The 288,358-nt window shown below is 35.3% G+C and overlaps 1 protein-coding gene across 3 annotated transcripts; it reads left to right on the top strand.

Moving 5' to 3' along the window:
• The first annotated feature begins 145,207 nt into the window (after window positions 1–145,207).
• CDH7 (cadherin 7) lies at window positions 145,208–277,248 on the top strand. 3 transcript variants are annotated; one of them, XM_074383282.1, is made up of 12 exons: window positions 145,208–145,374; window positions 157,883–158,288; window positions 205,523–205,817; window positions 209,658–209,777; window positions 217,470–217,637; window positions 218,342–218,529; window positions 238,301–238,554; window positions 252,660–252,796; window positions 253,731–253,852; window positions 254,516–254,633; window positions 257,760–258,011; window positions 275,006–277,248. In XM_074383282.1, exons 2-12 carry the CDS (start codon window positions 158,079–158,081, stop codon window positions 275,497–275,499), a joined length of 2,358 nt encoding a protein of 785 aa, XP_074239383.1. In that variant the 5' UTR covers window positions 145,208–145,374; window positions 157,883–158,078; the 3' UTR covers window positions 275,500–277,248. The 3 variants fall into 3 exon arrangements, with proteins under 3 accessions (XP_074239383.1, XP_039319706.1, XP_074239382.1); XM_039463772.2 differs by lacking the exon at window positions 145,208–145,374 and adding an exon at window positions 145,847–146,146; XM_074383281.1 differs by lacking the exon at window positions 145,208–145,374 and adding an exon at window positions 146,211–146,950.
• The last annotated feature ends 11,110 nt before the right edge of the window (window positions 277,249–288,358 follow it).

Raw genomic sequence — 288,358 nt, 5'->3', positions numbered from 1 at the left:
CTCCTGAGTAGCTGGGGTCACAGGCACGTGCCATCATGCCCAGCTAATTTTTTGCACCTTTAGTAGAGACGGGGTTTCACCATGTTGACCAGGATGGTCTCGATCTCTTGACCTCGTGATCCACCCGTCTCGGCCTCCCAAAGTGCTGGGATTACAGGCTTGAGCCACCGTGCCTGGCCGTATTGTTACATTATTAAGAAGTGATAATGACTGGGCAAGGTGGCTCACGCATCTAATCCCAGGACTTTGGGAGGCCGACGCAGGCTGATCACATGAAATCAGGAGTTGGAAATCAGCCTGACCAACATGGAGAAACTCTGCTTTTACTAAAAATACAAAATTATCTGGGCATGGTGGCACATGCCTGTAATCCCAGTTACTCAGGAGGCTGAGGCAGGAGAATCACTTGAACCTAGGAGGTGGAGGTTGCAGTGAGCCGAGATTGTGCCATTGTACTCCAGCCTGGGCAACAAGAGCCAAACTCCATCTCAAAAAAATAAAACGATAGTGTATTTAAATCAACCTTGTTCAAATACAGATACCGATAGTAATATCCACAGGGCTTAACATATTTAAGGTTTTAGTTAACACTTTAAAAATAAAATCTAAATAAATCATAAATCCTGGAGTAATTATAGATAAGTTATGTTGAGCTTTTTTTTTTATAACATTCTGGAAATAGTAAGTTTAGAGGAGCATAGCTAAGGGGTGGGTGAGGGACATAAGAATGGTGAATGCTGCCTGAATCCCTACGAGTAGGGCCAGAAAGCTACGATAAATAAGAAAATGGGTTTGTAATAATAGAAGTGAACAATTAAGTACCAAGTAAGTGTAAAAACAAAGTAAAATGGTCTGGAAAAATGCATGTCAAATGTCTAGCAACTATATTTCTGGACTGCGGCAAGACAATTAATGAGGGAGGCAGGAAAGTTGGCAAGTAATGCATTATAATTATCAATCAATAAGTGTAATGAATACATTGATCAAAGCCTAAATATCTCCTGAGTTAAGTAAGAGGCGTAATGGAGCTATAATTACTAATATTGGTGGGATCTCAGAACAATTTCTTCAAGGACAATTATAAAATTAAAATGTGAAAATGTTGGGCAAATAGCCCAATTAGAGACATTTGTAAGTTTGAGGTGAGGTTGCTGAAAGCAGCTGAGTCGGTAAAAGATAAGAAGAATTTTTCATGCTTGGTAATTACTGAAGATCTGATTAGCCAATGTTTTTAGGTGGGATTAAAATATAACTATGCAGCAGAAAGAAAAACAGAATTTAAAGTAAAAAAAGCAAAACATAATGTGAAATAAAAAGAAAAAGCCATGATGGAATATTCTCATTTATCAGAGTAAAACTGTATGCTATATTATAATTACACTATGTATTAATCATATATATTATTGCATATATAGTATGTATTATGTACATAATAATGTGTGTTATACTATATTACATGTACACATACAAAGACACACACATGTATATTTGTTGAGAAATATATGTATACACACACATATATTCGCGAATGCATATATGTATAATTAAATGTTAAGCTATTTATCTCTCAAATGGAAACAACAGTAAAATAATGGTTTTACTGTAACTGGAGAAAACATTAAACTACATAAATATTACTTTAAATTTTAGTTCTCAGGAGCTTAAAAGGGAAAATAATCTGACATTTTAAAATTTATATTAGTCCTCTTTTTTAAAATTGCTCCTACGTACCTCTCTTTTGTGTGTCAGTATTATTGATTATATTAGATTTGGTTTCCTGCAGGATGCCTCAAACCAATTTAGTTGGCTAGCCTTAAGTGTTCTTGCTGACAGATTACTCTTATTCATGTCAGTTAAAGGGAATTGCAATGATTTTTTTTTGAACTCCGTAAAAAGTGTCATTAAGGATTTCCTCCATGCTAGGCATGACTACTGCCTTCAACCCTGCTTTGACATTTCATTTATTCAGCGGTGTCCTTGCTTCTTTTCCCTCATCTAAACTCAATAATTATGGTGCCACACTATTTAGCCTTAGAGATAAATTTCCAAAACAATTCCAGATAGTTCAAACCTCAGCAATTTGTCAATTCATTTGCTCCAACAATTATGAAAGCATTTGTATTTTATCAAGAATGGTATGGTCTTATGAGGTAGTACGTGTTCAAAAGCGATATTTTACCAAAAATTTAAAGTAACCTTTTCTCCCTGTTGGCAAATTTCTAAGCTACTGTTAGAGATATTGTTCTTAATTTTTTTCTGTCAATATTTACTTAAAATATCCATTTAAAATGGGTCACATGAATGAGAATTTTAATGCTGCATTGATACTAACAAATTAAGCAATACTCATAAGTATTAAATATGAAATAACAGATATGTCTTAAACGTTTCCAATCCTCCATTTGCCAAACACTATAGATATAGTTGAATCTCATGACCTAGTTTGCACAATCTGCTACTTTCAGCTACCAATCAACCGATTACTTCTTTTATTGTATAACAAGATTCCATTCCACCACTTTTGCCATCATTACTAATAACTTCAGAAAACATGTATGATCCATGCAACATGTTGTGTAGTTCCATTTCATCTTCATCTCTAAATTGTTTTTTTCTCTATTTTCTTCAGTTACCTACTCCCATGAATTTGACCTAAAACTTTATAAGCAATTCCTTCATCCCGAATTCAAACATATGATTTTATAGCTCACCAACTGAATTACTCACCCCTTACCACTCCAGAGCTCCAGAGAAACTTTCTAATCCATTGATCTTACCAGTTTTCTAGAAAAGTTTAAACCAAATAGCACATCCAAGGTAATATATAGGTTATATATATATATACACACACACACACACACATGCACACACACACACACATATACACACATGTATTTAATATATCTTAGAAAATTACATATTTAATTCATAAAATTAAGTATATATAGAGGAGACTAAAAGTGAAGGAGGAAGGAGGATAGACTGTAAAACAAAATTATAAAACATTCCTTAACATACAATTTAAAAGATTTAAAAGCTAGGGAATGGTAGCTCTTTTACTAGGTTTACTCACATGAAGGTAGGTAAAAGAACAGAAAGAAATGTATTTGGAGAGGAAAATGGAATAGTCATCTTTTGGCATGCTAGATTTAAGCAGCTAATCATATATCCAAATGAAAATATCAAGTAATGACTGTATATTGTTACATTTATGTTATGTATATATACACATTTATATATAAATATTTATCATATATGTATAAATATATAAATGTATATATACATAAATGTATGTATAATATATAAATGTACATATTTATATATAAATGTATATATACACTATATGTATAGTATATACACATATTTATATAGTTGTACTGTTATAAAAATTTCTCTTAGTTTTAGATTTCACTCTAGATTTCATTCATTTTCTTTGTTTCCCTTTATAGTAAAACTCCTCATAGGCTGTGAGCGTTTGCTGATAATACTTCCTTTCTTTAGTCTCTTCAATCCATGCTGGGCTGGAGTAGTCTCTATACGTTCATAATAGTCTTAAAAAAAAAATCCATAACCTGGCCAGGCGTGGTGGCTCACATCTGTAATCCCAGCACTTTGGGAGGAAGAGTCAGGTGGATCAAGAGGTCAGGACTGCGAGACCAGCCTGACCAACATGGTGAAACCCCGTCTCTACTAAAAATACAAAAATTAGCCGGGCATAGTGGTGGGCACCTGTAATCTCAGCTACTGAGGAGGCTGAGGCAGGAGAGTCGCTTGAACCCAACAGGTGACAGCCGCAGTGAGCTGAGATCGCGCCACTGCACTCCAGCCTGGGCGACAGAGTGAGAGACTCCGTCTCAAAAAGAAAATCCATAACCTGCCTCCTCTCATTATCTATTTCCACTCTCCTGTCCTGGGGAAGTCAGACCCACAGAAGCATTCCTTCCTGTTAACGCTTCTACCTGGGCACACTTTTTTGTACCTTGGTTTCCACGTGATATGCTCTCATGGTTCTCCTCCTACCTCAGTAACGGCTTCTTCTAGGTCTCCCTTGCAGTTGCTTTACCCTTTGACTCCCAGTTGCTTTCTAGCTGCTCCTGCTAATTGTTTACTCTTTGACTCTTAAATGCCAGAATGATCCAGAGCTCAGATTTTGGTCTCACATTCTCTCTGTCTGTATCCTCTCTCAGAGCAATATCTCTCTGATATTTTATGTAATTGCATTACTTTGTAGACCATTCACTACCAAATAAACAGTTTGATACCTGAAAATTCCCTGAAATTTAGATGCTGTAGTGCAATAGTGACTTGGTAACTTTACTGGATGTTTCGTAAGCAGCTACAATCTAACATATCAAAATATGACTCTTTCCAAAACCATTAGTCTTTGTAAGTGTACTATAATTCACAAGTTATTAAAATTTATTAAAATGCCCCAACAATGGCATGTAAGCAAAATTTTCATGTGTAATCTTTTTCCTTTGCATTTCATAGCAAAGTCCATGAACTTTCTGTTTTTCTCCATTTCCACTGTCACGACCCTAGTTTTATCATTCAACTTCCACTCTTCTTATACTGGGCCAAAATTGCCTTCTAAAACATATCTTAGGTCATATTACTCCTCTGCATAAAACCTGCTGGCTATCTCTTCAGGCTTCAGAATTAAATTAAATCTCCTTTCCATGGCTTTCAAGCCTTCCACGATGTAGTATTTCTTACTACAACTACCTTATTCCCATCCCTCAGACAATCCAGGCACTTGAGACTTCTTTCCGTTCCTTGTTCTAGCCACAATTTGAAAGACTCTGCCACTACAGGATCCCACAACTAGATCTTTTCCAGCACTTTAGTCTTAATCCAGATGGCAGTGAAATCAGGTAAATATTTAGAAAGTCAGTGGGGAAGTATATAAGCTAAAGGAATCAAGGACTGCCCCAACACTACTCCCCAATTTCATTGTTTCCATAGAACTTGCCAGGTTCTAAAGTTACCTTGCCTGTTAATTTCCTTTTTTTCTATCTCTTTCTTCCCAATTGAAATATATGATTGAGGAGGAGAAGGCCATTGTCAAGAGTGTTGATTGTTGAAACCCAATAGCTAGAACGTCTAATGCATAGGATGCACTTAATATGTAAAGAACAAATTAATTCACTGAACATTCTTTTGAATGTTTTCTCATTCTAGAATAAAGTTACAGTTTTGTTCTGAAATTTCAAGGTCTTTTATGCCAATTTATCTGACATGGTTTGGATTATTTGTGTCCCCGCCGGAATGCAAAGTCAAACTGTGATCCTCAATGTTGGAGGAGGGGCCTGCTTGGAGGTGATTGCATCATGGGGGGATTATTTCCCCCTTGCTGTTCTCATGATAGTGCGTTCTCACAAGATCTAGTTGTTGAAAAGTGTGCAGCACCTCCCTCTTCATCCTCTTCCTCCTGCTCCAGCCACATACCGTGTGCTTGCTTCTCCTTCTGCCACGACTCACTGCTTCCTGCAGCCTCCCCAGCCATGCTTCCTGTACAGCCTGTGAAATCATGAACCAATTAAACCTCTTCTCTCTATCAATTACTCACACGTTTCTTTACAGCAGTGCAAGAATGACTAATAACAATCCTTTTTTTTTTTTTTTTAATTTGATAACCTCAAGTAGGAGTAAGTGAATAGATCTAAGGATTTCTAACATTTTGCAAAATGTCAACGAACCGAACGGTGGGATGACATTCCTGGGTTCTAAGTCCGACAGCACGCTCATCTCCACCAACTCCAAAAGAAAGTGTTTCCCGAATGTCTTAACCACAGCGTATCTTTGTCCTTCTTAGGATGCACACAGGCCTTATATCTCCACTCCGATTGGCAACAGTAGTTCCGGATAACTACTGCCAACTGTGGCAGCTCTTACTCTATGAATAATATCTGGCTCATCTTCTCTTACCAAAACTCTTATAAACTGCTTCTTTTATATGCAGCTCTTGGTATCAGGAGTGCTCCGACAATGTGACTAGGCTGGAGGAGGTGGCTCACACCGGTAATACCAGACCTGCGGGAGGCTGAAGTGGGTGGATCAACTGAGGTCAGGAGTTTGAGATCAGCCTGGCCAAAATGACAAAACCCTGGCTCTACTAAAAATAACAAAAATTAGCTGGGCCTGGTGGTGAGTGCCTGTAATCCCAGCAACTGGGGAGGCTGAGGCAGGAGAATCACTTGAACCCAGAAGACGGAGGTTACAGTGAGCTGAGATCGCTCCATTGCACTCCAGCCTAGGCAACACTCCAGTTAAAAAAAAAAAAAAAATCGCTGTGACTTTCTCTCACCTCATTCAGTCTGCAGATACTCTACCATCTTTGCACTCACACTAGTGCTTGGTTTCAAGCTTAGCATCACTAACATTTGGGATGGGTGTTTGTTGTGGGAGGCTTTTCTGCTTCAAGATATGACCATATTTCTTCTCGAGAGGGTAAAATCACCACTCCCTTTGTGTGCTGAGAACAATGCTAGTGGAAAATTCACAGGAGCAGACTTTTTAAAAAATATTATCTTTCCTGACTTGTATGAAAAGATTCTCTCCTATGCTCTATCTACCTGTCTGTCTGCTGCTTATTTTCTAACAAAAATGATGGCATTCTTCAGGATTAAATTCCGTTTTGTTTTGTTTTCTTGTCACTCTCTACACACACTAAGTAATATGTTCACCCATGGCTTCAGTATTAACTGAACTTCCGTTTTCTGAGGAAAACCTCTCCATATGCCAAGTATACATCATGGAGTTTTCTTGACATTCCCATAAGCCTGTTGCTTTGCTTCAGAGCACTTATCTTAGACTGAAAGCCTTATGTAATACATTCATAATTATGATGCTGTTTTTATTAATGTCTATCTCTCACACAAGGCAGTAAGTTCCCGGAGCGCTGGGACACATATATTTTGTACAATTGCGTATTTCAATAGAGCTCAGAGACACTAAATTAAGGCCTAGGAACAACTTGGATTTCCCCAGGCTACACATAAAACACGCTCCCTGAATAGCTGTCCTAACTAAGATTATTTCTGACAATACTCACTTAGTTATTTTCAAAAAACACAAGAAGTCCCCATTCTGTAGACTCAGTCTTCTCCCAGTTGCAAGATTTATCTTGACTTGAAGCATTGAGTACTTTATCAATACCTTCGCTCAAGAAAATGTAACTACTGTCTCTAAGGCTTCACCGGGACATATGAACTGTTGATCATTTACTTCCATTTTGTTCCCCAGGATGTAGCTATTTTTCTATACTTGCTTTTAGATTTATTATTTTTATAATAGATTCTTCTTTAGTCTCTATTCTTAGAATCTGACTTAATTTTGACCAATTGCCCTCTTTTGAATCCGAAGCTCTTGTCCATACTCCGTTGCCTGTAGGGAGATATTCTAGTATGCTAATGGTCTTGCATTATGAGTATGACTCATAACCTGACAAAATGCTTACCTACTATAATATTCACTTACTTTATCGTGGTTCAAGCTGTATGACTGGGACTTTTGATCTGTCTTAATATACCCTGAAGGTCAGCACACCACAGCTTCCAAAAGACCTTATGAGATAGGCAAGTCTAAAGAATGGTTTCAAATCTTTCCTAATGCCTTCTTATTGTGAGAAAAGAAATTTGCTTCAAATATAATTTCAAAATATGGCATTTATATACACATATAACATATAATTAGATATTCACCTTTACAAGTAAACACAGGGAACAACAGAAATTAAAACTAAATTGAGCATAAAAACTATTTATCCACATAACAAATGTTAATTAATTACTCATTGTTTCCTTGCCAGATACTATTCTAGGATTTTGGATACAGCAGTGAAAAAAATACAAAATAATTATTATTATCATTATAAATATCTGATCTAAAGGATTGCTTCCACCAGTAACTCACAATCAGGATGTAGATATATTTAGCTTCAGTTTCCTCACTTGTAAAATGGAGATTAAGAATATTTAATTTGCATTGTTATTGGAAGGCTTAAATGAAACAATATATATGAAGCAACTAGTATAGTGCTCAGAATAAGAAAAAATCAGTAAATAGCCTTTTTTTCACTTTTAAAAAAAGTTTAAAAAGATTCCAAAGTTATTTCATCCAGCTGTAACACATGACAGTCTGAGCTATGCATTAAACATGAGAAAATAACATACTCCTAATTCTCTTAGTAACATAAATAAATAAAGATGGAAAATATGGGGCCTTCTCAGAAAACTTGATGTGATTGTAATTTTATACAAACGATGCAAACTGACTAAAGTAATAATCATCTTACAGCTAAAATTTTGTAAAGTTATTTTTTTCTTTTAAACAACTGAAAGAGTTAATATTCAATTGTAGAGATTACTTCTAGTATAGAGGAATAAGCTCCTAAAAAATGATCCTCTCATGACTAGATAATAAGCTCCTCTCTCTTAAGGGGGTCAGAGCCTTGTAAGTACAGGATCTGCATCTGAGAACATCGAGTGCTTCCATAAATGTTGTGAGCCCACGTACATTGCCTACCTCATCCACTTTAAATAGTGCTAGTCAATTTGATGCTGGAAACCTTGGCTCTCTCAAGGAAGCAAGAACAAAAGAAAGAAAGATCAAAAAGGAAGAATAAACTGTCTTTATTTGTGTTTGTAGAGAATCCTGAAAAATTTTTAGCAATAAAAAATAAATTAATAATATTGCCAATTGCATAGTCAACAAAATAAGTGATTATGCTTCTGTCTAATGGTAATAAGCAAATGAAAAAATACAATAAATATATTGTCTACACTGGCCTCAAAATATACAAATGTGTAACCTAGTACATGGTAGATACCTGGAAAACTAAGAAACATTATTGAAAGAATTAAAGATGACAAATAAATGAAAATATATTATAGTTATGTTTGGATGGCTTAATGTTGTTACAGTAACTATAATTTCCAACTTAATTAGTTCCAGTGCAAACCCAATCAAAATCCCAGTGGGCATTTTTTTGAAAAAATTGATAAGCATATTACAAAATGGAGTAAAGAACAGGCCTAGAAAAGCGCAAACAACCTTTATAAAGATGAGCAAATTCAGAGTGGAGCGCATGTCTATCATCCCAGCTACTTGGGAGGCTGTAGTGGGAGAATCACTTGACACCAGGAGTTCCAGGACAGCCTGAGCAACACAGGAAGACCTTATCTCTAAAAGAAAAAATAAAAATAAAAATAGAAAACAAAGAAATAAAAAATATAGAGGAGTGAATGTGAAGAAATATGCTACCTGATTTTAAGAATTTCTCAAAAAGTAGAGAAATCTGGAGACTCTGATAATAATACAGAAATAGACAATGAGATTTATGGCTCAACAAAAAAAAAGAAATGTTAAAAATAGAAAAAAAATTAAAAAAGCAGCCGTTAAAGACAAAAGCAAATTTTTAAAGGCACTTAATTCTATCTGTTGAACATAAAGGAAAGGATTTCTTATCACTCCTTTCTTTAGAGCAGTTACTTTAGAAAACTTATAATTCTGTTATTTCCCTGTCTCTTTGAAATGCATGCAAATCGTTTTAAATGCTAAATAAGTCTCTTGTCATTTAAGCAACCCAGGGACATTTTTTTTAAAAAAATTATACTTTCAATTCTGGAGTACATGTGCAGAACATGCAAGTTTGTTATATAGGTATACATGTGCCATGGTGGTTGGCTGCATCCATCAACCTGTCATCTACATTAGGTATTTCTCCTAATGCTATCTCTTCTGTAGTGCCCCACCCCCAACAGGCTCCAGGGTGTGATGTTCCCCTTCCTGTGTCCATGTGTTCTCACTGTTCAACCCCCACTTATGAGTAAGAACATGTGGCATTTGGTTTTATGTTCTTGTGTTAGTTTGCTGAGAATGATGGTTTCCAGCTTCATCCATGTCCCTCCAAAGAACATGAACTCATCCTCTTTTATGGCTACATAGTATTCCATGGCATATATTCCATGTAGCATATGTGCTATATTTTCTTTATCCACTTTATTATTGATGGGCATTTGGTTTGGTTCCAAGTTTTTGCTATTGTAAACAATGCTGCAATAAACATACCTGTGCATGTGTCTTTATAGTAGAATGATTTAGAATCCTATGGGTATATACCCAGAAATGGGATTGCTGGGTCAAATGGTATTTCTAGTTCTAGATCCTTGAGGAATCGCCACACTGTCTTCCACAATGGTTGAACTAATTTACACTCCCACCAACAGAGTAAAAGTGTTCCTTTTTCTCCACATCCTCTCCAGCATCTCATGTTTCCAGATTTTTTGATGATTGCCATTCTAACTGACATGAGATGGTATCTCAACATGGTTTTTATTTGCATTTCTCTAATGACCAGTGATGATGAGCTTTTTTTCATGTTTGTTGGCTGAATAAAAGTCTTTTTTTTTTTTTTTTTTTTTTTTTTTTTTTTTTTTTTTTTGAGACAGAGTCTTGCTCTGTCCCCCAGGCTGAAGTGAAGTGGCACAATCTTGGCTCACTGCAACCTCTGCCTGCCAAGTTCAACTGCTTCTCCTGCCTCAGCCTCCTGAGTAGCTGGGACTACAGGAGTGTGACACCACACCTGGCTAATTTTTTTTTTTATTTTTAGTAGAGAGGGGGTTTCACCATGTTATACAGGAATGTCTCTATCTCCTGACCTCATGATCCACCTTCCTTGGCCTCCTAAAGTGCTGCGGTTAGAGGATAAAGATCTTCTTTTGAGAAATGTCTGTTCAAATCCTTCACCCACTTTTTTTTTTTTTCAATTTGTTTAAGCTATCTGTAGATTCTGGTTCTGGGTATTAGCCCTTTGTCAGATGCATAGATTGCAAAAATTTTATTCCATTCTGTAGGTTTCCTGTTCACTCTGATGTTAATTTATTTTGCTGTGCAGAAGCTCTTTAGTTTACTTAGATCCCATTTGTCAATTTTGGCTTTTGTTGCAATTGCTTGTGGTGTTTTAGCCATGAAGTCTTTGCCCATGCCTGTGTCCTAAATGATATTGCCTGGATTTTCTTCTAGGATTTTTATGGTTTTATGTTTTACATCTAAGTCTTTAATCCAACTTAAGTTAATTTTTGTATAAGGTGTAAGGAAGGGGTCCAGTTTCAGTTTTCTGCATATAACTAGCCAGTTTTCCCAGCACCATTTATTAAATAGGGAATGCTTTCTCCATTGCTTCTTTTTGTCAGGTTTGTGGAAGATCAGATGGTTGTAGATTTCTGGTGTTATTTCTGAGGCCTCTGTTCTCTTTAATTGGTCTATGTCTCTGTTTTGGTAAGAGTACCATGTTGTTTTTCCTACTGTAGCCTTGTATTAGAGTTTGAAGTCGGGTAGCATGATGTCTCCAGCTTTGTTCTTTTTGCTTAGGATTGTCTTGGTGGTACAAGATTGTCTCTCTTTGGGTTTCACATGAAATTTAAAGTAGTTTTTTCTAATTTTGTGAAGAAAGTGAATGATAACTTTATGGAGATAGCATTGAATCTGTAAATTACTTTGGGCACTATGACCATTTTCACTCTTTTGATTCTTCCTAACCATGAGCATGGAATGTTTTTTATTTTTTGTTCTCTCATATTTTCTTAAGCAATGTTTTATAGCTCTCCTGGAAGAGGTCATTCACATCCCTGGTAAGTTGTATTCCTAGATATTTTATTCTCTTTCCAGCAATTGTGAATGGGAGTTCACTATTGATTTGGCTCTCTGTTTGTCTACTATTGGTGTATAGGAATGTTTATGATTTTTGTACATTGATTTTGTATCCTGAGACATTGCTGAAGTTGCTTATCTGCTTAAGAAGATTTTGGGCTCAGACAATGGCATTTTCTAAATATACAATCACGTCATCTGCAAACAGAGACAATTTGACTTCCTCACTTCCTATTTGAATACCCTTTTTTTCTTTCTCTTGCCTGATTGCCCTGGCCAGAATTTCCAATACTATGTTGAATAGGAACAGTGAGAGAGGGCACGCTTGTCTTGTGCTGGTTTTCAAAGGGAATGCTTCCAGTTTTTGCCCACTTAATATGATATTAGCTGTGGATTTGTCATAATTAGCTCTTATAATTTAGAGATACATTCCATCAATACCTAGTTCATTGAGAGTTTTTAGCATGTAGGGGTGTTGAATTTTATCGAAGACCATTTTTGCATCTATTGAGACAAACATTTGGTTTTTGTCATTGATTCTGTTTAGGTGATGGATTATGTTTACTAATTTGTGTATGTTGAACCAGCCTTGCATCCAACGGATGAAGCCAACTTGATCATGGTGAATAAGCTTTTTGATGTGCTGCTGAATTCTTTTTACCAGTATTTAATTGAGGAATTTTTGCATCAATGTTCATTAAGGATATTTGCCTAAATTTTGTTGTTGTTTCTCTTCCAGGTTTGGTATCAGTCTCTCAGAACACAATGCAATGAAATTAGAACTCAGCATTAAAAAACTCACTCCAAACCACACAACTACATGTGAACTGAATGACCTGCTCCTGAATGACTGCTGGGTAAATAACGAAATTAAGGCAGAAATAAATAAGTTCTTTGAAAACAATGAGAACAAAGACCCAATGTGCCAGAATCTCCGGGACACATTTAAAGCAGTGTATAGAAGGAAATTTATAGCACTAAATGCACACAAAAGAAAGCAGAAAAGATCTCAACTTGACACTGAAACACCACAATTAAATGAACTAGAGAAGCAAGAGCAAACAAATTCAAAACCTAGAAGACAAGAAATAACTAAGATCAGAACAGAACTGAAGGAGTTGAAGACACGAAAAATCCTTCAAAAAAATCAATGAAACTATGAGCTGCTTTTTTGAAAAGCTTGACAAAATAGATAGACTGCTATCCAGACTAATAAAGAAGAAAAGAGAGAAGAATCAAATAGAAAATGCTAAAGGGAATATCACCATGGATCCCACAGAAATGCAAACAACTATCTGTGAATACTATAAACACCTCTATGCAAATAAACTAGAAAATCTAGAATCAATGGATAAATTCCTGGACACATACACTCTCCCAAGTTTAAACCAGGAAGAAATCGAATCTCTGAGTAACAAAGATGAATGACAAATTCTGAAATTGAGGCAGTAATCAATAGCCTATCAATCCAAAAAAAGTCCAGGACCGGACGGATTCACAGCCGAATTCTACCAGAGGTACAAAGAGGAGCAGGTGCCACTCCTTCAGAAACTATTCCAAATAACAGAAAAAGAGGAAGGCCTCCATAACTCATTTTATGAGACCAGCATCATTCTGATACCAAAACCTGGCAGAGACACAACAACAACAAAAAGAAATGACTTTCTTCAAGTCCTACAGATCTCTGTCTGTCTGAAAGGAAGAGCCCTCTCAGTGAAGAGAACACCCCTCTCTCTCTTGTTTATGTGGTTGGTTCAGAGCCTAATGGTCTGAGGCCTTGCTCCAAGACTACCGCATGTCATAAAAACATGAGAAGTCTATTTTTCCTTTGGATATACAAATTAGATACCACCGATGGTCACCTTAATTACCTATCAAATTCAGAAAGAGCTATGAGTGACAAGTGGTGCTGTCAAGTCCCTTTATTTGACGACTAGTTATTATTAATCATGAGAAAATATACGTAATGGTTTGTGTCTGCTTGGCTATATAACACGGTGATATTTCTCTCTCCCTGTAGTCATTTAACAGATTGCCTATGTGGGAGCAGGGGAAGGTTTACTACTTTGTGGAGTTTTCTGGCTTTGGAAAATATTTGCTTTCTATTGCAATTTCCTAAAAGTATACACCGGATTATATGACTCCAATGACTGAAACTTGACTATGGCTTCCAAGGTCTCTTTGGTAAAGTCTTTTTTATTTTTATTTTTTTAGTTTCATGTTTTATTTTCTATCTTTTTTTTAATTTTACTTTAGGTTCTGGGGTACATGTGCAGATCATGCAGGATTGTTGCATAAGAACACATAAGGCAATGTGGTTTGCTGTCTCCCTTTCCCAGTCACCTATATCTGGCATTTCTCCCCATGCTATCCCTCTCCAACCTCCCCTTCCTCTCGCTGTCCCTTCCCTGATCCCCCCCAACAGACCCTGGTGTGTGATCCTCCCCTCCCTGTGTTCATGTGTTCTCATTGTTCAACACCCGCCTATGAGTGAGAACATGTGTTTGATTTTCGGTTCTTGTGTCACTTTGCTGGGAATGATGGTTTCCAGATTCACCCATGTCCCTACAAAGGACAGGAACTCATTGTTTTTTACAGCTGCATAGTATTCCACGGTGTATATGTATATGTGCCACATTTTCCTTGTTCAGTCTACAATGAATGGGCTTTTGGATTGGTTCCAAGTCTTTGATATTGTAAACAGTGCCGCAATGAACATTCGTGTGCATGTGTCTTTATAGCAGAACGACTTATAATCCTTTGAGTACATATACAGTAATGGGATTGTTGGGTCAAATGGAATTTCTATTTCTAGATCCTTGAGGAATTGCCACACTGTCTTCCACCATGGTTAAACTAATTTTCACTCCCACCAAGAGTGTAAAAGTGTTCCTATTTCTCCACATCCTCTCCAGCATCTGTTGTCTCCAGATTTTTTAATGATTACCATTCTAACTGGCATGAAGTGGTATCTCAGTGTGGTTTTGATTTGCATTTCTCTAATGACCAGTGATGATGAACATTTTTTCATGTTTGTTGGCCTCATATATGTCTTCTTTTGAAAAGTGTCTGTTCATATCCTTTGCCCACTTTTGGATGGATTTGATTGTTTTTTTCTTGTAAATCTGTGTTAGTTCTTTGTAGATTCTTGATATTAGCCCTTTGTCAGATGGGTAGATTGCAAAAATTTTTCCCATTCTGTTGGTTGCTGGTTCACTCTAATGATGGTTTCTTTTGTTGTACAAAAGCTCTGGGGTTTAATTAGATCCCATTTGTCTATTTTGGCTTTTGTTGCCCATGCTTTTGGTTTTCTTAAAGCTTTTCTTTGATGTATAAGGCCATGCATATTATTACTTTTCTTCCTTGAAAAGTCACAGGTTAAACGGGTTTTTCCTTCACCCTCTATGCTCCACTCACATCCTCTATCTTGCACATTTTTCTAGAGACTCATGCTTACTCTCACCTCAGCGCTACTGCATGTGCACCTACCTCTGCCTGAACACTTGCCCTGTAAGCACCAACCAATATCTACCTATCCTTCAAAATGCATACATCTCAAATCCTATGGACATAATTTCTCCGAGAAGCATTCCTTCTTCAGAAGAATTAAGTCTCCTTGTTTATGACCTTGTTACATAACTTCTCCCATGTAACATGTCTCAGTACATATTAATGTCTGCTGTGCCTGCTAGACTATGAGAAGGTAAGGACCAATTCATCTGCCTCCTCAGCATCTACCTGAATGATATGCATTTGGCAGCCGGTCATGAAAGTTTGTTGAATGTAGACATGAATAAACATGACTAACCCCATGGAGTAAATGAGACTGCTTGAAGTAAACTGCTAGTTAGAAGTGCTGTTTTCATGCTCATAAAAATCACTACAAAAATGTCCAGAGAACAAACATCTAAATTTCACATTACTTAATTTTCTAAATTCCTTCAATATTATCACTCATACCAGGTAATATGGCTAAGAATAGGTCATGCAATGTTATTTGTAATAAATATATAAAACAATCTAATTGTCATGTTTGTGTTTTCTGGCAATACTTAATTCAAACATCAATATTCATAGACTCAACTATGCAGAAACTATTTGATATTAGAGATGTGGTGAACATCTCAGTATCTATCATCATGAACATTACTATTCAGAAAATTGCCACAGTTTCTTAATTTACTGGAAATGTTAATGTTGTATAAGCACAGTCTCAGTGATGTAGCCTGTAATTTCAATGGAAAAAGTAGAATTTGTATGTTCAAAGGAAATACTCATTATGATTCACAGCGTCCTCTGCAGTGAGAATTTCTCCATGTTTTATTTTGATTGTGGATCTGTGAAAAGACAGTTTTATAATTTGTATTTTATTTACTTCGTCACCATGACAAGATGGTGTTTCTAAATAACGATGGTATTGCTACTTCACTGTTCAGCTTGTTTGGTGAATTTGGTTTGCAAAAGTTGAAGGTAAAGGAAGGTACTGTAAATATTACTTAAATATAAGTATTTAAGAAGCTTAACATATGTGGAAAAAAAAAAACCTCTTAAGCACTTTCTCCTAAAACACATTATACAGATATATATATAAAAGAATGTTCTGCCAAAGTAAGCCAAATAACTCAGGATGAAGCAAATAACTCAGGATGAAGCATAGAGAACAAGTATCATATCTGTATTTGTGATATGTGTCAAGTCACTAGAACAGATTACAGGAGTAGCAAAATTCAGAAGTAGTCTTGAGACACTTTCTCACAGCTTTAACGTTAGTGTCTTTCCCCTGAAAAATGAATATGTTAGTTTAGTTAATTAGCTAATAAGTGCTTTGCTTTTCTATGTCAATCTCTATGTCTAGGAGGTAAGTTCAGAATATACCAAGGGTCAGTTTGCTCTCCCAACTTGAACCATAGAGTAAACTTTGATTGCAGAAAATATTAACTTGTTATATTCATTGAGGTCTAATTGAAAGGAAAGGAAGAAAGGGAAGACAGGGAGGAGAGAAGGAGGAAAGGAGGAAGGGAGGGAAGAAGAAAGGAAGGGAGGAGGGAAGGGGGAGAAAGGGGAAGGAAGGAAGGCGGGAGGGAAGGAAGAAAGAGAGAAAAAGGAGAAAGAGTAAAAGCAAAGGGAGAAAACAGAAGGAAGAGATAAGTAAGGGAGGGAAAGCGATGAAAACAATCCAAGTAAAGAGGTGAATTACATTTATAATTATTTTTATTAGGTTAATAAATAAGGCTTTCAAATGAGTGTGAAGTATAACATACTTAGTTCCTCTATGTGTACAACTGAGGAATTTAAAACTTGCTTTAAAATCCCAGCTGGATCAACCTTCATCCTTTCTGAGGTAAATTAATTATAGAGTAGAGTATGTGAGGGTCTTTCAGGTGAGACCGTAAAACCAAGGTCTTGTCTGGTATGTGCGAGTATTAAACCTCCCCTGGCACTCTCTCACAGAGATAGAGTTAGTCCTGGATGTGACCTTGATAAAACTTTTTTCTCTTCCATCTATGGATTGCAGAAGCCTCTGATGGCAGATTAGTAAACTCCTTATTGCCTTATTGTGCATCACACGTCTGTGTACATATATATATACATACATATATATATATATATATATATATATATATATATATATATAAACATTGCAGGTTAACTAGAGAGCTAAGTAGCACATCTAATACCATCTTATCTGTAAGTCAGATTTAGATCTTCTCAAAAATGGACATTATTTGTCCTATAGCTTTATATTAAGAAAATTAAGTTACACAGATTTAGTTTTTTTCAAAACATGAGATTCATTCATGTTATCTATCAAGAACAATATCCCCATATTTAACAAAGATTACATCCTCATTTTTAGAATAATCAGATACTTTATTTTAGAAGAATATTGAGCAGTTTGAATATTAAATGATCTAGGATCATTGAATCTAAGCTTTTAGGCACTAGCTAAATTTAGTTTTGCCAAATTGAGAAAAATAGCAAGGCTAACTGCTTAAAATTTTTTAAAAATCTCAATAACTAGGCCTGTGACTCATGAAAGACTAAATTCTTTCAAGCTGTATGTGGTTTTCTGCCCAGTAAATCAATAAAGTTTAAGAAGTTCATTCATGCATTTGTCAAATCATATTAATTTTTTACTTAATTTAGTAGACATAGTACTGTGAATGATTACAAATATTATCCATGAAAGAGAAAAAAATACAATCCCGAAAAAAGTCACTGAAAAATGTTTCTTAGCCAATTTTTATTTGAGGCTTTTGTTATAAATTGGCACTTTGCAAATACTTCATTAAAATAATATGATTTTCCCAAAAGTTACTTCATTAGTAATCACACTACAAAGTTTATTTCCTTTAAAAAAATAATTAATTTCATAAAGAAATAGAAGTATCCCAATGTTGATTGAATGTTCTTCCAGTATAGATGATAAATCATGGATTCAGTAGTGTTTACCTTTTCTTATTTGAATTATGATTATTCATCATTCTTAATTGCCTTGTATTATCTTTACTCTCACTACTCTTTTAAAAAGGTGTGAAGAAGAACTTTATAGATGAGTTATGGATGTCTACTGGCAACTATACAAGGACATTTTCAAATGGTAGTGTAGTGTAGACTCAAAGTATTTTTGTAGTCTTTATAATTTATATTAAAGTTTAAATTAAAACTATTTTGTGTTGAATAAGTAGTATAATAAATGACATATGGTCACAGGCAAATAAACCTCTCGTCCAATCATTTATGATATGCTGAAGTGCCATATAATTGTATTCTCAAATTTGGGATTAGGTAGAAAAAAAAGAAAGGTGAGTCATAGCTATTTGCTTCCCATTGCTTAATGCACTTGCATTTTAGCAAGTTTGCAGGACCTAAATCTGTTTTAGGCCTATTTCATAAAAATGTTATTTGTGCTTTATTAATTAATCTTCCATAAAAGGGGCCCTCACCAGGAATTAAATATATTGGCACCTTGATCTTGGAGGTCCCAGCTTTCAGGGCTGTGAGAAAATAAACGTTGTATAAGCCAATCTATCTACAGTACTTTTATAGCATCTAAAGCAAACTAATGAAGTACAATTTCTATTTATGCTTTCTGTAACATGCTTGAATCTTTATATTTAAATTGAATATCTTGTAGAAAACACATAGGTGGGTCTTCTTTTATTTTGATCCACACAAATAATCTTTTTTGATTGTTATATTTAGACCCTTAACACCTAGAGTGATTGTTTATATAGTTGGATTAATATCTACCATTGTTTGCAAATGTATTTTAGTAATTGCAATTGTTTTATTCATTTTTCTTCTATTCTGATTATCTCTTGTTTTCTTTGTGCATTTCATAAGATCCTGTTTTAACTCTTGTTTTTTGTCACATCAGTTATACTTCTAAAAAATTTATCAGAGGTGCTAGAGCTTACAGTGTACATTTTAAACTTATCTAACTCCACATTCAAATAACACTCTATTGCTTTACATGCAGTGCAGGTAGCTTATAACCAAGTATTGCCAATTCCTGTCATCCATTCCTTATGGCTTCACTGTTATTCATTTCACTTCTTTATGTGCTACAATATTGTTAATATCATGACTTTCAACAAACTGAAATTTAAATCAATATAGAATAGAAAATAAAATCTAAAAGAAAAAATCTATTTTCTATTCTATAGAATTTTATATAATTCTATATAATTTTAGCTTGATCAATTACTTCTCTAATGCAATTATATTATTTGATTCAAGTTTCTTACCTATGTCATTTTCCTTTTCAATGAAAAACTTTAAACTTTTCACTTTTTGTCTATGTGTCTGTTTTTGTATGAGTACCATGCTGTTTTTTTCAGTGTTGCTTTGTAGTATAGTTTAAAATTGAGTAATATGATGTGTCTGCTTTGTTGTTTTTACTCAGAATTTCCTTGGCTATTCAATCTCTTTTTTGGTTCTGTATAAATTTTAGAATAGTTTTTTTTTCCCCTAAATCTATGAAGAATTTCATTGGTATTTTGGTAGGAATAGCACTGAATCTATAAATTGCTTTGGACAGTATGGCTATTTAAACAACATTGATTCTTCCTATGCATAAGCATTTAATGTTTTCCCATTTGTTTGTGTCATCTCTGATTTCTTCAAGGACTATTTAGTAACATTCATTGTAGTAATCTTTCACCACCCTGGTTAGCTGTATTTCTAGGCATTTTATTCTTTTCACGGCTATTGTGAATGAAATTGTGTTCTTGATTTGGCTTTCAGCTGGGATGTTGTTGGCATGTGAAATGCTACTGATTTTTGTACATTACTTTTGTATCCTGAAACTTTGCTGAAAATGTTTATCATATCTAGGAGCCTTTGGGCAGAGACTTTGGGGTTTTCTATGTATGTAATCACAATGTCTACAAACAGGGATAGTTTGACTTCTCTTCCTATTTGGAGGCATTTTATTTCTTTCAGGATACAAATTTAATGTACAAAAATCAGTAGCTTTTCACATGAAAAGAATAAAATGCCTAGAAATACTAGGGCGGTGAAAGATTACTACACAAGTGACTCAAAGAAGTGCAGCAAACACATCCCTTGTGCTAAAAGTGTTTGTAAGTCAGCAAGTATATAAATAAGAAAATAAATATATCATTTAAAAACAAAAACAAAAGATTCCTCTGCAGTCCTCTGCCTCCACGTAGGCCACATTTGATAAATATTTGCCATAGAGATATTTGATAATGCTGATACCACTGATTCAAATCATCTAAATATTAAACAAGCTTTTCCCCCTTTATGTTATTTAGAAAGGTCATTTTACTGTCTAGATGTAGCCTAATAGCCTTTTAAATTTGCCAAGAAAGTTTCAAGCTACATGCAACCATGTGGTGGACTGTCATGAACCACTGTCTGCCATGCAGTGCTGCCAATGCACCCAGGCATTGAGAGTGTACTATGCTTTGTTCAAGCCCTAGACTTACTTCAAACTCATAGTTTGAGATGCAATTTAATAAACATTTACTGGAAACCAATAGTTTTATTCTGAAATATTTGTCTTTTTAATAATTTAGGCATTTACTATGAAATATTAGAAACATTTTTAGATGGGCAAATAGGATCTGCTATTACTGCTGTAACTAAATTATTCCTTGCCTGCCTTCTTAAGGGACACACTCATATAGGCATAAATGGACACATATTTTTACTCTATGTGTGTTTGCATATTCTGTTCTTTTTCATAACTGTAATGTAGATCTTTACTTGGATATTTATCTTGTAAAAGGGTGCATTACAAAAATTGGAAAGTAAAAATAGGATAAGAAATCACATCAGTGTTCATTCCAAAATTGTATTGACAAAATCTTTACAAAATATTGAGAGTAAAGTTTTTGTGAATGGTGGTTTTATCTAGTTAAGATAAACAGATTTTACTTAATTAAAAAACATCTCAGTGTTAATTTGGTGGTTCTGTTCCTTTACTGAATGAAATGAAGTTTTAATTTTCAGCTTGTTCACCAACACGTTCAGTGCTAGAAGAAATTTCAAACCGAAGAATTTTTCAAGTGTTAAAACTGTTTTGCCATTTGTAACCCTAATCTGATTTGGAAGTGTGCAGTTTAAAACGTTAGCACTGTGAAGCACATACTGTGTTTGCTATTTAGAGCAAGACTGCAAACTGAAAATGACCCAAACCAACAATGTGTGTTGTTGTTTTGCATGCTCAAGGAGTTTATGCTTTTTATTCCTGCAAATGACGGTTTTTTATTTCATAACCGTTTAAGAGGTGAAGTAAATCTTGCCAGGTTTCTCTCTACCGCATATCTGCTGTATGAAAAAAACAATATGGCGCTGTAGTTTACTTATTTTCTTCTCTGGAATATGAGGAATGTCTTTCTTCAGTCCCAAAACTAATAACCCGACCTCCTTTACTCACATTAAAAAGGAGGTGTTCTTAATGCTTAAGAGAAAGAAAGCAGTATTGAAATACATTTCACTTCTTTTGTAATTTTCTAGTCATGTTTCCAGATATTTTATCAGAATTTTCTTCTTCAGGAGAACCAGGAAAAACTTAAAGGGACAGAAATCTGTGAGTGCTGGTGTTGGCATGTGTGGGTCACCACCTTCCCAACAGAGAACTTGATTTCTCTTGTGCTACAGTGTTTATCATTTTGATGAGTTATGGAATTTTGTAGCTTATTATTAGCTATGTCAAAGTGGAAAAGAGTCTGCCATTGACAAGAACAACACCTCAGACAGTTTGTGAAAGACGAAAAGATGTCCTCAGCAATGTAAAACGCAAACTTAAGAGCTAATAGCTCTCTGATGGCTGAGCTTTACTGAGAAGATTAGAGAAAATAAAGGTGATCCTACGTACATTTTTGGTGCACAGAGATAGTCTGTTCTAACATTGGCATTAGAAAGATTATATAGTGTCTCAATTTTACATGTGTGATTTCTTACTAGAGCAGAGATCTTATGAGGTATATGGGTAATTGTGTTATAGATTAATATTCTGACATCCAATGGCAATATATTTTTGATTGTTTAATTATATGGGGCCCAAAGTATTTACTGATATAAAAGCAACAGATCTTTCTTCTGAATTATTTTATTTTCTGCCTTACCAGAACTGAAGGAGTTAATAATAAGTACAAACTTACAGTAAAGCATAACGTGAAATATTGATTTACTTTTATCGGAATGGTCCTATATAGACTAGTAGGATGTGAGGTTTAAGGCTGGAGATTTTCTATCTAAGGAATGTGTTTAGACAAGGGAGGCTACCCTCAATCAAGCTTCCTGTGGAACACAACAACTTGGTGGATGCCTGGGCTTGGCAAGCATGCCTGGAAGTAGGAGTGCCCCACCGCATGCTGCCACTCGTGTTATTCCAGAGGAACACTGCACGTGATGTTCTTGGTACTGTAAAGCCTAACAGAAATTTATCACAGAGGTTGGCAGCTTGGCCACTGTTTTTGTCAAATGTTAGCTCTGCAAGTAAGCACTGAAGTGTTAACGTGGCATTGAATTGCTTGACACAGAGTCAAACACATCCAAGTGAAACTCAAGAAATGAGAAAAGAATACATTTTTTTTTTCTGTTCTTTTGCTTAAGTTCCCAAAACAGCTGTGTGGGAAGCATATGTTTTTTATATTCTTTCTGGTCTAACGTCTTCTAATATCTGAGGACACAGTAACTTCCATATGCACAAATTAGACAATGTGGGGGAATATAAAGATACTGTCAGATGCAGAGTGACAGGGACTAAATAATTCAGAAGCTAGCTCCTTTTCTTTAATCTGCTTATAAAGTGCTTTTGGCATGTGATTGATAGATATTGTCTTAAATCTAGGGGGAAAAGTTCCAGTAAAAAGTTCCATGTAAATTCTCATCTTTTTCTTCATACTCAAAACATACACATAAGGAGAAGCAAATTAAGCCTCAAGGTTGTATTTGTTCAGTATGCTAGAAGGCAGAACTCATATCCTATGAGGTGCATATACTTTAAACCCAATTCAAACATATTTATTATTTGGAGGGCTAGAAAGATTCAAAATTTTTTTTATCTATAAAGTGCTCTAAGACCTCTGTAGAAATCCATAGGCATTCGAGTTGAAATTAGAGATTTGTATCTAAAGTTTTAAGTCATTTGTATTTTATCCATGAATATTTTGTTTAGTTTACTTGGGATCTGATTGCAGTTGCTAAGATTAGAAATACTGTATCATTTGTACTCAATGGCATATTGTATTAAAGTTTAAAATTTCTATACATGTGTTACTTACAAACCTTCATCTTAATCATTTAAAGACCTTCTCTGTCCCACAAAATCACAGATTGGATGTACTTAGTAAATAATAGTAATTATTTAATTTCTATTCTAGAATAAAAATATGATTCTTAGTTATATATTCTGCTTTAGTAGATACCATTGTTATAATGAGTAGGAAAATGTTGACAGATAGGGGCACTAAATGCTTTTTTTCTATTATTCAAAGTCTCTAAGACTGAAAACCAAAATGATATCCTGCAGATCATTGACTTTAATTATTTTTACACATTTCATATTATTTTGCATCTTGTCTTACATGAAATAACAATTAGGCAGATTAAGTTACTAACCATTCTTTACCTTGGTTCCTCACCTACTTGTGTTATAGTCTTTCCACTCATTTGTCTTTCTGCTATAATTTTTTTTTTACCCCAAACAACCCTTATTTATGTGCTTGTCGTTGTCCCTTTGCTCACCTCTCTCTCTTATATAAAAGTTACCTCCTAGTATTTGATGGCCACTAGGTACTAAATTAATGAATAATAATTAATTTTATAATGCATGTAACATTTCCTATAAGACTTAATTTAAATAAAAACTCAAGTAAATTCATAAATGTGTATGTAAAGGTTTTTGCTTGTACACATTATAGCTCAGGGCATTGCTGGTTTGTGGCTGAAGCCTGTGTTACCAGGGTCTTTGGTACCAGACTCTGGTACCTCCCGCTCCACATCCATACCTCACCTTCCACCCTGTGCCCCGTTTCCGCTGACGCTCTGTGCTGCGGCTGTCCTTACTCAGTGAGTTCACACCAGGAGCAAGAGATGTTGGATGAATGCACCTGCTCTCTCGTCCTGCTCACAAGCCATGGTTCAGAGATGCAGTCGTTATTATCAGGCTCTCCGAAGACATTCATTTAGGGTGAAAATTTTAAGTTTTTGTGAAACTTTGTGATACCTTTTCACGTATTTCTTTCCTCCTTGTTTCCCTCTGATCACTTCCCCTACGATCCCACTCCCTAATAACGTGTTGGTTCATACATTTTCACATGTAGTCTTCTTTTCCGAGGTACTCAGATTAAGAAGTTGAGTAGCTAGAGCTACTCTGGAAAGCTTGTGATCCGATGGGCTTTTGGAGTTGGTCAAGAAATCTGAAGCCAGGATGAACATCGTTTCTAGCATCGTCATTATTAAAGCTTCACCTATGATTCACTGTGATAAGGTACAAGTGGGTAATATTCTAGAAAGGAGCAAGGATATTGCTTCTGGACCAATAACCAGAGTCTAGGTATGGCTTAGCACTTATGGAGAAGCTCAATTCCTGCTCTGGAAATAGTGTATATGTGTGTGTGTGTGTGTGTGTGTGTGTGTGTGTGTGTGTGTTTATAATTATATTATAATTATATATATGTTTATAATTATTATATATAATATATTTATAATTATAATTATACAATGTATCTATGATTATAAATTAGTATAATATATGTTTAGTATACATATAATTAGTCTATGTATATATACATACACACATATACTGTGTGTCAGTAAGAGTCAGAAAGCATATAAGGATGAATTAATAAATTTACTATAAGACCTGAGCGCTCACCTTTGCTTCTCAGAAAGTCCTAGAATCTATCATTTCATTAAGGCAGCGTGAAATTTCCTAACGAGGATGTCATTCAAAATGTTTGAGAAGCTCAATGGTTGGTGTCCTTGGAAAAGAGCATTCAGAGTTACAGACCCTGTTAGAGAACTGTCCTGTATCAATGTGGTTAATAAGAATCTGGAATGTTAGAGGCAGTGGCAATACATATTGTCAGAAGCAAAGAATGCAAATAATGAAACAGGTATAGAAAAGTGACAGTAAAGATGTCTGAACCTCCCTACCACAATTAGAGTGGGTGTTCTAAAGGCAAGGGGTATGACAGTCTCAAGCAGAGGTTTCCGCAATTTGTACAAATAAATAAAAATGCATGAGAATTTGCAAAATTTCATTCACTACAATGCAAAATATGTATCCTTATCTCAGTTTCCAGATGTAAAATTAGTTCATGTAACCATAATATATTGACTGACAGGAAGACAAGATCATCTTGAGAAAAGGTCCCTCAATACCATAAAAATAAATACGGTCAAAAATATTTTGATCATGCCTTGAAGGACCTGTAGCCACTTCTTCAGGGAGCTGTATATCGAGGAAATGGGGAAAACAGACATTTTCAAGAAATTTTTATACAATGTATGAGCTGAAACCAGAGGCCAATACTATCAGGTTTCTCAGGTCAAAGAGGGAGAATGGAGATCAATAAATGAATGAAGAGGTGGCCCAAGTCTCTCTCACTGTAGATACACTGTGTCCAGGGACTCAAGCTATATTACTGAGTACTAAAATGCTTCCTGATGAGTTTAATTGGGTTGAATACATTTACCAGCTGGCAGAACTTTCATGTTGATTATCTAGCCTGTAAAGTAAGAGCCATTATTGTAGAAATGGAAAAGTGATAGCCAAGGAAACGGCCCACCCCACATTCCCATCCAGAAGTTTAGATTGGGAGCAAAATCTCATCTAAAGGGGAAGTTCATGCATTAATGCCACCATTAAATATTTGAAAGATTTAAGGATGATAGTCTCCAGTATGTCTTCCTCCAGTCTTTCAGGTTGCCAGTCTAAACTCAGTTAACAAGAACAAAAAGCTGGATCATTGTAATTGATGGTGGACCACTCTTAATTGCCTCATTTGCAGCTCCTGTCTGCTATTAGGACAACCTCTGAAATTGGTATAAGGCTTTGGATTTGTTAAGGGCCCTTCTTTCAATCCTCTTAGCAAGAAGGGCTGAAATCAGGTCATTTGAACCTGTTAAGGTCAGCATTGGTTTTTTTGTTTTGTTTTGGTTTGGTTTTTGGCCACAGTTATAAATTACCAATCTTGCTCTTTATTGTCAGACAGTCTATAGGGATCATAATAATTTTGCTCTTCCTGATGGCATCACTGCATTTTAATATATCAATGAAAAATTGGCTTAATTACATAAGGTGAACAGGAAGTAGCCAGAACCTTAAGTGCTCTAATAAAACACATACATGGCAAACGTGATAGATAAACGACAAAAGGATTCAGGAGCCTCCAACACTAGTACATTTTAAGGAATCCAGTGATTTGGAATACTCTCGAGCATCTCCTCTAAGATAGAGGACAAATGTTGCTCTGTGTAAGAAGTACAGCACTGGATGGGCCGTTTTATTTCAGAAGTAAAACGAATACTGCTTCGACATATCTTAATCTAGACTAAGAAAGGACTTTATAGCAGGGCTGGGCTGCAGTGTGAGCTTCCTTTGGCCATATAAACAAAAAGATAAAAAAAATGCTAGAAATATACAAATTGAGAAAAATGCTGTTTAGATTCTTTAACAAACTCATATAAGAAAGCTGCAATACAGACATTTGTGGTTGAGCAAAAAGCCCATACCATTCTGTGTCAAAGAACTAATTCCCTTCCCTCTCTCTCTCTCACACACACACACACACACATGCACACACACACACACACACACACACACACACACACACAACTGTTAGTGTGATTCTTGGCTCAAATAGAGGCAGAGTGATAGTTACTCCAAGTAATTGTTTATTATGAGTTGTACATTACAGATCCAACAAGGACAATGTCAAGCAAGCACACCAGAATTCTACTGTCAAATGTTAATGATTATTTGAAATGGGCCTTGGAGAAAGGAGAAAGAAAAGGTAAATTTCATGGGCAGGTAGCTCAGGTACCTGTCCCTTCTGTCATCACTTCTGTTGCCCTGATGCTTCTCCTTGAACTCACACCTCTGGCCAACTGACAGAATAGGAGATAACTCAGGCCTGCCTCACATAGTGGTTGATGTGATATGTTCATTGTGGTTAAAATTGAACCCGCATCAATTATAACCCCCACAGTAGTCGCTGACCATTGTTAGCCAATGGAAATTCTGGTGAGAAGAACTGCAAATAGTACATGAGATTGTTCATTTCATACCAAGAAGAAATTCGTCAACTTACGGATGCACATTAATTACTGACCAACATCGAATAGATTGGCTGCTTGGTCAAGGGGCTGGGAGAAACATCTGGAAGATTGAAATACTCTGGGAAAATGCCCTCTGGATGTCCTTGTGGGAATGGGCATCAAGTGTATAGAACTTACATTAATGCCAGCCAGGGGGAATCTACCAAAGAGGAGGCCCTCAGCTAGCAGGTGGATGGGATGACCCGACCTTGGATGTCAGCTGGCACCAGTCCTAGGCCGATTCAGCTTAGCTAAGCTGCCACCTCATGGAAAATGTATTCTGGATTGAGGATGCTATTTGCTATGAACAGAATTTTGTGCCCCCAAAACTCATTTTGAAACCCCAAACCCTTAATGTGACTATATTTGGGAAAGGGCCTTTAAAAAAAGTAATTAAGGTTAAACGAGGTCATAATGATAGGGTTTTAATTGATAGGATTAGAATCTTTCTAACAAAAAAAAAAAAAATACACCAGAGAGTTCATTTTTGCTCTTACTACCATGTGAAGACACAGCAGGAAGCTGGCCATCTGCAAGCCAGGAAGGAAACAGACAACTTGACAGCCAATTCTGTTCCAAGTGAGGATTGTGATGAAATGTGATGCCAGACTAGGTTGTGGCCTCTCCTATTTCATACGCTTGAATAATATATTGGCCTCACTAGGAACAGAATTGACAGCCAGTTCTGTTCCTCACTAGGAACAGAATTGGCTGTCAGGTTGATATGACTTTAGACTTCCCAGCTTCTAGAACTATAAGAAATAAATTTCTGTTACATGAGCACCCAGCCTATGATATTTAGCTATGGTAACCTGCGAAGATGGACATACTATTCTCCATTTGGTTTGTAAGGGTCAAGGCTTTTGGATCCCCTTGAAGGTTCACCGAAGTTCACTGATATGAGATAGATTGATTAATAGGAGAAAGAACATAAGAATTTATTTAAAGTACGTACACGAGAGCCTTCAGAAATGAGACCCAAAGATGTGGGGGAAATTGTCCATTTCTATGCTTACGTTCAACAAAGTATGGACAGCTATGTAGAAATATGATTGGATAAGAAGCATAGGATCTAATGTTAATAGACTGAGTTGGGAAACCCAGTAAGGCCTGTCTCTTTAGATTCTTCTTGGCATCTCTGGGCATGCATTCTTTCCTTCTGGGCATGAGGCAGGGACCTTCCTGGAATGGGGTCTTATGTCCACCTGGAGTCAAATAAGGTAGGTTAGAGAGTTTATGGATAGTCAGTTTATCCTCAGAATGTTTTTAGGTTCTATGTCTGTCTTTCAGGAAAATCAGTTCAGGATTCTATGATCCACCTTGGGGCAGAGGGATTCTGGTTTCTATAGGTAGCTTCAGCGGAGAATGGGACTGAGAGACAGGAGGACAGGAGAAGGTCAGATAAAAACTACTCCTTAGGATGCTGCTGAGGCCTTTAAATTGGGGTATTGCTTTCTGAACCCCAACACATTGTATCCAATGACCCAATGGGTGATATAAAGCATGGTATTCCCGATACCTAGAATGTGTAGGTCAGGAACAAAATGGTGACAGCCAATCTGGGTCCTATCCCCACCCATCTGGAAACTCAGTTATGAACTCTCGTTTCTCAGTCCACAACCTTTAAATGCTGTCAGTTAAAGGTTCTGGTTTATAGGTCGAGAAAGCTTCTGTTAGCTTCCGTTAACTTAAAAGTTATGAGTGACATCTGATCATTTCAGTATTCTCTTGTCGGTGTATTGGGAGACAACTGAAGAAGTAATAAATCTGGCAGGGATCATCAACTTTGACCACCATGAGCCTCTGGGGTTGCTGCCACTCAAGAGCAGAGCAGTGTGCCTGGGATCAAATGAATTCACTGAGATCTATCTTTGTGTTTTCGTGCCCAGTGATAGCAATTAATAGTTTGCAGCAACCACAACCCAACATGGACAAGACAACTAAGGACTCCAAACCCATGAAGATTGAGATCTTGATTATACAACCAGACCTGCAAACTAGACTAGCTGAAGCCATGTCCAAGGTGAAGAAAACTGAGTTTTACAGGTAGAGGAAGAGCAAACTGGTTCTCAGCAGTAGCTTCCAGACCAGAGGAGCAGCACTTCCTATTTCTTTTTTAGGAGATGTGAATTTGCTACCAGATTTTTGGGAATCAACTCTCTTCCTCCATTTGTTGATTAAAAAACAATCACATTTTGTTTTTAATTTCAGGAGAGAACTGGATAAGAGGTTGCAAACTGATCGGAGGGGCCCTTTAAACGGTAGACTATATCCAATTCACGTTATCTGTGCAATTCCTTTGATTTCAGGTTGGAGATTTGCTGCAAACAGGAAATCTGTTTGCACTTTTCCCACACTTTTGTTGCCACTGCTGCTGTTATAGAAATCCAAGTGCTACCATGAAAGCTGCTCCGGGTCCTGCAGAGGCTCACAGGCACATCCTGCCATGTCCTCAAGTGGACCATGCCATGTAAGCTTGGAAGATGAACTCTTCTCCCTGTCTCTCCCTGAAGACGTGCTTCATAGATACAATAGTCTCCTAGAGGCTTAATGAGGACAGCTTATGAGACTAAGCAATTAGCTCATCACAAATCAGTGTTCTTAATCCCTAGGAGCGCATATTACCATAAAAGAGTTAACTAATACAGGAGCTTTTGCCTTAGGTGCACTTGAAGAACCCTGGGCCATGACAGTAACAGTGATTTTTCTCATTCTCACCTTTCCCTACAGGTCTGGTGAAAGACTGGAATTATTATCACCTTTTTAGAAACCCTATTTGAGATTTAGAGATATTGCAGCAAAGGATCAGTCTATTTTGAAATATTGGTGTTAACTCGTATGTTTCACTGTAAATAAAGATGGTGAAAATACAGTAGTTCAACACCTTTGTTAATTTTCTTATCCTCAAAATTGTCAATTAAATTTAAGTGCATTTTGATGTACATTTTATATAACCTTAATGTTTCACAATATTCCACTCACTATACTTTTATAACAAGATGATTGTTCAGTATCATGATCAAGTAATTTAAATGTTATTAAATATTTACATACTGTGTGCTAGGAACAGACCTAATTTCTGGGAATATGATTCTGAACCTCACAGACAAAATTGTCACCATTGTAGAGCTTATGGTCTATGGAGAAAAAATGCTAATAATCAAGTTAAAAGAAAAATAAATAAATAAAATAAAGCTGAGTGAGAGAATAAAATGACAGAAGAAGGAGGAAATAAGACAGCCTTAATGTTCCCTCAGCATGACTAAGCCTTGGACTGGAGTGTTTCTGACTCAAGGCCTCTGATCTTTCTTTTGTTAGAACATTTGCTTTAGAAACCTTGTAGTTGCAAACTCTGTCTCTCCTCCTTTTAGGTGTAAAGCTTTTTAAACACCCTCTTGCCAGTGTTCCACCCCCAAACAGTCTTTCTCAATGACCTTGGAGCCATCTTTTTGAAATGTATTTAGCAAGAATGATAGAACCCTGCCTCCCAGGCTCTACAGAAGGGTCGGAGCCTAACTTAGGTGAGCATCTTGCTCCAAGTTGCACAATTATCTCCTGTCACAAAGATGAGAGAAAGTTTACTTTTCCTTTGGATAAAGTCAGTTAGTAAACTTAGGTGGCCTGTGATCTCTCCCTTAACCCAGGGCTTAAAACCCTGTTTCTTTAATTTCAGCGGAGTTGATGTCAAACTGGGTTGTGACCTCTCCTATTTAAATAAGCTCAAATAACATCTTTGCCTGCTTAACTGTTGAGTGCAATTTTTTTTTCTCCTTTGACAAAGATCATACTGTTTTGGATAAAGCAGTCTGGCAAACCTTTCTTGAAAAGGTGACATTTGCGTAGAGACATAATAATGGGAAGGGCTGAGCCATTATAAAATATCAGGAAGAATATTCAAGGCAGAGGAGAAAGCAAGTATTCCCTGAGGTAGGAATGGACTTGGCTTGTTTTAGGGATGACATAAATTCAGTACAGTAATAATTAGCTGAGGGAAGAAAGTAAATGAGAGATAAGACCTCAACATTATGAAGGACAGATCTTGGAGCACCTTACTGGCCATGTAAACATTTGCCTTCCACACTGTATGATATGGGGAACCATTTCCACTGGGAGTGGCATACTCTGATCTGTATATAAAAGATCATCCTAGATGCTCCATGGAGAATCAACTGAAGGAAAGGCAAAACTGTAGACATACGAACTATTTGGAGGTAGTTCAGGCAAGTATCAGAGGATGGATACTTATGTCATAATATAAGCATCTGATATGGAGAGATGTGGCCAGATTAGATAGTAGGTTATAGGTAAATGTGCCAACACTTGCTAGAAACAGGATGTGAAATAACTAAGTAATGCTCAGTCTTGTAACTCAGGAAATGAATACATAGTGAAACTGAAGTTTGGCAGCACAGCAACTTATTTGTGGAGGGGAGTAGGGGAGCATAAATATTATTTTGGACATAGTAGAGATGTGAGAAGCCTGTTTGATATTCAAGTGGGAGGAGAAGTAGAAAGTCCAATATATGTTAGCAATCATGAGAGATTATGGCCGTTGTCACTGTCTCCAGGGATTCCCAACCTCCAGAAGAGAGTTAGAGCAGAGGAGGCTGTGACATGTTGTTCAAACTGTTGATCAGTGGGGAAGTAAATCTTACAAAGAGACTGTCAAGACCAAATTTTTAACAGTAAAATGTTAACATAGTCACTTTTTGACCTATGGGTAAGGAGCAGCCAGACCTAACCTCTTTTCTAGAGTGCAAATATTTTTTAAAGGAAAAAGATGCAAAATATGCATTTTTTAAAAAGTGAAACTTTGAATAGAAAAATAAATTAACTGCTTTTGAATGTCCAACATGTTATAGCATTAGTTTCACAAATGAAATGTTATGTATTATTTTTTAAAGCCCTGGTAAAAATTATATAATATGATTCAATGTCCTTTAAACTTAAACATCTATTTTCTTATCATATTTAGGCTTTTATTCCCTCTATAGCCTCATAAACAGAATACAGACATATTTAGCCATTAGTAGCTTCTCGAATCCATACATGTAATTTATTCTGAGTATGGGAAGAGAAAGGTTGAAGTTTTTTTTTCTGTCAAACATCAAAAGAAAAATTTTTTAAATAGATGTCATGTCTCCAATTATTTAAACAGCCTGAAATTTGTACAATCATGATGATCTCTTCCTATGAAACAAGGCACGTCATTTTAGATAGATCATATTGTAGACGTGTTCCACACAAACAAAAAATAATTTTCCCTTTATCATAACAACAAGCATTGGCTAATGTGCTTTATTACAGTTATTCAGAATAGTTATAAAAATCATATGTAACTCATTTTAAAAATTATTCATCTAAACCTCATCTTCAAAGATGGTATATCATGGCTCTCTTGACTGGCAGTCTTCCTGAGCTGTATTATTCCCCACCAAAATTTCATTAAAAACCATAAAGTATGAGAAATTACAGATTTTTATGAGGTTTTAAACATTATTTATACTAGCTAAACTGGCTAAACTGCTCCTGTAAACCTACCTTTGCCTGTGTACTGTATAATGGATTCCCCCATATAAGCTTCCTGCCCTGGCACTCTTCCTTGATAGAAATCCCGAGCTCTACAATGTCAGTGAGTTGTTAATATCTTCTCAGAAAGCCTTAAGTGAATGTGACAGTTGCTAGTAATTATTAACCTTGCGTTGAACCAGTAATTAAACGATGAGGCTTGAATGGGGAGGGAGTTGGCGGCAAACTTGCCTACCCTTGCTCAGCGATCCTTCTGATTCTTCCTGCCCTAAGCTGACATCATTAAAGCTCATTATTATGTCTTGACAAAGCTAAAGATTTAAATCATTACATGGAACATATTTTAGATTCTATACACCCATTTTTAAGTCAAGCAACATTTTATGTATACTTCAGTTCTATTTTTTTAAAGAAGAGTAAAACAAGACAAACAACATTAATTCTAAGTTTAAGCTACCTTTCTGAAGAGTAGTTTGGCTAATTCCCTAAATAGATTGGAAATATACAGTAATACATGATATTTGTCTCTGAAGTAGTCCCTAAGTTTTAGAAGCTTTCTATTTTCACCATCAATAAACTTTGTCTTGGCTAATTTAAAAGTGCATACATGATAAGGAGATAAAAAGAGCTTAAGGAAAGATTCATTAACGGCCTTTTAAGTGCCAAGTATGCTTCTTACTGTTTGCTCATTGAACCATTTAATCCTCACATCAACCCTATTCTCTCTGTCACTTTGATGAAAAAATAGCTGAGGCTCAAAGTGTTTATGTTACTTGTTCACAATTATTAAGCTTTCTTGGTAATTGTGAGCAAAAGAACAATTTTGCCTCTCAACTTTGAAAGAAATTGCTTTCTCTAGCAGATAGTGAGTGATAATGCTGGGATTTGCTGAATGAAGAGAATTGGACACAAATTAAAATTTCACTATGAATAGTTTCTGTCAGCACGTGGAAGAGCAAAACCTACCTAACAGTATGAGAAGTGAATCTTTCTAAATGGTCATGCGTTATTAAGCAACTAAGATATATTGCATTATTGATTATATAATTCATTTCTTCTGAGAACCTGCAAGAATGAAAATTACTATCACTCCTGGATCCAATGGATATTTTTGGACAAATTCAGGACTAGATTGTGTTCGTGTCTTTTGTTTATTTCTCCACCCTACTTCTCATTTTTAGATGGTATATTCAAGCTAATTTTATCAATACTTGAAACAATCCTCTAGCTGGGAAGTCAGATCTACAGAATATAAGTTGTAAGACTGCAATTTATCTTGCAGCTAGTTAGGACAGACACTGACTTAGGGACAGGGAAATTTATTATATGCTTCTCATAATTAAGGTTGACAAATTTAGCAAAGAAAAATACAGAATGCACAATTAAATTCCAGATTTAAAAAAATTTTAATACAAGTATGTCTCTTACAATATTTGGGACATTCTTACACTAAAAAAATGTTCGTGCATTATCTGAAGTGCAAATTTAACTGAGCATCCTGCATTTTATCTAGCAACCCTACTCTTGGGATCTGAAGTGGGATATTTTTTCTCTACAAATAGGAAACAATGAAATAAATGTAAAATCGAAAACAGAAAACAACAGATGCTGGCAAGGCTTGGAGAAATAGGAATGGTTTTACACTCTCGGTGGGAGCGTAAATTAGTTCAACCATTGTGGAAGACAGTGTGGTGATTCCTCAAGGACCTAGAACCAGAAATGTTATTTAACCCATTACAATGGAATTACTGGGTATATACCTAAAGGATTATAAATACAATGCCATTACTGGGTATATACCCAAAAGATTATAAATCATTCTACTATAAAGACACATGCACATGTGTGTTTACTGCAGCACTATTTGTAATAGCAGAGGCTTGAAACCAACCCAAATGCCCATCAATGATAGACTGGATAAAGACAATGTGGCACATACACACCACGGAATACTATGCAGCCATAAAACAGAAGGAGTTCATGTCCTTTGCAGGGAATGGATGAAGCTGGAAGCCATCCTTCTCAGCAAACTAACCCAGGAACAGAAAATCAAGTACTGCATGTTTTCACTCATAAGGGGGAGTTGAACAATGAGAACACATGGACACAGGGAAGGAAACATCACACACTTGGGCCTGTCGGGGAGTGTGGAGAAAGGGGAGGGAGAGCCTTAGGACAGATACGCAATGCATGCTGGGCTTAGCCTAGATAACTGCTTAACAGGTGCAGCAAACCAACATGGCACATATATATCTATGTAACAAACATGTGCATGTTCTGCACATGTATCCCAGAACTTAAGTAAACCAACATAAAATAAAATGACAATAGTTAAGTAAACAAAGAGGAAAAAGAAGGGCTTTTCAGGAAGAGGTGAAGTATGAATGACACAGTGGCAGAAAGCCTGGAGAAGAGAAGGGACTGAAAGAGGGCCAAAGGCAGGTGTGGCGAGAGTACGGGGAGATATATTTTAAGACAAGCGCACAGAGGCGAGTTGGGGCCTGACGTGGAGGTTCATGATGGGCAGTGTGATAGGCAGCCTCTAAGAGGTCACCAGTGGTTCCTTCCTCCCGGTATTCATGCCATTGAGTCTGGGGCTCGTGATTCAATTATAAGATTGATAGCAATTCTTTTAGCAGAATAGGTTACATAAGCTGTGATATTCATTTTACTCTGTCCTTGTAACTTTTTCTTCATCTCAAGCCAGCTACTGTGTATCAAGGAACTGATATCGCTATTCAAAAGCCAGTTAGATCTTGAAGACTGACAACAGCCACATGCTTGAAGTTGGAGGAAACTTATTCTCTGTCAAGCCTTAAGAAGGCTGATGTGCAGGCCAAAACACTGATAGCAGTTATAGACCCTAAGCCACATTCCCGAGCACACAGAAACTGTAGGAGATAAATGCATGAGTGTTGTTTTAAGCTTCTGGGTATGGGGGAAATTCATTACACTAAAATAACTAATATATGGGAGTTAAACTTTATACTAATAAGAGTGAGAAGCTATTTAAGGGTTTTAAAGAAGAACAGTAACCAATGCATCATTTATGTTTAAACTTTAGCTGCGGTGCAAAAACCGATGGGGAAAGGGGAATTGCAAAAATAGATACAGATGCACGTTAGGAGGCAATCATAGTAGCCCAGATGAAAAATGAACCTGACTGAGGGAAGTGGTGATGTTAAAGAGATAAAAAGTAGAAAAATATCAAGAGACGTTTAGGAGCTAAAATAATCAGGAGCTGACGTCGAAAGAGTGAGGAAGAAATCAAGGATGGTGTCCTTCTGTCCGGCTCACAACAGTGTCCCTGGCTGAGATAAAGAACCCCAGGAAAGGACCAGATTTATCCTTTCTGCTTACTTCTTGTTCTGACGCTTCTGGCAGTGACTTAAGTCACTTAAATGGGGCTGTGACATAGATATTCTTTCCTCTTATCTCCTGCAGAGTCAGCCCAGCCAACACCTGGGTTCAGCTAGCACTGCATTCTCTAAACCAGCTCTCTTTTCAGGGAGCATTGCCTCTGGCTGCCGCATCCACCACAGAATTCAGAATTGCCCCAGGGGTACACGTAACCAGCTGTAAGATAAACTGCAGTCTTACAACATATATTCTGTAGATCTGACTTCCTAGTTACAGGATTGTCTGAACTATTGATAAAATTAGCTTGCATAGACCATCTAAAAATGAGAAGTAGGGTAGGGGAATAAAGAAAACACACAAACACAATCCAGTAGTGAATTTGTATTTTGCCACTTATGAGATGTAAATGTGTTTCTTACCTTTTTTTCCCCACTATCATGCTTCTAAGTATCTTTTAAAGATTTTTACTCTAATTATCCTTTCCCCTAAAATGTGTTACCCACAGATATATTCTATATAAAATATCATTTGGAGAGCCATGTATTATTTTAATGTCTATGTTTTTTCCTTATTCCCACAAGAACCCATTTTTACTCCACTGAGGACAAGATCACCCCATTGAGAATGCATAATACCACATACAGAATGGTAATCCACATTCAATAAAAATAAAGGCTGGTGAGTTTCAGCAACTTACTATAGAAAAATTTTCATTTTACTATACATGCATTTAACAAATCATACTGATGGTTGCAGGAATAAAGTAAAAAAAAAAAAAACCTGACAGTTGTGCTTTAAATTCTCAGATTTTTTTTTTCTCTAGTACTGCTCTATGAAAGAGTCATATATGCAAAGTGACCCCCAAATGCTGAAGGAGCCAAAACAAAGAAGGAGGCAGACACATCTATTTTGTCAGTATTGGGTGATTTATTAAGAGAACTCACCAATGGAAGTGTGGTCTCCAGCTGCCACAAGACAGGTAGATCTCTGCCCGGTGACTCCCTAGACTCAAAGATTCTCTACCTAAAAGAAGGGGCATACCTGCTCCAGCAAGACAACTAAAGGCCCCCTCAGGAACAGACAAGAATGCTATGTGTGTCAAAGCCTATAATCTGTGTGATAACATCAAGGTTGATATGTTCTTACACAAAGGACAATAACTAAGTAGAAACCAGGAGGCATTCCTGAGACGGGGGCTGATCAGAAGTCAGCAGGGCAGATTAGCATCCAAGATGGAATCATCTGTGTTTCCACAGATACAAACCCATAACTGTGACCCAGGAGATTGTCATTATCTGACGAATGGCTTAGGTTTCTCTTCCATGGAACTGTTTCCTATGTTGCTAAGGAGAATGAGATTGTATTTTATACATTATGCCAAGCAGACCTATCCGTGCAGTAAGGGAAGGTCAAGCTCACCTAAATTATAAGACTGGTATAAAGACTAAGATATAAAATAGACTTTAGAAACCAGGCAACAATGCCTGATGCAATAATGTATTTGGTATGAATATATTACAATGTATTCATTATTAATATTATTTTGTACTGCAATGGCATATTTACTATATTGCTGAGAAATAGAAGGGTCTCCTTTGGGACATGTTGTCCCAAGGAGTCTCTGAGTTTGTTGATAAATGGATTCACCAGGAAAATCATGTTCCCACCTGGGTCATATCTTAATAAAGAAACCCCTTGCTGCCTGAGGCCTGAGTCCACACAGTGGATCAGCTGGTACCATAGGCAAGTTGGACAGTGAGCTGGAATCACAATTGGAAATTAACAACAAAAAATTAAAACCTACCTAGAAAATGATTTCACACTAAAAACCAGACTCTTGAGTCAAAAACCTTAACTTTAAAACAAGCCCATGTGTATTTAAACAGTGTATCTAAGGAAACCATGCATTGCTACCAGATAAAGTCACCTGGTCGAGTCAATATAAACCATATATTGTCATCAGGCAATGCCTATTTTGAATACATTCATTCTTTCAACAAATATTTATTGATTGACCGCTGATTGCTAAGAACACTGTTGGGCACAAACAGTGCACAACGGCCCACTGTTGGGCTACAGAAAAAAATTGAAATAAAATAATTGGCCTCAATGAGCTCATAGACCAAGAGAAACACGGACGAGCAGTCACCGGCAAAACTGGTCCACAATGGATTATTCCTAGTGTCAAGGATAATGTGTGTTGTTGCCTCTCAGACAAGATGCAACAAAGGAAATATCAGAAAAGCTAAATCTTAAAGGAAAGTCATACCGGAAAGAAGCCTGCATATGCCAAAGTATCTTCCATGGAGCGTAAGATCCTCAAGTTATCCTTTTTTTTTTTTTTTTTTTTGAGTAATGATTTTTGAAAAAGCATCTCATAAATTTAAAATGTTAAGTTATTACTGTGATTTAAATACATTGATCAGATTAGTTATTCAACCATATTAAATTATAGATCCCAGGAAGGATAAGGAACAAGGTAAACTAGCTTTTAAATCTGGAAGGTAACTGGTCTTGGGAGATTAGCCAGCATAGAAGACCAAGATAGTCTTCAACACTGGCAAACTTGTGCATTTTAATTATGGAGAACTTAATGAGAATTTAGCGTATCAGAGAAACACTGCTTCTTTCATTATTTTTATTTTAAACTTGCTCTGATTTTCTGTTCTTTGGGTGAAAAAGATTTCGGTACTTTTGTAACAAAACAGGATGATGAATACCTACCAGATGACTACCTACCAATTTAAGCTTTTTTTTTTTTTTTTTTGAGATGGAGTCTTGCTCTTGTCACACAGGCTGCAGTGCAATGGCATGATCTGGAGTGCATGGCTAACTGCAACCTCTGTCTCCCCGGTTCAACCAATTCTCCTGTCCCAGCCTCCAGAGTAGCTAGGATTACAGGTACCTGCCACCACACCTGGATAATTTTTGTATTTTTAGCAGAGGTGGGTTTTCATCATGTTGGCCAGGCTGGTCTTGAACTCCTGATCTCGTAATCTGCTCATCTCAGCCTCCCAAAGTGCTGGGATTACAGGCGTGAGCCACAACCCTTGGCCCCAGTTTAAGCTTTAAGCCAAATTTTTCCTCCTGTGTAGAGAATCTTTTAACCCTCTTAGATATAGGTGCTTACAATTACCTTCATTCTCCCATAATACCATGTGAGGTCTTCTGCCACAGCACTTTTTATTCATGCATCTGTTCATTCATTCCACAAATATTTATTGACTGTTGTTTAGTGCCGTAAACGTTTTCATAAGAGGCCATTAGACTAAAAGAATGAACAAGACAGGCTTGATTTCTGTTGTCATGGAGCTTATATTTTCAAATGAGACTTAGAGATTTTCTTGTGTTTCCCCTAAAAAGTTGCAAATTCTTTACAAGAAAGATTCATGAATTATTCAATTTAGTATTTCAGAATTTAACATAGTCACTGGCACTGGCCATAAACAATAAATAAGAAATGTTTTTAAAATGTGCAATGAAAAACAGGGTTTTTTGTTTGCTTGTTTTAAAAGATAGGCACGTTGTTATATTTAACACAACATACGCTATGGAAAAAGGAGCAAATGGATTAAAATTTATGCAACAGACAAGTATTATGATTTGTATTTCAAATAACATGATTGATTGACTGTTCAGAGATGTTAAGTGATTTTTTCAAGGTCATAGAAGTTATACTGCTAAGATTCAAGTGCAAGCTGACTCTAAAGCGACTGCCTTTAACCAAATCTACAGTCCAGGTGGTTTACTCTCCAGCATCAGCTTTGTAGATTCTTGGCCATTGTGGCTGCTGGCCGACATTACTTCTATATTATTTTTAAATAAACTTTTTATGGAGATAAACACACACACACACATGCATACATGCAGAAAAGTGCACAAACAGAAAAATCTTAATAAAATGAAAGCAAACATGTAATGGATACACAGAACAAGAAATACAATATTATCCTTGCCTCAGAATTCCAACTAACTCTTGCCCTCCTCATAATTAAGTGCCCCTGACACACACACAAATAACCATTATTTTGACTTCTAACACAAGAGATTTGTTGTTTCTCTTTGAGTTTTGTTATTTTTTTTCTCTAAAGACAGTTACTCAGTATATATGTGTGTCTATCTTCATTCAACATTGTATTTGTGAAAACTTGTGATATAGCAATTGTTAATTCATTCCCATGGTGTTTTGTTGTAACTTACTGTATTTCTCTGTTCTAATGCTGATGCACATTTGTTGGCAGTTTTTGTTTATTATGAATATCACTGCTATAAGCATCTTCGTACATATTATTTGCTAAACAGTTTTGATGGGTATTTACCCAGCAATGAATTTGTTGTATGAGTATATGACAAAGATTCCCAAAGTGCTATGGACGAGAGTAACAAGCATTGTTTGAGCATTCCAATTGTTCCACGTCCTTAACACCGTTCAGTCGTGATTGTTGGGCTTTTTCCTTTCTTTATTGTAGTTGTCATCTTATTGGTAATATCAAATTGAAGTATTGATTGGCATTTTCTTAATTACTAATAAGGTCAAGCAGGCTTTACATAAATTTACTGACTATATGTATGTTCTTTTTTGTAAACGGGCACTCAGGGTTTTGTCCATTTTAAAAACTTGATCTTGCATTTTTATTGATTTGTAGAAAATTCTCTATTCTTAAGACTGGTTCTTAATCAGACATAAATATTGCAAATATCACCATTGGTGGCTTATTTGCATAATTGTAACTGTGTCTTTTAATGAACAGAAATTTATGTTTTAACACAGTCCAGTTGTTCTATGTTATCCTTTACATTAGACCAATATGAAAATAATCTTTGCCTGCTCCAAGGTCAAGGGTAATGACTTTTGTTATTTTATCTTCCAGAAGCATTTTAAATTTATTTGCCATAATTTATCATAATATCATCTTATGAACTTCTTAAAATCTATAGAATCTGTGCTATTGTCTACTTTTTAAAAACTTTTCACCATTTTTTTCTTCTTATTGACTAATTTTTGCCATAATTTTTCAATTTCATTAATCTTTTTCCTCTTTCAATAATGTCTTCAGTTTCATTGAGTCTCTCTATTCTATATTTATTATATCTTTTACTACTTTCTCTTTTTCTCATTATTACTGACTTCTTTTTCTTTTGGATATCCTGTTTTCAAATAAGTTAATTATAAATTTGTAAAACAGATACCTAAATCTCTATTATTCAACAGTTCTTTACTTATGTATACATTGGGGCTATGCACTTCAATATGCATATACTTCCATTCATTAAAAAGTTGACCTTCTTTCTCACTTTTGCCCTTTATATAAACATGTATCTTTAGTCTCTGAATTCTTATAATATATTACTTTTGTTGGTGATGTTTATTTTTCTACATTGTGAAAACCTAGGATGATTTTACTTTTATTGACCCTAACAATATTAAGAGTTTCTTGAAGATATAGATAGATTTCTCTTACTGGTCTTAGAAAATTATTAAACATTATATTTTCAACTTTTTTTGTCATTCTCTGTCTCCTACTTTTGTGGGAATCCAACTTTCAGACTTTTTTACTGTCTCCAATACATACAGCTTTTAAGCTATTTTTAATATTAAGGAACAATTCCTTAAATAGTCCAAGGTTCAGTTTGAATGTTTTCTACTGATCTTTCCACAATTCATTGATTTTCTCCTCATTTGATTCCAATATTTGGCTAAAATTATTTATTTGCATAATAATGTGTGTGCATGTGTGTCCTCATGTTTCTGTATTTGTGTGTGTGTGTGTGTGTGTGTGTGTGTGTGTGTGTATTCTGGATGCAAAATACATATTGTATTATATATATATATATATATATATATATATACACACACACATGTATATATATTTGTTCTAGACTTTACATGTGACCTTTTTATCAATGTTAATTCTCTGATTAAAAACTTTACAACATATTATATATTTTCTTCAACATATATTTTATGGTTTTCTGGTAATTATAACCCTGTCATTTGTTGGCCTGATTCTATTGTTGACATTTTTCTTCAGCTAATTTTTAGTATTTCTAGTCATACATAGTCAAATGCTTGTGTATTCATTTCCTAAGGCTGCTGTGACTAACAGAAACTGAGTGGCTTAAGTCAATAAATAATTATTATCTCACAGTTTTGGTAGCTAGACATCTAAAGTCAAATTTTCTGCAGCACTATATTTCCATTCAGGTATCTGGGGAAGAATTCTTCCTTCCTTGTCTCTTCCAGCTGCTGGTGTCTACTGGCAATCCATGGCATTCCTTGCTTTCTAACGGCACCACTCCAGGCTCTGATTCCATTATCACATAGCTTCTTCCTTATATGTGTGTTTCTCTATATTCTCCTCACTTCTCTGACATCAATCATTGAAATTAGGACATAATCTAACTTAGTGTGACCTCATTTTAGCTTGATTACGTCTGCAAACATCTTATTTGTAAATAAGGTCATATTCATAGTTACCAAGTTTAGGACTTGAACATAGGTTTTGAGGAGAAAGTGCTGCTGGATATTGTGAATGAAAGTGCTGCCAAATATTGTGAAACATAGAGTGGAAAAAAATTTGATTATTTTCCACTCTAGAGGAAAATAACATTATCAAATATATGCTGAGCATACAGAGCAGGAACTGAGCTGACTTAAGGTTGAATATAGCTTTTGTAGGACTACTGATTAATCCATACCTCTACAGTTTATATTATCAGAACTCCCCACCAAGACTTTAATATTATAGGTTCTTTCCTTTTTGGCAGATTATATTTCTTGTTTTTTGCTCCCATGTTACTATAAGACTGATACAATCTCTTCTCTGCTTTTCAGAGGCTTTGAGTTTACCATTTTATCTCTTTACACTACGGAGATTAAGAAATTAGCATATTCATCTGGGAGACAACTGAACTGCCAGATTTATTTCTCTTTTTTTTTTTTTTCCTCTGGAATTTTGGACCTTAATGCTTGGTTTTCCTTAAAACCCTCAAACTCAAAATTTTGTCTCTTCAACCTTATGAAATTGCTAGAACTCTGATGTTTTATTTGCTCTATTCAATAATCTTCTTATTTGTTTCCAGCTGCCCTAGCTGATATCTTATGGATCACAGAGAAATCTGTACTTGGGCTTTTCTCAAGTTTTTGATTTCCAAATGTTAAATCAAATGAAATTGTTGTTTTAGACCACTAGGTTCTGAGATTCTGAGGTAGTTTATTACACAGTAGCAAAAAAAAAAAAAAAAAAAAAAAAAAAAAAAAAAAAAAGATTTGGCAATGTTAATTCATTTAACACGTATTATTACCAACTTATTCTTACTTGCTTTTTCTAATGTTGAGAATAGTAAACTAAATACTCCACCTAATAACCTATTTTTAACTAGAGGGCGCACAAAACATAAAAATGTTTCATGAGATACAGGTGGAGTCACCGAATAAAGCATCTTCCCAAATCAAAATAATGATAGTAAAATAAAAGCAAAGTCTTGCTATGTGGAAATATTTATACCCTTTAAACATTCTTTTTTTCTCTTCCTGTAACACACAAATGAATAGCAGAACTCTTGTTACTATGAATTGGCAAGTATAGTAATAGAAGTCTACCCACTGTGGATGGGAGGCAGAAAAGGGAGTAAGAGCCTGAATTACTGAGGGCGTGAGTAAACAGCCACATTAGCCCTGGCCTCCTGTCTCTCAAATTATTATATAGGACAGATAAGTTGCTATTTTTTCATGACACTCTTTGCTTAGGTTTTCTGTTATATACCAACAAATTCATCTTTTAAAAATAGAGATATAACATAGATATATTGTTCTAAATGGAACGGGAACTGTTTTGAAATACGATGGCATTACAATTTTCATATAACTAAGAATATAATAGAATTGTTAAAATGCCCTCTCCCACAGGTGGTTATTTTAAAAATTTGTATTAGTTTTTAAAGGTTCATTAAAATGAATTATTGGCAATGTGTTTTAAAGATTAAGGCAATTCATTTTTCTTCAAAGAAAGAAGATGTATGCTTTCATAACACATGGAGTAAACCAAAATGGAACTTTCCTTTGACAATTAGTAAAATATTATATTCAAAATCATACAATGACAAAATACCCTGTGTATAGTAGGGTGCAGATACTCATTGTTTCAAAAATCTAACATATAACTATTTGAATTTCATATAGTTATGAAGCAGCAACTTAATTTACTTTATAAAACCATAACATTCCATCTTAGAGACTTTTGAGCTGAGAACATTCAGGGTTAAATTCCTTTAGGCAATATATATCATTATGAAACTAGAAGAGAAAATCAATTTTCTAAGATTAGAATCAGAGCCTCATTAAAATATTCATTATGTATGTGAGATATTCTTGTGGTCCACAGAAGTACCAGACTGAGTGACAGAAAAGATTTTCAGGCCAAAACTTGCTTCATTGGGAATGAGAATTGGTTGGTTAGAAAATCTCAGCAGCTGAAAGCTACTTCTGTATAACATTATGTTGCATGCTAGAAACCCACTGTCATATCAACCTCTTTCCCAAAACTTTTAAACTTAATCTGACTTTGCAACAAAGTTACATTGATATTGCATAGAAGATTAAAATTATCCATCAATAATTTATAGTAAATATACTAGAATATGCTTAATTCACAAACTATGAGACACAGATATGTATTTATATAACTATGTAATGGGACAAAATATATCAATGATATACTCCGTAGCCAAGAGAAAATTATTCCTTGAAGTACTTCTACTTTGTTTTATAAGTTCGATGCCATTTAGCATGATCTAGAAGAAAAATGAAATAAACTGCATTATGAAGAAGCAGGCCTGAGTGTAATATGAAAATAAAGCTTCCCATAGACATTTTTAAAAATTGTGATTAATCTTGACCAGGACTAATCTAAGAAGTAAAGAAAATGACTTAGCTTTGTCTTGATGAAATTCAATGGAAACTTCCATTACTTTATTTTAGAGAAGCTTAGGCTTTAAGTTATAGTTCAAGTTTTCTTTTTTTAACAATACAAGTGGTTTTTATTAAAAGCACTGCACAAATTTTCAGTCAGGGTTCAACCTGAAAAACAGAACCACAAGAGGAGAGAAAAAGAGACAGAAACAGAGACAGACTGAAGAATTGCTTTTAAACAACTGTGAATGCTGTCTAGTTAAGTTCATAGTTTGTATTCTTGTAGTAAATAGATTAGACAAGAGGTAGATCATGAGCAGAATATAACCCTACAGAGGCATGGACAGGAAAGACATCCAGAGGTGAGATTCAATTTCCCTCTCTCAAAGGGAGGCCAAGCCTTCTTTTAAGACCTCCTAATTGGATAAATGAGGCCCATTCAGGATAATGTCACTGAATAAATGTCAGCTGTTTATAGAGACTTCACATCTACAAAATCTCTTTATAGCAGCACCTAGATTCATGTTTGATTCAAACATTGGGGACTTAGGTCAGCATAGCAAAAAACATGTAAAGCATCTATACAATTTTAGAATAAATCTAAAATTCATAAAATTAATTAATTATCCAAACTTTCAATTATGTAATTTAAGTTCCAGCATTAAGAAGTTGAAAACCAGCCAGGCTCAATGGCTTATACCTATAAGCCATCAGGAGGTCAAGGAGGGCGGATCACTTGAGGTGAGGAGTTCGAGACCAGCCTGGCTAGTGGTGAGACCTCTGTCTCTACTAAAAAATACAAAAATTAGCTGGGCATGGTGGCACATGACTGTCACTACTCTAGAGGCTGAGAGAGGAGAATTGCTTGAACCTGGGAGGCAGAGGATGCAGTGAGCCAAGATCACCCTACTGCATTCCAATCTGGGCAACAGAGTGAATCTGTCTCAAAAAAAAAAAAGTTTAAAATTTTCTCAGAGGGAATAGAAAAGAAAAAACTCACTGATGGTGATTCACAAGTTGGAAAATAAGTATACAAAGTAAGAGCTGTGAGGCCCAAGAATATTTTATATGTGGTTTTATTGCCACAGTATTTAGGATCTATGAAGTGATGTTTATGGCTCGGTATGAAAGTTTCTTTTCCTTAATATGCCACTGCCCTTCATTCAGGTTTTAGAAAATTTAATTTTCTTTTCAAGGTAGACAATATTTTTTTCAGGTTTGAAATTTATTTTGTGAAGTGAATGTGGCAGAGGAGTCTAAAGAATAAGGCTGTAATGATCAGTGTTACATAGGCGATAACTTTTATGGAGCAATGTGCTTTGAAGACATACAAATGTACCAACACACCATCTGAATACAAAATACATGGAGACATACATTAGTCTTCTATCACATCCTTATCTTCTTCTTCTCCCAATTACCTTACTAAAGGCAACCAAACAAGGTTTAGAGAATTTTGAATCTCTACTCGTATGGCTTTCTATATTTTTAAGAAGTAGGCAAGAACAAGCAGAAGCAGATGATATTTTTTTTTCTCAAAGAGAGATCAAAATGCATAAAATATGAGTCAACGAGGCTAGTTTTTCAGTTGTATGAGCCTTAGTTGGTGATGTTCCTTGTTATTAATATATTGCTCGGTCTCTGCTTTCTCCATTACTAAAAGCAAGGAAGATTCACCCTTAAACATTACCTTGCTCTTGGTTGGACAAACAGTGAGTTACAAAAAGAAATTCCAGGAAATGAGTATGCTATTTCTTAGCAAAGATTTTTAAACTGCTTATTTTTCCTTTGTAGTTCTAACTTTGCTTTTGAAAGCTGTGTCTATCTTTACCATTCGTCAGAGATGCTATCGATACGCACTTCATTCATGAATGATAAACTTGAAATACACACAACTTTTAAAAATAAAATGGTCTACCTTATATGAACTGAATTATTTTCCATAATAATGCAAACAGTAGTCAATTACACTACACTCTTTTGTAAACCTCATCTTCTTAGATTTGGCCCTGGATTCCTTGACTAAGTTCCTAAAAGCTATTTCTGTCTCCATCCATTGTCACTTGAGGGCCTATTCACTTGGACCTTTACTCAGATATTGGCCAAAATGCCATAAATGATGATATTCAGTCTCTTCTCAGACTATGGGGACTTTTAGAAACAGGATATTCCTTAGGGAAGAAGACAATGGAACAGCAGCGACTATAAGACCCATAGAAAAAGTCATTGTTTTTACTTGTATTTGGAAATAAATTTGGGCACAGAGTCCTGTGTATAATAGGCCTATTACACTTTGGATTTTACTTACTCTGATCTAATTTATTTCATTTGTGCCAGAAATCAAGTTGTAGAAATCTATAATGCATTTAATTATTACCCTTTGCATGCAAAATTTACAATTTTTTCTCACAAATAAAACATGTTAGAAAAAGCCAAGATACAAAGTAGAAAAACACATATTAATTATAACCCTAAAAGACACGAAGTTTTTAATTTTATTTTTATTTCTTCAGTTACTTAATACCTAATATCAGAGAAAACATTATTATCAAAACACTTCGAAATGCTATGATTTATACAATTTTCACTTAACCTCATTTATATTTACTTTATATGTAAATATTTTTATCTGATACTTGGAGAGGCCATGCTGAAATTGGGAAGGAAATTGAAGATAAGACATAAGGAAATAATGGAAAAATATATGAAGATTGATTTGAACCAATATTCCTGCTGAATCCTTATAGAAAAGATGGTTACATTTATACAAATCTGCTTAATGTCATTAAGGAACTAATAAGACTGTAAAAAATTATAGGTCCAGAAACTAGAAAAGTATTTTAAAACGAAGAAAAGTGAGTCCAGCATGTGAAGATGCTTTCTCTTTGGAGTTCTACTTCTAAAAGAAATTCTTATTCTAGAAAAGCGCCACTTCTCAAATTTGATAGCATATTTTAAAATCTATAGGAGTATATAAATAAGAGTCCAGGCTTTTCCTACTCCCTGGTGGTATGGTTTGAAGACCGTCAGCAGGGCTGATGGTGCAGATTCTGATCTAATCTTGAAGGCCTAAGAGGCAGGAGAACTGAGGGCCAATCCATGTTCTAGCTCAAGCACTCACAAGTAGAGAGTGAATTCAACTTTCCTCTGCCATTTTGTTCTGTTCAGGCCCACTGTGAGAAACACACTTTCACTCATCCAAACTGGAAGAACACAGATAGGAGTGTTGGTCTTTGCTAGCAGCATAGAAAGTGCATCAATATTATCAAGATTGTCATTGGTTATATCAGCACAATTACAGAGAAAACTTGGTAAATAATGTTGCTGTGGGGGCTTATGAAATTTTTGGTCTGTTCCGTTTTCTCAAGGAAAGGAAGAGCTAAGTTATCAACAATGAAAACAGATTGGGGAGGAGATAGTGAAGATTTTAAAGAGAGAGATATCAGGGGAACATTCTTCTAGACGTGAGTAAGTCTCAATAAGTGAGTAAAACGTGTGACTGCCAAGAAACACTAAAGACTGCACTGACCAAGAGGAGAATCATGAGTTTAGTAAGACTGGTCATCTAATGGTGTATTTCTTACCTTTGATCATGTTCAGCTGCAGTTTCAGGACACAGGTGCAAAGCAGGTCAAGACTGAGATATAATCAGAGCCTAAGTTTAGCCGAACAAGGACAAAGCTAGGGAGAAGAAAGATTGTGGAAGCCAAATGCAAGGAAATGGTTATGATGATTGGACTTTCATCTCTGTAATGAAAGAAGTGAAAAAATGGAGTGAAAAAGCAAGTCTATAAATCCTAAATTTTGGTGGGATCTAAGGGTGCACTAGCAATGGAAACTAGTAAAAAAAATTAGGAATGCAATTTGATGATGATCAGAGAGTAGAATGCTTCAGAATGGATTCTAGAGGGATTGGAGTTATAGATAAAGACAAAATATAAGCTATGAATAGGGGTTGAGAGTTTGTAGTAGGGTAAAGAACAAGATTCTTGAAGGAGAGTTAGACCCTTAAGAGGCTCCAAGGAATTGATGGCTCATACACACATATATTTACAGCTCAAATAATTACCACAGGAGAGGTGTATTAGTCTGCTCTCACACTGCTATAAAGAACTAACTGAGTCTAGGTAATTTATGAAGAAAAGTGGCTTAATTAACTCAGAGTTCCACTGGCTTTGCAGGAGGCATGACGGAGAGGCCTCAGGAAGTTTACAATCATGATGGGAAGCAAAGGACAAGCAAGCACCTTCTTCACATGGTGACAGGAGAAAGTGAGAAAGAAACGGGAAGTGCCACACACTTTTGAACCAACAGATTAAGTGAGAATTCACTCACTATCACAAGAACAGCAAGAGGGAAATCTGCCCCCATGATCCAATCACCTGCCACCAAGCCCCTACTCCAATTCGACATGAGATTTCGGCCAGGACACAAATCATATCAAGTAGTATAGGAATCACATGGTAAATTTCAGTTACATCAGTTCACTGTAAGTCATTTTTAATGAAAGAGATACCAGCTCTATTGTCATTTTATATTTAAGATTCACTGTATTATAGTTTAAACATTTAAATACAACTAAAGGAAATGGAAAAAGAAGAAAACGATTATAATTAATATCTGTAATGGTTAATTTCACATTTCAACTTGACTTGGCCATGAGATGCCAAGATAATTGGCTAAATGTTATTTCTAGGTGTATATGTGATGGTGTTTCCAGATAAGATTAGCATTTAAATGGGTGGTCTGAGTAAGGCAAATGGCCCTTCTCCATGTGGGTGCGTGTAAGAAAACATTTTAAATGGTCCATTTTCTAGGCATGACGAATCTAATTACCGGCAGCAAGCCTGCAGAATGTAACAAACCACATGGTTAACGCACCTAGAAGGTCACAATAAGTGAACAGAATGTAGAGGAGGGGTCAGCCAGTAAAAGAGAAGTAAGGCTCATTACTGGGAAATCAAAACTTACGTGGGGAAGGGGATGGAGTACAACCCTATAAAGGGGATAATGAAACTTAGGCAATGTCCAGGAAGATTGCAACCCCATAGTACTCGACCAATGAGGAAGGTGGGGAGGAACTTGCATCCTATAAAATAAATTACCTGCTATAACTGTCCCAGGTGTGCCTGCCTACCAGACACCTGATCTTGCAAGGCGGCCATTAAGAGTCTGGCTTCTGCTGTTCTTCGCGTCTCTGAGTCCGTTCTTTCGGTTTGGATGAATGAAAGTGTGTTTCTCACAGTGGGCCTGAACAGAACAAAATGGCAGAGGAAAGTTGAATTCACTCTCTACTTGTGAGTGCTTGAGCTAGAACATGGATTGACCCTCAGTGCTCCTGCCTCTTAGGCCTTCAAGATTAGATCAGAATCTGCACCATCAGCCCTGCTGACGGTCTTCAAACCATACCACCTGCTTTCCTGGGTGCCCACCCGACAGATGGCTGATTGTGGGATCTCTTAGCCTCTGTAATCACATAACGAATACTCTACAATCAATCTCTGTTACCATCTAATATAAACTGTGTATATAATACATTATATATAATACATATATTGTCAATAATATATACATATATGTAAACACATATGCATCTGTATCCCTCCTTTTGGTTCTGCTCCTCTAAAGATCCCTGACCGATATAATACCATCACCTGAAGACAACGTGTTTTACCGAACCACCAGCAGGAGATGTATTTTCACTTATTGGCGTTCTTTGAAAGAGTTAACCAGTTAGATATTCTTTAATATTTTAAGAAAATCAAAATAAAAATTATATATATATATATATATATATATATATATATATAATGTATAATGATAGACATTGCTTACAAAGTTCTGTTTTATGTGTTTACAATAAACCTGGATGTTATTGTTGTCCTTATTTGTTGTTGAGAAACTAAGGCACAGAGAGTTTAAATGGTTATTAAGGTTAAAGAGCAAAAAGTGGAAGAACAGGCATTTTAACTCAGGATGACTTTTGAGACCTTGCCCTGTACCTAATGACTAATATAAAGTGCATATTAATAGACTTTGTACAGATTATTATCCTCATAATGTGCTTTTCTATTTTGAATTTCTTTGATTTTTCAAATTCATTACTTCCTTCCAAAAGGTATTCTTTATTTGTCTGTCCTTAAATGAAATCATTTTGTAGGATACGTTATCAATTATGAAGGTGATGAATGGCTGCATTACTTTTCAAAGAGTAATACTTTTTTACTCTTTATACTTGACAGAAGCTGTTTCAGCAAGCTGTCAAGTATAAAATTTCTTTAAAAAGCACTAGGGTCATGATTAGTCTTGCCACGGCCCTAATAAGAACTCTTCCTTTGCTAGCGATGCAGGTAGTTGTCAAGTTTCATCATATGTTGTTTCTTCTTAATTAATTCGAGACAAATATCAAGTTGTAGGGAAGCTCATTTTAAACAGGATTCTAATGGTCTTTTGAGACTTGTTAATTGAAGTGCCAAAGGTAGGCAAAACTGACTCTGTACCTGGTATTTCTCAACACATTTAAGTGATTCTTATAAGGAATATTATATTTGATGGAGAAAATATTATTAAAATATGCTTAATTAAACCAAATAAATGAAGAGGCATTGAAAATATTAAGAAGTAGGTTTGCAATTTAAAACACCTAGATATTGCTTGGACTTTGTACTTATTCTTTCCTATACATGAATTTCTTCCTGGCAAGTTTTGATGGCTGCCTTTTTCTCAACTTTCAGATACCACAATTAATTAACATTCTTAGGGAAGTTCTCTATCCATCTTACCTAAAATAGCATTCTTTTTTTTCCCATTATGCTCTATTACAAGACCATGTTTTCTTTATTATGACAATTAATCATTATGTTTATTTATTCTTTTATTTTCTTCTAATTTTTAAAATATTTTTTGAGACAGGATTTTGCCATGTTGCCCAGCTGGTCTCAAACTCTTGGGCTCACGTGATCTGCCCATCTTGGCTTCCCAAAATTCTGGAATTAGAAGTGTGAGCCATTGAGCCTGACCTGTTCTTTTATTTTCTTCCCAAGAACCACTGCATGAAGAAATCGAGGAGGTATCTTTGACCATCGCATTTAAAGGTCCTTAAGAGTGCCTAGCAGAGGGTAGGTATTTTAGACAATTTGAATAAATTTTGAATTGATGCATATTTTAAAAAGTAATTTTTAAAAAGCTATTGACTGCTTTAAAAGTATTTTTGAAAGAAAAATCTCTTATGAATTAAAAAAATGGCAATTAGTAAATCAATTTTGGGTTCAATCGGCATTGCTTGTGAAATCTCCTGTTTGAAATCATCTCACACATTTTTAAGCAAAAGTGGGTGTTTTTTGTACATTTATGTATTCTCATTGCATTCATCTTATTTTTAACATGCTCAGTTAAGCCTGAAAAACAGGAAAAAGCAAGATCTAGTTTTGTGAGTACTGAAGCTGATACTAATTCAGAGGTAGGGGGCCCTTTAAAAATTAGAAAGTGTTAAGTGCAAGATCAGTCACAAAATAAATAGTTATTTAGATTGTGAATATATGTAGCAACAGACTAAAACTGAATGCTAGCAAATATTACAAACATCTTAAAGTTCAGAAAAAATAATACTTTTATTAATTAACCCTCTGACACATTATGTAATAGTTTTCTCTCCTAATTTTTGGCTCAGTATTTTTTGAATGTATCCTCATTTGACAACAATTTTGTGATGTTTTCTAGAGAGAGAATAGTAGGATAATCTAATATTTCCTGTGGATGCATTCAGCAACTTTAAATTATTATTTATAATTTCTAACAATTCCTCATCATTTTAAAATTCAAGTATATTTTAGAATTTCTTTTTCATATTTGAGAAAATTCCTAGAAATATTTTTTACATATGAGATGTAGGATTGCAGAGTGCTTCCAGTTTCCTTCTGCATTACGAAATCTTACACATACTTTAAATTGACAACAGCCATTGGCCAATTTGTACTGATGTCTTGGTTTTAGAGATATGAGTTTTATGTTGTTTTTGTTCATATCAGTATTTCATGTTACATCAGCAATAAAAATTTATTTTTCCAACATGTTTATATGATTTACTCCACTTCATTAATTGGATTATAACACAATGCAAAAAAGGCTTTTAATTACTGGTGTTCAAAATGTACCTCTTCTTTTACCTGAGTTACTGTTTTGGTATAACTTGAAGTCATTTTTCATTACAATTAGCATCTTCATGTCAGAATTATTTCAATTTATTACTTTTGTTTTGCATTCCATCAATTTTAGCTACGTTTTCTCTAAGGTTTTTACTAAATAAACATTCACATGTAGTTTTAATTCAGGTGTTTGCAGTTTCTTAGTTTATTGCAACTTTTCAAAATTATTTTTCCTGAAATTGTAGGTTTTCTAGTCTGTTTTCCTTCCCATGAAGCCTAAGTCCAATCTATTAAATTCTAAACAAAGAAAAGTATGGCAAAAAAAAAAAAAAAATATATATATATATATATATATATATATATATATATATATATATTATATATACTGCAAAGAGCCAGCAATCTTAACTAATTTGGGTTTAAATATGTAATTTTTGAAAAAGTAAACAGTTGTATATGACCATTCAAATACAGTGGTAAGATTTGTCTGGGGCATTGCAAGGACGAAGCCTTGAAGCTCAAGTTTCATTAGTTCTATGGTAAATCAGTTTCTAGTCAAAGGTGAGAATGAGAATATCATCTCCCTCAGTCTGTACTTGATAGACAGGTGTATGCTTTCAATGCAAATCTCCAAAGAAGAAGATAAACACACACACACACACTCTCTCTTTCTCTCTCTCTCTCTCTCTCTTTCTTTCTCTCTATTTCTCTCTCTCTCTCTCTCTCTTTAGTTTTGAAAACCTGTAATTATTTTAAAAACAAATTGGAGAGAAACTTTCATGCGGCTCTTTGAAAGTAATTCTATTTTCTTAAAATGTACATTGAAAAATTTGTATATGTAAAAATGGCCACAACTTTAAGAACAATAAAACCCGGTTGGAGAAAAGCTGGGCAAATTTTAATGTAGACTATAAGCCCCTTGAAAAAATTGATTTCATTTCTCTTTTTTTTTTTTTGGAATGGAAACTTTAGTTGCAGGAAATAGAAACTGAAAAAATCACTACAATATAAATAAAATTTCCTTTTTTTAAAAAAGAAATTAACTTTATTTTTTAATAATCAAACATAACTTATAAGCCTCATTTCATATAACAGTAGAAACCTAGTGGGTCAATTCAGGGACATATCCTTGGGATTACATGAGTTTGAGGCATAGGACAGGAGGCAAGGGAAGGAGTTAGGCCTTTTTTAAAATCGCATTTTAGGTTTAGCAGTCCATGTGAAGAACATACAAGATTGTTCAATAGGCACACACATGGCAGTGTGATTTGCTGCCTTCCTCCCCATCACCTGTATCTGGCATTTCTCCCCATGCTGTCTCTCCCCAACTCCCCGCCCCACACTGTCCCTCCCGTATTTCCCCACCCCGACAGACTCCAGTGTGTGATGCTCCTCTCACTGTGTCCATGTGTTCTCATTGTTCAACACCCGCCTATGAATGAGAACAGGTTTCATTTATTTCTGATTCCTGATGTCCAGGATGCAGATAAAACTCAGTAAATATGTATGACTGATAACATAATGAACCTAAAAATTTGAAATAAGACCCTAGAAATCAAATATTTAATGCAAAGGGATAAACACATGATGTAAATAAAAGGAAAATAGTCTCCTAACTAAGAAAAATTATAATGGGTAATATAATATTTACAGAGCAATGGTTGATTTATCTTTAATCATTTCTTTCAGATAAGAGATAATGCAGAAAGTTGGGCTATTCAAAGTAAAAATTTCTAATGCTGGGACAGGGTGATTAGAATGATCAATACAACCAATGTGCTATTAAAAGACTACACAATGGCCAAAAAAGAGATAAAATGTTACCAATATCTCTGGTAAACTGAGAAATCTCAACAAAAAATGGCTTTATATTTTCCCAACTTTGATGCTTTTCTTCTTCTGAGATTTATGAATCCACTTTCTTTGATGATACTCTTCCCAAATGCTTAACTTTTTTGGCCGCATGTACCATCGCATAATCCTATTCTTGTGTTTAAGACATAGTCATGTTGACTTTGAACTGACAAATTTCAAAACTAGATCAAGAGGCCTCTCAGCTCTACAGTGTGGGTCTAAAGCCATGACTTTCATGAGTGTGTGTTGGTGCGCATGCAGGTGGACCTCGTGTGGTGAGGAAGGTTCTGGAGCTCAAATTCCATTTTCCCTTCCGCCTCTAAGCCTGGACTCCTCTAGCATTGAAGACAAAGAAAGGAAAGAAAAAGGTAAAAAAGGTCATCATCTTACCTGTAAGATGTGAACACAGCCTGGTTCTGTTGGTTCTTGCTGCATCTGTGGTTAACCTAACAATGGAAGGGAAGGTGGAGTACAGTTACAATCTATTTCTTTGCTGAAAGTTCCATCTGCAAGTGGGAGGGTGATTCTATTACTAGCAGAATTAAATTGCACTGCTGATTGTCCACTGGAGATTTGTAGTCTTAAATTTCAAGGTAATCTGTGTGGTTGAATATTTGCATTCACTGGGTTCAGCTGTTCAGCTTCAGGGAGAGCCTTGTTTCTAACCAGACATGGATTTTACCAGGAGTATACAGAAAGAAGAAATTATGCAAAGTAGATGCAGAGAGTTCATTAGGTCTACTAAGTATGAAATCTGAGTTGGGGGTGGAAAAGAAGGATAGGATAGCCTTTGTAAGGTATTGGATTCAACAGAGGGAGGTTCTAGAGTTGCTGAGAAATTGTTGAAATTTGAACCCTAAACATGACATTTTGGAGCTCCTGCTTTTGAATAGTGCTCTAGAATCATGTTAAAAATGCCACCCAGGGTCTAGCATCAACTGGATCATCTGGGAGCTTTTATAAGTATAAACTCTCAGTTGAATCAGAATTTGCATTTTAGAAAATTCTCCAGGTGATTCAAATGCACATTAAGCATGAGAAACACACTGGTCTGGAATAGTGGTGCTCAACCTTGATTGCATGTCAAAATCACCTCCAGAGCTTTTAAAAACACTCCCAGTTCCATTGAAAATCAAGTGGGAAACTCTTGGTGTGGGGAAGAGGCATTGTTATTTATTAAAGCCTCAATTTGACCCTGATAATGGATGGTTTACTAAAGAGTCATCTAGGAACAGAGAGGATATCTTCATGGATTCTAAAGTTACCAAGTTACAATCTTTTTCTCAGCTCCAGCCAGTAGCTGTCATGTGGAAATATGAGTTGTTACATATCAATTTTTTAAAAAAGCAAGAAATCTGGATTTCATAAGAAATACCTAGATTTTTAGATGTTGGTTAAATTTAAAAATTAAAAAAAAAAAGTAAGTTCACAGAAGATTTCCAATAGTCGTTAGATTCAGACTTCAGGTTTGCATTTCAGAAATAATGTTAAGCTCTCAAGCCTCAAGTTTTCAGACTCAAAAATTCTATTTTGTTAGCACACCAGAGTCACCAGCTTTCTTCAGTTGTTGAGCCACATTAAGTAAGTTCATAATTATTTTAAAAGTAAATTTTAATGAGTAGAATTTCTGGGGCTTTTACAGGGATCAAAACAGTCACACTGGCATTATCATTTTCTTCCCTGTAGGCAGAGCTATATGGGTACAAAATAATCAGAGGTCATCAGGGAAATGTCATAGAAAATGTTAAATTAGATGAATCCAGAGAAAAATCTTATCCTTATATCTTTATTAAATGAAAAACTGTTCTCTGCAGCACAAAAATACTTAAAAGCCTTTATGTTAATTCTTCCCATCCAGAGTATGTAAAAACCACGTACATTATTTGGTACATTTTTATCTTCTTTCCATTTTATCTTGTCTGAATAGTCTCCCCTGATATTAGACACATTGGGTTTTTCTTGTTTTGTTTTTCTTAGATTAAATTAATAAAATCAATTAAATTTACTTCAAGGACTATAAGCATGGTTACCATTTTCTGTTATAAAGTGATTTTCAATAACTTCTAATTCGTTACTCTGTGCAAATGTCCTCTTTTTAAAAATTGTTTTAATTATCCATATGCTATGGAAAATGCAACCATTTGAATTTGTAGGTAAACACAAATTTACCTACAAATTTGTAGGTAATAACCTGGACAATGATGATGAGAAGCAATTCATCCAGATAAAGCTGTTATCAAAACTAGTGCCCGTGAGAGCTTCTCCAGTTTATGCTCTCAGTTACCCTGGGGGAGATTTCTCCCTCACTCTACATCCACATTTGCACACACCACCAAGTTAGATGACTAACCACACCTCTCCATCCCCTTCCAAATTTAGGGCTTACAGATTTCCTAAGAGACCATATTTTCCTAAGAGACCAGATTTCCTTACAGACCATATTTTGCAATATGGTCTGTGCAGAGTATTGAGACAGGTGCCAAACCCCGTGGGAGGGAAGACTGCTGAGACCGTCAAGGATAAACAGCATAGGCTCTGAGTGCAGGAATGAGAGGATCCCATTCACATGAGGGATGACATTAACTAGGCTCATCAAAGGACTTGGATTCAATGATTTTAGACCTTCACTCAATGCCCAGTTTCCTGATCCACCAACTCAGTATTTCCCAGGAAACTTCTCCCTCACCCGCCCCCTTCCCAAGTGGTCTTATAATTCCTAACATAAAACTTTATTATCCAGTACTCAAAAGTTGAAGGATGGAGGGTAAGAAAGCTAATTTTCTTTTACTTTACGGTAGATCTTGAAGTAGTAGGAACCAAAATCATCCCAGCTAAAACTCTGGATCCTCTTTCCTTGAGAGTAGAGAGGGCTCTATCTGCAAAAACTATTGAGCAAAGGAAAACGATTTCTTTACTTTTGGAATGGAGTCATCATAGACCCTTTGAGAAGGCTGAGTTCTTTCAAGAATGGAAAGAAAGAAACAGAGGGAAAGAGTTATTGCCATGTTAAATGAAATTTAACATTCTTATTTTATATTTTAGTAAATATGAATATTATATATATGTATGTATGTTTTGGGTAGCAAAATTGTATTACACACATCACATCGGAGCAGAATATGGTTTTATTCTTTCTAGTGGTTTACAGACCAGTGGAAACATAAATGTGATCAGAGAAAAGTCCAAATTCCAGAAATGCCACAAAGACGTCAAATAAAGTAAGGCTTTAAAATTATCTACAAAGTTCTAAGTCAGAAGGTCAGTAGGATTTTTCTGTAATGATGACGACTAAAGTCACTTTGCTATGGCTAGAGGAAGTAATTAGGGAGGTAAGAATTTGAAAATCAGAATTACAGACTATACTTTCAGGAAGCAAAACTCAGAAAGAAATAAAAAGAATTTAGCTAACAACAGGACAGGAAGGCAATGAATGTTTGAGGGAGAATATATTCTCTTAACTTTATAGTTATCGAACCAATAGGTCTAGATAAACTAGAATAACCAAAATAAATTGTACAATTAGTGGAAAAATCATGGCAAACAGGAAGTGGATTGAATTCAGAAAAACAGTGAGGGGATTAATCTTACATAGGAGACTGGGTGGCACATTCCCTGAGAAAAAGGGCAAGGTAAGGCTGGGGTGTAATGCAGGTAAATTAACTGGACACAGAGCATTCAATCAAGGGCTGTTATTATCTCTCTGAGAGAAGGCATTTTACCTCTTTAGCTACCACCCTGGCACAATACACCATCACCTCTCACTTGGACTATTGCAATTGTCTCATACCATCCTACTCACTTTTTATTTTAATTGTACTTTAGGTTCTAGGGTACATGTGCAGATCATACGTGATTGTTGCATAGGTACATACATGGCAAGCTCATTTGCTGCTTCATCCCCTCATCACCTGTATTTGGCATTTCTCACTTTTAACCTCATCTCCCCTCACACTTTTCTCATTGGCACATCCAGAGTAATGTTACAATTACATTTGACAATGTTACGCTCCCCCGAAAAAATGAAACCCTCGAGATACTTAACATAAATGCCACAATACTCATGGTGACCTATTTAATTAGCCTATGTTCAGCCCCACACCCACCCTCACTCCCAAATTCCCTGACTCATCTATGTCTCTTTCTCTCTCTCTCTGGATCTCTGACTTTAGCTACAGTGCCTTTCTGAAAGCCACTATGTGTGTTCCAGTATTGCTCAGGACTTTCTACTTGATGTTTCCTCAAACAGGAAGCTCTTCCCAGGAAGCCGTGCTCAGCTTCTTCACTTCCTTCAGATGCTACAACACAGTCCTAAAAATTTCACAGTGTTTCCCTCTTGACATTTTCTATCCCCATTCCCTGAATCCCATTTTCAATTCAGACTGACCACTTGAATTCTGTACCATTTTCTGACTCCAGCAGGAGACAACACTGATTTTAATCTGCTGTTCACTCTTCATTTTCAACTCCTAAATTGGTGACTGACATGGTGGGCACTCAGTGCACATTCACTCGATAAATTGTAGTAAGTAATCGAGCACTGAGCCCATTGTGGGCAAGTTAAAGACCATCTTAGAAGTACCGATGGTCATTTTAGGGTAAAAATTGATTTGGTTGAAAATTGACATATTAGGTTAGGATAGTTTTCAAGAAAGACACAAGTCCAAGGCTCCAGAGTTGACAGTAGACGACACATATGGATTGTCACCTGTAAATCAGCAAAGTTCAACAGAAATATAATGCAAACAACAAATGCAAGCCACATATGTAATTTTAAATGTGCTAGTAACCATGTAGAAATAGGTTTAAAAAAAGAAAAGTTTGTGTTAATTTAAAAATTATATTCCATATGCTCTTTAATTTAATTATCTAAAATCTTATTTTAACATAAATATTATAAATGTGTATTATAAAATATTGATTATACAATATATATTATACTGAATATCTATTACAAAATATTGCTAATTTGATTTCACATTTTTTATACCAAACCATCAAACTCTACTGTTTTTTTCATACATGTACCATACATTAATTCATATAAATCATATTTCAGGGACTCAATAGACCATGTGGATAGTGGCCACCATCCCAGAGAGTGTGTGTTTGGATAAACGTAGAGTCAGAAATGGCTTGGTTCTGATTGAAAGATATGATGTGGAGGAAATTGAGTGTGAAAATAAGACATTTGTTGAAATAATATAACACGAAGCCAGCTGCATCAGTAGGAGAAATGAACATGAGGGAAGTAGACCATGGACAGAGTTCTAAATTATGCCAAAGGACACATTCAGTGGAATTATGAGAGTGTAACATCTTAAAGAAAGGGGTTTGTGATCAGAGAGTGCATGAAACATGAGACGGTTCTGAAGGTTGTTACAGTTAAACACTTTAATTGGGCCGCAACAGCAGTCTAGAAGAAGGGCAGGTGAGCAAGAAGACCGTTGCCCGCGTTCGCAGAGAATGTGAGTGACAGGTCAATAAATGGCAGCAGTGAAGTCCGGACAGTGACGGCTGGAATGCCTGACATCAAAAAGAGAAGACCTTAGCACAAGGGTGAAATGATGGCTCTTTTAAAACAATTGATGCGGGCTCCAGAGATGACCAACAAAAGTCATCTACATGGGGAAGGGAGAGTGATGAGAAGGAGGTCAGAGAGCAATAAAGGGAAACATATTTGAATGGCAAACAGGCTGCTGGAACAGTCAACGGAAGCTCAAGTGTTTTCCAGTAAAAGCAAAACGTACCTGTTGAGGATCCAGTTAAATCAGAAGATAGATTCTGGCTGGCTATAAAGTAGATTTTTCTTCAAGTAAGCTAGCACAGACATACTCTCTTAATCTTCTAGCCTCATAAGACTCATCCTGGGGACCCGGATATTAGCTCTTAGTTAGCCAAGATAAACTGCTTAAATATAAGAAGTGGTATCAAGTCAACTCCACATAAGAATTCACAGTACATTCATTATTTCTGATGGTACTTCTATATTAGTGACTTCAGAAGCTTCTTTAGAAGGGTAAAGAAGGAAATAAAGGAGACCCTAACTGAGTCCCGCGTCTCAAAATAATGTATCTGAGACTTTGTAAGAAAATATCTTTAAAACTTTCAGAAACACATAGTCAGTATTCATGTGGAAATATTTCATTTAGCCTAATAAAGACTGAACTAGTCGCACAAATAATCTTAAACAATTCATTAAACTTGGGCATTATTCAATATTCATTCAACAAACATTTAGTGGATTTTAGCATACAACAACGTTCTTAAGATAAAGTGATGAAAAAGTTAATCTCTCTTAAAGAGCTTCAAATTAAAACAGATGGCTGAAAATTAGCTGAGAATCATAATAAGTTATAGAGGGGCTTTTAAGCATTCCTTAGCTTGTGGATGGGAGATGTGCAGAAATACAACATCATCTCATGCAACATATAGCCATCCCCCAAGTAACTGACACATCACCGAGTTTATAGAGTACGAGAACATAGAAGAGAAAAACCACGTAACACATCATTGCAGCACAACCATAAAGTTCTCTAGGCCCTCTCTTCACTTGTTCACACAGTCTCTGAAAATCCAACTATTTCTATTTCTCTCTGCAAGAGAGTTATAACTTAACAGAAGTAGTTCTCAGGCTTGGCTGCACATTAGAATGACTCGAGTAACTTTTACAAAAGACCTTTGTTCATGTCACACCCCAGGCCAATTAAATCTGAGTCTCTGGGGGTGAGAGTCCAGCATTAGGATTTTTTTACAGCTTGCCGGGTGGTTCCACATGCAGACAGGTTGTGCACCATTGCATAGAGCATTCAGTAAACCCAAATTTGGCCATAGTTCAAAACATGACTTCTTACGCCTCAAACATAACCTCTTTAAAGAGCTTAAATTTCTAGATTTTCCTATGCAATCCAGGTCAAATTTGAATGTAATTAAGTAAGAAAGAGAATCTTAGAGATTTCAGTCTGGAAAGGATCAAAGATAGTCCTACAGTTTCTGGCATGGACCAGTGGTAAAAGCTGTACCATTAATTTAGATAAGGAAGCCCAGGAGGGAATTAAATTTAAGAGCAATGGAGAAAGTTCAGAAGTTTGGCAGATTTCAGTCACCTACATCTGACTGTAGCTAATTACATATAGACTACATTACATTTTTAATAACTAAGGGTCACTGGAGTACTTAACATAAATGAAAACGGGTGGTTTTAGAAAACAAGTTTTTCTGAAGAGAATAAAATTTATTATATCATCTTTCAAATGAAAGCAACCAGAGTCCATGTGCTGATATTAAAGAAAAAAAGATATTCATCACACTTGCTAAGGATGGTAAGGAAGATTTTATTCAAGGTGACCACTGCAATTGGTAAATGCAGTCTTTCACTGGGAAAAAAAGATTGGACTCAACTCTGATTCCAACAAGGTCAAGTGGGGATTTTTAACCAAGAAGCAGGGTGGGTGTCAGTGGATGGAAAATTGCTGAGAGAAAACATCAGGGATAAGGAGTTTCTGGCTAACCTGACTTGCTGGGATTATTGCTGAAAGCAAGCCAGCGTGATTAGATATCCAGGCCTGTCCAGTGCTGTACCACCAGAGGGTGAGGAGCAATTTCAACGAGCTGATTTAGCAATTCTTACTCAAACTGGCTTTTACAAGGAGAGAAGAAAGTCCAAAATTGGGCCTAGCCAAGCAGAAGAAGACTCTGAGGAGCCTGACTAAAGTCTTTTTTTTTTTTTTTTTTTTTTTTTTTTTGAGACGGAGTTTCTTTCGTTACCCAGGCTGGAGTGCAATGGCGCGATCTCGGCTCACCGCAACCTCCGCCTCCTGGGTTCAGGCAATTCTCCTGCCTCAGCCTCCTGAGTAGCTGGGATTACAGGCATGCGCCACCATGCCCAGATAATTTTTTGTATTTTTAGTAGAGACGGGGTTTCACCATGTTGACCAGGATGGTCTTGATCTCTTGACCTCGTGATCCACCCGTCTCGGCCTCCCAAAGTGCTGGGATTACAGGCTTGAGCCACCGCACCCGGCCGACTAAAGTTTTATTCAAAGGAGACAGTCTTCGTCAATGCTAAGGAAGAATCATCATATCTAATGGGGGCAAATGTTTCTAAATAATGATATTTAAATTAAGAGAATATTATGTAGTGTTGTACCCAATTTGGGAAAGAGATTAAGTCTAGATTAGGAAATAGGGAAACCATGTTATCTTAAAATATATCTATGTCTTACATTGAACCTTACCTTCTCTTAACCATTGACTCTTCAAATCTCAGTAGTGTGCTCCAAAGAATAATGTTTCTATTAAGCGTATCTGCACGGGGGCTTTAAACAAGGCAAAACAAAAGTAATTACTGTTTTGTAATTGAAAGATCTGAATGAGTACAATCTCTCAGTCAGGGTCTTGCCAATGTTTAACAGCATAGAATATTTTCCTCTCACTCTAATTCTGTGTACTTTTCTTTATAATTCCACAAGATGTCTTATAATTTCCACCATTTTTACATGCCTTTTATGTTATTCTTATCAATAAAGTTGCAAAAAATAAAAATGTATTCTTAAGCTTCTATCCATTTAATATTTTTATCCCCAGGATATAAATATAGTTCCATGAGTTTGGTTTTAGCAAATAATGTATGTGTCATAACTTGTAATTCTTTCTTGGCTTTGGTTAGATATTAAAATAGAAGAAATGACACATTCAGAGTCCTGTTACCTTTGATACCAGGCATGTAATGTTCTCCAAGAAGACGAATGACCAGATTACATTTTGGTTATTAAAGTGAGGCTTATTACGCTGTTCAACAAAAGTGCATTTAATAGTATTTCATTATATTCAAATCATTTCCAGAGTTACACACTTAAAAAGTAAATGAAGTGTAGTCCTGTAGAGAATTACTCCTGTGTGAATTCAGGCAAAGTAAGAATAGTATATTATTCTTAATAGAAAATCCTAAATACATATTTCAGCTATAAGTACATGTAAAGATAAATGATATGCTTTCCAAAGGTATTTTACTGAGAAGTTATAGGTGGTTAAAGCAAAAATTCATTAAAAAATCGAAAAATGTATTATAGAAAATGGGTGTCATGCTGTTCAATTCTATGGCCTTCTTACAGCTTATTCTTCAAATTCTTCCATTTCATCCACAAAACACCCAATATTTGTGTGTCTTGATGTTCATAAACTTAGTGATGATATTTCATCTCCTCCTATTGGAAGGCATGAGTCCTTTCTGTTGCCATCAAAATCTCCATATGTAATGTAGACATGATTATTTTTTCTCTTACCAATTGTCCTGTTCTTTGGGTTGACACAACATACTTCTATATAATTATGCCACAACAAGCCTGATAAACAGGCAACATAAGAAGATAATGAGAGAGAAAGTAATCACATTTGTTTTACTATATGCATAATATAACATTTATTATGGAAAGATGATAATGATATAAAAGGGCAATTAATTTTGTATAGATAAATATAGGCATTACCAAAAGTTTTCTTAAAATTAACAAATAATGTATTTTTTCCATTTTAAAAATTTATTTTATTAATAAATATATAAATACAAGGATTAATAAAATAAATTTTTACCTTACTACTTCATACCCATTGACAGATTGTATTCTATATTATTTTTTCAAGTTCTTCTGCTCTGATTTACAGCAGAATATTTGTAAGTAAATTTAAATTCAACAAGGATTTGATACTTCAGTATTATCATTCTTGCTTTCTGCATCAGTGATGTAAACCTATATTGATTTATAATCTGAAGAAATTAGATGAGACCAAACAGAAGTGAGGCTGTTGGTAAGAAAATAAAATAAAATAATTTGAAAATATGGTCCACAACAGCATTCTTTATATCAGCAATGCTTTCTACTGCAAGCTGTTTATAACTATAAAACCGACAAGACCATTTAAAATGTGTTTTTAAAAACTGAGTCTCTTAAGAAAGCTCATTGCATTCTTTTATTTTGGAAATTATTATAGTGTCAAGGCTCATCTACATGGTTGTAAACACACATCTATTTTTAGGAAAATAGTACGTATGTAACATAATTCAGCATTTAAAAAATCTATTCGAATTAAGTTGTATTTAAAGATTTTCAGTTAAAAAAATTTAACAAATGGATTATGTAAAATAACCAGTTTTATGTTAGTTTTTTCCAAAAAAATTTAATAATTTAATTAAATGTGTATAAAAATTTTAGTTGTGCGATACGAACTTCAAGTGATTGTGACATGTGTATTTTTAAAAGAATCTATCTTAATATCCTGTAATATTATTTTCAGTATTGTTTATTACTGTTTTTGTTTATCTTTACAGTTTTCTATTTTGGTTGTATACAGTATTTTGGTTATGTATTATTTGAACAAATATGAACTGTTATAATATCAAACTGACAATTATTTTAAGCTAATAAATGTGAATGAACAACATTAACATTAAAGTTTAGTTTTACTGTGAAAATAGTATAATTTTGACAATTAGTGTTTTTAGATAATTTTATTAATATTTTGTTTGAGATTGGTATTGCATATATTTCTAATGAGACTGATATGAGCAAGTTTGAAGAATTCTTAAGAATTAAAAGTAATTAAATATGAATGTCTCATATATAGAGATATTGTTAGATTGTGAATTTATAGATTTTCTGTTAGGATTAGTTAGAAACAATAAAGGCTAATCTTTTGAGGGTAGTTATAATGGTTTTATGAAACATACACTAAAAAATAACTTTGTGGTAAAGACCATATTCTACCAAGTTTCTTTTAAAAGCTTCGATCACTAAATCTCTTTTCTTAATTGTATGACACTAAGATTCAATTCTATAACAAATTTTTACTGCATATGCAGTAGTAGCTGAAAAAGTATAACATTAAAATAACTGAAAAATAGTACTTTATCAAAAAACAATGTGAATTTTTAAAAGCACACTATTAAAAAATGTGGCAGCCTATTAATACACAATGAAAACAATTACTGAAATGATTTATCATGCAACATTAGGTACATTTGAATTTTAAAAGTATCTATGTGCTTCTGGTTGCCCAGTTCTCCAGAGGAACTCAGCATTGAAATCAGATAATCAATGTTGAATTTTACATCTCCACTCTCCTAATGCCCAATTTATTCAAATGGAGTAAATATGGCATTTTTAAAAAGTTCGTCAACACTTTAAGTCCACCAGGTGTGAATACATCATTTGTGCAGTGCAGTGCATAATTCCTTAGTAGGATGAAAAAGTTAATTCCCCTAAAAAAGTGCCCAACATTCATGGGGAGAAATTTATGTGCTCAGAATTTGAATTGAGAAAGATTTCAGTTGTATCATCTTATTGAGCTATGGCCTTTTAGGTTTAATAATTACAAAATTAAAAATAGGGGTTAGTATTTCATGGTATCTCATCTAGTGTTAAAAACATTGTCCAGGACTCTTGGATCTGTGTCAAATTCAGGCTGCACCCTGGAAGAGGGTGGAGTGCAACTTAGTTTCAGCTGAATTAAAAAACAAAACAAAACAAAACGCTTCCCATGGAAAATCTTCACCCAATACTGAACAATTTACCTTCAAGTTAAAAAAATACATTTTTGAAACATTCTGTAATTTGAAGTCATGTGAGTCCCAGTTATAAGTAAAAATTAAACTCAATAAATATTTTCCTTTCTTTGTCTCTATTAGACTCCTATTGTCTATCTTTACCTAAAATTTGTATTTTAAGTTCCTTACTACCCAGAAAAGATACTACAGACAAAATTAATCTGATATATTTCTTCATAAAATTAGTCAGTGTTAGTACACCAGAGTGTGAAATTCTCCATTCATATCTACTCTATTATTCAGATTAGTCATCTTGAAATTTTAAAGTACTAATATACTTGGCAAACATAATTATATTTTGCCAGTGTTATTGAGGTACACATGGCAAAAATTATATATATTAGGAGTACACTGTAATGTTATTTTTTTACAGCTTTATTAAGGTATCATTGATGTACAAGAAACAACACATATTTAATATATACCATTTGATGAATTTATACATGCATACACCAGCCACCCACTTCTTTTCACTGAGCTGTGGATTTCGGTTTTTTTAATAATTTCAACTCTTCATTTTTGGTTTTGCTTTGCATTTCTCTGATGATTAGTAATGCTGAGCATTGTTCATATGCTTGTTGGTCTCTTGCATCTTCAAGGATATGTGTGCAGATTTGTTACATGGATATACTAAATGATGCTAAGGTTTGTGGTACAAATGATCCCATCACCTAAGTAATGAGCATAGTAGCCAGTACTGTTTTTCAACACTTGACCACCTCCTTTCTGTGCATGAGCACCCAATGATTAGCTCCAACTTATAAATAAGAACATTTGGCATTTGGTTTTCTGTTTCCTGCATTGGTTTGCTAGGGTAATGGCCTCCAGCTACATCCAAGTTGCTGCAAAGAACATGATTTCTTTCTTTTTTTATGGCCACATAGTATTCCATGGCCTACATGTACCACATTTTCTTTATTTAATCCACTGTTGATGGACACATAGGTTGATTCCATGTCTTTGCTATTATGAATAGTGCTGTAATGAAGATACAAGTGTGTGTGTGTCTTTTTGGTAGAATGATTTGTTTTCTTTTGGATATATACCCATTTGCTGGGTCAAATGGCAGTTCTGTTTTTAAGTTCTTTGAGAAACCTCTAAACTACATTTCCAGTGGTTGAACTAATTTACACTCCCACCCACTGGATGTAAGTGTTCCCTTTTAGCTGCAACCTTGCCGACATGTGTTATTTTTTGACTTTTTAATAATAGGCATTCTGACTGGTGTGACATAGTATTTCCTTGTTGTTTTGATTTGCATTTTGCTGATGATTAATACTGTTGAGCATTTTTCATATGTTTGTTGGCTGTTTGTATGTATTCTTTTGAGAAGTGTCTGTTCATATTTTTGCCCACCTTTAACAGAGTTATTTGATTTTTGCTTGTTGAATTGTTTAATTCAACAACGTACCTTATAGACTGAGATACATTGTAATGCAATGACTACAACTAAGCTAATTACCATATCCCTTATCTCATGTAATGTTTATTCTTTTGTGTGTGTGATGAAAACAGTTAGAGATAAACTTCCTTAGCAAATTTCAAGTGTAGAGTATTATTAACTATAGTCACCATGCTGTATGTTAGACTTCCGGAAGTTACACATCCTGCATAATTGAGGCTTTGTACCTTTTGGCCATCATCTCTCCATTTCCCCCACCTTCAGTCTTCTGGGCTGGGTCCAAAGATAATTTTAATCTTGATACTTCTATCATTATCCATAGCCAAGATGGTAAACTTGAGACAAGTTTCTTCCAAAGTGCAGGCCCCTTTCCTCCCTTAGAGCATTTACTTTAGAAAATTTAAGATTGTAAAATATTTCTATTGTCCTTTTTATGTCAATCTTCTAAAACCAAGAAATATCTTTCTCAAAAACCTGGGAGTAATGTGTTTGAAATGTGATAATCATAATCATCATGTAAGGAGATAGTTCCTCTATCTCCCAATCTCTGTGGAAGATGGAAGCCCAAAGTCAATAGTCAAGCGAGAGCTAGCAAACACAAATGGCCTGATTGCTTTTACCAGCCTCCCCTCAGTGTCCTTCAGAACGTTTCCATTACCTCACACCTTCGTTTAAAAATCCTTTCTCTTTTTATTTCAGTAAGGTTGAGTTCCCTCGGCTTTCTTGCAATAGCTCTAAAGTCTTCTCCAGATATTTCTAGGAAGTGTCCAGTGCTTTTTAAAAAATAAATTGGTAAGATTATTTGATTTATTCAGTTTTTCAGTGATTATAAATCTATTATAAGTTTTATTTATTTATGAATCAGTTTACATTAGTTACAGTATTGTTGGTAGAAAATTGTCCATTGTAACTTTAACAACACAAGAAGTCTATGTAGACACCTTGTGTGACAACCAGCTAACCACACACGACAGAATCAAGTCCTGAAATAACAATACTAGCCTTCAATATAAATAGGCTAAACACCCTACAAAAAAGGAACAGAGTGACAACATAAATTTTAAAAAGCAAGACCTAACTGTATACTATTTTCAAGAGATCCGTATTACAATTCAATGACACTCATAGGCTTAAGATAAAGGTATAAAGATACATCAAACAAACAAATAAAACGAAACAAAGAAGAACAAGGGGGTCGATATTCTTATTTCAGACAAAGCAGACTTTAAACCAACAACAATCAAAAAGGACAAAGAAGGGCTTTACATAATGATAAATGGTTCAATTTAACAAGAAGGCTTAAGTATTCTAAATACATATGCACCCAGCTGGAGCACCCAGATTCATAAAACAAGTTCTTAGAGACCTACAAAGGAGACTTACACAGCCACACAACAGTAGTGGCAGACTTCAACAGGGCAGTATTAGGCACATCATCCAGTGGAAAACTAACAAAGATGTTTGGGACCTAAACTCAACAATTTACCAAATGGACCTAATAGGAATCTACAGAATACCACCCAAGAACAACAGACTATACATTTTTCTCATCTGCACATTAATATGTTTCTCATCTGCACACTCTAGAACTGACCACACACTCCCATAAAGCCATAAAGCATTTCTCAACATTTTTTTTAAAAAACACTAAAATTATACCAACCACACTCAAACAATGGTGCAACAAAAATAGAAATCGATATTAAAAAGAGGTCTTAAAAGAATACCATTCCGTGGAAATTAAAAAAACTTACTCCTGAATGACTTTTGAGTAAAGAATGAAATTAAGGCAGAAATCAAGGAAGTCTTTGAAACTAATGAAAACAAAGATACAACATACCAGAGTCTCTGGGAAACGGTTAAAGCAGTGGTAAGAGGGGTTTATAGAGAGCACAAAACACCCACATCAAAAAGTCAGGCAAATCTCAGATTAACAACCTAATATCACACCTAGAGGAAGTAGGAAAACAAGGGCAAACCAACCCCAAATCCAGTAGAAAATAAATAATTCTGATCGCTCCTTGGGGTGCAGCCAGTTGGGGGAGGGGCGGCCATTGTATCTGCAGTTCAGACAACAGCGTTTCCTGACTGCCGGCTCTGAAAAGTCCCAGAGTTCTGATTGCGGGACATTCCCCCCAGCGCGAGCACCCACTCTGCCAAGGGGCAGCCAGACTGCTTCCTTAAGCAGGTCCCTGATCCTGTTCCTCTCGACTGGGTGAGATCTCCCAATAGGGGTCTCTATACATAGCCTACAGGAGCGTTTTTGGACGGGCATCAGGTAGGTGCCCTCGTGGAATGCAGCTCCCAGAGGAAGGAGCAGGCTACCATATTTGCTGTTTTGCAGACTTCATTGGTGATACTTCCAGGTGCCGGATGACCCGCGGCAACTAAGGTCTGCAGTAGACCCCCAGCAAGCCACAGCACACCAATGGAAGGGGAGCCTGACTGTTAAATGAAAAACAAAACAACAACAACAGCATCATCAACAAAAAAGACCTTGCAAAAGCCCCAAAGGTCAGCAACCTCAAAGATCGAAGGTAGATAAGCACACAAAGTTGAGAAATAATCCTCGCAAAAATGCTGAAAACTCAAAACGCCAGAGTGTCTTTTCTCCTCCAAATGATTGCAAAACCTCTCCAGCAAGGGCAAAGAACTTGGCAGAGGTGGAGATGGATGAATTGACAGAAGTAGGCCTCCTAAGGTGGGTAGTAACGAACTTCCCTGAGCTAAAGGAACATGTTCTAACCCAATGCAAGGAAGCTAAGAATTATAAGGCAATATTACAGGAGCTGAAAACCATAAATGACCGGATGGAGTTGAAAAACATGACACAAGAACTTCACAATGCAATCATGAGTATCAATAGCCGAAGAGACCAAGAGGAGGAAAGACTCTCAGAATGTGAAGACTATCTTTCTGAAATAAGACAGATAGACATGAATAGAGAAAAAAGAATGAAAAGCAATGAACAAAACAGTGTTGCAGTTTCTCAAAGACCTAAAAACAGAATTATCATTCAACAAAGCAATCCCCTTACTGAGTATATACTCAAAGGAATAGAAATCATTTTTCCATAAAGACAGAGGCACACACATGTCACGGCACTATTCACCAAAGCAAAGAAATGGAATTAGCATAGATACCCATCAATGGTGTACTGGATAAAGAATATGTGATACATATATAGCATTGAAATACTATGCAGCTATAGAAAAGAGTGAAATTAAATAATGTCCTTTGTAGCAACATAAATACATCTGAAGGCCATTATCCTAAGTAAATTAACATAGGAACGGAAAACCGCATGCCACATGTTATCACTTATAAGTGGGAACTAAACACCGTGTACTCATGTACACAAAGAAGGGAACGATAGACACCAGGGCCTACTTAAAGGTCTAGGGCGGGGGGAGGGTGAGGACCAAGGTAACTTGTATTGGCTAATATGCTCATTACTTAGGTGGTGAAATAATCTGCCCAGTAAGCCCCCGTGACATTCAATTTACTCATGTAACTAACCTGCACACGTACCTCCTGAACCTACAATAAAAGTTGGAAACTGTCCACTGACCCAAATTGGACAATTATTATACCACAAAGATACCTCTGCACCTATATGTTTACCACTATTAACAACAGCAAAAATATGAAATCAGCTGAAGTATCCGTCAAAGGATGACTGAATTAAAAAAAAAAAAAAAAGTGAAATATAGGCTGGACACAGTGGCTCATGACTGTAATCTCAGCACTTTGGGAGGCCAAGGCTGTTGGATCACTTAAGGCCATGAATTCAAGCCCAGCCTCACCAACATGACGAAACCCTGTGTCTACCAAACATACAAAAATTAGCTGGGTATGATGGCCCACACCTGTAGTCCCAGCTGCTTGGGAGTCTGAGGTACAAGAGTCACTTGGGTCTGGGAGGTAGAGGTTGCAGTGTGCTGAGCTAGCACCACTGCACTCTAGCCTAGGTGATAGAAGAAGACTCTGTCTCAAAAAACCAAAATGTGGTGTATGTATATATATAATTTTAAAAATGCAGTCATGTATTTACAGCAACATGGATGAAACTGGAAGCCATTATCTTAAGTGAAATAACTCAACTTACCACATGTTGTCACTGATAAGAGGGAGCTAAATAACGTGGACACATTGACATAGAATGTGGAGTAATAGATACTGGCTTGGTAGGTAGGAGGATAGCGGGGTGGTGAGGGATGAGAAATTATTTGATGAGTGCAATGTACACTATTTGGGTGATGGCTATTCTAAAAGCCCAGACTTTGCCAATATGCACTGTACCTGTGTAATAAAACTTCACTTTCACATCCTGTTTTATCTTTATAAATAAATTTCAAATATAGCAATGCTTTCTTAAAAAAAGGATATATGTATGTATAGGTATATATATACACCTATGTACTTACATAGTGATGCTTTGGTATCTAGAATTAAAGTCTAGTACATACCATCAGGGTGATTTTGATATAAAATGTAATTTAATAGATATAAAATTGTAAATTTAAACATATCTAGAAATTAGAAAACAGTCTATTGTTTAATGACTGTTCACAAGCAAGCATGACTATTATTGTTATATCATATTTTCTTTAAACAGATGTGTAGGTACAAATTCCTGTTTAGGATATCAGAAGTACTGGCCCTAACTGACATCAACACACTCATTCTGGCGTATGATTATTATAAGTTATTTCTTGTAATTTTTGTAATGGATGTGAAGCTTTATAGACTATACAATAACTGCTGTATAAAGTCTGTAATAGTCAAACACACACAATAGATGTAAACAGGCACATATTAGAAAGACTAAATGAATGTCCCTTAGAGATTTTTTCCTCAAGTAATGTTTCCTGGAACTGTCTTGAAATAAAAGAGTCTTAACACATTTACCATGATCGGGTGGCAAAAAGTAGCACTAATAGCAAAGGGCAAATAAAGTGCCTTTTCTCTTCTAACTAAATATTAAGTTAGCTCCACTTCAGTGTTGCTCTGTTGCGACATGCATTATAGAATACGGAGCTAATTGCTTTAGTGTTTCAGCCCTCCAAGCAGTACAGATGTTATACAAATGGTTTAGTGCTCATTTTCAGAAAGTAAACAATTGTGTTAAATTTTGCAACAGTATTTTGGTTTTTTTGCATTAGCACTAAACTTTCTAAAATTGTTGCTAGCTGCAATGTTAGTGCTTAGATAAACTGAACACTTTTGTGCAGCAAAAACTTGTCAGATGTGAAAGTATTTTTCTAATTGTAAAACTTTATTACATTAAAAAACAAAATGGAGTTAAAAAGAACAATTAGTATTAAGTTAGCTCCATAATTTGATGAAACATGTTATTGCTATCCATAGACAACAAGGATTTTTCAGGTGTGTCTACAATAACTATAAAATAAAAAGAAGTTTATTTCTTCACATAAAACTTGCATTTAGTAATCATTTAAAAACTTTCATAGTTCAACACTTGTTTTGTATCAACAACAAGGTTAAATTAAGGAAAATGCTACTAATTATAAATGTCTGCAAAAATGTTTTTGAAATTTGTTATCTAACTAATATGTAATAATTTGAAAATATGTATCAATGTGGCTTACAAATGAGAATTTTAATTTATAATTATTCCTACTATAGGAGGATGGGATATAGATGATTCTTGATAATGTGGATTTTGTGAAAATGTGTATTTTCTATTCCTGCAGTAATAAGTCCACAAATTTTGATTCTCAAAACCACAGAAATGTATTAGTTTACAGTTCTGCAGATAAAAAGTCCCAAAATCAAGGGATAAGTGGGGCTGTGTTTTATGTGGAGGAGCTGGAGCAGAAGCTGTTTACTTGTCTTTTCCAGCTTCTAAGGGCTGCCTGCATTCCCTGGCTCCTGGTCTATTTTTGTATCTTCTAAGCCAGTAGTGAAACATTTTCAATTTTCTCTTTCTCTTTTGCATCCACTATAACATCTCCTTTTCTGACTCTGACTATCCTGCTTTATCCATTTTCTTACAAATGCCTCTGTGGTTATACAGGCAGGGGCACATTCAGGTAACCCCGGATAACCTTTCTCATTTTAAGGCACTGAATCACATGTGCAATGTCTTTTTTGGCTATGTTTAGTGGATTGAATGGCATTCCCAGAAGGCATGCCTATTGGAATCTCAGAATGTGACCTTATTTGGATAAACGTCTTTAAAGGTGTAGTTAAAGATCATAGGATGATCTTGTGAATTAGAGTGGGTTCTAAATCTAATGAGGAGCATCCTTATAAGAGACAGAACAGAATTTGACGGCGATGCGCTATAGAACATAGAGGTGGATGCTCCCTCCAATCCTCCAAAAGGAAACAACCCTGTCAAGACCTTGATTTCATATTTCTGGCCTCCATAACTATTAATATAAGATACATTTGTTTTGTATAAAGCCATCCAGTTTATGATAATAGGTTATAGAAGCCCTAGAAAAATCACATACCATTTAAAGCAATACATTACAAGATTTGCGGATTCTAGGATGTGGATCTTTGAGGGGCACTATTCTGTTTATAACAAATGCAAATATATTAAAAAATGTGATAAATTTGCCCTGTATTTTGGCATCTACATTGTTTCTGTCCCATCAGTGTATCAAGACTGTTGAAATAAAGCCTTAACATGACTTTTTGTGGGTAATAATGACATGAAATCCAAGCACAGGTAGATGTTATTACTCATTGGACAGCTTGATAAAAGGCTGATGATGAAAAGCTTTTGTTGAGGTTACATAAAAAGGCATGTATTCTAGAAATTAAATATGCTGTCCCCATAATTTAGTAATATTTTCTACTCTCCATATTGATACCTAATTTCAATTACAATAAAATTTATATAGTTTATTAATGGTGATTCTCTGAACAAATAAAACCCTAATACCTCCTCTAGGTTTTCTCCATGAATTTGAATTGTTTTAAGCAGAGGTGGATATCTAAGAATTACACTTGAATTACTTGGTGAATTGTGAGTCTCTGAGACATAAATGTTTAATATTGTTCACGAAAATACATACGTATGTATACATATGCAAATATAATTCTTAATGCAGTTGTAAAGACAAATTGTATAAAGTATAATTATCAATTATTTATTCCGTTAACTATTTCTCCCATTTTGTTTTTTAGAAACTAATATTTGGAGCTGTAATTTTCTGAATTTAATTTGATGGTGAATTAAATCTTTCAAATGATTTTACAGTGTCAGATTTTCTTGTTCACAATTACACTATGACAGTGGTCCTAAAATAATTATAAATTCCTGTTGTATCTCTGCATAAATCTTTTACATTCTAGACAACAATATTAGTTTACTTTATTAGTAGATAAAATAGAATCAACTAGATGTGCTATCAATAACAAAGCCAGTTGTTTTTTATATGTTGAATTTAAATAACACCAAATCAACAATTGAAAAGCTATACAGTTTGTGAAAACTGATTTATTTAGTTTGCCAATAGCTCACCACAGGTGTTTTCAGTTTAATCAGATATCTTTTCACCATCACCAATTAAGTCTTTGTCAGGTTTCAGAAATAATAACTGAGAGCAGAGTCAGCTACTCCTGTAGTTATTCATGTCCTCAGACTTACTTCTTCAAACAGCAATGACATGCATACAAGCAAAGAAAATACAGTGTACTTTCTCACTGTTTGAGATCAGACAATGTAGGTAATTCAGATAAATATTTAGCACACAGTTATAAATATTACAGACAGAGCCTGAGAATCAAGCATTTAATGCATATGACTATAATTTCTTGCTGTCTTAGATTTTTTTTCAGAAGAGACATGAATTACAAAGAGTTTTATAGATATCATTGCTAGTTACCTTTTACAAGAACATGTGGAGCATTGCGATTAACTGAACTTAATTGAATTGCAAGGGGCTCACCATTTCTAAGAAACAATATCTTTTCATCAAGTACTAATGTGTAACAAGCAAAAGACCGACAGAAGTCTTTTGAAACACTATGTACATGTGTTGCCTATACTTCAGATCATATGTGGTTTTGGAAAAGAGTACATCCTGAGTTAGGAGGGTAAAATTGTAGAACATGAAAGTACATTGAAAATGACTAACATAGACAATTTTCATATTTTTCTATGATTTAGGGCAGAAATTTACCAGAAATATAGAGGTTTTTAAATGTAATTTAAACCACCAATGAATATTGCAATGTTTTTCTTAAAAATCACATGAATCAAATGCCACAAATACTACTAGACCACTCTACCTGCTAACATTTTGACATACTCATAAAATAGTGAACTTTTAGCTACTCAGAAAGTACGGTAGTACATAATTGCCATTAAATATGCTCTTGAATCTGCATTGTTATTCTAATACATGATGGCATAATTCTCCTTGATTGAAATAAAGTGTTTCTAATTACCTACCAAATTTTAAAAAACACATCTTAATGTATGCATCTTTCAAGCTAATGAAAGTTATCATCAAAAAAGAAGTTGATCCATGCTTACCTAATATAATTATCAATAAGCTCAAAGTAGATGTGAATAACAAACAAAACACATTTTCTTTCCAGAAACAGAAAGAAACATGAATTTACAAAAAATCTCTTACATTAAAGATCTGTTCTTTTTTTTAACTTGTATTTTAAGTTCACAGGTACATGTGTGGGTTTGTTACACTGGAAAATTTGTGTCAAGGGGATTTGTTGTACAGATTATTTCATCACCCAGGTATTAAGCTTAGTACTTTGAAGCAATTTCTTTGGACTGTTAAAAACTTGGAAAAATTGAGGAAAAAACAAGGCATGGAAGTGAAATCTTCCATAGGACAGAAAAATAGGAAATACAGAAATAGAAAGTAGATAAAGTATAACAATAAAGAGTAATTTTGGAGACTTGGGGGGAAGGATAAGAGAGGGGCAAGGGAGAAAATACCACATATTGGGTGCAGTGTCCACTACTCAAGTGACAGGTACACCAAATCTCAGAAATCACCACTAAAGAACCTTTTCCATATAAGGAAAAACCACCCGTTCCCCCAAAACTATTACAAAGGGTAATAAGATAATCAATTTTAAAATAACGTAATAGAGTAGTGAGCGAACACGCTACTATACCCTGTTCTTTACAGATAAAAGAACAGGGTATAATAGTCCATTAAACAAAGAACAGTGTATAATACTCCATTAAACAAAGCAATGAAACAAAAACAGTCTAGTCCTTGAGGAAGTGCTGTTTCCTGCCCCCTTCACCTTCCATTCTTAGTTCCGTTTCTCTAGCCCAGTATTTTTCTGGATACGGCATCGTCATCATTATCTGAGAACTTTTTAAAAAATGCAAATTCTCAAGGTCCCCATCCTAGAGCCAACTGAATCAGAAATTCTAAAGGCACAACACAGCAATCTGCTTTTTTTTTTCCATTCATTTTTCTTTGTATTTTTCTTCTTAGCAAATTTCCCAGTCTATTATCATATACAGTAAAAACTACTAACCTAATCCAGATCATCATCATGTCTTCCTCAATCTCCTTGTATTAATGAATAATAAACAATACAATAATACAAATTAATGAGTTTCCATCCGAAGAATCCAAACTCCATACAAGGCTAAAATAAAAAGGGGTTATATGATGCATTTCTTCCCTCTCTCCCTCCCCTAGCTAGAGTAGCCCAAGACATTAATGAACTTATGACATAATAAGTTGCATTCATATTTTTGACATTCAACACATTTATAAAAAGGCCAGTAAATGAAAATTAATGAAACAATAAAAGTATCCACTTGATGCATCTTCATACATGTTGTATATACTTGATTTATATCCAGTGTTTCCAAATACAGGATTTCTGGGCATGTTTCCAGTCTGTATCACCTTTGTTACAGCTATGTTCAAAGGGCCATAAGTTTATTGAAACTAGTTATAGGAACATCAACATTCAGTCCACATGTTTGAGGTCTCCCTGTTGCCTCTAAATTTAAGTATAAGTAATTAGGATCTTTCAAATTTTCAAAGTTTTTACTGACTTTTTCAACCTTCTGTCTACTCTGTTCTTTCCAGTTTAGTACTTCTCATGAGTCTTTGCGCTGTCATGCCCATCACCTTGTTCTTGCTATGTCTACAGAAATGTATGACCACTTGAACTGGTTAAAATTCTAGGCCAGGTGTCGTGGTACACTCCTGTAATCCCAGCACTTTGGAAGGCAAAGTTGGGCAGATTGCTCGGGCTCAGGAGTTCAAGACTAGTTTGAGCAACATGGAGAAATCCCCTCTCTATGAAAAAAATAACAAAAAATACAAAAGTTAGTGGGGCATGGTCATGTGTGCCTTTAGTCACAGCTGCTTTAGAGGCTGAGGCGGGAGGACCTCTGGGCCTAGGGAGGTCAAGGATGTAGTAAGCCTTTCTTGCACCACTCACCACACTCCAGCCTAGTTGACAAAGCAAGATCCTGTCTCAAAAAAAAAAAAAAATCTATTTATTTAAAAGTCAATTTCATAATATCTTATTTCTTAAAAGAAAGAGATCCTTTATGTCCTCATTTTTATTTTTGATCACCTATCTTGGCCATGTCTTTTCTTCTAAGTTCTATTTGATTATTTGCTCACTCAGCTTTTTTCCAGGAATGAAGTTCTACCTCAACCACGGAGAAAATTCTTGCAAACCTCATTTTCAGTTATATTGTAGACATGTCTTCCCACCTAAATTTCTGTTATTTATCCAATATTGGATAATTTTTAAACCTTTTAAAATTATGCAAATATTTATTTACTCTGTTTTAGTTTGCTAGAGCTGCCACAACAGAGTGCCACAAACTGTGTGGTTTAAACAACAGAAATGTATTTCCTTGTAGTCCTGGAGACTAGAAGTTTAAGATCAGGTATCACCAGGGCTGGATCATATGAGGCTTGTGAGAGAAGAATCTATTCCAGGCCTCCCTTCTTGGTTTATGGATGACTGTCTTTCTTTTCTTCACATGGTCTTCTCCCTGTACCTTTCTCCAATTTTTTTCTCCTTATTAGAACACTATTCACATTAGATTAAGATCCTCCCTAATGAATTCATTTTAAATTAGTTACCTCTCTAAAGACCTTTTCTCTAAATCAGCTCACATTCTCAGGCAATGGGCATTGGGACTCCAGTATATGAATTTTAGAGGGATACAATTTAGCCCATATTGTTTTCTTCAAATCATGCAGAATGACATAATTTATAACAGCATGTAAGGAGTGTGATATGGAAAGTACAACTAATTGCATGGAAAACCTAACGGCAAAAAAGCTTCAGTGTTTAATTCAAGATCATAATATTTAATCTTCAAGGTCTAAATCAGTTGCAAACATCATGCAGTTTTATTTTTTAAATATTTGTCTCTCTTTCTTCAATAGTTTTCCCTGTTCGTATGGTTAAAAGTGACAGAAAATGTATAGAATAACATAAAGTTTATACGTTTATTGTGAAATAAAATATGTTCTTAAGAGCCACAGAAGACCTTTCGCGAACTGTTGCTTAGCTGTTGTACTGCAGGCATTGAGAAAAACCTAATCAATTTCGGTTATATTCAATGGCAATAAAAAAAACGAAATATCATTTTTGAATAAGTTTGCTTGAAAAGAATCTCATCATATTTGATGCTGTTATGGTTTGTCATTACTTCCTACAGAGAATTGATTTGGATAGAAATAATCTAAACTGAATTGGGAAGATTTTTCAACGATACTTCTTATCATCGGTTATCAAATGATTAATGTTATACCATGATGTTTATAAGGTACCAAAACACTTAAAATATACCCAATGTCTTTAAGTAATTACTGTATCTGGATAGAAGACAAAAATGACATAACATCTTCAACTTCTAAGAGTGAATCATTTCAATGGATTTATGTAGAACATCTCTAATAAATGTAGAATGAACAGAAAGTAGCAGTTTGCTTTTGTCATTGAGAAATAAGCAGTATGTTCAGCCTTAGCATAAATGTATTGTATTCTATATGACATGATACAAAAGACTCATGCTGTAAAACTCAAATATTGTTAAAAATTAGTTGATACTACAAGGCTACAGTAATCAAAACAGCATGATACTGGTACCAAAACAGAGATATAGACCAAAGGAACAGAACAGAAGCCTCAGAGGCAACACCGCACATCTATAACCATCCAATCTTTGACAAACCTGACAAAAACAAGCAATGGGAAAGGAATCCCTGTTTAATAAATGGTGTTGGGAAAACTGGCTAGCCATGTGCAGAAAGCAGAAACAGGACCCCTTCCTGACACCTTCCACTAAAATTAACTCTAGATGGATTAAAGACTTAAACATATAGACCTAACAACATAAAAACCCTAGAAGAAAACCTAGGCAAAATCATTCAGGACATAGGGGTACGCAAGGACTTCATGACCGAAACATCAAAAGCATTGGCAACAAAAGCCAAAACAGACAAATGGGACCTAATCAAACTCCACAGCTTCTGCACAGCCAGAGAAACAGTCATTAGAGTGAATTAGCAACCAACAGAATGGGAAAAAATTTTTGGAATCTACCCATCTGACAAAGGGCTGATATCAAGAATCTACAAAGAACACACACAGATTTACAAGAAACAAACAAAGAAGCCCATTCAAAAGTGGGCAAAGGACGTGAACAGACACTTTACAAAAGAAAACATACATGAGACCAACAAAAATATGAAAAAATGCTCATCATCACTGGTCATTAGGGAAATGCAAATTAAAACTACATTGAGCTACCACCTCACGCCAGTTAGAATGGTGGTCATTAAAATATCCGGAGACAACAAACGCTGGAGAGGATGTGGAGAAATAGGAACTCTTTTACAATGTTGGTGGGAGTGTAAATTAGTTCAACCATTGTGGAAGACAGTGTGGTGATTCCTCAAGGACCTAGACATAGAAATCCCATTTGACCCAGCAATCCCATTACTGGATATATATCCAAAGGATTATAAATCATTCTACTATAAGGACAATGCACACGAAAGTTCATGGTAGCACTGTTTACAATAGCAAAGACCTGGAACCAACCCAAATGCCCAACGATGATAGACTGGATAAAGAAAATGTGGCACATATACACCATGGAATACTATGCAGTCATCAAAAACGATGAGTTCGTGTCCTTTGTAGGGACGTGAATGAACCTGGAAACCATCATTCTCAGCAAACTGACACAAGAACAGAAAATCAACACCGAATGTTCTCACTCATAGGTGGGTGTTGCACAATGAGAACACATGGACACAGGGAGGGGAGCATCACACACTGGAGTCTGTAGGTGGGAACTCGGGGAGGGACAGTGGGGTTGGGGAGTTGGGGAGAGATAGCATGGGGAGAAATGCCAGATACAGGTGATGGGGAGGAAGGCAGCACATCACACTGCCATGTGTGTACCTATGCGACAATCTTGCGTGTTCTTCACATGTACCCCAAAACCTAAAATGCAATTGAAAAATTGAAGGAAAAAATAAATTAGTTGATTCAAAAATTTGCAGAATCATGAAAAGTCAAATTTATGATTAATTTAGAGATCAACATTGATTTTAAAAAATAAAGAAACAAAGTATGGTAGAGGTTTGACCTCTTTCAACAGTGGGCTAGGTGCTACAAAAAATAAGGGAATTCTCTATAATCCATCACTTCTCAGAATTTATATTCTATTCAAAAGAAAAGCTATAGCTATGTGAAAATTAAATAAGGCAAATATATTTATGGCAAAATGTGTAAGTACCACAAACAAAGCATTTTAAATAGTATACATTCAATCCATATGAATATGAATGGCAGATGTGGGCAAAATTTTTGCTGGACACAACTAGATCTTATTTCTGAAATGATTTTCTACTTTGGGGAGGTTAAGATATAGGGGTTCATATGTGAGGGCATGATTTTATAAGCTGCCTTGACAGCTGTAGAAGAACTGAAAAAAATAACAGAAATGTAGTTACATGTAGAACATGCGGTGTTTGATCCATCCTTACATTTTAAAGGTATCAGATTATATGGCTTGTCATAGGTCAAAAGTTAGTATGTTAAAAACCTCTCTGAATTGGAAAAACTCATCCAAGTAATTTAGTCTCGCCCTGTCCAGTTACTGACAGGTGTGTCTGTAGTTGAGCTGAGAATAGACTATTTGCTTCCAAACAAGTGTTTTTCATTTTGGCATGATAAGGGATAACAAACAAATAATAGCTTGGATTAGGATCCAATTTACTTCATCCAAAATGTCTTTTACTTCTGGAATTCACTTAGAAACTCCTGAAATAAAATACTTAGCAACTCCTCCTTATCCTTGTTCTTCCTGTTCTCTTGTCATAACTTGTGAAATTTACCCGAAACACAATGTCTGTGCTAACAATTTGACATGCTCATGCAAGGAGGGAAAGCATTCCAATTGCATATCTTTAAGTGAGAAGCTGTGGTGTGTGCTGCAGTCATATCTCAACTTCCTCCTAACAAGACTGTATCTTGTAGTTGTGGTTGTGCATTATCATTTTTGTAGACTTTTCGTTTTTTGAAATAGAATCTCACTCTATTTCCCAGGCCAGAGCGTAGATAGAGGTGGGATCAGAGCTCACTGCAGCCTCAAACTCCCGGGCTCAAGTGATCCTCCCCGCTCAAGGCCTCAAACTTCTGGCCTCCAGCATTCCTCCTACTTAGGCCTCCTAAAGTGTTGGAACTATAGGAATGAGCCAGTACGCCCTACTGGACTTCTCATTTTTAAGTAAGAAAGAAGAGTCATATACATTGCAAAATCTTGAGGAGAAAGTAGGTGGGCCTAAGAAGCCAGAAAATACTCACTCATTAGAAGGGTATTTGGTGGGAAACTTACTGAGAGCTGTGTATGCCTAAACAACATAAACTTAGCCATGCACCAGTTTGATGAGAGTTTTATTGGTGCTGGGTAGTCACACTGGGATACTTGAACACTGTGTAGTGTTTTTGAAATTCTCAATAAACATTGTCACAAAAGATCAAAATGTCATAGTTCCTATGTATACTATTGAGAATCTTCTTGGTATCACAGAGAGCGCTGGAGAGTCTTTGAGAAGCTGAAAAAAAAATGTGATTAAACAAAGAGATGGCTTGGAGGATTAAGTCTGAAAGCAAGTTTGAGACAGTTTGGGAGCTTAAAGAATCTTTCATGACTATATAATGTGAAGATCACTGGTGAAACGCCTTACATTGAAAGTGAGATTGCACTAGCCGCTCCTGGTAACCAATCTGGCTGTAATGCAAAGCAAATATTGTAATCTGAATAAAGCAATACTCATTGGAAGCAAGCGGCCGTTTTTCTAATCATATTGGAGGTTAAAAAAAATGTGGCCCGTTAAGTGTCCAGAGATAGACACATTCTGCTCTGGAGTAGAAATTAGGAAAGCAAAGGCAAAATCTTTCTTCCTATATCACTCCAAAACTCCAGGGAACTTAAAATAATGTGGAGTGTACACTGCTTGTTACATAGTGCTCAAAGAGTAAAGCCCAGGTGAGAAAGTAGGTTATTTAACTTTGGGGACATTTATAACCAAAAAAAAGGAAAATCTTATGAAGAGTGCTCCTGGATAATAGGCAATACATTAGGAATATATTTATTAACAGCTAAACTATTGATTTATAGAGAGTAGAGTGAAATGAGCTTTTTGCCTCAAAATACATACTTATTGCCATTTCTTGCACCAGATTTTATGCACAACATTCACAGCATATTCTAAGCAGTGTCTGATTCAGGGTGCTGATGAAGATGTTACTGATTCCCTGAAGGACTTACAGAACAGTTTTGGATCAAAGAGGCACTTAGGCTTGAAAGGAAAGTATCACAAGAAATAAAAGATAGTGGAAGAAATGGTTTTGTCACTGTCTTGATCATTTCCAAAGTGTTTAAGGACTGTATGATCACCCCACTCTCATAACTAAAGACATCTGGGATCTTTCAGAGAGGTCAGGATTTTGTGTTGATGAAGAACTTAATCCTGATGTATTCATTTGATGCTCATCATTGGTTAGAGGGAGGAGAAGATGAGTAGCCATGAAAACCAGACATCAACAATTTCGCTGAAATTTTAGGTTATACAAAAATAAAGATTTAAAAATCCTGTTAATGATAATCCATGATGTGAACAGATGCATCGTGTAAAAGGAAACCATCATTCTCAGCAAACTGACACAAGAACAGAAAGCATGTTCTCACTCAGCAAACTGACACAAGAACACTGCATGTTCTCACTCATAGGTAGGTGTTCAACAATGAGAATACATGGACTCAGGGAGAGAAGCATCACACACTGGGGGCAGTTGGTGGGGGTAAGGGAGAGACAGCAGGGGGTGAGGAGGGAGGGGAGGGTAGGGAGAACATGGGGAGAAACGCCAGATATAGTATGCACCTAAAGTAAAATAAATAAATAAATAATAATAATAATAATAATAATAATAGTAAAAGAATTGTAATGGCATGTCATTACGGTATTGGAATTCTTGGAATTATGAGCAGGTGAGCATACTACTAGTTTCTTGGATTCAGAAGTTGATTAACCTCTCATATTTACTGTTGCCCTGGCTCTTTCTTTGGAGCTCACCTTAACCTGCTTAATGATTCTCCTTAATTGCCCTCTTCACCAAACATTCCAGCAACACTTCCAATGTTAAATAGTGATTGTGCTTGGTGTAATTTGAATTCCTTATGTATCCTTATCATGTTATTTTGATTCTTAGTAATTTTAGAGTTGAATGATTAACTAGCACGGTTTTTACTGGTTATCCAGGTATAATTATTAACAGCACATGATTCACACTTAAAACTGATGGATTGTATTTTCAGTATGGACACTGCAGCTATAGCAGATATTTGCCGCAGTTTAGAAAAAAAAAAAAAAGGATTAGTATTTGAGACTGTGTGCAGTATCATGTTATGCCAAAACAAAAGAGGAAAAGTGGAAGGAAGGAAGGGAGGAAGGGAGGGAGGGAGAGAGGGAGGGAGGGAGGACTAGTCACCAAAAGAAAGAAGCCAATCACTGCAGTTCATTCATTGATTAGTAGCAAGGTAGTTTGTGTTCTACAGCTCCTCGATGGGTTTTTATGTAGGTATAGTATAGTGTTTTAAAGACACATGAAGAAAGTTGGGGTAGTGTATAGACTTGAAATGCGTTATTGCTTTTCTGTTTCAAGTAATGAAATATAGATGTCCATTATCTGAAAATTCATTACCCAGTCAATTTCCAGAGACTGATTAGATTCTGATAAGTAAGAAATACTTGGACTACCATTTGATCAGGAGGAAAATAATATATTTAGAAAAGAAAGGGTACTTATTATTTCATGTATATTATAAAAGAATATTATTGAGTTTGTTTTATTCATAGAAATAAAAATCCAATAGGGATAGAAAGTCTAATCCCTTTTGTACAATATGTTTGTCTTAGTCAACAAATAGAAATAAAATTGCTGTTTAGCATCCTTAGATGAAATTGAAAGATGAATTGTGTTCATAAATACTTGAATTAGAGCAGTGTTTGTTTTTATCTGATTTGTGGCACAAACTATTTTCCTTTTTAATTGCAAAACTAGCAAGGACAGATTTATTAATCTTCTTGAAAAGAAAACTTTGTTTTGGTTTGGTTTGGTTTTCTTTGATCTGGTATGGATTAACAAATTTAGTTGCATGTCAGGCAGAAAGAAACAGAGAGAATTGTTCTATAAATGTAAGAGATTATCAAGATTAGTTTGTTAAACTACTATCACACACTGACACAGCTTTAATTTAAGTTCATAGAATAAATAAATAGATCTCTTCTGTAACTGAGATTCAGCTAGAATTTTATTTTATCATCCTGTTGCCAGTAATAAACCAGGGGTTATTCAAAGACAGTAAGCTAGCTCTTCTCTTTTTAAAGCTGAATTACACAGCATTTTAACAGTGAGTGAAATCACAGAGATTTCATTTAGGATGCACGGCCTCCATTGGTAAGAAAAAAACCGATGTCAATTGAGGACATATATGAGAATGAGCTGGCTGACTTGGGAAAATTAGCAATGCTTTTTTTTTTCCCTTTAAAAATAAGATTAGCATTTGCATTATAAAAATATTCACATGTGAAATTAATTGACTTCATTTAAATGTTGATTTTTCAAATGTTATAATTATTTTACTGAGGAAGTGATACAGAAGTGTACTTATCATGCAAAGCAAAACACAGGTGATGATTTCGTGGAACCAGACTTTGAGGAGTTACAGCCAATTTGAATAATCCTATTTATAATATAACTCTCTTCACACTCAGTAGTTGTATATATAAATATTCTCTTTTTTGATAGGGATCTTTAACACACCTATTGGGACAAATAAAATCCTTGCAGAAAGTGCTGTTTGTATGTGATTATCATTTATAAAATGATATAAATTTGCATCATCATATTTACTAACAGTCACCAAATAGCTTCAATAATTATACATCAGTTTAATCATACATAGAATAGCTTAATGATCATACATGCAATTGATATTTGTTGAGCACATAGAATAGCTTAATGATCATACATGCAACTGATATTTGTTGAGCAAAAATATCATTATAAAGTACAAATCATGATAACAAGTCACCCTTCCTCTATTCATAACCACTTTATTTTAACCAACAAGTATATTTGGAAGAACATGCCACTTAAAAATCAATAACTTTAGCTGGGCATGGTGGCGCGTGCCTGTAATCCCAGCTACTAGGAGGCTGAGGCAGGAGAATTGCCTGAGCCTAGGAGGCGGAGGTTGCGGTGAGCCGAGATCACGCCATTGCACTCCAGCCTGGGTAACAAGAGCGAAACGCCGTCTCAAAAAAAAAAAAAAAAAAAAAAAAAAAAAATCGATAACTAGTTTTTCAAAAAAGCATAATGAAGATATTAAAGCTGTTAATGTAAAGTTATAAAACAAAAGAAAAATAAGAATAAAATTTTATGGTAACTGTTATTCTTACAATTATTAATTAATTAATTAATTAATTATTTTGAGACAGAGTGAAACTCTGTCTGCCAGGCTACAATGCAGTGTTGTGATCTTAGTTTTGTTCCCTGCAACCTCTGCCTACTGGGTTCAAGCAATTCTCCTGCCTCTGCCTCCTGAGTAGCTGGGATTACAGCTGAGTGCCACCACACAGCTAATTTTGTATTTTACAAAAAACACAAAAAATAATTATGTATTTTACCATGTTGGCTAGGGTGGTCTCGAACTCCTAACCTCAGGTGATCCACCCACTTTGGCCTCCCAAAGTGCTGAGATTACAGGCGTGAGCCACCATGCATAGTCTAATTTATTTATTCTTGTAAACATTCATGTGTTTTCAGTTAATATTTGATGAACCTGGCCATGTACTAGTTAGTGTGCTATGCATGCTGATATATACATAAGTACAGTGAATAACTTTGTTTTGTTCCACATTGTTTTGTTACAATGTTGATAAGAAAAAAAATAATTACATATATATATTCCTGGCAGGGGCCACTTTCTGAGTGGAGTTTGCATGTTGTACCCATGTCTGCCCAGGTTTTTTCTGGGTACTCCAGTTTCCTATCACATCCCAAAGATGTGCACCCTTGGTCTGATGACATGTCTACATGGTCCCATCCTGGGATGAAATGGAATTCTGTTGAATTTTGTCCCACCCTGCTCCCTGAGCTGACAGGAGCTACTGATAACCTGAACTGGAATAACTGGGTAATTAATTATCTTACTTGTTTTAATTAATCTTTCTTAAATGTATGTATAGCTCATATTTATTTCAGTGCTTAATTTTAAAAGTGTTTTGGTCTTTATTTAGGAGATTGTTGATGTTTCCGTGACCAGAAACATGCCAATACGCTGTGAGAACGTAACTCTTATGTATATCAATTATTACTGTATCAATTAGCCTGTGGTACAATTGGTTTTCTTATACATCATTTTAATTAAATTTACAGTATCCAAGAACCTAGTGATGATTTTAAGTAAGGACTTACTGTGTGTCACATGCCAAATCTTTTAGATTACCCAGTCTCAGGCAGTATAAGTAAATAATACGTGATAATAAGTGCTAACATAGAAGTAAACTCAATGTATAAGTGCGCTAATTCAGAAGAGCTGTTGTTGAAAGGGGGTATCTTATATTCTCAAGTTATCAGTTGGGTAATATTGAGCCTAACTAAATATTTTGCTTTGAGAAACAGCTATTTCATTGTGAAAAAAAAAAGAGCCTGGAAAAAGGTATGACTTTTCCTAAGAAGCAAATTCTCATCCATCTATGTGAAAAAAATGATTTATCTATTGCTCAAAATTCTACTTTCAAAAAAAGTGGCAAAGATTAATTTATTATTGAATAAATTCAAGAAAGTTTTAAATATTCATCACTCATAATTTAAGAAATAAAAATGGCATGAAGCATTTATTTTTTTGAGCAACAAAATTTCCATTGAATGAATAGTATTAGCTTAGTGTTAACTAAGAACATAGTTTTTAGTGATCTAAGATTAATTTGCTGCAAAATTTAGTAAGTAATTCAAACTTCCTAATCAATTTAGGGAATGTAAAATAGATGTGGAATAAGTGCCAAACTGATATTACTTTTTTACTGTGTGACAACCAGTTATTTTTTTCTAGTAATGATTAGCTATCATATTTAATTTGTTTTTCAGGCCATTCCTTCTTTATGATTATGAAATCATACTATCATATTTTTGAAATAAGAATGAATAAATAAATAGATATATACTTAATCTTATATATTATACATGCCCAGATAGTCAAGATTGTGTTTCAAGTCACTGAAATACGTGAATATATTTAATTATATTATCTCAGTGGATACAGCTTACTGTACATAAATTATTTCTGAATGAAATTAACAAGAATGACAAAAAGTTTATAAGGTACATTAAGGGAGCATAGTATAAATTTGTTATAGAAACATATCCCTTCATTAAAAATTATTTTCTATTGATCATCTATCAACAGAGCATCCTGTTCTTGCGGTGTTGCATAAGCAAAGGATGCATGTAACAACTTGTAGGTTAAAAAATTATCTTCATTTCCTCTCAAAACCTACAGCTGGTGCTTGTTCATAGAATAAAAGGCTGAGGACAAGTCAATTCTTCCACATAGATAAAAATATATATATTGTTTTTATTGACATACATATACATGCATGTTGATAGAATACTAAGAAAACAAATGTTCATACGTTTTACTCCTTTATAAAATATATTTTAAAAATATATATATGTAAATATGATTTTAAAATTTCTGGATAAAATAATTAATTGGGGCTAGGTTCAGTGGCAGAAAAGGTGTACTTGGCCAGGTGCGGTGGCTCACACCTGTAACCCCAGCACTTTGGGAGGCTGAGGTGGGCAGATTACCTGAGGTCAGGAGTTTGGCCAACCTGTCCAACATGGTGAAACCCCATCTCTCCTAAAAATATAAAAAGTAACCAGGCATGGTGGTAGATTCCTATAATCTCAGCTACTCAGGAAGCTGAGGCAGAGAGAATCACCTGAACCCAGGAGGCTGAGGTTTTAGTAAGCTGAGATCCTGCCACTGCACTCCAGCCTGGGTGACAGAGCGAGACTCCATCTCAAAAAAAGGGGTACTTTTAAGAAAGGTAGTTCCCTGCTGCTCAGAAAAACATCAGCATCTGAAGGTGGTTCTACTGGCAGAAAAGAGGTAACCTAGGCATAACATTTCTTCGATTTTGTTCTCATTTCTGTGAAATTTAGAAGTGCTAGTGAGATAAGTAACAACTCATGGTGCTACACTGCATCTGGAAAATGAAACTTGATTCTTGCTATCCTTCTCCTCCAAAGATTCTACACCCCTGCCCCCACCCACCGACACACACTACTTTTTAGCATTTCTGTTAGTCCAGACACCTTGTGTATATGATGAGCAGATGTTCATTTTGGTTGTCATGCTCTTCTCACAATCGAAGAGTAGCTGCTATACTTGCTGATTTACTACTAAAATGGGGCAAGTGATCTCAGGTTATTGTGTGAATGCTAACCATATACTCCCTGCCCTCACTGCATAGAGGCAGCTCTGCCTTTTCCTGATACCAGAGTATATTACCAGATTTTTTTGTTCAAGGCCAGTATGTTTCTTTTTTATTATTATTTTTGTGTTTGACTTGGTGGTTGAAAGATTTCATTTTCATTTATAAGCATTACAATAATTTCCATGCAAAAACCTAAGATCGCAAATGTCTGATTTCAATTGGCCAAAATCCAGCCCATGAGTTTGAACATTGAATACCAAAATGAAAACAGTTCCTTGTCTGATACTCTTTCAACATGATGAACCCAAAGTGAATAGGTACTATCTATCAACATAGCTATCAAAGCTATTTTATTATATATTATGTTATAATAGCTATCAAAATGAGCACTTATTATTTAAAGTTCCCTGGAACTTTTAAGGTCTTCTCTGCTAGAACTCATTCCACTCTGGGAACATAGACCTCTAGATGCACAGTGTTAGGAAGGACAAATATCCAAGTCAGTTAACAATAGTGATCATAAATGAGCCCGTCTTTCTTCCATCCTTTGATACCCACCTGTTTATTCTACCAAGTGAGGACACAATACCATTCAGTAATAATTAATATGAGGTATATATCACAGCTTGGGGGAGACTACCTTATTCTCACAAGGTGGCATATCCATTTTAGCATATTAGTTTGTCTTTAAGGAGCCATTCCCATGGACAGGGGTTTCTAGATTGAGGTTTTCAACAGAATCAGTGTATTCCATGGTTAAGTGAACATTGTTACAATCATTTTGCTCTAAGATAAATGATTAGTCTGGAGTGATGTTACATAGCACCCTGTGTGAACAGAGTACTTTATATCTAGAGTTCTTGTCAAGGTCATAAAATAGGAAGGCAAACCCTATATAATCAGGGTATGTGCAATTCCATTTTAAGAGGAAACACTTCTCTTCCCCGAAGTAATCCTGTATCCTCAACTAGCCAACTACGTTAATTTCTCTTTGGGATATAATATCATATCAGGTGCTCAGCTTTTGTCCCTGTTCTGGAAAGTTTATCAATAGTTAGATTAGCCTTGGTGTGATAGATTGTGAGCTTGTGAACTCATGAACAGACTTCATCACTGCCACTATGATCACTGTGTTTATGAGCCTTTTTCTCACCATTGGGATGACCAGCAAGAGACATTGATTGACTTCAACTGAGTTTTCTTTTTAATTTGCTGAGTTGCATGTCCTATTTGGTACATGCTTTCCATGCATGAGCATTCCAGAAGCACTTGCTCCTCGTTCTAATAGATAGATCCTTATGTCTCTGACACACAGCTGCTCTTTATCTCCAATTTTCTACTGACTACTTCCAAACAGCTAACAAATCAGGCAGGTAACTTGTTGCTGCCTGTAAGTTTATATTTCTGCTTTGAACCACTTCTTTTCTACATAAAAGAGGTGTCATAAATACCAACCAGGGTTCTTCGAACTGGGAGGAGTTTTCTTACTCTCAGTAGGGCTATAGTTCATCAGCAGCCTATTTTCACCTTGCAATACATACTGAGCAAAGTCAACTGTGAGCCTTGTTTAGCTTTTCCTTTCTGTAACAGCCAGGCACAGGAGACCTCTGGTTGTGGCTGTAGAAGTGACCTGAGGTACAGGGGTTGGCATAACAGTAATCCCATGAAGGTTTGAGCCATTTTATTGCACGAATGTGTTGTGCTATCTAGTCTTACTCCTACTTAACTGGGTCTTCTTCTCCCAAGGTTTAATGGCTTGCTGCTGGTCTTTCCACTCAGTTAACTTGGTGGGTCTAAGAAATCAGTTCAGGATGATCAGCCCTACGTATGGCATCACTTGATGTCTCTTGGTCAGATAATCCATTTCTACCAGGCCTAGCAGTATGCCATATACCATTTTTTTTAAACGATGGCTATTTATCTGATGTAAATGGTATGAGCTTACCCCAGAAACTTCAGAGATACCTTAGTGTCTGCCAGGTTGCTGCTGCTATGGCCTGGATCCACATCAGAGTCTTCTTCGTCCCTAGTCTTCTCCCCACATTCAAAGTAGGCAGTCTTTTGTGTAACCAGAAAGTCGATTAAAGCAGTACTTCAAATAGCATGTGTGGAACATGCTGCTTCCTGAACCCCAAAAAGGATTATCAAACATCTATTTTTTTTAAGTGGTAGAAATTGCAAGATGCATTCACTACACAACTGGACTCTTAAAAATGTCACTGGCATGTCACTCTGTTGACTTTCTGTAATACTTTTCTCTCTAGAATGCAAGTACAGCCTTCTTAACACTTCTGCATCTATGCTCTTCAGTATGAATGGTACAATGTTATTCATATAGTAAAGTAATATTGTCAGAGGGAAAGGAGTAGCAGAATATGTCAGAAATCTCAGAGAACAAAAGGTAGAAGACTATATGTAGCACTGAGGAAAGACTGAAAATGTTTATTGTAGTCTGTGAAACATAAATGCAAACTTCTTTTGATCCCAATTCTGAGAAAAAAGACAGAATTAATTCATTAGGTCAAAGGCTGACGCATGTTATAGCCTTATTTATCTGATGTATTAAAAATATCATGTTTGGCACAACAGATACAATCGGAGTTACAATTGCTTATAGTTGTGACAGATCATTATTACCTGCCATTATCCTTTTGCTTTACGTAGGGGCCATATAAATGAATTAAATAGGAATATGACTAAGATGAACACAACTGTATCTTTTAATTTTTTTGAGGGTAGTGCTAATCTCTGTCATTCTCTCTGGGGTGCAATATTGTTTTGATTTACTGTTTCAGCCTGCCAGAGTAGGATATAAAATTTCAGATACTTCCATTTGACTTTTTCTTTCTTTCTGTCTTTCTGTCTTTCTGTCTTTCTGTCTTTCTTCTTTCTTTCCTCCTTCCTTCCTTCTTTCCTCTCTTCTTTCTTCTCTCTCTCTTTCTTTCGTTCATTCGTTTGTTTTGTTTTTGAGACGGACTCTTGCTCTGTTGCTCAGGTATGATCTCAGCTCATTGCACCCTCCACCTCCCAGCAAGCAATTATCTGGCCTCAGCCTCCCAAGTAGCTGGGATTGCACCACCATGCCCAGCTAATATTTTTGCATTTTTAGTAGAGATGGGGTTTCATCATGTTGGCCAGGCTGGTCTTGAACTTCTGACCTCAACTGACCCACCCGCCTTGGTCTCCCAAAGTGCTAGAATTACAGATGTGAGCCACCAGGCCTGGGCCCACATGGCTTTTTCTACATAGGTTTTACCCTAAAAGTCAAGAATTCAATATAATGGTTCTGCCAGTTACCAAGTACATCCATTTCATTTGTCTATTAGGGACCTGAGGAAGTAACCACCAAGTATATCTATGGGCTCAGTGGACTCACTGAGCCAGATTTTGCCAGATCAGCCAGATCTCGGCCAAAACCCCATTTATTAGCTTTTCCCTGTATATTACCACTTGAAAAGGGGAGAGGGTGTCATACTAGTGCTTTGTCTCCCCAGGTATCAAGGCCTATCTTCCTCAGTAAGTCAATATTACCTTGTCTCCGATGATGACTGGGGAAAAGTGTTTTAAGTTCTCTGGGGAAAGATGGGATGGAATATTACTGAACGCATTTACAACTTTCCTCCAGGATCCCCCTTTCTGGAAACTATGGCCTCTCCTTTATTTATTGTTTTCAAATCTGGGGGTGGCTCGGGTCCAGAAATTGGACAATGAATTGTAACTTTTTAGTGGAATATCTGCTGTAAGACTTGTGATTCTTTTTATTTGATTAGTTTTGATTGCATAAATTAAGAATGCTTTTGGCTTTTTGTATAATGTCTAGGAATAGCATGTTCTCTTATCCATCTCCAAAGAACTCTGGAAGTCAAGACCTCTGGCTGTTACTGTGATTTTGCTCATCATTTTGCTAATTTTCTTTCTGACAATTTAGAGCCTACAATTAACTTGTAGTAGTTTGGTTTCTTGTCAATGTTTTCAGGGAGTTCAGTTCTATTGCAGTGTCCCTGTGTGAGTCCTGTGGGTCTGAAAACCACGAAAATGGGCTTTATGGCATAAGAAACATAGTGTCTGGTAGCTGCCAGTCTTTATATACATGGGAGTGTGCTCACTTCTCAGAACGTTTTGATCCTTTCCTCTACCACCTACTATAATAGTTCTGTCCCATCTACACCTTTAAATGTAGTTCATCAATTTGCCTATGCTTTCAAAACACCCCTAACAGTATGCTAGTCACATCTCCCAGGGTCCTCGCCCAAGTATTAAATTTCACATAAATACACCTTTCAATATCAAACTTTATATTCCACCCCACCTGACACAGAAATCTCTCGTTCTAGTCCCATGCCTCTCTCTCTAACTTCTGCTGGAAGATTAGCCAAAAGCTGATATTCTTTGGAGCATAGTCCTGCTCCTCCCTTAGCAGGTTCGGCCCATCCGAACTAAAATAAAAAGGGATTTAATCCTTTTTATTTTAGTTTCCAGGAGGGAGATGAACTTAGATCTTGAGGTAGGCATAACATCTTGGAAAAGATCCGCTTTCGGCTTTATTCATGCACTTTGGCAGGGTATAGGGGTATTCTCTTTTATCAAGGCCACTTCCGAAGCTCCAGTGAATTCAGAAAAATCTATGCATGGAAGTTTGTTGATGGTATCTAGCTACACAGTTTCATCACAAGTTTCAGGGTCCCACTCCTTCCATATTCAGGCTCTGATGATGTAGAAGAACTGCTGGAAATGATAGTTGCCCGAAGCTCTCCTTTTCTTATGACTAATAACTGGACCTGCGTTTTTTGTTTGTTTGTTTGTTACTGACTGCATTGATTATGGTTTTCTTACAAGCTGCCAAGGAGGTCTTTAGCTTTCACATTTTGCCTTGAGTTGACGATTAATGACCCTGATTCTCACATTAATTCTTTCCATTGAATAATGAATAAGCAACAGACAGCCAATTCTAGTTCACTTTTTCTTCATACCTTTCAAGTTTCAGAGATATTGAATCTACCACAACATCTTTCGTCAGAATTCCATCTCAGAATACCGTTGGTGAACATCGCACAACTACACCAACATAACATGAAATATGCTGCCAATATTATGCCTACTAGTTATAATAGTGTCCTCTTTGCCCACTGTCCAGTAAATGATTATTTCTCTAAATCCCATTTTCAAATGTGTTTTCTAAGGTCATTTCTGGCGCCAACTGTACTAGATTGTGGTATGCCTGAAGACACAGTCTAAGACACTACTTATATATGGATTTATTGCAAGGTGCTCTCAGGGGCTACACCTATAAGAATGTGAAGAATGCAGGATTGCACTAAAGAAGTCTTCTCACAAGTAGTATGTAATTGAAACCTCAGTTGCAGTTGCTCTAAGATCTAAAGCTAGGATGCCACTTTGGACGTTTTCCCTAAGTGGACCCTTGGATGCATGTATCAGGCAGTCATTGAATATAATCATAGTCACTCCTTCATTTCCCAGGAAAGAAGCAAAACCTTTGCCGAGACAGTGTCCTTCAACTGAAGGCAAATTTATTGAGAAATATAACTGCACTGCCACCAGCAGTTGTGGTGAGTGCCCATACAGATACCCTGAAGAGGGTATCTGGCCATTACATTAAAAAACAATCGCTTTCAAAAAACAGATCTTGGCTGGGAGTGGTGGCTCACATCTATAATCCCAGCATTCCAGGAGACCAAGGTGGGTGGATCACCTGAGGTTGGGAGTTCAAGACCAGCCTGGGCAACATGGTGAAACCCATCTCTACTAAAAATACAAAAATTAGCCAGGTGTGTTGGCATGAGCCTATAATCCCAGTTACTTGGGGGACTGAGACATGAGAATCACTTGAACCCGGGAGGTGAATATTGCAGTGAGCCAAGATCATGCCATTGTACCACTCCAGCCTGGGCAAAAGAGCCCAAAATCAAACAAATATATCTTGATTTTATATATATATATATATATATATATATATATATATATATATATACCTTTTCTGACCCTGAAAAAAAAATTCTAGTAAAATAAAAGTATTATTTAGTTTATCTAGATGTCTTTCTATACCTATTTATCGATTGATCAATTAATCAATGGTCCTATTTTCCTTAGGATATGTCCTACTAGAAAAATACGGTCAAATTATGATTTCAAATATATTAAATAATTTTCTTTCTGTGGTTTGGCCATCAAAAACCAGACATGTCTATTCCCTTTTTTTCTTTTGTCTATTCCCTAACTTTTCTTTTGGATAACTCTAGATGTATTAAAAATATTCAGTGGTTTAAAAACAGAATATTTTATTATTTCTCATGATTCTACATGTTGGCTAGGTTTCTCCTGGTTTAAGCTAGTTCATTGGGGTCTAGAAGGTTCTGGACAGCCCTTATCACTTACATCACAAGTGGCAGGCTCATTGGTCTTGCACTAACTACAGTTTGCCCATGGCCTGGCTCAGCTCTGCTTCAGGTAGTCTGTCATATAGGCCTTATCAGGTAGCAGTCTCAGGGTTCCAAAGACCAGGAGAGGACAAATCCTAATGTGCAAGTGTTTTTACATCTTTTGTCACACTTGCTAAAGTTCAGTTCCTACACCAAGTCACATGGCCAAGATTAGAATAAAGATGTTTTGGCTTCTTTGTTCTAATAAAGAATATGCAAGAATCTGCAAAGTCATATGGCACATCAAGCTGAGAAGAATTTTAGGTTTTTAAAAATAATCTATCTATGTACAAAATAAAATTTAAAAAAAGAAAAATTAGAAGTACTTTTAAAGAAAACTTTTTGATTCACAGAGACAACTGTATTCTATCAAATTGCTTCAGGTTAAATAAGCTTTATTCAAAATGGTTGAGACCAGAAGTATTTTACATTTAGATTTTTTTCTGATTTTAGACTATTTGCATTATGCTTACGGGCTAAGTGTTTTTAATCCAAAAATCCAAAACCTGAAATGCTTAAGTGAGCATTTCCTTTGAGTGTCATGACAGCACTCAAGAATTTTCAGATTTTAGAGCATTTCAAATTTCAAATTTTTGAATTGGAGATACTCAACCTTTAAGAATATCATTAGTGCTTACTTTTAAGTTCTGTACTTAATTTGTCACATACCAGTGAAAAATGTTGGAACACCTTCAGTCCACTGCCATAGAGTGTGCCAGTTTTAATTTCTTTTATTACATTCATCTGGTGTAGTTTGACATGTTCCTCTAGTCTAAAATTTTCTAGAAATTGATTGATTGCACAGCCTTGCTCAGTTCCAAGTATGATGTTTTGCCAGAAAAACTTAATAAGTTTTGTTCTTCTATTGTGAGACGTACAATGTTTGGCCAACTTTTTTCTGTGTAGTTATTAGCCATTGATATGCAGAATTTAGACCTTTCAATTTATCACAGCTGTAAAAAGATTACGCCTAATATCTAATTCAATTGTTAATTTTAATTAATAAGAAACACTTCAATAAATTACTAGTTACCCAATGGTACATTTTTTATAATGATGTATAAGAAATGTTGAATTTATTTGTTTTATATACTAGTTTTTAAACATAATAAGTTGGTTCCCAGTTTCCTGAAAAGTTGAACAATTAGTTTATGTGTGTATTATAATGAATGAATGGATTTAAATAGCTTTAAAATGGTTTGATCCATAGAATTTTACCTTTATTGAAGGCCAACATATTTTATCTTTATTTATTTATCTCAGTTCTTCAGGCAGAGAAGTCCTAAGCAAGGCTTCAGCATCTGGTATGGCATTAGCAAGGGCCTTCTTTCTGCTGCTGAACATGGCAGAAGGCAGAAAGGTAAGCTTTCAAGCTTGCCTGATGCTGCACGAAATCTGTTTTATGAGACCGTTAATCCCATTAATAAGGAAGGAGCAGCCTTCATAGCCTAATCACCTCTTAAATACCCTACTTCTTAATACTATCACATTGGGAACCCCTGAATTTCAGATAGAATTAACTTATGACAGGAATTTGGAAGGAGACACAAGCATTCCAACCATCAAACATTTCCTACTTTCTTCTTGGCCCATATCTAAATTCAGCCATTAATCCAAGAAGCTTTAGTTCTTTGGTGGCAAATCATATTTCAAGATCACAACCAAAGTGGTAACAATGCTCATTTATTTAATTCTATCTGAAGCTCTAATTCCCCTTTTCCCTGTAACATAACATATGCACAGATTCCAGGTGTTAGGACATGGACATCTTCCTGAGGCCACTATTCTATCACAATATTCTTGTGTATTTTCACCACATCTCTCAAGAAAGGTGTACATTAATGCTTTGATATAAAAGTCACACATTCTTCTAGAAATTGACAAAATTTTCTATTTCAAGAGACGGTTATAACTTCAGTGTAGATAATTCTTCTTGAAAATACAAAATAGTAGTTTTATTATTTTTTCCCAATAATTTTTCTTTGCATTTAAAAATTTTTTTCCAGAGTTCCATTTGTTTGGGTTTACCTCAAATATTTACTGAGTTATGTTATAAATATAATCCTTACTACTCTTCAATCTATTTATGACTTAATTTTATACTTATTCTTACAATTAATTAGTGCTTACAATCTTAATTGATATCCATATAACTTTCTCACTTTCTTTTATTACTTTAGTTTTTTGTGGTTATTATTTTATTGTTATTGTTTCATTAGTTATGATTTAACATTATAAAAAAACAACTTAATAAAATAAAAATGATAATTTCTACCAATAACGTCACTCTGTTACTCATATAACTATTTTCTATTTCATGTGCAGTTTCTAGAAAGCCATCCAAAAGCTATTCTTACTCAAGCAAGCGCCACTCTGACAGGTGTCATCAGTATAGTAATACGTCTAAACTTTGTTTTCAGAATCTTGGCCATAGAAAGAAGAAATGGTGTGGCTGCATCCAGAGACTTGGAGACCTGAGAATACATTATTATAATTATAGTAGTGCTGGTGAAAAGTGAAACGTTCCTGGAAATAAAATGAAAAATATTTTAGAGAATTAGAGTGGGATAATTTCATGACTTATTGGATAAATGAGGAGGAAAGAAGTCAAAGTTATTCTTTAGTTAGCACCTATTTCAGTGACGGTGCCTTGTCAAAAATAAGGTCAGAGAAAGAGCAGGCTTTATTGTTATTATTATTAGATTAGTTAAATTAGGGAAATGGAGGCTGTGATGCTTATGATAATTTCAAGGTGAAATATGAATTTGAGAATCATTATAGATTCAATCCATAAAAATGATGGAAATTACCCAAGGAGAGCAAGTAGAGGGAGAAGAGAAACAAGAAGAGAATCTTGAGGAACATGTATATTTAAGCTATGGGAAGAACAGAGAAAATGTGGAAAATCAAATACACAGCAGACTCTCAAGTTGGCATACTCTAAAAAACAAATTCCAGTAGATGGGATTTTCTATTCTTTCACATATTTCAGATAAGTCAAGTAACTTGAAAATTGAAATGCCATTACAGATGTTGGTAAGACTTAGGAGCTATGGATTTTCTAAGGCTCAGAAGATGGACTTAAAAAGTCCAAGTGAACATGCCCAAGATTAAACAGCCGAAGTGTTGACAAGCATTAATTTTAGCCAAAAAAATCTGATTCCTCAGTCTTAAAGAATACAATTTTAAAAAGTTAAAACAAAAGTAAACAAAATACCAACATAAATTATTAATGGTAAAGACTTACTGGTTCTTGAGATGGAATACATTTTCTAAATTTAAAACTTTATAAGAAACAATTCGAGAAAAATTATTTTTCTTAAAAATTATTAAGATCTGCATGTAAAAACAACAAAAGTAAACTTATAGGAAATATATTAAATGTTACTATTCATACCTGTAAACTTTAATTTCAAATGTACCAAGCTTCTATCAATTTTTCTGAAAAACACATATGATGACTCAGAAACACCAAATCTCATAATACTGAAAACTGTAAAATATTACAATAATCTGAAAGGAAGTACAAGACCTATGGGACTGAATTGAAAATTGCAATTGGCAGCTGGCATGAGCTTTTCCAATTGGAGCAGATGGTATAGATATGCTTTGGTCCTGTGCCACAACCTCCCCCTGGTAAGAGACCAGAATTTATGCCAACAGAAAACTTGGAAGCTGCCCTCCTACTGCACAGACATAAGATTTTTAGGGGATAATAGTATACCTGATTTCCTGTTGCTACACTGCTCTCAAGTACCTCTCATAATATATAATGTAAGATTTAAAAAAAAAAAAATAGAATGAGCACAGAGAGTCTGAGATTGATACATTATGTCCTGTAAAGTACTACCCAAACATGTTAAATTCTGTTGGCAAGGTCACCAATAGGGCTGCCACTGTTCAAGTCTGTTAAGGAGTATATTTTTTTTCTGAATTCATGTATTTAGCATAGTGTCAAAGAAAGTAGTCATGTTTATTTAAGACCATTATAGCTCAGTCAAGTGGAATCACATTACATACATATTTTCCAGCCCATGAAATGGGTCTAAAAGCTTTACCATCAACCTATGTATAAAAATCAAAAAGCTGAGATTTGCTTGCTTTTTTCCTCTCCACCAAACAGGTTGGTATTTGGGCTTTCTGTTCAGAAAGCAAACAAATACTATTAAGTGACATGTATTAAAGTGGTTTTCCTTATTCCATAGCCTTCAGTCATGCAAAACTTTGCCAGCTGGTCGCTTAAATACATAAACAAAGGCTTCAGCCCAGAAATTATTTCCTAATGCTATCTAAAAAGTATACTCAATGGAGAGTGAGAAAACCCACTGTATGCCATAACATGTTTTTTTTTTCTAGAAACAGTAAATAGGCTAGACAACTCTTTATTCCAAAATAAGTAAACAGAATACAAAATACAAATAAGATTTGAAGTACAGAACAATGAATAACAGTAAAAATCGCTCTGAGAGTCAAAGACTTTTCTTCCAAAAGCAGTTTAATTCTCTGAAATGTTAAACTCAAATATCCTCTAAAATCACATAGTTCAGATCATTCAACTGTTCATTACCATTATTACCTTTATTCTTGCTTTTCAACATTACTGACATCTCTAAACTGTGACCTCCTCTTTTTTCTTTTTTGTTTCTTTCAACTTCTTTTTTCTTTGTTACTTCCTATCCAGGAGAACTTACTCAACTTAGCAAGAAAGGCCAACATTCAAATTCAGGAACTACAGAGAACAAGACAAAGATATCCCTCAAGAAGAGAAATTCAAAGACACATAATCATCGCATTCACCACAGTTGAAATTAAGGAAAAAATGTTAAGGGCAGCCAGAGGGAAAGGTCGGATTACCCACAAAGGAAAGCCCCTCAGACAAACAGTGAATTTCTCTGCAGAAACTCTATAAGCCAGAAAAGAATGAAGGGCAATATTTAACATTCTTAAAGAAAGGAATTTTCAACCCAGAATTTCATATCCAGTCAAACTAAGCTTCATAAGCAAAGAAGAAATAAAAATAAAATCCTGTACAGACAAGCAAAGGCTGAGAGATTTTGTTATCACCAGGTCTGCTGTACAAGAGTCTCTGAAGGAAGGACTAAATGTATGAATGAAAAACTGGTACCAGCCACTGCAAAAACATACCAAATTGTAAAGACCATTGACACTATGAAGAAACTGCATCAAATAATAGGCAAAATAACCAGCTAGCATCATAACGGCAGGATCAAATTCACACATAACAATAATATCGTTAAATGTAAATAGGCTAATTGCCACAATTAAAAGATATAGACTGGCAAATTGAATAAACAGTCAAGACTCAATCTTGTGCTGCCGTATTCAGGACACCTACCTCAGGTGCAAAGACACACATAGCCTCAAAATAAAACCGTGACAGCAATCAAGCAAGAAAAAGAAATAAAGGATATTCAATTAGGAAAGGAGGAAGTCGAATTGTCTCTATTTGCAGATGACATGCTTGTATATTTAGAAGACCCCATCATCTCAGCCCAAAATCTCCTGAAACTGATAAGCAACTTCAGCAAAGTCTTAAGATAAAAAAATCAATGTGAAGAAATCAAAAGCATTCCTATGCAACAACAACAGACTTAAAGAGAGCCAAATCAAGAACGAACTGCCGTTCACAGTTGCTACAAAGAGAATAAAACATCTAGGAATACAATTAATAAAGGATGTAAAGGACATCTCTGAGGAAACTTCAAATCACTGCTCAAGGAAAGAAGAGAGGACACAAACAGATGGAGAAACATTCCATGCTCATGGTTAGGAAGAATCAATATTGTGAAAATGGCCATACTGCCCAAAGTAATTTATACATTCAATGCTATGCCCATCAAGCTACCTATGACCCTCTTCACAGAACTGGAAATAACCACCTTAGACTTCATATAGAAACAAAAGAGAGCCTGCATAGCCAAGACAAGTCTAAACAAAAAGAACAAAGCTGGAGGCATCACACTACCTGACTTCAAACTATACTACAAAGCTACAGTAATCAAAACAGCATGGTACTGGTACCAGAGATATAGACCAATGGAACACAAAAGAGGCGTTGGTGGCAATGCCACACGTCTACAACCATCTGATCTTTGACAAACCTGACAAAAACATGCAATTGGCAAAGGATTCCCTGTTTAACAAATGGTGTTGGGAAAACTGGCTAGCCATGTGCAGAAAGCAGAATGGACCCCTTCCTGACATATTACACTAAAATTAACTCCAGATGGATTAGAGACTTAAAAATAAGACCTAACAACATAAAAATCCTAGAAGAAAACCTAGGCAAAACTATTCAGGACATAGGAATAGGCAAGGACTTCATGACTAAAACACCAAGAGCATTGTCAACGAAAGTCAAAATAGACAAATGGGATCTAATTAAGCTCCAGAGCTTCTGTATAGTAAAAGAAACAATCATTAGAGTGAGCTGGCAACCAACAGAATGGGAAAAAACTTTTTGGAATCTACCCATCTGACAAAGGGCTAATATCAAGAATCTCCAAAGAACTAAAGCAGATTTACAAGAAAAAAACAAACAAACCCATTCAAAAGTGGGCAAAGAATATGAACAGACACATTTCAAAAGAAGACATATATGAGGCCAATGAACATGAAAAAATACTCATCATCACTGGCCATTAGAGAAATGCAAATTAAAACCACATTGAGATAGCATCCCACGCCAGTTAAAATGGCAATCATTAAAAATTCTGGAGACAACAGATAGTGGAGATGTTGTGGAGAAACAGGAAAACTTTTACACAGTTGGTGGGAATGTAAATTAGTTCAACCATTGTGGAAGACAATGTGACAATTCCTCAAGGACCTAGAAATAGAAATTCCATTTGACCCAGCAATCCCATTACTGGGTATATACCCAAAGGATTATAAATAGTTCTACTATAAAGACAAATGCACATGTATGTTCATTGCAGCACTGTTTATGATAGCAAAGTCCTGGAACCAACCCAAATGTCCATCCATGACAGACTTGACAAGGAAAATGTGGCATATATATACCATGGAATACTATGCAGCCATAAAAAACAGTGAGTTCATGTCCTTTATAAGGACATGGATGAATCTGGAAACCATCATTCTCAGCAAACTGACATAAGAACAGAAAATCAAATACCACATGTTCTCACACACAGGCGGGTGTCGAATAATGAGAACACATGGACACAGGGAGGGAAGCATCACACACTGGGTTCTGTTGGGGGGGACTAGGGGAGGGACAGCAGAGGGTAGGGAGGTTGGGGAGGGATAACATGGGGAGAAATGCCAGATATAGGTGACAGGTTGATGGAGGCAGAAAACCATATTGCCATGTATGCACCTATGCAACAACCCCGCATGATCTGCACATATACCCCAGAAAGTGCAATAAATTATATATAAAAAATAATATAAAAGGGCAGAGGAAAATTTATCAAGCAAATGGAAAGGAAAAAAAAAGCAGGGTTTATAGTCATAGTCTCTAATAAAACATACTTCAAACCAACAAAGATCAAAAATGACAAAGAAGGGCATTACATAATGGTAACGGGATCAATGCAACAAGAAGAGCTAACTATCCTAAATATATGTATATCCCAATACAGGAGCACCCAGATTCATAAAGCAAGTTCTTAAAAAACTACAAAGAGACTTAGACTCCCACACAATAATAGTCGGAGACATTAGCACCCCAATATCACTATTAGACAGATCAATGAGACTGAAAATTAACAAGGATAGTCAGGACTTGAAGTCAGCTCTGGACCAAGCAGATCTAATAGATGTCTATAGATCTCACCACCCCCAAATAAACAGAGTATGCATTCTTTCAGCACCACATCACACTTATTCTAAAATTGACCACATAATTGGAAGAAAAAGACTCCTTAGCAAATGCAAAAGAATGGAAATAATAATAAACATCTCTCAGACCACTGTGAAATCAATTTAAAACTCAGGATTAAGAAACTCACTCAGGGCCAGGCTCACACTCAAGGTGGCTCACACCTGTAATCCCAGCACTTTGGGAGGCCAAGGTGGGCAGATCACAAGGTCAAGAGATCGAGACCATCCTGGCCAACATGGTGAAACCCCGTCTCTACTAAAAACACAAAAGCTGGGTGTGGTGGCACGCTGTAGTCCCAGCTACTTGGGAGGCTGAGGCAGGAGAATTGCTTGAACCCGGGAGGCAGAAGTTGCAGTTAGATGAGGTCGCGCCACTGCACTCCAGACTGGCACCTGGTGATGGAGTGAAACTCTGTCTGAAAAAAGAAACTCACTCAGACCCACACAACTACATGGAAACTGAACAACCTGCTCCTGAATGATTGCTGGGTAAATAATGAAATTAAGGCAGAAATAAATAAGTTCTTTGAAACCAATGACAGCAAAGACACAACACACCAGCATTTCTGGGACACAACTAAAACAGTGTTTAGAGGAAAGTTTATAGCACTAAATGCCCACAAGACAAAGTGGGAAAGATCTAAAATCTACACCCTAATATCACAATTAAAAGAACTAGAGAAGCAAGAGAAAAATTCAAAAGCTAGCAGAAGACAAGAAATAACTAAAATCAGAGCAGAACTGAAGGAAATAGAGATATGAAAGACCCTTCAAAATATCAATAAATCCAGGAGGTGGTTTTTCGAAGCAATTACAAAAATAGACTGCTAGCCAAACTAATAAAGAAGAAAAGAAAGAAGAATCAAATAGACACAATAAAAAATGAGGAAGGGATATTGCCACTGATCCCACAGAAATACAAACCATCATCAGAGAATACTCTAAACACCTCTACGCAAATAGACTAGAAAATCTAGAAGAAGTGGATACATTTCTGGACACATACACCCTCCCAAGACTAAACCAGGAAGAAGTAGAATCCCAGAATAGACCAATAACAAGTTCTGAAATTGAGGCAGTAATTAATAGCCTACGAACCAAATAAAGCCCAGGACCAGACAGATTCACAGTCAAATTCTACCACAGGTACAAAGAGGAGCTGGTATCATTCTTCTTGAAACTATTCCAAACAATAGAAAAAGAGAGACACCTCCGTAACTCATTTTATAAGGCCAGCATCATCCTGATACCCAAACCCGGCAGATAGACAACAAAAAGAAAATTTTAGGCCAATATCCTTGATTAATATTGATGCAAAAATCCTTAATAAGATATTGGCAAACCAAATCCAGCAGCACATCAAAAATCTTATCCTTCACAATCATGTCAGCTTCATACCCACAATGCAAGGGTGGTTCAACATATGCAACACCCCTCTATGCTAAAAAGTCTCAGTAAACTAGGCGCTGGTGGGTGGTTACAGCTACCTGGGAAGCTGGAGTAAAAGGCTTACTGGAGCCTGAGGCAGTGAGGGCTGCAGTGAGTTGTACTCGTGTCACTGCACTCCAGCCTGAGCAAGAGAGTCAGACCCTGTCTCACACACTCACAAAAAAATAAAAAATAAAAAAAAAAAAAGTAAACGTAGACCAGGCATAGTAACTCCCTGCTTTAATCCCACACTCTGGGAGGCTGAATTGGGAGGATCACTTGAGTTCAGGAGTTCAAGACCAGCCTGGGCAACATAGTGGGGCTTCATCTCCACGAAAAATAATAAACAACATTAGTTGGGTCTGGTAGTGCTTACCGGTAGTCCCAGCTACTTGGGAAGTGGAGGTGGAAGGATCACTTAAGCCCAGGAAGTCAAGGTTGCAGTGAGCCAAAATCATGCCACTGCAATCCAACCTGGATGATTGAGCAAGACTGTCACACAAACACACACACACACACACACACACACACACACACACATACAATGGATACTTACTCATAAATTTAAATGTCACCAAGTTTGAAAATTAGGGGAAACTGAGACTACATTTAAAAAATTCCCACATTTATAAAAATTGAATTTCCTATTGTAATTGTTTTTTGAATTGACTGTGGGTGTACTGAGTGGTTACAAGGAATGGGAAAAATGCACCCACTGGGAAGTCTTAGAAATAAGAAGTAGGAGTACCATCTGCTTTAGAGAAAATTATTTTTCATCCATTAGTTAAATGTTTGTAAGCATTGTACCAATTTCTCAAGAGATGTCTGTGTTGCTTAAAGTAAATGTCATTTAAGAAATCAAATATAAATATTCATAAATGAAATGTGCGGCTGTATATAATATTGATTTTTTGGATGAACAATATCTTAACTAAAATAGAACATTGTTAAAAGAATAGAAAAATCTTTTTAAAAGTTCAATTGTCTATTATATAATGTCACTAAAAAAGATCATTAATTTGAATACTCTTGTCATGATTACAGAATGTTTTTAGTTAAAAATAATAATAAATAAACAATTTCTTGTGAATCTTAGAGATTCATAGAGATGGTTAATAGTTTGCCTAGTTATCATAAAGATTATTTTTAGTACAGAAGAATGTAGCAAATTTATCTGAGACTGAACTGAAGCTGATTATTTATATATTCAAGATTTTCTTTCAGAATAAAAATATGCCTTTTTTCATTTATGCTAAGTGATAATGTTATAAAAAATTTCTATAGAGTATAAAACCTCTGAATGAAATGACTTCAAATCTAGGGGGTTGGGCTCTGATATACTAAATATGAACACGACTGATTGAATTGTTCAATTTTTGCCTAAATATACCTTTACCTAAAACTGCCATAACTTAATAAGTCACTTGTATTATATCCCACTGTATGTTATCGTAAAATTTGAACTTGATTTTACTGTACAGATACACGTGCTCAAATGTTCATTGCAGCACTGTTCACAATAGCAAAGACATGGAATCAAAGTAAATGTCCATCAATGACAGACTGAATAAAGAAAATGTGGTACATATACATCACGTGGTACATATGCCACGGTGTATTATACAGCAATAAAAAAAAAAAAAAAGATCATGTCCTTTGCAAGAACATGGATGAGCTGGAGGCTATTACCCTTAGCAAACTAATGCAGGCACGGAAAACCAAATGCAACATGTTCTCACTTGTGAGTGGTAGCTAAATGATAAGAACTTATGAATGCAAAGAAGAAAACAAAAAACAGTGGAGTCTACTGAAGTGGGGAGGGTGGGAGGAGGGAGAGGAACAGAAAAAACAACTATTGGGTACTGAATTTAATACCTGGCTTATAAAATAATATGTACAACAAACCCTCCAACATGTGTTTATCTGTGTAACAAACCTTCACATGTACCTCCAAACCTAAAATAAAAATTTTAAAAATAAATAAAATTTAAGCTTGATGTTTTGTTCCCAAAATATTTATATTTTCCAAAGTATTTATTATCATGTTGTTATACTTTATATGTACACAAAATGTACATATATAGTGTATACTAATTACAATGTACACACCATGTATACATGTAATACTCTTAAAACATTTTTCAATAATGTGCTATACTTTTTGTTAAAAGTAAATTTGATCTGTGTTGATAACTTTCTTTTACTACTTTGTCACTTTATTTTTTATCACCCATGTTTAGTGGTTTTTTTTTGTTGTTGTTAAAATGCATTTAGTGATTTATTTAATTTACTTAATCATTTAGTTCACTCAGCAAGTGCATTTCTTTTGTTAAAATCTTTTCTTAATATGAGAATAATGGATGGTATGTGATTATGTCATCTCAAAAAGTCAAATAGCTTCAAAATGGGCAGAATCTTTGAAACAACACTGCAGGCAATATCTGAGTGACTGTATAGTTCAGGCTTGGCAGACCTGCTGGCTAAATTTAATGAACCCATAGTGTTCTTGTCTACAGTAAGGAATCTGATATGTATATTTTCACAACCATCATCCATTTTGGCTGACACGCACTTAAACAATGATTAACTCAGTTACACTCTTTATCTGATTTGCTTCTCAATAATTTATTTTCACTAAATTAGCTATTTTAGGTGTAACTGTAGAATTAGTTGTGTAAGTTGAATAAACCCATTAATGAGTAGAACTTCTTTATATGTAACTTAGATATTGGTAGTGATATGTTTAGAGTATTTTAAAAGAACTGTTTGATTATCTTCAATTATTTTGGATATAGAAATAGTCATTATGTGGAATGACTCAAAGATATATGTTCCATTTCTGATGTCATATTCAGAGCAATTTAAAAAATGTTTTTAACAAACTCTAATTATTTTTCACATAATAAAGGATTACTTATTTGTGGAAATAGCTCAGACAGATATATCCAGTTCTCTGTTGCTGCAATACACATAGCTTTACAACTAATAGAGTACTCATATAATATTTAAATAAAATGGATGAGAGTTTATACACATTATTAACATTTCACACTCTTTGGATGAATAGAATATGTTTTCAAACTAGAATCAAGTATTGTGGAAATGAGGTCGGTATGATCTGTCGAGATTTTTTTTTTCTTTTACAAACTATTATAGAAATAAATGTTGTTTTATTGTAAAATTTGTTCTAAAAGTTCTAAACTTTATCTAGAAATTTTCTATTTTCTTCTCTAGAAATTCTTTTGGATTAGTTTCACGTATCAGTTACAAACTTTATCTCTCTCTACAAAAAAGTAACATTTTAAAGACAATATTGATTAACAGAAGCAAAGAGTTTTATGAATGGATGCTAAAAGAAGAGAGTTTTAAAAATAGATAAAGCAGCATGTAAAAGTCTGTTGCATTTCATTCAACTGTATTGTTCAATTTGCTAATTCTGGAAAAATGACCAAAGTGAGACTTGAACACAGTCCACTGCTGACTAAATAAAGGATGGAAATCAATAATATACTAAATTGGCATTACTTTATCTCGAATCATAGGAAACATTTTACATCTTAATAAGTCATACTAATAATCTACCGCACTGCACACAGTCATTGTGTCAATCCTAATTTGTAATAGACAGAAGTCCTAGAGTTTGAAATGACTAAAGTGTTTAAATGTTTTGAAGGTACACTATTGGAAGCGATAGTTATTTCTTTAAAAAAAAAAAAAAAAAACGGCAAGGTTGCTGATCTCAGTAACACAATGTCTCCTGGAAATATAACTTTAATAATGTTGAATACAATTTAAAAGGCAGGTAAATTATCATTTCTATTTTATTTTTATAAATTTTTGGCACAACAGCTTTGTGTTTTCTATAAAACCAATAGTATCTCTTTTCTATAACCAGCACTTGACATGGGAGAGGAATGTGTGGAGACTGCTGAGGTTCAGACAGCACAAGGATAGGAATGGGTGGGGCAAAAGATAGAAACCAGATATTCACATACAGAAGAATGTAACGATTCTGGTCTTTTACCTGGTATAAAAGTCAACTCAAAACTGATTAAAGTGTTAAATGTGAGAACTGAAACTATAAAACTATTAAAATAAAGCATTGGAGAAATGCTTCTAAGCATTGGCCTGAGGAAAGTTTGTGGTTTTTTTTTTTTTTTTTTGGTAAGGCGACAAAAGCACAGGAAACAAATACACACGTAAACAAATAAGATTATATTGAGCTAAAAATCTGTTGAACAGCAATGAAAACAATAAACAGAATGAAGAGAGAATAAAGAATGGGAGAAAATATCTACTTGACAAGGGATTAACAGCCAGAAGAAGAAGGCGAAACCACTCAACAGCAAGAAAAATAATAGGGATCTGACTTAAAAATGAGCAAAAGGTCTTGGTGGACATATCTCAAAAGAAGACACAGAAATGGCCAAAAAGTACATTTTTAAAATGCTCAACACTACTAATTATTGAAGAAATGCAAATCAAAACCACAATGGGATATCATCCCATACCAGTTAAAATGGCTATTACCAAGAAGACAGTAACAAATGCTGGCCAGAATTCTGAGAAAAGAGAACTCTTATACACGACTGGTGTCAGTGTGAATTGGTACTGCCCTTATGAAAGATAGTATGAAGGTTCCTCAAAAAACAAAGAGCATAATTACCACATGATGCAACAATCCCACTGCTGCCTATAAAACCAAAAGAAACAAAATCTGTAGGTCAAAGAGGTATTTGTATTCCTGTATTTATTGCAGCACTATTCGCAGTAACCAAGTTACAGAATCAACTTAAGTTTCCATAGACAGATAAATGGATAAAGGAAATGTAGTTATAGAGAATGAAATATTTTTAGTTATAAAAAATACAAATTTCTGTAATTTGCAGCAACGTGAATGCACCTGGAGGACATTATATTAAATGAAATAGGCACAAAAAGGCAAATATTACATGTGTAGGAGCCTTAAAAACTTGATTTTATGAAGGAAGAGAGTAGAATGGTAGTTATCAGAGTTTGGGAAGGGTAGTGGAGAGGAAGAATAAAGCAAAGTTGGTAAATAGGTACAAAAATACAGTTAGAAGGAATAAGTTACAGTGTTCAACAGCACAGTAAGATGGGCTACGGTTAATAATTTATTGTATATTTTAAAATAGCTAGAAGAGATCTGAAATATTTCCAACATAAATAAAGGATCACTGTTTGAGGTGACGAAATCCTGATTATCCTGATTTGATCATTACATATCGTATGCATAAAAATACCACATGTAACCCCATAAATACATACAATGATTATGCATGAATTAAAATAAGATAGGCAGCTGTCTAAGCACCAGTCCCACGGTGAATGTAAATGTAGAGAAGCATCTGGTCACTGAGAGGAAGGAAAACATGAAGATACAGTATAAGAAATAAAGCCGAAGTCATTATCATAGACAGACTTGACACTGCAATGTGTGCTGAGGCAGGAGTTCAGTAACTGATTTTAAGATAAAGGTTGTGGAGCTTGTCTTCAAGAACCAAGATGTGAAAAAAGAATCTATTACCTTAGCCAAGGAGCAGAATTAGGTAATATCAACCATGAGGTGTCCTTATAGTGGTCCCTGGTGATTTCTCTGTCTTTGTATTCTTCCTGCCCAGAGACAGAAAGAGAGAGGAAGCATCTAATGTGCATAAACTACAATATAAGATTATGACTTTTCCTTCCTTTCTCCCTTCCTCTCGTCTTTCTTCCCTCCCTTCCTCTCTCCTTCTTCCTTCATTCCTTTCTTCCTCTTTCTTTTTTATTTACTTTCCTTATTTTTTTTTCTTCATTCTATTATGCTATTGATCTATCTGTCTACCAGCTGACATGCTTGTCTATCTGCCCATCCATCATCTGTCCATCCATCCATCCATCCATCCATCCATCCATCCATCCATCCAACCACACATACATCTATTTAAAATAAGGGGCAAAAAAAGGGTGAAAGAGTACAAAAGTAACATATTTAGAGTACAAATAAAATTATTTTTATTCCTGCCTCTCTAATCCACTAAGTCCCAGCCTTTTCTAGATCCTTACCAGTATTCTCTTACATATACATGCAAATATTTGGATATATGACCAACTTTTATTTTGTATTTAAGTGATATTCAATAGAAGACAATGCCTGCACACTTGCACGCCATGTGCATGATCTTAATTTTTTAATAGCCAAATTAACAAAAAAAGTAAAAACTTTTAATAATACATTTTATTTAACCCAGCATATCTCAAAAATTGTATTTTCAACAAGTCAACATAAGGCATATTAATGAGATATTGATGTTTTAAATATTGTCTTTAAAACTGGTATATTTTACACTTAGAGTACATCTCAATTTGAAGTAGCCACATGTCCCATGCTGAGAAGCCACATGTGTTATTCTACCATACATACTATGGAGTACTTCATCTGCTCCATTAATATATTTGCTCAAATTCTTGAAGAGGATAGTGGACAATGTCTCACTTTTTTTTTTTTGAGGTGAGGGGGCAGAGTTTTGCTCTATCACGCAGGCTGGAGTGCAGTGGCACAATCTTGGTTCACTGAAACCTCTGCCTCCCAGGTTCAAGTGATTCTCCTGCCTCAGCCTCCCCAGGAGCTGGGATTACAAGTGCATGCCAGCATGTCTGGATAATTTTGTATTTTTAGTTGAGATGGGGCTTCACCATGTTGGCCAGGCTGGTCTGGAACTCCTGGTCTTGTAATGAGCCCACCTCAGTCTCTCAAAGTGCTGGGATTACAGGAGTGAGGCACCAGGCTAGCCAGCTATTTCTCACTTTAGAAGGGCTCCAAACCATTCCATTATATGGATGTTACAAGTAGGGCTTAAGTGTCTCTCAATGCAAATGGAAAGATTAAGAAAGCTGTATACATTACAAAAGAGATAAAATACTACTGTGTTAAAGATGAGTAACTAAAATTTCAGTTGTTTTGCAATGGAAATTGAGACATTGGAAGTCTTAACAAACAGTATACAAAATCTTATTTAAATATGTTTTACTTGGGTATTAGGATTGGAAATCCTAAAAGATTGACTACTTTAACTATAACTGAAAAAGATAAAGAGAGGAGGCTTAATAGAATCATCATCATCATACTTCAAAATGTATGCTGAGATGTAAACTCAATGTTGAATGACTAGGTAAACCATGCTATTCATTCTATGCATGTTTAGGATCATGCGAACTGCAGTCTCTGAACAGTGTTGGAATCACGCAGAGATTTGAAGTTGAGGTTAGTTGCTTTGGCCAAGATTCACTGACACAGATCTTAGGCATGTTCTGCTGTAGCAGGCTGAGCACTGATGTTCACGGATGCACACATAAACTTCCTACCAGAATTAGCACATTGATTTGCTTGAATAGACAAGTTTCCCTACTTAACGCTAATTAATAGTATTATTTCTTTTTAAATGCTGAATAGTTTTGCAGGCTGCATTTCCATATACAAAAGAACAACCTTTGTTTGTTTGGTTTTTTTTTTTGAGAAATATGTCAATGTTTTATACTAATAGTTTTATTTTGAGGGAGATGTTCAGTTAAGTGTTCAAAGAGCTAACACTCATCAATGTTAAAATAATGTCAGAAGAGACTTTTCCTTTAAAAAAAACAGTAAATTAATTGAGTTTTCATGTGATTAGCAGCCTTCTGGTAACTGGGCCTACACTTATTGACAACCACACAGGAATAAAAGAATAATTATAAGATAAAAAGTAATAGACTGGGGGAAAAAAAAAGTGGCAGAAAAATGTATTCTGATTGGAGAGCTTAGCCCATTTATATTTAAAGCAATTATTGATAAGGAAAGACTTATTTCTAACTTCTGTCATTTTTTTATTTGTTTCTTTTATGTCTTATGGTTCTTTTTTTTATTCTTTCAATTACTACATTTTTCTATATTTAGTTTTTTTTTAATAAACTCTTGTGATTCTCTTCTCATTTCCTTCTATGTATATTTTTAAAAACATTTTATTTGTGGTTTCCATGGGGATTACATTTGAAATCCTAAATTTATAACAACCTGATTTAAATTGTTACATGCTATCTCCCAGAGACTCATTTTAGATCCAAAGACACAAATATATTAAAAGTAAATGAATGGAAAAATATATTGGATGCAAATAGTAATCAAAAGAGAACGGAGGTGACTGTAACAATATTATGTAAAGCAGATTGTATGTGAAAAAAAGGTTACACGCAACAAAGAAAGACATTACATATTGATAATAATTTCAAAACATATGTACCAAACAAAACTGCCCCCAAATGTATGAAGCAAATATTGATAAAAAAGAAGGGAGAAGTAGAAAGTTTTCCAACAATAGTTGGAAATTTAAATATGTCACTTCCAATAATGGATAAAACATAATTAAAAAGATAAATAAAGGAATGGATAACTTTTGCAACACTATGAACCTACTAGACCTAATAACATTTTGCCCAACGGTTGCATCACATTTATTATTTTCAAGTGCACATGGAACATTCTGTAGGAGAGATAAAATCAGCCACAAAACAATCGTTAGAGAAATGCAAATCAAACCCACAATGAGATACCATCTCACATCCGTCCAAATGGCAATTGTTAAAAAGACAAGAAACAACAGATGAGGTCAAGGTTGTGGAGAAATAGGAATGCTTTTACATGGTTGGTGGGAATGTAAATTAGTTCAACCACTGCTGAAGTGTAGAAATTCCTCAAAGATTTAGAACCAGAAATATCATTTGACCCAGCAAACCCATTATTGGATATATAGCCAAAGAAATATAAATTATTCTGGCTGGGCACAGTGGCTCACGCCTGTAATCTCAGTGCTTTGGGAGGCTGAGGCAGGTGGATCACAAGGTCAGGAATTTGAGACCATCCTGACCAACATGGTGAAACTCCATCTCTACTAAAAATACAAAAATTGGCCTGGCGTGGTGGCTCGTGCCTGTAATCCCAGCTACTCAGGAGGCTGATGCAGGAGAATTGCATGAACCCAGGAGTTGGAGGTTGCAGTGAGCCGAGATGGTGCCAAAGCACTCCAGCCTGGGCAACAGAGTGAGATTCTGTCTCAAAAAGAGACAGAATCCCCTCCCTGTGTCTATATGTTCTTATTGTTCAGCTCCCACTTATAGATGAGAACAGTGTTTGGTGTTCTGTTCCTGCAACAAGTTTGCTGAGGATGATATCTTCCAGCTTCATCCATGTCCCTGCAAAAGACAATTCTTTTTTTTTTTTGGCTGTATAATATTAGATGGTGCATATGTGCCACATTTTCTTTATGTAGTCTATCATTGATGGGCATTTGGGTTGGTTCCCAGTCTTTGCTATTGTGAACAGTGCTGCAATGAACATACAAATGCATGTGTCTTTATAATAGAATAATTTGGATTCCTTTTTTGAGACAGAATCCTGTGTAACAAACCTGCATGTTCTGCACATGTACCCTAGAACTTAAAAAAAAATAATAAAATAATTTTAACAATTAAAATAATATAATCTGCCTTTTCTGACCACATGATATGAAGCTAGATATCAATGATAAGAGGAAAACTGGGAAATTCACAATACATAGTAATAAAATAAGGTACTCAAAACCAGTAAGTCAGAGAAAAATGTCACAATAAAAATTTTAATACAAATGAAAATGAAAACACAGCATATCAAAACTCACAGGTTTGAGTGAAGGCAGTACCCAGGAAATTTATATTGTAAATACATACCTTGAAAAAGAAGAAAGATCTCAAATTAATAATCTAGTTTTACATTTTGAGAAAGTACAAAATTAGAGCAAGCTAAACTGAAAGTTAGAAGAAGAAAGGAAGTAATAACAGAGTGGAGATAAATAAAAGAGAGAGTAAAAAACAATAGAGACAATCAGCAAATCAGATGTAGGTTCTTTGAAAACATCAACAAAATTGGCAACCAACTCTTTAGTTGGACTGACCAAAGTAAATAAAACCAGAAATGAAACTGTAGACAATACTACCAACTTTATATAAAGAAAAACATATTCTAAAATAATACTATGAACAATCTTACACTACTAAATTAGAAAATCTAGAATAAATAGGCAATCTTTTGGAAACACACATATTACCTAAATTGACTCAAGAAAGAACAGAAAATTTCAATCATTCTATAGCAACTAAAGACATAATCCAAAACTTCCTAATAAGAAGAGCCAGTGTCTTTACCAGGGAATTCTACAAAATATTTAAAAAACCAGTACCACCAATTCTTCTGAAGGCTTTCCATAAAATTGAAAAGGAGGATACACTTCCTAATTCATTCTAAGAGGCCAGCATTATCAGATACAAAAGGAAGATAAAGACATCACCATAAAAGAAAACCACAGGTCAATATTCCTTATGCATACAGATAGAAAGGCCTCAAAGAAATATTAGCATATTGAATCCAATAGCATATTAAAAGGATTATAAATTATGACTAGGTGGGATTTAGCCCAAGAATGCAATTGTGTTTCAAAAGTGAAAATCAATTAATGGAATACACAATATTAATTAAATTTAAAAATGCACAATAATAGCAATTGAACAGAAAAAAAAATTTGACAAAACTAAACATTCTTCCAACATTAAAAAAAAAAAAAAAAAAAAAAAAAAAAAACAGCCTAGGAATAGAAAGACACTCCCTCATTATGATGAAGGCCATAGATAAAATATCCGCAGCTAATAGCATACTCAGTGTGTAAGGACTACAAAATTGTCAGAAATAAGACAAGGATGTCCACTTTCACTGCTCCAGATAACATAGTATTGGAAGTCCTAGGAAGGGCACTTAGCCAAAACTAAGTAAACAACTAACAAACAGCATTCGAATACAAAAGGACTAACATATTCTCTGTTTGTAGATATAATCATCTTATATGTGAAAAACCCTAAAGATTACACTGAAAGTAAAAAGTAATCTTTTATAGCTAATAAACAAAAGCAGAAACACTGTAGGATAGAAAATCTATACCCCAAAATAAAACACTATTTATACAATAAAAATGAGCAAACCAAAAAAGAAATTAAGAAAACAATGCCATTTACAGTAGCATCTAAAATAATAAAATACTTAAGAATGTATTTAGCCAAATAGGTAAAAGATTTGTTTGCGGAAAACTAAAAGAAAAATGCTGAAAGAAATTAAAGACTTCTTTTTAAAAAAGAAATGTATCCTGTTTTTTCAGTTAGAAGACTTAATACTGTTAAGCTGTCAATGCTGCCCAAAGTGATCTCTGTACTGACTCAACCCCAAACCCATCAGTACACCAACAGCCTTTTTTGCGTAAATGAAAACTTTGATTTTTTAATCCATATGAAATTGCAAAGGGATCCAAGTAGCAAATCTAATATTTAAAAAGAATAATGAGTCATAGTTCTTGCATTTTTTCCATTTTGAAACCTGCTACAAACTACAGTTACCAAAACAGTAAGGTATTGGCGTAAGGATAGACATATAGACCAAGGGAATAAAATTGAAAGTCAAGAAATAAAACCTTATATTTATGGCCAACTTATTATTGGCCAAGGCCCAGAGTTCTTTTTCCATTAAATGGAAGAAAAACTCAGGTAGAAATTTAATTGCCATTGTAATGGTATTCAGAGGTGAGACCCTTAAAAGCTAGATGAGTTATGAGTACTCTTCTCTCATGAATTGATTAATGCTATTATCTCAGAAATGGGTTAGTTATTGTGGAAGTGGGTTCCTGAAAAAAAGGATATATTTGACCCTATTTTATCTCTCTGTTTCATGTCCCTGCCTGCCTATGTCCCATTGGATAATGTGCAAGAATGCCCTTATCAGATGCCAGTGCTATGCTCTTGGATTTCTCAACATCCAGAGCTCTGAGCCAAGTAAACATCTACTGTTTATAAATTACCCAATCTGTGGTATTTTGTTATAGTAGCAGAAAGTAGACTAAGATAAACAGTCTCTTAAAAAATGTGGCTGAAACAATTAGATTCCACATACAAAAGAATACGTTTGATCTGTCTCTCAAACCATGCTCATAGCAAACCATGTTTAATAAAATGCATCCCTGTATCATACCACTTGAGATCCTCAAAATGGATCAATGACCTAAATATCAGACGTAAAATCATAACTCTTCGAGGAAAACAAAGGAGCAAATCTTCATGACCTTGACTTTGACAATAGACTCTTAGCAGTGCCATCAAAACTGTGAGCAAAAAGAGAAAAACAAAATCATACATTGGACTTAATCATTGTTAAAAACTTTTGTTATCAAAGAACATTATTAAGGAAAGGAAAACATACATGATGGGAGAAAATATTTGCAAATCATTTAATCTGATAAAAATTTAATATCCAGAATCTACAAAGAACTCCTAGAATTTGTCTACAAAGAAATAGTAACTGCATTAAAACATAGGCAAAGGCCTTTCCCTAGAGAATATACACATAAATAGCCACTAAGCACATGAAAAGTTCTCAACACCATTAGTTCTAGGGAAACGCAAATCAGAACCAGGAGATACCACTTCACACCTTTTCTAGGGTGGTTATAACAAGAGCAACTCCAAAGGAGTGGGGACCAGTGTTAGCAAAGATCCTGAGAAATCAGAACCCTCATACACTGCTGGTGAGAATGAAAAATGATGCAACTACTCTGAAAAATAGCTTGGTAGTTCCTCAGGAAACTAAAGATAGAATTACCGTATGATCTAGCAATTTCATTCCTAGGCATATATCCAAAACAGTTAGAAACACAGACTAAAACAGTTACCTGTACAACAATGCTCACTGGATAATTATTTACAGTAGTCAAAAGGTAGAAACAACCTAGGGGCCCAAAAACAAATGAATGGATAAACAAAAAGCGGTATGTATTTGCAATGGAATCTTATTCAGCTTTAAAAATGAATGGAATTCTGATAAATGCTACACCATGTATGGACCTTGAAAACATTTGGGTAAGTGAAATTATCCAGACACAAAGGACAAATAGTGTATGATTCCATTTTTATGAAATAGCCAAATTCATAAGGAATAAAAGTAAACTAGAGGCAGCAGGTACTGGCAAAGGGAGGAATGGAGAGTTACTGCATAATGGTCACAGAGATTCTGTTTTGGCAGTTAACAGAATTTTAAAAATAGTGATGACAGTTGCATAATATTGCAAATGCAAATAATGGTATTAAATTGCATACTTAAAATGATTAAAATAACTGTATATATATGTATATATATATATATATATAGAGAGAGAGAGAGAGAGAGAGAGAGAGAGAGAGAGAGAGACCCCATAAAAGTTGTTCAAAATTCTGCATATACAAAACAAACAAAACAACAATAGCAACAAACCTGGAAACCAGAAATTAGATGCATCCTCATTAGAATATTTGATTTGTAGAAAAACACCTGTAACATGTAATGAACAAATTCAGGCTTCTAATGTAATATTCCAAATGAAACAAAAATAAATTCTTTTCTGTGAAATTCTGACTTTCTAGATTATGAATTCTAAAAGCATTAGTAATATGTAAAGTCACATGAGTCATTAAAATATTTTATATTAGATAATGAGCTCATAAGGACATGGACCTTTTTGATTTTTAAAAACTACTGAGGATATAAATATTTTAGGTAAAGTAATATTTTTAAAAACAAAAGCAATGATATTTGTCATTGTTTAACATTTTTGCAAATCTAATGCCTAGATTTGCAAAAATGTTGAAAGTGGGATTCTCATATTTGGGTCTGCATTCAGTTTGGTAATATACACTGTTTCGTTTGAAGAATATGAAGAAAATGCAATCTAACACAGATATCTAGTCAGAAAGGGAGGATCTAGCAGACCCTGAACAACATCTCAAAGACACTAGGAGATTTCAAGTCATAGTTTAGGAGCCACACATCTATCTGGAAACAATTTTACCAAGAAGACAGGAAGACTTCATTGATAACAGACATAGATGACATAGATTCTATCTAGAGTTATAGTCTCATTTTTTGGGACACATAGGTATGACACTTTTGTTTTCCAGAAACAATCACAAATATACCTATTTTGAAATAGGTTCTTTTCTTCTGTTTTCCCACAAAACTTTGGCCTATTTCCATTCCTATCTCATCATTTTGAGGCAAGAGAACAGGTTCTGCAGGCAGGAAGCCTAAGGCTAATTTGTTCTATCTTCCTAGAACTGAATCAAAAAGAAAACCCCACCTCTCCATACCCAAGTAACAAGAGGGTTTGACACTATTCTCTTTGCACTACTTCCCAGAAGAAAAAAAAAAAAAAAAAAAGGGAAGTACCATTGATTGATCCTCTCCCACAACCAATCAGACTGGTCAGGGGACATCTTTATTTACATAGGGTGTAACTTTGTACTTCACTTTAGCTCTTATCAGTTTCCTCCTATGACCAATCACACAAGCCAAGTCCTAATTTACATATGGTATAACCAAGTAACCAGGGGGAAACCTGTAGAGAGTATTAAAACCCCCAAAAATTCTGTAACCGTCACTCTTGAGCCACTTGCTCAAGCCCGCTACCACTCTGTGGAGTGTACTTTCTAACAATATTGTTTTCATTACTGTTTGTCTCAATAGATTTCCATTCTTTACAGGGCATTGGAAATGTCTTTCCACTAGTTAGGACCATGTCACAAGTTAAGAGTATGAGGAATCACTTGAAAGGATGTATAAATGATTCATTGAATTAATAGATAGAGCAGAATATTTAAAGTTTTATTTAAAAGGGATTATCACATCTTCTTTTTTTTTTTTTTTTTTTTTTTTTTTTTTTTTTGAGACGGAGTTTCGCTCTTGTTACCCAGTCTGGAGTGCAATGGCGCGATCTCGGCTCACCGCAACCTCCGCCTCCTGGGTTCAGGCAATTCTCCTGCCTCAGCCTCCTGAGTAGCTGGGATTACAGGCACGCGCCACCATGCCCAGCTAATTTTTTGTATTTTTTAGTAGAGACGGGGTTTCACCATGTTGATCAGGATGGTCTCGATCTTTTGACCTCGTGATCCACCCGCCTCGGCCTCCCAAAGTACTGGGATTACAAGCTTGAGCCACCGCGCCCGGCCTATCACATCTTCTTATAAGACTAGGAAATCATTGAAGTGTTCATGTGGTCAGAGGATTTGGCAGGCTAGCAACTAAGAGGTTTATATTCATTCACGCTAGATATTGAACCTCTGGTGGAGAATTTAACATCTTGTAGACCTCCTGCTGGTATCCTAGAGAGTTAACCAGCAAGTTTCATTATTTATTTTTTTTCAGTTTGCTGATGTGGTTTCAAAGGTGGAATTGTTTTTATACTAATATTCCTATTTAGAATTTGAAAAACATGTTGATAAAAATTATTCAATTTAGGAAAAATTTCTAAATTTAGATAATGCAATGACAACAATAAGAAAAACAATCTCTTATGATAATAAAGCAATCATTATTTTGAGTCACTTATTTAGCTATCTCCTAGCAAAACTTCTTGCACATCTCCCAAACCTCTGACAAGGTAATTTCATCAATGCATTTAATTTAATTTAATTTAATTTTAATTTTGCTACAGTTTTGTATTGATAGTAAAATTGTGTCTTTGAGTTTGTACACACATATGTGTATGCATGAGAGAAAAAGAGAAAAATAAAAGTATAAAATATTTTCTCGCAATTTTTATAGAGACTTTACGTTTATCCAGCTGCTTGATTTGACTTGAATTTTTCTCCCCTCCTTTTACAGTAATGTATAAGCAAGTCAAATATAAATGAATTTCTCAAATTTATGTAATTAGCATAGAGTGAAAACTCCTGGATCTGTACTCTCTTTCATGGCATTACTTTGCTTCCCTTCTCTTCCTCTCACCAACTCAATCTTATTACATTACCATAGATGTGCGTTTCCTGGTGTTTTGGATGAAAGCATAGTTGATTTTGTAGATCTTGCATGATGAAGCATTTGGTGGAAGTCCTGAAGTGGCTGGCATTCTTGTGAGTTTGCTCCACAGCTCAGTACAGATGGCAGCAGCGTGAATGAAATGATAGCATCACGTGTACATTGAGCTACAGGGACAACTTATTCCCTTGTGTTTCTAGCACCAAAGCCCACCGGAAGAAGGAATCATCTTACGAGGGGGCATGGAGGCTATTTGTGAGGTGGCCACTGGGTGGGGCAAAAGTGCATACTTTGTAAGAGGACCACCGTCCTAACTGAGGAATATAACGATCAACTAAAAGTGTTTCCCAAGTTCATGTCAGAAAACAAATTAGAAGACTCAAATTCAGATTCAAAGGAAGTCTGAATTTTTATTATTTAGCATACTTACTTTGTAATATTTTTATTAATTGCATATATCTTTGCACACGTTAAAGAGAATTGCTCTCTCACACACACAGTACAAGAACTAAGCACAATAATTAATTTGTATAATAGAAAGTAAAATACCAAGTTATTGTCATGTATAATAAAATTTTATCTCAAATAGACTTTATGTGCTGAGTGTCTTTCTTAGTATGTATGTTATAATTTTGCTTCAGTGTGACAATTTAAAAAATGATAGTTTATTGCATTTTTCTTCTTAGTTCTATTGCTTTGTGATTGTTGTAGTTACATTCATCAAACACTGCATTCATATGCAGCAACATAATTGTGACCGTTTAGTATCTATAATCACTTACGGAGAATGAGTGGGAATTAGCGCTTAGTTGGAGTGTTTAAAGAAGGAAAGAGTGAGTGTTAGTGTTTAAGAACAGATGAGCCATTTTCTACCTTTAGATTTCTTGCAGAATTTGTGCCTAGTCTGATTTTCTTTGGATTGAGAAAAATGCTTGTATCTCTGAAGCATTTAAATAAGTACATTATACAAATGTTCTATTCAGGTGAAATATAGTATAATGTAGCAGTTTTTTAAGGAAGTCGATGCCTAAAACTCCAGTGCAATACGTCTGATTCTCACAGACTTTCTGAAAAACGTTGCTTTAAAAATAGCTCGACATATGAGAGACTCCTTGTCTTCATGTATGTTTGCAACAAATGTAGAAATACAACTGAAAATGACAGTATCACAAATATGTCAACAACAAATTAAAATGTTTAGTGTTGTATCTGGATTTGTTGAGTGGTTTTTTTTTTTTTTTTTTTTTTTCTTTTTTACTGTGAGACATGACTCTTCTTTCCTATAAATGTGAGAAGAGAGGTGCAGAGATATTGACGTACACAATTTGGAAAAAGGAAGGAAATCAATATAGAATGGTACTTGCCTTTTCCCTTTGAATTTTCCTTTTCATTTGTTTATTGTTAAGAATTATTGCTAAGAAATTTCCCTCTCATTTTTTATTGTCGGTTTTAAGATGAAACACTTTTAGAAGAAAGTCCCTGACTTTATCTTGTCTTTATTTTTTATGGCTTAGGGATTTATTCATAACAATATACACAGTGAGTACACAAGATATTCAACTTTTCCATATATAATCTCATTTTAAGTATGTATAAAAGTGTTGCAAAATAGCTGAAAATTGCACTCAGCAATAAAACATACTGTAGTCAATATTTCCACTACTCTATTGTGACTGAATGGATAAGGTACCATCGTAGTAAGACCATTCCTCGGCCTCATTTGTGGCCACTGAGTAATGTTAGAGAATGGGTCACTAACGACTTTATGAATCAAGATGATACAATTCTAAAACAAACTGGCCCATCCAGATACATCATGGAAATACTATGAGTATCAAGATGTGGTTAGAGAAAACCAGAAAATAACTGAGGCTTTGTGATAAATAGTAATTGTAGCAATAATAAAAATAAAGGTAATAATAAATAATAAGAATGCAAATCCCAGGTACAGAACGATGTATCTAGTCTGCACTAAGAGATACATATTCCTTACGTCCAATCCCTGTAATTACACAATCCAAGATTTACTCCTGTTGGCAGATGTGAAGGCAGCAAAGTGCAGAATACAGTTTTCCCAAGATTAACCTGAAAATTAGTGACATAGGGGTGGTTCCCGAATGTATTTAGCATGACTATAAAATTAAAAGTAAGAAAATATAGACATTTTAAACTTCTTCAGTGTTCTACAGTTTACAAAGTGCTTTCATACCACTATTTCATTCTTTCTGGAATCCTAGGAGATAACAGATATTATTACTAACTCTGTGGTGCAGAGGAATTAGTGGAGTCTTAAAATAACAATAATGACATGCCTAATAAAGCACAGAGGCTAAGGGGGTAGGAAACGAGCTCAGTGCTCTCTCCATCAAATCACACCAGCTGGCTTGGAGAACTGACTGAAAGTAAAGAATATAGATATACAGGGAGACGGAAGATATATATATCCTGGAGGCCAATTTAGATGAGGATTTATGGCTTTTTATATTTATCCTTGTTCTACAGGTTACTAGAAGAAATATGCCTGGAGAGGAACCATGGAGGGAAAAATTGAAGACAGAAAGGTGGCTTACAAAGCCTTCGTGTGGTGGCAGAGATATGGAAGAGCTAAATCTGCCAGCAGTTAAGGGAGACAATGAGTTTTTCAGAAAAGAGCTCTGGGCCTGCAGTCAGCTGATATGGGTTCGAGGCCAAGCTTTGACATTAACATGCTGAAAGGTCTTGGAGTCCCCTAATCTCTTGAGGACTTATTTTTGCCACTTGTAAAATGACAGAATTAAATTATATGATGTGCAATGGATTTACCAACTCTAAAAAGTTATGATTGTAGAGTTTAATTACATTTCAAGCCTTATTAGAAAGCTATCACTGATACAGGAACAACTCCAATAGGCCCTCCAAAGAATGAAAAGTCCCAAGAGGAATCCTGGCACTTACACCTAACCCTAAACGTCAAAATTGGCAGCAATAGTATTAGCCTGCTAATTTGTTTTGTACTTGTCTTCCTTGCAATTAAATCAGTTGAGGAATAAAAGGAAAATTCTGAGGCCATAAAGAGATCAAAGAAAAAAATTGGAAGCAAAAGATTCTTCTAAATTTTCTTACCCCTCAAATAGAGGTTGTATCAGCAGGACTGCTTTAATACTAGATTATGGATTTAAAGAAATACACCAATAACATCATATTGTTTGAGACAGCTGAGCCATGTTTCCCTTCTATGCTTTCTGGTCACGTGAACTCCAGGAAAACTATTCTCTCCATTCACATGATGATCATCTGCCTCTCTGCTCTTAACATATAACAACAAAGAGAGAACGCTGCTGTTGAGACTGACCCAATTATTTGTTGCTGTTTTCTCTACACATATCACAGAAACCCAGAAATAGTTATTACATAACTCCAAAAAGGAAATGCCTCTGTTCTTCCAAAATGCATCCAAATCCACAATTTTCAGTATAGGCATTTTGGGCATTGGTAGGGGCAGTTTTGCTCCCCTCACCAAGCATTTACATATTGAAATATACATTATGTTATTATAAATTACTTTTTACATTTCTCACTTATTTTTTGTTGAGATATTATATTGCTAATCTTTTATTACTGTGAGTGTATAGGTGGGTTTACTATCTATGAATTCCATTTCAGGATGTTAAATATTATACAGTACTTATTATGAAAGTAATTATTGGGTCTTATCTTGCTCAATGGTCTAATATATCTCACATTATTGAAGAAAGATTGCAGTCCAGGTTGGACAAACCACAATGCTTCGCTCAGCTCCAATGTTCCTTTAACATCTGTGACTAACAAGCTCCCTAATTGACAAGGATGGAAAGGTCATCTGATATTTTATATATTCCCATGTGGACTGGAAACACATGTGAAAAAAATCTGAACTCAGTGCTGCTACATCTCCAGCCCCTAAGGTATTTGGCTCAGCTAATATTTACTGTACTCATACAACTATGAAAGAGCTATGAAAGACACACTCACCATCCGAACATGGTTATGCTTATTGTTGACAGGGTAGGAGGAGGCACTTGAATCAAAAGCATAAGGCACTGATGTTCTATTAGGAAACAAACAACATTCTGTAGAATGGTGGAAGGAGAAAAAATTCTTACAAGAGTGATCAGAGAAGGCTTTATGAAGAAAATAACATTTGAATAGAGACTTAAAGGTCGAATGGGGCTTTGATATAGTAGGAGTGCAAACACTGTGAACAAAGTTAATTGGCGTTAAAATTTGTCTGTGTTGAGGGAATAATAAGTAGTCAACAGGAGCACAGAGGTGTGCTTCCAGATAGAGCGGAAAGGCGAGATGTGGCTAGACCCTAGACAGTCTTGAATGCAACCTAAAGAATTCTGGCATATCCCCTTAGACAATAAGGATACTCTACAGGTTAGTAAAACCTATACTAGTTTATTAAAATGACTGGCAGCAGTGTAAAAGATCAAAATGTGAACACACACACACACACACACACACACACAAGAAAAACACCAGGCAGGGAGACTAATTAGGAGTTTCTTCCATAGTTCTGCCATGCAATGACAACCCAAGCCTGAGGCTGGGCACTGATTGTAGGAATGGGGAGGAGAACAGACAGGAGAGAAAACAGCATTTGTTAATTGGGTATAGAGTGAGAATCACGGAGAGGAAGGTGATTCTACAGGTTCCTCGTACTGGTGATACCAGTACCTGAAGGAGGGAAGTCACTCTGGGGAGACTAAATACTAAAGCTGTCCTCACAAGGCTAATAAGACCTCTGGATGGAAATATAGTCTTAATTAAGTATTAGTCAGGCTGCACTTTGTCTCATTGCTTGCAATCAAAAGTCACAAAGCGTTAGACACTGACCATTTGCATCCCCATTGCTACTATACATAAAATTTCTGACGTTAGAAACATTAGGCTTTTGTTTTAAGAATTATTTAAGCAGATCCTGAATTCCAGTGGAACAGCTGACACCAGTCAGTTTAAAGACTCCCTCTGAGGAACCAAATCAGCTTGAAAAAACAATTTCTTTATCTTTTTATCCCATGACTTCACCCTCTTCGACCAATCAATAATCTCTACACTTTGACCACTCCAAAACTCTAGCCCCACACTCCCTGGAGAGATGAATTTGAGGTTTCCTCCCATCTTGTCTCATTTAGTGGCCCTACGATTTAACCTCATTTTTCTGCTGCAATTTCAATCTAGCGTTTCCGCATATTGACTTTCATATGCATTGAGCAATGAACCTGTTACACTTAGAATATTTAGAGAGAGGATAATGAATGTGGTTTGGAACAAGCTGAGTCTCCCTATAACAAACTTTTCTCTCAATGAAGGCAGTATCAACATTAAAAGCAAAGCAATCTCCCAGAACCAATACAAACTTGTGAATAACAGTTGTCTTCATGACACAACATTGGTTAGTTTAAAAAGTCATTCAAAGCATAAAAGATGCCCTATCATGTTTTAAAGAAAATGTAAGTCAGGTGTCCCCAAACTTTTTCCCCGGGGGCCAGTTCACTGTCCCTCAGACCGTTGGAGCGCCGCCGCATACTGTGCTCCTCTCACTGACCACCAATGAAAGAGGTGCCCCTGTTGTGTGTCGGTGGGCCGGATAAATGGCCTCAGGGGGCCGCATGCGGCCCGCGGGCCATAGTTCGGGGACGCCTGCAAATGTAAGTGAATCAAAGAGGCTTCAGTGTTACAAATAAACTTCATTAGCAGATACAAAATAAAGAAGGTCTTAAATGAATGCTATAATTTAAAAAATGTATTGTGTACATCATTTGGTAGTTAAAAACAGCTGTTTACATAACTTGTATTAGGATATGACTTGATATGATACCATGCAAAAGAGTAAACTGATGTTGGAGAAGACATTTATATGCATATATGTACCCCAAATCATTTTTCAGAAGCAACTTGTTCTTACACACTTTGAGGATGACAATCTATCATAAGATCTTTCACTAAACGCTAATATTTTATTTTTCTTCTTTGTTTTTGCTGTTGTTTAACAAAAGCATTTCATGTGCTCTTCACTCAGACACTAAGGGTTGTTTCTATGTGACAGCCTAATTCTAATCTACTATAAAAATAAGAGAATATAATTATTGGGCTTTTAAACAAGAAATTATCCACGGTCTCTCTATCTCACAACCATAAGGAAATGTTTCTGCTAAGGATTCTGACACTGCTTTGGGAAAGAAAGATTTCAGAATCAGACAGAGCCCCTATGTCACCTGATGAATTGAATTAGAGATCCAGTGAAGTCATCAGCAAAGACAATAGCTCCTAGATAAGATAAGGCTTGGAAAAAAGAAAAAAGAAAAAACAAACAAACAAACAAGAAAAGAAAAACCTTATTAACGTATCTAGATAAAGTGTTGATCAGAAAGGGGGGGTTAGTAAAAAATGGAAACATACTAGTAAATAGTAAGCTATTTGAGTAGACACGCGTGAGCCTATTTTAGCTTGATGCCTTCACACTTTTAAATCACGTAGCTAACAATCCTCATTGTGATTTCATGCTCACCAAGTAACAGCCTGATTAGTGTGTGGCTTCCCATGTGGCATGCCTGCAGGTGGAGTGTCTGGTTGCCTCTCCAATTAGATTGCTCATTATAAATTGAAAAACTGGTATGCATCATTCTTTTTTGAGTGGGGTTACTTCTGATATGTTGATAAATCAGTTTTCTAAACCTCCTATATTTAGAGCCAATCTTTGAACCATGATGAATTTGAGGGGGTTGCCCTATGAAGCTCCTTGGAGACGCATAGAATATCTTCTCTTAAGACTTCCAACATCTCATTGATGGCAGCTTTATAAATTGCATCACAGTAATTGCCCCTATTGGCAGAAAGAAGGTCATCATGAAATAAAATACAAGGGAGCATGTTTGACACAATACTGTCATAGAGCCAGGGTGCAAATATAATTCAGAGTTCAATATTAACTTACATTTGAGAGTGAAATGGAGCACTTACCAAATGTAAAAACAGGAATTTTAAACAAGGGCTCTCCTAAAGGGTATATAATCACCCTACTTATAACTCAGGTTACAGGACCTATCTTGACATTGAACTGGAGACATTTATGATCATTATTTTGTGAATCTTATGAAGCAATAATGCCTCAAGATATAGCTCCTCATCTGACAGCCAAGTGCAGATCCCTCTCAGAACTGCGTGGGAACTCCCTGGGAGCCTCCCACACAGGATGCCACAGCACACACTGCTCTTGTAGGTGAAATCCAGGCCTGCTGGTCCCAGCTTGGGTTAGTATGTATTTTCTGTGCCTTATTTGAGAAAAATCTTTTCATCTATCATTTTGTGTATTGTTTGGATTTATTTGCATTCATCTTATCTTTTAAAGACAGTCTTTAAAAAAATTGTTTAACCTCTTCCAAAATTTGTGCAATAAAGACCCTTATTGATGACCCATAAGCTTCTGAACAGAGCAGAAATATTGAAATTTGGTGTCTCACCAGGGCTTACACATAGGGCTTGAATGCAGGGTAAAATATATATTTTATATAATGTGATAGATGTGTGTGTGTGTGTGTGTGTGTGTGCATATATGTATAGATATATATCATTTGGGTTGTTGCTTTGCTACACAGCTATTTCTTTACTAGATTTCTCTTTCTCTCCTGATTATTCTATGTTGAAGTTTATCACTGAGAAGAGTCATGCTCAAGTCTCCATGGTATACAAAGTGAGATGTCTAGGTGCAGACTTTATTTGTTGAAGGAGATTCCTCTGAGCACACTTTACAAAGGGAGACAGCTGCTATAAATCATGAGAAATTAAATATTATATTTCAATTTTTTTTTAAATTAAACCATACTCGCTAGTGAATAAATACAGAAAAACAATTCTAAACTCAACAGCAAATTCCTATGGCTTAAAACCAGCTCCACATTTTAGATTCCTTTCAGTTACAATATAAATGCTTGCATAAAATATATTAAGACCTAATCTAAAGAAAGAAGCTCCAGCATAAGTGATTCCAACAGTGCAAGTCATAGAGATCCCAGCCAAGAAATAAGTTGCATACACATCATCTTGACTTGTAATACAGATAATATAATTTCTCTAAAATAAAAGTCTTTCCGATCTTACTGACTTTCAGAAAAATCAATCCTAGACAGTAGTGTAATGGGATTGAGTCACCTCTGTTTAGAAGTATCAACTAAGAAGGAGAGGAACTTTAAAAAGAAAACACTAACAAATTGAAAAGGAAACAAAAACTTGTGTTACTATGTTTTAATTACTATTTGCCATATGATGCCATTACATATAATGTGCTCTTAGAAATTAGACAAAAACATAATACATTCCAAAATAGGATAGTAAGAAATAGTTAATCTTCAAATGAATGACTAGATGAGTAGAAAAATGTATGTATGTGGAATTTGTTCTCAATGAAGCGATGGAAATTGTATTACATTTCTCATAGCATGAAAATCTAGCAATACATCCTCCTAAACACTTTCATTTAAACATTTTCAGGCTGATAATACATTAGCCACGTTTAAGAAAATTATTACAAGGGAGAACATTTATGTGTATGAAGATATAAATTCCAAATTGTAAAAGCAAAATATCTGGATACTAATCTTAAATTTCTAGCACTTATTGAGTGCTCACAAAATAATGGGGACTCTTCTGAATACTATGTACATGATTTCTCATCTACTTTAAATGAACCTAAAAGTTAGATATTATGATCGTTTCCATTTTATAGATTAGAAAATAGAGACTAAGTGACTTACTCAAAGTCATACTACCAGTAGGTAGTACAGTCAAATTCTAACAAAAAATCTGTCTCCAGAGTCCTCACATTTTGAAATGAAACTAAATACGTAACACTAGAAGAACAGCTACCTAATTATGGTTTATCAGCCTTCATGTGCATCATTAAAAAATATTAATGTAGGCCGACTGCAGAGGCTTATTCCTGTAATTCCAGCATTTTGGGAGGCTGAGGCAGGCAGATCACTGGAGGTCAAGAGTTTGAGACCAGCCTGACCAAAATGGCAAAACCCCATCTCTACCAAAAATACAAAATTAGCTGGGCGTGGTGACCTGTGCCTGTAATCCAGGCTACTCAAGAGGCTGAGGCAGGAGAATCACTTGAACCCAGGAGGCGAAGGTTGCAATGAGCCAAGATAGTGCCATTGCACTCCAGCCTGGGTGACAGGCCAAGACTCTCTCTCAAAATAATAATAATAATAATATTATTATTATTAATGAGTACCTAATGATAAAAAGGTTTAGATATTTAAATTCAATGCATTTTATGTATTTAATATATTTTTAAATGTTAAATTTAAAAAATGAACAAGTGCCCTTATAGTATGCTTGTTGTTTAGGGATTCTGAATTCCTACAGCGGAGAAATCAAACGTGAACATGAAAATTGCTGATGTGTTACAGTAGGCAAACCCTGATAACAGAGAGAACCCAAAGGTGATGAACCAAAAAGACAGAAGGTTATTTTTCTCTCAGATGATTGTTTCAGGGAAGATAAGCAGGACCCCCAGCAACAAAACCATCCAGTGACCTAAATCGACAGTGGCTCTATCATATTTACTATGCAGGGTCCACAGCTGCTCTGTGCATGGTCTTTTCAGACAAGAAAGAACTGGGAAGCAGGAAGAACAGAAGAGGCAGGTACTTCTCTTTAGTAAGTGACATGGAAGTCGTACACCTTACATCACTCACATTCCTTTGAGAAAAACTGGGCTCCTAAACATGCCCAGCTCAAGAAAGGCTGGATAATGTACTTTGTTCAAATGTTCACAAAGAAGAGAAAAACCAATATTGATGGACAGTTGTCAGTCCTGGCCACGTCGGCATGGTGGATATTTTTTCTCATTACCTTTATTATGATTATTTATTTCTTACAAATGAAATTCCAGTAATAATTGAAAACTATTTCTAAATAATATTCCATTAGTTTTTTTAGAAGTTTAATGAAAACTCAAAAGTAGTTAAGAATTGACGGGTTGGTTATGATATATAACTAAGGATCACGTGACTTCAATTGGTATAACGATTGTTTTGTGAGAAAAAATTGGAGTTATAATTCTGGAACAGACAGAGGGTCAATCTCGTCTGGTGGCCAATGCCAGATGTTTCACTAAGAGAAATAAACCTCCCATAATACACTTAATTTCACAATACTATACCATAGGGGGGAATATCTTCCTGACCCATCTGGTGAGCAGCTTCTGCCCTGAAGCATGAAGATTGATAGCTGGTGTAATTCTATCCTAGCTAGTGCACTGTAACTGCAGATGCTACTCTTCCTCATGTGAATTTCTAATTATCTTCAGGATCATTTTCTCTTATTCATATCCTGTTGTCTAGAGTTACACAGGTGAAAAATAATGTTATTCTAAAAGAACACATATGAGTGTTTAATGTATTGTTCTATCTTGTTTTACTAGTTATAGGTCAACTGTTTTTTGAAAAACTGTTCTACTTATATTTCACATTCCTCTCAGTTTGGAAGGTGAATTAATAAACTATTTTTTATCAAAATACATAATTGGTTTCATTTTACTCATGTCAAATGTCTTTGTTTATTTTCTCAGAAAATTTATTGTCATGAAATAAACTCCTTGCTGTTAATATCACTGTAAATTTCATTGTGTTATCACACACCCTCTGGACCTTAATGGATCAATACATTGAATTTATATTTGATATGGAGTATTAGCACCCATATCAGCAGGATAATTAACTTCCAAAACAGGTATCATTCCTTGTCTTCATTATTAATAGTGTGTGTATCTTGAAGAGATAATTCTATTTGTATCTGATGTACTTCAAAAGAATCTGTGGCTAAATTCCAAAATTTATGTGAATTCTAGACTTTAGGAACATTTCTTGGCATCGAATCACTTTAAGATATATTAGGAAACAAACGAGTTGAAAAATATTTAAATTGCCAATCCTGAAAAGAACTACGCACAGGAACAAATTATAGAGGCCACATGGAAGAAAGATTTCAATTTTAAATACTATGCAGAATTTAGATCATCCTTTCAGAAATAGTGGAGCCAATCTTTATTTAAATGACCATAGAATTCACTTAAAGGTCAGCTTTCACTCAGTAAAGCAAAGGCCAAGGGGTTTTTCATTGCCAGAATAATTTCCAGTTTATAATTTAGGAGGTGAATAACTTGATCCAAAAATATGGTATGTGCTTAATGACAGCTAAAAAAAATATAGTAGCTTTCATATATATGTATTTATTTATTTCTATATTGTTATTACATTAATGTCATTTATATTAGATATAAATATAATTCATTCATTGACTAAATGCATATGCTCCATAAGAGCCTCTACTAAGCTCTGCTAACATGGACGTGGAATGTTATCTATCCCCAATACCTGGAAGTTATTGTGGGGTTACAAAGAAACGATATTCTGAAGCAAAATTTTTGCATCTAAAAATCTCATCACGGCCTATGACTTGGAGATCTGGAATTACACTGGTCTCATGGAATAACTATCCTGACCCTTAACATCGTAATAAATTCTGGGATGGAAAATTGAAGGACTGATGCTATTGATTAAAGGACCATAATTCCATGAAATAAAAAGAAACTCATCTATTTTTAGATAATGTTCACCTAATGCTCTTATCTCAATTAACAGATTAGGTGCATTTTATTTTAAAAGTAAATATGACATATTTGAAGCATGTACATTTAAAATTTATTTGTCTAACGATTTCTAACTTGACTAAAAATGATAATGTCACTAAAATCAATTTCTGCTTATGCCGCTTTTTACTTAATAATTTGTTACCCTTTGGACATTTTCTTTTACTGATTTGTTGTGGTATAAATCTAGCCTTTTGTTTGAAACTGCTCATCTAATTCTATGCTTAAATTGGAAGACAAGCTATCAAATGCAGCCTGACCATCACTTTGCTTAAAATCACTTCTTATTTAATGAACGGTTTCTCCTTTATGTTTTCAGCCACTCTTTCTATATACATCAGGTGTACCTAAAAAGTTTATGATTATCTAAATGCCAAAGAGAATTCCTCAGGTGTTAGGAAGAGGCAGAACTTACATGGCATTTCATAATTAAGTGTAGCTTAATAAATGCCCAAGTATTCTTTTTCCTTATTGTCATTCATATAACTGTCTTGTACTTTTTTATGACATTATGATCTACTTTTCAATATGATCATGTCTTAATATCAAGTGTATCAAATCTAATCCTATGGCTTATTGTGGGCAATCCCAGTTGGTCTGCTCTGAGCTTTTTCCTCCCTTCTCAATGAATGGAAGTTTTACTTATGCCCGGCTGGTGGCTTGAATCACCTCAATTTGTTCTGGCAATCAGAGGCAGCTGCTTCGTGTGAAAGGCGTGAGGACCACTGAACATCACATTAGGATTGACCTCAAGCTGAATGTAAAAGGCTTGGACCTTGGACCTTTCTGCCAGACCAGCAGAGCATGTGCAAACAGATTTGCTGAAGTGCAAAATGGTCCAGTGATTCAGAGCAAGAGTTGTTCTCTTTTCTTTCTCTCTCCCTCCCTCTCTCTCTCTTCTTTCTTTAAAAATGAGACAAGATAGCAGACAGGCTGGTATAATCTTAGCAACATTTGTTGCCTTTCACAAGGGTCTTGGTTGAGCACAATAACTTTTCAAAAGGGAACTGACTTCCTGTTGAAAGGGTAAAATAAAATATCTCAGCTGAAGTGAGTATGGCCATGTTGCCTCAGACCCACTTGAGGCTTTTGTGCTTTCTGTCAGAATGGGTAAATAAGGTTTATTCTTCTCTTCTTCCTGATAAAACTGCCAGGAAAAATATATATATATATATATTTTCCTGGCAGTTTATATATATACATATATATATATATATATATATTCCCAATTAGTGTTTAAAGGCCTTAAAGTACTATAGAAAAATTACATTTCAAACTCCTCGTTTTTATTCCCAGTATCTGAACCTTAAGCTCGGTTAATCATAAGTGTGAAGGAATCTATGGTTCACGTTTTATCATGTCTGTTACTTTCGGTCTTTCTTATTAAGTTACTTTAATACTCTGTTCCTACAGTTTGGGAGCAATAGGAAGGTTCCTTTTGGGAGAAAATGAATATTTCACACTGGTTCTTTTTCCCTTCAATGTGATCTGTTCACTTTACCCTACTTACCTAATGATGGGCTACAGTAAACATTAAGATAATTTATATAGAAAAAATTATCTGCTTTTATTTGCAAGATTTTTTTATGAGCAATTTTGTTCACGCCAACCATCACATCCTATCACATAAACAAGGATGCAGATGCAGCTGATATGTATATATATATCACCTGCTGGCTTCTGTTCTTTAAAAGAAAAATAGAATATATATATATACACACCCACACCCACACACACACACACGTATTCTAGGTATTGCTATTGCTTTTTATTTGTTTTATATGTTTATCTTTGTCTTTCAAATATATAACATACACACATATATATATTGAGAGAGAGACAGAGAGAGACAAAGAGAAACAGACAGGGTCTCACTCTGACACCTAGGCTGGAGCAGAGAAGCATAATCTCAGCTCACTGCAATTTCCACCTCATGGGCTCAAGCAGTTTTACCACCTCGTCCTCCAGAGTACCTGTGACTACAGATGCATACCACCACACCAGGCTAATTTATTATAATTTTTTGGAGAGATGAGGTTTCTCTATGTTGCCCAGGTGGGTCTTGAACTCCTGAGCTCAAGGGATCCACCTGCCTCTGCCTCTCGAAAATGCTGGGATTACAGGCATGAGCTAAAGTGTTTGGCCTAATATTTTCGATATTATTAATACTTTTATTGATTGCATATGTTTTTGAAGTTATTAACATAATTTTGAAAATATATTTAAAGACAAAATCCAAAGATGCAGATTTGTGTTTATCACGAGAATAATAGATTTGTAAATACTTTTAATACTGATGAGCCTTGTCCTATTATAATAAAGACATAGAGAGATGTCTGAAAATATCAACACTTACACATAGTTCTTTTAAAAATAGGTAATAAATCTTTTGATATTCAGTTTTAACAATATAGTTTATTACATGATGCTTTAAATAATTATGTAAAATGCTCTTTAAACTTATTAAAGTGAATATATTTTATTTCATTAATTAAAATATTAATGCCTCATAAAGTTAATTTTGGGGGTGTTTAATTGCATTATTATGCTTTCAGTGCTATTTAAATATGTGCAATTAAAAATATAAAGTTACCCTACTGTATTTGTGCTTCTTAGGTCTTTTGTTAGTAATTATCAAGTTTTAAAAATATTTTTAAATCAAAAGTAAAAATAGCAAAACAAGTTCAGTATAAGAAATCGAAATGGAGGAATATAAAATAATGTGCCATAAATGTGGAGAATATGCTGGAAATAAGCAAAATTTTTTTTAAAAAAATAACAAACTGGGTGGTATTCATTAACATCTAGACCATCTTGCAGGAGAGAGGGGATTAGATTTACTTAGGAGAGTTTCATAACTAGTTTTTATTGAATGGGATGACTCACGTTTTGCTTTTCTTGCTTCTAAAGTTATCTAAATGCTTTCAAAGTTTTCCAGCCTTGGCAAATCTACTGTTTTAAGATTTAAGAGGTTTGTTTGTTTGTTTGTTTGTTTGTTTTTTAGATGAAGTTTTACTTTTGTTGCTCAGACTGGAATGCAGTGGGGTGATCTCAGCTCACTGCAACCTCCGTCTCCTGGGTTCAAGAAATTCCCCTGCCTCAGCCTCCTGAGTAGCTGGTATTACAGGCGAGCACCATCATGCCCGGCTGATTTTTGTGTATGTGTATTTTTTAAATTAGAGATGGAGTTTTACCATGTTGGCCAGGCTGGTCTCAAACTCCTGACCTCAGATGATCCACCTGCCTTGGCCTCCCAAAGTGCTGGGATTACAAGGGTGAGCCGCCACATCATGTCCAAATCTTAAATCGATAAATTTGCCAAGCCTGGAAAAGCTTGAAAGCATTCCATCTTTCTTAAAATAAAAATAGCCAGGCGCGGTGGCTCAAGCCTGTAATCCCAGCACTTTGGGAGGCCGAGGCGGGTGGATCACGAGGTCGAGAGATCGAGACCATCCTGGTCAACATGGTGAAACCCCGTCTCTACTAAAAGTGCAAAAAATTAGCTGGGCGTGGTGGCGCGTGCCTGTAATCCCAGCTACTCAGGAGGCTGAGGCAGGAGAATTGCCTGAACCCAGGAGGCGGAGGTTGCGGTGAGCCGAGATCGCGCCATTGCACTCCAGCCTGGGTAACAAGGGTGAAACTCCGTCTCAAAAAAAAAAAAATAAATAAAAAATAAAAAAATAAAAAAAAAAAAAATAAAATAAAATAAAATAAGTCAAAGGTAGTTTTCAAACTCATAAACAGTAAGGTAGACAAGACCTAGTGGACGGTACTCAAGGTTTCCAGGCATGTAATAATGCAGATGGGCTAGTACTGAGGTTTGCATTAACATCAAATACACAGGGCACACAACTGTTATGCACAGGATGATAAGAGCTAGTTATGTCTAATGGTTAAACGACAAAAATAGAAACCACTTTAGGCTTTGATGTCTACCTACTTGTATATCTTACCTTTGATAGTATATTAGAAATTCTAAACTCAAATGACTACAGAAGACCGACACCTAAATTGAGGGGTAAGTTGACTATGGTAAACTGAAGTACACATGGCCCACAGATAATAGTAACAACATGAAAAAAAAAAAAAAAAAAAAAAAAAAGAACAGATATGGTTAGATTTTCAATGAGTTTAACAGAAGTAAAAAACAGAGTCTTGCATATATCATCTTCCAACAACAAATGCTAGAAGACACTCAAAATTAAAAAAAAAAATACACTACATGGGCCAAAATTTATCTGTAAGTTGGGTGTAATCAGAAGAGCTGTTAGCTGGCACACTTTGACTAAATCAAACTATAACATCTAGATATTATTTGTCTTCCTTTTTTTCAAATTCATTCAAACATGAGACTCAAACTAGGAAATTTCAAGGTCAATTAATGAACAGTCTTTTAGGGATTAAGAAAGACATATTTTGGGTTGTAAGAAAATATTTAAATGTCTGAGCATCTAAAAAATTTTTAACAGGTGATAAAACTGTTTTTATTCATGCTAACATTTTCTATAAAATTATTTAGTTCTTTTAAGTTACTTTACTTTTGAGTGGAAACTAATATTTATTTCTTTCTTCATTTAATTTTTTCAAATGTTATAGAGATGGGATACTTGTTATGTTGCTAGGTTGGTCTCGAATTCCTGGGCTCAATCAATTCCCTTGCCTTAGCTTCCCAAGGTGCTGGGATTATAGGCAGGAGCCACTACGTGTGGCCTTTTTGATCTTTTATGGACTAGAGAAACTGAATTATGAATGGATGTAAATTCTAAAACGAGCTTACTGTCATGTCATGGACTATTCTTAATTTGACTTTATAATCCTCTAAAATAAATGTATTTTACTATAAAGCAACTGACTCATTCAATTCCTGTTCTTCTAAAAATTTGAATTATGATTTATATTAGTATTTAAATAAAATTTTGAGGTGTGATGGAAAGCCACATCTACAGATTATTTATGAAAATACATTCAATTTTTATAATTGTAAATTCACTATAGTATAAGCTATAGCAAATACTTAAAAACATGGAAGGCTACAACCAAGTTCTTATTCCATTGGTTAGTCCTGTTTGGTATTTGAAATGCAAAATATTAAATAATAATGTCTGAATATCTAGGCTCTTTTAAGAATATTGCTTTGGATATTGCTGTATGGATATCAACCAGGCTTTGATTTGGATATCAAACAGGCTTTACTAGTAGGTTCAGATTCTTTGATTTTGATATCAACCAGTCCTTATTACTGGGTTCAGACTCTTTATTTCCATACACGAAGTTTGCCATGAGGTTATGAATCCATTCCTTTACTTTTCTGAACTTCAGTTTTGTCACTGAAAAAATAAAAACAAAATGCATGTCTTCAAAGATGTCTTATATAGGTCATTTCATGCATATGGTATTGAGCCCAATTATCTTCAGTGACTGCCTCTGGTAATTTAGTTGCTTAATGAGGCTCATTAACCCTTTTAATCCATTATTTGCATCCACAACTATATTTGGAAGTAAATTGTTACATTACATACTGTAAGTATCATATTTTTCTGTCAGCGTTAAATGTGAAATAAAGCCCTAATTCAATAAATGTGGCATAATGATTATTCATTTCCATCAAAACTTATTCTCACACAAATACACAAAGAGGCTAGAAAATACTGTGTTAATTTTGTTTCTTAGATCTATTTATGTTGGTTCTAACATATAGCATCACTCTGAATGAATTAGTGTTTTATTTAATCTTTTATAGGGTGGAGCCCTCCCTCAATTTTAGAATTAATCATTTTGCTAGATAAGGATAGAGTGAAGGAGATGCTTGCTACATCCTGTTTTAATCATTCAGACCTAAAAGTGGAAAGTGGAGACACTTGGAGTTCACAAAGATAATGACTGCCTCAGAATTCACCTTTGTGAACAAAGTAGTTCAAGTTCATAAAAGGATTACTGCTCTTCACCATAAGTATCTTCTAGGGTGGCAGTATTTCAATATTTTATTAAACATCCTTCTCTTCCTAAAAGTTCACCTTTTAATAAACTGGCTTATTTTAACTAATCTTTCTTTCTAGGGTATGCAGTTTTTTTTCTGATATTTTCCCCTTCTGAATTTTCCTTTTGAATATGAGTTTAGCCTCAAAGTCACATACACCAGGGAGTTGTACTCTTGGCTCAATGCATCAGCTGGAAGTAGGGTCATTTCTACATGCACATTTTATGTGTGTTAGGAGAGCACTAAATAAAATTGAGTGGCACCAGCTATAAAATCTGCAGAACCCAGGGCAAACCAGCTCTTTGGATCTCCATGCAGGGAGCAATCAGGTTAGTTCTTCAGAGAAAAAAAGCAGTGGGCAAAGAGTGGAGCGGGGAAACAGTACTAAGCGGACCCAGTGAGTGCGTGCTTAGGAAGCGCTGTGTTTAGGTCAGTAGATAATTATATGTCTCTCAGTTTAGATACAAATATTATTTTAATTCCTTATGCTTCTGGAAGACTGAAGTTCTCTGAACATTCTCTCAATTTTCTGCTGTCCCTTCCTGTCTGTATCTAACTCATGTTTCAAGGCTTAAATGAAATGTCACATTGGTTAATGTTTTTAGGATTCTCCAACAGCATGTGCTGTCTTCCTCCTTCAAATCCCAAACTCTACTGCTTGCTATTTTCTTACTGAGTTTATCCTACCCTTTCACATTTATGCATTTTAGTTATATTCGTGCCTGTACCAGCTTGGGGCCTTGATCTTACTTTCTTCTGTAGATCCCACAAGTTTTGGCATAAAACCTGCTACACAGCACACACTTTAGAAATATTTGTGAAATAAATTGAGATGTTGCAAAAATCTACTTTTTAAAAAAGATTCTATGGCTTATCATAAAGTGAAAGATAGAGAAATGCTTAGCAGAAATTTGCATTATTTTTTCTCTCTAGAGGTTTTAGAAGGCTTTTACAGAACAACTATAATTCAAGAGACAGTGTTGGCCTAGCGGTATTATTTCTGACAATTTTGATTTGAGCTGCTTTTTAAAAAGCAATTTGTGTCCCAACTATTCTGAATCCACAGACACAATCACACATCAGTGGTATCATATGCTATTTAAATAAGTAAGTGTTCCCCTGCTTTGGCATTTGACACCAAATCTAAATCACATGTTTATCGGTTTGAGTTTGTTCTTCAAAAAGAAAATATTGAAATTTGACATGTAGTGCAGAAAATTAAACTCCTATTTTACGATGTTAACCAATGACCCACAACCACCACAGATTTTCACACGCCTGAAAAGAAGCCCTAACTATCTGTTGGAGACTGGAATAATAATAGGAACAACTTTGTTTGCTGATTACAGGGCTCAAATGGACGTTTACCCTTGCTTTCCAACCCCACTGTGTGTCCTTTCATTCTCATTTCTTTTCTGAAGGATTTTTCTAAGTGGCTCAGGGAAGGAATAAGTTACTTGCAGCTGAAGCAACATCTCTGGTAGCACAGTCTAAAAGCCACACAGAGACCTTCCATGAGGATTTGCACCTACCTTCGCCCAGATTACACAGTGACTTGTGCTCTTAAGGACTGAAGCTCCTTAAGGGCCTGTGCCCTCCTACTCACCAGGAAGAACTTGTAAGGAAAAAATTCCTTATACTCCATCAAACATTGTCGCACTTTCTTTTTCTCTTTTTTTTTTTTTTTTTTTTTTTTTTTTGAGACGGAGCCTCACTCTGTCACCCAGGCTGGAGTGCAATGGTGTGGTCTCAGGTCACTGCAGCCTCCACCTCCCGGATTCAAGCGATTCTCTTGCCTCAGCCTCTTGAGTAGCCTGGACTACAGGGTTGTGCCACCACAGCTGGGTAATTTTTGTATGTTTAGTAGAGATGGGCTTTTACTATGTTGGCCAGGCTAAACTCCTGACATTGTGATCGGCCCTCCTCAGCCTTCCAAAGCGCTGGGATTACAGACGTGAGCCACCACACCTGGCCATCTTTGCATTTTCTAAATATTTCTGTGGTGTCCAAGCAGCTCCTTTATTCTATGTATATTTTAGAGTCCTTTAACTGAGTGGTACCCTCACCAGGTAAGTATTCATTTTTGTGCAAATACTGAACTTTTGGAGAGTGAAAGAGGAGACCTTCAGTATATCCTAAGAAACAAAGTTGTTGTATGACCTCAGATTTTGGATTCTTCTAGTTTAGTACTGTATGAAGTGGCATTGTCATGTGTGATGCTGTTTGGGGTTAATGCCATGATGCCAACCTTAGATACCAATATCTTTCTTCTTTTAGTGATTATTTGTGCTCCATTAGCGACAACTCTAGTCAAAACATCTTCACATCTATTTATGTTTTCTGACCATATCCAAAGAATTTTCATATATTTCCAGTGCTGCAACTAGAGTCCAGGTCAAGATTTTGCTCAACAACTGGATTTCTGAAACAACTTCCTACACATTTCTCTCACCTCAAGTCCAAGGCTGACTTAACAAGGGGCTAGGATGTTTCTTCTCCTAATGCAAATATGATCACCATTTCCCTTCACAACACTCTTCAATAGAGCCCCTTGTCCTCACAGCACATTCCAAACATTTCTTCCCACTCAAGGTTTTTCATCATATGCCCCTTTTTTGTACTCCCACACTTGACATTTTGGGCCCACCTCATCACGTGGTGTATGGAGATGTATATACATCTTTATTTTCACAGAAGAATGAGAAGTTTCTAAAGATAAGAACTAAATCTTATATTCATGTTTGTGTTCCCATGTCCTAGTGGAGGAATCACATAGCAGGGGTTCAGTAAATACACACGAAATGGCTACCTTGAGCTACAAGTCCTTTCTTTTCCAGAAGATGGAATTGTTTTTAATAGATGAACTAAACTGAAGGACATAGACGCCCTCAGAAAAAATGGTAGGCATTAAACATAGATGGTTATTATTAGTCACAGTTTATACTGGGGGAAATATTCACAAGAAACCATAAATGGTCCCATGTTTTGAGACCTTTCGAAGCCTTATGGGGAGAGCCTCCTACCTTCTGCCATATCTCCCTTTTCTACCTGAGGTCCTCCAGAATGCTTAGAACTATGCAGATTGCAAGGATTACATCTCTTCTCTTCTTAGCTACAAGATACCAGGCCTATGTCTTTGGTTTTAGAGTAAGATCATAATGGAATGAATATGAATAGAATCTGATCAGCAATCTCATCAGAAAGTACTTTGCTTGTATCAAATCTACTTTGGGTGATAAAATACCTAGGAATATACTTTTCATACCAACAGAAATCATGACAAAATTCCCCTACATTTTCTTGATTCCTCCTTCTCTAAAATAGAGTTCCAATATGGGTAACTTTTCTTAATTTAATCAAGACTGAAAATAAATGGAAAGGAAGGCTTTTTAAAGTAGGGTAGAAAAGGGTACATTTCTTCAAATAATGCTATATATAACACTAAAGACATAAAACCTTCAACTGAGGGACCTTGAAAATATATAGACACACATATGAACAGAAATATTTAAATATACATTTGAAACTTAAAGAAAACATGAAATTGTATAAGTAAGCCACTACGGCTTGCATTTGTAGTTCATGGAATCTTAAACAATTGGCAGTGCCTTGGGATTCATCTAGCACAGCGTTTTTTTATTTGTGCATCTCAGAACTAGATTTTCTAAGCAAACCAGAAATTGTGAGAAAAGGAAAGGAGAGGAGAAGGGATCTAATAAAACATGTGTTTACACTAAACCAGACAACAGCTTAAGCCTGGTGAGCTCTTGTTTTCTGTTCTTGATACTGGGCTTTCTCCTAAGAATAAAATATAAACATCTTTCAGGGGCTGGAAGACCTAGAAAGATCTAGTCCATGTCTATTACTACAACGTAATCCATCTCCATTTTCCTCCCCTCCTACGGCACCTTGTTTCTCCCATCCATCCAGCCCCTTCCTGCCACAGACATTTCCCTCGTTTATTCTGCCTAGATCATTCTTCCGTCAGAGCTTCACAACACTGACTTGTCACCATCACATCTCAGCCTAAGTGCCATCTCCTCAGTAAGAGACCATCCCCAGCCTCCTTAGATAAAAGGTGTCCCTTGGTCACTATCTGAATTATTCCCAGTTCTTACCCTTGCTCTAGGGTGTGTCTTTCGCTCAAGAAGAATCTGGACCTCCCTCTAAGCTCAGCAGTTGAGAGTGTGGGAACCAGGGCTAGAATTTTGGTTAACTGAAATTACTTCACCTGTTTTGGAATCTGTAGAAGTTATGGTTTAAAAAATATTTTTAAAGGAAAGCAGGTAGAATGGTTCAAATAGAAAGCATGCATTTGGAATCAACATTTATATGGAGTCTTAAGAAGAGAAAAAAAAAAAACTTGAAGAAGCATACCTTTTTCTAAAAGGGACTCAAAATATTTCATTTTCTATGCAATGTCCTTTGATCAAAAGAAGCCAGCAGATGAAAACAGTGCAGTGTCTGATTCCCATCACAATATGACCTCCTATAGATGAACAACGCAGGCAATCCTTGGTATGGTCAGATGTGTGTTCAATGCTAGATGGGATACAAACACTCACTTCTTTATTCAAGAAATGCTAACTATGGACCGAACATGTGCTGTGCCTTGGCGGTACTGAGTATTAATCACTGGCCTCCTGAAGCTTTTAGTTCAGAACAGTTATAAGAAAATCTCTCATTGCAGAAATCAGCTCATAGGTGAAACAAGACAAATACATATAATGTTACCAGAAAAATCTAAAGTGAATCTAATGATTGTATAATATGAGCTAGAATAATTGAGCATATTAACACAGAAAAGCATTTCAAAGACTCAAAGATAAGGTCAAGATTTGATACCTGGGTACCAGGTGAATTACAGAAAAGAACATACTGGGGAAATCCAAACTAATATCCAAGAAAAGACTCGAAGGTCTTTTCTAAGCACCTTGAATTTGGGAAGGCTGACAGTTGAGTGGAAATGGACCATGAAATGGTCATCCAAACAGCCCTGGATCTTAGAGATAAAACTTTTAAAATGCATTAATGTTAAGTAAGCAACATAGGATGGTATCTGGAACTTAACAGGAGTTCAAAATTGCTGTTAGAATTATTAGCATAGAAATCAGTTTTAAACACTGACTAAATTGAATGGGCGAGGTGGGGGAGGCGTGGTGCCGGTTAAATGGCCAAGAGAGGCTGGACTGGGGACAGAACAAGTATGCTTGATTGCACAAGAAATCAGAGATACTGGCACGGACAAGAGTAACCCCTTGTAACTGGCATCCGAAGAATTACTGCTAAGGTTAAGAGTAAATGCGTAAGAGACAGAGGACACGTTCCATTGGTAGAGTGAGAAAATCAAACGAACGTAGTTGGAAATGATCTCTCCCCCTCCTAACACTTAGGACAGAACACCTCCTCATGAGATTGAAGCGAGCACCAGAGCAGAGGGAAACAAAGCCTGCTCAACTCCAGGGGCTGCGCTGCGCTGCAAATAAAGGACCAGATCCCTTTCCTTCCTTCCACACCTTGCGAGGGTCCTCCGTCCCGCCCTGCGAGTAAATCAAACACTTCGGAAGTTTAGCATTAGAGAACCCGGCAGGGGAGAAAATTTTCTGCAAGTTAAAAAAAAAAAAAAAAAAAAAAAAAAGGAAAAAAGAAAGAAAGAAAGAAAAAGAAAAAGTAGAACTAGGGCAGTCCGAGGAGATTGAAAGGGCAAAACTATCAAGCAAGAAAACTGTAAGTTCTGATTAGTTTTATGACTTTGCCTTCATGCCTCAGGAGCTCAATTGATCACGGCTTTCACGACAGGCAAAGGTGGGTGTTGGGGGGGCAGCTTGAAAATACCCTCAACACTCTCCTCCAGGTCCGCGCTTTAGATGCAAATGCCTCGCGGAGAGATGGATGGGCTGCAGCCCCTCCTACTTTCACCCCGCTTCTTATTTTTCTGCAAAGGAATCCATCCGTACAGATCTGTCAGGCGGGAGGTGGAGGAGGGTGCGCGAGGGTGCGCGCGTGTGTGTGAGCGCGCGTGGCGGCCGAGCGGCTCGGTCTTCTTCGCGTTCTTTTCCAGTAGCCCCCACCGGGTCTCCAGGAGGCGCGGAAGTCTCAGTGGCTCCCCGGGCCGGCCTCCGACGGCGCAGACTGCCGGCGCCCGCCGCCCACCCCCGCCGCCCTCTTCCCGCACCTCCGGCCCCGGCCCCGGCGCGCTCTCTCCTCCTCTACCGCGCGCCCTCTCGCCCTCTGTCCGGCCGCCGCGCGCTCCCGCTGGCTCCGGACCCTGCGTCTCCGCCAACCGGGAGAGCCGGAGGGGCCCCTCTCCGCGCGCGGAAGCTGCGGGCCCAGGGCGCCCGAGGCCGGGGCAGGGTCCCCGCGCGCCGCGGAGTGGGCTGTGATTGGAGGAGGAGCCCGTGCCGGGCGGGCCCGAGCGGGTGCCGAGCCGGTGCCTCCAGTCTGCCCCGCGCGCGGAGCTGCGCCTACTGGGTCCCCCAGAACCCGCGGGCGCCCGGCAGCCGAGCGCAAGTCGTTTCGGATGCACACGCCCGGGTCCCTGGCGTCTGACGGCGCGGGGAGGGCAGCGAGGCCCCAGGTGAGTGTGGCTGCCTGCGCGGGGCTGGGGAGGCGCCGCCGGGCAGAGGTGCGCCCTTGCCGTGCGCCTTTGGAAGCAGGACTAATCAGTGAGCGGAGAGCGGGCGGGGGTGTCCGTGCGGAGTTTCCCTGGGCGTCCCCAAGTTACTGCGTGTTGCCGTGAGATGTGGCTCTGCGAGGCAGGACAGGAGTGTGGATGGAGCCGGGGGTGTTTGGCCCGGAAAGCCGGTGCTGACAGACACCAGGTGCGACGGGAGGAGTAGTGGTTGAGGGTAAGAGCGAATCCCGGCACTCTCCAGGTGCAGCGGCCAACATGGGCAGGCTGGAGCACTCTCCTCCGAGAGGAACGCACGCAGGCTCCTCCCTCGACCTCGGACTGCTGGGGGCACAACTTCGCGCCGGCTGTGCCTCCGGGTTCTGCAGAGGTCTGAGGCTGGAAGGGGTACGCGCCGCTGTGGGCAGGAGTCCTTTGAACCATCCGCGCTAGACACCTTTTACCTTTCGTGAAGGTGGAGCTCACCTCGGGGTGCTTTGCTTCCCCCCTCTGTAATTAGTATTCTCCTGATCTGGTTCATCTGCATCCTGCGTCCCTTCCGCCTGGCTGTGCCTCTTAAGTGTGCGCTGGGAAAAGGGCGCCCTGCTTCTCTGAATGCGTGGTGGACTTCTTCATGGGTGCACATGGTACACTGCTAGTTGCTGGTATTCAACCTTCCAGTGTGGATTAATGAGAAAAAGACTCGTTATTTCGTACCGCTTGACGTTTTAGATCGTTAACCCTACGGATTTCTTAAATGTCATAGTTGAGGTGAGTAAAGATTGGCAATGAGTTCACCAGCACCGGGCACATGGCAAACTGTTGAGAAACCGTCAAGATGGGGTGTATTAAGGCTTTGGAGATCTGCAAACTGAACCATAAATGTACTTATAACATCATCTGCTTTGCAATAAATATCTTGTATAAATATCTTGTATCTATTAGATCGTTTATTGAGACCTTTAAGTAAGACTTGTCCTCATAATTTCTGTAACCACCAGACAGATGTTCAGATGATTTTTCATAGAGGAGTAAACAGAACTTTATATATATATATATATATATATATATATATATATATATATATATAAAGAAAAAAAAGAGAGAGAGAGAGAGAGAGAAATGTGACTTGTTAATATATGGCCCTTGCCAAATGACAAGTATGTATTTTTAAAAGAAGATAACACCTCACAAAAATGTGTATTTAAAGAGTTTAAGAGCAGTAGCAGCCTTTTTTTCTAAGGAAAGTTTGAATAGACACAATATCTAAGTACTTTTAAGAGTGTCTTTATAAAGGCAAATTGTTAGGGGAGAAAAGAGCTAAGAAAAACAGTTGCATTTGAAGCTTTCAGTAACTCACCAAAAATTACTTCTTTCCTAAAGAACTAGTTAGACTTTGTTTTACCTAAGATATTTTCATGTTAGTGTATGTCAAGGGGAAATGCATGAAGAATACTTTTCTTTATTTTTAAGGCTATTTGGAACAGTAGCAATTAAAATGCAAAATAATTGAGGCAGGTAGGCAGACTGGCAACTTTGTGGAAGTCTTGCTTCTGTGTTAGTGTTTAATATGGAGTGGGATAGCAGAGCAATTAGGTAACATCCAACGTTAATAGTCTTATCTGGGAAAGCTAGCTGAGTCTGAGGACAGAAAAATAAAGAAAACAATAAGCAGTAGCATAGACTGTCACCCTGCTAAAAGCTATTAAGGTTTGCAGCTTTAATAAAAGGGCATTGTGCACTTAACAACGTGAGATATTATTGTAATTAAGGGCTGCAAGAGGTTATTAGAATTGTGTTAACAATCACTTGACAGACTCACAACTCTTCTTAAGTCTACTTTTATTGATTTAATAGCACAGAGCTTTTCCCTTTCTTACTTAAGGATAATTGTAAAGCATCTATATTACTGCAATTTACCCTTGAATTGACTCTAGTGTTTAGTGTCCAATGAAGAAGAGAGGGTGGAGAGCACGCGGAGCTGGCCACTGTTCAGCCTTCCTCAGCCTAAAAATCAAATGATTGTCTCCTTGGGCACTGTTTCCTTACTGGTTTCCCTGTTATTCAGCATTTTTTTTTTTTGATGTTAAAGCTGATATAAACCCCTCAGAATGTATACTGATATGAGGAAGTGAGTACATTTTTGTGTTGAGCAAATACATTTTTGGCAAATATTTCAGAAATTCTTTACAAAATATTAAACTCACAAACTGTTCTTTGCTGTGGATATTTATTGCCGAGTGATTCCAATCTTTCTCGATTCTATAAGGTTTTACATTTATTGCTTTAATAGCTTGTATCACATCACAGTTCTCTCTCTCTCTCTCTTACACACACACACACACAAATGACTTTTACTTGATTGGAAGGCTTCAAAGCCTTAGCTTAAATTGGAAGTTTCAGGAACTTCTAAAATAACTAACATGCATTAGTTGATTGCAAAGAGATTGAGATGGAAGCTTTTTCTTCTTCAGATGAAGGAATCAGTTGCTACTCGGTGGAGTGATAAAGGGGAGCTGAGGACAAGGAAAGAGGACATGTGATCAGAGTCTTGTGTGTGACCATCTCCTCAGCCTCTGACAAGCAGAGCTTATCTAGCTGTAACCAGCAATACACGAGTGCCTCCTCTGGGGATTTGCTGGTTCTGCAGAAAGATACCCCTGCAAGCACTTCCCCCTTGTTATTCTGCAAGTCTCACAGATAAAATTACCAGTGCAAATGAATATGCAGACATCTGTCCATATATTCATTTCAGATATAGTATAGATTTTCATTCTGATAGAATCTCTTTTCTGCTATTCTGCAAAGTGTTTACTGAAACATGATGACTTTTATTGAAGTCACATAAATCCTACCTGGCACAAGGTAAATAAAAGGGTAAATAAAAATTAAAGTTGATATAGCTAAGATTTCATGTAAGAATACATTATAAAAGTCTCTGAATATAATTTTACTATTTGTTGTTACACAAATAACTCAGAAAGATTGTGCCTTGTTACTTTGTTTACTTTTAAATTTACGAAGTCTCCTCCTAGTTAATTATAAACGATTGTTTCCCCTTTTCTAAAATTCCTTTCACCTATGGCAAAGGTTGTGCTTAGTTGAAATTGAATCTGTAATCCACTTTGAGAAGTTTTCTTTCTATGTTTGATAACCAGATGCACACTACAGGCTATGTGATTCATTTCCAGGGCCCCTGCCTGTATATTTAGGCCAGTTAACAGTAGGAGGTTGTGGTCTGTGGTTGTAATGTTATCTGGCCCAGGGAGCTAATGGATTTGATCACAGTTTCGTTACGTGAGAAGTCACATATCACAGAGAGTCCCTAGCCTCACTAATTAAAATGTAAAAAATTATACCTTTTAAGTACAAAAGAGAGGGTTCTTTCATCAAAATTAAAGTTATTGAATGTAATGTTAAACTTTAACTGGTATACAGATGAAACAAATTAATGCTAGCATCTTACTATACTGAAAACTGAAGACAGCAACATTAAACCTAGGATGATTATAATGGGAATATCAGGAGCAAAGAGTGATCTCAAAATATAGGACTTATGTCACAAACCAAAAGGATACAATAGGAATGATACTTATTTTTCCAAACAAAATGGCCCCATATGTACATTTTTATATCCTAAGGTATTGTCCTGAGTTGGTACCCTATTAATAAAATGCTCAATGGGATATTATGCAAATTTCAATGGAAATAGTTAGCTACCTAGTGTCATTATTTAGTAGGAAGTTACTTTTGGATTCCAGAGTTGTTTAGAAGGGAAAAGGCAATTTTAAATTTGGGAAAAGCTAACTCTTCTTCTTCTTCTTTTTTTTTTTTTTTTTTTTTTTTTTTTTTGTAGGATAGAAACATAAAACTCTAGGCAATAGGTTTCTTCCCCCTTTCTTCTTACTCTGTACTCTCTGCACTTCTGAATGGTAGTTATGGTTACCATTACCTACTTAGGAAATGTAAACTCATGGCCATATAAAAATTTAAGTACAATCAAATCTACTTTGTTTGGCTTTTAGGAAAGACGGTAAGTTCTAAGGATTACACATTGCAAAAGCACTCATTACCAGATGAGCAATTTTTAACAAACGCTTTAAAATACTCATTGCATGTAGTTATGCAATGGATACTGGATCAGTGTCTAGCTGTGTGATCTTGGTCATTTCACTGGGAATCTGTAGATTTCTATTTCGTTCAAAGTTAAGAAAGGGCTGCTTTGTTTTTTCTCATGTCTGTTGCCGTTCAAATGTGTCATCAGTCTGTGGTTCTACCACTTTGAGAGTCTTCAAACTTAAGGAGCAGCAGAATTCGAGGATTTTAAAATGTTTTTCCTTTAACATGAACCCTAATGATACCAAACTATTATATTCTTCAGTATTAAGATGGCATACTCTTTATCTACCTCTTAGATGTTGTCCTGGCTAGTGTGGCTGGTAATGTTGTGGTGTGTAATACAGTGTGGCTACAGCTCTGAAAATACTCTCTGTCCTCAACTATTTTCTCTCTAGTGTTGTATTCTGACATCTGCTCAGTCATGAATGGGAGAAGATTAAAATATATTTTTTCCCCTTTGGCATTCCCAAAAATGTATTAAGGAGTTCTACATTAAAAACAGGCAAAAGCAGCAATGAATAAGCACTCTCCTTTACACAAAGCAGACTACTCTAACTTTGTGGACTGAGATAAGTCACAGGGAGGACCTCAGTGGTAATAGGTGGTGGTTGTCCTGGGGACACAAGGGCAAATGAAAATCTTCAGAGAAGACACTGGATGAATCAGGAGGCAGTCTCTTCATTGATTTAAATAAAACGATTAAATACCAAAGGAATACCTAAAAAGAAACAGATTTATTTTCCCAGACTATACAAAAACAAACAAACGAACAACAACAAAAACAAAACAAAACAAAACAAAACAAAACTATTAAATAGAAGGTTGGTCTTAAAACAATGGTAATATCTTACATAGTTCCCTCACTGTGGAATGGTGTCATCTCCACGTTTAAACGTGTACATCTTTCATCCTACTTAAAGATTCATTAAACACATGCTGCTGTCTACATGTAGTTCAACCTTTAAAGAGTCTTGGAAATGACAGTTTCTTCCCAATAGGTCAACAAGATTTTTCCTATTTTGTTGCTATTATTCCAACTGTGATTCCTTGTACTATTATGTTTCATAGGTCAGCCAACAAAATGTCTCAGGGAATATCAGTTAGATTCTGGAAGTGTTTGTCAGTCAACCATTATGGATTTTTTTTTAATTTTTGTAGATATTCTATTAAGTGCACTGACAGTCCTCAAATGTCATTCCTACAATCGTTTTTCTAGAAAATGCAAATAATTGAATTTATTTTTGGACTATCGTGCTCCACCTAGTCATAAACTATACCAATTTTTAAAAGAGAGGCATAACTTCTTTTAATCAGTATTGTCCATTGACAGTAAGTTGAGTGTTAGTGTGATATACATTAAGTGTAATTCAAAACAGTTTCAGAAGACCTGCATTTGAGGCAGACTCCCGATAGCAGAGAGCATGAACAGCTGCTCCGTGCCTAGAATTTAGAAAAACTTTGGTGGAATGTGGTCTTTAATTGTAATAAGCCATTGCTTATTTATATTGGACTGCAACAAACACATTCCAGTTCAACTTTTAAGTGCCATCAAACCAAAAATAGTCCTCTATTTCCTTTTAGTTATGTATTATAGCACACATTATTTCTAGAAAGCATACAGCACTGTGCACTTTTTAGAAAAGCAGTCTAACACATATAAATTAATTGGCAATTAGGTGTGTTTTAAAACTACTCTTGTGGCGATATGTTAATGTGCAATGGCTGAATATGATAGATATTTGTTATGGTTTTAGTATGGTGACTTTAATTTAAATGGAACAGCTTCTGGAAGATTTGCAATTTTGCTGATTAGCAATTGATGTGCTGATGCATAACAATATATTTATTGGCGTGAAAGGACCTTTAGTCATTGTTTCTAAGTATGAGAAAAACATTTGATTAAGAGTCGTTTGATCTGTTAAAAGTGGTTTCCTAGAGATGTCGAGTGGAGTAGAAATTCCAAGAAAACTTCATAGTAATGAATTTGTTTTGGTAAAAATAACATTAGCTGCTAAGGTTAAATGGATAATAAACAATCTACTTGGAACTAATACACTGCCATTTAGTTGAACAGAAATACTTGGAACAAAATGGTAGCATGATAAAGTGATTTCATATCCAATAAATGATGTTGATTTACTAAATACTGCTAAGGGATTTTCACCTCTTTTTTTCTTTTTGCTTTGGTCCGTTCAAAATACATTTTTTGCTGTTTTATACTCTGATGTGAATCCAGTGTTTTATAACCTGATGATTAAGGTTTGTTATGCTCATCACAATACTACTTGTAGTGATTTTCATGTATTTCCATTTTAAAAACATGGAAAAATATTATATATACATATATAATTTTTAGCCTTAAAATATCAGAGTAAACAAAAACATTTTAAGTCTTCCTCAGATTGTTTTTGTCCATTTCAGATTAATCATTCATCCAGTAGCCATCACCACTACTCTTTCAGACATCTGTGATTTACTCCTGTTCCATTCTCTCTTCAGATATAACCTATTCCTCTTGTTTTTCTTCTCAGAAATGTTCCATCTTCTTCCATATTGTTACTGTCCAAAAGTTTATACAGATCTGTAGACATTCCTTCAACTATATACCAACACACACACACAGGCACATACATACACACATATACACTTGTATGTATGTGTGTGTATATATATAATATCAAACTATATTATATATTTTATCTATATCTATATCTATATCTATATATATTTTTTTTCTCCTTTGCAAAAAACCTAGTAATAGTGAAGAGGTCAGCTCTTCAAACCACATGCATGGGTGCAGACTACTCATTTTTTCCTCATGTGAATCCTCTTTCTAACTCCTATATATGAAAAACTCGGATGGGAAAGGAGGTGGAAGAAAGAGAAAAGATAGGCAGCATGAAATTCTAAACAGGGATGCAGTATTTTTGCTCTAGGGCACAGATTTGTGAGACAATATTTAATCCTTTGTGAAAAGTCAACAATTTGTTACTGATTCTGTATTCAAGTTCATTTAAATGTAATAAAAAAAATCTCAAGTTTAAGTTTTAGTTACTTCTGTTTGATAACCACAAAGAACTATAGGTTTTTTGTACATAATGCTTCAGAGTCCTTATTTCTTTCATGATACCCAGCTCAGGACAGAATGAAGTCGGTTGAGCAGGGAACCTGCCTTTCTCTTGAAAATGAGATTGGATTTTGATTGAAAATGAAGACAGATATTTGTAGAAGACTGATAAGTACCTGATAAGCACCTGACCTATGGCCATGCAGCTGGTCCGTGGCTATAGAGGGCATATGTTCCTGGCAGAGTTGCTTATTGCCAGATATACTGGGGAACACATTATGAAACATCTTCAGTTCAGATCACAGTGGTTCACACACTACTTTCTGATTTTCCAAGTGCACTCCACAGAGGGTATGACAGAGACATTTATCTCAAAAAAAGAAAATTTCATCCTCGAATAATATACACAATGCCAATTAAATATCCTTGTGCATTCTTTGTAGACCTTGGAGCAAGGTAAAAACAATTTGGCTCAAGAGGCTGGCAAATGTTTCAAAGACTGCAGAGAAATATCATGGAATTGTTTTGAAAGTGATTGTGATTTATAAACATGGTTGACTTACCAAGGAATTTGTATCTTGATTTGTTATACAGTTAAATTTTCATATTAAAAATGAGGTTGATCATGATGAAAATGAGCATTGTGTAAATAATTTCCGAATGTTAATAATGTGCCTACTTTGGTCCTGGATACTATAGGTACAACTATAGGGTGGATCTTCCTCTTCATCAAGGTTTATGTTTATACTAGCTGCTTTTAAAAATTCTAGGTTTAAATGAGTTACACAATTATCAAGTATCTTCCCCTCACAGATATCATCTCAATGACTGTAATATCACCCATGGCATGTTCTGTAACTCCCTTCTTTTATAAGTTCTAGCTAATTTGATAAATCCCTACTCTTGTTGAATGGAAGAGAAATAATCTTCAAGAGCAACAAGAGTACATTAAACAGCTCTCGTTAAAGTGAATGCTCATTTTATAAGCAGACCAAATGTTTCTTTTACATTCCTATAACTTTCTTAAATTTCTCTACCCATTATCTTTTTTTTTTTTTTTTTTTTTTTTTTTTTTTTTTTTTTTTTTGAGACAGAGTCTCACTCTGTCACCCAGGCTGGAGGGCAGTAGCATGATAGTAGCATGATCTCAGCTCACTGCAACCTCTGCTTCCTGGGTTCATGCGATTCTCCTGCCTCAGCCTTTGGAGTAGTTGGGACTGCAGGCCTGTGTCATCACCACACCTGACTCTTTTTTTTTTAATTTTTTTATTTTTAGTAGAGACAGAGTTTCACTGAGTTAGCCAGGATGGTCTTAATCTCCTGACCATGTGATCTGCCTGCCTTGGCCTCCCAAAGTTCTGGGATTACAAGCATGAGTCACTGTACCTTGCCCCTATAATCTTTAATTATTAACAATATGTAGGTTATCACATCTTTAAAAGAGCTAACAAAAACAAGTTTATATAATTGTCAAAAAGAAAAGTAAGACCTGAAAAAAAAAAAAACCAAAAAATTTTATAGTTTAGCTCAGCTCCTTCATTTTGCAAATGTGGAAAATAAAATCCTAGAGCGATCCAAGATCATACAGCAAGTGGTGGGGCTTGTAGGACAAAGAGTTCAGTGATCTTATCTTCAGTCTAGACTGCGTGTTTTCTTTCTCATCAGTGAACACCTAGTGAACTCAAATTTCCACGGTTCTGATATTTGTGTTTGATTTCTAAAAATTTACAGAAGGCATGCCTTTAAAAAAAGAAATATATATATATATATCTTATATATATAAAATATGATATATAAATATATATATATGTATATATTACTATGCTTCCTTTGCACTCATCTTGATTTTTTGATTTTGATTTATGACCATATGGTTCTCTGGAACCAACTATAACTATCAAAATGCTTTCATTTGGTGTAAGAGTTGTCTAAAATATTTTAACATAGATAACATTACAGTGAAAACTAACATCAACCCGTAACCTAACTTTAATGTAGCCAGTTTCAATCTAAAACATGATAACGATCCCAACAGCTTTTTAAAAATTCCTTTTTGATTGCAAGGCACTATTATTGGTATCTCGTGATTTACTCATTTAATCCTGTGAAGGAGATGCTGTTATTGTGGTCTTTGTTTTTTAGATGAGAGACTTAAGACTTTATCTCTGGAACTTTTTAGAATGTAACTTATCCAAGATTATGTAGTTAAGACAGGCCCAGAATTTGAATCTTTATCTGATACAGACACCCACAGTCTTCACTGGTAACTGACTCCTCAAATGTTAAATTCCAAAAGTTCACTTGCTGTTTAGTTTTTTATGAGTTGGATGTATTGTCACCCTGAAACAATGTTACCACATCCACTCAATTCATAAAGGAGCCTACATAACATAATTTTACTCTATTGCATCTAAAAATATGTATTCTCAGGAGTCAAAGTGTTTATGTCATCATCTTTAAGAGATATTTCATTCTCTTGAGAAGGGAGAGTAGTGAAACAGGAACTGTCCTGTGGCCACAGGCTTCACATTCTTGTCTCAGCCATCTGACCTCAAACTCTAAACCATCCTTCCCTGTCCCCAGGAGACTGGTTTGCCACTAGATTAAGGAAGAAGCTCCATGACTTCGCCGCTTCCCATACAGTCAGTCGTTCTTACTTAAGACCACTCCTCACAATTCTCATCTCATCACTGGACTCATCCCTACACTGGCGCACCACATGCTGTTCAAAGTTTAAGCACCTACCTGCCTTTTCAAATGATAAGAAGCGTGCCTTTCAGGTGGGTTAGTCAGACCTACCTACAGTAAATTTTCAACTTAATTAACCACCTACATTGCAACATCAAGGCATGATCCCAAGTTGCTTGTACTTTATAATTCAAAGTCTAGAACAACTGGCCCTCTAGTGTGGTTTCTAAATGGGATACAATTATTTTTCATCCTAGGATAAGGTATCTGGATTTGGGGAGATTGTGTTCTATGCACAGGCTGCACTTAATGTGCTCTAGTAAGAGTTACCATTCTGGTGGTTCTTAGCATACAGTAATTAGATGAACATTGGATCTTTCTTAAATGCCCTCTGGAATATCACAACTTTATGGATATATATTTTAAATGTATGCATTCATTTTAGCAGTTCATTGCACAAAGTCATTGCAACCCATTTATTCTAATTGTGTGAACTATTTAAAATATTTGATAAATTTGTATATATTTATATATCTCTTTCACATTTCTCCTACTAACTAGTATTTTCTTAAGAAATTTGATGTTAAATTTTTTTATTGTATAACAGATACTCTTCTAACAGAAGGGACTGAAAAGCTCAGGATAGTGCATTTTCTGCTTTAATAGGGAAGCATCTTTTGGCTTTAAGTTCTCAAAACTATATTTTTATCCTCATCCTCAGGGAAAAAAAAAAAAAAAAACAGAAGTAGGCAAATGATACTTCTTTGCCTTAATCATTCTATTGTTGATTTATTTATAGGAAGTAAAATGAATTCATAAACCAAAGTGCAACGTGGTGATTTAAGTGAGCACTTTGTCATAAATTCTCATTCCTCTATGTTTTAGGGGTGTGTTCGAAAGTTGGTTTTGTAACTGATTTTATATCTCTTGCATAATCAGAATTCTGTAACTGAAATAAGTAGACATTAGAATAAAAGTGTTTTTCCATGCTGCTGCTAAAGCACCTCCTGGGTGCATGCCAACAATGAATGGGCCTCACAAATACAGCTGAGTTTTCTCACTCTTCTGTTGATCAAAATAATTCAATTCTGTAAATGTTTGTGGAGGGAGGCCCTACTATGCACAACTCATGCTGCAAGATGCTCAATAAATAATTGTAAAATAGCAAATAACCTCATTGCAGTAGCATAATCTACCGTGCTACACAGCATACATGACAATAAGTTCAAAGGGGGGAAAATGGAAAGTACTGAGCTTTTCAGCTGATCACAATCAAATCAGAACACATCAAACAGCTGGTGTTCTGTGACTCAGAATCAATCAACCCGTTTTGAATCACCTCATACTTTATTTCTCTTTACAGTTTCACAGAAGAGATTTAAACCAGCATATGTCCTTCCCATTTGGTTAAATTTCTGCTTTGAGTTGCTTTGCTTTCACATTCTAATACCAACGAATGAAAATCACTGTAATATAAAAGAAAAAAATAGGGCTATATTAAAATGATTTTTAAAATGACGCTGCCACATTTGTATAAAATAAACCATATGCTCAAATAAAATGCCCTAGAAGAAAAGTGATATTTTATAGTTGTGTTATGAAATGAAGATAATTCTGCATCAGCTGTATTTAGGTAATTCACAAATATACTAGTGTTTATTATGATTTTGTAAGTGTATAGTTAATATTTTAATAATTATACAAATAATGATATTTGTATAATTTTAGGAAATTTATATATTTCTAAGATCAATAGTAAGTTAGCAAATGAATGTTAAATGTTACTATATGTTTTGGTTCCTGATACCATCTCTTCTCTGTTCTGATAGGTACCTATTACACCATTCTTTGGCGAAGGCTATTCAGCAGTGGTGACCTCTTCCAATCCTATACTCTACAAATTATTATCTCTGGACTTCCAGCTGACACCCTGCCGGAGGCAAGAGCTACTAAGCCAACTGGAACTGTGCCTTTTCTCTTGTCAAGGTTTTTTTCTTACACAGGAAAAAGAAAGAAAAAAAAAAGATGAAGTTGGGCAAAGTGGAGTTCTGCCATTTTCTGCAGCTAATAGCTCTTTTCCTGTGTTTTTCTGGGATGAGTCAAGCAGAACTCTCAAGGTCCAGATCAAAGCCCTATTTCCAAACAGGGAGGTCCCGGACCAAGCGCAGCTGGGTGTGGAATCAGTTCTTTGTTCTGGAGGAGTACATGGGTTCAGACCCCCTCTATGTAGGAAAGGTAGGGTATGTGACCTTTCAAAGTTGTAATTGATTATTGTGCATGTCTGTGGTTGGATGAAAAACTGCTATTTTTTTTTCCTATGGGGATGGTAAACACATGACATCATTTCTGTGAAAGGGTTTATGAAAATCTTTGGCCATAGCCACTGCGAAGTTGTAGTTGAGGTATTATATTCAGTACAGTGAAACCATGTCTTCGGGAATGATACTTCACTTCTAAAAACAGATGAGGATTCTACAGAGGCCTAGTTTACTGTCGTCATAACACACTGATAAAGACGTCATTACCAAAGTAGAGCAAGACTATTCATAATAAATGAAGAGTAGTAAGTTCTTACAGCCAGTTGGTTCAGCTGCTGCTTTTAGGATATTATGAAAATGGTGTTCATACTAACGTTAATACTTAGGTATCCTTCCCTGTTACTTGAAGTGGTAAAACTGCAGCATGAAACTATTGAGGCTAATGTTTCTAAATTATGAGCAATTCCAATCCACATATCTTAGCAATCTTGTTTTGATAGCACCCCCTGTGTTTGTGTGTGTGTGTGTGTGTGTGTGTGTGTGTGTGTATGTTAAAATTCTGTCTCCCTTGTTACTTGTTTTCTTTTAAAGAAATCAAGAGGAGTAACTAATTATTAGGATTTGATTAGGAAACTAGCTCTTAATTTCATTCATTTTTAATGGACATTTAACAAAGTCATCAAACATTCTTCAATGGACAGATCTACAATATTCAAGATTACAATGGACAAATCTACAATATTACTTTCAATGTATAAAAGAAAGTAATAGTTATTAAGTACAATCGTATTTTGTGACAATGTAAAATTTTCTAAAAGCAACAAAAATATTTTTAAACTAAATGCCATTTAATTTGGTATTAAATGGAGCTGCTTGGGTGAAGTTGACATTTTAAAAATCAATAGTTTTAAAATTTAAATGCCCTTCTTCTGAATTTCATAAACTTCACATCATAATTCAGAATGCTTATTCCATATAATGCCTACAAGTCAATTTAAAATTATGAAGAGGTTTGTCCCTATGTTACTTAAATTCCATAGGCATACAAAGTTATTGGGCAAAGGTCTTTTGTTCATAAGAGAAATCATGTGGTTTCTTGATTAGGTAACAAGAAATATTATGTACTTCCCTTTCAACTAATCAAAGAAGGTCACTTATTTTTATATGACAGAAAAGTTAGTTTTTATCTTTTGCATGCTGTATACCAGGAGTTCAGTATCGCCTTTCAGAGAAAAATGTCCAGGATAGAAATGGATTTAATTTTTAAAAGAAATCTTTTAATTGTCTAAAATACAGGGAAAAAAAGGGCTGTAAAATAATTTGAGATGGAGGGAAAATTTGTAGACAAGATAGACAAATGTAAGACCTTACAAGAACAGTGTTCATATATTCTTGGAAAAAAGTGACAGAGAACTTGAATACTATAGATTTTATATTTGAGATGATGAAGTGATTATTTCCATTAATAGTTTGGTGGTCTGAATAAGCAGAAATATAATAAAAACTTTGACTAAGTACAGTTTTTATTACTTGGGTAAATAAAATAGATACATTTTTCATTTTTCAGTTTGGGAGGTGATGTCTATGCCCGGAAATGTTTATAGGACAGAAAAAACTAAAAATTGTAGAAGAAGATGTGGAAAAATAGCTGAGCAGATAATCATAGAAAGAAAAGAAAGAACCTGATTATTCAGTGCTTCTCACAGATGTGTATTCAACCTAGGCTAGTTAGATGGTCACACTCTTAGTCATCCTAACACAAATCTAGCTACTTGGGTAATTTGGAAAATGTAAGTGATGACTTTAATACATTTGATACCTTAACTTGATCACATAATGGATAAGTATAGTATGTGTCAAATTGACATCAGTTTTATATTCTTGCTCTACCACTTTCTGCCAGTTGTAGAACTTAGGTGCAAGTTGCCTGATATTATTAAGGTTTAGTTTTCTATTCTCTAAAACAGAAAAATGAGAATCTACAATTCAATTCTGTTACTGAATAAATCCAATTAAATTATTTATGACATTCAGTTACTCTGGACATTATTGTATTTTATATTTGACTACATATTAATTATAAATTAACTTAGTTATGGATCATCTATTTTGTTACATGTCACATGTTATCTGTGTGATTCCTCAGATGAAAGCTGGCATTATTTTATGTTCTAATAGTGTTTATATTTATTCCAGTTAATTATAGGAATGTCTGTTTTGGCAGTGCTTAACAATGCAGCTTTTAAAAATTATTTACATATGATTAAACTATGGCAGAGATAAAATTAGTGGGTAAAAAATTCAGTCCTTAAAGAGAAACTTCAAATGTTAGAGAAATTATGTCTGTCAATTTTTTTAGACGTTCAGATTTGGAGTCAATATTAATGGCAGATGACCAGGAAGATCAATTAAGTGACTCTGCAGTTAATAAAATTTGGTCATTAAGACAATGGAGCTAATGAGGCTACAATATGGCTTTCAAGTTTATTATTTTAGGTAATTTACTGAGTTTGTTTTTACATACGATAATCCAAGACCAAAGTAAAAGAGTCCGTTGAATGGGGCCAGGAATGCTTCTAGAACCCTTACTCAGGGATCACTGGGGCACAGACTTCTGGACTGTGCTAGAATCCGATGGTACAATCCATATCATTAGATTTCCATCATTTGCTTGTTGAAAGAGTTGATAAACTGCTAACTCTAAATGTATAGACTTAAGGAAGGAGTCCTTGGATGTTAGTCTGAAAGCACAACCCTGTCACCTATATCTGGCATTTCTCCCATGTTATCCCTCCCCAATCTCCCCACCCCCTACTGTCCCTCCACTATTCCCCTCCAACAGACCTCAGTGTGTGATGCTCCCCTCCCTGTGTCCATGTGTTGTCATTGTTTAACACCCACCTATGAGTGAGGACATGCAGTGTTTGATTTTCTGTTCTTGTGTCAGTTTGCTGAAAATGAAGGTTTCCAGATTTATCCATGTCCCTAGAAAGGACCTGAACTCATCTTTTTTTATGGCCGCATAACATTCCATGGTGTATATGTGCCACATTTTCCTTGTCTAATCTATCGTTGATGGGCATTTGGGTTGGTTCCAGGTCTTTGCTATTGTAAACAGTGCCACAGTGAACATACATGTACATGTGTCTTTATAATGGAATGATTTATAATCCTTTGGATATATACCCAGTAATGGGATTGCTGGGTCAAATGGAATTTCTATTTCTAGATCCTTGAGGAATCGCCACACTGTCTTCCACAATGGTTGAACTAATTTACACTCCCACCAACAGTATAAAAGTGTTCCTATTTCTCGACATCCTCTCCAGCATCTGTGGTCTCCAGATTTTTTAATGATCACCATTCTAACTGGCATAAGATGGTATCTCAATGCGGTTTTGATTTGGATTTCTCTAATGACCAGTGATAATGAACATTTTTTCATGTTTGTTGGCCTCATATCTCTGAAAAGTGTTCATATCCTTAGCCTACTTTTGAGTGGGTTTGTTTGTTTGTTTTTCCTTGTAAATCTGTTTTAGTTCTTTGTAGAGTTTCGATTTTAGCCCTTTGTCAAATGGGTAGATAGCAAAAATTTTTTCCCATCTCTGTTGGTTGCTGGTTCACTCTAATGATTGTTTCTCTTGCTGTACAGAAGCTCTGGAGTTTAATTAGATCCCATTTGTCTATTTTGGCTTTTGTTGCCGGTGCTTTGGTGTTTTCGTCTTGAAGTCTTTGCCTACGTCTATGTCCTGAATGGTTTTGTCCAGGTTTTCTTCTAGGGTTTTTATGTTGTTAGGTTTTATGTTTAAGTCTTTAATCCATCTGGAATTAATTTTAGTGTAAGATGTCAGGAAGGGGTCTGGTTTTTCTTTTCCACACGTGGCTAGCCAGTTTAATAAATGGTGTGTGAGTTCTGTTTTAAAGAATAACAGTGCCCCTTTCCTTACATCTATATCTTAATTACCATCATACCCATTTTCTTGTTTTTATGTGGAAAAAATGAAGTGGGGAGGATCCTTTCTTTTCTCCTTTTCACTTTGTATCACCCCTGCCCTGGCTATCTGCAGTAGGAGGGCACAGTTTCCACCCATTTTATTGCATCGCACTGTATTTTTTTTTCAGCCCAATTTTTACTCACTTAATGTCCCCTAACTATTTGAGGGGAAACAAACAAACAAACAAAATAATTGTCTACCAAACCACTCAGCCTCTGTTCCAGGTATTAAGTGTTTTTCATCTTTCCTAACTATAATGGGCTGCCAGCCGATTGCTGTGCCCTAGGCCATTACTTTCACTGAAATGTGAGCTTCCTGCCTCTTCCACAGTTGCTTCCCTAGCTGTTAACATCACTCTTGCTCTTTTTTTTTTTTTTTTTTTTTTTTTTTTTTTTTTTTTTTTTTTTTTTGCTACTTCCCTTTCTTCCCAACCCATTCAGGTAAAATTTATACCTATTACCCCACTAGAAATCAAATACATAGAAATGCTGTTTGCAGGATTGGCTTTGTTTTAAATTTAAGCTTACTTGGAAGTGTTGGCGAGCATTTTCAATGCACTTAATTTAACCTCAGCAGTATCTCTGACCAAGAAATCATCTGCCTCCTAATATCTAAAGATACATTCAGAGTTCCAACAAAGAAAGTTTCATGTTGAAAATAGGTTGTGTTTATTTTTTAAAAACTTGGGTTACAAATTAGATTCCTTAACTGGGAAATTATTATATTAAATATGGAAAAGATAAATAATGGATGCCAAGTATGAGCAGCAGGGAACAGCGTAGTCGTCATAGTGAAATTTACAGGTTATAGATTTTGTTGGGAAAGGGAAAACAGGAAAAGTGTCCTCTGAAAGTGTAGATTGCCTAGGGTGAGGTCAACTCTTAGGAGAAAACAAAGACAGTTTTTTTTTTTTTTTTTTTTTTTTTTTTTTGTTGTTGTTGTTGTTGTTGTTTTAAATTGCAATGAATAGAAACACCGTTTTCATAATAACTTTATAACCAGAGTTAATTTGTAAAGGCGCTTGTTCTTTGTTAGTTTGCTGATAAAAGTGTGGACTTCCTGGTGATTTCAAAAGGAATTTGGGCATGGATTAGCTCTGTGAGATATAAATAAGTTCACATTTTTAGAAATACTTCTTGGCAGTTATATTCAGCCTTTATAATACTCTGATAAACAAATAAATTGTTATTTTCTTTTATTCTTACCATTTTGAAAATAACCTGTGTTAGATTGTGCCACTAAAATACAGAAACCCACGATTTATTCAGCTTAATATGGCTATTTCTTTTAAAAAAAAGATATCTTAATTTAGAAATGAAGGTTGTAATTACCAAAGGCTTTAACTATGCAGGTAGAAGTTGGACAGAGTGGAAGACTTTCAGTTATATGTCTGATTATAGCCCAACTCGATACTCTAGATTGGGCTCCACATTTCCTGATTGTCTATGTATGTTGATCAAAATCATGTAAAATTCTGTCTTTTTAAACATGTTTGTATTTGTATTTATGTGCAATCTACTTGCCTCCTATTCTGTGACGAAAACAGCAAACATGTTAAAATGCAGTCTTTATTAGTTTTTTTTTGCTGCTGTTGTTCTTGTTGGTTTGAGATGGAGTCTCGTTCTGTTACCCAGGATGGCGTGCAGTGACGTAATCTCAGCTCACCGCAGCCTTCGCCTCTGGTTCAAGCAATTCTCCTACCTCAGCCTCCCCAGTATCTGGGACTACAGGCGGGGACCATCATGCCTGGCTAATTTTTGTATTTTTAGTAGAGACGAGGGGTTTGCCATGCTGGTCGGGCTGGTCTCAAATTCCTGACCTCAGGTGATTTGCCTGCCTCGATCTACCAAAGTATGTATTAGTTGTGTTTTAACATTGTATTTCTATTGAGGTTTTTGGTGTAAAGGACAAGCTACAAAGTGAAATGATGATTGAGTTCTTTCTCTGCAAAGTGCACTGTTATTCTTTGGACAAGCTTTATGTGCATTGCTCATAGATACAGAGTCACAGGATCTGCAGCCCTCCATGACTCACCAGGATACACGACAGAATTAGATAAGCAGCAGGACAGTCACTGAGCCTTGGCTGGGTTGAGCATATGTAGGCAAGGACTATATTGGGAAAAATTGGGTGCTCATCATTTTTGTATGTTTTATATTGATTATATGTCTTAGGCTGATTACCTGAGACAAACACTAGTTTGTACAAACATGCTTAACATTGTATCCAAGAAAATCTCTTTTGCATGCTGCTAAACCTATCCTCTGCATTTTCTTTCTTCTTCTTTTTCTCTCTCTCCTTCAAATATTTGTCACATACTTATACTGTGATAGATAATGTGCTAAATAGAAACATTAAAAAATAAACTCCTTCATAAAATTCACAGTCTGGTTGATAAGCCAAGCAGGTAACCCTATGGCAATGGAAAGCAGTAAATTCCACAGCTAACCAACAGCTGTGGAGGTAGTTACCACAGAGGAAGGAACTCACAGATCCGAGAACAAAAGCTTGCGTAGGGACACCTGGTGCAACTTCTGTGATTTTGTATCTTTTTAATACAATCCTCAAATCAAAGCAAAAACAAATTACTTTCTTAGAAAATAGGGCAGAGTTTTCTAAAAACTATACCAAGGAAAGCTTTGTATAGTAGAAAGATCAGTAAGCAGAAACTCCAGGTTAAAGAAGCAATTTTCTCATTATTTTTAACACAGCCCTGAAACAATTTATTTTGATGTTCTCATCTGTATGATGAGATCAAAGTGGTAAAGTTTTAAACTTTTAAACTTTTTTATTTTGAACTAATTTCAAACTTGTAAATAAGTTTCAAAGTACTCTTCTCTAATCCAGCTTTTCCAAATAGTAATATCTTATATGACTGCAGCAATTATTTAAGCTAGGAAATTAACATTGGTACGATCCTATTTACTAATTAACAACATATATTTAAAATTTGCCAATTGTTCTAATAAAATATTCGATACCTGTTTCTGGCAGGAACCAGTTCAATATCACACTTTTCAGCTGTCCTGTTTCCTTAGAATTTTCCCATCTGGGATAGTTCCTTAGTCTTTCATTGTCATTCTTGACCCATAATTGGGTAGAATATCCCACAATCTGGGCCCGTCTCATGTTTTTTCTTAATGCATACATTTCAGGGAATGTGTTTTTGGCAAGTGTAAGACAGCAGTGATGCTTTTCCCTTCTCACTGTATCACGTCAGAAGATAGAAGATGTTGACATGACTCATTCATAGTGATGCTGAATTTGATCACTTAGTAGAGGTGGTATCTGCCAGGTTTCTCCACAGAATGAACATTATTTGAAAGTTCTAAAATCTTGAAAGAGATGTAAAATAGTCTATACTCTCATTAGAGATGGGAATAAATACTACTGCTGATTTGAGGGCGGTGCAAGGGTTGATTCAGTACAATCTGTTGTCCGTTTTTGGAATGAGCAGTGTGAGCCAGATTTAAATCTATAATACCGTTAGATAATATTCATAATTTTATGCAGCCATTGACTGTTTCTCACAAACACATCAATTTAAGATGTCAAAGGACAATTGATTTCGCTTATTTATTTTCTGAATCATGCAATAATATGCTTTATAGTTCAGAATTGCAGGAAAGTTTTCACTAATGTAGAGTTAAAAATAAGAGCTTTCCCCCACATTGCCTACAAAATCTAAAGAATGGTTTTGCATTGTAAGGTTGGGCCCCAAATACTTGGCCATGATAATTACAAATGAAACATTGTTTTGGAAAATAATGGACAGTTAGAGTCCTACAACTGTAAAGAATTGACACAAAACTTTATAATCTGATGTATTACATTTTAATATATTTACAAGATCGAAATCTAAACAATTCATAAAATTATATTCAGTGTTGAAAAAAATTTGTAATGACAGTTAATTCTAATTATTCTTGTTTAAAGCTTATAATATTTCTGTTGCCTAGTCAGTACTTATTAAATCTTTGGAAAGCCTTCATGAATTAGAAAGGAGATGTTCTTACATTAGAGTTCAAGTAATATATACGTTTGATAATAAACAGAGTAAGGGAACAGCCATTAGAATTATAATTGAGAAGAGCTAGAAGACATATCAGCTGTCTATATTGAATAATTATCTTTTTTTCAAATCTTAAAATGTTAGAAGGGTTTGAACTAAAATTAATACTACTTTGTCATAATATCAACCAATCATATTTTAAATATGTATACAATTTCAGTATCATATTTGTCTGTTCTGGTTTCCATAACAAAATATCAGATTAGATGACTCACCCAATAGAAATTTCTTTCTCATAGTTCTGGCTGAGAAGTTCAAGATCAAAGTGCCAGGAAAGTCACTTTCTGGTGACGGCTTTTTTCTTGGCTTGAGGACAGCACAGCCTTCCCCATGCCCTCACATGGCAGAAGAGAAAAAATTCCTATCCTTTTAATGAGGCTATCAGTGCTTGGGATTCAGGTCATAACCATATAATCTCATTTAACCTTAGTTACCTTACAAAAGGCTTACCTACAAATCAGTCACATTGAGAGTTAGGGTTTCAGCTAATGAATTTTGAAGCAGAGAGGGTCACGACTCAGTTCATACCAAGTACATAAATTCATTATAATTCACAGGAAATGAATGACTAACAAGTAATTGTTGAATAGTAATGTAATCTGTAGTTTAGTTTTAGCAAGTAGAAGTTTACATGGCAATTTAAAAAATGTATTAGAGCCAGGCATGGTGGCTTATACCTGTAATCCCAGCACTTTGGGAGGCCGAGGTATGTGAATTTCTCAAGGTTAGGAGTTTGAGGCCAGCCTGACCAACCTAGTGAAACCTTGTCTCTACTTAAAAAAAAAAAAAAAAAAAAAAAAAAAAAATTAGCTGGGCATCATGGTGTGTGCCTCTAATCCCAGCTACTTGGGAGACTGAGGCAGGAGAATCACTTGAGCCTCAGAGGTGAAGGTTGCAGTGAGCTCAGATTGTGCTACTGCACTCCAGCCTGGTCTACAAAGTGAGAGTCTGCCTCAAAAGAAAAAATATATGTATTAGAAAAATAGTTTAACTAAGGGTTTAGAAACTTTACCAATGTTTACTTCAATCAGTTGTAGGTCTCAGAACAAGAGCCTGAGAATTACCTTCTGTCTTTTTGCCATGCAAACAAAAAAAGAGAGCCAAAAGATACTGGGAGAAAAACAAGCCAGTATGGGGAGGCCATCTACATTTCTAGTTAGGGTAGAATCTTTGTCTTTTGCAAGATAAATGCAGAGGAGTAATTTCTCAAGATGGGGCTGTGTTACAGGAATGGTAATTAAAGTACCAGAACCAAAATGATTAACATCATTCTAGCAAGTTGTGTGTGTAAACAGTGCAGAATTATCTGATAAGAATGCTTCCTTTAGAATGTTTGCTTATCTCCTTCGTTAAAATGCTGACATGTTTTAAGGTATTTAACTGAAAACACACAATCAAAATTTGGACAACACATACATAATGTTCAACAGATGTGAGTTTGAAACATTTGTGATGATCACCAGTGAAATTAGTCAAACCATGCTTAAATTAGATTTTTCTGATTTGTGAGTCATTTAAGGGTCCATATTGGAGTGGAATCTGTATGGAGAGGAAAAGATTACACATTCTGCACTTGATTCTTTGAAATGAAGAAGAAATAAGATAAAAATCCGCATTTTCTTTTCCATAAAATATCTGAGAAACTCAGTTCTGTATTTCTCATCTACTCTATCCTTGACGCAGTTTACATAATTTTCTCAACTGAATCATAAGAGCTGAATTTAGGTGGTTAACTGATATGTTTTGCTTCATCGAGAGAAGCAGATACTGGGGAGCTGTAGTCATTGGAATTTGATTTAATTACACCTAAGAAAATGTAGCCATCAACAGTTAAAAATGATTACCAGTGAAATAGATGAAAATTATCACATTGAAAAATTATCACATTAGTAAAGCTATCATCATACATAGAGCTTGCAATGAAACATAGAGTCTATAATATAGAGTAAAATAAAAGCAATTGCCTTACAGGGCACAGACACAACCTTAGAAAAGTGATACAAGGTTAGTATCTAATGATGAGATACAATTTAACTCTTGATATTGAAATTACAAACACAAGCTTTAATACAAAGGCTAAATTATCTTTTTGGTTGATCATTGTAACACTTGCAAGTAGACTTTTACCTATGGCAGAACAGCTACATTCAGTGCTTTTGGATGAGCAGTTGTGAAGAGTAATGATCTGAAACAAGATAGTTTATCCCATTGATTAGATCATCTATGGGAAACATGAGTACAACTGATGATGGAAAATATACACGAGTGAGTGCAGATTCAGGGTCACGGTCAGAGGAGGAAGTACGTTCTGTTTCTGATCCAATTAAGATATCACAGTGGATGTTTATGACTAAAATAATATTCAAATGATTAACATCTTATAATTATATGTTTTTCTCAGTGCTATTCTCTTCACACTGATAATGGCTTCCAATTTTTAAGTTTAATTTCTCTGTGAACTCTGGGCACATTGATAAAGTCCAGTTTTTCACTTAACTTTTAACCTTCTGTCTCACCAGAGCTAAGACATTTATGCCAGAAATAGAAAATTTAAGGAGGAAGGACTTTAAGCTACTTCAGAGTCTCAACAGTCATACAACAATTCTTTTTATTATTTTTCCAAGTATCATATTGGAATTCAGCAAAAAATATAAAATATGTAGTTTTGGTCATAAAATACACATAAGTCGCACATAATGATTTTATCAAATTATGTAAGTGCTTTATACTTGAATGTAAGTATTATATGACTGTCAAATATTTTCACTAAAAAGAAAAAATATATTCTTATTATTGTATTTTAACATTAGAGTTTCTTAGGGCTTTGAAACTCATTTATTTTTAGTATCCTGAATTCAGAAATTCTTTGTACAAATCCCTGATGACTGATCCAGTAGCCTAAGGTCCATCTCTCGGTGGACGCAGGAGTTGTCTTAAAAATACATATTGGAATGGGGGAGGGGCGGGGGGTGGGGAGGTGGGAAGAGATAGCATGGGGAGAAATGACAGATACAGGTGAGGGGAAGGAAGGCAGCAAAGCACACTGCCATGTGTGTACCTATGCAACAATCTTGCATGTTCATCACATGTACCCCAAAACCTAATTTGCAATAAAAAAAAATAATAATTAAAAAAAAAATACATATTTCAGAGTCACATGATTTGGGTTTGCATACTGGCTCCCCCACTTACACATGATGTGACTTCAAACGAACAACGTATTTTCTTATTTCATTCCCTTATAAAATAAGAACAACAATACCAACCTCACAAGGCTGTTGTACATGTAAAGATAAATAGCAAATGCACATGAAAGCCTCAAACATGTATTTTTTTTTTTTTTTTTTTTTTTTAAGACAGAGTTTCCATCTGTCACCCAGGCTGGAATGTGGTGGCATGATCTCAGACCACTGCAGCCTCTGCCTCCTGGGTTCAAGCAATTCTTCTGCCTCAGCCTCCCGAGTAGCTGGGACTACAGACTATAACCACTATGCCCAGCTAATTTTTTTTTTTTTTTAGTAGATACCGGGTTTCACCATGTTAGCCAAGATGGTCTTGTGATCTGCCCACCTCAGCCTCCCAAAGTGCTGGGATCATAGGTGTGAGCCACTGCGCCTGGCCAAAAATGCATGTTTAAAAGTTAGTGAGCTTCTAAGAAGTATCTATAATAATTTCTTAGTATCATCAAATATCTAATCAGTCATAAAACACTTAGATAATATAATTGTGGTTGTATTTTAAAAAGAGAGTACTTATTTTCAGAGATACTTTGAAATATATATGGAGAGAACTGATATGCTGTTGGAGATTTGTTTCGGTGTAACCCTCAGTGTCAGAAGGTGGAGAATAAGAGAGGCTATTGATGAAACAGGAGCTAATAACAATCGTTGCAGCTAGGCAATATACATGGGAGTATGTTTGAATTTTTCTTATAATAAAACGTTTTTTAAAAAAAGTTAGTGCGCTTAATGAGGTAAGGGACTGTGTCAAATCCATGCAAAGCATCTGTATGTACTCAGTGGATGGTTACTGAATGCATGGGAAGCTCATGAAATTATGAGGTACTGTGAGGGTTGCTGTGAGAGGGTTTTGAGTTTCAGGATAACTCTTATTTCTAGGAGGTTAGATTACATTTGGCTATTCAAATCATTGAAGGCAACACTTATATACCCCACACTATTTTGTTTTAAGTAAGCATGTAAAGAGATTAAATAATTAGTGATCTCAAGCATTTTGTATGACATGATTTCTCAGACTGTCCTTATACTTAGCTATGCTGGCTTCTCAGCATCCTAAAACATGAAGGTCAACATTGATCTTCCATAATCTGTGACAATCCATAAGTCAATTCAAAAAATAAAAATCAAGATTTTTATTTCTCTTGGTTTTGGCATAAATTCTATCCCTCTATTAATACAAGACATGATTGCATTATTATTATTACTGCTAATAGTATTATCCCTTGAGAAAAACAGTCTAAGGAAAAATAGGTTTTGAGACTAAATACATACGATTAGAAATAACTGGTGAATACACTGAAGGAAGCTATAATGAAATTAAAATTTTTTTGCCGAAATCTATTTCTTCAAAAATTATTTTTCTTAAAATTGCTAAATGGGAAGCCCAGTATCTGTTTTTTCATAGCAAATTCCAATATTTGCTCTTGCTTACCCTTCCCTTCAGACCTTTTGCATTCTTCTTTGGTTTTACAAACTAAAACAACCTTTTTCAAATGCTCTCTCCTCCAAGCAGAATGATAGCCTATTGCAGTGGTAATACATTGCATAGGCGTGGGGGGCTGACACTCCAGTTTCCACGTTACGGAATCTGTTGTGCCTGAGTCAGCATGATTTCCTCGGGGCTGACATTGGGAGTATTTACAGCTACTCTCATATCTCGGACAATGTTGTGAGCCCTGGGTTCCAGGATAGTCTAGTGCAATGGAAAGATATGAGGCCTGGGAGAAAGAAAGGTCTGGATTTGAATGATAGTCATACCACCCTGATGATGGAGATCATGGATATTAGCATCCCTCTAATTCCTAGGATGGTCTTGGCTTTATTTCAAATCTCCCACACACCAAGCTGAAGGAAATAAACAGTAGGAAAAGAGGTGGGGAAGGGAAAGAAGAGCTAGATTGTGGCTATCTGGAATGTTCAATGTATGACCCATCTTTCCCTCTCAAAGCAAAGATAGTAAGAAGATTTCATTTGGTTTCCTCATAAGTATTAAAGATAGAGACAGGAAGTGGTGGTTGAACCCAGAAAGTAAGGAATTTAGAAGTAAGATGGAAAGATGGAAGCTTTTTGTTTTGTTTTGTTTTCTCATAGAGAATTGGAAGTTAAGTGGCAGTTCCTGTGTTGTATGCTTGTCTTTGGCTACGTTACCTGATGCAGATGGCATAGATAGTAATGAGTTATGATTATGCCAGCACATGGAGAGGGAGGTTAGCCTCGTAGTTCTCACGGTGGTGCTGGATGTGGAAGATCTGACGGTGAATCTCAGCATTACCATTTACTTTGAAATGGCTCAGTTTTTCTCCATTTAATTTATGAAAAATGGGTTTAATAATCTCATGTAATACAGTTGTTATCAAAACTATATAGGTTAATATATATAGAGAACTTCTTGCTTTATATACAGAAAACATTCATTAAGGATTAGCTGTTTATAATAGTGGTACATATTTTTATTCTGCATTCAATTGCTACTTTCTGTAACTGTCCTAATTCAGGTGTTTTCTTTTCAATAATATTTTTTAAACAACCTAAAGGGTAAGGCTGGGGTGTCCAATGTTTTGTCTTGCTTGAACCACACTGAAAGAAAAAGAATTGTCTTGGGTGAAACATAAAATATACTAACATGGATGACAGCTGATGAACTAAAGAAAAAAAAATACATAATGTTTTAAGAAAGTTTATGAATTTGTGTTGGGCTGCATTCAAAGCCATCCTGGGCTGCATGTGGCCCCCAGGCCTTCAGCTGGAGAAGCTTGGTCTAAGGGAAAAACATTGGCATGCTTGTGACAACAGACAAGTCCTCTAAATTACCTTTTCTTTTTCTCTCATCTATCACCAAGGGACTGTGATGCCAGGTCTCTCTCCTCAAAGTTGGAGTCAGCTTTGAATCAGATAACTTCTGCTAAAATGCTTTGAAATATATAAAGTATCTAATGTTAAATAAAAGTTATTTCTGATGGGAAGAGCAGATACTAGTTGCATTTATAAAATAGTAGAGTAAGAACAGAATTGGCAGCACACACACCCCTTTTGGTAATTATTTATGGGTAATATTTGGGAAATGTCTTTTGGCAATTACTGATGAGTGATACATGGTATTTTATATTTTATTTTATTTTTGTTTAGAGATGGAGTTTTGTCATTAACTAGGACAACAGGTGTACCCCACTGTCCACAGCAAGTAATATTTTATATATACCAGAAACACTTCCAGGATTTGGCTGCTGTTTTAATAGTTTACATATTCAGAATCAAATCAGAATTAAAATTACATAGGATAACTTTTTAAATCACACATTTGAAGAAAGTGCAGAGCACGCACACACACACACACACAAACACACACACCCAGATCGAGAGAGAGAGAGAGAGAGAGAGAGAGAGAGAGAGAGAGAGGATTGTTCTATTCTCAAATACTTTTCAAAACCTGAAAGCTAATGAAATCCTTGTGTGTTTCCCAGGAGGCCAGAGATCCTTGTGCCATTAGGATTCTACTGAAGAACAGTGATGTTCAATGGAACTTGATAAACGGGATTATTAATCTCTCAGTGAATTTTCTTTTGTTCTCTCTCCTTTGTCTCTCTCTTTCTTGACCATGCCTTAGGTCAGAACGTCATTGAATCTGAAGTTTGCCTCCAACCTATCATATCGCTAAGGTTTAGCCATCCTGTATTCCATACACTTCTAAATTCAGGGTCTAAGTTTGAAAAATTCATTTTAGTTCCACAAATGGTAGCATTTACATGTCAGCAGCTTATGTGTTCAGAATTAATACTGATTGTATAACATTTTTAGAGTAGCGAAATTCTGACAGTTTGTGGGGAGAAGGTACTGAACATCTCAATATTATTTACTTCTATAAACAGGCATTTTTATACCTTTGGAAAGATAAATGAGTAGAAACAAAATATATGCAATTCTGACCGTTTACTGACATGTAGAAGGAGGGGCATGGAGTGTCCAAAAGGGAAATAATTGCCAGGCTTTAAGGAGTTGCCATTGCTAACACATCAATTTGGGTAGGCAGGTGTTACTGAAAAACCAGAAGAAAAATGAAGAGCAGAGGTTATTTTCCCCTTCTTTTCACAAATTAAATAAAATGGATGACCTGATGCTGAAAGTAATTATCCACAGGGGCTCCCTGTAATGTAATTCTGCAATATAAAGCTAAAGAAAATGTGAAGCTAAGTATTTCTTCCTAAACAAAAATAATCATATCTGTTGACTATATCCAGATGAAAATGAGTTTTAGGGTGAACTCCCTACATTTGAGATGCAAATACTCAAGGTTTCTTGGTAAAATGCATGTTAAACCTACCAAAAGCTCCAGAGTCTCCAAAAGGAGATTTATTATATGATCTCTGCAGTGAGGTTAGCCTACAGGTGAAAAGTAAAACTCTTCAAACCTGAAGCAGATGTATCCATTCAGATAGATGTATTTATATTTTATCCATCCAAGAAAGAAGCATCTGGATGAGTGGAGAGCATACTTCCCTTGGCATCACAAATTCATCACTGCATAACTTAGGGTAATATGCCACCTCCCTTACTCCCTGCCATTCATGGAATGAAAATTCTAGTAGGAATGCATGCTCTCCTCCCACCTACCACCAGAGTATAATTTACTACTCACCAAATTATAACTATTACATGATTTTTAAATTTTAAAGAGTATATAGTATGGTCATTGCAAGTGCCACCTCTGTGGGTTTTGTTGCAGTTTCTCCTTAGAGAGCCTAAATTCTAGATTCACATTTGTCTCAGCTTGATTGTATCTTATTGAGAAGTGTTATTGGCCATTTAGTAATTGTAGTCAGTATTTTTCAGGGACTCAGTGAGTTTTCCTTTATATTTTATGCTGATCTACAACAATGTGAAGGATACCTGTGTCTACTATTGTTATTTTTATTAAGAACTAGACACCATGGAATATTATGCAGCCATCAAAAACGATGAGTTCACGTCCTTTATAGGGACATGGATGAACCTGGAAACCATCATTCTCAGCAAACTGACACAAGAGCAGAAAATCAAACACCGTATATTCTCGCTCATAGGCGGGTGTTGAACAATGAGAACACATGGACACAGGGAGGGGAGCACTACACACTGGGGTCTGTTGGGGGGAAATGGGGGAGGGGCGGGGGGTGGGGAGGTGGGAAGAGATAGCATGGGGAGAAATGACAGATACAGGTGAGGGGACGGAAGGCAGCAAAGCACACTGCCATGTGTGTACCTATGCAACAATCTTGCATGTTCATCACATGTACCCCAAAACCTAAAATGCAATAAAAAAAAAAAAGAAGAAAAAAAAAAAAAAGTTACTAATGTTAGAACATCTGAACATTTAAAAAAAAAAAAAAAAAAAAAAAAAAAAAAGAACTAGAGCCTGCCGGGCAGGGTGGCTCTTGCTTAGAGGCTGAGGTGGGTAGATCACAAGGTCAGGAGTTTGACACCAGCCTGGCCAATATGGTGAAACACTGTCTCTGCTAAACATACAAAAATTAGCTGGACATAGTGGCAAAAATAAAATGAATGAAAAGAACTCGTGCCATACTGACTCAAAAGCATATATCCCTGAATTCATACAGAACAATAGAACATGATGGGCTAAAATATAAACCCAAACAGGAAAAACTGCACAGAGGAAACATTTCTTTTTATTCCCAGGATATATACCATCTTTATTTATTTATTTATTTATTTATTTTTGCTAGCAGAACTTACAGGAATCTGAGAGTGAGCACCTTTTAAAATTTTGTGCCCTAGGTGTCCTTCACCATCTGTAGATGTACCCCGGAACTTAAAGTATAATTAAAACAAAAAAAAAAAAGAAGAAGAAGAAAGCTGTCACTCTCAGGGAAGCACAAGGGTAGGGCTAGCACTTGCCCACTGCTGAGATAGTTTCTCCTTCAGTTTCTCACCCTTGCTGCCTTGTTTGCCTTTCTCTATTCCTGTGTGTGTGTGTGTGTGTGTGTGTGTGTGTGTGTGTGTTGTCAGAGAATAGGAGGATTTTTCTTTCCAACTCTCTGATGCTTATTCATTTGCACTAGCTATGGTCCCATCTTCACTTGAGTCACATATGTTCTTCATCAAATACTCCTTGGAAGTCGGTGGAGCTATAAAACACAAGTAACTCCCCAAGATGGTGTTGGCATGGGAAGAATTGCATCTCTTTCGGTGTTTTAGAAGGAACAGCTGGCAGAACTTAGATTTGATTCTGTCTCATGGCTTCATCATTGCCGGTTTATCAGAGCATTGACACTGAATCCTCAGAAAGATTCGGGAGCACTGCTTAGTGCCCTGGTACGTAGATAAGCCTCATTTTACTTTTCATTGTATATATTTCAAATGTATTTAATTTTATGTCAACCACATCTAGTAGGTAATAAAACATGATTGGGAAAAGAAATATTAATTTAAATAAAGAATCAGGTTAACATTTAAATTTTATGTTTTAAATAGCATGAAATAATCTGACTATACATATAAATTACATAGAAATATATGCAAGCATACGTAACCGTTTTTACATTGAACATTTATATATACTTGAATGTGGCTTTTTGGTGCAAGTTTGGAATTATTTCACATTTTAGACATTTTTAAAGGCAATGTTTTTGGAGAGAAGTACAAATATAGTACACGTGATTCGAACCCTTTTTCTTACCTTTTCCACTTTCTGCACTCTATTCTGTTTTTAAAATCATTGTTCTATCACATCTTAATAGCTGTCTGATGCTTAAGAGGGAAAGCTCCCAACAGAGCAAACAACCTTTCTGTCTAGCTACCCTATTGGTTGATTCTTTTTCTTTTTCTTTTTGAGACAGAATCTCACTCTGCTGCCTAGGCTGTAGTGCAGTGGTGCCGTCTCAGCTAACTGCAACATCCACCTCCCAAGTTCAACCAGTTCTCCCACCTCAGCCTCCCAAATAGCTGGGATTACAGGCATGTGCCACCGTACCCGACTAATTTTTGTATTTTTAGCAGAGATAGGGTTTCACCATGTTGCCCAGGTTGGTCTTGAACTTCTGCCCTCAATTGATTCACCCACCTCAGCCTCCCAAAGGGCTGGGATTATAGGCATGAGGCACCCCGCTCAGCCTGATTTCTATTTGTAAGTGAAAGTGAAATTTAGTTTACAAGTGTATTAAAATAGAGCAAAATTTCTCTTGGATAGGTGACAGTTTATGTACTTTTGACTCTCATAGATGGTAGTTATCTTTGTAAAGACACTGTGAACACTGAATTGGTGCATAGGTAACCATTGCTTTTAGGGGAAATATGGATTAGATTCTTGTGAGACTGTGGTCCCAGCATTTTCATGAACCAATCAACCCTTAACCTTGTTTCATGTGTGTTTCTGTGTAATTTGATATATGTTACTTAATATATATTATTGATTCATATGTTAAACTCACAGACAACACTCTGTAACTAATGCTTGAAAAAGCTCATTTACCACACAAGTATTTTCCCTGAGGAACATCACAGCCTTTTTGTGCCTAGGAACATTACACAGCATTTCAGCGCTACATCTGTGGGTCGTTTTAAACAGCAAAACCACAAACAGAAAGTGCAAAATAGGAAAAATGTGTCAACAAACAGACTGCAAAAAGGATAATTGTTTACACTATAGAAGCAGAATGAGGCGATAGGTGTGTTGCTTTCTTCAACCTTTGGATTGTGTGAATCAGAACACTTAAATTGTTTGCTGCTCTGTGTGTGTTCAAGAATGACCACAGATAAATACATTTTATTGAGTAGATGAATTACCAAACACAGATTTCTGCAATAATAAATATCAACTCTTATCTATTTGGGAAACAGTAAGCATGGGTCATTTTTGGACCACAGTGAATGAACACTTCAACGTTCAGTTATTAGGTAATGAATCCAACCAAATAAACAATCCAGGGAAAAGAAAATTGACTATAATAAAGGCAAATCAACAGAAAGATGATTATAAAGGAAGAATAGCAATAGGGGAACATTCTGAAAAACTTAGAACATCTTTAATCATCCAGCATCCTTCCTGAAACAATGGATTTTAAAATCACTGTATAGACATATACAATATAGGAGGTTGGCAATGCAATGCATGATTTCTTAACAGCATGTCTTTTGTAGAACTTTGAATTAATCTACAAATGACCATTGTGTCCTAACTTTAGATTATGAATACCAAATTAGTTGGGGACTTGCACTAACCCTTTATAGTTTAAAGAGTTTCTGTGGAAAATTTAGTGGTCCAAAAATTTCTGTATAAATTGTGAGGACCTTTGTGGGCTGAAGAAAGCACCTCGGGGGAGGGTCACTGAGGTGGACTCCAAAGAGCGTTCACAAGTACCTGACACCGTATTTTATTAGTCTAGCCTTTTTCATGAAAATCTTCATGAAAATCCCGACTACAGCCATTCAGAAAGTAGTCTTAATGGCTGAAAATGAAGATAAAGATACAAAGAATATGACAGAGTTTACATTCTAGTGAGGAACACAACAAAATCAAATTTAAAAAAGAAAGAATGTAAGAGATGCTAATAAATACTTTAGATACATCACATAAGAAATTGGAAATAAAGGGTGTCAATAAAGAAGTCATAATTTTTATTTTATTTTATTTATTTGACACAGAGTCAGTTTGTTTAGGCTTTAGTGCAATGGCACAATCTCTGCCAACTTCTACCTCACTGGCTCAAGAGATGCTCCCACTCACTTCAGCTTCCTGACTAGCTGGGACTACAGGCTGGCATCACCACCCTAGCTATTTTTTTTTTTTTGTAGATACGGGGTTTTGCCATGTTGCCCAGTCTGGTCTCAAATCCCTAAGCTCAGTTAACCATGGCAGCCTCCTAAAGAGCTCAGATTACAGGCGTGAGCTACCGCGCTTGGCTGAAAAGTTGTAATTTTTAAAAGAGTGATCAGCTTCACCGAAAGTGATATTTTTACAAAGCCCAGAGGGAAATGCAGGAATGAACAAAGTGGACACCTGAGGAAAGTGAATTCCAGGCATGGGAAACAACACGAACACAGACTGTTAAGCAGGAGTGTCCTGCTATGTCTGAGGAAGTAAAGAAAGGCCAGTGTGGCTAGTTCGGAGTGAGTAGTATATGAGAGGAAAGGAGAATCAGCTTCTCACAAAGTCAGTGTATTGTCGGACCCACCATCTAATTTCACTGGGTGAAGTGCTCTTTGATATAATGGTGTTGGACTGCAGTTAAAATATACCATAAGGAAAAAGTCCTAGAAAATACCTCTTTATGTCTGTTGTGGAGATATTGGCCTTAATCTTGTTAATTGCATTCCACAGTATTATTTTCATGAATTCCTTGAGAAAAGTCATTAAGTGGTCTTCATATCGTGAATCATTACATTTAATTTCTGTGTTGAACCTTTAAATCTCTAAGCTTTCAATTTTTGCCACAATTCTCAGAACTTAATTTGTGACCTAACAAATACGTCGAGAAGTTCTGCATAGCATGTTTTGATTTGTTCCTGTTACTGATTCCTTTCTGGGTCTCCCCATTTTTAACCCTTGTTCATTTATGTTATTACATTATATTTAGTACCTTTGTAAGCCATTGTAACTCCCTTCCAGATGAAGATTTTCATAATAGGCAGATCAAGATAGATAATCAGGAAATTGAACTTTTGTTCTTTTATGATACCTATGGCAACTGCAGTTCGATTAATGACTTTTGGGTTGATTTACAATTAACTAGAATTTTGGTTAATTGATTGCAACAATCCACTCAAAAAGCAAGATATTTAAATTATAATTTGGCTGAATCCAGTATGTTGTACCTAACAAGTTTTATGAAACTGATTATTAGAGAACCATGATGTGTCTAAAACAAGCATACATGTCATACAATATCTATTATAAACACATAGTATTAGGCAATTCTCAAATAATGGGAACAATACGATGTATAGTTTTTTGTAGAGATAGCGTGAAAATTGGATAGCATGAAAGAAAGCTATCATGTAGAGATAGATGAAAATTTGATTATTTTACTAGAATATGATGATAGTATTTAGAGCAGGTTATGTACAATGTTAAATACAATTTAGTAAAAATATGTTTGGTTAAAGTCGTAGCATGGAATTAATTGAGTCATTCTTGAGGTAAATACTGGTTATTTAAGAATCACATTCTTTGGCTTAGAGCTTTTATTGTTAGAAGGTACATTAATAATAAATTCTTAGCCAGCTCTCTAAGACACCTCTACCCAATGGAGTAGATATTACATATATAGGAGAAAACCTCTAAATTATTTGACAAAAAGAAAAAAAAAGTGACAAAACAACAAAAAAAAAATCTAATGGAATCTAGATCTAGTTATAACATGAATGAATAATGATGAAAATTTCACTGTGATATCTAAAATTTTCAAGCTTCTGTCTGTACACTGAATGTACTTCATTATATCAGGGAGATCAATGAGAAATTACTTTTTCTCAACCTAAGTTTGGTTTGATTGACAAATGACATTAGAAGCATAATGAATATTTAAAGTGATAACCAGGGATAGATGTAAGTTTCATGGGGCCTCAGGTTGGCATAAAATATATGAGTTTTAAAGCTTCAAACAACATAAAAATTTATTTTGGACATTTTACAAAATTATCATTACATTGCTAAGCCCACAGCCTCCCCCCAGTTCTTGGATTTTAGAATGACCTGTGCAAGTGTGAGGCTCTAAATCTTAGCCTGCATTAGCTTCAGAGTAAATCTACCTCTCAGAGCAAACCATAAATCTGTACTGATAATGTTTAATTGAATATATTAATATAATGTCTGTGATGGGATTCAGCTCCTGTTTAAAATGATGTTGTAAAAGGATAGCTTTAAGAGGTATGATAACTATCTGAGTCAGAGATAATTTTCTTCGCTGCTTCTCTCTCTCTCTCTCTTTCTCGCTCTCTCTCTCTCTCACCTTGTTTTTTTTTTGTTTGTTTGTTTGTTTGTTTCTGATTTTTGAGATAAGCCCTTGCTTTGTTGCACAAGCTGGAGTACAGTGGTACAGCCATAGCTCACTGCAGCCCCAAACTCCTGGGCTCAAACAATCCTCTCGCCTCAGCCTCTTGAGTAGCTGAAACTATAGGTCTATGTCACCATGCACAGCTAATTAAAGAAACTTTATGTTTTTAGAGACAGAGTCTTGGTATGCTGCCCAGGCTGGTCTCGAACTCCTGGCAACAAATGATCCTCCTGCCTCAGCCCCCTAGTAGCTGGGATTATAGGCACAAACCACTCGGCCCAGCCTATTTCCTAAGTTTTGTTCCCATCAATGAAAACTTGTTTTTTTCTGACACAAGACTGTCACGTTTTTATGTGTTTTTACCAAAACAAATTCAGGATCATTATCATTAGCAACATTTGTCGACACATGTAGCCCAAAAGTCATACATGAAACAAAATTTTTATAGAAAATTATTTAAGAATTCAGTAGATTTCATACTATGATTTCATATGTACCATACATTTTGTATGTATGATTACATACATACATGTCAAAAAGGGCTTTTCTGACAAAACATTTTATTGTTTTAAATTTAGCGAATTATGCAACATGCATTCCTTCTACATATAAGAAGGATTATTAGAACTTGATTGGGGGGTGGTTATCCACTGTTCTGAATGATTGCTTCTGTTGCTGCCATAGTTGGTGCTCCTCCTGCTAGTGGAAATGATTTTGACATCTGTTCAATTTAATTTAACAAGGATTTATTGAGCATTTGCCACTCATTCCACAAGATTCGACAGGCGTTTACCTAGTAGCAGGAGGATGGAGAATAGTTACCAAATACAAGTAACATAGTTTAAAGAATTCATCATCTAAATTTCAGGAGATTTGGTCTAAGTAATCAAGGTCCAGACAGAAAAAGGACAAAGTTAGAGCTGCTTTGATTTTAAAATTCTACACAATGAAAGACTGGATGGACTTACCAGATATATAAAGGTAGGAACCACAAAGTCATAAGGCAGAGCTGTGATTACCCACATAGTGGAATGCTCTTTCAGGTGAGAGAGGATCTACTCTCAATTTTTCATTCTCAGCACCTACCAGATGATCCGATGGATTTTCTTTTCTTTTTTCTTTTTTTTTTGAGACAGAGTTTCGCTCCTGTTACCCAGGCTGGAGTGCAATGGCGCAATCTCGGCTCACCGCAACCTCCACCTCCTGGGTTCAGGCAATTCTTCTGCTTCAGCCTCCTGAGTAGCTGGGATTACAGGCACGCGCCACCATGCCCAGCTAGTTTTCTGTATTTTTAGTAGAGAAGGGATTTCACCATGTTGACCAGGATGGTCTCGATCTCTTGACCTCGTGATCCACCTGCCTCGGTCTCCCAAAGTGCTGGGATTACAGGATGTGTTTTTTAAAATACATTACACAGGTGAACATAGCTATAATACTACAATTTTTAAGTAGTCTGAGACTAACAGGACCATGCAATAAGTAGACATATGGGTAATGTACTTCCTGAAAATGTTGGTGAAATTTAAGAGAAAGCAAGTAACCAATTAGTGGGAAGAATGGAGAAAAGTAAATTCTGTTTACTTTTTAAAAAATTAAATCATGCTCAAAGTGTTAAAATCATGTCTTAACATATAAGGCAAAAAGAAAAACGTGTATTAACTCTAAAGATTTTGGGATTTTTTTCGCAATATTTTTACTGAATTCTGTCCTTCATTTGAACACACTCTGAAAACAAGCTTGTATAATCAGGAATTGATTCAAGTTTATCAGGTGAACAACTTATGAAACTGTTGGGCTCTGGACACAGGACTGATTACTAGCAAAGCGTAGACTAAAATGAACATCCTGACTAGATGTACCAAGGTCACATCACTAAAACTCATAGCAAATTTTACACTACTGTCTAAAATCATCAGTTAAGTTTACTGACAGGTCTTGCTCACAGGAAACAGTATGTGTTCATCATTACTAAAATAGTTGGCTTCTGAGTGCTTTACCTAATCTGCTCATCCTAAACAACACATAAAAATATCTGAAATTCTAAAAGAAAGAGAGAAAGAAAAAGAAAGACCCTACTTTTCACATGGTGTGTAAAGTTAATGTTGGTAGCTACAAGCCATGCTGTTTAGCACGAGCAGGTATGTTTTTAGATAATCACTTCAGATGCAGAGATCACAGGGGCCATCTGCCGGTTTGCTCAACTAATGCATTTGCTTGAGTCTCTAGTGGCTTGCAGCCTTCTGAAAATACCAGCTCATGGACCAGATAGACCTCTCTGATGATACCACTTGCCAGATATTTGTGCACTTCAAAGAACAGAATAGTGAATGCTATTTTGATATATTTTTAATGGGCAAAAGAAATAGAGTTATTTATACCTGCTTTTGCTTAGATGGAAAAGTTTCCAGTGAGTAAAAGTTTTCAGTAAGAATATCCTGTACAGTTCTGCCCTACCTAAGTTTAGATTTTACCTGTAGATAACACAGTTTGCCTAGTTGAAAATCAAACAGGGTTAAGGAATTGTAAAAAGCAAGGAGAAATACGTAGTCTCTAATGGTCGTATAAAAAGCTATCATGAATATTTTTAAGGATATTTATTAGTTTACTCTTTGAAAAAATATTTATAGAATGTGTAGTTTGTACACCCATGTGGCTAGCTATACTGCAGATTTAAAATGTGGAAAGAAGTATTCTTGTCCTTCCTGCAGGTTGTAATATGAGGAAGCGCACATGTAATCTCAATGTTGTTTGCTGGTGAATTTTATAAATGTGTAGTGGAAGATTAAGGAGAGAGCATCAAAATCAGCCTGGGGCCTCAGGCACATCTTTAAAGAGGAGGTAATATTTCAGCTGAGCCTTGAAGGATGAGAAAGTGACCCCCAAATAAATGAGACTGAGAGAAAGATATTCTTGTTGTAAAGAAGCGGCTTATGCAAAGACATGGATACTTGAGAAAATATGGCTTGTTGGAAGAAGTGGCTTATGCAAAGGCATGGATACTTAAGAAAATACGGCTAGTTGAAAAAAGTGGCTTATGCAAAGGCATGGATACTTGAGTCTGTTTAGGAGTCTGTCAGTGATTCAGATGGCCAAAGAATGGGACGAATGAAAACTGAGACAACCAACAACATCAGCCAGCCACACCATGAAAGGTTAATACATATACTAAGTATTTGTTTTGCTTTGTTCTGCTTTTGTTTGTCTTTTGGTAAGTTTGGGGTGGTTCCGAGCCAGTTTGCACTTTAGAAAGGTCAGTTCTGTTAGGTCAAAGTCTGTAACATTTGGGGTGGTGGGTAAGACAGGAGGTAGAAAAGCAAGCCGGGGAGAATGAAATATTCCAAGCAGAATATGTTGAGGACTGAAATTAGTCATGGATGAAGCTAAAAGGATCAGATAGATAACAGTTGTTTGGAAAGTAGAGTAGTTGTGAGATGTTTAAGAGTTAAGTATGGAGTTGAGTATGTTATGAGGGATCCAGGCAGTGGGAAAGGAGGTCGGGAGGGTCTTATTCATTGTTGCATCTTCATCACCAGCAAGGGGGCCTCTCACATGGTAAGTACTCTTCAATGAATGGAAAATCACTGTTTCTGGCTCTAGGCAGAAAATGTAAGATTAAGTTAAAGTTTGACCATGTTAAATTTGAAGTTGCCTGAGGGATATCTTTGTGGAGGTGTGCATGTGTGAGATAGTCGGATTTCGAAATATAGAGGTGTATGGGAAAAATAATTGAAGCTGGTTGATGGTGAAGCATGTATTATTTAATACCTCTCAATAAAGAAGAATAGACTTGGCCGGACGCGGTGGCTCAAGCCTGTAATCCCAGCACTTTGGGAGGCCGAGGCGGGTGGATCACAAGGTCGAGAGATCGAGACCAACCTGGTCAACATGGTGAAACCCCGTCTCTACTAAAAATACTAAAAATTAGCTGGGCATGGTGGTGTGTGCCTGTAATCCCAGCTACTCAGGAGGCTGAGGCAGGAGAATTGCCTGAACCCAGGAGGCGGAGGTTGCGGTGAGCCGAGATCGCGCCATTGCACTCCAGCCTGGGCAACAAGAGCGAAACTCCGTCTCAAAAAAAAAAAAAAAAAAAAAAAAAAAAAGAATAGACTTTAAGCTTGATTATTAACAGGGCCTCTTGAGAGGAAAGGGTAAGAACAATACACTGAATTTTATATTCTCTTTCTCCTCTTCATTTTCTTTTTCTGACCCGAGTAGTCAGGAATACTTTTTGAAAAATACTACATTAAGTAGTCTTAGTAGTCTTTATAGGAAAATCATTGTTTTGTACTATGTGTAAAAAGTAATTGATCACTTGTAATCCCAGCACTTTGAGAAGCCAAGGCAGGTGGATCACTTGAGGTCAGGAGTTCAAGACCAGCCTGGCCACCCTTCTGAAACCTCACATCTACTAAAAATACAAAAACTAGCCGGGTGTGGTGGCACACATCTGTAATCCTAGCGAATCAGGAGGCTGAGGCAGGAGAATTGCTTGAACCTGGGAAGCAGAGTTTACATCAGCTAAGATTGCATCACTGCGCTGCAGCCTGGGCAACAGAGCAAAACTCTGTCTCAAAACAGAGCAAAACAAAACAAAATAAACTAACAAATGGTAATTGATTAAAGAACAGAAAATAAATTCAGAATAGACCCACTAAAGTACAAAGTACCTTTGAACAGTTGCTGTTTTTTTAACAGTACATTATTTAGAAACGAACAGAAAAAAATCTGGTTACTAATGAAAAGGGCTTTCAAAAACATAAAAAAAAGTTGAACTTAAAGATTTAATTAATATTCTTATGAGGTAAATTTCTTTTACATTTATAAAATGTTTGAAGAAGGATTTAATCTGAATATTCAAAATGACACATCTGTCTTTTAGTCTGTGGTTATCATTTGAAACATGAAATGTCTGAGTGTATATGTATGTGTGTTTATATATGTGTGCATATTTGTTTATATTACGGTGTTACACATTTAATCAGTCAGCTCTTTGCATATGTGTATACATACAAATTAGTAACACAGTTTGGTCTGGAACCCTGTTCTTTCTATGTAGTGTTCTTAATCCAGTAGCACTAACATAATTCCTTTTATTTAATATTATGTGGTGTGTAAGCTATATTCTTTTGCATTATTTCACTGGAGTCTTTAAAAAAATTCTTTGAGGTAGAGGAGACATTGTTTTCACTAGTTCATTTGTGCACGTGGAAAAGTTAAGCTGAAATCCTATTTAATAAGCAGTAGAGTAAAACCTACTTTATCACAGATTATGTTCTCCATTCTACTTTGGGCCATTCTCTGTTTAATATGATGTCAGATGCTGTAAATTCTCAGTGCATAAACTGGTCCTATAGTGTTACTGTGTAGCAAGCTTATGTTAAGACTTATTTTCTGTTCTTTAAAGATACAGAAAATGGCTTACGGAATTCTTAGTAGCCTTGTTACATGACATAATGTATATAATAGTTTATGCTCACTCAGATTCTGTTCAGTAAACATTTTCCCTAGTTTCATAATTTCTTTAGAATATGGCAGAATTATTGAGGAAACAAATACAAGTTGTCTAGTTTAAATTCCTTCTGCTCTAATGGTTGTGTATATTCTCCAATCATCCTCATCTTTCATCTGTTTCTCTGTGGCCTGCCTTTGAAATGGCCATCTCTGGCTTTTAATTAAATGGCCTTTAGTTAAATCAGCTTTCTCTGCTTAGTATGCTAATGTGTTTATACTGTACCCAGACATTAAGTTTTGAAAAGTACGTTAACTAGTTATTATTGAGGGGCATGTTAGATATTTTTCTTAGGTGACCCTGAGGCTGACATTCTGTGCATTTAAAAATGGCTCTTAGATGTTGCAGCTGTACTGCACGCTGCCCCAGAGTGGCTGCTGCTGCCATTCTTTTTGTTGTTGTTAATCTTTAAGACTGGCAAAACAGGGAGGCAAAACAGGAAAAATATCTTAGAGAATTTGGGAAAGAGAAGAAGAAAAGGAAAAAAGAGGGTTTTCTGATTTTTGCACTCGGGAAGAGTGAATTGATAAGCCCCCCAGGGCTCAAAAGGAGGTCAATATCTGTCGAGTACAAGTGTAAAGAATCAAACAACTAAACCTTGAAAAGGCTCCCATGTCATTTTCTTCAGAGAATCTTGTAGGTGAGGCAGCAGGCCGTACTCAACCCTAGGGCTGCATGTTAGCCATTTTACGTCACAGTATTTTCACCTTATATTTTAAGAAAGGGCTGTGTAGGTAGATGAATATGTGTATTTTCCTTCCAAGGTAATATGTGTGTGAATAATACTGTATTCTGGAATAATAAGGTTTCAGCTTTTTTATTTTTCTTTACATGGCCACAGAGTTGCATTCTAATGTTGTAGTACTGTACCCTCTAGGGAAACAAACAAGAAAAAACAAACAAACAAAAAAAAAAAAACACAACGCTCTTCACTGTATCCATTGTTACCCAGTCTCCAGAAGCCCTCTTATCTATCCAGGCTGATTCTGCTTGGCATGCATGAAAACTCAGCTCTTTGCCAATTTCCATAAAAAATCCAATTACATCAAGCGTTTTGTAACATTTAAAAAAAAATCATTATTAAAGATAAGAGAGGCAGTGGGGAGTGCAGTACAGCATCCCTCTTAACAAATCCTCATCTGGCATTCTGCCCTTGGCCGTCCCACCTCTGAGACCCTGCCTTGGAGGGTTTCATGTATTTTCCTTGATGCTGTACTCCACTGAGCATCAGCTACTGGTTTATCTCGCCCTTTTTTGGTTGCATTGAGAGATTTAGTAATTATCCTTTACAACTTGAGAATTTATGTGCAGTGGGTGAGTTTCTCACTCTCCATTCCATCAAGTTTATGAAACATTTTATCTAAATAAATATAAAAAAATTTCAAGGCCAGGTGCAGAGGCTCATACCTGCAATCTCAGCACTTTGGGAGGCTATGGTGGGTGGACCACTTGAGCTCTAGAGTTTGAGACTGGCCTGGGGCAAAACCCTGTCTCTATAAAAAATACACAAATTAGCTGGATGTGGTGTCATGTACCTGTCACCCCAGCTTCTCTACAGGCTATAGTGAGAGAATTGCTTGAGCCTGAGAGGTGGAGTCTTGTAGTGCCACTGTACTCTAACTAGGGAGATAGTGAAACCCAGTCTAAAAATAATAATAATAAAAAGAAAGAAAAAGAAAAATCCCAGCAAATACATTTATTTCTATTTCATTATGAAACAAATATTTCTCACTGCATTAAAGGCCTGTAAAACAATATTATCGCAGTTAAATCTGTAGATCATATCTCAAACATTAGATACGATTTATTGTTAATAGTGGTGATTATAAGTTGCTTAGAACATCTCATCAAACTATACTAATCACCAAAGTATCCTGTCATTCAGTGTGATTGCAAAGGAGGCTTGATTTTGTAAAGAAAATAAGAGTAAGATAATCTTAAAAGATGTGAAGAAAGCACATGCAGTAGCAGTAATAAACAAAATGCTGGCGTTGATTGAAGCTGTTGTCATCATGTTTCTTTGAACAACACACAATGTTCATGACTTCTTGTGCTCCTTACACCTTCATTTGCCTTTTCTTGATTTTTATTTTAGATAGGTCCAAAATATGAATAATTTTGCTTTAGAATTTGATGCATTTGATTGTAGGAAAGCTTTGGGCAATATACTGCTGTCTTGCAAAGCCCGGTGCCTTCCCATGACAGAAGGGGGAATATAGAACAGGGAATTAGAAGTAGGAAGTAGGAGATAAGAATCAAAAATAGAATACACTATCAATTATAAGATACATCTTTTCCCACATTTTACCTTCTGAAATCAAGATGCTTGTTATGATAAATAACACTTTAAAGTGATAACATACAGGTTTTGTTTTCTTTTGTTAGTATATAACATTATGGTCATTACATATGATAATATACTGGATTTTTTCTTTTGTTAGTATATAAGATTATGGTGTACATCACAGTTAATGAGATCATACCATTGAACATATTGAATACTAAGCTGAGCTTTAATATGGAAAGTTGTAGGGAACTATCCATCATTTTGATCTAGAGAAGAATAGCAATTGTGTTTTCGTAAGATGCACATGACAATCATGAAATACTGTGGATTAGAGATGTTGAAGAGTAGGTGACCCTTTGAGCATCCGCAAGTCTTTTTTTCCTATACAAAGTGTACATTGCTCTGCTATTCATCTGTGTGAGAAATAAATCCATCCTGGTTCAGAGCAGTCATAGCTGGGGTGGAAACAAAGAGAAAAGGAGTTTTTGAGCTATGGAGATGGAACATTGTTAATTGACAACTAATTGGGTGTTGGGAGCAAGGGACGAGGAAGGGTCGCAAACAAAACCCTGAAACTTCAGTAGTTTTAAGTTCATGTTTTGCCTTAATGATTGGATTTTTCATGTGGGGAAATGTAAGAATCCAAGCTCATCTAAGTCATCTCTTCTGAGGGGAGATGGATGGGAGCAGAAATGGACACACTGAGAGTGACAGTGGGTGAGAATATACCCTTTGTTTTTGGGGAGACCTGCATTCAAGTCTGTGGAATTATTGTGTAAACTTGGGCAAAAGCCGAAATCCTCTTAATCATAGTTTTCTCATGTATAAAATGGACAATAATGCCTACCACAAAAGTTTGTCAGAAGAATTAAAAGTCCCTTTACCACAATATCTGACACATAATTATGCTCAATAAATATTAGCTGCTAGTTATTTGAGTAAAAGCCATAAAACAGTTTGTGAAGTGGAGTGAATAAAATTCAGCATTGCAAATATGAAATAAAGTAGTATAGGAATACAGAAATTGTAGTGATGGTATTTTGAATTAGAATGGGTCAGGTGTGCCAGAAAATGTTCTATCATAATTTCACCATTGCTAAAATGTTCCCATTTCACATAGTAGTAAAGTTCAGAGTCAACTCATAACTGTGAATACTATTTTTTTTAAATATTTGACACATGTCCACTCAGTTATGGAATATGTTTTTAAAATTATAAGCATTGTAACAAAAAAGATGATTCAGTTGGCACTTTTTTTCCCCCCACAGCAAAGGATGTTTTAGTTAATGGTAGCAACATTGATAATAGGGGAGGAAACACCCATCCGAAATTATGCCCTGTAGGAATGGTCCTCTGTATTAATATCCCTCCGAAGCAGGCTTCTACCAGGAAATCATTATCATCCCAGTTCTGCTGTAAGGAGTTCTGAGTAGTTCAGATTGAAATAGAATAATGCATCTAAACTACGTATCTATAATGTGACAGGATGAAGTACAGAGAAAATGTATAACATTGTGCATCTCAGAGCAATGAAGAGCAAATGAACACTCTTAGTGTTCATTTGTAAGTATATATTTGTAAGTGATATTAATTGGATTTGTGCATGTTATTAGAGAAATTATAAGTAAGTACCATTTATATTATGTCCTTTCAAATAAATGCACTTGTCCTGAAAATTGCATGTTCAGGTAACTTATTATATTGACATATTTGATATGGTTTGGCTTTGTGTCCCTACCCAAATCTCATCTTGAATTGTAATCTCATAATCCCCTGTGTCATGGGAGGGACCCAGTGGGAGGTAACTGAATCATGTGGGCAGTCCCCCTGCTGCTCTCATAATAGTGAGTTCTCACAACATCTAATGGTTCTGTAAAGGACATTCCCTTTCGCTTGGCACTCATTCTCTCTGGCTGCCCTTTGAAGAGGTGCCTTCTGCCATGATTGTAAGTTTCCTGAAGTCTCCCCAGCCGTGCAGACCTGTGAGTCAGTTAAGCATCTTCTTCTTCTTCTTCTTCTTCTTTTTTTTTTTTTTAATAAATTACCCAGTCTCGGGTATTTCTTCATAGTAGTGCAAGAGTGGAGTAATAAAATATCCTTTAAAGTTATTTTGTGTATGTTCTTGACATAGATTTTTAAGTCAAAATTTAATTTCTTCTGTTGTATTATCTTAACCAAATTTGCGAGCTGATATACACAGGAAATCACAGATCATCACTCCCAAGCATCCAGAAATGACCTCATCTTTTTTTCAAAACCCATTACTAAATAAATACTTTGAAATTATAGAAGAATTTTTTGGGGGGATACAATAGTCCAAACCATTCTAAAAACACTCCTGACTTTCTCAAGGTGGCATCACTGTGCAATTCCTTTGTGTCATGTTATCAATTATTTAAAAATAATGCAATATGACACACCCAGAACTCAGTCTCCCTTGCCTTGTGCAGTTCCTGGGATGTACAATATATATATGGTAGCTACTACATATTTATTTACTGGATCAATTATTTTAGTTTACCCATGTTTATTTAGAGGAGATGTACAGAGTTCCGGGAATAGAGGAAATCTTTAAGACTCCTTTGTTGAATCTGTTTTGTAGATGAACAAAGTAAAGATCAAGAGAAAGTACCGATGGCCCCAGATTGTCCAACATCAGAGCGACACAAGGGCATGAGGCCCCAAATCCCATGGTTCTTGTGTTGTGTTGCATAGCACAGGCTTGAAGCAGTTTTAATATCATGCTGACTTGCTTGAGTAATTCTAATTATGTTGCTGAAGAGGCTGTTTGATTCATCTGGAATCACAGTTCTGTGGATTAATAAATAACTGAATATACCTCTTTAATTTGATACTTGGGCAGAAGGAGTGAAGAATCAAACTATGAAATAAATGTAGCAATGAAACAAATAGGAAACCTATTACTGTTTTTTCTTTCTTTCTTTCTTTTTTTAATGGAGTCTCACTCTCTTGCTCAGGCTGGAGTGCAGTGTTGTTGCGGTCTCAGCTCACTGCAACCTCTACCTCCTGGGTTCAGGTGAGTCTCCTGCCTCAACCTCCCGAGTAGCTAAGATCAGAGGTGCCCACCCCCATGCCCTACTAATTTTTGTATTTTTAGTAGAGACGTTTCACCATGTTGACCAGGCTGGTCTTGAACTCCTGATCTCGTGATCCTCCCACCTTGGCTTCCCAGAGTGCTGGGATTACAGCCGTGAGCCACTGCGCATGGCTGAAACCTATTACGTTTAAAAAATCCAGACAGAAATTAAACGGCTTAAAATCTAAACAGAATTTTGCAGAAAGCCATCTTTCTTAAGCAATGGTGCTATTAATTCTCCCTTGCCTGTTCCTCAGTTTCATGATGGGGTCAGCTCTCTCCAGGAGGAGTTATTGGTGGCCCCGTTAATACCAGAGCAACCAATATGCAAAGACAAAAACAACAGCAAATCATGGTCAGTCTCTGCTAGGAAAACCAATATGCCTTTCCAGAGCCCATGGGATAATATTAATAGCTATTTGAGAATATTCTATTCTCATGTCAGCATAATTACTGACTTTATTGGGGTTATGACCTGTTTCTTCCACCTCATTCTCTTTTTCTCCCTTTTTCTTCCTATTGATTTCTGCCAATTTTATTACATTTCTTTATGAAAAAGTTTATCCTCAGGGCATTAAACACTACAGTCAAGATTGTTACTGTGCAGGAAAGCAGAGGATGGAAGTTTCTCTGGTTGCAGAGATGAGGCCCTGAGAGGGCTCAGAAGAGACTTTGCTTTCTTCTTGTATTTCTAAATAATATTTTGCTTAGAGAAGAAAACCTCTCTTAGGTCTCCTTTTCTTCTTCTTTCTTAGAAAAGAAAACCTCTCTTATGTCACCTGGGCCAGAATATAGTCTTATTATTCTTTATATCTGCTCTATTTTAAAAGAGACAATTACATATCCCATGGTGGCTCTTGTTATGTGAACAAGGTTTATTTTTCATTTAGGAAGCTTTAGTGTTTTGAAATTGAGATTATGTCAGAGATTTTTTGAGGTATGCTTTAAAAAATGTGTACCTCCTCAGCAAATTATTTCAGACGTGCTGCAGACATGCTTATTTTCCCTCTTCGATAGCTAGTTAATAAACCATTTTTCCTCTGCCTTTCAAAATGATAGCATCAGTACAGTGGAGGAACATTTTCCTCAAACTTCCTCTGTACTTCTTTCTTCTTTTCAGGCCAGTGGCTCTTACCTTTAGTATGTAATAGGTTGACCCAGGAAGCTTTTACAGATAAAAAAGCCTGGGACTATGGATGGACATTTTGATGGAATTATTCAGTAGTGTTGTCTGAGCATCACAGCTCTTGAGGGAGCATAAGATGTTCAACCCTTGGGATAGAGAGCTGAGGGGGAATGCATGCAGACTGGGTCCCTGGCTTCCCTGAGCTAAGGCAACTTTGCTGCTTTCTCTTTTCAAATAAAAAAAAAAAAAACAGCGTGAATTCTTCACGCTCTTGGGATTGGTCCATTCACAGTGTGAAGTTTCCATAAATCAAAGTATTTGAGAGCATGGAAAAATAAGAGTATGTCAGATATCTCCCGAAAGAATCAAGTGACACACTGCCTGGGGCTACAGCTTTGATGAGTTTTGCCACTCGACAGCCTCTGCTTCAGTGGCTGCTGCTTCTGATCAGCAAGGACACATCTCTCACCAAATTACATAAATGTTTCTCTCTATCACCGGTGCCTCTGAAGGAGTGAGCACGGGATGCATGAGTACCAAGAAGCCAAGCCCTGCGATTCAGTATTTACTGAGCTGGTAATGCGTGTGCATGCGGCAGGTCAGGTTACATAGGAAACAGACTTGAAGACAGGGATTTGCCTTTAGGGAATTTATTGGAGTGCGTTCTTGGAATAAACGCTTGTGCGGGAGAAAAGAAGAAAACAGGATTGGACAGTAAAAGTTGTTGAGCAGAGCAGCCTAGAACTTGGCTGATTTTGTGGGGACTTCAAAAGTCGGGAAGGGTCTTCATAGATGGGGAGAAGGAGCTTTGAAGGCTCACAGCGGACAGTCGTCATTGAATGTGATCTGTTCTTAAAAAAGATGCATTGACTTTGCTCAAGGTGGCTCTCTTCAACTGAGGACAATTTTTGGAAAGGACTTAGCTGAGACGTGTTGGCCACCAGCACACCAGTGTTTCATTTGGTGCGGCAAGGAGGGGATCTTGGAGGCTTTCATGACGTGCCTTAGAGTCAACCCCTTGCACCACTCACACCCACTTGCTTCATGTGCTAAGTTCAGGAAACAGCTCCTGCAGAAATATGTTAGGCCCTGTTTCCTGCTGGAATTCACAAGAAGTTTAAGAATCTCCAGGTTGCAAGTAGTGGTCATCACATCCCTCTCATCTCCAGCTCCTCCTTGGACAGGCTCTTTGACTCGTCCACTTGCCATTAAAATAGTCAAGAAAAAATCAAGAGACCCTTCAGTGCCCAGATACTAGCAGAAGCCCCTATTAAGTAACAGAAATCCACCTCCTTCTGATGATCAAGATAGGTTACACCTACCAGGATTGTGACACTTGGCCTAGTCTGCTAGTCCCTTGGTGCTCGGAGTCCCAAGAGAATGGAACATACATACCTTGTCAAGCTAGTAGAGTCACGCTGCTGGAGGAATGAGAAGCACACATTGGCCCCCAGTGAGTCAATAGGAGTGGGATAGGAAGGACAATCCCACTCTGATCCTTTGGTTCTTGGTCTTCAGTGTGCCTGGCTTCAGTGGAGGGTGGGTTTCAGTACATTAAGTAATAAGCTGAGTGAGAGCTGACAGATGCCAGCATGTCTAGCAGTTAGAGAAATGAGTGTTTCAGCTCTGGGGTGAAGATGTGCTGGGATATCTGTGATATACCAGTGGATCTCCTAGAGATGGTTTCATACTTTGTAATAAACTTTGAGGTTTAATTGAGATTGTGTAAGTATTTTGTTTTCCTTCCAAATCCTAACTTTTTATAAATATAAATATACAGTAATTGAAAATATTGATTTTGTGTGTGTGTGTGCAGACACAAATGATTTCTTTGGATTAAAGAGACTGTGCCTTTGGAATAAAGAGAATATGCTAACACAACGGGGTCATGGATGCTGTTGCTTTCAGTTCCTGCCCTTCCAGGAGTGTTTTCCCTACATTTCTGGCTCTGACCAACATTAACATCATGTAAAATATAAGCAGGGTATTTTGTTATTAATTGATCTTCCTAGACCCAGAAGGATGCTAAGGGCCTGAAAGTATCCCTGCTTCTTTATAATATGAGCTTGTTCTATACACAACATGTGATTGATATTAACACACTGTAACTTTGTACTATAAAATATACCCACAGTGAATACTCAACAAATTAGCTTCTCATTCTTTCAGGTTCCCCTGAAACATGAACTGTGGCAAAAAGGAAATTGTTTGCCCTCTGTCTCTCTCGTGAGTGATTGAAATAATTTTTGAGTGATTTTGAATTTAAGCATAGCTACTTTAAAAAAATCTCAACATATGCTATTTTATGGGTGCATAAATATACACTGCATGCTTTTTCTTCTGTACTGTTTTTAGTTAGAGAAGGGACAGTTCCATTTTGAGTAAAATATATAAAACAAAACAGAGTAAATTTTTTGTAGCAACTCTAGAAGACATTTTATTTTTAGATTGTTCTTTCTTTATTTTTTTGAGACAGAGTATCTCTCTGTCACTCAGGCTTGATTGCAGTGGTGTGATCATAGCTCATCACAACCTCCGCCTCCCATATTCAAGTGATTCTCCTGCATCAGCCTCCCGAGTAGCTGGGAGTACAGGCATGTGCCACCATGCCCAGCTAAATTTTTGCGTTTTTAGTAGAAAAAGGGTTTCACCATGTAGGCCAGAATGGTCTCAATCTCCTGACCTCATGATCTGCCCGCCTTGCCCTCCCAAAGTGCTAGGATTACAGGTGTAAGCCACCACGCCCAGCCAACTCTAGAAGACATTTTAAATTCAATATACTTAAAAGTAATTAACTATTTTCAACACTAATATTATTGATAAAAACAAGTTTGTGTGCTGGTGGTGTTATGTTTTATACTAGTAGTTTCTGACCTGGAGTGCTGGTTGAAAATAGATTTCTGATCCCATCTCAGAGAGATTCTAGTTCTGTAGACCTCAGGCAGGGCTCAAAAATTTGCATTTTAACCAAAATCTCACTTGATGTTGGAAACTAGAAACCTACATACTAAATTTCATAAAATAATAAAGTGATTAGCAAAACAGTATAAGATGAATAAACTATTTTAATCTTTAAATTTTTAAAATTTAAACATGTTTACAGAATATAGTTTATAATATAATTATGCAATAAGCCCTCTTTTTATAGATCTCCTGCCAAAACTAATTATTTTGTATTATACATTGCTGAATTCTGGGTGTTACTCAGGCAGAGTACACCTAGAAAAGAATTTATTTCATCTTTTAGTCAAGTTTATTCCAGAAATCAAGTAACTCCCTTCACTGTGAAACTAACTCTTAGTAATATCCTTTTTGTCCCAAATTAAATATCGTTTCTTTAAAAAGCATTTTCCTGGGCTCTGCTTGGCTTTCCTGCCGTATGATTTCTTGGCTCTCTTCGGGTGCTTTTGTGTGGTCACCATAATTAATGATTATTTGTTCAACCTTCTACACTGACAGTCTACCATACCATAAACTCAGCTACTTCATTCGAGATCGTATGCTCCCTCTTGTTATTCCTTCTGCTTTTCATCCACACAATAAGCCAGGCATATAGTAAATAGTCCATAGGTATTTTTAATATGTGATTAGTATATGTTGAGGGTGAAGAAACAAACAGGATAGATTCAGTTCATCAGGGCAGTCTAGTTTGGGCATCAGGATAGTGCAAATTATATCCATCTAGTCCACATAATAGCTAATGTGCACGAGATGTTGCTAATTTTAACATGGTACTTCAAATAGCTAAAGGGACACTTCTAATCTGTAATTTTTATGAAGATGCTAGAAAGGATGAACTAGACAAATACTAAACACCCAAAAGAGAATCATCAAGACCAACTTTTCTAAATAAATATTACCAAATAACACTGTATATACATACTTAACGATGGATTTGGAGTTAACTGTCAGAACCTCCTTACCAAGATATAATTTGTAAGTTTAAGAGTTGAATGGTTAAGTCACTATCTGCCCTCCTCTTGGCTAGCTCCCTCTCAGTTTGCCCTCTTTGTTCTGTGTTGTCTCTGACATTCTATGTTTGTGCATATCTTTGTCCAGACATTGGCTTCCATTAGGTCACATTGAACAAATATCATTCTTATATTAGAATTGAAAAGATATTTTAGAAAATTATCTCTTTAAATTATACACGTGTTGATATTTTCTCTCCTCAACCAAATGCATACTCTAAAATTTTATTTCCATTGCTTTAGCTGCTACTGTTGTTATTTTCTAATGGACAAATCAGTGCAGTGCAGAAAACTCCCAAGAAATGTTTTGCAAACACCTTATGCTATTGCCATCTGCAACATGTACCTGCCTACCTTCTCCAAAACTCCAGGTACAAAACATTGCACAAGTCTTAAAGATGATCTCTCAGATTGCTCTCTGCCTTCATTGTGGTGAGTATCTTCCAGGCATCTCTAATGTTATGACAGGGAAGAAGTGTTAGATGGAGTTTTGCCTCGAAGCATGCGGAAGAGTTTCCATGTAGGGCTTTTATTCACAGGCCCGCTGCTTCTCAATGGATCTGTGATGAAAGGAAGGTGTGCTTTGTTGTTGGTTGTGTTTTTGTGCACACATTTGTTTTTCTAAGAAGATACTGTACTATTGTCACTTGCTGCTAGTTTTCTAAAGTGAAATAAAAATAAATTTCTTAGATAAAAAAATCAATTTCCATTATTTTCATTATTGCACTTGGGTTCAACAGACATGAAATTCCTGGGTGAGCTTACTGTAACAAGTTGCTAAGCCGTTCCTCTCAAATTCCGTATTTATCTTAATTCAGACAAATAGACACCACACTTTGAGTGGTGATGCTTTTGCCTTGGTTATATACATTTTCTGCTCAAGAAACCTCATTGTAAAAAGTAAAATTAAAAGTTATTCTTTTGATAAAAAGCTGAGTCTCTCCAGGAGTTGCCTTTAAGTGCTTCTGGCCTATTTCATGGAGTTTATAACTAAGAGAGCAAGGTACTTTCCTATCCGGCGAGCCCTGAAGTAGAGAACATGAAGCATTCGCAGTTACGCTAAGCGGGGATGAAGCCTCAGCTTTAATTTTGATCATTAAGAATTCGACTGTAGGCGGATTTCTTAAGTTGTGTGAGAGTTTTGGATCTGGCCTGGAGACAGCAATCAGAGATAGGATGAGTGGGGTTTTCTTTAGGGAAGTGAATATAGCCGTGTGGAATAAAAAATGCTTTTTTATTCCACAAGAGTTGCTATCTCTTTGTCCCTGATGAGAAAGCCGTGGCTGTGAACATGAAGCTCTGAGTAACCATGTCATAGGCACAGATCTATGACTTTTTCACTCCAGAGCAAGACTGTTTTCCCTAAGGAATGAAGGTAATTGTATTACACCACTATATGGAAATTTGTCAATATGGATGTAAAGTTTCATTTTACAATCTTACTTCCAAGTGCATCATTTTATTTTATCTTCACTTCAACATTCAAAGCCAATTGTACATGCACAGAAATGAATCTATAACAAATGAGTAAAGTGGGACTCAAGCAGCACAATATAGAGAATAATGGAGATTCAGTAGCCATACCTGAGGCTTCTCTGCATTGACCTTCCAATTGGGCCATTCTGCTTCTAAGCAAATGGACTCTGACCCCCCAGAATGGATATTTGTCACAACTGTGTTACTGTGAACTGTTTCTGTGAAAAAAAAAAAAAAAAAAAAAAAAAAAAAAAAAAAAAACAACCAACAATGAGGAGTATTTTTTCTTTTTATTTGTTACTTAATAAAATTAATGATTTTTTGGGCAATATTAACATTACCTACACACTTCCTGAATTACATCTCTTTCCTTTATTCCTGTTTGTAAAGCAATTAATATCTTTATTTCTTAAGCCACACATCTTCACTAGAGATGCTTTACAAGCAAATTGTGTTCCATTATCTTGAACCACAATAATAATTATAAATTAGGAATACTTCAACCAGAAAGAAATGACTCATACATTTGTTTTCATCTATAACACTTCTTCAACAGCTTGCTAATTGCAACATATACAGTGTTATGTGGAAAATATTTACTAAAAGACATAATGAGAAAAGAAAACTTGTTTATAATATGTATATTCAGGTAGTTTTAAGTCTGCCAATTATTGTTTAAATCTACCTTCTATACTTATAATATTAACCATGTAAAATTTTAATAAAATTACCCTGCATGGTTTCTAATAATCTGGAATACACTTTTTTTTTTTTTTTTTTTTTGAGACGGAGTTCCGCTCTTGTTACCCAGGCTGGAGTGCAATGGCGCGATCTCGGCTCACCGCAACCTCCGCCTCCTGGGTTCAAGCAATTCTCCTGCCTCAGCCTCCTGAGTAGCTGGGATTACAGGCACGTGCCACCATGCCCAGCTAATTTTTTTGTATTTTTAGTAGAGACGGGGTTTCACCATGTTGACCAGGATGGTCTCGATCTCTCGACCTCGTGATCCACCTGCCTCGGCCTCCCAAAGTGCTGGGATTACAGGCTTGAGCCACCGCGCCCGGCTGGAATACACTTTTAAACTTTTAAAGTCAGTAATCTATAATAAGTAAATCAGTGGTAAAATTTACTTTTAATACTGTGCTAATATGTAATCTAAATCACTCTCAGATTGATTAACTTACTGCTCCAAAAACCACACTTCTTTCTTTGCCATCATTACTTCATTTTTTGACACAAATGCAATAGCCATGTAAGTTTTATTTATATTACAATGTATTCTTTCTTTTTTTTTTTTTGACATGACAAAAGCATGCATTTAATTTGATGCTTTGCAGAGATACATGACCAAAGTTGGGTGCATGACTTGTCTTTTGGAATGGTCCCAGCTGTTTATTTTTAAAGAAAATAAAGTAGAATTATTAATTTAATTAAAATTAAAATAATACAATGTATTATTTCTTATTCCAACATTCATTATAAGGAAGAATTTAATACAAAACTACAATTTTTGTCATCCTTAACTGTAAATAAGTCAGTGAGCATCACAAAGGCTTTAGTTTCTAGTTTTGTTTTATTAACGTTAAAGCTTTCACAATACATATTATCTCTTTCATAAAATTTCACCTTGTGTCGATAGATGGTCTTTTTGTGGCATGAAAATTTAGTATTTTTTTTCAAAGGCAAAAACATTAAAAAGTACAACTAACATGATAATAATTTCTACCTTTATGTACTGTATTCCACCATATCATCTCAAATAGCAGTCACAATTATGCAATGAAGTCCAAGGGTCGATATATATTTATCTCCATTTTACAGGGCTAAGTATCAGATAGTAAAGACAAGTCATCAGTAAGATCGAGGAAAGAAAAGTTGATCAATATATTGAATTAATTTTTTTACCTTTGTCTCCTAAATCGAGCAGTATTTTTTACTTTCAGACTTTTATTTAAGCAAATGGATTGAAGGTGCTAGACCAGGTAGCTCATATCATGTTTCCTCTGGTTATATAGATGTAAAAAGATCACCAGAACAGCAATGCATTGCTCTTTCGGTTCTGGTCTCTACCATCTTAAATTTAAAAGTAAGGCGAATAAAAATTTAGTGAAGGTAATGGAGTGGCATCCAAGTACATGCAAGCAGGTTTCAACCCTTCTTTAACATTCTGTGTGTATGTGTTTGTGTGTGTGTGTCTGTGTATTTGTGTGAGAGAGAATAAAAGGGAGAGAGAACGACAGTATCAAAGCTGTGGAAGCAGGAATAAGAAAGATGCCCGTTTCTACCAGGGCTCTGTCTCTTGGGGAAAACAAACATGTACGTGTGAAGGTACAAAATCACACACTAAGTGTTACCATGAGCAACAAAGCAAGGTATCTGAATTCCATCTATGTGGTTCAGAGGATTAGGGAGGACAAATCAGAGATAAAGGATGTTTTTTGTTTGTTTTATTTTTTTTTTTTAATTTAAAAAGCTATTGAAATTTAAGAGGACAGAAATGGAAATAAAACAAATAACTACTGTTTTATAAAATGGATTATACATTTACCCAATTTAATACAACAGACCGTTTATTAAGAATGTAGAACACAGTGATAAAAAGAACTTAGTTCTTAAGGAGTTTATAAATTAAAGTTAGATATAAAAATAAACTAGATTTTCAATATAAAGCAGAATTAAATGAATTCTGTCATAGAAATTGAAACAAGAAACAATAGGAAATAAATAGGACAGTTGTAAGACTTCAGGAAAAGGAACTGGCATGGAGCTGAATTGGATGTCAGTGAGTGTGTGTGTTGGGAAGCATGGTAATGCTTGCTAGGCTCAGGCACTGAGAACTAGTCCAGCATGCCTGTAGCATAGAATACACAGAATTGTGGTGGAGAAACAAGGTCAGGGAGATGGTATGGAGTCAGATTGGGACTCATGCCTAGAATTTTCGGTTAAATCCATAGATCATAGGAAACAATTAAATATATTTGGTGAGCATGCTGGAAAGGCCAAGGAAGAAGGATCAAGAGTCAGCCAAGTAATTGTTCCATTCACTTTGAAATTACAAAAGAGTTGATTCATCAGCAAAGATGTACTCTAAAAAAGATGTAGTCTCTAAAATGAGCATATACATAGCAATCGATGCTTCCTGGAATGTTCAACCACAATTGACTGGACCCCTGGGAAGCTACAGGCCACACCCAGGGGCTGATCCATCATGAAATTTCTTCAGAGCTAACATTATTGTGCAAATATGTGATATTAACCTAGATCAGTATTATGTTTCAGCACTCATCAATAAAGATACTCTTGTGGACAAAATCATATTTATTATTTATGTATTTATTTAGAGACAAAGTCTCAGCTCACCACAACCTCCACCTCCTGGGTTCAAGTTATTCTCTTGCCTCAGCCTCCTGAGTAGCTGGGATTACAGGCATGCATCATCACACCCAGCTAATTTCTGTATTTTTAGTAGAGATGGGATTTCACCATGTTGGTCAGGCTGGTCTTAAACTCCTGACCTCATGGTCTGCCCACCTTGGCCTCCAAAAGTGCAGGAATTACAGGTATGAGCCACTGCACCGGGCCACAAAACCATAACTAATGAGGGGTATGATATAATTGATGTTTTAGAGGAAATAATTTGATTATGACAGCCTAAACAATGTGAGTTACTAAAATTAAAAAGTAATTGAGGTGTTTTGTAATAGCCCAAATGAAAAGTTTGAAGATTCTAAACTAGGATTGTAGTTCAGAATGAATGAAAAGGGCTCCAGTATGATAGATACATGGCCGGGCGGTGGGTGGGGGGTGTGGGGTGCTCTATCAATCAGGAGCTGATGGAACTTTAATGGATTATTCAGAAATATATTTTAGGGTACGTGTAAAATGTGATTTGCATTAATGGTCTATGTAGTTCATGAGAGTCGGATATTTCTTACATATTAATACATGATGCTGACCTAAACACACTAGATTTACCTAATTGTACCTCTGCCTCCGCTCATCTTTTGCCTTATCAAGAACTAGGCTCAAGTAAGGGTTCTATGCCCCTCACTTTTTGTTCTGATTTGAAAAAAAATTTAATGCAAATAATTACTTTGAAGTCAAAACAAATACTTTAAAAAGGATTTAGGAACCCAGGCAGTAAAGGTAAGTTTTGTCTGCTTATGAATAGAGATTTTTTTGGTTATTGTTTAGCCTAATTTCAGGATCACATTTACAGGGGTATTTGTGAGGACAATAGACTTCGGCGATTCCTATTCTACCCCCAAATAGAGCACGAAGACTTCTCTTTGGTTGTGTTTTTATTTTGTTTATGTACTTGTTTACCATTTTATAGGATGATAGTTATTTGCTTTTGTCTTGGTCAAAGTTTTCAGAGGGGAGAGCAACATTTTTCAGTTTGGGTTGTAATAATTATTCACAAAGGTGTCCGTGTCTGTGTATGTGTGTGTGTGTGTGTGTCCATGAGTGTGCACATTGCACGGGCCTACATAGACACTTGTCAACTTAAGAACATGATTTGCTGTTTCTATACTTGGCAACATTTCTCTTCTTTGCTGAGAGTGTGGATTTCACTCCACCTATTAGGATTAGTATAATGCACAAAGTCTCACAGATTAAATGTCTGAATGCCTCAGATAATTATGTCCCCATCTGAACAATTCAAAGTTGGTCACTTTTAACCACAGATCCTTACAGTAACCTTGCAAGGACACGGAGTTTAGACTCCAAGCAATTTTCTGCTTGCGAATTTTGGCAGTGGTTACAAGCCTAGTGATAGTCCCAGCTGGGAGAAAATTGCCAGCGATGGGAAGAAGAATAAAGTTGAGGACTCCTGAAACGGGATGTTTGTGCTGTGTGTGTGGTAGGGGGTGGGGGGATGAGGCACAGGTAGGTAGTAGAAGAGAAAGAATTTGACTGTTGAGTGATTGGAAAAGCAAACAGTGTGAAGCTTTTACTTTTAAGTTCTGATGCTGTTAGTAATGGAGAACAACTGAGAAGCCCGTAATGTTCAATAAAACGCAGCATCAGAGCTCAGGTCGAACTTCACAGTCAGGGCTTACTGTGTGATTTTTATTGTAAATGAATTTATTTTATTTCTCGTACTTGGAATACCATAGGAACATTGTATCACCATGCCACGAAAACAGAGATCAGTTGGCAGGAATTAGGTAAATGAATCATAAAGTGAAAGTTCTTAATGTAATTTCAGTGTAGAAAAGCTTTGATTAAAGACATGATCCATGTATAACTGGTATTTCTTGTGCTCTTCTCGATATTCTGACGTTTCCTGCCACTGTCAGCAGTAACTCATAGATAAGTTGCCACCAGGTGCCACTCCAGAGGAGCACAGAGGAAGGTGACGGAGCATTAGGAGAGCTGCTTTGAACTTTTAGGTGGTCCGGGGACTGGAAGCTTAAAAACAACATATTTTCATCCATCATCTGCACTGGTCCTGGGAGTCAAGTGTTTTGCTATGTATTGTTGACTGTGGTGGAGTTTATTGTTATGTAATGGCAAGAAGGGACGCTTCTGGTAAATCATAAAATGCTCAGATGGAAACCATCTCGAAGCACTGAGGTTCTTGAAGGTCTGGGGGATGATCAGGTGGGGTTGGTTGCACATTCCTTTCTTTCCTTAAGTTCTCCTTTGCATCAGCACTTGAAGACCCTAGCACACAGCGCAGCAGTTCTGTCCTGGAGGGTGGATCTCTTTAGAGGGACTGGGAATGTGGGCTTTAAACCAGGCTGCCAGTTTTCATAAGCCTGGCTCTGCCAGAGAGTTGGCTGGGCCACTTCAGGCAAGGTTCTTAGCCTTTCTCTACCTCAGTTTCCTCATTTGCTAATAGGATTAAGGGCAGATGTGAATATTGAATGACTTACTATGTAAAGAATGTTTTACCCATGTAACGAACCTTCAAATCTTCACGTGTACCTCTGAACCTGAAATAAAGTTTTGTTTTTAAAAGAATGTTAAGCATAGTGACTGACATCTAGGAAGTTCTTAATAATTCAAACTATAATAATTCTCATGTTTCACCCTTTGTATTATAAATTAGGGGGAGATACATATATAATAGTAACCCTAAAAAGGACTTAAGAAAGCTAAATAATTCACAATAGCTCAAGAACACACCTTTTCCCTGAATAAACATGTGGAATAGGATCCACTAGACAATTTCACACTGAAAAAAAATTAAATTATAACTTGTGCCAGAGATTAATTTTTTTGTATTACTTAGGCCTGACTAAAAACTACAGAAACCAAAAGTTAAATGAGGTATTCAAGTACTTGGAAGCAGAGGATAAACACAGATGTTAAGTGCAGTGGAAGAGTCACTTACAGAAATTCAAGGTGTAAAAGGCTATGTCCGTAACAGCTACCAAGGAAGGATGAGAATGCACTGTGCCCATACTTTCCTCGGTGTTTTTTTCCCCATATTTTATATATTTTTAGCACCTTGTCTTTTAAAAATGCAAATATAGTTCAGTAGGGCAGTGAAAAGCTTTATTGTTTGGTAAATTGGGTTTTTACATTCGTATTAACTAAAGTCCAGAATGATGGCAGTTATAGAGGGCGAAAGATTGTTGAAATGACAGATTGAGTAGTGTGTTTCTCAGGTGATGAAGTTCAGGGAAATGTGTAATTACGTCTGAGTTTCCTGAGGTTCCTCTGTTCAACATAATGTTCTGACATACAGCAGGGACAGTTCCAGATAGGAAATGCAAATCGGGATTTGCTGCCCCTGCTGCTGATGCTGTGCTTAATCATGCAAATCTAATGCAGTTCTTGGTATTTCAAGAAAGGTTTTAGTTGAAGTCCCATGCACGTATTGATTTAAAATTCCTACTTTAAAGAGCAGTGCCATTTTTTTCAGCTCCAAATTTTAAAATATGGGATGGGATCTGGAGACAGACTTAGAGACTGGACATCCAGCCAGACTTGTTAATCACAGAAAGGAGTGGGAGGAGTGGGGACAGGGCAGGGAGGAGGAAGAAAAGGACACCCTTAAAGAATGTGGGGGTGTCTAAGAATATTAAATGGCATATTAGAACTAGATTTACAAGTGTTCTACAGAAAGTTTCTTTGCTTGGAATAGATCAATCAATTATACACGTTTATTGAGTGCCTGCTGTGTTCAAAGAAGGTGGCTAACACTGGCAAGAACAGATCAAATCAAAAGTAACACTACAAACAGCTCCCAACTTTGGGAATGATATAAAATACCTTTGGAAATGAGACTGTTTACAGGCAGAAATGAAATTGTCTTGCTCACAAGTACCAGCTGACACATTCTAATAGCCTTTCTGCTGTGCACAATAAGCATTCAGCTTATCTTTCCAAGAACAATAACATTTCATGTACTGCTGCCTGACATAAGAATTATTTTTACATATCTCCATATCGCCGACTCTCTTGTAAGTTAATCTCATCTCACATGAATTTTTCACCAGCTCCACTCTGATGTTGATAAAGGAGATGGTTCCATCAAATACATCTTGTCAGGCGAAGGGGCAAGTTCCATTTTCATTATTGATGAGAACACTGGGGATATTCATGCCACCAAGAGACTGGATCGTGAGGAGCAGGCCTACTACACGCTCCGAGCTCAAGCACTTGACAGGCTCACCAACAAACCCGTGGAGCCCGAGTCGGAGTTTGTCATCAAAATTCAGGATATCAACGACAATGAACCCAAATTTTTGGATGGCCCATACACAGCAGGAGTTCCTGAAATGTCTCCTGTGGGTAAGTAAAGAGCACTCTGCTTTTGTAGCTTGTGGCTGATTTGGGAGGTTTGTATTTAAAATTAAATCATCATTAAATACTGAAAAAAAAACCGAACACCAAAAAAACACTAGTATGTGTGTAGCAACTGTCCGTTAGGGTTTAGGGAACGTTTGAGACATGTTGGTAGCCAGTATCCATCAACTTAACAGTATTTATTTGTATGGACAATTAGGAAATTGTTTTTATGTATACAGCTATTTCAGTGTTTTCAGGAAATTACTTTAATCTTACATTTTTTTCAACTTGATATTTATTTATATTTTTAAGTGATTACAGTGAATCCTCAGAAGTTAACAAACAGAATTCTTCCAGACACAGGCCAGTGATGATCTTTTACTTTTTTTTCCCATCATATTAAGATACTGATTCATTATCCTAAACACCTCTCTGGGGCCAATGTATCAATAAGACCGTTGATGGCTAGCCAGGCTAATATGTGGACTGGCTGGTCTATTTAATTGTAATGAGTATCCTTGGACCTACAAATGGCCATCCACATGTCACCACTGTTTTTTTTTTTTTTTTAATTTTACGTTTAGGGATACATGTGCAGGATGTGCATGTTAGATGGGTAAACCTGTACCATGGTGGTTTGCTGCACAGATTATCTCATCACCTATTAAGCCCAGCATCCCTAAGCTGTTTTTCCTGATGTTCTCCCTCCTCCCCTAACCCTCCGACAGGCCCCAGTGTGTGTCGTTCCCTGCCATGTGTCCATGCCACCCCGCATTTTCAAAAATTTCTCCAAACACTTAAATGCGTGAAAATTTGTAGTGAATTTATAGCAATGGTAAGGAGATAACATTTGGAGATATATATTTAAAAAGTGAAGGCTTTTTTTATTTAAAGGCCTTTTGTCATTGCACCATTACTAGAAAGATGGCAAGTAAAGAATTCTAGTGTGTATTTTATTTTTATCTAATAATAGAAATTCTTTTTTTTTAAATTTCATTTATCCAGATACTTTTGGAATAGTTGATAGCCAGTATGTAATTTAAGTGTAGGCAATCTTACGAAAAATAAAAATAAAAATATATGAAACTGGATGAGAGATGGATTGATTTATACATTTATTTCCTGCTTTTTCTAATACTGAAATAGGAAATTTATATAAAATAATAATGGAAGTTATATTTTAGCACATGAGGATTTTAACCAATGTGATTTATTTAAAAAGAAGGTCATTCATGCAATCAGCATTACCAAGACACGGAGGATTGGGGTTGCAAGATGTGTATCGTGTGCTCTTTAGGGGATCACATTTCAGTGGCCCTAAATTTCTGTTCCTATTAGAAGAGAGAGGGGAAATTATTTGGGTCACTACCATAGCTCTAACCTCTAGAGGAAAAGCAAATGATGAGACAGAAGATCAGTCCTTGTGGACGGTAAGAATTTGAACCACAGTGGCACTATCTTACTATAGTTAGCACATGTGTAAGCATTGCTGGCATTTCTGTGACCAAATAGATGTATTCACACTTCCTCACTACTGTCCACACCTTCCAAGTGCTTCCTGCTGCTCTTTGCTTACCAATAAGAGCAGCAGGCATGGTAACTGTTAGAAGGTTTTGGAGGATTTTGAAAAAAGAAAGGGCCTATTTTCCTCCCCAAATTAGTAATGTTTAGTAAAACAGGAATTTTTGAGACGTGTTTGAGCAATTCAATTCAACTTCATACTCCAATTCTCATGGACATTTGGTGGTTTTTCGTTGGTTCACTAAGGTTTTCCTTTCCTACATAGAATATAGCTATGCAAATTGGGTACATGTGAACTTTTGTTTTAGAAGCTAATAGTACACCGTCATTTTGATTTTGATAGTACTGTGACATCAAACGGCATGACTATTATGCACACTTAAATAACGTATGTTGCAAATAAAATAACAGGTTATTTACATGTACACAATAGTCATGCCATTTCATATTACAGTACTTAAATAATTTATATTTAAATTATTTTCTTAGCTGATTCAAATGGGATCGGAACTTTTTTAGAAAATTATTTTCAGATGTCTTCAGGGTGTACTTGACGCCTAATCAGACCACTAAGTTAATATAAAAACTGGAACATAGAACATGGAGTATCTAAACTGCATAACACATATTGTATGAACTTACAGTTTATCAGACACTATAGTTAAATTGCTTAAGCCTAACCATGTGTAGTAGCCATCAAACAGTTGAAATATACCATGCAAGCTATCGGTGTTTAATATTCAGGGATATTTTATTTTATTGGATGTTAACTAATCATAAAATTTTAAAAACACTAGTAAACCTTTAGGATACTTTATTGCCAGAAGAACATAGACAGGCATGGAAAGTTTAAATTTGTTTGTGAATATGTGTGTGTATTTAGTGTGTGTGTCTATATACGTTAAATGAGATAATAAACTTTTCAGAAAAAAAACCTGTTTTATTGTCCACAGCCAAACTTACTGAAGTTTAGTTTTTATTACTTGCTTTAAAATTGTTTACTTTCTTTTAAAATGAAGTAGCAAAATCATATTTAGTCATAGTACCAAAATAAATATTGTAAGGGTGATGCAGATAGAAGAAAGAGAGACCATAATGTAATTTATTATAACATTAAAAACATTCAAACTTTAATTCTTAAAAAGATTTTAGAATATGCATGATTTGCCGTCTTGGCCCTATCAGATATCCACAGAGCACAGTCATCTCAGTCCATAAAATTAAAAACTTCAGGATTTTAAGGATAGTGTTGTACACTTAACTTTCATAATTTCTACATAATTTTAAAGCAAGGAAATAGATATAGAAAATAAAGTAGATTTATAGCAAAATGTGCATTACTGACTTAAGAGATTTAGAAAGAGATATTTACATAGAAATAAATCTAAAAAATATGTTTGCTTTAAAATGTCATATTCAGGAAATAATTTAAAACAAACTAGGACTTTAAAGAATACATAAAGAAAGGGACTTGTTCCGTATTTAAAATATAGGTTAATTACTAAATAATAGTATATAATTTAATATATAAACTAGGCAAACATGGGCCTCTAATATTTTAAAGATTACATTCCAAATGGAAAAAAATAACAGATTGGAAGAAATGCTTTCTATATTTAATGTGTGAATATATAGTAAATGAAGAAAGAATACAACATTTCATCATATGTAATAAAGAAAAAAATATTGATACACTTTTTAAAGTTGCCATGGTTTTTCTCTTTTGGAAGGGGTTTGGTATAAATTTTCATTTTCTGTCTTGTTTTTAAATCAAATGCTGGAAACAATAAAACAATTCTCAAGGAGATAGGGTAGCCACATTTGATCCAGTGAGGTGGATCAAATCTTCTTTGTCATTTAATGACATTTTGATGTCTGTCTGGGTCTTCCTAACTATGACAGTTGGATACCCGCAATAACTGGACTGTCCAAGATGCTACTGTCCTGCTGCTTTCCGGACAGTGATTGAGTCTGCTAGAAGCTGCGTTTGATGAAAAGGTATTACCTGAGCCCCATGGAAGAGACGCCTAAAATTTCAGTCCCATCTGATTTGGACTATATCCCAGCCTAATGGGCATCATTGATGGTATTTTTGCCAGAATGTTTTCTTATCCCTTAAATATTTCAAAGGTTTTGTTAATATTTATCATCTCTTTAGGGTTGGTTTATTAAAAAATACTGTATCAATTTTTTATGTGCCTTGAAAAAAGATAAATGAAAAATTTCAAATAAGTTTAATGTGGAATCAGTAACATTTTTGAGTTATTTTGTTTTGTGGCATTTGGAAGTTTTTAATTCAGTGGTTTTTGGATTGGCATCTAGGGACCTCAGTTGTACAAGTGACAGCCACAGATGCTGATGATCCTACGTATGGCAACAGTGCCAGAGTGGTCTACAGTATTCTGCAAGGACAGCCATACTTCTCAGTGGAGCCAAAGACAGGTAAAAATTGAAATGTGACATTCTTGTAAAGCATAATTTATACGTTGCTTAGAATTAATATAAGTTATTATTTGTAAATACAGTTGGCACTAACATACTATTTTATTATGCTTTTTAAAAATAAGTTTGAAAGAATGTTATATATTCAAAAGTATTTCAGTTTCTGTCCCCTGAATGCTTAGGAAATTTTTGATTATTTACCTCAGAGTTTTACTTGTATTTTTTTTAATTCACATGGGAAATTATACATGGTAAGTTTTATATTTCAAGCAGAAACCTCTCTGCCATGTAGTATAATAGGTAGTAGTTTCAGTTTATTCTTCCAGATGTTACTTTTCTCAGGGAAATTAGTTTAAACATAACAATTAGGGTGATGATCTGCTAAATCAAAAACTAAATTAAATGTGTGTGTGTGTATATATATCACACATATATATTTATATACATATATATTTTTAATTTGGGGGAACAGTTTTTGCTGAGTCAAAAAGTGGTATGGATAGAATATGTAGTTGGTTTGTTCTGTTTTGTTTTTAAGCTGAAACAGTTTACATAAAGGCTATAACATGGAACATTGTTACCTTGGATATTAATTGATATTTTAGTCCACTCAGTTTTTCTGGTCCTATGTGTGTAGGGAAGGGTGGGTGTATGTGCATATTGTTGGGTGTGTGTTACTGATGTTTTTAAACACTGTGAAAATCCAAGTTTTTTCTTTAAAAAATATTTTTGCTTTTATCAAGGAATGAAAATTCAAATATATAAATTTATGGTTATGAATATTAATCAGTACCTATAATCCTAAATGAATATTTTAATGCTCTTGATTCTGTTTTCCATATCTACAAAAAGGGCAGTATTAACTTATTCTAAAATCCCTTCAGGGATAAATATTTTCAATGCCTTTTCTGAATGACCATTGTACTGTGCATGAACAGAGAAGTAAATTTAATCTTAGCTCATTTGTTAAAGCTTTCATAGAAATGGAATGCATATTTTATACTAGTGTAGTGATAGGGCTTGGAAACCACATGCAAAGTCTAATAGGGAAGAAACAGTCATGATTAAGCAAGTATTAAAGGAGAATTAAATGAAAGTATTTGATGTGTGATATGAATCCTGTTAATGTGGAAAGTGTGCTTCTGTTTGACTGAATGATAGATCTGAGAAACCTAAATTCAAACACCCACTTCTTCCCTTATATGCCTACTCTTAGCAATTTGAAAAGACATTGACAAGTTTCTGACAATTTTCTCACAATCATACACTCCTGCCTTATATAACCTGTCCCAAAATAGCATGTATTAAGTCCAACGATGAAATACTTTCTGCTACCAATGATTGGCTTGTGATTTTGGCTTTGCTGCAGAATAACAGGATTTTCATATAACTCTATGGAGATAAAGCTTACCGGTTGATCAGCTAGACAATAGTATATGTCATAGGATTACATTATTAATACTTCAAACCTGATTTTAATTTCAGAGTTGAAAGGACTGTGTGTTACTTTTTTAATGCTATAATTATGGTAGTCACCAGAACTTCTTTTTCCATGGTCTTTAATTCAGAGATATTCTGTACATCTTTGTCCTTTGCTAATTTATAATATTTTGGGTACTCTTTTTGGGAGAAAAAATAAATTACATTTTTTTTTTCTGACCAAAATGGAAAGTTTTCAGACCTAAAGGACATGGAGAGTTGTAAATTAAGGTTCTGTTAGTCCTGTTAGTCTTCCTTTCCTGGTTTCTGTCTGATTCATTTATATGTGAGAAATAACATTATTTCCACTTCAAATCTAAGGGTTTTGGGGGAAGAAAGTAAAATGTTGACAGGAAAAATGTTGAAATTATGCTAAATAAAAATTATGTAACCATAGGCATAGGTCATCACCGTTAGATGCATTACTATAAATTTCTTCTTCGCAATTTCTAAGAAAATAACATGACTAAAACCTCAGAGCACAAATCTCATCTATAGCACTATTTGCAGCCCAAATGACCAGAGGGTAACTATATTTTCTGTGTTAATTTCTCCTTGCCCCAAGCTAGAATGTGAGTAATTGCAAAACCCAGTGTTAACAGTTGACTTTAGCAAACAAGGTAGCATGGCATCAGAAACAAGATAAAACAACATTCCCTTGGAACTTCTCATCACCTATCTTCATAACGTCCATAAACTTACCAGGAGATTATAGACATTACATTTATTCCATCAAATGTACTCCGGATGATCTCTAAGGTGTATTTATTTATTTTTCAACCTGCAAGCAAATAGATACCTTTTTTGGTTCTATTTGATATATGGCAGCACTGGCTACCTAATTCACAGCTTAAAAAGAACATGCAGGCCCTTTGTTCTTAAATGATTAAGGATTTAAAGACATCATCAGCAGAGCTTTTAACTAAGTATGGGGTCAGTATGACTGCACAGGTCACCTGGCCATGAAGCAAGCCTTGGAAAATGGATTGAATGTTAAACATCATTTGTCATTTAGGAGTTCTCTTTTAGACATAAGAAGTATGGCTATATGGTGGCGACATTATGTTACATGCATACCTATTACATTGTAATTTTTTGTGTGTGGTATTGTTTTAACATACGACCCTTCCAACTACAGTCGTTGCACACGTCTGGTTCTCATGCTGTGCAAGGGTGCTGCCTCTTGAAGGCTTGCTGAGGACATCCCCCACAAATTTCAAGAAGAGTCCCTTCCTCAATGACTCTTTATTTGCTGTCAGCACTGGAATTCTTTGATACTCCAGTAGCTTCCACCTTTACCATTTCACTGTTGTTGGCTCTTCTCCCTCTTTTTATAGCTTTCCTATATCTATACTACAGATACACAAGCAAAATAATACAGAGCTTAGGGACAAAATTTAGAAAGAAATAGAAACTCATTAGCAGATTTTTATCTTATGTGTAAAAGAAAACGGGCATTCACAAACTTTCATGATTTTAGTTTTATAAATATTTTTCCCCCAAGAGTTTTCTCATTTAATTAGTAACATAGCTTTTGCATAGCCAGGGCTGTGCATTCCCTCATATTTGATTTACTGCTGATAAATATCAGTAATAAGAGTACCATACTTGATTTTATTGCCTATTATATGAAATTCATTTATAATTTATATTCTAGTATTTAAACTATTATCATCAAAGGATATTTTTAAAAACAGAAGGCAAGCCTGAAATATTGTGCTCATTTCAGTTTCTAAGTTCCTTTGAAATTCAACTTTCAAGCATCCTATTTTTTTGAGTTGAAACTGCTTTGTTCAGGATGCGTTTCCTCATGCCTCACTGTCTACATTTGCATCAAAGGGTGTTTCTTGACCCCAATGTATATTCATCTCTGTAGTTCTACATATATGTAATATAAGACTTCACAATGTATTGCACTCATAATATTTTAAAAATCTAAACTGGTATATTTATTTTCACAGTGCAATTCAAGTCTCAAAGATACACACACCTAAGAATGTCTGTACATCCCATTTTCCATTCTATTTCTAATTTACTTTTAATGAACTTTGTATATTATAGGTTTTGAGTTTTCTCCTTTTTAATTTCAATATTTATCAATATTTTACATTACAGAATGAGTTGGGTTTATTGCAATTGGTGAATTACTCCGACAGGAGCCCTCCCCAGGAAAGAAGGTGGCAGTTAGGACTCAGAATAAATTTACAAAAGTGATCATTGTTATCCAGTCAGAATGTGCATGGGGGAGTACTCTCACCTATCGCATAATAGCTGATTATATTGCATGAAAATATTCAATTGTGTCTTCACTAGCAAAACATTATATTGGACATATTTTCCTGAATATGTACTTTATTTCTAAATTCCATGTAACAGAACCCTCATTTATATAATGAAAAACAGAATAAGGTAATCTTGGTAAGAAGCATCACTGAGATATTTTAAATACTCAGAATACATATTGACAGAAACTGAGTACATGAATACGTATTCAGTTCATTACCAGTTATATCTATTATTCTCATTCACTGGGAAATAATCACACAAAAATAATTATCTCTAAAGGAGTTACCAAGAAGGCTAACATGTTATCCAATTAGTTCTGTTAAAGGTAAAGCAAACAGCCACTACATGTATTTTAAATGACTTTATGCTGGTGCATGATTCTCCTGCTCATGTCTCAGTGGTGCTCCCTTCACTGGCTGCTCCATTTTGGTGATGGCCATACCAAATGGCTTTAGTTGATTCTTGGTCCTTATGAGGTAGGAGACCAGCAGGACTTATTTTCTGGTCAAAATCTTGCTTACTAAAACAGGATCTATTCCAGACAGGATGAAGTAGAGAAAATGGCAGGAACAAGCAGATGTTGACAAAAGCGATCCCTAGCTGCCCTCACTGGCATAAGACACTCCCCTCAGTGCCATGACAGTTAATAATTAACAGGGCAACAACTCAGAAGTTACTACTTCTTTCCATTGCAATGACCCAGAAGTTACTGCCCCCTTCCCTAGAAATTTCTAAATAATCTTCCCCTCAATTTTCATCGACCCACCCCTTAATTTGCATGTGATTGAAATTGAGTTTACGTAAGTATAAATACATTTGCCAAGAAACCATAGATTGCAGAGTCTGGGCATACTGCCTGTTAGTTAGCACTGCTCCACAAAGAGCAGTCCCATTTAATAAAACTTGTTATTCAAAACCACAGGATTGCCCTTGAGTTCCTTCTTGGGCAAAGCAGAGACCCTCCCAGGCTAAGCCCCAATTAGGGGCCTTGCTTGTTTGGTATCACTTACCTCTTGATATATATTAAGTAAATACAAGCTGTAAGGAAACCAATATCTTTAATGTCTAATTGTATGGTTTTAGAATTCGTAGAGTAGTTATAGACAATAAAGGCTGTAATGAAGAGAGGGGAGCATAAAGGGTTTGGGAGTTGGAAGTGCCGATGACCCAGGTCCTGGTTACTGAGAGAAGTAAACTTGTTACTTCCTCAGTTAACAAGATTCCTGAGAAAGGTGGTTCTGCAATATTGAGATTCCCCTTGGAATGGTAGTCCAGTCGAAGTGATATCCAAAAATGTTGATTTAGTTTTAGTGTGGAAAATCCTAAAGGATTGAGCCCTCACGGTGTGAATATCCCCAGCCTCTGTTATTAATATTTGGGTTCACGTGGTTGCCTAGATTCTTGAGGGTAATTTAAAGCTTGAATATGCAGAACCTATGCTCCATTGCTTCCCTAAAATGTGATACATTTCAGAAATGGCTCTTGTCTGTTACGTGGAGTACATATACCAAATTTTTAAGGAGATTCCATAGTAGCAGAATATGCTTTAAAAAAATCATTTGAGAATGATAGGATATTAGATTATCAGAATTTTTTTCCTATACTTAGAAGCAGTTTTTGAACAATAGCAATATAAGTTTATGTTTTACATGCACAATGCTTTTTGTGAACATGGATAATAAATAAATGAAAAGTTCTGAGTTATGGTGTCAGATGTTATAGCCATAGAAAAATTCTGATTCAGGCGGGGCACGGTGGCTCAAGCCTGTAACCCAGCACTTTGGGAGGCTGAGGCGGGTGGATCACGAGGTCAAGAGATCGAGACCATCCTGGTCAACATGTGAAACCCCGTCTCTACTAAAAATACAAAAAAAAAAAAAAAAAAAAAACTGGGCGTGGTGGCGCGTGCCTGTAATCCCAGCTACTTAGGAGGCTGAGGCAGGAGAATTGCCTGAGCCCGGGAGGCGGAGGTTGTGGTGAGCCGAGATCGCGCCATTGAACTCCAGCCTGGGTAACAAGAGTGAAACTCCGTCTCAAAAAAAAAAAAAAAAAAAAAAAAAGAAAAATTCTGATTCACAAAACCTAAAATAGGAGCCAGTGTCTTTTCCAAAGAACCCATAGATAGAATTTTTTTTTTTTTTTGCTAAGTCTGAGTGACATAAAATTATCGAATATTAAACTTATGTAATATTGTTATCATGCATGAAAATCTCACAGAGTTATATGTATCCAATTGGTCAAGACTAGACTTTACTAGTTCGATCATATGGTGGTAACAATTTTCTCTCTGCATGTGTATTCATATACACAATTATATAATACATGACAAAACACAAATGAAATCCAATGTATGAGAATACTTTTCCAAATTTAGACAGTTTTTACTTAAAAGTAAAAGCTAGCAAATGCCATACAAGTAGAAATCTATTATTAGTGAGTGTTCTTATTTCAAATCAACTTTTCCCAATTATGTTATTCTTGTCAAAAATATGTTCAATAGTTGAGGCATTTGGAAATTACCTTTCCTACCTGCATTGATTTGCAAACTTTGTGATGATTTCTGCCTTGGAAATGTGTTATTTATAGGCTCACTTATAAAGAGACAATTAGATGTGTGAAAAATAAGTGAGAAACTTTGACTACCAGTACTTCTATCTTTACAATGTTTTATTTCCTTTCAGAAATAATTCCACTAAGCAAACCCATGAGATGAGGCTACAGTGTTTCCTTTGTGGATTAGTTAAGTGGTTATAGACTGCTCTCCATCACAATAAATGAACAAAGATAACACACATATCGATATTAGAAGGAAAAATCAGAGATGAATAGAATTTTTTAAAACATAAAAATAAGTGGGACTTAACTAAAAATAACTCATTAATACTTTTCCATAAAAATGAAATACATTTTGGTCATATTCAAAATAAGCAATGCTCAATCTTTGAAAAATGAGTTTTAGGAATAATAGCAAATAATAACAAACAGAAAAACCAGAAAAGAAAAGATGGAGATATTTATGTTACAGAACTCTCAGACCAAGTTTGTTTATGTTTGATGACAGTATTAGGGAAGTCGATATTTGCTTTGTTTTAAACTAGAGTTTATAGAAATTTTGAAAAACAAACATGAAAAATCTATAAAATCATTTTGGCTCTAAGAAGAATATCTGTATATTAGATGCTTATAACCTGGACCTAATTTGTATGTGATTTTTTTCATTTTTATTATAATATTTCAAAGATCAATTTTAAAGTGTGTAGACAGACGTAAGGATTCATTGAAAGTGTTACTTAAAGTCAGCCTGGATTGCTGTGACAGTAACATCTAACTGCAGTTAATGTATTAGAATAAATGAATAAGTTAAAAATATAAGCAACCTGGACTACTCAAGTAAGTGTAATTTATATGCTTAAAATATGGATCTGTTGCTGATATATGTGTGTGTTTGTGTTTGAGAGCTTGTGTGCTCAGATTTAAACAAAAATATTGTTGCTAATGATAGTGGAAATACTATTTAACTTGAAAACTGATAATAGGTGGTTATACATTTTTATAAGTTGTTGAGATGGAAGAAGAAGACAAGTTCATTGCTGTGCACTGGCACAGGTGACTGTCCATTATTCTAGGTAAAAGGCCATTTTATTTATTTATAAACTGTTGTTTCATTGACCACTTTCCCTTGAAACCTAAAGATAATCCTTTTTATCCAGTATTGAGAAAATCAAGTTAATAATGTTTTCTCTGTTTTGTAACATTGTGTAAAACTATCGTATTTCTTTGATCTTTAATGCATAGTAAAATAATTTAAAGTAAACAAAACTACAGAAAGCAACAACTCAAGAATGATCTGCTACTTGTATCAGTATTCTTTGTTAGTGTAAATGCAGTGATTCATGATGCATTTTACTGGGATTTGAAATTTTACAGGAGTCATCAAGACTGCCCTTCCAAACATGGATAGAGAGGCTAAAGACCAGTATTTGCTTGTTATTCAGGCAAAAGATATGGTTGGTCAAAACGGAGGACTGTCAGGAACTACATCAGTCACTGTGACCCTAACTGATGTCAACGATAACCCACCTCGCTTTCCTCGAAGTAAGTTGTTTTCTTAAGGGATACAAGTGTGATAACTTTCCCTGAAAGTCATAAAACACAGCTATAATTTATTTCAAATATTTCTAAAGCAAAGAATTATCTTACTTCATTCTTCCAAATTTGCATTTTGTTAGAGACATGATTTTGATGTTCAGCAATATGGATTGTAATAGTATTGAGCAGAAGTAGAAGCCATCATATATTTGCATTACTACTATCTCAAATGTAGTAAGATTTTTTTCCTTCATCCACATCGTGAATACCAGACAATTATTAATTGTGTTTATGTATTAGTCTTTTTTCTAAGACTTTTTTTATATTTTGTAAATTATAAGGTTGTTGCCAGTTAATAATATTCAAATATGTTTTATTCATTCTTTGCACTAAAATACTGCTTTATTTTTGAAAATCAGAAAAGAGTAATAAATATTTTCATCTTTTCACTTCACACTTTTTTAAGCCAGTTCATTCACACTGAGTGTTCTTTTAGCAGCTCCCCACATCTTTCTTGTACAAACATTCAGTGTTTTAAAAATCAGTCTAAAGAACTGGAAATTTGTCTTTTGTTTCCCATTACTGTAGTATAGTTTTTATTAAAAAATAAAAATAAATTAAGCTAAGATGATGCCCAAATAACCCAGTAGTATAACTTTTTATTGGTTAGCTTGGTGTAATGTGTTCATTTCTTGTTTTGAATTTCACAGGGTCTTACCAATATAATGTCCCGGAATCATTGCCTGTAGCCTCAGTTGTTGCCAGAATTAAAGCTGCCGATGCAGACATTGGAGCTAATGCTGAAATGGAGTACAAAATTGTGGATGGTGATGGACTGGGCATTTTTAAGATCTCTGTTGACAAAGAGACACAGGAAGGAATCATTACTATACAGAAGGTAATGTTTTCTTTCTTTATCCTTTATCACAGATACTGAGAAGTCCTATCTGTTTTATGGGAGAATGTACTAGACAAACCGAATGGCCATATGGGACCATTACTGTTTTAAATTTAGTAAGATAAGCTATGCATTTATTTTTAGGTTTCAGAATCTTAGGGAACCCTGAGTTACATTTGTAATAACACTCATAAATTCTATCCTTTAAGAAACTCACAACCATTATCTACAACACTATAAAAATAAAGCACACTGGCAAATGTGCTGTTTTAAAGACCTGTTTGGAGAGATGAATATGTTTCTGCCTTGACTATTCCACTAATGAAACCCTAAAATCAACCAAAAGCCTGTGTATGCAAACAATGGACACTATTATTTTCTCCATAAATGGAAATAATATAATTTGAAGTAGAAACCAAAATGTTGAAGACTTTCTATAATACCAATTATTGCCTTTTAAAAAACTAATTGGAAGACTTGAATATTTCATACAAGAAGAGCATGAAAAGTTGTAAAACCTGTCATAATTTCTATGGAGAGAGTTCAAAAGAGGTTGAAAGTCAGTATAGCTGAAACTAAAGATTATTTTCCATAATGTATTTAAATTAGCTCTGAACATGGTTATGGGTGAAAATAAACTACTCTCTTTTCAATATAGAGATATGATTTTGACAAACATTTAATCAAAAATAATGACTCAAAGCTATTATTTCAGAATGTAGTCTTATCAGCTATTTGAAACATTCAAAATATATTAACATCTTGACCCCTAAGATATGAAATTTTTTGTCAGTATGAAAATCTGATGTATAACTTTGTAATTAATGCTTTCAATAATTAGCACATATCAATAAAAAAGTTGTATTTTAGTTGTTTAGGAAAACATATGTTTGATTTCGGGCCAATGAGAAAAAACATTTCTGCAGTTATTTCCACTGGAAAGCTGCTGTTTTAGCTCAGCTGATGACAGTCTGTGTACAAAAGGTTTAATGACTAGGATAGGCCAACTGTTGGTAAAATGTTTTGTTGTCTAAAATAAAATAATTTAGTAAGGTACACTGATGCTCAAAGATATCAAAGAGTCATCTGAAATCTATCTGTTCACATTCAAGAAATTTTAATGCAAACTGAAACTATTTTTATTCAATAAATATCTGTATTTTATATATTATAATGAAGATAGCATGATTTTTGAAAATTCCAAATTTGATACAACATACTTAATTTACTGAAGGAAATATAAAACTCTTAGTCCCTAATTTCTAGAAAGTTTGGAAAATTGTTAGGAAAGAAAACATACAAAACCCAGATTAAATATTATGTCATTTAAAAGCATAAAACCCATGAAAAAATTGTAAGTTGAAATTTGATTCTAACTTACAATAATATAAAACCACAAAAATAATTGTTATTATTCTTATAGGTAACAGTTAATATCTGTCAGGATTTTTTTTGAGCAATTTAAAGGCTTTATTTTATTTTCTCAACAATCTCATGAAATGACTATTAGGACACTGAAAATATAGAAACATAAAATATTGAACAATGAAATAGATGGTAAATAATTTGTGATACTGTCATATCAATGATGGAAATTTTGGCCATCATTGAAGTAATGTTGTGATGTTGTTTTTGCAAATGAATATGGAAAATTTTTATTTAAAAATTATTAAAAGTTAATATCCAAACTTTTACAAAGTCTTTCACATTTTATGAAAGTTATGTTTATACAGAATAAAAGATTACAAGAAAAATGTTAAAATATTGATAGTATCATTTCTAGACTGATTTTTCAATAATATTCACTAATTATTGTTATAATTAAAATGTTGTTAAATATATACAAGAGTTATTCAAAGGCCAAATTGATATGTCTCATTAAAATCACTTTATAGTCTACTTTGACTATTATTAGAGATGAATATTCTTTTACAAATGCAGAAATAAGTCACAGATGTTATTCAATGGGCTCAAATTTTGTGTATTGCTGAAATTCTCTTAGGTATTAAAAAACATAATCCTCTATTTAATAAATTAAGATTAAAAACCATTTCAAATTTTTAAGCATTCAGATTAATAGAATTTTTGGTTTTGATATTACAGATTCCTTACTTTTGCCCATCAATCTGAATGATGCTTTGCACCTAATGAAAGTCAATAATTGGTTATTATTAAATATTTATTCATCAGCCACTATATGAGAAGTTAGCTAAATATTTTAACAATTTCTTTCACTAAATCTGAGATCAAAACACCATTATTTTTAGTTGAGATTGTTAGCAACTAAAAATAAATTTTATTTTCTTAAATGGCTTCTAATACATAAATTCTTATCTAATTATCTGTTTTCTTTGATAACATCAAAGTTTATTTAGGAATAATTAAGCATACACACAATGTCCAGAAGAATCTTAAGATACAAGAGTGTTGAAAAATTTAATAATATTACTTCTGTGCCATAAATAGTCAATATAAATTTTAATATTTAACAAAACAATTCTTGTTCATCCTGTATTACTATGGAGAACCAAAATGACTAGCTATCAAAGGTCAAAAAAATTACATTTAGTTTAAATCCAGAGATTTTAAATACAACACTAGACAGTTCAGATGTTGAATGCCAGCACGATTTCCTATGTCATTTTGAGCCGAAACACACTATTTGTAAGAACAATAATTTAGACTAAGAAGTTAGTCATGGTTTATTACTTTTAAAGGGCGTTGCACAAACTTGCTTTCAGTTTTCTGACTTACAAAAGAGATCTGATTTTTAAGTTTTATCTTAACGTGGAAAATATATATACCATATTGAGGCAGAACCATTCAATTCTAAAACTAAAATAATGTATAGCAGCAAATGCCAGGAACCTAACCAGTATGGTCTGCAATTTTTATGTTCATTAATTCATCATGATAGGATGCATGTGTGTTGAGACAAGATATCTGAAACTTTGCTGTTTGAAATAGATAAAATTTGTATAAAAATAACTGGTGCTATTATGCAGTACAGAGAATATCAACATGGAAATAAATGAAAACAAAATCTCAGTTTTCTCCATGCTAAAAATCTTTAGGCTTAGCAAGCATTACTTCTTACTTTCTTCCTACTCCTTTTCTTCCTCATGTGGTTCTGAGTAGATACTAGATAGTGGGGAAATTAACTCGTATACATGAGCTTAATTTTTATTTCCAAAGCTCCTGCCATCTCCAAACTAATTTTTAAAAATATTGCAGTTTTTCATTATCTGTTAATATGTTCCAGTGTCCAAAGAATCCTACTTTCTCATCTGTATTGGAATAAACAAATGTAAATAAATAATTCCTGTAAGAGTTGACTAAAAATAGTGGGAATGATACCTTTGCGTTTTATGGCAGTTTAAGCTTACTAGTTATAAAGATTTTGTTTTTACTTGCAAAAATTGTTCATAGTGTTATACAGTCGATTCTTAAACAACATAGGTTTTAACTGAGTGAGTCCATTTATAGATGGAATTTTTCCATAAATATATTACATTTGGGAAATTTGTGACAATTTGAGAATATTGACCAATGACTTATGTAGCCTAGAGATCTTGAAAAATTTGACAAAAAGTAGTTATGTAATGAGTCCCTAAAATATATGAAGATAATGTCTATTTATGTGTTAATAGACTAATTGTGTTATCAGTTATCCTACTCAACAGTAGGATATTAATAGTTAAAGTTTTGAGCCATCCACAGTTATACAAACATTTCTGGCTGTGTCGGGGCTGGTTCTCCTAACTCCTACGTTTTTCAGGGGTCAATTGTATATTCATCTAGTTTTTAGATGAAAAATTACCATTAATTCATGACTTTCTCATTCTCAGCAATTATTTCATTAATTCATTGAAATACGTAATTCACAGTTTATGTGTAGCTTCTATGCTTCTCACCCTGTACTCGGTTCCAGAATAATCCAGGGTTTGTCTTGTTATCCTCAAACATTGCTCATATTCTGACTCTTTCTATGAACTGCAAAGAACTATTGGATGCTGAGAATTGAGATCCCTTAAACTTGCTTTCAGTTTTCTAATGTGCAAAATAGATCTGATTTTTAAGTTTTATCTTAATATGGAGAATACCACTCTGAGATAGAACCATTAGAAAATAATAATGCATAACAACAGAAGGCATGAACCTCAGCAGTATGAACTGTAAAATTTTTATGATCATTAACTCACAATAATAGGATACATGTGTATTAAGACGAGATATCTGAAACTTTGCTGTTTGAAAGGGCTAAAATTAAAAAAAAAAAACCTACGGTGCTTCAGACTCATATTTGCAGGTACATATTTTACTATTCCTCAGTTCCACTCAACAATCTAGAATAGTCACTAAACTACTTGTGATTCCTGAAAAGCAATGCAGTTTTTTCCAGTTCTTCAAACCTCCTGCCTGTTGACTACCCTGTGCTCTGCTTTCTACCCTGTACCATAACTCAGCTTTTGAGTCTAAAAAATCACTCATATTTTGTCTTCAAACTAAATAGTAAACAGAAGCAGCACAGGCCCTGTACCAACAAGATGTGTGTGTGTGTGTGTGTGTGTGTGTGTGTGTGTGTGTGTGTGTGTATTTTTTTTTTTGTATTTTTTTTTCAAGGAAGGGTGTATGTGTGTGTGTGTGTGTGTGTCCCTTCAGTCATGGGAACTAGTCTAATCACGGAATGTAGATGTCCCAGTTTCAAAAATACTGTGATTTTTTTCATAGACTTAGCTGTGGCCACAAGGATTGAATAAATATCCAAGGCTTTGTAGAAGTGTCCAAGAGAACTCAGACCCCATCTGTCAGCCAACTGGTCAGTCCTACCAGGGCTTTCAAGGATTTGGACATACCCTGGGGAAGAAATTGAATAGTGGATGCATAAAACTGTTTTTCTCGGGTACAGGTGGTGACCTCTGTGTGGCTTTCCCTTGTCTACCCGAGGAAAACAGTTGATCTCACTGATGAGATAACCTGTTAAATGCAGAAAGAAGAACTGGGGCAATTTCAATGGAGAATAATGAAGAAGGGAATGTGGGAACAAGATGAGGAAATGTAAATGAGAGGGCTCCTAATGCTCCTTCACAAAAACCGCTATTGATAAATAAGAACATATGTGTACGGTCCTTTGCAAATAGAATGGATTACAAGGAATACATATTGTAAGGCATTTTAGGTGCAGTAAAAAAATGAGTAGAAAATTAAAATATCTGCTTATTTCTCTTGAACATTTATTCGTGAAAGTGTCTGTGATAACTTTAATTCATTTCAAGCCTTTCACTTCTTTTCAAAGGACTGTATTATAATAAATATCAGTATTTATTTAAAATGTTATTACTTTCCTGATTACAAATACATTCTCTCCCTTTCTCCCTCCCTCCCTTCCTCCCTCCCTCTCCTCCTCCTCCCTCTCTTTCTTTTCTTTCTCTTTCTCTCCCTCTTTCTTTTTTCTTTTTCTCTTTCTCTTTTTTCCTCTATTTTCTTTCTTCCTTTCTCTCTTTCTTTGTCATTTTCTTCTTCTTTCTTAGACTTGAAATCATTTTAAGTTTCTTTTTTTCTTTTCTTTTCTTTTTTTTTTTTTTTTTTTTCTCTCTTTCTGCCATGATAACTCTTGGCTGGTTCCTCCGCTTTGATATTATCCTACGCTTAGTGATCATTGCTTCACTCCTAAGTTATTTGAATGTCCACCATCCCCAGCTCCCAGCCTTCTTCTAGCTTCTCCATTTTTAAATACATCTTTTTAAACAATCGCTGTTTAAAAATCAAAAACATGTATTTTTATTATTCCAACCAGTCTTAAAAGAATCTACCATAACGCTAAGAGAATAAGATAGAATAATACCAACAATTGAAAGAAAGCAGTGAAATAATTATTATAGAATGATATTATATACTTAGAATTTCTAAAATAATTTATTAAATTTTATCAAATTGAGAACTTTCATGAATGAGAGCTATGAAACAAGTTAAAAATTAATACTTTCACTATATGTACTTCATGAGAACATTGGTGTGAGTTTCTGAGCTTCATCTAACCATGGAAGAGCACCCTATGAGGACCTGTGTAAGGAATACCCAGCACTCTCATTCACAACTCTAAATCTTCCATCTTAAAAGAAAGTGGTCTGCTGGCCTAACAAAGGCAGCCTTACCCCCAAATCAAAGTGTCTTTCCATCATGAGGCGAACAATATCTATACTCAATTTCGGAAGAGAATCTTTGCTTACCATTTTGTAACTAGAGTTTATTTGGATTTGTTTTCCCAAAATCAAGGAAGTCTTGTTCTTAAGATTTTCTCAGTCTGAACTAACAGTTTACTGTTCGTGGCCCTAACAGGACAGGATTTTTATTTTCAATTCTACTTGCCAAGATTTCAATAAACATGGAGACTACATTATATCCTAGGTGAAACTTTTCCAGGGACCTTTCACAGCAAGGGGAGTCTGCAAAACAATATATGAGTCGCCTAATTTCAGTATTCTTCGTGTACCAGCAAGTAGTGGCATTACCTGTGAAATTTAGAATGGATTTTTGAATCTGAGTCAGAAGAATAAAACCCAGAAATTATGAAAAAAATTAAATAAATTTGGCCTCCATGCATTATTCTAGAATATTTTTAAAATTTTACTGAGATAAACAATAGAATGTTATGGGCAGTCCACTGGAATGAACAGTTTTTTGTTTGGTTTTCCAGTCTGTTTTACACATAAGAAAACATTTATAACCAGACATTGCTTGGATGTTGACAAGATTTTTGTTAAAACCATAAATGAATTTGTTCTGATGGTTCTGAATGTCTAAATATTATTTCACATTTGGACAATGAAGTTTCAATGTCCATCTGGATAGAGTAATTTCTATTGGAATTAGATTATTTTTTACCTGAGGACCAGGCTTGATAATCATCTGAATTTATTTTATCTTTACTCTATACTACAATAAAACTTTGGTCCATATCCTTTTCATAAACCTTGTACTATTATATGCATAATGAGATTCATTACAGTTTGTGAAAATTATCATTGTATTTTGCAACATTTTAATGTGCTATACTTGGCATAGAATAATTTTAGGAGTAAGAAAAGAAAAGAAGGAAAACAGTACTTTTTAAAAGATATGTTTGAAAAAGAACAAATAGAGAATAGTAACAAATTACCTTTGATTATTCTGTTACTGTTCCAATATCTTATACAGAAAAAGCTTATTAATATGACCAAATGTGCAGAATCCACAAGGTGAAAGATTGCTATAAATAATGACATAGAGCTTTATTATGATGTATCACTTTTAGACTTTAAGAATAAACGTGATTATATAGTTTAATTGTAAAAATGATGATGAAATTTTTATATTAAACAGTTAAAGCAATGCAAATGCTATTTCTTGACCATTTGTGAATGCTTCTGTGATCATCTTTATAATCAGTTAAATAGTACATCAAAATTTACAAAGTGTAAACATAAAGATTATCACACTTGAGTGAAAACTATTTTCATTTCATCTAGAATTATTTCTTCTTATGATTTGCTATCATAACTTATAATTAGGTACTTTAGTTTTTTTTAAAATTTATTTAATATATGGCAGTCTTTCCTCTAATGTACCTCAGTTTTCAATATAAGTCCTCAGTTTGGATTAAATATGGAATTTTTCTTCTATAAAATGCATTATTATAGTTATTGTATGGTTAAAAAAATGAGCATTTTCAAAATTAATTTTCTGTGAAAAATAACTGTGCATCTAGTATCTGACATGTGAATGATTTCTTAGGTGGCTCGCATTGTCACACTATTAAGACATTCAAGTTTTTAAAGGCTAATTTTGCCCTGCTAGCTTCATAATATGCTCATATCTACACCCTATGAAAGGCTGAATTAAGTCAAAATAATAGAGCATTATGTGGAGGCATTAATAATGCTGCCTGCATGTAATTCATTGTGATAGAGTTAGCACCGTGTCCTTCCAGCCTTCAACTCAGCTGCACCAATTTGGACTTTCTGGGGTTTACTATCTTGTATTGAAATGTGTCTTTTACCTATTACTTGTAATGTTGAAGGCCAATTACTACAATCGAGTATGTATTTCATTTTGTATTTCATAAATGTTGTGTGTGTGTGGTGAGGGAAAATCAAACCAAGGATAATTCCAATTTATTTTTCTTCCTCTCATAAATTTTCTACTTTCAAACATTTTATTCAATTAATCCTGCTTCCAAGGAAGCGTATTTCTAAAAATTGAGCAAAAATATTGCTCTCATTTGATCATGAAAAGGCATACATTATGGATTATTATGGTTATAAAGGCCAAGATAATTTAGTGAACTTCTAAACTTCAGATTATATTTTCCACTTAATTTAATCATTGCTATTATGTATGTAAGTATATACTTACATTGCTTTAATCATTAAGTGTTTGTGCATATAGGCTTATTATTTGCTTATTAAGGTGTAAATTTACCTGTGTTTAAGTAGTCAAGAGTAGAGATGTACATAGAGTTTTATAAAAAAAAATCAGAAATCAACATTGTTTGAAGAAAATGATACTAATTTACACGTCAACATGTTTGACTTATCAAAAGGCAGTGACTTTGTTCACTTAGGATTATTTCAGCTTCGTTGATTTTGTTCACTTAGGAGTATTTCAGCTTTTGTTTGATTTTTTTTTAAATTTTGATAGTTGCTATAGCAATATTCTCAGAATATGTGTATATCAAAAATGGTTTCCAGTGAGTCCATCACAAAATTTATTTTGCTGTGCACAAGTCACAGATCATGTAAAATTGTCCCCTTTTTTTTTTTTTTTTTTTTTGTTCCCATGGCATGTTGATTCCTAGGTCAATTTCAATGTGTAGGATTCCAAGAAAGTAATATTTAAGAAATAGACAGGGGAGAATTTAATGATTGTATGAGGGAGGTTAAAAGGAGAATTTAAAGACAAAGCCAGTGTTTCTAATTTGTGTAAGCAGCTGAATACTTGTGTTGGTCTTTGAGAATGGGGTGGAGATACTTAGGATGGCTTGGAACATTATGTTTGATGCACTGTCATAGCCAGGTAACTATATCTAAAACATCATGAATATAGGTCTGTAATTCAAGGAAAAGGTCAAGAATGCAATCTTAGGTTTAGGAGTTATATGCACACATATGGCAATCAAAATTAAGGAAACTATTGATAATATCCATAAATGAAATGACGAAAAGAAAGCTTTAGACATTTCTTGGTGAAACTGAAAAATTAAGTTAGCATGGCAAAGAAAGACTCAGAGAAGGCAAACTATTTTATTCCTCCAGAATTAAGGTATTTTAAGAGGGGTTAAAAATAACTTATCAAAAAGTCTAATAAATAAAATTTTATATTTAGATGAATAGAAGGAATTGCATATATTATCAATAGAAGAGAGAATTCACGGAGCCTGACATCTATGGTAGACAGTAATGATGGGACATAACAGATAAGACAAATGGAATAGTCAAGGAACAAGAGCTCTTGCTGAGTTCAAAGAAATTCACATGTCGAGATCTGACTTCTCCCCCACTGTTAAATTTGGCCATTTCGAGTTTATTTTGGTTCATTTTATCTGGATATGCTGCCATCACCTGACAAAAGCTGGTGAACAACTCTCATTCTCTTTCTGTCCATGGTTGCATCAACTACCGTATTGCTTATTCAATCATCCCCAAGCCTGGCGCTTTAATTTCCTTAGCTCATGGTTATGTGGTCAGTAATTTGTCTGGGCTCAGTAGGGTATTCTTAGGCTGGTCTTAAGTGGGCTCACACGTGTATCAGCTACTGGTCAGCTTGGTAACTCTACCTCTATGGAAGTGGTTGTCTGTCTGCAGGGAAAACAAGAACCCTGGACCTGTGCCTCCCATCATCCTGTGACTAACCTGGGCTTGTTCCAAGAATGGTAAGAACAGAGGTTGTATGGTCTTTTGAAACTGTTTGACAGAGTTGACATGTCATCACTTCTGCCCCATTATATTGACCCAAGCAAGATACAGGACAACCTAGATTCAGGTAGTGAAGGGGAAAACGTCACTGAGAAGAAAGAAGCAATAAAGTATTGTGGACACAGAGAAAGTAGAAAAAATACATTGAGTTTCAGCTCTGCTCCAGAGAGACTAACCTTCAGGTTATACATCATGAAATGGCAAAGGCAACACTGAATCTCAGGTCTGCCTACTTCTATCATCATCCTTGCTCCTTTATTAGCCTATCTCACAAAGTCATTTTATTGATCAAGATCAGTTAAGATTTGCCGCTGTTTGATGAAGGTTTCCAGGGAAACATATGCCAAGTTGTCTCCAGGTCATAATGTGGATTCTGCTTCCCAGACGGTGTATGGACCCCTCTAGAAGTCATTGGGCAGAGCTGGAGTGCATGCTGGAAAATATTGACCTCAGCGTCATCAGGGAATTGGCCTGAGCTATAGGGTGAACAGGGTTTTAGATGTTGGGCAGAAGTACAGTCATTTCCAAGGCTTGTTTTCTACTTTATGCTTATAAAATCAAAACAGACTACCTAAGTTCACAGTAGGAGGCTGTGGTAGACACAATAGTGCCTCCTCCTCACAAAGATATCCACAGAATATGCGAATGTTTTACCTTATGTGGTAAAATGAATTTTGGAAACGTGATTAAGTTAAGGAGCTTAATGGGAACATTATCCTGGATCACATAATTGGGTGCAGTATAATCGTAAGGCTTTTTAAAGAGGAAAGCAGGATGAGTCAGTGTTATAAAAAAGAAATACAGTAACGGAGCCCAAGCTTGGAGGGATGCACTTTGAAGATGGAGGAGCCAAGAATACACCAGCTTCTGGACACTGGAACAACTCTCCCTTGAATCCTCCAGAAAGAATGAAGCTCTGCTAACACCTTGATTTCAGACCTCTGTCCTCCCAAACTGTAAAGCAATACATTTGTTGTTTAAGCCACTAAGGTTTTGGTAATTTGTTACTGTAGCAGTAGGAAATTAATTAATGCAAAAGTCAAAATGGAACATTTCTGTGGGGGCGAAAGCTGATCTAGACAGGAGAACAGAAGAGAGAGAGGAAGACACTCATTAGCTAACTATGAATAAGTATCTGGATACAGAGCCAGAAACTCTGTGCTCAGTTTAAAGTAATACGTGATGGCTACGGTTACTTTGATGATAACATTCCTCAGTGTGTCTCTTTCTTTGAATTCAGCAACTTTGCTAATTTTACCCATTAACTGTTCATCAGTTCTACTGGATTTATACAAATAAATGTGTCTCACCACTCTAATATAGGCAGCTTGCATTCTACCTCAGGTTTACAAGGTTTATCCTGCTTTTTTCTTTTGTCATCATACTGTCATTCCCTGCTGTTCTTTTTGTTTTAGATTATCTGCATCATGCTTCCAATTTATTCTGATTTTTAGACATAAATTTGTGGGAACACAGATGCTACAACCACACTACCAAGTTATTACCTCTGTGATTGTGAGCAAGAAATGCAAATGCTTCTTGATGCCATTGCCAGACCTGTCTAAAAGATCTGTCAAAATCTAGATTATAAGTTGAGAGAATTAATAAGCAGTTAATGAGTTAATGTTGTAAAACTCCTGGAACAATAACCTGCCCCTAGTAAGGAGTATAAAAATATGTATTGTTAGTGAGAATTGTGTTTAGCAGTATAGGGTACTATCTCTTTGCAATAAGTTCAACTGAGAATTTGAAATGTGTTATGCATTTTATTGGTGGTCATAGATACATAAAATATTGTGACAAGATGGAGACAGCAGGTTAGGGGAGCCACTTGCATTTTTCTTACTGTGTTATGAATAATCAGGGCTCATTATACATAAAGCATTAAGTACTTAGGGAAATCAGAGGAAACTTGTGTTACTAGAAGATGAAAATAGTAACTCCTAATATTTATATCATTATTTCATTTCTGTTAATATATTTGTATAATTTATGGTTTTAGGCTCAAATCATTTCTGCAATTATTCAGTATATTTTTGTTTCAATCTACCTTTGGAGCACAGACACTTTTTATCTATGGTAATAATCTATTTGCAAAGTACAGATATTTGTTTATGTACTATCCTAATATCTGTGTTCAAGTATAATTAAAATCATTATAATAATGACTGTCATAAAAGTATGAAATGGACATGGAGACATCCAGCAATCTCTTTCGCTTATTCTAAATTTGCTTACACTTACTTTACTGTTTTCAGGTTTTTGGGCCTTAGGTATTTTTTCTTTGTAAATCTCTAAATCTGTATTTTATTCAAAAACTTATTATGTATTGTAGATTTATAAGATTAACAAAGTTTAGATCCAAGTCTAGTACAGTTAGAAAGATAAGAAAGTGTCAGCCCCCTACAGAGAATACACTAGACTGGCAAGACCTCCAGAACTCTTCTCCCCAATAACCCATAGACCTCTGTGAATGAATCAATAGGGTGCACCTAGATAGAATATAGTATTTATTGTTTATATATTAATCTTTCTCTCATCTTCTCTCCTATAAAATACAACTTCTTGCTAAAATCTGGCAGTTTCAAGAGTCTCAAAAATTTCAAAATAGAACCCTCATCTACCTACTCAAATCACTTGCTGCAAAAAGCAAAAATTGCACAGGACAGTTAAACAGGTAAGGAAGACTTTACTCAAGGCTGTTGCAACAGGAGAGAGAAACCAGACTCATTTCAAAGTCAACTTGGCTAAAGCAAAGGGCTGCAGAGTTTTTATGAGCTAGGATGGAGGATGGGAACCATATAGGCCATTTGTGTTTGATGATTGGCTTTAATCAATAGGAAAGTAAATGTTCTCATACAATCAGGACAGGGTATAGTTTTACAACTTGGAACAAGACTCCTACTGAAGTTAGGCTCTTACCCTTCTACAGAAACTGGGAGGTATTGATTCTGTCTTCCTTGATGATAAAATTTCAAGGGCCTTGGGGCCCCTGAGGAAGACTTTCCTTGGTAATAAATATGTCAAGAGGATTTTTAAAAGATTTACATATTAAAAGGGCAGAGAAAATATTTACAATGACAAGTTTTCTAAAGAGAAGTCAGGGACATAAAATTTGGAAGAAACCTGTCTAAATTTACTCAAGCTAGAAGAAACATAAGACCTGGGGAAAATAAGGGAAATAAGAAAATAGAAACCACAGAATGCAGTTATTCATGATAAAGTGGATATGTTTTGCTTTGAAAAGTTCTTGGGAAATCATTGTAATGAAATGTACAGAATTATTCCTGCTTTTGTACCTCATCCAAAGTTGTAGATCGGATTTAAGGTTCTGGATAGTATATTTATTTACAGTAAATTGGTTTTTTTGTTTGTTTGTTTTCTTTTTTTTTTTTTTTTGATGGATTCTTGTTTTTGTTGTTGTTGTTGTTTGTTTGTTTGTTTTCTTTTTGATTTGTTTTTGAGATGGAGCGTCACCCAGGCTAGAGTGCAGTGGCATGATCTTGGCTCACTGCAACCTCTGCCTCATGGCTTCAAGCAATTTTTCTGCCTCAGCCTCCAGAACAGCTGGGATTACAGGCATATGACACCATGACTGGCTAATTTTTGTATTTTTAGTCAGAGGGGGTTTCACCAGGAGGGCCAGTGTGGTCTTGAACTCCTGACCTTGGAATCTGCCCTCCTCAGCCTCACAAAGTGTTGTGATTACAGATATGAGCCACTGCACGTGACCTAGAGTAAAATTATTGTAAGGGAAACGTTATAACTGAGGGTTGTTTTTCCATAGGCATGGTCTCATTTAAGCCCGTTTTCTTAGGAAAAAAAAAATTTATATTTGTTGGTTCAAGAAGTGGGGAAAAGCTTTAGATACTGAAAGCTACAAAATATACTTTCATCCGAAAAATAGCTGCAATCTCCAGAGAAAGAAATACTCCTAATGATGACAATCATAGAACTTTGGAACAAAACCAACGTTAAACATAAGACATTAGGTATATAGACACATACATACATGTACACTGTCCAGCCCTGAGAGTCATTCTACCATTAAAGAAAACGGAATGGAAAATTTTAGAAGGATTCAACTTGGATCAATTCCTGAAACATTAACAACATCACTGGCTAAAGGTATAAGATCTGTAAGGAGGTCATTGAGATTAACAAGTATATATTTGGCCATAGACCAGAAGTAAAGCTATATTAATGAAGAAAAATGCAGTGCAATGATTTTATTAAATGAATTTAATATTAACTTGTTTTACTGTTGAAAGAGCTGAAAAAAAAAAAAAGGCAAGGAAAACTTTGAGACTCCATTATTTGTGATGGTCATGTTTTTTAATCCAACAATAAATGTTATCAACTGAATTTGCCAAAGACAATAACCTGGGTGCCGGAGCAGAACAGAGATGAGGAACACATATTCTTTATTTTCAATTTGCTTATAATCTAGCAGGAAATAGTGCTTCTAATAGCAGTATAACAGTAACTGCAGCAAATATTTATACAGTGAATATTTTGTGTCGGTCACTGTTCTAGGTACTATTTATTTCAAAATAATTTACAAAAACCTCATGAAGTTGATGAAGTCAGCAAGGGCTTATACATGGTAACATCATACAGTATGATGGACATACATGACCATGAGTTCACATAGTATCTGTGCCCCTTAAACATAGACTTTTTGGACTTTCACTAGAACTCTTTGCTATATAGTTTTCATGTGTATTAATAATATTGTGTTAGTCTGTTTGGTATACTATAACAAAAATATCATACGCCGGGTGTTTAAACAGCAAACATTTTTTCTCACAGCTCTGGAGGCTGAGAAGTCGAAAATCAAGATTTGGTGTCTGACAAGGGCCCTCTTCCTGGTTCATACACAGCCATATCCTGTGTCCTCATGTGGCAGCAGGAGTGAGGCAGGTTTCTGAAGTCTCACTTATAAGGACACTAATTACCATTCCTGAGGAAACCACACTCAAAATCTAATTACATCCCACAGGTCCTACCTCCTAATAGCATCACCTTGGGGGTCAGGATTTGAACGTAAGAATTTTGGTGGTGGGGTGCAGGGGGGTGGACACAAATATGAAATGCGAAACAAACACTAATCTTACATATTTTAAAATGCATGTTATAAATGTATGTGTAAAACTCTTTGTAGTTAGCTCTCAATATAAAGAAGTTTCCTTATTATGCAGGTGAGAGGATTATGGAAAAGCTTATAAAGAAGGCGATAGTCTCTAAAAGATTTCATTGAGAGGAATGACCAAGTTATGTAAGAAATAAATAAAAATTTTGAAACATCTAAGAAGGAGCAGGAGGTGATATATATCTACACACACACACACACACACACACACACAGATATATATATATATATATATATTTATATATATATATATATATTTATACACTAAAAGAGAGATGGTGTGATATATATATATATATATATATATATATATATATATATATATATATAATTTATACACTAAAAGAGAGATGGTGTGTGGGATGTTGATCATGGAAGGCCTTCAATGTTAGCCTTACCATTTTGGGCTTCTTAGATCAGAGATTGGCAAACAACGGCCTGCCTGTTTTAGCCCAGCCCATGAGCTAAAGATGGTTTTATATTTTTAAATGATTGGAAAAAACTCAAAATAAGAAGAATGTGTTATGATACATGAAAGCTATATAGAATTTGAAATCTGAGTTACCTATCAAAAAATTATTATTTGTAAACAATCGTATTCATTCATTTTCATGTGGCAGAGAATGTATGCCCTGCAAAGACTGATATTCACTGATATTTATACTTTACAAAATTGTTTGCAGACTCTTGCCTTGCACAGAATTCTTTTTAATCCTAATTTAATTTTCCTTGACAATATACTTTTGTAGTTTGGAAACTAATACACCAAAAAAGCTGCTTCTTTATTTCAACGCCTCTTACACAGATATCACGTGATATATAAAAAAGTAATGTACTAAGATTCCAAGAATGACTATGAATTCACTAGCCTCTGTCTGTTTGTTTCATATTTGATTCTAGGTTCCTATTAATCTTACTTTGTCCTTGATGTGTGGTCAATAATGTGAACAATGTTTTGGTTAAATTTCCTATTATGTAATTATCCACTTATTTGTATGATATGGTTTGGCTGTGTCCCCACCCATATCTCATCTTGGCTTGTAACTCCCATGATTCCCATGTGTTCTGGGAAGGAACCAGTGGGAGATAATTGAATCATGGGGATGGTTTTCCCCCATCCTGCTCATGTGGTAGTGAATAAGTCTCATGAGAGCTGATGGTGTTATAAAGGGGAGTTTCCCTGCACAAGCTCTTCTTTTGTCTGCCACCAAGTGAGATGTGCCTTTCACCTTCTGCCATAGTTGTGATACCTCCCAGCCACATGGAACTTTGAGTCCATTAAACCTCTATCTTTTGTAAATTGCCCAAGCTCAGGTATGGTATTTCTTTATAAGCAGTGAGAAAGTGAACTAATACAATATACTTTCAAATATTGAGATAATTTATTTAGAAATTGCTTTTATTATTTTATATTTCCTTCTTTGGTGTCTTTTCTCAATTGTTATTTTTTGAGTATAATATTAATAGATAAATCTAATAGTTATGGACTGTATTACTTATGTAGAGATTAAGGAGAAATCAAATAGAAATTAAAATTTTACTGCAAAAACATCTTCAAATGCTTAACAGTCTTAGTCATGACACTTCTCTTTGAAAACTAAATCTCAGCATATTCTGATATGTTCTGAAAATAATTCTGTGAAGCAATTCCTTTTGTCTGTAATCTTGATTCATAGACTTTCATATGAATTCTTTTATTGCTTTATTTTCATAATAGCTTTTAGGCAACCAATCATCATGCATAATACACTGTTTCTTCATGACTTTTTAGCATCCAGATGTCTATACCTCATGTTGCTGCCTTTTAGACACATTAAAAAAAAAACAACTTGCTATAAAAATTGCATTCATTTCTGCAGTAAATTTTAAATTATTCTTTCGTAAGGGAGACAAACTTTTACTTGAATACAGAAATACTTGGTATGCCTTTTGCTAATGTGAAAACCTGAATGGATAACTTAAAGGTTGTGTTTTTGCATTGATTTGAAAGGAGCTGGCAAATGGGATTTCTAAGCATAATTTTTTACATATAGACACATCATATTTGGACATAAAGTTTCTCATCATAAGTAATTTTTGTAAAGAATATAAGAACAAACAGAGATTATTATCCAAACTATTTATGAGTACATTTTGGCATCTCAGTAAATGCTTTTAGGTAAATGAGAATGCTGCTTAGAAGTTTCCCCAAAATAAAGGTTGGAATTTATATATAGGCTCAAGAAAATTTTAGTGACTAGGTCAGGTTTCTTAAGAGAAGATTTGCATCAGAATCACCTAATAAGCCTTCTAAAAATATATATGCCTGTGCCTCCTTCTGCACCTGCTGAATCAAAATCCCTTGGAAGGGGCCACACGTATTTTAGAAGGGTCTCTGGTAGGTTCTGATTCTCACCGTTGTTTGACTACCACTGGACAAGACAAACTCTGAGATTAAAAAAAAAAAAAAAAAAAAGAATTAGCCTCATAAAAATATTACTGAGTTTGTTGCTACAATGTTGTTATGGCAGTATTTTCCATGTGCCCCAACATTTTTATATAAAACCTCATATAAGAATTAAAACAATTTTGTTCTCGAGCAATTCTATAAAGTGTTTTTGTGCCCAAGAAAAAATGATATACCTAACTGTATTTCTTCCCTTATCTCTCACTTCTTTGACCTGCAGGATTCTTCTTCTTTTTTTTTTTTTTTTTTTTTTTTTTTTGAGACGGAGTTTTGCTTGTTATCCAGGCTGGAGTGCAATGGCGCGATCTTGGCTCACTGCAACCTCTGCCTCCTGGGTTCAAGCAATTATCCTGCCTCAGCCTCCCAAGTAGCTATGACTACAGTTGTGAGCCACCATGCCCAACTAATTTTTGTATTTTTAGTAGAGACGGGGTTTCACCATGTTGGCCAGGATGGGCTGGATCTCTTGACCTTGTGATCCACCCGCCTTGGCCTCCCAAAGTGCTGGGATTACAAGGATTCTTTTAGTCAGATGTATAGTTCAATTTTCAGCCTCTTGTACACAGAATATCTGTGTTGTAATTTTTGTTGTTGTGTTAATTCAAGAAGTGGAGGCTCAAGAATTTATTGAGACTTCCCTGTGTATCAAAAGCATTTTAGGTACTGAGAATAATAGTGATGAACAGAATTGTCTGGGCTTAAAAATCTAGTGGCTGAGACAGATGTTAAATAAGCATTTTTGTAAGTAAGTACTTTCTGGTCCAGATATTGAAAGCCTATTTTGTGTATTGATTTATATATATATATATTTTTTTTTTCTTCTTTTTCTTAGTCAGAGATAAGCCATGGGATCTCTTTATATAATATTTATGTGCAAACATATATATACATATGTAATGTGTATACGTATATTTTTATATGTAATGTATATACATATATATGTGTTATATTGTATGTAGCACAGTCTATATGCACTATACACAGTTTGGAATATATGATATACAGTACAGCATGTGTGTATATAGCCTATTTTACATTTATATAACTATATTGTTTCATTTATTTTAGTTGTCACATCATTTGAGGGATAAATTGGAATAGAAGCATGCCTGCATAAGTACACACGCATATGCCCAAACATATAGTGAATGGATTTGAATTACAATTCTCAGTATTACACATTAGCTCACATTTCATAATGCTTTATTTTTAAATACTGACAACTAAGTAAAGTATGTATTATATTTTGCAGTATTTCTGCAAAGTTCTTTACTATTTTTAAATCTTTTTGCTTTACATCATTAAATGTAAAAAGGATTTGAGGACAGTTTTGCAATGGAGAGATTGAAATTGAAAGTCATAAAAAGCTGTTAGATTCTCTATCCATTGAAGAAAAAGAAGCATGTTATTGTCACAAACAACTTCTGCATGTTACGTATTTTATTTTTGTTTTTCAAAGATGATGCTTTACTAGTACAACTAGTTTAATTTTCTTTACAACCTTTTTTAGCTCCAATGAGGTTTGAGTTGGTCACTAATTTTTAGGAAAATTGTAGCCCGTAACTCCTTTTGGAAAACTAGAGACAACTTATAGATTCTAAGATATAACTGTTAACCTTCTAAAATAAAGAGAGATCTAGTCTATTTTGATGGGGGAATAGTGAAGGTAAACGTGACAGGTGCTTCATAGAGAAGAATTGTCCATGTTTGCAGACTGAACAACCTCAGGATGGCACACTTGACCCTGCAGCCCCTTTTTGAGTACCCTGAAAATTCAGAATCCTAATGCAGTCCCCCAAATCACTGACCTTTTAAATGAGAAATTCAATGGAAAGTAATGTTTTTCTTCATTTTTAAAGTGCACCGTGGGTAGTACAGTTAAATTACACGGTTGAAGAATGTTACATTCAAAGTCCCTGTTGGAAAAAAAAATTAAATTTGACCAGTCTTTTTTTCAAATAGTGTTCCAAAGACCTGAATCTGTCTGTTCATGTGGCATATAACAGAAGAGTGGATGAAGTGATTCAAAAGCACTAACCATTGTTTGTGAGCGAGGAAAGCAGCAAGAATTTCGATTGGCATTGTTATTTATTATTTTCGAATGTTGATGGTGAATTTACATGGCAGAGTCCTTCCTATGCTTATTGACATTTACAAATGAAAAGGCTCTGCTTTGCTATTTAGCTGGTAATTAAATTTTCCTAGTGACTTTCTTTACAGGAGCTGGATTTTGAAGCCAAAACAAGTTACACGCTACGGATAGAAGCTGCAAATAAAGATGCCGACCCTCGATTTCTAAGCTTGGGTCCATTCAGTGACACGACAACCGTGAAGATAATTGTGGAAGATGTGGATGAGCCCCCGGTGTTCTCTTCACCTTTGTACCCTATGGAGGTGTCAGAAGCTACGCAGGTTGGAAATATCATTGGCACTGTAGCAGCTCATGACCCAGATTCTTCCAATAGCCCTGTGAGGTAAAAATTAATTGCTCTCCTTTTCTGTGGTTTTTATAAAAATGTATCCTTATTTACAACTCTTGTTTATGTTATGGTGCATCTTTGTTCATAACAAATAAAAATCCATTATATGTAATATATATTACAAGTCCGAATTTGAACAATCAACCACAGCATACTCTCTCCCTCTCTCTCTCTCTCTCTCTCTCTCTCTCTCTCTCTCTCTCGGGTTTTAACAGCAGAGGTGAAACAAAATTACAGTCATACATTTCACCAAACTCAAAAATGTCATCTGATTATCAAGGCCATTATAATTTTGTCATATTTTTAGACATCCATTATTATCCACAAGCCATAGCTGATGTTCCTATTCTACCAATTATCCTGAATCTCTTTCAAAGCAAACCATGTTCAAAAATGAAGTGATACATGTTTTAGTTGTAGGATAAATGTGTCTATTAGAAAAATAATTGTACCAGCAATTCAAATTAGGGACTAATTTGTAAAATTGTTGTTTTAATATCGGTCTACTTGAATAGTATGTGTTTGTTCAGTTTAATATTTCTACTTAAAAATTTAAAAAAAATTATCTATATATAAAGACTATTAAAAATATCCTTGCAGTAGTCTTGTATCTAGGCTAGACACTATTATAGCCAAATAATATATTTTAAACTGACACAATGGTGATATGTAAGCATTTCAAAATATGTCAACATTACATTTTGCACTTTTTAGCTATAATTTATAATCTGAGATCTATGTGATTTTGTGTATATGCATGTGTTTTTGTGTTTGTGTGAGACTTATTTTTTTAAGTTAGCATTACAAATAGAATGTCATATTATATTTCTTATTTGGGTTTGTAAGTAAAATACTTCACTTTTCAAGTCTGATTTTGATTACAAAGACTATTAAGTAAAACAAAATGAAAAAACAATGATTGTTTTATATTGAGATATGTTTAATTATAAGCTATCCAAAGACTTTTAGATTTAAATAATATTCAACAATGGTAATAACTTTTAAGCTAAGTCTGCATGTTGGCTATAAATTGTCATGAAGAGTATCTATAATTTAACAACATTTCTTGGTTAAAAATAGCTCATAATGTGGTTTCTTTCTAAAGTAATAAAGTGATTCTGTGCATGTATACACACACATATATTTTTAAAGTAGTATATATATATATTATAAATATATATAATATATATATTATATATATATTATATATATATATATACTTAGATAATTAGTACCCTCCTTTTTTTTTTTTTTGCCTGATATTAATAGAACCTAGTAAAGGATTGGTATAGAATAATTGTTATTTAAAAAATAAAATTGTACATATTATATCTTTATACAGCAAATGCAGAATGTATTGATGACTGTACTGTTATTGATGTGGTGGTGATAGACAATTTCTAATAATATAATCTGTGCACAAGAGTATTTATGAATCACAAATGTAGCAGACAGAATAAGCCTTCTATTCTTTTCTGTAACTGCCCTGCCTTTATTGTCGAAAAAAACTTCCTGACTACAGTTCAGCCCCACATACCAAGTCATATTAATTTGGGCTAACATGAGTTTGAGTTTTTTTATAGCATTCCATCTCTTAATGAAACTTTTAAGTCTCTTGTCCTCACGAACAATCAACCACAGCATAAATATTGGCATAGATTAGCTATTTAGGACAGTTTGGTTTTTGCTTGAATCATTTAATTTAATGGAGAGAAAGAGAGACATACTTTCTAAATTTAGAGATATGGGGAAAGACAGAAAAATGGTAAGATGGAGCCAGGTGTGGTGACAAATGCCTGTAGTTTTAGCTACTTGGAAGGCTGAAACAGGCAGATCACTTGAGACCAGGAGTTGTAGACGGCAGTGAACTACAATTGCACTTCTAAATAACCATGGCATTTTAGCCTGGACAGAATAGTGAGATCCCTGTCTCTAAAATAAATAAGTGAATAAGTAAAATGAAAGGATTTAAGGATATTTTCATTGATTGCATTGATACTTTTATCCTGTTCATATTTTTGTATTACCCACTCCCTTGTCATTCTGTTGAAGAATTTCATAGAAAATATTTCACTTTGTATAATATTTTCTTTGAAAAAATGTCAATATTATTACATAATAATTTGAGGAAGAAGAAGGAAGAGTAGGCCCAAGCAGGTAGTGACTTGAGAAAGAGTGAGTAGTGACTAGAGAGAGAGATGAAGTGAGCTCTAGGTTTGTTCTCTGAAGCACAGAGGTCAAAGGCTGAACTTTTGGTTTTGGAAGTAAAGATCTCTGTGGTCTTTACCAGTGAAAGAGTACCTAGCCAACACCATATATATATGTGTGTATATATATATATATATATATATATATATATGTGTGTGTGTGTGTGGGTGTGGGTGTGTGTATATATATATATATATATATATATACACACACACACACACACATATACATATATTAATTATATTTTACCCTCACTTTCATTTCCTTAAAAGTAATGAAGGTGACTTGAAAGTTCAGGTTAGTATTATCTTACATTTTTATCTCATAAGTAGAGAAATAGACATTCTTTGTCCCCAGTGAATTAAAATTTTATTTTGTATATATGAATATTCCTTATTATTTTGTAGAATTAATTTCTTGACTCACATTTAATGCTTACTTACTTGAAAGGTTTTTATTTTTTTACAATATATTTGTAAGGTCAGCACAATTATTTATAGCTTTTTTCCTGCATTTGTCTCTCACATACTTCTCTTCCTTTATCCATTTACGATACCACTTAAGAGGCCAGTCTCCTTATTTTATAATTTCTGAGTATGCATTCTCTCTCATGCATTCTCTGGAAGATGATTCCCTTCCCAGCACTGATGTTTTTGGAATGGCCTAGGAGATGTCACCTTGCTTCCTATGTTTTTGTATTAACCAGTAAAAAGGAAAAGTAACTCTGTTGCTTTATCCCAGGCTTTTCTGATGATTAAGAGACAGAAAGTAAATGAAGCTTTTAAACTGTGAATTATGACTTAAATATTACCACTTATTATCATTATACATTGCTATTATTATAGATTATTGTGTTTTCATGCCATTTTTATTGTGAGATTAATGAAGTCAGGAAAAGAGACATAGGATTTTATATACAACCATACTGGCGATCTATATTGCAGGTTATCTTGTACTCACACATATTCCAATAGATATAAAATATTGCTTAGCTTTCTGTTAAATATAAACATGTATTTGCATTAGGTACTCAAATAACTATCAAAATATAAATGCTGTCTCATAATATATGTTTAACATAATAAAACACGTTAATGAATGCATAAATAGCACAGTCTTCTGAGGTACTAGGAAAAGTGAATCTCCAGATTGAGATGGGACATGAGAATTCTTAACAATGTGAGCTTTGTGCTTTTATGCCTTTAGAAATACTGTAGTTCTTTGAGCAATGGAAAAGCATTATTTGTTTTGTTGTAATTGTTTAAAATTAAACCAGTAGGATTTGACTTGTAAAACAGCATGGCCAATGGGAATTAGTTTTAAATTTATTGACATTCTTTGTTGTAGAATACTGAGATCTAGCATATGCCATTTATGTTCATAATATTTTCTGATATATGAGGCAGTAAATTAGAATTCTAGAAAAATATATATTTATCTACCCCCAGTAAGGCAAAGTTGATACTGTTTTTCTACATGATGCCTGCCTTGCACAACATTTTAAAATTTCTACCTATGTTACTAAAGTGTCAACCAAAGATTATGTAAAACTTTTCTCTATGAATCTGCCTTTTCCTTAAAAGAAGACTGGGCAGCTATTTAAACCTGGTCATTTTGACATTTACAAGTGTAGTTGTCATAGATGGAAAAGTTAAACCCGAAGCCCAGTAATTGTCCAGAACATAACACGATTGTGAATGTTAGGTCTTTTTTATACTTCACCCAACATCCAGATATCTTACGTAGACCACCATTTCATGTACACTGTACTGTCCTTCTGTGGTGGGGCGGGAGTGTGTGGAAATAAAACCATATGTAAGCTAAAATTGCAGTCAAAATCGAAGGTGGAAGTTAGTTGATACTTGAGATATTACTTAGAGGAGAAAAAAAATTGTTTTGTTTTGTTTTGTTTTAAGAAAAAATGGGTAATTGAGGGCAAGCACGTTTCTAGCTTATTACTTGATAAGTAGCTGTTTATCATAACATGTAAATTTTGGCCCTAAGTACTCAATATCAGGCTTCATCTATTGAACTTGGAAGGACAGATTGTGGTCTGCTGATTCTGGTCATGTTTCTGAATGATAGAAACTTCTGTGTTTCTCATCCAAGATGGTAAAAGCTGTAAGAACAGCCTAGAGTCTAGAGGATTTGACTCATTTCACACATCAGCATTGGCAGACTGATCAATGACTGAACGGACATTCATTAAAAACCTGTGTTATGCAAGGCACTGGGGGAAATACTAATGAGAAAAGAAAGATAAATAAACATTTCCTCTGACCTCAAGGAACTTACAATCTGGATGAAGTAATAAGATCTCATAAAAGTTAAACAATATTGGGAAAAATATGCCAGCACTGTATTTTGGCAAATTGTGAGATGAATAGTAAGCACTCCAAGTTCACTGGCTGTGAGATTTCATTTGAAGGAGTGTCAGTGTAAGTAGGGCTTCAAGGGATGGCAGGATTTGGACAAGCCAATAAAACATCATGCAAAGTACATTTATGTTTTATTTAGTTATATCCTAAAAGCCTAGTACTAAATTATAAAATCAGAAAATTCATTTCTGTGGGCATCACAGTAAGCCCAAAGTCCCTGGCTAAAAATGGCCAATGGCTTGAAACATGATATTATTACAAATAAGATCAGATATGAGGACAGGAAGCTAAAAAGTAATAGGCATCACTTTAAGCATTTCTAATAATTTTAATATAGAAATATGTTTATACTTATGTTAAAGGATAATTGGATAATATTTACCCGTGGGCTTTTTCAGCATTTCTATTATTGTATATCCTCACATAAAAAGCAATAAAATTGCATCAGAAATTACTTTATGTAATGTGATGAGTGTGAACATATTTGGGGTGTTTGAATAATTCAGTGTATATTTTTGTGTAGCTTGTATGCATGCATGTATGTGCACATACGAAATCTAAATTATTTGTGAATATCTGTTTTATTCTAAGAAAATTGGCAAACCAGTAACATAACATACAGAAAAATGATACTAGCAGTAAAACTGATTGAAAAGTAGCAGATATTAATTCTATGAGAAGACTATAAGCTGTACTCTATTTCAAAATGCTGCCTATTTTAGCATAATGACCACTAAAATTGAAAACAGAAATTATATGTCCATGTATGGTGAAAACATAACGTGTTTTTGTTAGAATATCCAGAGATAATTTTCATAGGGTTAAATTTTGTAGGAAATGCCTAATTTATTTGAACCTTTTTTTTTTTTTTTTTTTGAGATGGACTTTCACTCTTATTGCCCAGGCTAGAGTGCAGTGGTGCAATCTTGGCTCTCGGCTCACTGCAACCCCTGCCTCCCGGGTTCAAGTGATTCTCCTGCCTTAGCCTCCTGAGTAGCTGGGATTACAGGCATCTGCCACCATTCCTGGGTAATCTTCTGTATTTTTAGTATAGACAGGGGTCTCACCATGTTGGCCAGGCTGATCTCAAACTCCTGATCTCAGGTGATCTACCCGCCTCAGCCTCCTAAAGTGCTGGGATTACAGGTATGAGCCATGGCGCTGGACCACTTTTTATGTTTTATTATATTGCTCTGGAATAAGAGAGCTCTGCTGTCAGCAAAGAACCTTCTTATCTTTTTGGAAGACTTGGTAAAATAAATTGACTGAAAATACTTTTGTTTTGATTTGTTTCTTACAGTATTTTTCACATCTAAAATACTTATTGAGGGCCAGGCACCGTGGCTCACATCTGTAATCCCAACATTTTGGGAGGCCAATGGGTGGATCATTTGGGGCCAGGAGTTCGAGACCAGCCTGGCCCACATGATGAAGCCCCATCTTTACCAAAAATACAAAAATTAGCCAGGTGTGGTGGTGCGTGCCTGTAATACCAGCTAGTCAGGAGGCTGAGGCAGAAGAGTCTCTTGAATCCAGAAGCTGGAGGTTGCAGTGAGCTGAGATCATGCCAGCCTGAGTGACAGAGTGAGACCCTGCCACAAAAAAAAGTAATATAATATATTATATATTAATACATTAAAGTAAATACTCATTGAAAAATCACATTCATAAAGGAATAAAAAAATTCAGTCTTCCTGGTGTAAATCATAGAGTCATTCATGGGGTTAATTGTAGAGAATTATTAATGGGGTTAAAAAGTTAGGGAATATTACTTTTATCATGAGCTGTCCTCTTAACAATCTTTAATTGTAATCAATAGTAATTGCCCATGGTTAACTAAAAAAAAAAAAAAAAAAGTTTGTTGAAATAATTGGGTATTCCTCAAAGAATCAAAGAAAAAAATTGAGTAGCCAGTCTTCAGAAAAGAGAGGAATGAAGCCCCTCTGTAAATAAATGTAGCAAGGGTAGCAGGCTCAGAATGTGGCAACTGTGATGAATCAGCTACAGCTCTTTTCTTAGGCTCTCTGTTTAAGATTCACATTTCCTGCAAAGTTCCTGCAAAGTTTTTTTGTTTGTATGCTTGTTTTTTTTTGTTTGTTTTTGCATATCTTCATATATGTGGCCATCTCTTCTCCAAAATGTTCTGGACATCTTGAGTACCATCAAGTTTGCATGAGTTTGAAAAAAGTTTAAATCCTTAAAGGCAAATTGTGTTGACATAATCAGAAGAAGGGATGAGAATACAAGCATGATGTCTGCTAATCTGCTGTCATTAAGTTTAGAAATAATTCATTTTTATTCTTTTTATTTTATTTTATTTTATTTTTGAGACAGGTTCTCACTCTAACACGCAGGCTGGAGTGCAGTGGCACAATCACCACTCACTGCAAATTCCACCTTCTGGGCTCAGATAACCCTCCCATTTCAGCTTCCCAGCAGCTAAGACTACAGGCACCTAACACCATGCCCAGCTAATCTTCTGTGAAGACCAGGCTTTGCCATGTTGCCTAGACTAGTCTCTAACTCCTGAACTCAAGTAATCCACCACCCTCGGCTTCCCAAAATGCTGGGATTACAGACGTGAGCCATAGTGCTTGGCCTCAGTAGTTTATTTTGAAGTTTACTTATTGTTGAATCCCCAAGAGGCATGTAGTATTATTCCTGTGTTGTAAGTAAATAGATCCCTGGCCACACAGTTAGCAAATATGGTTCCAGGATTTCGGTGAAGTCTATATCAAACCTGCATGATCCTTATAGCAATACACATACACATGCAAAAATGTACGCACACACCCCAACAAACTTTATAGTAGAATAAAATTTCAATTTAAATTATTCATCTATTTTGATTGATTAAATTTCTCCCTGCTTTTGTATTACATTATCTTTTGGCCCTTTGGGAGTACTGATGATATATTTGTGTTCATCTAGCTCACTCACCTGTGCTTTCTGTTTGTGAACACTGCTATGAAAATTAATAGCTGATGATAAGAATGCTACCTCTGAATATAAAGAAGAACATTTTAATTGATCTCTTTAGCTTATCAAATAGCTGTAGTGATAATCACCAGCATTCACTAGGGAATTCATTTTGTAACAGATCATCAGAACACTGAAGGCACACAGATATATGAGATACGGTCTTTTACAGAAACCCTCTTGTTATGTAGCTGTAGAAGAGATCTTACATGAAAACTCATGTTTAAAAATCCAGTGTTAAATCTAAAGATGAGAATTCATCTTGTAAGACTTTCTCCCTGAACAGATGAAGAAACAGAAAAGCACAGATGAAAAGCCCCAATTCGTACAATAGGTTAGTGGCAGGGTCGTGGCCAGAAACACTGTCCTTTAATCCTCCACATATGGTTCCTGATGGTATAGCACAAGGAGCATTTGGTAAACTCCGTGGATCACACACCCTGAAGGTTTTCTTTAAAAAATGCATGACTTCTGATGTAATTGAAAAGGCATGCTGCTTTAATGCTACTAGTTTGTCTTCAAGGAATAGCAGGACTAAAATAATTGGAAAGGAGGTAAAACAGGAATACAGAATGACCAACAGGAGGAAAGACACAGAATTGGGGATGTGTGTGGTATATTTGTTCACCAGTTAATACATCAATTTGACTGGTTAGGAGTTTAGATAGGAAAGCAGAGGGGGAAGAACAAAGGGAAGCTGAATTATAGCGATATAGGTGATTGAAACTAAAGTTAATTTTAGGCAACATAGTGTACTGGAAAACTGGATCAAATAGTCATGATTCTTTTGGATCATACCTTCAACTGATCCAAATTTTAGAGTCTCCAGTATCAAAATAATCTCAATAATAATATCTTCTTGCGTTAGTTAGAAATTGTGCTTGGCTAGGAGCGGCAAAGTTTATCACTAATGACTTCCAAATGAGAGGTCTGGAGCTATGCTCTCAGGAACTGATACCTTGGCAGTATAATGCCATTAAGAGCCTTGGCTTCATTTTTTAAGCACTTGTCACTGCTTATTTACAATATGGCTTCCAGATCTCTTCCATGTGTTTATGCCCCAGGTGAGAGAAAGAGGAAGGGCAAAAATCAAATGCCAGGTAAATTAACAACAATCACCCATTCTTTAAGGAGTTTTTCAATTATTAAGGAAAAAAGGTAACTGTATTTTAAAGATTACATCCTGTACAAAGAAATGTTTAGAAGGTAGGGTAATTTGGGGAAAAGGTTGATGAATTTGCTCATAGATATATTGAAATTGAATTAATGATGGAAGACATCTGTAAAGCAGTGTACAAAATCTCAGGAACTGGTTTGAGGCTGGACATTGAGATACAGAGCTGTCAGCATAGCTATATAAGGCAGAAGCTTAACTGCTGTTGCTGCAAAAATATGGAAGTGATCTAATTGTCCACTCTTATGTAGACTAAAGTAAGCCAAGTATTTTAGGCTGTAATTTGCAGAAGGTAGGGAGATGGTTGTGAGTTTACACATCACTAATGGCATCAGAAGTTGCATTATAGTTAATGGTGGTTCATGATTAGGAAATCACCTATCCTCACCTGTCTAATTCAGTCTCCAATAACTCAGGCAACTGCATTTCTCAGTCCCCAGGTCAGTCAATCCACAGCATCAGATAGTGTCTTCCTTAAGACTTCTTTTAGGACCTTTCTTCCCTTTGACTCAATTAGCCCTCCCACATTACTAAGGCAGGGATATTTTATACTTCTCATTCTAAAAAGTGTTTCTATTTTCCTTATTTTTCTTATCTAAAGATTTTCTTCCCCTCAAGTACCTATATAAATTAGCTAATGCTTCATACAACAGCGTAAACTTTTTGCATATCCAGAGGGGCTGGTAGAAGTAGGAAACACCTTAATACTAGGTGATCCCAAGTCCTTATCATTAAGAGATACAATAACGCAGTGGCTCATGCATGTAATTCCAGCACTTTGGGAGGCCGAGGCAGGTGGATCATGAGGTCAGGAGTTCAAGACCAGTCTTGCCAAGATGGTGCAATCACATTTCTACTAAAAATACAAAAAATTAGCTGGGGGGCGGTGGCAGGCACCTATAATCCCAGCTACTCAGCAGGGTGAGGCAGAACTGCTTGAACCTGGGAGGCAGAGATTGCAGTGAGCCAAGATCATGTCACTGTACTCCAGCCTGGGCAACAGAGTGAGACTCCATCTCAAAAAAAAAAAAAAAAAAAAAAAAGAAAAAAAAGAAAAAATCCAGAAAAGAAATGTAATAGCCACCAGGCATCAGGACTGTTCTGGAAGGTCAGTTTAATCCTTGTCTTTGCCAAAGCATCCCAACTCTTCTCAAGCCAATATCTTTCCCCAAACCTGCCGTGACTTTCTTCATAGCAACTTATTAGTTTCTTCCTCAATATTTATTTTTTTGGTTGCATTTTAAAAATATATTTATTTATGTAATGTTTGTTCTGAATTAGTATGTCACTTGCAGGTGCTCAAGAATAAGTGCTGAATGTGTAAATGAATAAATGGAAGATATAAAATAAGAAAATTATATTATAAATTACCATATATAAAAATCTGTACTATTTAGTGAGATCTAAGTGGGGATTATAGTTATTAGCAAATATACACAATTTAGAAGGGGGACCAGGCATGGTCTGTGGTTCAAGCCTGTAATCCTAACACTTTGAGAGGCTGAGACAGGAGAATTGCTTGAGCACAGGAGTTTGAGACCAGCCCTGGCACCATAGTGAGACTGTGTCTTTACAAAAAAAATATAAAAATTAGCTTGGCACAGTGTTACACATATGTAGTCTGAGCTACTTGGAAGGCTGAGGTGGGACAATCACTTGAGCCTGATAGGTAGAGGTTGTAGCGAGCCTGTGGTTATGTCACTGTAACCTGTGGTTACGTCACTCTGCAGGCTGGGCTACAGAGTGAGAATTTGTCTAAATAAATAAACACAGCTACAAGGGGAGAGTTTGTCTAAATAAATAAACACAGCTGCACAGTTCATAATTTAGAAATGATAACTATTTGAATGATAGGAACTTCTGTTGCCCAGGTTTTTCAAAACAGATGGAGGCCTAGGTTATAGCTAGATCCCTAAATTATTTGTGGTTTTCTATGAGGCAAATAGTGGTTGGAGACATTTAACATATTAAATAACTTCTCAACTTTAATGCTTTTTATTTTAATGCTAGGATCTTTGAGATTACTGATATTAGAGACAAGTGTTTTAATCATTGACTTTAGCCCTGTGGGGAATCACATGAATTCATTTAGACTGATGTCTGCCGAGTTCAAGGCCTTTTTGCTTTTAAGAATCTAGACATCTATTTTTTCATAAATATTCAAACATTATCTCAGTTATTAACTTTGAGATTTGACAAAGAGCAATGCAGGTTTTAATATTGGCTCAATTGATGCATGAGTGTATGGGTTATAATCTTGTTAAAATTCTCTTCTCAAACATTAATTATCACTTGTCCTTTTGCTATTGGATATGGCTTATATAAAAGTGTATTTTATATATGTATATTGGTTGCATACATATATGTATATATGCAATATATGTACTTACATATATAAATATGTATATATGTATACATAGATACACCCATAATCCTGTTCTAGGTAAGCACATTCTACCCTGTATCTCACAGTAAATGCAGCTATGAAACCTGGTTAGAGTGCAGCCATTTAGGACTCTGGAAAGTAAATATTAGCAGATAGTTTAGTGAAGAAGAGTACTACAAAGTATCTCCAAACCTGTGATGAGTTTACCATTATTTTCCTTCTACTGTTCCCTGTCCTGGAGTAATAATTAGAAAAACATTAGCAGAATAAATCCAAAGCAAGGTGAAGACATAATACAATGAAGATAAGAGCATAAATCAATACATTTCAAAACAAATAATACAGAAATCAATAAAATTAAAACTTTGTTTTTTTAACAGATGTAAATATTGATAAACTTCCACCAACACTGATAAAAGAAAAAGAAAAGCAGAAAAAAATGATAAATATTAAGAACAAACAAAAATATGTCATAGACCCTGCAAACATACAAAACAGAATAAGAAAGTACTATAAACAGATCTATTGACATAAATTTTATAATTCCAATGAAATTGAAATTGGACAATTTAAAATAAATGGATCAATTCTTCAAAAAGAAAAAAACTCTCAAAACTCACTCAGAATGAAATAGAGAACCTAAATAATCCCTTAACTGTCAAATAAATTATAATTTTAGTTAAAAACTTTCTGAAAGTGGAAATATCCCAGCCCAGATGTTTCACTAACAAATTTTTATGAAAAATTTTAAGAAGAATTACCGTCTACACAGTATTGTTCAGAAATACAAGAAGAGGGAATGCATCCCAACTTATTTTACAACTCCAATCTTATCCTTACTACCCAAACCAGGTAGACATAATATAAGACATAGTACAAGAAAAGAAAACTTTAATCAAGACTTTCATGGAGATATTTCCCAGTGAACATTTAGATAACTCAAGGAAGCAATATATAAAAGAATGATTCACCATGATAAATTAGGGTTTATTCCAGAAGCATAAGAGCAGTTTAATATTCAAAAATTTGTTAATATAATTCATCATATTAAGAAATTAAAGAAGAAAAAACACAGTGTCTGACCAATTGAAAAAAAAAAATGGAGGAAGCTGACACTCCCACCATGAGAACGTTCAGGCAGTGTCGTGGAGAAGAGCCCACTTGGCATCACCAACTCACCATCCATGCTGTGCACATGCCATCAGCGTGAATAAGACACTTTGAAACTGGATCCCCCAATCCCAGTCAAATCATCCAGTGACTGTAGACCCAGCCAATGTTTGACTACAACTCCCTGGGAGATCAAGAGCTAAAACTGTCCTACAAACACACTTTCAAATTCCTGCCTTAAAAAAGAATATATAATATTTTATTATTATTGTCTGATGTCACTAAGTTTGATGTATTACAAGTAATAGGCATATACACAGGGGTAATAATAATGAGGGCTCATAGTGCATAAATTGATAAGAGATGTGAGGAAATAAAGGCAAATTGATTTCAAGAAAATGTTGCTAGCATCAATAAATTGTAGGTCTCTATCAAGATGAAGAATTGCTGGAGTGGGAGGTGGTGGACAGAGAGTAAGATGGTTGAAGTAGAGTTTCCAACTCTACTTCGTATATTAGAGCTGACCTATAATGCATATAATATATGCATTATAGTAGTGCATATATTAGAGCTGACAAGCCAAGGGTATGTTCATAAGAATCCATGCTAATTAGAGCAAAGGAGCAAATTGGAGTCAAGGAGATCAAGAGTATGAAAGGCCATTATGTTTAATGGATCATGAGTGTAGTTGAAGCAGTTACTAATAATCATGCCTAAAATGGGTGTATTTTGTTTTTCTGTTTGTTCTTTTGTTCATTTGTTTGCTTAATTGTTTGTTTTTAAATGAGAGCCATCTCACCCAACCAAAAAGACTGTAAGGGGACATTGCAGATGATCATCATGAAAGCAGGGTAAATTTTGCCTATAAAACAAATAATAGCTTGGACTAAAAATACAAGTGGAATAGTAATTTTTCACTGCTGGAAAAATATTTGGATTACAGATTTTTTGAGAAAAGTCTTTTACGTGCAAAAGTAGCCATGCAATCTCAGGGATTCCACTTTGAAACACGTCTTTAGAATCCTGGTTAAGACCACTGAGTAAGATTTGAAATAAATATAAAAATAAATGGAAAAGAAAAGAGGGTTAATAACAGATTGGTGCCATCAAAACAAAAGATGTTACTAAGCATATGCAAATAGGCAAGGTGTTTACATCTTTCATTTTAGAAGGGTCCATAATCATGATCAGGGTTACCAAAACTATTGTAAATGGTTTACAGGAGTCATAATAATAATAAAAATAAGAATAAATTTAGCCATAATCATGACTAGGGCTCACACCTATAATCCTAGCATACTGGGAGTCTGAGACAGAGGATCACTTGAGCCCAGGAATTCAAGACCAGCCTGAGGAACACAGCAAGATCCTGCATCAACAAAAAACAAACAAAAAAATAAAAATAAAAATCAATTGCCAAATGTGGTAATGCATGCCTCTAGTCCCAGCTACTCAGGAGGCTGAGGTGTGAGAACCCCTTAAGCCCAGGAGTTCAAGATTACACTAACCCATTCCACCCCAGCCTGGGTGACAGACCAAGACCCTGTATCAAAAATAAATAAATAATAATAGTAATAATGATGAATTTGAAAATCTAATGACATATTCAAAGCCATTGTGAAGATTACTGTGGTGTTCATTTTGTACTGTCTGACAGAAAAGCAAACATATTAGTGAGACACAGGTTATAAACCATTTAGTATGTAAGTAGAGTTTTAAATAAGGCACGCATTTATGTGATTAATATGACAGATCAGGGACTCAGCAAGATTTAGTGATGAGCTACACAAATAATGAAATCATTTTAACAAATTATAATCAAACATCCATGTTGAAGACTTTTATTTCTTCAATGTTCAATTAGGTACTCAATTGATAGAAACACAGACTTGGAGAGATACTTCAATATTGATGCCAACAGTGGAGTTATCACAACTGCCAAGTCTTTGGATCGAGAGACAAATGCCGTTCACAATATCACCGTCCTTGCAATGGAGAGCCGTAAGTTGTGAGGCTTAAAACTAAATTAAGATGGAGGACAGTGAGTGGAGAATCGAGTGTCATGAGATTATAAATTCAACTTAATTAAAGTAGTTGCTTATTTGAATTGAATAAACACTTGAAAATTCCAAACTTCTAAGCTGTGAAATATACTTGCATTCACTGTCTTTATCTGCTAACATTTACAAAATTTATGAAAACCCAAGACTAAAAAATAATGGGCCTATAGTACCTTCTTATTTTCTGAATGCAATTCACATATTGTGTTTATGCTGGAATGTAGTTAGTGAAATCGTTTTTAATAATTAGTAAAGTGATCTGTAACCAAGACAACTGGATTTGAATATTCTGATATTGAACTAATTTTAGTCCTTCATAAAAAAATAAAATAAAATAATAAATAATAAAATATAATGAAAACTATTGAAAAAGGAATGCATATTTGTATATGTATATGAATATGATATATTGGTATTTAAATATATATGCATTTATAATACATGTGTTGATAATATAAATGTATAGTCATGCAAATATGAGCTCTACCATCAAAGAATATTGAAATTTATGGCTTACTCTTCATTTTTCTTTCAATAATTTTCTCATCAGGGACTAAAAAACTACAATACACATATAGACTATAGTATACATTAAGATATATATACATACATGTAAATCCAAATACCCACATATTTGTTTATATACATATACACACATATGTATGTACATATATGTGTGTATGTATACACATGTACATATATACATACATAGGAATGTGTGTGTGTATTTGGATCATATTTTCATATTTTCTACAGCTCCTTTTAAGTAATACAGCATTATGATTCTATATTTTATTCTCAGCTTAGTTATTAATATTAGAATTGTGCTTTAGAGAGGCAAAGAATAAATGATAAGAAACTCTCTTATTTATTAGAGAATCCATCTCAAGTAGGAAGAGGCTATGTGGCCATCACAATACTTGACATCAATGATAATGCCCCTGAATTTGCCATGGACTATGAGACCACCGTCTGTGAAAATGCCCAGCCAGGGCAGGTAAGAGTCTTCAGAATGCTTTGCTTCTAATTTGTGATTTCTTAAAAAATATCCAGCAGCAGTTGCCTTTGAACGTCTTCCAGCTTTAAGATAAAATATAATCGGCTTGTTTCAGCAAAACTAACACTTTGATGTGTAGCATGAACTAATATTAAAGGAACCTTCAAATTTCAGTTTAATTGGGGTGATGAAAATTCCTCAGGAGGAAAAGGTAAACATTGTAAAAGCCCTGTTAAATGGCTACGAACTTAGACTCCTTTAAGGAGAAAGATATAGCATAGTAAACTGATTGGGCTGTTTCCCACCTTACACAACAGGGTTTAAGTATCTTAAAATCCTAAGAATTCAGTGCAGTGCAGTCTCAGTTGGTTTGTTCATCTATTGTTCAGTGTCTTGTGATGTTTACTGGGATGTCTAATCAATTGGTACAGCTTATTTCTGAAGTTCACAAAAGTGAATTCAAACATGAACTATGAAAAGGACATGATTTGTTTTTCAGAGCCCGTTTTTAGATTGGATTCATAATAATACATCTGATCCTTTCTCCCTAGCTCATTCAGGGAGATGATATTTATTATAAAGTGTAAAATTACTCTGTCCTGCCTCAGAAAACGAAACATAGCACACCAATGTGCTTTCATGTTGTACTTTCCCCTTTCCTAGGTTATCCAGAAAATCAGTGCTGTTGATAAAGATGAGCCATCCAATGGACACCAGTTTTACTTCAGCTTAACAACGGATGCAACAAATAACCACAACTTTTCATTGAAAGATAACAAAGGTAAGGTATTAATATTGTTACCGTTAGAGGTAGCAGGTATAGACACTCTAAGCAAATACTTTTTCTCCCTCAGGAGTGCTGATTATGGATTTTTTTTTAAAGAAAGGACATTAATTAATTAAAGGGCAATGAGCACCTAAAGTAATTTTTATCTATGGATTTACTGTCACGAAGGAGAAGCTGCTATTTAAATCATTTTAAGCCTAAAGCCAAATAAGAGAGAAAGCTGGATTTTTCTTTTGCTTTTCTTATAGGTACTCATTCTCTTATTTGTATACCAAGTTCATTATCCAAATAATCTATTAAGTTGATTGTTATCTAAATACCTTAATAAGTACTATGCTCAGAGATGCCACTTGAGATGTTAGAAAAAGAACTGGACATGACACAGTTTAATCTAAATCAACTTTGACTTAATGTTTTCAGTAATAACATCTGTTACTCATTTATTTTTACATAAACACAAATGTAATTCATGCAAATAATAATAAAATAATATATTTATGAGGCTAAGAAATATAAAATTAAAACTAAGAGAATAACTCCCTCTCATATCAAATTGCATTTCTCTGCTTCAAAGGTAAATACTCTTAGCACTTCCCTAAATGTTATTATAGTAACATATTTGCAAATAGCTATAAGTAGATTTTGGTTTTGCTTAATAATATATATTGACAATTATAAGGACTTAAAGCATTAGCACCTTCTATCATTGTCTAATTTTGAATGATATATTTGAATGGGTTTTTATTCAAGATATTTACTTTAGCAGAAGGAGAGCATTTGAAACTGATATAAAGAGTGAATAGTATCCCCTAACAACATGGAAAATAAATATTTTTTAAAAAACTTTATATTGTTTATGTAAATCTGGTTTCAGAGAAAAATATAGAAATGGATTTGCCAGTCAATACTTACTTGTTTAAAAAAGACTTCCTTCCACTTTGGGAGGCCAAGGCAGGTGGATTACGAGGTCAGAAGATCGAGACCATCTCGGGCAACATACTGAAACCCCATCTCTACTAAAGATTAGCTGGGTGTGGTGGTGCGAGCCTGCAGTCCTGGCTACTCGGGAGGCTGAGGCAGGGGAATTACTTGAATCCAGGAGGCAGAGATTACAGTGAGCCGAGATCTCTCCACTTCACTCCAGCCTGGCAACAGAGCAAAACTCTGGCTCAAAAAAAATAAAAAAAAAAGAGATTTACTTTCAAAAGGTGGATAAGAACTTTTGCCGGAAGGCATCACCTTATTTAGTGCCCTTGGCCTCAAAACTTCCATCTGAAAATAATAATTTTTCCTGATCCTATTTTCTACTCAATGAAAATACTATCTTTTCCTTCAATAATATGAAAGGCAGAGCATTCTCTACATGGGGAACCACAGACTCACTGACTTAATCATAGTTAAGAAGGATAATTCTCAGCATTTAGATTTATCTGGTACAAAAGCAGAGAAAGGAATTCATGTCCTTCACAAGGAGAATGTGAATATATCCCCCATGCGTCCTCATTCAGTACCACCATGATTAATGTACATGTGCACTAAAATGTCTCCATTTATAGGACATCCACATTGCCACACAATTGAAAACTTCTCTAGCTTATACCCAGAGCTCCCTTGACTGTACCTTGAAGGAAAACATAAATACAGAGAAAGTCAGTTCTTAAGAAGTCTTCCACCTTAGGGACCAAACATAGGACATTATAAATTTTATGATCACTTTTCTGAATATAGAGTCATATTCTCACGTTTTGGGCATTTCAGCTTGTGTTCCTCAATTCACCAAGTGTATGTGTGTTTGTGTGTGTGTGTGTGTGTGTGTGTGTGTGTGTGTGTCATTTTGTTATCAGTCGTGTTAGATTGATTACAAATCAACTTTCTAAAACTTTTGTATCGAGTAGTAAATGCATCTGACATCTGAGTTTGTAGGAGGCAAAGGCATAGACCTGAGTGGTATTGTGAAATGTATAGGAACTTACTCAAAACTGTATCCTTTAAAAACTCCAGCTTAATTGTTTAGTGAGTACCTTCTCAAATTCATACATTTTAAAATGTATGAACGATTTGTTTACATAAAAACCTACCAGATGGAATCTGAAAATCAAACTGTTTTATTACTGTCTCTTTTATAATTGCATGTAATGCATTTTCTGCAGTCTAATATGAGCTTGCTGTTTTGTGCTGTCTGAGAGAGATTTCATCTTCCTCTTTCACAAGCGTACTGTTAATTTTTTTATGCTATCATTAAATAAATCTTTTTGACAGTTTAGAAGAGAGAAAAATATGTAAAAGCACAGTGCATGAAACTCTGATCCTGATTTTTCTTCTTTTCCTTTACATTTTTATTAATAGCCATTAATTTTTAAAATCTCATACTCTTGTTAATTAAGACACATTAGTTGGAAAACTGCTAACAGATACAAAACCTATTTTTGATATATAAATCACACATATAGACTTATTGATCGCATTTTTAAAGTTTATAATTACCATAATTGCTTAGATGAAATAAAATATTGAATAGAAGTTAAACATAAATGGCCTGTTTTATCACTGAGAAAATGTTTATATACATAGAGTAAATGCAAATAGCAATATATTATTTTTAAAATGTTACAACAAAATTATTCTGAATATCTCTGCATACTCAATTTAAATAAAGCTAAAGTAGCTGATTTTACCATTTTAAATATAAATTTTGGGCTTGAAACCTGTCAAAGACAGGATAGATTGAAAATTTTATCTGTACCATATGATGCTGCAAAACATTTAACTTGTTAATAGATACCATCCTTTCTATAAGTTTATGGTGTCAAATTTGAGATAAGTAAAAAGGTGTAGTTTTTATAAAGTTGCAGTTAATGTAATAACTGATGCATAAACATTTTCATATTTTGTTTTACTTTATAACTTTGTTATACTGTATAGAAGAACATGAATGTCTTATAATGTATTAAACTGGAAATGTCTCTTTGTCCAAGAGAACTCAAAGAGAACTGTTGAAATAAATCTGCAACTCCAGAGATTTCCCTAATTAAGGCATCAAAGTAAACAGAGTGACTTAAAGTTTGGGAAGACTGGTTCCATCAGAAATCTTGTGTTATATATTTGCTTTCTTTATCCTAGACAACACAGCCTCGATACTGACCAGGAGAAACGGCTTCCGGAGACAGGAACAATCGGTTTACTATCTGCCAATTTTCATTGTGGACAGCGGATCTCCTTCACTTAGCAGTACCAACACCCTCACCATCCGAGTGTGTGACTGTGACGCCGACGGCATAGCCCAGACCTGCAATGCAGAGGCCTATGTCTTACCTGCTGGCCTTAGTACAGGAGCTCTGATAGCAATACTTGCCTGTGTCTTGACATTATTGGGTAGGTACTGTTTCCAGAAATTGCTCTGTAAGAGTTGTCACAATAACCATGGGCCACAACTTGCCTGTTTTCTTCTCCATTTGGTGAGCATATGCAGATATTCTACTGGATGGTGATTTTGTTGTTGCTGTTGCAGTTGTTGTTGAGATGGGGTCTCACTCTGTTGCCCAGGTTGGAGTGCAGTAGCACAGTCTCTACTCATTGCAGCCTCTGCCTTCTAGGTTCAAGCACTTCTCCTACCTGAGCCTTATGAGTAGCTGGGATTACAAGGGTTTGCCACCACACCCAGCTAATTTTTGCATTTTTAGTAGAGACGGGCTTTCACCATGTTGGGCAGGCTGGTCTTGAACTCCTGACCTCAGGTGTTACACCTGCCTTGGTCTCCTAAAGTGCTGGGATTACAAGAGAGAGCCACTGCTCCCAGCCTGGATAGTGTTTGGCTCACTAAGTAACACAATTGTTGGTCACGCTTTCCAGTGGTATATTTGAAGTATAACTCAGAAAAAAGTTGTATGAATTTCATTTCCAAAACGACAGTAAGGATAAATGGCTTATACTTTAAATTTTTTTTTACGATTAAAAATAATCTATCTTGTCCCAATTCTTTGCTTTAGAGCACTCTGCAGAGGAGATACACTAGACTGGAGAGTACATTTTCTATATTGTTTTGATGATATGCTTATTTTAGAAATTGTGGCTTTGTATTCTACTTTTTAAAGAAAATATTTAAGATGGCTTTCTTAAATTATTTGCAAATTTGAAATGATTACAATTTCAGAAATGCAAATGTTATATTTTAAAGTACTAAATAACATATTTAATTGTACTTTTCTGTTGTACTTTTCATTACCCAGTTAAACAAGTTTTATAACTCATATTTACAGTTATATAAGAGATTTATTCCAAAGCAACATTTTCCTTCACAGTGTAATTTCCTGTAACAAGGACAACAAGCATGTAATATTTTACCTAAAACAATAATCTGTGTTTTCTTGGGGTTTAATAGAATTAGTGAATCCTCTTATGACATTGTTAATAACAGCCTTTACAATAGTAATCACCATTGTAAAATCTAGATTTGTGGATTTAGGTAAACCTAGCTTTTATTTCTGCCTCCAACATGCATTCCTTCCCAAGGTTAATGTCAATCCTTCAATAGCTGGTTAATTTATCTAAAAGAAACCAAACTAGATTCATAAGATTGTTGTGAGAATTAAATGAAACATCTCCTACAACGAAGAGAGTGAACATTCAATATACCATATCATTTAGTGAACATTCAAAAAATTTTAGGTGTTAACTGTTGGAAAATTCTAAGCTAAGACCTGGTTAACAATACATTGTAAATGCTCTCATAAAAATGGAAGTTATTATTTTAAGTAACTTAAGCTAAACAAGTAAATCTAAAAAAAAAAAAAAAAAAAAAAAAAAAAAAAAAAAAAAACCAAGCTATATTTTTCATAGAGCTTTACACAGATTTTGAAACTTTCAGAATTTCATTAGAAATGAAAGTTAATGATCAACTAAATATAATTAGAATGCAAGACATTAAAGTTTTAAAAAGGTAAAACCATTGCAAACAAACAACTTTTTATTGGTCTAGAAGCTTCTAAAACCAGTTTGTCCAACCTGTGGCCCTCAAGCCACATGCAGCCCAGGATGGGTTTGAATGTGGCCCAACACAAATGATTAAACAGTCTTAAAACCGTATGCAATGTTTTTTGGTTTTGTTTGTTTGTTTGTTTATTTGTTTTTTAGCTCATCAGCTATTGTTAGTGTATTTTATGTGTGGCCCAAGACAATTATTCTTCTTCCAATGTGGTCCAGAGAAGCCAAAAGATTTTGGCTTCTAAAACATTAATAAAAAATAGATTTTGGTATCTAAAACATTAATTAAAAAGATGTAAATTGCAGGCCACGCACAGTGGCTCAAGTCTGTAATCCCGGCACTTTGGAAGGCTGAGACAGGTGGATCACCTGAGGTGGGGAGTTTGAGACCAGCCTGACCAACATGAAGAAACCCCGTCTCTACTAAAAATATGAAAAAAAAAAAAGAAAGAAAGAAAGAAAAAAAAATCAGCTGGGCCTGCTGGCACATGCCTGTAATCCCAGCTATTCAGGAGGCTGAGGTAGGAGAATAGCTTGAACCTGGAGGCAGAGATTGAGGCGAGCCAAGATCGCACCATTGCAATTCAGCCTGGGCAACAAGAGCGAAACTGTCTAAAAAAAAAATGTAAATAGCATATTTATTTTATAGTAGCAGAATAACCTACATTAGAAGATTTTAAAATTACATTCATGTTTAGAATGTCTTTAGCTTGAAAGCACAGAATCAGAAAGAATAATTAGAGGATAAGTAGATGGTGTGTGGAAGACTTTTTAGGTTTGGTCAATTTATCATAAACAACACAGATTATACTGTAAAGTAATAAGATTGTATTCACCAAATTTTAATTATCTTCAATAATGAATTGGTTTTTGATTATTTTAAGGCTGTCTGAAGAAACTTGCTTCACTTTAGTAAATACTTTCACCTTTGACTTTGGGGTTCCTTGCAATTTAGGTTGCTTGATGATTCTAGTTAATTAAGAATTATCAGCTAATTATTACTGAATAACTGAAATAGAGTTTTATTCGATTTTATTCATATATACTATTTATGAGTATACATATATAGTATGTACATGTGTGTTTGTGTGTGTCTGTGCATAAATATTTGGGAGATTATATTAACATTTAAGCACGACTACTCTTTCTGCTAAATTTGAAGATATTGCTTAAGTAGACACCAAATTTGAAATGCCTCTTCCACTTCTAAGGATCAAGTTTTTGTGCCCTATATTTTATTCATTTTTTTAAGAGTTACTCTCAGTCTCCAAAAATGTAAATAAAACAAAGTCTATTGTACTGAAATACAGTTTGGAACAAGGGATTTCTGCCTGCAGCTTCCATTTCTATAGTAACCCCACAACAATCAGTATCATCAAATGCTAGCATTTTAGCTCAGAAATGTGGTCTCTTTGTGTCTTATTTCCCAAGTTTTTAAAATCAGATGATCAGGAATTTTTATACTGTTTGATTTTGTCACCACTGCCATAGACTCTGGACTTTCACACAGTAAGTTCTGAAGCCAATGAGATGAAGTATTCACAGGGAGTGCAAGTGGGGCACACAGCCTGGCATGGAGCTTGATTTCTAGTACATAAATAATTCATTCTTTATGACACCTCAGAAATGAATCTCATTTCTAGGCATTAATTATCAGGATTTGTAACTCAAACCTTTTCAGACTTCTGAACAAATATTACCAGGAAAAAACAAGGTGATGAAGTGGGGATAGGGAGTAAGAACTTGAAAATCAAATTCAATTAATAATGAAATTATAAAAGCACCTGGACTTTAGACTCTTAACAAAAAAGGTACTTAACTATGTGTTAAGTTTGTGTTTCATTGATGTGACAAACTTGTAACATGACAGATGGGATGCACTGATGTTTCCAGAAATGTAATGCCAGAAGGCATCCCAGGAATTGATTCTAATCCAAACCTCTGCACCTTAAAGAGGGAAAACTTAAGGTATAGGTAGGTTTGAGGACTTGTAGGAGTTCATATCACAAGGTAGAGGATATGATGGGATAAGATTCTGGGTCTCATTATTCTCAATCACTGAATTTTATTAAACTGCACAAGAAATACATCTTGAAATTATAAAAAATGTTTACTCCTATTTAGTGGTGAAATAATTTGTTATCTGAAGTTGGATGCCAGTCTTCACCTCTATCTGTATTCTTTTAACTTTATAGATGAACTGCTTTCTGATTTTTCATTCTTGCTCTCACCTCCCTCTCTAATTTATTTGCACCTGAATTCTCTAAATGAAGAAAAAAAAGATCCAAAAGTTAGAACATGGGATTTCTTTATTTACAGTGAGTATAGTTTCAATGAGCTATAATTTCAATGAGCTCACATTTCATGATAAAATAATCAATTAGGTGCCTCAATTATTTTTTATGCAGAAAAATCTCATCAACATATGGCAAGATACTCTGGTATTCTAAATTTTGAATAGAAATTACAGCCCGTCACTTACATTGATATCAATTTAATTATGCATTTTTACAATAGTTAAATTCATACTTAACAGATACATAGTTATTCTTCCACTAGGCTAAAAATACTTTTAAAAAAATTAGACAAATGACTGGCACATTAGGTTATTTATTCAGCAGATTTTTTTAAAAAATAAAAGGAAGAATTTCAGCTGTTTTCTTTAAAAATATGGTTTCAATATTAAATATTGTACTTTTATTCTGAAAATATAGTTAAATTCTTTCTGTCCCTACACACACACACACAAATAAAACCTGTTTCTTGCACAATAAAGCTGCCACTGAATTTATTACGTTTTGGGTGTTTTTGTACTTGGACTTCCAGGTCCCAGTAATTGAAGGCCTGTAGCATTCCTTCCAGCTCTTTGCTCTTCTGACACAATTGGGATTAGTTAGACAAGCCCAGCTTCATAAACTCAGGTTTAATAAGGTGTTTGTAGAAACTGGCTGTTCACTGCATGGGAGTCAGTCTCTTTCAGTATGTCTGTGATGGTCAGCTTGACAGTCAGCTGTCATGCATCTTGTCACTTTTCTTCCCTGATCTCCCAAGTACTAAACTACAGTTGGCCACTTGTAACTGTGGCTATTCATGATTTTTTTCCAACAGAAATATTCTTTCTTATTTTTGCAAGTGATAGTGAATGCTACTGAAGAAAAATATCCATTAAACTGTGGAAAAAAAAAAAGTGATAGCACTATGTAACAAAAATGGATCCCCATCATCATCCATAATGATAGAACATAATTGTCATAGCAGCTCTAGAGATAATAATGTGCAGACTACAGTTGGCTAATTTATGGTAGCAGATGTGTTCCTTTTTCAAACATGCATGAGCATAATAAAAAATGAATTACATTTCATAAGCTCGTACTATGTGCTAGACATTAGCCTAAGTGCTTTACAAGCATTATCTAATTTAATACTCATAACATTTCCTAGGCAAGTATTACCATGCCCACATTTTATATAAGAAAACTACAACTTAAAAGAAATACACAAAAAGTTATAGGGAGAATGGGTGTCAGAGTGAGGACCTGAACACAGGGAAGGCTGACTCCCAAATGTTCTTTATAAGGTACTTTTCCAAATGCGTTTCTCCATGCGAAATATCCCTGTGTTTCTAGGAAATGCCTACAGGTCTGTGGGAATCACAGCTTGAGCACTGCCAAATTAGGTGCAAGAGTATCTTTGCTTTGTTTCACATAGCGAGTTTATTATTTCTTTGGTTAACTCTGAGTATCTATTTTATAGTATCTTCCAATTCCTTCCAGTTTTTAGAAAACACATTTAGAAGAGTATATGTTCAATTTGAGGTTATATTACCGTACAACCAAAATCTAATACACAAATTGTCTTTGTGCATAAACCATTCATTGTACTTAGGGAATTTTTTTTTTCCCTGTATTAACTGAAACTAGAGGGAAATCGTTCTCTGTCACACATTTAAAGGAAATGAATTTTGAGATACTTGTTTTGGGAAAAGGAAATATTCATTTCAGTTCAACTTTTGCCTTTCTTGAGACCTGGAAAGAATTATCCCCTTTAAGCATATGATCTATCACAGCAAGTCTAATGATGTATGTTTCTTGTTCTGTTGGAGAGCTGAAACTAGAAATCTCCATAGAAACATCAAACCTGAACAATGTTGCTACATTCCTGCCTCTCTTCCTGATTTAACCCCCACTTATATGTTTTCCTGAGTGGAATCAGTCAGGCTTCCCTCTTGTCGCTGGCATCCTCCATGGTCAATTAGTCCACACATACTGTTAATTTTGTTGGGCCTTAGATCAATTTGTTTCTGTCTCTTATAGTTGCACCTAATTTTTGTCCAGGGTCCTTTTTTTTCCTCCTGAACTGTGGCAACTCTGCCATTCTCTATCAGAACTAATTCTTCAGTATTGCAGAGCTTTAAAAAGCTTTTAAAAAGTAAATGGGATTTTGGTGCACCTCAGCTTAAAATAGTATTTTCATGAAACCCCATGGTCTACAAATTAAAATAAGACTCTCTAGGACCAGACAGCTCTCATCTTATTTTTCTCTACTCACTTGATTTACTTTAGTCAAATTGCATCAGTTGCTTTTTCTAAGACTCATTCTGCTTTGTCTTTCTGCTTGAAATACCTCTTCCCAGAATGCAAAAGTGGCTCACTGTTTTTTTTTTTTTTTTTTTTTTTTTTTTTTTTTTTTTTTCATATTCAAGACTCAGTTCTTTGGCTTCTGAGTCCCGGTTGGGTGCTGTTTCTAAGGACCCTGTAACACCTTGTGTCTAGCAGTCTTCGAGCTTCTGCTATGGCTGACTTGTCTGCTTCATTGGTTTGTCTCCTTGTTCATCTCATTCAGTAGACTGCTTTTGTAGGCAGGGAATGAGCATTATTTTATCATTATACGTATCAGCTAATCAAATGCTGATCTGACACATACAGAACATTCTACACATGCATGCCGAATCAAAGATGAATGACTTGAATGTGCTCAGTTGTGGAAAATAGTATTTTATTTGACTTTTTTTTTATTACCCATAGGAGCATCTCCATTAGACCCTGTTTTTTCTATTTCCCAAGACTCTATATTTTTAGGACATTTTTAAGAGATTCTGTCTATCTCTTTAACTTTTCAGGAAAATGGATGTGTCACAGATTAAAAGGGTTTAAATGATGTTTTCAGGTTAATAGTCATGGAACTATATAAGAGCTTAAGAAAAAAATTAGAATATGTGACTAAAGGTAGATAGAGAAAATATTGCATAGAGATGTCAGAGATAGTTTACTTATCAGTTTAAAATTCAGCTAAATGTTACAGTTGATATCTCAGTCACGCACCAGGATCATACCAACTATGAATCTTTAGTTATCCTTTGCAAAAATAAAAGTAATAGAGTAGGTCCATAAGGGCAAGTTAAAATTTTAGCCTTGCGTTGCTGAGCATCTGCATCTGCTTCAGATTCCATAGCACGTAAATCCAGACAAAATGACAAGTTGATTTCCACTCACCCTTCAGATCTTGGCTTAAATGTCACTTCTGATGACATCCTTTTCTGATCACAACCAGACGGTGCTGGTACTCCTGCATTTTTCCTGTCACTTTCCTTTATAAAACATACGTTATTTTACATCTGTGCTTGAAACATTTCAGAAGCATCAGGTGCACTTACATGAAATCTGAATGTTTCTCATGGTCCACAAAGCAAGACATGTTAGGCCACCTGCTTACCTCTCTCAGATATCAGGATGTCTGATCCTTCCCTCACCCTGTAGAAGGACCCACGGTACCTTTTTTCCCATTATTTTCAAGTGATGCTACCCTCCTCGTGAAACATTCTTGCTGCACTCCTTCACCTGTCAAGTTTAGGTTATCTTATGCCTCAGCTTCAGCGTTATTTCCTCAGGAGAAGTGTCCTAAGCACCATTATTCTCCATCATAGTATTTATTTCCTTTGTAGTACTTATTACAACTTGTAATTATATATGTTTGTTTGCTTTGCTCAAATATAAAAGCTTTTGATCTTTAAGTCTGTCCTCTTAACTAGTATATTATTGGGCCCTATCATAGACACCTATAGACACAATATTGTTAATCTGTACATGTTATCTATTACACTCTATTTTAAATTTTGCAACCTTTTCCACATATTTTAATCCCCTCAAGAATAGATCCAGTATCCTCTATAATTCATGATTCTACCATCACTTAGATGGAATAGAGTAGTTATCAGATAAATTAACTAAATTAGCAGGAGGTCATCAAAGTCACAGTGAGAGCATGGTAGAGTTTACATTTTATCTGTGTATGAGGTACAGGACTCAAATTTTAGCAGGAATCAAAAAATTTGCAACTGATTTGTATGCATTTATTGTAGAAATTCTACAGTGTTATGCCTTATTATTGAATAAACACAGATAACTCCTTACTGTGGATAGCATTACTTAAACCCTTTACAAATAGACACTCACTTAATCTTCATAAAGTTACTATGAGATAATTTCTAAAAGTAAAAACTATTATTTTCATTTTGAAGAGCAGCAAACTGGGGCAAGGAGAAATAAAAGATCTCACTTACCTCATACATCCAGGGAATGGAATAACAGTGATTCAAAGCAGATGAGGTCCTTAAATAGGCAGGAGCCATGGGCTGAGGGACAGGACTTGAGCCATAATCTTGCTCATTGTAACTCAGTTACAATGAGTAAGAAGAATTGGCTGAGTGGAGCATACAGTGATGGAGAGTTGAAGCAAAGAGAAAATGAAGAAGCTAGAGTCAAAGGTGACTTGGAGTTTCGGGATTGGGAATTCTCTTACTTGAGAAAAGAGCACAAGATAGGAAACAAATTCAATGAACGTTAATGAAATTAAACCTAAAAGTTCAGGATGTTGTAAGAGTGGAAGCCACTGGGCAGAAAGTTATCAGTAAAGGAAGTGGTTATAACAAACCATAACAATGATAATTACCGTTTTGAACATTTATTATATTCTGACAAGTTTATATGTTTTTACAATCAAACATAGGAATAATCATTTTAAAATAGGGTCTGGTTATCCAGAGAGATAGATGAGAGATTTCGATGACAGAGACATCAGCTCTTGCCATACCAGAGGTGGCTGAACCTGAGGTTTCACTGGGCTTGCCTAGGAAGAGTGTGGGGTGAAAAGCCGAAGAAGTCAAGCACAGAACTTGCGAAAGGTTTACTGTAAGTACTGTTAGAAAAGAGCAGCTCTTTAAAAACATGGTTTGAAAGAAGAGTGCAAACTTTTTTTTTTTTTCTTTTAAACTGGCTGCAAGCAGCTGCAATGTTTACTATTGAGTAAGTTCAAGATAGCTAACCCATGAAGTTCTGTGTCCAATAGAACAGGAATGCTGAGTTAAAAAAAAAAAAAAAAAGGCCACAGAGTAATCATTGGATTTAGCAAAATATGAGTCATTAGTAGCCTTGGTCCCTGGAAATAACAGGGAAACTCAAATTGCTCTGGGTTGAGAGCAATCAGGATACAAGAAAGTGGAAATGTGGAGTAGGCTACTTTTACATAAAATACAAGTTAATATTTTTGAGGGTATATGAAGATAAATTGTGGGTTTCAAAATTTCAGGAAACTCTTTCTGCTTAATGTCCTCCCTGTTTGAGCTCTGATGGAATAGTGTGCCTGGAGACAGTGGAGAAGTTTCAAGATGACCCTGAAAAGAGTGAGGATAACACGTTTCATCATCATGGTTATTTCTGATCTATCCGAAGCCAACAAAATTCAAGCTCAGTTAAATATTAAAAGGAAGTTAAGCTGGGTGCAGTGACTCATGGTTGTAATCCCAGCAGTTTGGGAGGATCAGGCCAGAGGATCACTTGAAGCCAGAGTTTGAGACCAGCCTGGACAACAAGAGAGACCTCTTTCTCTGCAAAAAATAAAACAATTAGCTAGGCATGGTGATATGTACCCAGAGTCCCAGCTGCTCAGGAAGTTGAGGCAGGAGGATTGCTTGAGCCTAGGAGTTTGAGGCTGCAATGAGCCATGATCACTCCAGCCTGGGTGACAGAGTAAGAACCTGTCTCTAAAATAATTAAAAACAGCCAGGTGCGGTGGCTCACACCTGTAATCCCAGTACTTTTGGAGGCTGAGGCTGGCAGATCACCTGAGGTTGGGAGTTCTTGACCAACCTAATCAACATGGAAAAACCCTGTGTCTATTAAAAATACAAAAGATTAGCCAGGTGTGTTGATGCATACCTGTAATCCTAGCTACTAGTGAGGCTGAAGCAGGAGAATTGCTTGAACCTGGGAGGCAGAGGTTGAGGTGAGCCAAGATCTCACCATTGCACTCCAGCCTGGACAACAAGAGTGACTCTGTCTTAAAATAAATAAATAAACAAAAATGTAAAAAAATGTAAAAAACTGAATTAAACAATTTTCTAAATTAAACAGAAAGGAAAAAAGAATACTAAAACTTAATTAGTGCCCAGTAGAAAATATCAGACAGATTTTTAATAAACTTTATGTAAATCAACAGGATCAAAAAATGGCAAGGCATTAAACAATAGAAAGTTATTGAAAGGTTAAGTTCTACTTGCATATTAATGTGGATGATTGTTTAAAATAAATTCTTGAAATTGTGTACAGATTGTGCTAGCAGATTTTTAATTTTGATTATGTTATTTTTTCAAGTATACCTTATAAGGACACTAATAATTACAGTGATTGTAAATATTCTATTGTTCAATATGCCATTTGACAATAAATATGAGAATACTTTAAGACCATATGCAATTAGGATTATTCCAGTATCTGAGTCTTTTGTTTAGAACAGTTGTCCTAAATAAATTTATTGTGACCCATCAGTGTGAAACATACATGTAATTTCAAATTTTCACCTAGCTTCTTTAGAAAAAGTAAAAAGAAACTATTGAAACAAATGCTAACAATATATTTTGAACGTACTATACCCAAACTATTATCACTATTATCATTTTAATATGTAATCCATGAAGATTATTGAGATAATATTTTATTTAAAAAAAAACAAAACAAGTCTTCAACATATGTTTATTTTACACTTAGAACACACCTCATTTAAGAATGGCTATATTCCATGTGCTCAATAGCCACATGTAGCTAGTGGCAACTGTGGTAGACAATGAAAATTTAGATGACTATTTTATAGCTAATTAGAAATTATGATTGTTCATAAGAGACCATATAGATAATGCTGTTTTTTGGTAAAGGCTTACTCATCTCTCATGTCACCTCTCAAATGTCATCTCTTAACTTAGACTTTCTCTGAGCATCCTGCGCAGAAATAATCACTTTCCCATACATATTTTCCTAGCATATTTTTGTTGCTGTTGTTGTTGTTGTTGTTGATTTCCAACTTCTATTTCAAGTTCAGGGGTGCATATGCATGACGTACAGGATTATTACATAGGTAAACATGTGCCATGGTAATTAGCTGCATAGATCATCCCATCACCTAGGTGTTAAGCTCAACATTCATTAGCTATTCTTCACGACACTCTCCCTCCTTCCACCCCTGACCCTTTGATAGACCCCAGTGTGTGTTGTTGCCCCCATGTGGCCAAGCATTCTCATCATTCAGTTCTCACTTTTAAGTGAGAACATGCAATATTTGATTTTCTGTTTCTGCACAAGTTTGCTGAGAATAATGGCTTCCAGTTGCATCCATGTCTCTGCGAAGAACATGACCTCATTTCCTTTTTTTCTTTTTTAAATTGTATTTAAGTTCATGTGCAGATCTTGTAGGATTGTTGCATAGGTAAACACGTGCCATGGTGGTTTGTCGTCTCCATCCCCTTCACCTACATCAGGCATTTCTCCCAATATTATCCCTCCCCAATCTCCGCACTCCCCTGCTGTTCCTTCTCTAGCCCCCAGTCTACCAACAGACCCCAGTGTGTGACGTTCCCCTCTCTGTGTCCATGTGTTCTCATTGTTCAATACCCACCTAGGAGTAAGAACATGTGGTGATTCGTCTTCTGTTCTTGTGTCAGTTTGCTGAGAATGGTGGTTTTCCAGATTCATCCATGTCCCTACAAAGGACGTGAACTCATCCTTTTTTATGGCTGCATGGTATTCAATGGTGTATATGTGCCACATTTTCTTTGTCCAGTCTATCACTGATGAGCATTTGGGTTGGTTCTGGGTCTTTGCTATTGTAAATAATGCCACAATGAACATATGTGTGCGTGTGTCTTTATAACAGGAAGATTTATAATCCACAGTGGTTGAACTAATTTACACTCCTACCAACAGTGTAAAAGTGTTCCTATTTCTTCACATCCTCTCCAGCATCTGTTGTCTCCAGATTTTTTAATGATTGCCATTCTAACTGGCATGCGATGGTATCTCGATGTGGTTTTGATTTTTCATTTCTCTAATGTCCAGTGATGATGAGCATTTTTCCTATGTTTGTTGGTGTCATAAATGTCTTCTTTTGAAAAGTGTCTGTTTATATCTTTTGCCCACTTTTGAATGAGTTTGTTTGTTTCTTTCTTGTAAATCTGCTTTAGTTCTTTGTAGATTCTGGATATTAGCTCTTTGTCAGATGGGCAGATTGCAAAAAATTTTTCCCATTCCATTGGTTGCCTCTTCACTCTGATTATTGTTTCTTTTGCTGTGCAGAAACTCTTAAGTTTAATTAGATCCCACTTGTCTATTTTGGCTTTTGTTATCATTGCTTTTTGTGTTTTAGTCCTGAAGTCCTTGCCTCTTCCTATGTCCTGAATGGTTTTGCCTAGAATAGATGCAATAAAAAATGATAAAAATGATAAAGGAGATACCATCTCTGATTCCACAGAAATACAAACTACCATCAGAGATTACTACAAACAACTCTATGCACATAAACCAGTAAACCTGGAAGCAATGGATCAATTCCTGGACACTTACACCCTCCCAAGACTAAACCAGGAGGAACTTGAATCCCTGAATAGACCAATAACAAGGTGTGAAGTTGAGGCAGCAATTAATAGCCTACCAACCAAAAAAGTCCAGATCCAGATGGGTTTACAGCCGAATTCTACCAGATGTACAAAGAGGAGCTGGTACCATTCTTACTGAAATTATTCCAAACACTACAAAAAGAGGGAATTCTCCCTAACTCATTTTATGAAACCAACATCTTTCTAGCATATTTTATGTTGCTATATATTTAATTCATTCTATAATATTTAACTGTTTATTTTTTACTCAAAATTTTGGACTTGTTGATGGCCAAGTCCAAAACATCTATATATTTCTAGTCATATTTCCTTGCCTGTAATTTATTAATTTATTTAACAAATATTTATTGAGCACACACTGTTATGTATTATTCGTTGTGCTTAGGGTCAATCTGTAGAAAACAAAGTCACTGCCCTTCATATGGCTTAGCAAATCAGTATTACAGTTTTAGCAAATCAGTATTCATTAAAAAATATTATTGAATTAAATGAAATGTAGGCCTTAAACCTGTGGTATTAGCCACTAAACAATGAGTTAAACTGAAGAAAGCTCCAACCTTACCTCACCTTTCTTTGCCCTCTAGCCACATTGGCCTCAATTATCTGCTCACTGTCATCAGTGTACCAAGCATATTCTTCCACATCACATCTCCTTCCTGTTCCTACACTCAGCCTCTAGTTATCCTTGGTTAAGTCTTTCTCATCTGCATCTATTTCCCCTAGTATATTTCTTTATAAGATCATGTTTCCCTGTTTTGGAATAATTATTGCAATTCTGCTTTTACAGTTATTTATTTTAATGTTTCGATCATCTACTGTTCCCACTAAATCATAAGGTCCACGAGTAAATGTTTTAGGTCTGCTTCCATTTGCAACATTACACTACTATACCTAGTGTATATAATAAATGGTTAAAATATATTTGTTAAGGAGATATGTAAATTCCTAAACAACCAGAACAATGTAAGTGTCACACAAGGCTAGATTTCAGCTCAAGGTTAAACTTTTCTTCTGTCTCTACTCAGAAGTAGAGGCCTTATGACAGAAAAGACAAATGATAAAACCTCTTAAAATATATGATCTTATGCTTACTTAAGCAGAGTATTCTTCTTAATACAGTAATTAACACCATAGTCTCTGAAGAACAGTTAATACTTGTTCTAAATAAACATTAAAATCTTTTTTTTATATGTGCTTATGTGGTTAGATATCAGGTCATTCAAATGTTAAATTATCTAACCTTCCAAAATGCCATGTTTTACTTTGCCTTGAACAAGATTGGGAAATAAGGCAAACTCCATCAGATATTAATATCCTTGATGTGTATTATACTTCTGGGCTGATATACCCATGAATACTTTGGAGTTTTACTTTGATTGAAGCCTTGAGAATCAAAAGCCAAGTTTATCAGTAACATGAAATACATTTACAATAGAATATAAGAAATAATTGATATATACTATACATAGGTATATATTTGTGACAAAATTTATTAAAATTAAGTGAAAGAGGAATTTTGAAATGTTTTGCCTACTTAGATACTGATTCAAATTAAAAGAGCATCTAATTATTATATAACTTCTTTATACCCTTACTGACTCTCATCCTCATTCATTTCTTACACCCTTTTGTTCTCAGTTGGACATTCTTCTCCCTTAATTTTCTGTTCAACAGGTGTTAGCAGATGTCTTATTTCTACCTGCCTCCACCTGTGCATCCCATCACTATTCTCTTTCAACATCCCTCTTTACTCCCTGCTTTACTTTGATTTATCACGAAGAATTCCCATGGGGTTCCCCTTTCTTTCTACTGCAATTACTTTCATTTTGGGGGAACTAAAGTTGTATATAAATCTAAAATAGTTGTTTATTCATCCATGTGTTTTAAAAACTGTCTTTCCTTGAGCAAGCAATTGCCTTTTGAGCTTTCATACTTGTCACCCTTAGGCTTTATTTTTTAATTACCTTCTATGAAAGTACTAAGTGTACATTGTTACAGACAGTATGAGGGCTCTGAAGACAGACTGAGGTGGAGTATGCCTCACCCATCACCACTGCATTTAATTACATCTAGACAGATTATTTTATGTGTCTAAGACAACCATCAAATGGGAAAACACCTACCCTAGAGAACTGTTGTGAATGTTAAATAATATGTCCTGTGTGCAGACCTTCATTTCTCACTGTACCACCTTTCCTATTTCCCATTTAATTTTTGGTACATATGCCTAGCCATATATGGTACACTTTCTACTTTGTTTCATAAAAAAAAAAAAAAAAAAAAAAAAAAAAACTGCTCTGTTGCATTGTTGCATATTGATAAGTAACTGGGATTCTGCTAACTTTACTTATGTTATTTTCAATGTTCTTTATCTCTTCAGTCCACACGGTGAAGATTGATGTTGACTATTGTTATCATATATTGCTCATTTCAATTAGTTTAAAAGTTACTTGTTCCAAAGTCACACAGCTCATATGTAAGAAGGTTGGGCAAGGCCTTCCCGACACCAAAGCCAAAGCCGCAGCTCCTATTGTAGCATTCTGGCATGTACCTTGAGAAATACAAGACATTAGAGTGGTGGAAGTGTTAATTCTCGGTCAACAAGAAAGGACAATGCACTTAACAGGCAAGGAAGGTGAATACCAGACCTTACAGGAACATAAAGATATTCACGCAATAACTTTTGAACTTAGGTTGATGCAAATGTAATTTTGATTTTTGCCATTACCTTAATTGCAAAAACCACAATTACTTTTGCATCAACCTAATACATATCTGCCCTTTTGGTGAAGGTTAAAAGCAACCAAATGAAGTAAACAGGAGCACAAAGAAAAAGAGCAGGCATATCTGTGCCAATGCAGCATGAGAAGGTGGCCAGAAAAGCTCAGAAATGTATCAGTTTGTGAACTGCAGGTTGTCCATAAAGTGTAAAGCTTATGAGAGGAGCAGTAGGGTAGGGTTCAGTGGGAAAGAAGAGGAAAAATGCCACAAAAACAATTGGTTTCACAACTATTTCCACAGATCACCAGTACAGTTTCTTCACTGGTCACATTCCTGTTGATATTGTTAAAGCAGATAGCTGACAGATATTTAAGAAAGCATGTATTTTTATTAGAGATAAATTTATTTTATTTAAAACTAAATAAGGCTTAGCTTTTGGGTTCTTGAAAGTAGAGTCAGGTGGAGGAGAGAGTATGCCTCACCCCTAGTAACTGCAGTTAAGTTCACTGCAGTTAAGGACCTTGATGTCCTTTTTGGTTTTATATTTTTACGTTCAAAAGTATTTCTAATGCCAAAGTAAAAAGTTCACAAGATACTTTAAATAAAAATATTTCATACCCCCTTTTAAAAATACGATGACAATAATGTACCCTAAATGATAATCTATGTATATCTTGGGCTCTTTAGGCTTTCCAGAAAAAAGTCTTAAGGTGATCCAAAATAAATTGTTAAAAGTTATTTGTAGACAAATAAAAATAATTCATTACTCTACATATTTTTAAATTCCAAAATTCGAGAATGCCCTTTTTACTTCATTGTAGTTTAATTAAAGTGGCCATGAAATCAAATGTATTCCCAATTCAAGGAGCATGTGGTCACTCAGAAGCCAGATCAGGTTCCTTATTTGTATATACTAGCGAAAAAATGCACAGAATATATTGTTGGTTTAAGCCCCTGAAATAGCCAGGGTCATTGTTCTTATTTGCTTTACAGTGCAACCTCAGGCTTTAAGATTTAATTATTAGTTTTGATATAGGAAGATAAATTCCTAACATTAAAAGGATGATTCATTTCTTAAATTTATTTTTGACAGATGCTGAAAATCTCACAGCTTGTATTCTTTCTGAGGGATAATGGATAAAGACCAAGTTCCGTATTTTATACATGAAAGTGGGACTCAATTTGTTATAGAGAAGCTTTTAATCTTTGTAAATAGCCTGACATGCTGGATTTTATTTAACAATTGACTTTCATAGAGAAGGAGTAGGCATTTCTTCAAAGAACCTGACCGAATGCTGTAATCCATTTCTTTCTGAAATTGCAGTTGTTAAATTAGGCACAAAATATTTATGAATGTCAATTTGCCTTTCCAGCAATTAAGGAGTTCAAAAGAATCCCTTTGTGTTTTCTGGCTTTGAAATGATTATATTTATTATGAACTGGCCCTTCAATTCCTTCTATCAAATACTGTGGAGGTTACGTTAAAGAGGGAGACATCAGTTCTGAACAGGTGTGGAAAAGGGTTCCTTGATATATAAAAGTGTTCTATTTTAAAGCCATTTTAGCAGTTTTAGCACATCTACTGCTGTGAATCCTTGTGGAAGTAGGTGGCCAATTCATTTCTCTTTAAAGGAAAGAAAACTCAGAATCCTAGGCCTAATTTTAACATGACGTGGGTCAGTGGATGAGTTTACTGAAACTTTCTCTTCCTCTTTCATTGTCTCAGTGTTGATCCTCCTAATTGTCACTATGAGAAGACGGAAAAAAGAGCCCCTTATTTTTGATGAAGAAAGAGACATCAGAGAAAATATCGTGAGATATGATGATGAGGGCGGGGGGGAACAGGACACGGAAGCATTTGACATGGCTGCACTGAGAAACCTCAACGTCATCCGAGACGCCAAGACCCGGAGGGATGTGACTCCAGAAATTCAGTTCCTGAGTCGACCAGCTTTTAAAAGCATCCCAGATAATGTCATCTTTAGGGAATTTATTTGGGAAAGACTAAAAGAAGCTGATGTTGATCCTGGTGCTCCTCCTTATGACTCTCTGCAGACATATGCCTTTGAAGGAAATGGCTCAGTTGCTGAATCACTCAGCTCTTTAGATTCCATCAGCTCAAACTCTGATCAGAACTATGACTACCTTAGTGACTGGGGACCTCGCTTTAAACGACTCGCGGACATGTATGGGACTGGCCAAGAGAGTTTGTACTCATAGCCTTGGAACCTTAATTTGAAATGTACTGAAGAAAAAGTAGCAGCAAAAAGAAAAGAAAAAACAGCAACAACAACAACAGTAACACTGCATACAGAAAACAAGAACTCCACTTGCTGGAGAGAGATGGTTGTAAATATTTCTCCATTTTTAATTGTTTAGGTTTCTGCCTTGGTGAGGCATATCTTCATTAGACTTATCTAAGGGACTGCACTGACCACAGACTCTGAGCATTTGAAGGCTTTTTGATAAAAAGAAATGCTCAGTGGTTTGTGAATAGATAGCAACTCTCATATACCTGCAAAGGCACCAAACCTCTATGAGAAAGTAGTGCCCTGTGTCGTCAGTGAGTCAAAGATGCCCTGTACATACCTTCATGGTACTGTCATTGAGAGGAAAAGAACACGATGAGCTATTGAAACACCCTGGAACTCCTTGCATATCAAAACTTGGGACAAATTTAATTTACAGAGATGCTTATAGCTTACTATATTACAGAATCCAGCAGAATTCTATTGCTCTTGATTAGCAGAAATATTTTATTTAGCAATATGTAAATTCTCAGAAATTCCTTCCTAACTGAAAACCCTACCACAAAAGCTGATAAAATTTGGTTTAAGGCAACAGAAACCATTGTTTATCCAATAAATTATGAAGTGTTCCAAATAAGAAAAAGGTAAATAATTTTTAAAGTTTGTGATAGTTTTGAGATGCTTGTGTAGGTATGATAAAAAAAAAAGTTGCTGTCTATTCATTGATTTTTATTATCTCTTCTGATTTGTACAGGAGAATATCTTTTCTTTTTCATTTGACACATGGTGTTGTATTTATTTTGGAGCTCCAATCTCCACTAAATTCAGGTCCATCATACTGCCTCATAGTATTAAACTCATCAGAACATGCTGATTTTTCTCCAGCCCAAGCTACATGAAGGAAATGAAGCATGGAAATGGAGAAATAATAGTAAAGCAATTGAGCCCTGTTGCAGTTCACATCTCAAAGAGGAGCACAGCTACAAGGACATATAAATTGTTCTTCTGAGCCATTAGAATGTCAAAACATTGGAGTAAAATATTTGTATTTTGGAAAGACTTCAGAGAGAATTGAGATTTTCTTTGATGCAAGAATTATTTGTCAAGGTCATGAGTTCCACGTGCTCCAAAGACTTTCAAGAATCCGTTTTCCAGCCTTTCTTGCTGCAAACATATTGAGTAAAATATTGTTTTTTTAAAAAAATCTTAAACAGTATAAAATTATAAAGATTAAAACCGGTGTTTAAATTCTGATGCAGACATGTCCCTTGAGAACTAACCAAACAATGTATAATTTCTATGTGGTTTAGATGTGCCAAAGGAAGGAGGGCAATTGCCAAGTAATCATGTGTTTAAATTTAAGATGAGCTACTTAGAGTATGATTTTCATTACCAAAATAATATTGCTACCTATTATTTTTCCTAGATTAATACTAGTCTAATGTGCATATATATTCAAGTAAGAATGGATTTATTTTTTCCTTTCTTTCTCCTTTTAAAAATAATTCATTGTTGGGTTCCTAATAATAGTCAACACTGTGTAGAGAATCATGTTCTAAAAGTGCTTTTTGAAAGGCAGACAGTGGAATTAGAATATTAGTATGTTGATTACACAAAAAAGAACTATGTAGGATTCTGTAAACTTGCAGCCCAACTTTAGAAATGAAGTATGTAAAAGTGGCCTTCAGCTTCATAAAAATAAATAATTCAATAAATTTGATTATCTGCAAACAGTCCTTTAATTTGAATAAAGTTTTATAAACGTTGTTTTATGACTATATAGATATGCTTCTTGCTGTATTAATATGCATATATATTAAAACTATATATAACAGAGTGAACTTTATTTACACATGCAGGTTTTTCAAATTAAAAAAAAAAAAAAAAAAGCCATGTACTTACCCAGATCAATAAAATCAGAGCGTGGTACAGAAATTATCTATCTGTTAAATCAGCAAGGTTCTGAGAAAACAGTTTGTAATAACTCTCTTATTGTCTGCAAAAAGATACACTAGTTTAGTACATTTGGATTATGTTCTCCAAACTGCTGGTTGTTGCACATATCAGTAAATGGAGATGTGGATGTATTTTAGAAAAGGAATACACACACATCATTCACTCTGCTTTCTCTCCTTTTAAAATGTTTGTATTTTCTCACTAATTTTTTTAAATGTTTGCCAGTGATAGATTGGAAAAAGAAAGGTTCATATTTAAATAATTTAAAATTCTTGCATATACCCAATTGCTATTTATGTGTGAATGATTATATCAATAGAGTATTAAATTTGACTCAGTGGTGTATTTTAAAATTTAAAAAAATTTCTTGAGATGGCTGGAAGAATATTCCTAATATAGGTAGGATTTATATGAAGTATTCTAAGATTAATTGTAATAGTGGTGAATTTTTTACTGTTGTTTATTTTAGTTTTATTTTTTCTTCTGAAATCTAATGCTATATATCATGGTATGACAATACTTGAAATGTAGGCTTTGTTTTAAAGCAGACATTGAAGAGTTAATTGATAAAATCAATCTTAAATCTAGTTGGAAAAGTCTCCAAAAATCATTGAAATAAATATATATTAAGTTGCTTAAATTTAGTATTATACTGAAACCAACTAGAATGAGCTCACAAGAATTAATTATGCACATCTCTTCCCAACTCCAGGTACAGTGATATCATTTTGGTTGGTTGATGTCAGCCATAGTGGGATTATTTAGACCACAACAGTAATCAGCAAACACTACCCTTTTCTCTGGAGAACAAGTTGTTAAAACATTTACCAGCACTCTACAGCTTAAATTATTTTATAAAAGGAAATTTCATAATTGTAAATATAGTATGAATTTATATGATTTAAAATAATGACATGAAAGGAATTTATGCTATATTTTACTACTAAATATAAATGCATGTGGTAGTGATTTCCTGATGTGAAATCCTTGGAGCTACTTGTGAATAGGGAGAGGATTCACTTCATTATGGAAAGCAATGGCTTAGTTTCAAGTAGATAGAATAGTTCAGGAAGCCAATATGCTTAAATATTTTCCATTTGTCCACACAGGAGTACCAATAGAAACTCAGGGCGTGCCACATTATGCCCATTTTGAACAGTTTAATTTATTGAAAAATTAGATGCATTTCACTTGTTACTGTCTATGCCAAGGAAGTATAGCCAAGCACTTTATCTGAATTGTCATCATTGCATAATTTAAAATCAGCATAAAAATATAAAAATCAAATCTTATCAAGAAAATGGACTTTTGGAGATCAAGCCTAAATTATCAATCTCAATTCACAGATTAGTCTGAGAAATATTCTAAGATCAGCTAGCTAAAGAACAAAATCAGGAAAGAGACATCAAGGAAAAATTGGGTAGTACTGTGGAGGCAATAAGTAGATTTTTCTATAAGCAGTCACCAGATCTGGGAACTGGCAAATAGCTTTCTTTGCCAGAAAGCTCCACTGATGCCTACAAATGAAGTTAGTTGTCTACAAGATACATGTAGGAAGTAATAGTGGTTAAGTGATGGTAGCTGCCTTTTCACTCTGCCCTCTGGGAATGTTTTAAATTATTTATCTTCATGCAAAATTACATTTACAACATTGGAAGATAAGCAGACATAGGCAATTATTTTCATGTCAACTGCATAGTTATACAATGTAGAAGTGATATTTGTAATATGATCCACATGCCCAGGAAATGAAAATGCAAATAGTGTTAGCATTTATATTGAAATATAAAATGTAAAGGAGCCTAAAATAAAGTAAGCTAAATACACTGCAAGAGGCTAAATGATTTAGTTTAAACATGTTAAAGTTTTTAAGCACTAGCTGTAAATATTAATCTTCAGATTTTCAATTTAACATGTATTGACTTACAAACTGTTCTAATAATAACCCTAATTATTTTCTAAGTCACCATTTAAAGGTTTATTTACAGTTGACTTAATCAAATTAAAGTTGCTGAAAGCTTCAACTATTTTTTTTTGACTCTTTCTGGTCAACTGCCTGAAGGCAGGTGAAATATGTATGACAACTAATAGATAAACTAATTTATTTTCTGTTAGTGTATTAATAATATATATTGTGTGTATGATGGTGTATGAGAGTTGGCAATGAAAGCTAGTACAATTATGTTGGCTGGCTGGATATAATAAGGATCAAGAAAGGAATAATAGCATTTACATTTTAAATGTAGTTGATATTATATTCGAAGAGTGGGATAAGCCCTTAAGAAAAATGGAACGTGTTTAAGGCTGTGATTTGGCACACATGGTAAAGTATAATTCTATGGGTAATTTTTCGAGCAAATCAAGGCAGGCAGTGTGTATTGCATTCTGACACTTTTTCATATTATGTTCACTTCTACTGTCTCAGAATTTAATTGCAAAGGTTGTGTGCCCCTGTGTGTGTGTGTGTGTGTGTGTGTGTGTGTGTGTGTGTGTGTGTTTTATGTGCATGATTGGGAATGTTGAGAAATGTATCGGAAGCAATGTAAAAATAAGAGTCACATAATGCCTGGTTAGTGCTGGTGTATTCTTGTCACTTGCCAAGTGACTGTTGGGCAATAACACTAGAAAATATGATACTGAATGAAAAGAGAAATATCTTATTTGCTGTAACAATCTAATTTATATTAGGATAAGGATTTTGATGACTAAGGAAAGAACGTTTAGTTGAATTATTTGTATAATTGTCACAGGTTATTGTGTAGATTTAATCTCATTGTTAACACAGAATATAGAATGTGCATTATTTGTTATGAAATGTTACTGGGCTTTCGTTATCAGTGTGGTATACCAGAAGTTACCTCTAGTCTTCAGTTATAAAATCTAGGTCAGAAGCTCACTTTCACCATATTTTTGCTGTGTCCTAGATGCCATTATAATTCTCTGAACTTTTATAGCTTCATGATTAAAATTGAGTTAATGACTATCCTGTTTCAGAGGCTTGTGAATGATTAAGTGAAAGACTGTGTAAATTGTAAAACACTATAAAAATATAAAGCTTTATCATTGGAAATTATGTAAAAAGGTTGATTATTGTTATATGGTAAACAGAAAATTTCTGTTTGGAGAAATATACATTATGAAAAATATATGCAATTTGGTATTCTAAATTGGGAAAGAATATTCAAAGAGACAATTATAACTAATTAAAGCTACTCAAATACAGTCATAAGATCTTAAAAGATTGAAGTTTAACTCAACGTAATTCAATCATTCATATGATATCCACATGTGCATATAAAGAACTAATTTTTCCCATTTATGATGATAACTGAGTGGAAGATTAAGGCCTTTAGATGACACCAGCCTCATTGCTGAACACAAACACTGGAATAGAGAAAATAAAAAGACAATAATGAGTTTAAGTTAGGTGGCCTTCCAGACATCGAGAGTAGATAAAGAAAATGAAGTTCTAGAGAATGCAATATTTTCTTAAGTCACAGTGACATATGTGTAATTAATAATTTATACACTTGAAAAAAATTAGAATGCAATGATATTGGCTTAACATGAAAATAATCCTGAATGCAATGTACTCTTGTTTTGATGGCTCAAAATCACTTATATCTTACAATAGCTCATCTTAAACTCTTATATATGAAGAAACTCTAGGAAACAAAAAAATAATATACAGCAGATACTACTTTTTTTCAGTGATGCCATATTCATAAGATGTTAATAAGCCTTGTTTGCAACTTCATTAGTTATCTGGTTATTATATGCTCATGTGAACAGACACTAGAAACAAATACATTAATAACTATGTAACTAATGAAAATGTTGCAAAATACAGCATACTTTCATTCAAAAACTTAGACTTTTGCATTTTCATTTTATTAATGCTTGTAATTATGCTAATGGTTTATATTTTTATAAGCAGAAAAAATATATATGAATCACTACCTACTGCTTCATGTTCTATTTTTGTGAGTATAAACACTATGTTTTTGTATATCAAGATCTGGAATATGACCAATACTTTAAGAGCAATCAACTTTTTAAAACAGTAGATACCCATATAGCAATTTCATTTTACATGCAGTAATTTTAAATACCCAAAAATAAAAGGAAAAGGAAAAATAACTACACATTTTATATATAATACATATTATGTATTTGTCTTTGAATTGTGTGTGTATGTGTATATATTTGTAAAGAGAAAGTGCACACATACATGCACACATGCAGGAACACACACAATTTGAGGTGAAATGTTGAAGTAAAGCAAATGGCTTTTAAATATTTTGTTTTGAGTTTTTAAGATGCCTATTAAATCCAACCTCTACAATTATATGAACATACTGAAAAAAAGGCACATTTGTAAAGCTTTTCTTTACTACAGATTTCAGAATTTTATTCTCAAATTTAGAGGAATGAACAGTTCACATAAGTAAAACACACAGCATTACTTTCAATGAACCTTAATTATTATGTTTATGAGATTCCATTATAATTACATTAAAAAGAATTAAATCCATTTTGTAATGTTTTTGCTTATGTAAGAGTCACTTGTATAAATATATAGATATAAAAGAGTCTTAAAAATGTTAATTAAATTGGCCGCAGAATTGATCCTGAAAATCCAGTTCACTTAGCCTTGGAAATGAGACATAAAGCATAAAGCCTGAGGTCAAGATGTATGTCAGAACCAGAATAGATTATTTTCATTCAGCTGAAGTGCTGTCTTTTAGGCAAATAGACTCCTACAAAATTCAGTATTTGAGATATTTAAAATAAATATAAGAAATAGAGTACTTTTCAAAATTAACAAGTGCAGAGCCGTATACAAAGTGTACTCTGAACTGAAATCAAGTGTAGGAAATCAAACCATGAGAATATGAGAGCTTAGTGTATTCCTGTGTTTTCTTGCATGTTCTGCTGTTTAAAAAAAATTTTTTTTAATTGTCACAGAGTAAGATATATAGAAGAAAACAATTTCCACAGTTCTTGGGACCTCAAAAGGGAGACACAGCAATGAATAATTCTGTTGTCATTATTGTCAGCTGTGATACTGGTGCCAACCTGGTTTCCAACTTATACCTCCTGACAACTCGGTACAGAAAATGAGTATCATTGTAATTAAAATTTAAAATTTTCTTCTAAGCGACTGATCTTTTAATGTGAAATATTATAATAAATTTTGTATAGATATATAAAGTTCCAGACCATTCTACCATACACCTGATTTCAATTTTCTTATAAATCTGTGAATGACCCAAGCTAGGCATTGTTAGGTTTTTGTAAGGAGAAACTTTGATGCCTGAAATAACTGTAACTCATTCCAAAAAAACACATAAAGTTAATGTGAAGAAGAAAGAAGAAGAAGGAGAAGGAGAAGGAGAAGAAGAAGGAAAGAAAGAAAGAAAGAAAGAAAGAAAGAAAGAAAGAAAGAAAGAAAGAAAGAAAGAAAAGAAAGAAAGAAAGAAAAGAAAGAAAGAAAGAGAAAGAAAAGAAAGAAAGAAAAAATAATAATAAAAGGGATATTTTGCCTTTTATCTTTTTTATTATCTTAGAGTGTCAGTAAATGATGGTTTGGAGGAAAAGAAGATAGCTGAAACTCTAATAATTGGTCTTTCCCATCTTAATTAGGCTTTAGTTCCCTTACTAGGATTACGAAACTTGAGTATTCTTTTTTAAAAATAACTTAATCAGGAAGTGACATTAAATTCTGTTTCAATGTAATGAGAAAATAGAGATATTTATATTGTCATTAAGGTGGCACTTCACTAGTATATCTCAATCTAGTCTCTATTACATCTTTGGGGTGGTACGTTGTCGTAGGAATAGACAATAGCACAAAAATATGGCAGGCCAGATTTTCTGAGGGTTACCTGCTTTGCAGATTCATAAACTTGTGATTGAATAATTGGTTCTCAAGGGTAGAAGAAAAATCCCAACAAACCCTCCACCTTTGCCAAAAAGAGAAAGAAAAACCTAAATCTTATGAAGCTAAACTGTCAACAAACAGGCCCACTGAAGTTGCCATGGGGGCAACTCCAACCCAGAGCTGGGTCCATGGAAAGCCGCAAGGTACCCGCATCAAAAAAATAAAAAAAAACAAAACAAAACAAAACAAAAAAAACACCCATAAAGGTGCTAATGTCATTTGAGGACACTTTCGCCTCCATATCACGTAGATTATTTTAGATCAAATATGAGTTAGTAGTCAAACATTACCAAATACAGAAGATAACCCACCATGAAGGAGATGGTTCACAGCAATCTCAAGAACTTCAGACATGGTTATTATCAGAAACATGACAAGAAAAAGCTATGTGTAAAATAGAGAATGAAACACAAGTAATAATAGTAACAATAATAAAGATCTATGATGGTGTGTACTTGAAAAATAACCAAATAGCATGTTTAAGATTTAACTATACCTTTGAAGCTAAAAGTACTATGGAGAGTGTATGTACTATGTTAGATACTGTGCAAGAAGGAACTTGTGAAGCTAAAAAATAGAATGCAAGGAATTCGCTAGTCTGCAACATAGAGAAAAAAGATAATCTGCAAAAACATAGGGGACAAAGATAAAATATGGAGTTTAACATGCTTTTAAACAGTGTGATCCTTGTTAATCAGAATACCAAAATTTTCCATTGCCTTATTTGACACCTCCACCATCCCCACTTTTTTAAAGACAAGGTCTCATTATGTTTCTCAGGCTGGCTTTTTTTTTTTTTTTTTTTTTTTTTTTTGAGGCGGAGTTTCACTCTTGTTACCCGGGCTGGAGTGCAATGGCGCGATCTCGGCTCACCGCAACCTCCGCCTCCTGGGTTCAGGTAATTCTCCTGCCTCAGCCTCCTGAGTAGCTGGGATTACAGGCACGCGCCACCATGCCCAGCTAATTTTTTGTATTTTTAGTAGAGATGGGGTTTCACCTTGTTGACCAGGATGGTCTCGATCTCTTGACCTCGTGATCCACCCACCTCGGCCTCCCAAAGTGCTGGGATTACAGGCGTGAGCCACCGCGCCCGGCCCCTAGGCTGGCTTTTAACTCCTGGCCTCAAGTCATCCTCCTGCCTCTGCCTCCCTAAATGCTGGAATTACAGGTGGGAGTCACCATGCCAGGTGTCTTTCATTTTTTTAATGGTAGCTTAACTTCACTTGATGCCTCCTATGCCACTAACTGTATAGGAAGCTTTACCCACTTTGTATGACTTGGCTTATTTTATTCAGCTTAATAGTCCATTTAACCAATATTGTTATAAATTTATGAAGTTTCAATTCTAGCAAAAATAAATTGTGTACATTCATCAAAATGTGTGGCACACCTATGAAAAGTGATTAGGATACCCAAGAAATCATAATTAAAATCAGATAATTAAATATGAGGTCTGTGTTTTCATTTATCTTTTTTCTCTGTGGTGTTTTGGATTACTTTCTCTGTGGTTATTGAAGATCAAAATGAAGCCCTATTTTTTTACCTCGAATAAAAGGGTGATTTATTTAAGTTGTACAGGAAAAATACAATATAATCAGGATATAAGTGGCATAAATCAAGATTTTGTGTTTTTTCTTCTTTCAAGTGCTCTCTTCTTACTTCTTTAGTCCATCAAAATCCTTTTAACAACATACTCAATAGCCAGAAAATGGAGTGAGTTGAGGACTGGGTCAATTCTTCAGCTCCCAGTAGATGTATCAGTGAGTAATTCTGATTGATGCCACTTCTAGGTGGTCTTTGATATCTTGATTTAAAGTTTCATAAAGATAACTGACCTGTGCTTTTGCCATTTCACAGTTTGGTAGTAAAGGGAGTTCTCTTTGTTCTAGTTCAAGGTAAAGGTTGCTCGGTTTTGTTATTGTTGTTGTTTGCTTGTTTTTGCATCAAAGGAGGTTCAGGGGTGAGCATGATGTCACTACATGTTTTTCTAAGATGTTAACAAGGCCAGGGTTGTATGACAGGTACAGATCCTTTGTACTTAAAGCCATTCATTTCCCTCATCAAAAAGAATAATAAATGAATAAACTTCGTCTCCTAGTTCATGGTGGATTAAGTAGAACGTGCATATGACTATAAGCATGTGAAAGAGACAAAAAAAAAAAAGTCTCACTTATATAAAAACCTTAAAAAGGTTTATATTCCACTTTCCTTCATCCAAAAATGTAATATCTAGCTTCCTAAATGCAGACAATTAGTTGAATAATGTATACAGATTATTTAAAAAGGAAATTTTTAATATGCATTATGCATTATTACTTTTATTATGGATAATTATATAAGGAGAGGTTTAAGTCATATAAATGCTCCTTACTGAAATTTAAGAAACTTATTTATATAAGGTATATTTCACTATTTTTGCACATATATTTTCTGAGGACATGTTTTATTACCAGCATCTAACCCACAAGGAAAGTGAAACTCCAAGAATTTCGATGAATTGGCTAGCATTCCACAAGCATTGAATGATAGTGCAGGACCTGAACCGGGATAAGTCCATTCTGCCTTAAAACTATTAGGAACGCTTAAAGTTTGAAGATTCATATAATATTATGATCATTTCACCTGTTAAATGTAGGTATTAACATCACATAGGTAGGTAAGTATAAGTAATTAAAGTTTATTGTTTTTCCTCCAGGTGGTCAGAGTGGAGACATCCCTGAAAAGATAAACCTTTTAAGATCTATGTTTCAGTGAGAAAATGTGTGCGGTGGGCTTATGGTCAAATTTACGTAGGCAAGTCTTTAAGTTTTAAATATCAGTTCACCTTCATAACACCACATTGGTGTATATTCAAATCAAACAAGAATGCAAAAGAATTTCTGATATACAACTTGGGCAACTGTAAAGAGTAGAAGTGAAGGACTCAAACATAATAGATGAGGCCTAGAAGTGGCATGATGGAAACAAGAATACTCAGTATTGTCTACACTGAGAAACAAACGCAACTATCAGAAACAGGCAAGGGACAGTTTTGTTATGATAATTACCATAACATGTTATGTTTGCAGTTGAAATCATCTTCAAGGCTATTAATATATTAAAAAAAAAAAATAGAAAAAGGTCTCTGCATTCCTAAACCCATTCAAACTGTTAGCACAAGGTTTAAAAAAATGTGGCTTGAAAGTACAATAATTTAGAGCAGAATAGGAGTTGAAAAAAAAAAAAAGACCAAAAAATTTTAAAACAAGAAAGTAGGATATTTATAGAAAATTATTATTCAAACTAGTTATAGTTCATGTTGAAATTCTTTCCCATCTTCAATTCAGCTTCTACAAATCTTAGCGTTCAGTCATTAATTTAGAAGTTCTGTTGAAGCATCTGTATGGGGTGGGGACTGGCCATCCAACAGTGAGTTAAAGAGAAATTATTACTACAGAGCTACTAGACAGTTTTCTCTGACTGTGGTTCCTGGATTACCTAAATCATAGTAATTCTTGTTCCATAATGGAATTCTTGTTTAGTGTATATCTGCAGACTTCATATTGTACACTGGAATAGCATTTCTAGGTATGGAAAGCTTTGCATTTCAGGGCATCCTCTCCTCGTGATCACTAATAAGTACCATAAAAATGTCCTGGCCGGGGTCGGTGGCTCACACCTGTAATGCCAGTACTTTGGGAGGCTGAGGCATGCTAATCATGAATTCAAGAAATCAAGACCATCCTGGCCAACATGGTGACACCCCGTCTCTATTTAAACTACAAAAATTAGCTGGGTGTGGTGGCACACGTCTGTAGTCCCAGCTACTCGGGAGGCTGAGGCAGGAGAATGGCTTGAATCCGGGAGGAGGAGGTTCCAATGAGCCAAGATCAGACCGCTGCATTCCAGCCTGGCTACAGAGCAAGGTTCTGTCTAAATAAATAAATAAATAAATAAATAAAAGAAATTCCCCAACAGGTGCCTCAGTCAGGTTTTCCAACATGGGGATCAGCAAATAAAAATCTTTATATGTTAATTCTAAAACTATCCAGGGATCCAAGTGCTCTCTATACTGAGTAAGGAAAGTTTTATAATCATCATTAATTTGAAGCACTTCAAATAGTCTTTTGCAACTTGACCGTCAAAACAAGTACTAATGGTGAGTGACACAGGAGCTAGTAAGTTATTTAGGCAGACAGTGAGGGTAAAGAAGTCTTCCGCAGGGCTTTTCTTTGAATAAAAAGCAGCCCCCAAATTGTTTCCTTTCTAACAAAGAGCAGCCTGAGAAACAGAGCTGCAGACAAAGGCTACCTGTGGGCCAGGTATGTTCAACATGGAGTCTCCATCTTCCCTCTCCTTTGTCACCATGTGTACAGTAAAAGAAGCAGGCAACATGGCACTGGCCAGGTAGAGAACCCAACTGCATAATAAAAGATTAGAGTAGGGGTGGCCAGATTTTTGCAGGCCATGTGGATGGAACACCTGGTCCTACCAATCTTTCACGCCTTATGTAAATCAAACACTGTCTCCTCAAGCTCATCTATATAACCTTCTGCGCTTCATCACGGAAGTGGCAACCCGTTTTCTATGGGAACCCTCTCTCTGTAGCAGAGAGAGCTTTTCTCTTTCTTTTGCCTATTAAATTTCCGCTCTTAACTGGATGTGATGTGTCCACCTCCTAGTTTTCCATGGCTGTGGGATAACACACTTCGGGTATTAGTCCAGACAAGGACATTGCTTTAATATCATGGATTATAACCTTGTAAAACAAATGTAATCCATAAGTCCATGCTGGTACAAACAAATAAATAAGTTAAAGATTATTAAAAGTACTTTCTTGAGGTAGGATGCCAACCAATAAATATTGAAGGAATGATGAAAGCAGTAATTCGTCAAAAGTTATTAAAACTAGTGTATAACATTAGACAATAAACATGTTGTTTACACAACA

This window comes from Saimiri boliviensis, chromosome 13 (assembly GCF_048565385.1).
Source record: "Saimiri boliviensis isolate mSaiBol1 chromosome 13, mSaiBol1.pri, whole genome shotgun sequence".
In the NCBI taxonomy this organism is placed as follows: Eukaryota; Metazoa; Chordata; class Mammalia; order Primates; family Cebidae; genus Saimiri; species Saimiri boliviensis.
Note: the sequence above shows the minus strand (reverse complement) of the source record. Positions and strands in the feature narration are given on the sequence as shown.

Excerpts from the sequence above, each read along its gene's own strand:
- CDH7 (XM_074383282.1), top strand. The coding sequence starts at position 158,079 with ATGAAGTTGGGCAAAGTGGAGTTCTGCCATTTTCTGCAGCTAATAGCT. Across the intron at positions 217,638-218,341 it reads CCCACCTCGCTTTCCTCGAA|GGTCTTACCAATATAATGTC; the intron begins GTAAGTTGTTTT and ends TGAATTTCACAG. Across the intron at positions 252,797-253,730 it reads CGTCCTTGCAATGGAGAGCC|AGAATCCATCTCAAGTAGGA; the intron begins GTAAGTTGTGAG and ends CTTATTTATTAG.